At 44.0% G+C, this 254,973-nt stretch overlaps 2 protein-coding genes across 5 annotated transcripts; one reads left to right on the forward strand and one right to left on the reverse strand.

Annotated features, from left to right (window-relative positions):
* Window positions 1-5,155: 5,155 nt before the first annotated feature.
* On the forward strand, window positions 5,156-43,540 carry LOC134336908 (aurora kinase C-like). Its single transcript, XM_063031539.1, has 8 exons — window positions 5,156-5,308; window positions 5,481-5,619; window positions 9,050-9,110; window positions 9,813-10,001; window positions 32,711-32,849; window positions 38,432-38,580; window positions 39,866-40,040; window positions 42,950-43,540. The coding sequence occupies exons 1-8, from the start codon at window positions 5,264-5,266 to the stop codon at window positions 43,121-43,123; spliced, it is 1,071 nt and encodes a 356-aa protein (XP_062887609.1). The 5' UTR covers window positions 5,156-5,263; the 3' UTR covers window positions 43,124-43,540.
* An 18,837-nt stretch (window positions 43,541-62,377) lies between these two features.
* On the reverse strand, window positions 62,378-188,910 carry rabep1 (rabaptin, RAB GTPase binding effector protein 1). Of its 4 annotated transcripts, none has more exons than XM_063031545.1 (18): window positions 188,736-188,909; window positions 165,754-165,885; window positions 161,637-161,840; window positions 152,413-152,573; window positions 152,066-152,185; window positions 148,470-148,605; window positions 143,995-144,173; window positions 129,333-129,470; window positions 123,534-123,992; window positions 116,966-117,070; window positions 106,621-106,737; window positions 98,512-98,610; window positions 94,904-95,044; window positions 94,264-94,453; window positions 86,748-86,803; window positions 77,128-77,226; window positions 69,276-69,392; window positions 62,378-64,688 (listed from the first exon to the last, which is right to left on the reverse strand). In XM_063031545.1, exons 1-18 carry the CDS (start codon window positions 188,779-188,781, stop codon window positions 64,587-64,589), a joined length of 2,601 nt encoding a protein of 866 aa, XP_062887615.1. In that variant the 5' UTR covers window positions 188,782-188,909; the 3' UTR covers window positions 62,378-64,586. The 4 variants fall into 4 exon arrangements, with proteins under 4 accessions (XP_062887615.1, XP_062887614.1, XP_062887616.1 ...); XM_063031544.1 differs by having other exon boundaries at window positions 148,470-148,608; XM_063031546.1 differs by lacking the exon at window positions 106,621-106,737 and having other exon boundaries at window positions 148,470-148,608.
* Window positions 188,911-254,973: the final 66,063 nt, after the last annotated feature.

The raw sequence follows: 254,973 nt of genomic DNA on the forward strand, positions 1-254,973 counted from the left end.
TACAAAAATACAGTGAAAAGAGTGGAAAGCATTCCTGGAAAAGGTGGAATTTCCATAATCTGCCACTCTTAAGCAGATGGACCTTGTACCCATTTGAAATGAGAAGAATGAGGTGATCTGGTTGAAATGCACAAACATTTTACAACAGGAATGTTGTCTGCCTTGTTTGAAGTGACTAGAATCACAGGTTGTGTCTGAGGTCAGCTTAGGACAAAAATGAAAATTATTCCAAGAAGGCTCTGGAAGCCCTAAAACAGTGTATTCAAATATTTTTTGGAGCTTAAGATAATCAAGTGATTGGAGTCATAGAGCTACACAGCAGGGAAATGGACCCTTTCCCAAGTCTGTTGATAAAGCTTTTTAAATGTCATAATTGTACCTGTGCTGTTGATCTGGACTCTGACGACCTGCTGTCCTTCAATCACACTACTTACTTGTGCATAAGGAGTTGCCAAACTGTCTGAAGTTTGAACAGTGGTATGCCACTTTTGCACAGAAATTGACTAGTTGTGTACAAATACTGATCCAATAGAAACTTTGTGCTCTTCTCAATCCCATCTTTTGCGTATTTAAGTACCAATCATAATACCTACAGCACATAGCTAGGGAGCCAAAGACTTCTGCACAGGACAGTACTGTATTTGTCAACATGGAGCAGAGAGACAGTTTGTAATTCTGGCGGGAGTAAAGGATGTTTAGAATGGCAAAGGTGGAACGCTGTGGGACAGATGGTAGAGAATAGGGGTGGGGAGGGGGTGGTTTCACCTTGGTCCAAGGTCCACGGGCTTGTGGTGCTCAACAACAACTTGGATTCATACAGTTCCTTGGGTCAGGTAATTTGACACTGCTGTGAACAGGAAACTTTTACACGGCCTGAAAACTGCACAGACCTTTAATTTTTTTTTGTAATATACATGCTATGAATATTTAATGAAAATTGAAAATTCACATTTGATTTTATGTATTAGTTAAAGGGTACACTGAAATGCAGCACAACAAAGAAAATCTTCCATGTTTAATAAACTTTTTCTAGCTGCATCCAATTCCATCTGCACGGCAACTAAGGCTATGTGTGTGGGAACATATCAGTTACTGCACAGCCATTGCCTCTGTGCAGCTTGGAGGGAACAGTGATGTGATGTAGGAGGACACCAGGTTGAATTACACCCTGTCTGTTCCTGTTGAATGTAACTCCAGACCTCGGAGCAGGTACAATCATCAACATCGGGGCTGAGATACTTCCAGAAGACGGACTCACAGAGACATATGTGTTGCACAAAAGCTACAAATATGGGCTGATCAAACCATGGATTTGAAGAGAGAGTGAGATCTAGATCCAGTTGTCAGCCTCCGCTGACCTGGTACAGCAGCGAAGTCTCGCAATGTTATGGAGGGAGAAATAGATGTTAGGAATGAAGGTTCAAGCTTGGTCTGACTTCATCTGTTGATCAAAAATGAGCCCAAACTTCAATTTCAGACTTTTGCAAGAGAAAAAGATGGAGTTGGTGGTTAGGGAAAGCAGTCTCTGACAAAGTCAAAACATGGTGTTCTCAAAATTTCCATAAGGCATAGGAACAGAATTAGGCTATTCAGCCTGTCATGTCTGCTCTGCCAGTCCATCGTAGCAGATTTATAATCCCACACAACCCCATTCTCCTGCCTTCTAACTATAACCTTTGACACCCTTGCTAATCAAGATCCTATCAACCTCTGTATTAAATACACTTAGTGACTGGCCTCCACAGCTGCTTGTGGCAATGAATTCCACAAATTCACCACTTTCTCACTCTGGCTAAAGAAATTCCACCTCATCTCTGTACTAAAGGGACATCCTTGTATTCTGAAGATGAGCCCTATGGTCAAAGACTCCACCACTGTAGGAAAGCATCCTCTCCACATCCACTCTTATCTTGGCTGTTCAATATTTAATGGGTTTCAATAAAATCCGCCTTCATTCTTCTAAACTCCAGTGAATACAGTACAGGCTCAAAGCCAACAAACTTTTCATTCTGGGGATCATTCTTGTGAACCACCTCCACACCCCCTCCAATACCAAAATATCCTTTCTTAAGGGGCACAAAGGTGCTCAGCATATTCCAAGTGTAGGCTGAGCAATGTCTTACAAAGCCTTGTATTTTAGTCCTGTCGAAATGAATGCTAACTTTGCATTCGCCTTCCTCACCACTGACACAACCTTCAAGTTAACCATTGTGGAGTTCTGCACAAGGATTTCCAAATCCCTTTCGCACCTCTGATTTCTGAGTTTGCCCCCTATTTAGAAAATAGTCTATGCCTTTATTCCTTCTACCAAAGTGCATCATCACACACTTCCGGACACTGTTCCATCGCCCACTTCATTGCCCATTCTTCTAATCTGTTCGTCCTTCCACAGAATCCCTGCTTCCTTATCTGCCCCTCCACCTATCTTTGTATCATCCACAAAACCATCATTTCTGCCATGCAGATCATTGAGATATAATGTGGGGGGAAAAAAGTGGTTTCAACACCAACACTGGTCACCTGCAGCCCACCAGAAAAGACCCACTTTATTCCCACCCTTTGCCTCCTGCCAATCAGACAATCTTCTATCCATGCTACTATCTTTGCTGTAATAGCATAGACTCTTATCATCTTTAGCAGCCTTGTGGCAAAGACCTTCTGAAAATCCAAATAAACAACATCTACTGACTCTCCTTTGTCTATCATGCCTGTTATTTCCTCAAAGAATTACATCAGACTTTTCAGGTAAGATTTCTCCTTGAGGAAACCCTGCTTATTTTAGCCTATTTTGTCATGTGCCTCCAAGTACCCTGAAACCTCAAACATAAGAACTGAAATAGCATGCAGTTGGGGGTTGGAGATTGCTATTGTGCACAAAACAAAGATACACTGGAAAATTGTTGCCTACCTTCTGCTTGGTTTTGCTGTTTTTAAACTGGCACAAATTTGAGGCAGATACATAGAGCATTTTAACAAGTGCTAGGACAAGTACATGAATAGGAAAGTTTTGAACAGGGGTTACTAACCTGGGTTCCATGGAGAGGGGTGAGGAGTTGTGGATGATGTACTAAATGTGTCTATCTGCCTCTCTACCAGAGGTCTTTAGGATCAGACCCAGGGAATAATTGTCAAACACAGTTTACTTAAAAGTACATACTGTTTATTAGCAAGCTTGGGTATTCAGTTGAACTACAGAGCCTGGGAAAACCTGCAACCCTTGCCCAGAATATACTGTTTCTGTGGAGCTGTTGATATACATTGTTAGTACATACAGTGGCATGCAAAAGTTTGGGCACCCCGGTCAAAATTTCTGTTAAGTGAGTAGAAGATGAACTGATCTCCAAAGGTCATGAAGTTAAAGATGAAACATTCTTTTCAACATTTAAGCAAGATTAGTGTATTATTTTTGCTTTGTACAATTTTAGAGTGGGGAAAAAAAGGAAAGGAGCACCATGCAAAAGTTTGGGCACCCCAGGGGATTTGAGCTCTCAGATAAATTTTACCAAGGTCTCAGACCTTTATTAGCTTGTTGGGGCAATGGCTTGTTCACAATCATTGTTAGGAAAGGCCAGGTTATGCAAATATTAAAGCTTTATAAATACCCTGACTCCTCAAACTTTGTCCCAACAATCAGCAGCCATGGGCTCGTCTAAGCAGCTGCCTAGCACTCTGAAAATTAAAATAATTGATGCCCACAAACCAGGAGAAGGCTATAAGAAGATGGCAAAGCATTTTCAGATAGCCGTTTCCTCAGTTCATAATGTAATTAAGAAATGGCAGTTAACAGGTATGGCGGAGGTCAAGTTGAGGTCTGGAAGACCAAGAAAACTTTCTGAGAGAACTGCTCATAGGATTGCTAGGAAGGCAAATCAAAACCCCCGTTTGACTGCAAAAGACCTTCAGGAAGATTTAGCAGACTCTGGAGTGGTGGTGCACTGTTCTACACCTGCACAAATATGACCTTCATGGAAGAGTCATCAGAAGAAAACCTTTCCTACGTCCTCACCACAAAATTCAGCATTAGAAGTTTGCAAAAGAACATCTAAACAAGCCAGGTGCATTTTGGAAACAGGTCCCGTGGACTGATGGAAGTTAAAATAGAATGTTTTGGCTGCAATGAGCAAAGATATGTTTGGAGAAAAAAAAGAGTGCAGAATTTCATGAAAAGAACACCTCTCCAACTGTTAAGCACGGGGGGGTGGATCGATCACACTTTGGGCTTGTGTTGCAGCCAGTGGCACGGAGAACATTTCATTGGTAGAGGGAAGAATAAATTCAATTAAATACCAGCAAATTCTGGAAGCAAACATCACACCATCTGTAAAAAGGCTGAAGATGAAAAGAGGATGGCTTCTACAACAGCATAATGATGCTAAACACACCTCAAAATCCACAATGGACTACCTCAAGAGGCACAAGCTGAAGGTTTTGCCATGGCCTTAACAGTCCCCCGACCTATACATCATCAAAAATCTGTGGATATATCTCAAAAGAGCAGTGCATGCAAGATGACCCAAGAATCTCACAGAACTAGAAGCCTGTTGCAAGGAAGAATGGGTGAAAATCCCCCAAACAAGAATTGAAAGACTCTTAGCTGGCTACAGAAAGCGTCTACAAGCTGTGATACTTGCCAAAGGGGGTGTTACTAAGTACTGACCATGCAGGGTGACCAAACTTTTGCTTTGGGCCCTTTTCCTTATTTGTTATTTTAAAACTGTGAAAGATGGAAATAAAAAAAAGTAATCTTGCTTAAAATATTAAAGAAATGTGTCATCTTTAACTTTATGCCTTTTGGAAATCAGTTCATCTTTTACTCGCTTATTCACAGTAACAGAAATTTTGACCGGGGTGCCCAAACTTTTGCATGCCACTATATAAATCTGAGTGTCATCTGCATAATTAAGGTAAGTTAGTTTGTTGACATGAGCTAGACGGAGCATGTAAATGGTAAACAGAAGAGGCCTGAATGTGGACCCTTGAGACATTCAGCATGTCATTTTTGTTCGGTCAGCTATGCAGCTAACTTTAGGACTCTACCGGAAAGTCCCACCAAATCTTCCCGTCTGTCCAGTAATCGCAAATATGATTGGAGTGTGTGATGTCACGTGACAACACGAGTACCCAATCATTGGTGAGGTTGTGTTTTCCAAGCAACCAATCAAGGAAGGGTTAGTGGGGTTTGAACTGAGCGGCGGGGCGGTTGGAGAGCGAGTGTGAGGGGAGTCCGGCGGCTTCGAGGCCCGCCGTCGCGCCTTGTTCCGGAATGACCTCCAAGGAGAATTACGATCCTCAGCGTCCTGGACTCAAGGTGTGCGAGGAAGGGGCCGAGAGAGTGGTGGTGGTGGTGGTGGTGGTGGTGGTGGGCGAGGGGCGGTCAGGGGCGAGAGCCGGGGTGGGGGGTGTTGGAGCACCAGGCGATGAGCGAGATAGGGTGGGGAGTGGAGTTGTCTCTCCTTCACCAAGCTCTCTCCCTTCCACAGCCTCCGACTCCAAATAGGTTTGGTAGTCCAAAGTATCTGTTGACGAAACAGCTGAGTGGGCCGTCTATTTCTGCATCATCTTCACTGTTGTCTTTGAGAAACATGTCTAAAGTTTCTGCGGCAGCAACACCGGCATCAGGTACAGCATTTAAGTGTTTGCTGAGATGACTGGGAATTGCAGGCACAGGACCATTGAATTGACTTTATTTCTTACATTCTTCACATACATGAGGAGTAAAAAGATTTACCTTACTTCTGAATATGCAAATTAATAGTCATTTGTAATAAATAGTGTATTTATTACGGTAAGATGTACAACAGAACAGTCAATATAGCTTAGAAATACAATTGTGTCAGTGTGAATTAATCAGTCTGGTGGTTTGGAAAAAGCTGTCCCGGAGCTTGTTGGTCCTGGCTTTTATGCTATAGAAACGTAGAAAACCTACAGCACAATACAGGTCCTTCGGCCCACAAAGCTGTGCCGAACATGTCCTTACCTGAGAAATACCCATTGCCCTCTATTTTTCTGAGCTCCATGCATCTATCTACGAGTCTATTAAAAGACCCTATCGTATCTGCCTCCACCACCGTCGGCAGCCCATTCCACACACTCACCATTCTCTCTGTGTAAAAAAAACCCAAACTTACCCTGACATCTCCTCTGTACCTATTTCCAAGCACCTTAAACCTGTGCCCTCTCGTGCTAGCCAGTTCAGCCCTGGGAAAAAGCCTCTGACTATCTACACGATCAATGCCTTTCATCATCTTTTATACCTCTATTAGGTTACCTCTCATCCTCCTTCGCTCCAAGGAGAAAAGGCCAAGTTCACTCAACCTATTCTCATAAGGCATGCTCCCCAATCCAGGCAACATCCTTGTAAATCTCCTCTGCACCCTTTCTATGGTTTCCACATCCTTCCTGTCGTAAGGCGACCAGAATTGAGTACAGTACTCGGGTGGGGTCCGACCAGGTCCTATATAGCTGCAACATTACCTCTCGGCTCCTAAGCTCAATCCCACGATTGATGAAGGCCAATGCACCGTATGCCTTCTTAATCACAGAGTCAACCTGCACAGCAGCTTTGAGTGTCCTATGGACTCGGACCCCAAGATCCTCTGATCCACCACACTGCCAAGAGTCTTACCATTAATACTATATTCTGCCATCATATTTGGCCTAGCAAAATGAACCACCTCACACTTATCTGGGTTAAACTCCATCTGCCACTTCTCAGCCCAGTTTTGTGTCCTATCAATGTCCCGCTGTAACCTCTGACAGCCCTCCACACTATCCACAACACCTCCAACCTTTGTGTCAACAGCAAATTTACTAACCCATCCTTCCAGTTCCTCATCCAGGTCAGTCATAAAAATCACGAAGAGTAGAGGTTCCAGAGGACACCACTGGTCACCGACCTCCATGCAGAATATGACCCAACTACAACCTCTCTTTGCCTTCTGTGGGCAAGCCAGTTCTGGATCCACAGAGCAATGTCCTCTTGGATCCCGTGCCTCTTTACTTTCTCAATAAGCCTTGCATGGGGTACCTTATCAACTGCTTTGCTGAAATCCATATACACTACATCTACTGCTCTTCCTTCATTGATGTTTAGTCCCATCCTCAAAATAAAAAATCAGGCTCGTAAGGCATGACCTGCCTTTCACAAAGCCACGTTGACTATTCCTAATCATATTATGCCTCTCCAATTGTTCATAAATTCTGCCCCTCAGGATCTTCTCCAACAGCTTACCAACCACTGAAGTAAGACTCACTGGTCTATAATTTCCTGGCTATTTCTATTCCCTTTCTTGAATAAGGGAACAACATTAGCAAACCTCCAATCCTCTGGAATCTCTCCTGTCCTCATTGATATACAAAGATAATCGCTAGAGGCTCAGCAATCTCCTCCATTGCCTCCCACAGTAGCCTGGGGTACATCTTGTCCAGTCCCGGTGACTTATCCAACTTGAAGCTTTCCAAAAGCTCCAGCACATCCTCTTCCTTAATATCTACATTCTCAAGCTTTTCAGTCTGCTGTAAGTCATTCCTACAATCGCCAAGATCCTTTTCCATTGTGAATACTGAAGCAAAGTACCTCTGCTATCTCCTCTAGTTCCATACACACTTGTCCACTGTCACACTTGATTGGTCCTATTCTAAAACGTCTTATCCTCCTGCTCTTCACATACTTGTAGAATGCCTTGGGCTTTTCCTGAATCCTGTCTGCCAAGGCCTTTTCATGGCCCTCCTAATTTCATTCTTAAGCTCCTTCCTGCTAGCCTTATAATCTTCTAGATCTCTATCGTTACCTAGTTTTTTGAGCCTTCCATAAGCTCTTCTTCTTGACTAGATTTACAACGGTCTTTGTACACCACAGTTCCTGTACCCTACTATCCTTTCCCTGCCTCATTGGAACATACCTATGCAGAAAACCACGCAAATATCCCCTGAACATTTGCCACATTTCTTCTGTACGTTTTCCTGAGAACATCTGTTTCTAATTTATGCTTCCAAGTTCCTGCCTGATAGCCTCATATTTCCCTTTTACTCCAATTAAATGCTTTCCTGACTTGTCTGTTCCTATCTCTCTCTAATGCTGTGGTAAAGGAGATAGAATTGTGATCACTATCTCCAAAATGCTCTCCCACTGAGAGACCTGACACCTGACCAGGTTCATTTCCAATACCGGATCAAGTACAGCCTCTCCTCTTGTAGGCTTATCTACATATTGTGTCAGGAAACCTTCCTGAACACACCTAACAAACTCCACCCCATCTAAACCCCTCGCTCCAGGGACATGCCAATTGATATTTGGGAAATAAAAATCTCCCACCACAGTAACCCTGTTATACCTTTCTGGAATCTGTCTCCCTATCTGCTCCTCGATGATACAATTTAACTCTCTGCTCTGTCTGCATTTGACCCAGTCATTGGCTTGTCCTTCCTTACATTATGCTACACCTCACCTACTTGTAAACCTGCTGGCTCATCCTCAGCTCGGTCATACTGGTTCCCATCCACCTGCCATATTAGTTTATTCCACTCCCAACAGCTCTAGCAAACCTGCCCGCAAGGATATTTGTACAGGTCACATCTACCCCAGAAGAGGTTCCAATTATCTAGAAATCTGAAGCCCTGCCCCCTGCTCCAACTCTCCAGCCACACATTTATCTACCACCTCAGTCTATTCCTATCCTCACTGTCAACATGACATAGTCAGCAATCCCAAGGTTACTACCCTTGCTTTTCAGCTTACTTCCTAACTCCCTGTATTCTGTGTCCAGGATCATCTTCATTTTTCTAGTATCTTGTTGGTACCAATATGTACCACGACTTCTGGCTTCTCACCCTCCCTTTTCAGGATATTGTGGACGCGTTCAGAAACATCAAGGGCCCTAGCACCTGGGAGAGGCAAACTACCACCTGTGTTTCTTTATCACGTACACAGAATCACTCATCTGTCCCCCCTAACTATAGAGTTCCCTATTACTGCTACCATTCTCTTTAGTTTTATAGAACACAAAGTAGAAAATAGGCTGATGCCTGTGGTTTCATTTTTTTTCTATAGCTTTGGGGCCTGGAGTTCAAAGAGTTGCTACTGCACATGAAAGCCAGGAGCAGGTGGTTAAGTAAGTATTTCACTTTCCCTGATGTGTTGAGTTGAGATTTCTTTTCTGGATCTGCACTTCTGCACACAATTGAGATGGAATGCATTTCCTGTTTGCTTCAATATACCTGTCATACTTTGCACAGTGTCTGCCTTGGTAATGAAATCACGGGAGAGCCTGCTGCCCATTGCTGCAAACTCTCACTTCCCATCCCAAGTGCAGTCAAGCTGCACTACAATTCCAGGTTGGTGAGGGTGTTATTTAACGCCTCCATAACTGATTCACAGAAATATTTTAATAGAAACTGGGAGGTACTCTGTTTTCTTCACTTCCAGGTTTTCTGCCTGGTATTCCTTCAATTTAAAATTTTCATGTATATTTGGACTTCACTGCTGAACACTGCCTTTTGCATCAAAAGGCAGTTACTTTTAAAGTGTATCCATACTTGCATCGTGTAGTTGTACTTGATCAGAAGTGTCACTGGTTTCAGCTATAACATAAGAGTATGGTAGAATTTACTGCCATATCAGGACTGCTCCAATGTTGCACTTGTATCAAACTGCTTGTATACTTAAATGAGGGCAGCATTCCCAATATACACTGAGATTAGCAATTAGGTGACGAACATAAAGTAATTGCTTTCCATCTCTATTTTTTGACCTTTGTTATATCCTGAGTCAGAGTAACTGAGTTTTGGATTTACAAGGAATGTTTTAATATTAGAAATTGGTGTATTGACAACTTCGACATTGGACGCCCTCTTGGAAAAGGCAAATTTGGGAATGTCTACTTGGCTCGTGAACGGGAATCGAAATTTATTCTGGCACTGAAAGTGCTCTTCAAGTCCCAGCTTGAGAATGACAACGTTGAGCATCAACTCCGAAGAGAAATTGAAATTCAGTCTCACCTCAAGTAAGTTTTGTCTTTGTTTATCCTTTTACCCTCTTGGCTGTAAGCATTGTTCATGAATTTGAGATGTCTTGTTACAGCTGTCAGCAGAGCCCAAGTATTCACATTTTTCAATTGCAGCAGTACAAAATACTGGCAAGGAATTGTAGGTGGAGTGTTGTAGAATAGGTGAACAAGTACATGCTTCCCTGGAAGTGGAGCTGCAGTTAGATTAATAAAGAAAATTTTTGGCACGTTAGGGTATTGAGTATGGAAGTTGGAAGGTCATTGTGTGGTTGCACAAGACACAAGTGAGGCCGTACTTGAAGTATTATGTTCGGTTTTGGTCATCCTGCTATAGGAAAAGATTTACAAGGACACTGCCAGAGTTTGAGGTACTGACTTACAGGAGAGGGTGAACAAGCTAGGATTTTATTCCTTGGAGCACAGGAGACTAAGAGATGATGTATAAAGGTATATAAAATCATGAGGGACATAGAGATAATGAAAACACTGTCTTTGTCCTAGAACAGGGGCACAGTTTTAGGTGAGAAGGAAAGAATTTTAAGTGGAACTTGAGGGACAACTTATTTTTTTAACACCTGCTGTATGAAGAATTAACTGCCTAAGGCTGTGGTGGGTAGAATAACTTATTTAAATGACAGTTGATCAGGTACATGGATTGGCTATTGTGGGCCAAATGCTGGTAAATGTGACTAGCTTGCATTGGGCATCTTGGTTGGCATGGACGAGTTGGGCCAAAGGGACTAGTTGGCATGGGCAGCTTGCATTGGGCATCTTGGTTGGCATGGACGAGTTGGGCCAAAGGGACTGGTTGGCATGGGCAGCTTGCATTGGGCATCTTGGTTGGCATGGACGAGTTGGGCCAAAGGGACTAGTTGGCATGGGCAGCTTGCATTGGGCATCTTGGTTGGCATGGACGAGTTGGGCCAAAGGGACTGGTTGGCATGGGCAGCTTGCATTGGGCATTTTGGTTGGCATGGATGAGTTGGGCCAAAGGGACTGTTACCATGTTGTATGACTCTAAATTAGATTACTAGAAATAGTTTGATCATTTTTAAGGCTGGCCTTCTTTCTTTTATTACATTTGAAAGAATACTATAAGATTGGAAAAAATGCTTTGCGGTAGGAATTTAGAGTCTATTATGCCACCTGATTATGGCTGACTTATTTTCCCCCTCAACCCCATTCCCCTGCCATCTCCCATAACCTTTGACACCCTGACTAATCAATAACCCATCATCCTCCAGCCATCACCACCCTCTGGCTAAAGAAATTTTTCCATCTCTGTTCCAAAAGTGATGTCCTTCGTGCCCTCTGCTCCTAGACTCCCCAACCATTAAAAACATCTCTATGTCCACTCTATCCAAGCCTTTCAATATTCGGTAGGTTTCAATGAGACTAGCTCCTCCACATTCTTCCAAATTGCAGCATGTGCAGGCCAAGAGCCATCAAATGATCAACCCTTTCATTCCTGGAATCATTCTTGTACACCTCCTCTGGACCCCTTCAGTACGCTGGATGAACTCAGCAGGTTGGGCAGCGTCAGTCAGAAACGAAGAGTCGACGTTTCGGGCTGGAACCCTTCGTCGGGACTGAAGAATGAAAGATGGGGAAGGATTTGAAGAATGCTTGTAGCATCAGTTGAAAGACCAGTAATTTGAAAGACAAAGGGGTGGGGGAGGGGGAGCATTGACGTCATAGCCCTGAAAACAATGGGTGGTAGAAGCAGGAGGTGGAACCATGAGGGAGCTGGGGGAGGGGGTAGAGTGAAATAGGGATAGAGGAAGGGAGGGGGAGGGAATTACCGGAAGTTGGAGAATTCTATGGTCATACCAAGGGGCTGGAGACTACCTAGACGGTATATGAGGTGTTGCTCCTCCAACCTGAGTTTAGCCTCATCATGGCAGTAGAGGAGGCCATGTATGGACCCCTTCAATGCCTGCACATCCATCCTTTGATTATAGGGCCCAAAGCTGTTTATAATACTCCAAATGTGGTTTAATGCCTTGCTTTTATATTCTAATCCTGGCAAAATGAATGCTAATGTTGCATTTGCCTACCTTATTACTGACTCAACTTAGGGAATCCTGCAGTAGGACTCCCAAGTCCCTTTATACCTACAATTTCTGAATTTGCTCCCTTTTCTTAGAAGATAGTCTAGACCTTTATTCCGTACATGACTATACACCTTCCTATGCTCTATAACAGGGGTCCCCAACCTTTTTTGCACAGGGGACCGGTTTAATATTGACAATATTCTTGCGGACCGGCCGACCGGGCGGCGTGTTCAAGTAGGGTTAAACTCACCTCAACATGTCTTTTACAGTTAGAGTTGCCAACTTTCTCACTCCCAAATAAGGGACAAAAGTAGCAGTCAAATCCCGGGACACTTTACCCCAGGGAAGACTACCATGACCATGAAGCCTTGCGCGGGCACCTGTGTGCACATGCGCGTACGTGCCGATTTTTTTCCCCACAACTCGGTTTTGCCTTCATCTTCCCGACTACACTGTACATACATTATTTCTACTTTATATAGGCTGTGTATTTATCATATCATTCCTGCTTTTACTATATGTTAGTGTTATTTATTTTCGGCTTCGTGTTATTTGGTATGATTTGGTAGGTTATTTTTTGGGTCTGGCAACGCTCACAATTTTTCCCATATAAATTAATGGTAATTGCTTCTTCGCTTTACGCCATTTTGGCACGAAAGGTTTCATAGGAATGCTCTACCTTAGCGGGGGAAATATGGGACAGACCAATTTAGCCCAATATACGGGATGTCCTGGCAAATACGGGACAGTTGGCAACCCTATGTTCAAGTTTAACGGTGCGTGACAGGGAATGAGGAAAGGTGCAGCTGACTGGTGTCGTTTCCTCACGGCCCGGGAGCACATGCTTTGGTTGGGGACCGCTGCTCTATAACATCTGCCGTTTTGGCCATTCTCATAACCTGTCCAAGTCCTTCTGCAGACTCCATGCTTCCTCAACACTACCTATCTGTGACATCCACAAAACCATCACTCCATTAACCAGATCACCAAGGTATATAATGTGAAAGTAGCAGACCCAGCACTGACGCCTGTGGCACACCACTAGTCACTGACTGCCAACCAGAAAAGGCTCTTTGCTTTCTGCCGCTCGTCAGACAAACAATCCAAGCTTGTATTTTTCCTGTAATATCATTGGCTCTTATCTTGTTTTGGCAGTCTCATGTACGGCAACTTGCCAAAGGCCTTCCGAAAATCAAGTAAGCAACCTCCACTGACTCTCTTCTATCCTGCTTCTTATTTCCCCAAAGAATTCCAGCAGATTTTTCTGTCAAGATTTGCCCTTAAAGAAACCATACTGACTTCAGTCTATTTTATCGTTTCTCTGAGTACCCCAAAGCCTCGTCCTTAATTAACTTTTAACATCTTACCAGCCACTGAAGTCGGGTTAACTTGCCTGTTAGTTCCTGTCTTTTGCCTCTCCCTATTTAGGAAGTAATGACATTTGCAATTTTCCATTTCTTCAAAACCTTTCCAGAATCTAGTTATTCTTGAAAGATTCCTACTAATCTGTCTTTAGACACCTTTTTCAGAACACTGGGGTGTAGTCCATCTGCAGGTGGCTTAGACCTTGGGTCTACTTTCAGACCTTGGCTTCCCAAGTGCCTTTTTAGTAATGACCACACATAATTCAGCCCCCACCCCGCCCCACCCCCACTCCCAATTCTCTGAGTTCCTAGCATGTGGCTGATGTCTTCCACAGATGCAAAATACTCGTTCAGTTTGTTCGCCGTTTCTTTGTTAACTGTTCCTATCTCTCCAGGGTCATTTTCCAGTGATCCAATGTCCACTCTTGCCTCTATTTTACTCGTATATAAAAAACTTATGGTGTTCTCTTATTATTAGCTAGCTTACCTTCATATTTCATCTTTTCTCTCCTTATTGTTTTCTTAATAGTGGATTGATCCTCATGGGGTGTGAGAAGGCGGGGAGACCTCCACTGTCCCTGACGACTTCACCTACAAGAAGTGTATCCAGCTGCAGCTTCTAACAACCTGCATTAAGGAGTTGGAGCTCCAGATGAACTCCAGATCATTCAGGAGGGGATAAGACATATAGAGATGTAGTTACACCCAAGATGCAGGTCACTGGAAACTGGTAAACGGAAAGGGGTTAAGGAGCCAGTGCAGAGTACCCCTGTGGGCATCCTCCCTCAACAACAGATCCTATATATCACTTTGGATACTATTAGTTGGGGAGGGGGGAAGAGGAGGAGAATGACAACATGAAAGTCATAGGGTCTCTGGCACTGAGTCTGCCTCTGTGACTCAGAAGGAAAAGGTAAAGAAGAGGTGAGCTGTGATGATAGGGGATTTGTTTGTTAAGGGAACAGACAGGAGGTTCAGAGGGTGAAAACGAGATTCCCGGATGGTATATTGCCTACCAGGTGCCAAGGTCTAGGATATCTGGAATTGAGTAATCACATTCTTAAGTGGGAGGGTGAACAGCCAGAAGTCATGGTCCATGTAGATACCAATAATGCAGGTAGTGTAGCGATGTGCTACACACAGCGCTAGAATAACCACACGGAGTCGGTGAGTTAGAGTTGCGATGAAAGAGGTTTATTCAAACTTCGCGGCCCGCTTTAAAGCCTTCCCGTTCCCGCCCTCCCTGGGCGGGACTACTGTGGGGAATGCATATTCCCAGACCCTTTCTGCGCGCGGGATTTTCCCCCTGCTGGTGAAAATGGCCTGGCGCCCTTTTTGCTGCCGGCCCTCTGCCTGCGCGTGCTGTTTCGTGAGCCGGTTCTTGGGTGCCAGAAAGTGGGTCGCCACATAACCGCCCCCCCCCCCCCCCAGAACCGGCGATACCTCCCCCAATGTCCACAGTCTGGATCGGCCTCTGTTTGGGAAGTCTGCCCCTGCGCCGCGGTGCCTGAGCCTGGACCGGTTGCGCCAAGTCCACATGGGCCGGTTTGAGTCGGTCCACCGTGAAAACCTCCTCTCTCCCCCCAATGTCCAGCACGAACGTGGACCTGTTGTTCCTGGTCACCTTAAGCGGCCCCTCGTAGGGCCGCTGTAGCGGTGTCCGGTGTCCGCCCCGTCGTACAAAAAGAAACTTACAGTTCTGCAGGTCTTTGGGTACCCAAGTCGGGCTCTGTCCATGCTGTGCCAGGGGCGCGCCGTACACCAACTCGGCCGACGAGGTGTGTAGATCCTCTTTGGGCACCGTGCGGATTCCGAGCAGGACCCAGGGAAGTTCGTCCACCCAGTTAGGCCCCTCCAGGCGGGCCATGAGAGCCGATTTCAGGTGACAGTGGAAGCGCTCCACTAGTCCGTTCGACTGTGGGTGGTAGGCAGTTGTGTGGTGTAGCTGTGTTCCTAAAAGTCTGGCCATAGCCGACCACAGGCTGGAGGTGAACTGGGCGCCCCTGTCGGAGGTAATGTGGGCCAGTACCCCGAAGCGTGCTACCCAGGTTGTGATCAGTGCTCGGGCACAGGATTCGGAGGTGGTGTCGCTGAGCGGGACTACCTCTGGCCATCTGGTGAACCGGTCTATCATAGTTAGGAGGTACCGCGCTCCTCGCGACACTGGCAGGGGCCCCACGATATCCACATGGATGTGGTCGAACCTCCGGCGGGTCGGTTCGAACTGCTGCGGTGGAGCCTTGGTTTGCCGCTGCACCTTGGCCGTTTGGCACTGCATACATGTTTTGGCCCATTCACTGGCCTGTTTACGAAGTCCATGCCACACGAACCTGTTGGAGACCAGCCGGACAGTTGTCCTGATGGAGGGGTGCGCTAAGTTGTGAATGGATTCGAACACCCGCCGGCGCCAGGCTGCTGGGACGACGGGGCGGTGTTGGCCAGTAGCTACGTCACATAGTAGGGTCCTCTCACCTGGGCCCACGGGGAGGTCTTGGAGCTGCAAACCGGAGACTGCAGTCCTGTAACTGGGGATCTCAGCGTCTGCCTGCTGTGCCTCTGCCAGCGCTGCATAGTCCACCTCCTGGGACAGGGCCTGTATGGTAGGTCTGGATAGTGTGTCCACCACGACGTTGTCCTTTCCCGAGACATGCCGGATGTCCGTCGTGTACTCGGAGATGTAGGACAGATGTCGCTGCTGGCGGGACGACCAGGGGTCGGACACCTTAGTGAACTTAGTGAAGCGGTTTGTGGTCTGTGAACGCGGTGAAGGGCCTACCTTCTAAGAAGTACCTGAAATGCCAGATTGCCAGGTATAGTGCGATAGCTCCCGGTTGAAAGCACTGTATTTGAGTTCGGGTGGTCGTAGGTGTTTGCTGAAGAACGGCAGGGGTTGCCAGCGACCCTCGATGAGTTGTTCCAGCACCCCACCGACTGCTGTGTTGGATGCGTCCACCGTGAGGGCAGTAGGAACGTCCGTTCTGGGGTGCACTAGCATCGCGGCGTTTACCAAGGCTTCTTTGGTTTTAACAAAAGCGGTTACGGCCTCTTCGTTCCAGGTAATGTCCTTGCCCTTACCCGACATTAGAGTGAACAAGGGGCGCATGGTTCGGGCTGCTGAGGGGAGGAAATGGTGGTAGAAATTCACCATACCCACGAATTCCTGCAAGCCTTTGATTGTGTTGGGTCGGGGGAAGTGGCAGACCGCATCTACCTTGGCGGGCAGTGGGGTTGCCCCGTCTTTAGTAATCCTGTGGCCCAGGAAGTCGATGGTGTCGAGTCCGAACTGGCATTTGGCTGGATTGATTGTAAGGCCGAATTCACTCAGGCGGGAGTAGAGCTGGCGGAGGTGGGACAGATGCTACTGCTGGCTATGAGGATGTCGTCCAAATAGATGAATGCAAAGTCCAGGTTGCGTCCCACCGCGTCCATTAGCCGCTGGAAAGTCTGTGCGGCATTCTTTAGACCAAACGGCATTCGGAGGAATTCGAAAAGTCCGAACGGGGTGATAAGTGCTGTTTTGGGGATGTCGTCCGGATGTACAGGGATTTAATGGTATCCCCGGACGAGGTCTACCTTGGAAAAGATCCTTGCGCCGTGTAGGTTTGCTGCGAAGTCTTGAATGTGCGGCACAGGGTAGCGGTCTGGCGTTGTAGCCTCGTTCAGTCTGCGGTAGTCACCGCATGGTCTCCAGCCCCCCGTTGCCTTGGGCACCATGTGAAGGGAGGAGGCCCATGGGCTGTCGGACCGTCGTATGATCCCTAATTCCTCCATCTTCTTGAACTCCTCCTTCGCCAGTCAGGGCTTGTCCGGGGAAGCCTTCGAGCACGGGCGTGGAGGGGTGGTCCCTGGGTCGGGATGTGGTGCTGTACTCCGTGTCTGGCCATGGCTGCCGTGAACTACGGTGTCAGTACTGATGGGAAATCCGCCAGGACCCTGGTGAATTCATCGTCGGACAGCGTGATGGAGTCCAGGTGTGGGGCTGGCAACTGTGCTTCACCCAGGGAGAACGTTTGAAAAGTCTTGGCATGGACTAATCGCTTCCCTTGCAGGTCGACCAGCAGGCTGTGGGCTCGTAGAAAATCTGCCCCCAGCAGTGGTTGGGCCACGGCGGCCAGTGTGAAGTCCCACGTGAACCGGCTGGAGCTGAACTGTAGCCGCACCGTGCGGGTGCCGTAGGTTCGTATTGTGCTGCCATTAGCGGCCCTCAGGGTGGGTCCCGGTTCTCTGTTGCGGGTGTCGTAACTCGTTGGAGGTAAGACGCTGATCTCCGCTCCGGTGTCGACCAAAAAGCGGCGTCCTGACTGCTTGTCCCAGACATACAGGAGGCTGTCCTGATGGCCAGCCGCCGTAGCCATCAGCGGCGGCTGGCCCTGGCGTTTCCCGGGAATTTGCAGGGCGGTCTGCAGCGGCGGGCCTCCGTGCCCCACCGCTGGTGGTAGAAACACCATTGTTCGTTGGGCTCCTCACTCCCGTCGCCGGGTTTTGTAGGCTCTGCTGCCGGGCCTGGTCTGGTCTGTCTTTCGGCACGCGGCTTGGTGATCTGTGCGACGGATGCCCCTCTCTCTTTCCTGGCATTCCACAGTACATCTGCTCGGGCCGCCACCTCCCGGGGGTTGCTGAAATCTGCGTCGGACAGCAGCAGGCATATGCCCTCGGGCAGTTGCTCTAGGAACGCCTGCTCAAACATGAGGCAGGGTTTGTGTCCTTCAGCCAGGGTCAGCATCTCGTTCATTAATGCTGACGGCGGCCTGTCTCCCAAACCATCCAGGTGCATTAAGCGGCGTGCTCGTTCGCGCCGTGAGAGTCCGAAAGTCCTTATGAGCAGGGCTTTGAATGCTGTGTATTTGCCGTCCTCCGGGGGCGACTGTATAAACTCCTCAACTTGTGCAGCAGTCTCCTGGTCGAGGGAGCTCAGCACGTAGTAGTAGCGAGTGGACTCCGAGGTTATCTGCCGAATGTGGAATTGTGCTTCTGCTTGTTCGAACCATAAATGGGGTCGCAGCGTCCAGAAGCTTGGCAGTTTTAACGAAACTGTGTGAACAGATGCAGCGTCGGTCATCTCTGGTCCAAATATTGTTTGGGCCGTCGGGGTCACCAATTGTAGCGATGTGCTACACACAGCGCTAGAATAACCACACGGAGTCGGTGAGTTAGAGTTGCGATGAAAGAGGTTTATTCAAACTTCGCGGCCCGCTTTAAAGCCTCCCCATTCCCGCCCTCCCTGGGCGGGACTACTGTGGGGAATGCATATTCCCAGACCCTTTCTGCGCGTGGGATTTTCCCCCTGCTGGTGAAGATGGCCTGGCGCCCTTTTTGGGGCCGGCCCTCAGTCTGCGCGCGCTGTTTCGTGAGCCGGTTCGTGGGTGCCAGAAAGTGGGTCGCCACAGTAGGACAAGTGATGAGGTTCTGCAGAGGGAGTTCAGGTGCTAAGTTAGAGGACAGGACCTCCAGGGTTTTGATCTCAGGACTGCTACCCATGAAACATGCTAGCGAGGCCAGATTAATATGTAGCTCAGGAGTTGGTGTAGGAGGGACAGCATAAGATATTTGGATCATTGGGCGCTCTTTTAGGGAAAGTGGGACCTGTACTGAAGGTTTGCACCTGAACTGCAGGGGGACGGGAACCAGAGTGCTAGAGCTTGTGGGGGTGGGCGTTCGTAAGACTTCAGATAAAGTTAGGAATCAAAAGGTTGAGCATGATGCGACTGGTGTCCTGAGCTGTGTACATTTCAGTGCAAGAAGTGTTGTAGGAGAGGCGAATAATATTGCTGAAGAGGTAGCTGGTTCACAAACAGAGGCACTGTGTAGTGAGGAGAGGCTGTTGATGGGGCAAAATTACAGTCAACAGGATGAGTTGCACCGTAAAAGGCAGACAAAATCGAAAAGGGTGAATACAGGACCGAAGGTGTTGTATTCGAATGCACGCAGTATACGGAATAAGGTAGATGAACTTGCAGCAGAGTTGCAGATTGGGAGGTATGATGTTGTAGGCATCTCTGAATCGTGGCTGAAAGAATAAAGCTGGGAGCTTAAAGTCCAAGCATACACATTATATCGAAAGGACAGGCAGGAAGGCAGTGGGGTGCTTAAAAAATGAAATCAAAATCGTTAGAAAGAGATGACATAGAGTCAGAAGATGTTAACATAGAACATAGAATCATACAGCACATTACAGGCCCTTCGGCCCACAATGTTGTGCCAACCCTCAAACCCTGCCTCCTATATAACCCCCACCTTAGATTCCTCCATATACCTGTCTAGTAGTCTCTTAAACTTCTCTAGTGTATCTGCCCCCAGCACTGACTCAGGCAGTGCATTCCACGCACCAACCACTCTCTGAGTAAAAAAACCTTCCTCTAATATCCCCCTTGAACTTCCCACCCCTTACCTTAAAGCCATGTCCTCTTGTACTGAGCAGTGGTGCCCTGGGGAAGAGGCGCTGGCTATCCACTCTATTCCTCTTATTATCTTGTACACCTCTATCATGTCTCCTCTCATCCTCCTTCTCTCCAAAGAGTAAAGCCCTAGCTCCCTATGTTGAATCATTATGGATAGAGCTAAGGAACTGCAAGGCTAAAAAGACCCTGATGGGAGTTGTATACAGACGCGCAAACAGTAGTAAGGATGTGGCCTACAAATTACTACAGGAGATAGAAAATGCATGCTAAAAGGGCAATGCTGTAATAATGATGGGAGATTTCAATACGCAGGTAGATTGGGAAAATCAGGTTGGTGCTGGTTCCAGGAGGGGGTTTTCTAGAGTGACCAGTATGGGATCAGCTATTCTGGATTCGGTGTTGTGCAATGAACCAGAATTGAGGTGCGAGCTTAAGGTAGATCACCTCTTGTGAACAAGTGATGTTAATATGATCAAATTCACCCTGAAATTTGAAGAAGCTAAAGACAGATGTATCAGTATTGCAGTGAAGTCAAGGGAATTACAGGGGTGTGAGAGAGGAGTTCGCTAGAATTGATTGGAAAAGATCACTGGCAGGGATGACCGCAAAGCAGCAATGGCTGGAGTTTCTCTAAGCAATTTGGAAGGCAGTATCAATGACAGTATATACATCCCAAAGAGGAAGAAGTATTCCAAAGAAAAGATGACATAACCTTGGCTAACAAGAGAGATCAAAGCCAACCTAAAAGCCAAAGAGAGGGCATATAATAGAGCAAAAATTAGTGAGAGGTTAGATGATTGGAAAGCTTTTAAAAAATCAACATAAGACAACCAAAAAAAAGTCAGAATCAGGTTTATTATCACTAGCATTTGTCGTGAAATGTGTTAACTTATGCAATAAATAATGTAGAAGGATAAATAATAAGTAAATCAATGACAGTATACATATATTGAATAGATTAAATATCCTATAGAAATAATATGTTGAGGTAGTGTCCGAGAGTTCAATGTTCATTTAGGAATCAGATGGCAGAGGGGAAGAAGCTGTTCCTGAATCACTGAGTGTGTGCCTTCAGGCTTCTGTACCTTATACCTGATGGTAACAGTGAGAAAAGTACAAGCCCTGTGTGCTGGGGGTTCTTAATAATGGACACTGCCTTTCTGAGACACTGCTCCTTGAAGATGTCCTGGGTACTTTGTAGGCTAGTACCCAAGATGGAGCTGACTAAATTTACAATCATTGGCAGCTTCTTTCGGTCCTGTTCAGTAGCGCCTCCATACCAGACAGTAATGCAGCCTGTCAGAATGCTTTCCATGGTACAGCTATAGAATTTTTTCAGTGTATTTGTTGACATACCAAATCTCTTCAAACTCCTAATGAAGTATAGTTGCTGTCTTGCCTTCTTTATAACTGCATTGATATATTGGGACCAAGTTAGATCCTCTATCTTGAAACTGCTCACTTTCTCCACTTCTGGTCTCTCTGAGGATTGGTATGTGTTCCTTCGTCTTACACTTCCTGAAGTCCACAGTCAGCTCTTTTGTCTTACTGACACTGAGTGCCAGGTTGTTGCTGTGGCACCATTCCACTAGTTGGCATATCTCACTCCTGTATGCCCTCTCATCACCACCTGAGATTCTACCAACAATGGTTGTATCATCAGCAAATCTATAGATGGTATTTGAGCTATGCCTAGCCACACAGTCATGGGTATAGAGAGAGAGTAGAGCAGTGGGCTAAGCACACACCTCTGAGGTGCACCAGTGTTGATTGTTTGCGAGGAGGAGATGTTAGCAACTATCCGCACAGATTGTGGTCTTCCTGTTAGGAAGCCGAGGATCCAGTTACAGAGGGAGGTACAGGGGCCCAGGTTCTGCAACTTCTCAATCAGGAATGTGGGAATGATGGCATTAAATGCTGAGCTATAGTCTATGAACAGCATCCTGACGTAGGTGTTTGTGTTGTTCAGGTGGTCTAAAGCTGTGTAGAGAGCTATTGAGATTGCATCTGTCATTGACCTGTTGTGGCAATAGGCAAATTGCAATGAGTCCAGGTCCTTGCTGAGGCAGAAGTTCAGTCTAGTCAGAACCAACCTTTCAAAGCATTTCAACACTGCCGATGTGAGTGCTACCAGGCAATAGTCATTAAGGCAGCTCACATTATTCTTAGGCACTGGTATAATTGTTGCCTTTTTGAAGCAAGTGGGAACTTCCGCCCGTAGCGGTGAGAGGTTGAAAATATCCTTAAATGCTCCCGCTAGTTCGTTGACACAAGTTTTCAGAGCCTTACCAGGTACTCCATCGGGACCTTCCGCCTTGCGAGGGTTCACTCTCCTTAAAGACAGCCTAACATTGGCCTCTGAGACAGAGATCACAGGGTCATCAGGTGCAGCAGGGATCTTCACAGCTGTAATTGTGCTCTCTCTTTCAAAGCGTGCATAGAAGGCATTGATTTCATCTGGTAGTGAAACATCGCTGCCAATCATGCTATTGGGTTTCACTTTGTAGGAAGTAATGTCTTGCAAACCCTGCCAGAGTTGTTGAGCATCTGATGTCGCCTCCAACCTCGTTTGAAATTGTCTCTTTGCCCTTGAAATAGCCCTCCGCAAATCACACCTGGTTTTCTGGTACCGGCCTGGGTCGAATGCCACAGATCCAGCCTTCAGCAGACAACGTACCTCCTGATTCATCAATGGCTTTGTGTCTGGGAAAGTACAGTAAGTCTTTGTAGGCACACACTCATCCACACAGGGTTTAGTGATGTTGCTAACAACTGCAGCAGACTCGCCCAGGTTCGAAGATGAATCCCTGAGTACAATCCAGTCCACCGATTCAAAGCAGTCCTGTCGGCACTCCTGTGCTTCCCTTGTTCATATCTTCTTTGTCTTCAGTCTCTGCCTGTACTTGGGGAGTAAGTTACAGCCAGGTGATCAGACTTCCCGAAGTGAGGGTGTGGAATAGCACGTTAGGCATTCTTGATGATGGTGTAGCAATGGTCCGGTGTGTTGTTTCCTCTGGTATTTCAAGTCATCTGTTGATGTTAATTGCTTAGAGTTGTTTTTTTTTCAGACTGGCCTGGTTAAAATCTCCCAAAACGATGGTGAAGGTGTTAGGGTGTGCTGTTTCATGCATGTTAATCCCATTGCTCAGATCACGTAAAGCCTGATTGACATTGGCTTGGGGTGGAATGTATACCACTACCAAAATGACCCGGAGAACTTCCACAGTAGGTAAAAAGGGCAGCACTTTACTGCTGGATACTCCAGGTCTGTTGAGCAGAATTGGGACAGCACTGATATATTTGTGCAGCAAGAAGAGTTGATCGCGAGGCATACTGCTCCACCTCTGCTTTTGAGAGACTCTATAGATCTATCCTGACGGTGTATAGTAAACCCATCGATCTGAATTGCTGCATCCGGTACAGAAGGGGTTAACCAGGATTCCGTGAAACAAGGGACACACGCGGTCCCAATCACTCTGATTCAGCACCCTAGCTCCGAGATCATTGATTTTATTCACCAGAGACTGCATGTTTGCTAGCAAGATAGTCTGTATTGGGAGTTTAAAACTCCGTTTCCTTAAATGCACTTGTATCCCTGATCTGCAGCCAAGCTTCTTCTGTGGAATTCTACATGGATGCTTCCGTCCACAATCATTGTTGTTTCCGTCAGTTTTAAGCAGAGAAGGTTTGTTTAAATGCATTAAGTCATCTTTGTTGACTGATCTGAGCACTTGGAAGTAGTTGTGCTTTTCAGCTGTATCATGCTGAAACGAGAATATTTAATCATATCCATTGATGTACTTCTGGGGCGCCTAGGCACAACTCGAGTAGCAACAGTACTCTCAATGGATACGATTAAGTATTTCCATTTCAGCCTGTTACAGCTAAAAAGCGCAACTGCTTCCAAGGTCAGTACAGTCAACAAAGATGTCTTAATGCGTTTAAATGAGCTATTGCTGCTTAAAACTGACGGAAACAGCACCAATTGTGATCGAAAGTGCCCACGGAGGACAGCTCGGAGGAAGCGCAGGCGTAGATCAGGATTACAAGTGCGTTTAAGGAAGCAGGGTTTTAAACTCCCGATACCGACTATCTTGCTGGCAAACGTGCAGTCTCTGGTGAATAAAATCGATGATCTCAGATCTAGCGTGATGCATCAGAGGGTGATTGGGACCGCGTGTGTCCTTCGTTTCACAAAATCCTGTAACCCCTTCCATACCAGATGCAGCGATCCAGATCAACAGGTTTACTATACACTCTCAGGATAGATCTATAGAGTCTCTCAAAGCAGAGGTGGAGGAGTATGCCTCATGATCAACTCCTCTTGGTGCACAAATATATCAGTGCTGTCCCAATTCTGCTCACCGGACCTGGAATATCTAGCAGCAAAGTGCCATCCTTTTTACCTACTATGGGAGTTCTCTGGGGTCATTTGGGTTAACAGTTTACATTACACCTCAGGCCAACATCAAGCAGACTTCAGTTGATCTGAGCAATGGGATCAATGTAGATGAAACAGCACACGCTAACGCCTTCATCGTTTTGGGAGATTTTAACCAGGCCAGTCTGAAAAAAATCACAGCAACTACCATCTACAGATGACTTGAAATACCAGAAGAAACAGCACACTGGACCATTGCTGCACCACTGTCAAGAATGCCTACTGTGCTATTCCACGCCCTCACTTCGGGAAGTCTGATCACCCGGCTGTAATCCTACTCCCTGAGTACGGGCAGAGACTGAAGACTGCAGCATCAGCAGTGAAAACCAAGAAGGTATGGACAGGGGAAGCACAGGAGCACCTACAGGACTGCTTTGTATCGGTGGACTTGACTGTATTCATCTTCGAACCTGGATGAGTCTGCTGCAGTTGTTACTGACTTCATTAAAACCTGTGTGGATGAGTGTGTGCCCACAGAGACTTACTGTACATTCCCAAACCAGGAGGTATGTCGTCTGCTGAAGGCTGGATCTGTGGCATTCGACCCAGGCCGGTACCAGAAAACCAGGTATGATTTGCGGAGGGCTATTTCAAGGGCGAAGAGACAATTTCAAACGAGGTTGGAGGCGACATCAGATGCTCAACAACTCTGGCAGGGTTTGCAAGACATTACTTACTACAAAGCGAAACCCAAAAGCATGACTGGCAGCGATGCGTCACTACCAGATGAAATCAACACCTTCTATGCCCGCTTTGAAAGGGAGAATATAACTACAGCTGTGAAGATCCCTGCTGCACCTGATGACCCTGTGATCTCTGTCTCAGAGGCTGATGTTAGACTGTCTTTAAAGAGAGTGAACCCTCGCAAGGCGGAAAGTCCTGATGGAGTACCTGGTAAGGCTCTGAAAACCCGTGCCAACCAACTAGCGGGAGTATTCAAGGACATTTTCAACCTCTCACTGCTACGGTGGAAGTTCCTACTTGCTTCAAAAAGGCAAAAATTATGCCAGTGCCAAAGAATAATATGGGCTGCCTTAATGACTATCACCCTGTACCACTCACATCGACAGTGATGAAATGCTTTGAGAGGTTTGTCATAACTAGACTGAACTCCTGCCTTAGCAAGGACCTGGACCCATTGCAATTTGCCTATCGCCACAATAGGTCAACAGCAGATGCAATCACAATGGCTCTTCACACGGCTTTAGACCACCCGAACAGCACAAACACCGATGTCAGGATGCTGTTTATCAACTATAGCTCAGCATTTAATACCATCATTCCCACAATCCTGATTGAGAAGTTGCAGAACCTGGGCCTCTGTAGCTCCCTCTGTAACTGGATCCTCGACTTCCTAACCGGAAGACCACAATCTGTGTGGATTGGTGCTAACATCTCCTTGCAAATGATCAACACTGTGCTTGCCTGAAGGGTGTGTGCTTAGCACACTGCTCTACTCTCTATATACACATGACTGTGTGGCTAGGCATAGCTCAAATGCCATCTATAGATTTACTGACGATATAGCTATTGTTGGTAGAATCTCAGGTGGTGACGAGAGGACATACTGGAGTGAGATATGCCAACTTGTGGAATGGTGCCACAGCAACAACCTGGCACTCACCGTCAGTAGGACGAAAGAGCTGATTGTCTTACCCTTCCTGAAGTCCACAAAGGAACACCTACCAATCCTCATAGAGGGATCAGAAGTGGAGAGAGTGAGCAGCTTCAAGTTCCTGCGTGTCAAGATCTCTGAGGATCTAACCTGATCCTGACATATCGATGTAGTTATAAAGGAGTTATAAAGACAGCGGCTATACTTCATTCGGAGTTTGAAGAGATTTGGCATGTCAACAAGTACACTTAAAAACTTCTATAGTTATACTATGGAGAACATTCTGACAGGCTGCATCACTGTCTGGTATGGAGGGGCTACTGTACAGGACTGAAAGAATCTGTAGAAGGTTGTAAATCTAGTCAGCTCCATCTTGGGTACTAGCCTACAAAGTACCCAGGACATCTTTAGGGAACAGGCATAAACGTTGCGGGTGAACGCAGCAGGCCAGGCAGCATCTCTAGGAAGAGGTGCAGTCGATGTTTCAGGCCGAGACCCTTCGTCAGGACTAACTGAAGGAAGAGTTAGTAAGAGATTTGAGAGGTGGAGGGGGAGATCCAAAATGATAGGAGAAGACAGGAGGGGGAGGGATGGAGCCAAGAGCTGGACAGGTGATTGGCAAAGGGGGTATGAGAGGATCATGGGACAGGAGGCCCAGGGAGAAGGAAAAGGGGGAGGGGGGGAGAAAACCCAAGAGGATGGGCAAGGGGTATAGTCAGAGGGAGAGAGAGAGGAAAAAGGAGAGAGAGAAAGAATGTGTGTATAAAAATAAGTAACAGATGGGGTACGAGGGGGAGGTGGGGCATTAGCGGAAGTTAGAGAAGTCGATGTTCATGCCATGATGTTCATGTTCATGACTTCTCTAACTTCCGCTAATGCCCCACCTCCCCCTCGTACCCCATCTGTTACTTATTTTTATACACACATTCTTTCTCTCACTCTCCTTTTTCTCCCTCTGTCCCTCTGAATATACCCCTTGCCCATCCTCTGGGTCCCCCCCTCCCCCTTGTCTTTCTTCCCGGACCTCCTGTCCTGTGATCCTCTCGTATCCCTTTTGCCAATCACCTGTCCAGCCCTTGGCTCCATCCCTCCCCCTCCTGTCTTCTCCTATCATTTTGGATCTCCCCCTCCCCCTCCCACTTTCAAATCCCTTACTCACTCTTCCTTCAGTTAGTCCTGACGAAGGGTCTCGGCCTGAAACGTCGACTGCACCTCTTCCTAGAGATGCTGCCTGGCCTGCTGCGTTCACCAGCAACTTTTATGCGTGTTGCTTGAATTTCCAGCATCTGCAGAATTTCTGTTGTTTACATCTTTAGGGAGCGTTGTCTCAGAAAGGCAGTGTCCATTATTAAGGACCTCCAGCACCCGGGGCATGCCCTTTTCTCACTGTTACCATCAGGTAGGAGGTACAGAAGCCTGAAGGCACACTCAGCAATTCAGGAACAGCTTCTTCCCGTCTGCCATCGGATTCCTGAATGGACATTGAATCTTTGGATGCTACTTCACTTTTTATTTAATATACTTGCATGTTTTTTTTTAATCTATTCAATATACATAATTTGTTATTTTTTAAAAAAATTTTTCTACTTCTATATTATGTATTGCATTTAACTGCTGCTGCTAAGTTAACAAATTTCACATCACATGCCGGTAATCACAAACCCAATTCTGATTCCGAGAGTACTGCTGCTACTCGAGTCATAGAAACATAGAAACATAGAAAATAGGTGCAGGAGTAGGCCATTCGGCCCTTCGAGCCTGCACCGCCATTTATTATGATCATGGCTGATCATCCAACTCAGAACCCAGCCTTCCCTCCATACCCCCTGACCCCTGTAGCCACAAGGGCCATATCTAACTTCCTTTTAAACATAGCTAATGAACTGGCCTCAACAGTTTGCTGTGGCAGAGAATTCCACAGATTCACCACTCTCTGTGTGAAGAAGTTTTTCCTAACCTCGGTCCTAAAAGGCTTCCCCTCTATCCTCAAACTGTGACCCCTCGTTCTAGACCTCCCCAACATCGGGAACAATCTTCCTGCATCTAGCCTGTCCAATCCCTTTAGGATCTTATACGTTTCAATCAGATCCCCCCTCAATCTTCTAAATTCCAACGAGTACAAGCCCAGTTCATCCAGTCTTTCTTCATATGAAAGACCTGCCATCCCAGGAATCAATCTGGTGAACCTTCTTTGTACTCCCTCTATGGCAAAGATGTCTTTCCTCAGATTAGGGGACCAAAACTGCACACAATACTCCAGGTGTGGTCTCACCAAGGCCTTGTACAACTGCAGTAGTACCTCCCTGCTCCTGTACTCGAATCCTCTCGCTATAAATGCCAGCATACCGTTCGCCTTTTTCACCGCCTGCTGTACCTGCATGCCCACTTTCAATGACTGGTGTATAATGACACCCAGGTCTCGTTGCACCTCCCCTTTTCCTAATCGGCCACCATTCAGATAATAATCTGTTTTCCTATTTTTGCCACCAAAGTGGATAACTTCACATTTATCCACATTAAATTGCATCTGCCATGAGTTTGCCCACTCACCCAACCTATCCAAGTCACCCTGCATCCTCTTAGCATCCTCCTCACTGCTAACACTGCCACCCAGCTTCGTGTCATCCGCAAACTTGGAGATGCTGCATTTAATTCCCTCTTCCAGGTCATTAATATATATTGTAAACAACTGGGGTCCCAGCACTGAGCCTTGCGGTACCCCACTAGTCACCGCCTGCCATTCTGAAAAGGTCCCGTTTATTCCCACTCTTTGCTTCCTGTCTGCTAACCAATTCTCCACCCACACCAATACCTTACCCCCAATACCGTGTGCTTTAAGTTTGCACACTAATCTCCTATGTGGGACCTTGTCAAAAGCCTTTTGAAAATCCAAATATACCACATCCACTGGTTCTCCCCTATCCACTCTACTAGTTACATCCTCAAAAAATTCTATGAGATTCGTCAGACATGATTTTCCTTTCACAAATCCATGCTGACTTTGTCCGATCATTTCACCGCTTTCCAAATGTGCTGTTATCACATCCTTGATAACTGACTCCAGCAGTTTCCCCACCACCGACGTTAGGCTAACCGGCCTATAATTCCCCGGTTTCTCTCTCCCTCCTTTTTTAAAAAGTGGGGTTACATTAGCCACCCTCCAATCCTCAGGAACTAGTCCAGAATCTAACGAGTTTTGAAAAATTATCACTAATGCATCCACTATTTCTTGGGCCACTTCCTTAAGCACTCTGGGATGCAGACCATCTGGCCCTGGGGATTTATCTGCCTTCAATCCCTTCAATTTACCTAACACCACTTCCCTACTAACATGTATTTCGCTCAGTTCCTCCATCTCACTGGACCCTCTGTCCCTTACTATTTCTGGAAGATTATTTATGTCCTCCTTAGTGAAGACAGAACCAAAGTAATTATTCAATTGGTCTGCCATGTCCTTGCTCCCCATAATCAATTCACCTGTTTCTGTTTGCAGGGGACCTACATTTGTCTTTATCAGTCTTTTCCTTTTTACATATCTATAAAAGCTTTTACAGTCCGTTTTTATGTTCTCTGCCAGTTTTCTCTCATAATCTTTTTTCCCCTTCCTAATTAAGCCCTTTGTCCTCCTCTGCTGAACTCTGAATTTCTCCCAGTCCTCAGGTGAGCCACTTTCTCTGGCTAATTTGTATGCTACTTCTTTGGAATTGATACTATCCCTAATTTCTCTTGTCAGCCACGGGTGCACTACCTTCCTTGATTTATTCTTTTGCCAAACTGGGATGAACAATTGTTGTAGTTCATCCATGCAACCTTTAAATGCCTGCCATTGCATATCCACCGTCAATCCTTGAAGTGTCATTTGCCAGTCTATCTTAGCTAATTCATGTCTCATACCTTCAAAGTTACCCCTCTTTAAGTTCAGAACCTTTGTTTCTGAATTAACTACGTCACTCTCCATGTTAATGAAGAATTCCACCATATTATGGTCACTCTTACCCAAGGGGCCTCTCACGACAAGATCGCTAATTAACCCTTCCTCATTGCTCAAAACCCAGTCCAGAATAGCCTGCTCTCTAGTCGGTTCCTCGACATGTTGGTTCAAAAAACCATCCCGCATACATTCCAAGAAATCCTCTTCCTCAGCACCTTTACCAATTTGGTTCACCCAGTCTACATGTAGATTGAAGTCACCCATTATAACTGCTGTTCCTTTATTGCACACATTTCTAATTTCCTGTTTAATACCATCTCCGACCTCACTACTACTGTTAGGTGGCCTGTACACAACTCCCACCAGCGTCTTCTGCCCCTTAGTGTTACGCAGCTCTACCCATATCGATTCCACATCTTCCCGGCTTATGTCCTTCCTTTCTATTGCGTTAATCTCTTTTTTAACCAGCAACGCCACCCCACCTCCCCTTCCTTCGTGTCTATCCCTCCTGAATATTGAATATCCCTGAACGTTGAGCTCCCATCCCTGGTCACCCTGGAGCCATGTCTCTGTGATCCCAACTATATCATAATCATTAATAACAATCTGCACTTTCAATTCATCCACCTTATTACGAATGCTCCTTGCATTGACACATAAAGCCTTCAGGCACTCTTTTACAACTCTCTTAGCCCTTTTTAATGCTTGCCCTGGATTTGTCGGCCTGCCACTTTTACTTTTCCCCTTTGTACTTTTTGCTTCTACGCTCACTTTACACCCCTCTGTCTCTCTGCACTGGTTCCCATCCCTCTGTTGTGAACTAACCTCCTCACACCTAGCCGCTTTAATTTGATTCCCACCCCCCTAGGTGCCCTGGAAATCATTAAGAAGGTAAAGAAGGAATATGAAAGTAAGTTAGCCAATAATATTAAAGGATACCCAAAGTTTCTTCAGATACATGAAGTCTAAAAGAGATGAGAGTGAATATCAGATCACTAGAAAACTATGCTGGAGAGGTAGTAATGGGGGGTGAGCTGAATCAGAATGGGGTTTATGATCACCGGCATGTGTCGTGAAATTTAACATAACAGCAGCAGTTCAATGGAATTCATAATATATAAGTAGAAAAAAAATAATAAATCAATTACAGTATATGTATATCGAATAGATTAAATTGTGCAAAAAACAGAAATATATTTTAAAAATGAGGTAGTGTTCACAGGTTCAATGTCCATTTAGGAATTGGATGGCAGAGGGGAAGAAGCTGTTCCTGAATCGCTGAGTGTGTGCCTTCAGGCTTCTGTACCTCCTACCTGATGGTAACAGTGAGAAAAGGCGTGCCCTGAGTGCTGGAGATCCTAAATAATCGATGCTGCCTTTCTGAGACACCGCTCCTTGAAGATGTCCTGGGTACTTTATAGGCTAGTACCCAAGATGGAGCTGACTGGATTTACAACCCTCTGCAGCTTCTTTCGGTCCTGTGCAGTAGCCCCTCCATACCAGACAGTGATGCAGCCTGTCAGAATGCTCTCCACGGTACATCTATAGAAGGTTTTGATTAAGTATTTAGTGTCAGTCTTCACTGTGGAAGACACAAGCAATATAGTGGAAGTTCCAGGTGTCGGGAGTCATGAAGTGTATGAAGTTACCATATCTAGAGAAAAGGTATTTGGGACACTGGAAGGTCTGAAGGTAGAAAAGTCACCTGGACCAGATGGTATACAACTCGTGCTTCTGAAAGAGGTGGCTGAGAAGATTGTGGAGGCGTTAGTAACGATCTTTAAAGAATCACTAGATTTTGGAATGGTTCCAGAAGACTGGAAAATTGTAAATGTTACTCCACTCTTCAAGAAGGGAGAGAGACAGAATAAAGGAAACAATAGGCCAATTAGTCTGACCTCGTTGGTTGGGAAGATGTTGGAGTCAATTATAAAGGATCAGGTCTCAGGGTACTTGGAGACACATGATAAAATAATTTCCTCAAGGGGAAGTCTTGCCTGACAAATCTGTTGGAATTCTTTGAAGAAATAACAAGCAGAATAGACAAAGGAGAATCAGTTGATGTTGTGTACTTGAATGTTCAGAAGGCCTTCAACAAGGTGCCTCACTTGAGACTGTTTAACAAGCTACAAGCTTATGGTATTACAGGAAAGATTCCAGCTTGGCAGGAGGCAGAGTGGGAATAAAGGAAGCCTTTTCTGGTTGGCTGCCAGTGACTAATGGTGTTCTGGGGGGGGGGGGTGTTGGGACATGTTCTTTTTACATTGTATGTCAATGATTTGGATGATGCAATTGATGGCTTTGTTGCAAAGTTAGCAGACAATATGAAGATGGGTGGAGAGACAAGTATTTCTGAGGAAGTAGACCCCTGACGAAGGGTCTCAGCCCGAAACATCGACTGTACCTCTTCCTATAGATGCTGCCTGGCCTGTTGCGTTCACCAGCAATTTTTATGTGTATTGCTTGAAATTCCAGCATCTGCAGATTTCCTTGTGTTTGTGACTTATCCAACTTGATGCTTTCCAAAAGCTCCAGCACATCATCTTCCTTAATATCTACATACTCAAGCTTTTCAGTCTGCTGCAAGTCATCCCTACAATTGCCAAGATATAACTGATTTTAGCTACTCTGTATCTCAAATTGCAGGTGATTTCTATATTGTAGTCACTGTCTCCGAAGGGTTTCTCTATCTTAAGCTCCCTAATCAAATCTGGTTCATTATACAACACGCAATCCAGAATTGCCTTTCCTCAAGTGGGTTCAACTGCAAGCTGTTCTGAAAAGCTATCTCATAGACATTTTAAAATTCCTTCTCTTGGAATCCAGAACAACTTGATTTTCCCAATGTTCCCAATCTAAAATTTCCATTTTATCCAATGTAATGCACTTTTCTTTCATTTCAGGCATCCAAATATCTTGAGGCTCTACAATTATTTCTTTGACCGTACAAGAATTTACCTCATGTTAGAATATGCTCCTGGAGGAGAATTGTACAAACAGCTGCAGAAGTGTGGCTGCTTCACTGAAGAAAGGAGTGCCACTGTAAGTGAGAATCCACAAAAACTGCTCACTGCTAATTGGCTTTTTTGGGGGTCTAATTAAGCAATAGTAGTGGAATTAAACTGGTTTGAACTGCTGAAATAGCTAAAATTCATCCTTTAAAATATAATTTAAATCCCTTGTTAGTGATTTCATTCCAATGAACTTTAAGCTGTTTATTTTTTGGTGAAGTATTAATTCACATAACATAGGAATGTTGAAATTTAAGACTTTTAACATTAAGTTAATTAAATGTGTATTGTGCCAGGCAGTACAGGTCGACCTTCACTAATCCGACTACCTGTAATCCGGTTCCATCGATAATCCGGCACTGATTATGCTTAATGTGATCCTTCAATAATTCAGCATTTTCATTAATCCGGCACTCCTCAGGTCCCAGCAGTGCTGGATTAGTGAGGGTCGACCTGTACTTGGAAATTCTAGCTGGCAAATTTTCTTTACCTGAGACAAAAGAATTATGAAGTAGGAGGTAAATCAGCTAGATTATTAGCATATAAATTACGAAAACAACAAGCAGACAATACAATTCATAAAATAAAGAATCCAAAGACAAAGCTTGTGGAGAGTACAATAGGGAAAATTCAAGAGAGTTTTGAAACATATTATCGAGAGCTGTACTCCCAACCCCGTGCCCCCAATGAGCCCTATATAGACAGTGTATTGAATTTTTTAGATCTACCTAAACTTACAGATTTACAAAATGCAAGTTTATTAGAACCAGTAACTGTCAAAGAACTGAACGTGGCCATCTCTAGGTTAAAGGCTAGAAAGTCCCCGGGTTCTGATGGGTTTACCTCAGAGTGGTACAAGTCCCTGAAGACACAGTTAGCCCCATTACTACTTAACACCTTTAATTGGATCTTGCAGAGAGGAGAAACTCCACCTTCCTGGAGAGAAGCGATTATTTCAGTTATTCCTAAAGAGGGTAAAGATAAACTAGAATGTGGCAATTATCAGCCAATTAGTGTTCTTAATTTAGATTACAAACTATTTACATCTATATTAGCGCGCAGATTGGAAAAGCTTTTACCTGGCCTAATCCATTTAGACCAGACTGGATTTATTCAACAAAGACAAACACAGGACAACATAAGGAGAACTCTGCACATATTAGAACAGGTTAATAAGAACGAGACAGAGACAATGGTAGTAGGATTGGACGCTGAGAAAGCTTTTGATTCGGTTAGTTGGGCATTCCTATACAGAGTGTTAGGAAGATTCGGCTTTCAAGAAAGGTTTATTAAAGTAATTCAGACTCTATATGACAGCCCTACAGCCCGAATTAAGATAAATGGGGACCTCTCTGACTCCTTCATTTTAGAGAGAGGCACTAGACAGGGATGCCCAATTTCTCCTCTCCTTTTTGCGCTATATATTGAACCACTTGCCCAACTAATAAGACAGAGCGAAATCGTAAAAGGTATCAAGGTGGCAGGGATTGAACAGAAAGTGGCGTTATTCGCAGATGATGTTTTGGTCTATCTGAGTGAACCAGAAAAATCATTTATAGGATTGTTTACACTGTTGGATGACTTTGGGAAAATATCAGGTTATAAAATAAATGTAAAGAAAACGCAGGTTATGTCCCTAAATTATACACCATCCAAAAAATTGCAGGATACATACGATCTTAAGTGGGAAGCTAAATCATTAAAATATTTAGGAATAACCCTGCCGAAGGATCTTTCAACACTGTCACAGGTAAATTATGGGCCATTAGTCTCAGAGATAAAAGCAGATATGCATAGATGGAATCTTATCCCCTTTTTAAGTTTAAATTCAAGGATAAATACTATAAAAATGAATATTCTTCCTCGGTTATTATATCTTTTCCGTACTTTACCAGTGGAGGTGGATGATAATCAATTCAGGGAATGGGACAAATGGATTTCCCGCTTCATTTGGCAAGGAAGGAAACCTAGAATTCGATATAACACCTTACAGTTAGGGAAGGAAGGAGGAGGTATGGTTCTTCCTTGCCTAAGAAATTATTTTTATGCCTCACAGATAACCCCTCTGTTATATTGGTGTAATAGGGAATATAAGGCTTGATGGAAGGAAATAGAATTTGGATTAGTTGACAGTTTTCCTCTTCAGGCCTCAATAGCTGACAAAGGATTGATGGCCAAGTTGGAAAAATTTAATAATGCTTGGATAAATCTTACATTAAAAGTATGGCAGAAGGTGGTTAATTCATGTGGAATTAATAACATGTTAAAACTCTTTAGATGGTGTGCATATGATACCGAATTCCTTCCCAACAGAGGAGATAAAAGATTTGAGCTATGGATAAAGAAAGGTCTTACAACCTACCTCTCATTTATAGATAAAAGAGTATTACAAAGTTTCCAAATCCTGCAGGACAAACATGGTCTAGAACATAATGACTTTTTTAGGTACCTTCAAATACGAAACTATGTTAACAGAGTTGTAGATATACAGACCTATCAACAGTAGAATTAGAATTTTTCAAGATTCTGAATTCGGCTTGCAGTTCAATACCTAGTAAATCAGTTTCTCGCCTATATAATGCACTCTCCCATGCTAAAAATGTAAATACACTGTATATTAAAGAGAAGTGGGAGAAAGAAGCAGGGTTGGTACTTTCAGAGGAGGCTTGGGGGAAAATCTGCAGCTTTCAATGGTCCTCGACTAATTCTTTGACTTGGAGAGAACATTGTTGGAAAAACATTATAAGATACTTCAAGACCCCATATCAGGAAAAATATAAAGATACAAATGTGATGTGTTGGAGAAGGTGCGGCTCCAAGGAGGCAAATCATTTTCATATTTTCTGGGATTGCCCTAAATTAAGTCTATTTTGGGAAGGTATTCATAGAACATTAGTTAAGGTACTTAGGTCCCAGATACCTCTGAACTTTGAGATGCTCTATTTGGGGCATGTATTGTTCCTTGAACAGAAGGAAAATATAAAGTTGCTGCAGGCCCTCTTAGCGGCAAATAAGAAATCAATCACTAGAAAATGGCTAAATCCAATACCACCTACATTAGAAGATTGGTACGAAATTATCTTGGAAATATTTAAAATGGAAAAGTTGACTTACTCCCTGAGAACTCAAAAAGAAACATTTTATCAAATCTGGAATAAATGGATTGAATATATAACCCCAATGCGAGCAAACTCTCCTAATGATTTATATTGCTCTTCTCATCAACACAGTAATATTGCTAACGTAAGCACCCCTAGTCTAAATGTTTGTTTTTTTTTGGAAAATAGAGAATTAACACAAGTAAAGGGAAAGATTTGGGAAAGGGATGATAAAAAAAAATGAAAAAATTAAGTAAATAAGTACATAGGGATTGGATAATTATGTCTGCGGGCAGGAACAAGCACGAACAAATTGGGATATAAACACCTACAATGGTTGGTATATAGGCTTGTATGCAACATTTTGGACCAGTGGAAATGGTCCAGAAGGGTTGTATGGAAACTATTATTACCATTTTTCTTAACAACTAATTTCATTACTTAGCCTAATAGGTTAGATTTACCACAGTACATAACTATCTATTTAAATGTTTATTTTCCTTTTATATCATCTCAATGTGTACTTAAGAATGTATAAATAATTGTAGTTTTATACATATAAAAAAATGGAAAAGGTTATATGTGTGAAAAAAGTACATGATAATTGTGAACTCCTTATCCAAATAAAAATAAAATTAAGAAAAAAATAAAAAGGAAATTCTAGCTGGCAGATGGATCAGTAAAGCTTGTGACCACGTGGAACAAGCTTAGAGTGAGGAACTGTCGGTCTTGACACCATGTGCGTTGTCATCCTCCATGTCCACAATGTATACCTCAGACTCTCCAAACGCTGCTTTTATACTCTTATACCTTCATACTTCCTTTGTACAGAACACTGCCTTTGATCACCAATAAACTTGCGAAGATTATTTCCTATATGATGGTCACCTGACCTGTTCCTAACTCTCTATGTTCTATGAACTATGTTCTATGTTCTCTGGTATCTGTTCACCACTTTTCCTTCGCTACATCGACAGCTGCATTGGCGCTGCTTCCTGCACGCATGCAGAACTCATTGACTTTATTAACTTTGCTTCCAACTTTCACCCTGCCCTCAAGTTTACCTGGTCCATTTCCGACACCTCCCTCCCCTTTCTAGATCTTTCTGTCTCTGTCTCTGGAGACAGCTTATCCACTGATGTCTACTGACTCTCACAGCTATCTGGACTATTCCTCTTCTCACCCTGTCTCTTGCAAAAACGCCATCCCCTTCTCGCAATTCCTCCGCTCCGCCACATCTACTCTCAGGATGAGGCTTTTCATTCTAGGACGAGGGAGATGTCTTCCTTTTTTAAAGAAAGGGGCTTCCCTTCCTCCACTATCAACTCTGCTCTTAAACGCATCTCCCCCATTTCACGTACATCTGCTGTCACTCCAGCCTCCCGCCATCCCACTAGGAATAGGGTTCCCCTGGTCCTCACCTACCACCCCACCAGCCTCCAGGTCCAACATATTATTCTCCGTAACTTCCGCCACCTCCAACGGGATCCCACCACTAAGCACATCTTTCCCTCCCCGCCTCTCTCTGCATTCTGCAGGGATTGCTCCCTATGCAACTCCCTTGTCCATTCGTCCCCCCCATCCCTCCCCACTGATCTCCCTCCTGGCACTTATCCGTGTAAGCGGAACAAGTGCTACACATGCCCTTACACTTCCTCCCTTACCACCATTCAGGGCCCCAAACAGTCCTTCCAGGTGAGGCAACACTTCACCTGTGAGTCGGCTGGGATGATATACTGCGTCCGGTGCTCCTGATGTGGCCTTTTATATATTGGCGAGACCCGACGCAGACTGGGAGACCGCTTTGCTGAACACCTACGGTCTGTCCGCCAGAGAAAGCAGGATCTCCTAGTGGCCACACATTTTAATTCCACATCCCATTCCCATTCTGACATGTCTATCCACGGCCTCCTCTACTGTAAAGATGAAGCCACACTCAGGTTGGAGGAACAACACCTTATATTCCGTCTGGGTAGCCTCCAACCTGATGGCATGAACATTGACTTCTCTAACTTCCGCTAATGCCCCACCTCCCCCTCGTACCCCATCTGTTACTTATTTTTATACACACATTCTTTCTCTCACTCTCCTTTTTCTCCCTCTGTCCCTCTGAATATACCCCTTGCCCATCCTCTGGGTCCCCCCTCCCCCATCTTTCTTCCTGGACCTCCTGTCCCATGATCCTCTCGTATCCCCTTTTGCCTATCGCCTGTCCAGCTCTTGGCTCCATCCCTCCCCCTCCTGTCTTCTCCTATCATTTTGGATCTCCCCCTCCCCCTCCAACTTTCAAATCTCTTACTAACTCTTCCTTCAGTTAGTCCTGACGAAGGGTCTCGGCCTGAAACGTCGACTGCACCTCTTCCTATAGATGCTGCCTGGCCTGCTGCGTTCACCAGCAACTTTTCTGTGTGTTGCTTGAAATTCCAGCATCTGCAGAATTCCTACTGTTCCTAACTCTGTCACTTTCAGAGGGCGGTGAGTAGAGTAATACTGACTGTTTCTTTTAATATTGCAGTACATTTTGGAGCTGGCAGATGCATTGCAATATTGTCATTTAAAGAAGGTCATTCACAGAGACATCAAACCAGAGAATCTGCTCGTAGGCCTTCGAGGGGAACTGAAAATAGCTGATTTTGGTTGGTCTGTGCATGCTCCTTCATCAAGGTTTGTGGCATGTCTTGCTGAAGTTTTTTGTAAAGTATGATAAACCCGAAGTTATTTCCTTTTGTGGGTTTGCTGAGTTCCAGAATTCATACTGTATAAGCGCATTAATGAGGCTGGTGGGACCAGTAACTCTGCAGTCGGGTTAACATAGTAAGTTTAAGTCCTTTAAAATGGTTTCTGGCGAAGTGAAATTCCACTAGGTTTGGCGGCAGCACCACTCACTCCTTGTCTGAGGAGATTGTCTTCTCCTGGTGGACACATCGGTGAGGAATTTTTCATTGTTGGAGCAAACCTAGGCTTCCAAATGCTAATTACTATTGTTGCTAAATAGCTCTCAATTTCTGCTTGGCTCAGCTGTCCTGTATACAGAAGTAAGTTTTACCATCAGCTTCATGCTATGGAGATAGAAATGGTTTATTTTTCATAGAAGATGTAAACCTAACAAGCCCTCACTGATTGTCAGCTACAATATTCTTAGCAGCTTCATGTTATCTTCTTTTACATTGACGTGCTCCAAACTGGCTTCCAGTATTTAACGGCTGGCCTGCTCTCTGCAAAATATAGCTTGCCCACAACGTTGTCAGTATTGGGTTCCCTTGTGCAGTAGCCCATATCTCTGTTAGCCTGGTGCTTTTTGAGCTTCAGTAACCTTTATCCCAAAGATTAACCTGTTGTTCTCCTGATCAATTCCTTCCTGAATCTATCCTACCCACTCTGTTCTCTCTTACATTGCAAAATATCTAACACTTTGTTCAGTATGCCGTACCCATCTCAAATTTCCCTCAAACTCCTCACTAGCTTGCTTTAAAACCTTGTTCCTCCCACTACCTATTAAAAGTAAATAGTGACATGTGGACAGGAATTTTAAATATGCTTTTGTGATCTGCTATTGAGCCTGAAGTGAGAGGTGGTTTCTTAACAGGGTTGAACCTGGAGTGTGAAATGACTGTGGGCACATTGGCTTTGTAGAGAGAAGATTTAAAGATTAGCTTTATTTTTCAGATGTACATGCAGTGAATTGTCATTTTTTTTTGTCAAATCAGTGGGAATTGTGCAGGGGCCAACCTGGGATGCCACAATTTACTAACCCTAATCCAACCTGTACATCTTTGGAATGTGGGAGGAAGCCCACACGGTCACAGAGAGAACATACAAATTCCTTATAGACAGCTGTGGGAATCAAACCCCAACCTGAGACCATATAGCAATTGTACTAATGTACTTAAACTGCTGGGTTTGGTTTTAGCTTGGTGTAACATTATACTGCAAACTTAAATCCCTTCAGAAGGAAGACGTTTTGTGGGACTTTGGATTACCTACCTCCAGAGATGGTTGAAGGGCGGATGCACGATGAGAGAGTGGACTTGTGGTCCCTGGGCATTCTGTGCTATGAGTTCCTTGTAGGTCACCCTCCATTTGAATCTGGATCTCACCAGGAGACATACAGGAAAATTTGTAAGGTGAGCAGTTAAACGTACAATTGTTGTGAAGTTGATCCTCTGCCTTGCAGGCTGCTTCCACATCCATTACACACAACGTAGAAGCAGAAGTAGGCCACTGGGCCCATCGAGTCTCCTCCACCATTCAATCAAGGTGATTTTTATTCACAAACATGAGAATTTTTTTTCCCTTTTTTAAACCCCATTCTCCTGCCTTCTGCTTGTAATCTTTATTCCCCTTACCAATCAAGAAATATAGAAAATATACAGCACAATACAGGCCCTTCAGCCCACAAAGCTGTGCCGAACATGTCCCTGCCTTAGAACTACCTAGATTTTATCCATAGCCCTCTATTTTTCTATCTTATACACCTCTATCAGGTCTCGTCCTCCGTCGCTCCAAGGAGGAAAGGCCGAGTTCACTCAACCTATTCTCATAAGGCATGCTCCCCAATCCAGGCAACATCCTTGTAAATCTCCTCTGCACCCTTTCTATGGTTTCCACATCCTTCCTGTAGTGAGGCAACTAGAATTGAGCGCAGTACTCCAAGTGGGGTCTGACCAGGGTCCTATATAGCTGCAACATTACCTCTCGGCTCCTAAACTCAATCCCATGATTGATGAAGGCCAATGCATCGTATGCTTTCTTAACCACAGAGTCAACCTGCGCAGCAGCTTTGAGTGTCCTATGGACTCGGACCCCAAGATCCCTCTGATCCTCCACACTGCCAAGAGTCTTACTGTTAATACTATATTCTGCCATCATATTTGACCGAACAAAATGAACCACTTCACACTTATCTGAGTTGAACTCCATCTGCCACTTCTCAGCCCAGTTTTGCATCCTGTCAATGTCCCGTTGTAACCTCTGACAGCCCTCCACACTATCCACAACACACCCAACCTTTATGTCATCAGCAAACTTACTAACCCATCCCTGCACTTCCTCATCCAGGTCATTTAGTTAAAAAAAAATGCACAGAGTAGGGGTTCCAGAACACATCCCTGAGGCCCACCACTGGTCACTGGCCTCCATGCAGAATATGACCCATCTACAATCACTCTTTGCCTTCTGGGGTCAAGCCAGTTCTAGATCCACAAAGCAATGTCGCCTTGGATCTCATCCCTCCTTACTTTCTCAATAAGCCTTACATGGGGTACCTTATCAAATGCCTTGCTAAAATCCATATACACTACATCTACGGCTCAACCTTTATCAATGTGTTTAGTCACATCCTCAAAAAATTCAATCAGGCTCGTAAGGCATGACCTGCCTTTGACAAAGCTATGCTGACTATTCCAAATCATAATATGCCTCTCCAAATATTCATAAATCCTGCCTCTCAGGACCTTTTCCATCAACTTACCAACCACTCACTGGCCTGTATTTTCTGGGCTATCCCTACTCCCTTTCTTGAATAAGGGAACAACATCCACAACCCTCCAATCCTCCGGAACCTCTCCTGTCCTCATTGATGATGCAAAGATCCTTGCCAGAGGCTCAGCTATCTCCTCCCTCACTTCCCACAGTAGCATGGGGTACATCCCGTCCGGTCCCGGTGACTTATCCAACTTGATGCTTTCCAAAAGCTCCAGCACATCCTCTTTCTTAATATCTACATGCTCAAGCTTTTCAGTCCACTGCAAGTCATCCCTACAATCACCAAGATCCTTTTCTGCAGTGAATACTGAAGCAAAGTACTCATTAAGTACCTCTGCTATCTCCTCCGGTTCCATACACACTTTTCCACTGTCACACTTGATTGGTCCTATTCTCTCATGTCTTATCCTCTTGCTCTTCACATACTTGTAGAATGCCTTGGGGTTTTCCTTAATCCTTCTCATGGCCCCTTCTGGCTCTCCTAATTTCATTCATAAGCTCCTTCCTGCTGGCCTTATAATCTTTTAGATTCTTATGATAGCTAGTTTTTTTTCTTTTGAACCTTTCATAACCTCTTCTTGACTAGATTTACAGCAGCCTTTGTACACCACAGATCTTGTATCCTACCATCCTTTCCCTGTCTCATTGGCATGTACCTACTTAGAACCCCCACGCAAATATCCCCTGAACATTTGCCACATTTCTTCCGTACGTTTCCCTAAGAACATCTATTTCCAATTTATGCTTCCAAGTTCCTGCCTGATGGCCTCATATTTCCCCTTACCCCAATTAAACATTTACCTAACTTGTCTGTTCCTATCCCTCTCCAATGCTATGGTAAAGGAGATAGAATTGTGATCTCCAAAATGCTCTCCCACTGAGAGACCTGACACCTGACCGGGTTCATTTCCCAATACCAGATCAAGTACAGCCTCTCCTCTTGTATCAAGAAACCTTCCTGAACACACCTAACAAACTCTACCCCATCTAAACCCCTCGCTCCAGGGAGATGCCAGTCGATATTCGGGAAATTAAAATCTCCCACCACAACAACCTTGTTATCATTACTCCTTTCCAGAATATCTCTCTCGCTGTCTGCTCCTCGATGTCCCTGTTACTAATGGGTGGTCTATAAAAAACACCCAGTCGAGTGTTATCGACCCCTATCAATCTCTACTTTAATGCACCCTATGACTTGGACTCCACAGCCCTCTATGGCAGTGAATTGCATAGATCCACCATTCCAAGAGTTCGAAATACATTTGGAGCAGTGACAAACTAACCTGTTGACCCATTAGTGTCGAGATTGTAGCTAACACTTAAGTTTGTTATTAATTAGACAAGGCTGGTATTTCAGTTTGCTTATTGCAACATGTATAGGTGCTCTGTAGATCAGGCAGCATCTGTTAATTATTCTGATGAAGGGGCATTGACCTGAAAAGTTAAGCTTTTCTTCTCAGATGCTGCCTGTTTGCTGAGTGTTTCTGACGTTTCAGTTTTTAATTACCTATGCACAATAACTGAAGATGTCTAATGCTTACACTTACAGGTTGATGTTCAGTTTCCCTCCAGCATGTCAGAAGGTGCAAAAAGTCTAATCAGTCAATTACTTCGCCACAATCCAGTACTGAGACTTCCCCTCAAGGAAGTGATAGAACATTCATGGGTGAAATCTAATGCCCGAAGGCTCCTTCCACCCAAGTGTGCAAACAGTGAGAATTAATGACTACTTCGTGGGTCCTGAGGATTGCTGACTTGTACTTAAGACGTGGAATTTGTGGTGTGTAATATATAAAGTATATACTCAGTTGTTTAGTAGCTCTTCCTGCACCTGTCTTTCTGTATGCTTCTGTCATTGTTAAATTGTGTCCTCTGGTCTGTTCACATTTGTCAGCAAATATCTGGGCACGTGTTAGTAAATCAGGTTTTCTGCTTGTTCTAACAATTACACCAGTGTAAATTAGAAGCAGTGTTTATAGCCACAAAGTTGTATATGCCTCTTGTTTCATAGTAATTCACAACTAGTCAAAGCAATTGTTACTGTCATGTAAAAGCAGATCCTATTTTTTTTTTAAGTTTCACTTTGTTCATTTGCAAATAAACCAGATGAATCCTTAAACTTTCTGTTTTTGAAAACTTGTTTACAGAACCAAACGTGGCTGTCTACATTTTCTGTAATGGTTTAGAAAAATGGATTTGGTTCCATCTGTCGTCTCATTCTTCCCCAAGGTCCCCCATTCGTGGTTGGATTTCTACACATTAAACCATACAAGGAGCTGCAGGTTAATAAAACAGCATTTAATCACATCTCCCATGACATCCATTTTCACTCAGTTTGGGTTATATTGATATTGGTGTTCCATGCATCAGAGTATAACTGTCCATTAATCTTGTTTTGTTTGTAGCTAACTTATCAATTTAAATCTTCAATTACTGTGCATGGTAGCCTCGGCTGAAGCCCGATGCATTTAAGCATTTCAAAAATGTTCTTTCAAAAATTGATTAAAATTGTTGAGGTTTCTTCCTCATACTTGTGCAAATCTTCATTTAAGGAGCAGAATTTAACTGGTAAACTAGTAACACGAGGAGAGAATCACCGAGATCATGGACTAAATGAAATCTTAAATAGCACAAAATTAAAAAATTGTTTGTTGCCAACAACTTTTTGACAGTAATCCACCAGCTGCCAGAATGATTGATTCTGTCATGAGTTGTTCCTTACCTAAAACAATTGACTCCTGCACAAACTACATTCCTTGGATCAGTACAGCTCAGCAGGTGTGGTAATTGAGCTCTTCACCTCTGCGTTACCCCTCAGTTGTAATCCTGACTGGGCAGCATTGCAGCCAGAGCAACTAAAAGTGATACACCTGCAAAAATAACCCATTGATCATGATGGTGGGGGAAATCATAGACCAGCCCATGTTTTAAGTAGTAAAGCTAGCCCATCAGCTTACTGGGCTCACACCAACCAAAATGTCCCTATTTACTGTAATCCCATTTTATTCTTTTTCCCCTACATTGTCTTTGACAACCTTCTTGTGAGTCTCTCAGACTAGACTTATTTACAAGTCTCAGACTATTTTAAATTCTTCAGTGTTGGCATTTGAGGATCTGTCCTTCTGCAAGTGCAATTACGAAGATGGTACAGCAGCACCTCTGCTTCCTGAGAAGTTTGTGAAGACTTGGCATGCCATCTGAAACTTTGACAAACCTCTATAGATGTGTGGTGGAGAGCATCACAACCTCGAATGGAAAATCCTACAAATGGGTACGGCCCAGTCGATGAGAGGTTAGGTCCTCTGCACCATTGAGCACATCTAGACAGAGTACTGTCACAGGAAATCTGCATCCATCAAGGATCCCCACCAGTCAGGTCATGCTCTTCTCTCACTGATGCTGTCAGAAAGAAGGTACAGGAGTTCACGAACAGTTTTTACCCCTCAACCATCAGGCTCTTGCACCATTGGCGATAACTTCACTTGCCCCATCATTGACATTTCCATAATGTGGAAACCATAGAAAAGGTGCAGAGGAGATTTACAAGGATGTTGCCTGGATTGGTTGAGTGAACTCAGCCTTTTCTCCTTGGAGTGACGGAGGATGAGAGCTGACCTGATAGAGGCGTATAAGATGATGAGAAGTATTGATCGTGTGGATAGTCAGAGGCTTTTTCCCAGGGCTGAAATGGTTGCCACAAGAGGACACAGGTTTAAGGTGCTGGGGAATAGGTACAGAGGAGATGTCAGGGGTAAGTTTCTTTATGCAGAGTGGTGAGTGTGTGGAATGGGCTGCCAGCAGCAGTAGTGGAGGCAGATACGATAGGGTCTTTTAAGAGACTCCTGGATGGGTACATGGAGCTTAGAAAAATAGAGGGCTATGGGTAACCCTAGGTAATTTCTAAAGGCCTGTATTGTGCTGTAGGTTTTCTATGTTTTCTGTCTCTGCACTGAACTGTGAGCGTGGCTTGCAACTATCAAAGTACGGACTCACTTTTGTGAACTTCTGTTCTGAATGCCATTTGCTCACTTTTATTGTTGGCACGTTTTGTTTTCCTTTCTCTTTTCTCTGCATTTTGGCTGTTTGACAGTCTTTTATTTTAATGGGTTCTATTGTGTATTTGCCTGTAAAACGACGAATCTCAAGGTTGTAAATGTTTTCATGCTTTGATAATAGATGAACTTTGACTTGACATTGGTTTTGTGGGAGAAGCCACAGAGTGGTAGGAATGCCCGGATATAGATGACTGGAGGTCTGACTAATCAAGTGCCACAGAGTCAGTGCTAGGTCTATTGTTGTTTGTCATCGTTATCTGTGATCTGGATGATAACATGGTGAGCTGGATCAGCAAGTTTACTGATGACACCAAGATTAGGGTTGTAGTTGACAGCAAAGATGACTGTCAAAGTTTACAGCGAGATCTGGAACAGCTGAAAGGTGGAATTGAATCCAGACAAGTGCGAGGCATTGCACTTTGCGAGAACCAACCAGGGTAAGGGTGGGAACCAGAGTGACAGGGCTGAGAATGGGGTGGTTGGTTAATAGACAGAGAGGCAGTGTGGACTGAGACCACTATCAAAGGAGAGGCTGATGATAGGGCAAAATCAACAATTAGAGCACGGAAACAGGCCATCTCAGCCCTTCTAGTCCATTCCAAACTTTTACTCTCACCTAGTCCCACCGACCTGCACTCAGCTCATAACCCTCCATTCCTTTCCTGTCCATATATCTATCCAATTTAACTTTAAACGACAACATCGAACCTGCCTCAACCACTTCTGCTGGAAGCTCGTTCCACACAGCTACCTCTCTCTGAGTAAAGAAGTTCCCCCTCACATTACCCCTAAACTTTTGCCCTTTAACTCTCAACTCATGTCCTCTTGTTTGAATCTCCCCCATTCTCAATGGGAAAAAGCCTATCCATGTCAACTCTATCAATCCCCCTCATAATTTTTAAACACCTCTATCAAGTCCCCCCTCAACCTTCTATGCTCCAAAGAATAAAGACCTAACTTGTTCAACCTTTCTGTGTAACTTAGGAGATGAAACCCAGGCAACATTTTAGTAAATCTCCTCTGTACTCTCTCAATTTTATTGATATCTTTCCTATAATTCGGTGACAAGATCTGTACACAATACTCCAAATTTGGCCTTACCAATGCCTTATACAATTTCAACATTACATCCCAACTCCTATACTCAATGCTCTGATTTATAAAGGCCGGTATACCAAAAGCTTTCTTCACCACCCTATCCACATGAGATTCCACCTTCAGGGAACTATGCACCATTATTCCTAGATCCCTCTGTTCTACAGTATTCTTCAATGCCCTACCATGTATGTCCTATTTTGATTAGTCCTACCAAAATGTAGCACCTCACATTTTTCAGCATTAAACTCCATCTGCCATCTTTCAGCCCACTCTTCTAACTGGCCTAAATCTCTCTGCAAGCTTTGAAAACCTACTTCATTATCCACAACTCCACCTATCTTAGTATCAGCTGCATACTTACTAATCCAACTTACCACCCCATCATCCAGATCATTAATATATATGACAAACAATATTGGACCCAGTACGGATCCCTGAGGCACACCGCTACACACCGTCCTCCAATCTGACACACAGTTATCCACCACTACTCTCTGGCGTCTCCCATCCAGCCAGTGCTGAATCCATTTTACTACTTCGATATTAATGCCTAACAATCGAACCTTCCTAACTAACCTTCCATGTGGAACCTTGTCAAAGGCCTTACTGAAGTCCATATAGACAACATCCACCGCTTTACCCTCGTCAACTTTCCTAGTAACCTCATCGAAAAATTCAGTAAGATTTGTCAAACATGACCTTCCACGCACAAATCCATGTTGACTGTTCCTAATCAGACCCTGTCTATCCAGATAATTATATATACAACCTCTAAGAATACTTTCCATCAATTTACCCACCACTGACGTCAAACCCACAGGCCGATAATTGCTAGGTTTACTCTTAGAACCCTTTTTAAACAATGGAATCACATGAGTAATACGCCAATCCTCTGGCACCATCCCCGTTTCTAATGACATTTCTGTCAGAGCCCCTGCTATTTCCACACTAACTTCCCTCACAGTCCTAGGGAATATCTTGTCCGGACCTGGAGACTTATCCACTTTTATATTCCTTAAAAGCACCAGTACTTCCTCTTCTTTAATCGTCATACTTTCCATAACTACCCTTCTTGTTTCCTTTACCTTACACAATTCACTATCCCTCTCCTTAGTGAATACAGAAGAAAAGAAATTGTTCAAAATCTCCCCCATCTCTTCTGACTCCGCACATAGCCGTCCACTCTGATTCTCTAACGGACCAATTTTATCCCTCACTATCCTTTTGCTATTAATATAACTGTAGAAACCCTTTGGATTTATTTTCACCTTACCTGCCAAAGCAGCCTTGTATCTTTTTAGCTTTTCTAATTTCTTTCTTAAGATTCTTTTTACATTCTTTATATTCCGAGAACCTCATTAACTCCAAGCCGCCTATATTTATTGTAGATCCCTCTCTTTTTCTGAACCAAGTTTCCTATATCCCATGAAAACCATGGCTTTCTCAAACTTTTAACCTTTCCTTTCAACCTAACAGGAATATAAAGATCCTACACCCTCAAAATTTCACCTTTAAATGACCTCCATTTCTCTATTACGTCCTTCCCATAAAACAAATTGTCCCAATCCACTCCTTCTAAATCCTTTCGCATCTCCTCAAAGTTAGTCTTTCTCCAATCAAAAATCTCAACACTGGGTCCAGTCCTTCCTTCTCCATAATTATATTGAAACTAATGGTATTGTGATCACTGGACCCGAAGTGCTCCCCAACACATACCTCCGTCACCTGCCCTATCTCATTCCCTAACAGGAGATCTAACACTGCCCCTTCTCTCGTTGGTACCTCTATGTATTGCTCCAAAAAAACTACCTTGCACACATTTGACAAACTCCAAACCATCCAGCTCTTTTACAAAATGGGCTTCCCAGTCTATGTGTGGAAAATTAAAATCTCCCACAATCACAACTTTGTGCTTACTACAAATATCTGCTATCTCCTTACAAATTTGCTCCTCCAGTTCTCGGTCCCCATTAGGTGGTCTATAATACACCCCCATAAGCGTCACTACACCTTTCCCATTCCTCAATTCCACCCAAATAGCCTCCCTGGACAAGCCCTCTGATCTATCCTGCCAGAGCACTGCTGTTATATTTTCTCTGACAAGCAATGCAACACCTCCACCTCTTGCCCCTCCTATTCTATCACACCTGAAGCAACGAAATCCTGGAATATTTAGTTGTCAATCACACCCCTCCTGCAACCATGTTTCACTAATAGCTACAACATATATTCCAGGTATCAGTCCATGATCTAAGCTCATCCACCTTTCTTACAATGCTCCTAGCATTAAAATAGATGCATTTAAGAAACTCTCCACCTCTTACTCTCTGTTTATCCGTAATGGAGCAAACAACTTGGTTATCTTTTTCTTCCTCGTCCCCTACATCTTCGGTCTGAGTGCTCCTGATCTCTGTCCCCTGCCTCTCCTCCCTCACACACTGTCTACTAGCTTTCTCCATTTGTGAACTAACCTCCTCTCTCCTAGTCTCTTTAATTTGATTCCCACCCCCCAACCATTCTAGTTTAAAGTCACCTCAGTAGCCCTCACAAATCTCCCCGCCAGGATATTGGTCCCCCTAGGATTCAAGTGTAACCCGTCCTTTTTGAACAGGTCACGCCTGCGCCAAAAGAGGTCCCAATGATCCAATAACTTGAATCCCTGCCCCCTGCTCCACCCCTCAGCCACGCATTTATCCTCCACCTCATCGCATTCCTACTCTCACTGTCGTGTGGCACAGGCAGTAATCCCGAGATTACTACCTTTGCGGTCCTTTTTCTCAACTCCCTATATTCTCCTTTCAGGACCTCTTCCCTTTTCCTACCTATGTCATTGGTACCTATATGTACCACAACCTCTGGCTCCTCACCCTCCCACTTCAGGATATTTTGGACACGATCAGAAACATCCTGGACCCTGGCACCAGGGAGGCAAACTACCATCCGGGTCTCCAGACTGCGTTCACAGAATCGCCTATCTGACCCCCTAACTATCCAGTCCCCTATTACTACTGCCCTCCTCTTCCTTTCCCTACCCTTCTGAGCTACAGGGCCGGATTCTGCGCAGGAGGCACGGCCGCCTGTGGCCTCCCCCAGGTAAGCTGTCCGCCCCCCCCCCAACAGTACTCAAACAGGAGTACCTATTGTCAAGGGGCACAGCCACAGGGGTACTCTCCATTACCTGACTCTTCCCCTTCCCCCTCCTAACTGTGACTCACTTGTCTGCCTCCCATGGCCCCGGTGTGACCACCTGCCTGCAACTCCTCAATCTCCCTGACCAGATGAAGGTCATCAAGCCGCAGCTCCAGTTCCCTAACACGGTCCCTTAGGAGCTGCATCTCGACGCACCTGGCGCAGATATGGACGTCCGGGAGGCTGGGAGACTTCACAACCTCCCACATCCAGCACCGAGAACAACAAGCTGTCCTCACACTCATACTATCACTCTCCTCAAATAACAACAAAAAATGAATACCAAACCTTCCTCGCCTCGCCTGTTCCCGCCTAAGCCCGTTGAGCCAAAGCCCATGAATGAAATGAGTTGCAATGCAAATCAAAAAGGATGATGAATAGGGGACTGAGGGTGTTATATTCGAATGCATGCAGTATATGGAATAAAGTAGATGAACCTGTAGCACAGTTACGGATTGGCATGTATGACATTGTGAGCATCACTGAATCATGACTGAGAGAAGATTATAGTTGAGTGCTTAATGTCATACAGATTGTATGGAAAGGACAAGCACATAGGCAGAGGGAGTGACATGGCTTTGTTGGTAAAAAATGAAATGAAATCATTAGAAAGACCTCCAAACAGTAGCAAAGCCCTGGTTTACAAATTACAATGTGGGATAGAAAGTGCAATGAAATAGGCAATGTTACAATAGTCATGTGGGATTTCAATATGCAAGTAGATTTGGAAAATCAGGTTGGCAATGGATCCCAAGAGAGGGAGTTTGTAGAATGCCTCTGACGTGGCTTTTTAGATTTGCTCATATATGAGTCCACTAGAGGATCCACTATTCTGAATTGGATGTTGTGCAATGAACAGGAATTGATTACAGAGCTTAAGGTAAAGGAGCCCTTAGGAGTGAGTGATAGAGTGATAGAATTTATCTTGCAATTTGACAAAGAGAAGCTAAATTCAGATGTATCAGTCTTACAGTAGAATAAAGGGAATTAGAGAGGCATGAAAGCCAAAATTGATTGTGTAGGGTAATGTAATGAGTGGAATCATACATAATTCACAACAACTTACATTGATTTGGGGCTCACTTGAAGAGGCTGGTCTGACATGATAACATAAATACATAAAGTTAATTTTACCGCACTTCATGTTCTCAGTGTTTGGATGACGATAAATTAGTTGTCACAGTTTTCCTTAAACTTAAAACACCTCTGCCATTCAGAATCAGGTTTATTATCACCAGCATGTGACATGAAATTTGTTAACTTAGCAGCAGCAGTTCAATGCAATACATAATCTAGAAGAGAAAAAATAATAATAAATGAAAAATAATAACAAACAAGAAAATCAATTACAGTATATGTATATTGAATAAGTTAAAAATGTGCAAAAGACAAATAATGTTTATTAAAAAAAAAGTGAGATAATGTCCAAGGGTTCAATGTCCATTTAGGAATCCGATGGCAGACGGGAAGAAGCTGTTCCTGAATTGCTGAGTGTGTGCCTTCAGGCTTCTGTACCTCCTACCTGCTGGTAACAGTGAGAAAAGGACATGCCCTGGGTGCAGGAAGTCCTTAATAACGGACGCTGCCTTTCTAAGACACTGCTCCTTGAAGTTGTCCTGGGAACTTTGTAGGCTAGTACCAAAGATGGAGCTGACTAGATTTACAACCTTCTGCAGCTTCTTTCGGTCCTGTGCAGTAGCCCCTCCATACCAGACAGTGATGCAGCCTGTCAGAATGCTCTCCACGTTACAACTACAGAAGTTTTTGAGTGTATTTGTTGACATGCCAAACCTCTTCAAACTCCTAATTAATATTGATGTTGAGTGCCAGGTTGTTGCTGTGGCACCACTCCACTAGTTGGTATATACAGTGGCATGCAAACATTTGGGCACCCCTGGTCAAAATTTCTGTTACTGTGAAGAGTTAAGTGAGTAGAAGATTAACTTTGACTTTTGGAGATCAGTTCAAGATGAAACATTCTTTTCAACATTTTAAACAAGATTAGTGTATCATTTTTGTTTTGCACAATTTTAGAGTGAAGAAAAGGAAAGGAGCACCATGCAAAAGTTTGGGCACCCCATGAGATTTGAGCTCTTAGATTACTTTTACCAAGGTCTCAGACCTTAATTAGCTTGTTAGGGCTATGGCTTGTTCACAGTCATCGTTAGGAAAAGCCAGGTGATGCAAATTTCAAAGCGTTATAAATACCCTGACTCCTCAAACCTTGTTCCAACAATCACCAGCCACGGGCTCCCTTAAGCAGCAGCCGAGCACTCTGAAAATTAAAATAAATGATACCCACAAAGCAGGAGAAGGCTATAAGAAGATAGCAAAGCGTTTTCAGGTAGCCATTTCCTCAGTTCGTAATGTAATTAAGAAATGGCAGTTAACAGGAATGGTGGAGGTCAAGTTGAGGTCTGGAAGGCCAAGAAAACTTTCTGAGAGAACTGCTTGTAGGATTGCTAGAAATGCAAATCAAAACCCCCGTTTGATTGCAAAAGACCTTCAGGAAGATTTAGCAGACTCTGGAGTGGTGGTGCACTGTTCTACTGTGCAGTGGCACCTGCACAAATATGACCTTCATAGAAGAGTCATCAGAAGAAAACCTTTCCTGCGTCCTCACCACAAAATTCAGCATCAGAAGTTTGCAAAGGAACATCTAAGCAAACCTGATGCATTTTGGAAACAAGTCCTGTGGACTGATGAAGTTAAAATACAACTTTTTGGCCGCAATGAGCAAAGGTATGTTTGGAGAAAAAAGGGTGCAGAATTTCACGAAAAGAACTCCCTCTCCAACCGTTAAGCACGGGGGTGGATCGGTCATGCTTTGGGCTTGTGTTGCAGCCAGTGGCACGGGGAACATTTCACTGGTAGAGGGAAGAATGAATTCAATTAAATACCAGCAAATTCTGGAAGCAAACATCACACCATCTGTAAAAAGGCCAAAGATGAAAAGAGGATGGCTTCTACAACAAGATAATGATCCTAAACACACCTCAAAATCCACAATGGACTACCTCAAGGGGTGCAAGCTGAAGGTTTTGCCATGGCCCTCACAGTCCCCCGACCTAAACATCATCGAAAATCTGCAGCTAGACCTCAAGAGAGCAGTGCATGCAAGACGGCCCAAGAATCTCACAGAACTAGAAGCCTTTTGCAAGGAAGAATGGGCAAAAATCCCCCAAACAAGAATTGAAAGATTCTTAGCTGGCTATAAAAAGCGTTTACAAGCTGTGATACTTGCCAAAGGGGGTGTTGCTTAGTACTGACCATACAGGGTGCCCAAACTTTTGCTTCAGGCCCTTTTCCTTATTTGTTATTTTGAAGCTGTAAAAGATGGAAATAAAAAAGTAATCTTGCTTAAAATATTAAAGAAATGTGTCATCTTTAACTTTATGCCTTTTGGAAATCTGATCATCTTTTACTGTCCTAGCTATTCACAGTAACAGAAAATTTAACCGGGGCACCCAAACTTTTACATGCCACTGTATCAATCCTCTACACCCTCTCATCATCACCTGACATTCTACCAATAATGGTTGAATCGTCAGCAAATTTATAGATGGTATTTGAGCTATGCTTAGCCACACAATCACGTGTATATAGAGAGTAGAGCAGTGGGCTAAGCACACACCCGAGATACGCCAGTGTTGATCGTCAACGAGGAGGATATGCACAGATTGTGGTCTTCCAGTTAGGAAGTCAAAGATCCAATTGCAGAGGGAGGCACAGAGGCCCAGGTTCTGCAACTTCTCAATCAGGATTGTGGGAAATGATGGTATTAAATGCTGGGATATAGTTGATGAACAGCATCCTGACATAGATGTTTGCGTTGTGCAGGTGGTCTAAAGCCATAAGGAAAGCTATTGAGATTGCGTCTGCCGTTGATCTATTGTGGTGATAGGCAAATTGCAATGGGTCCAGGTCCTTGCTGAGGCAGGAGTTCAATCTAATCATGACCAACCCCTCAAAGCATTTCATGACTGTCGATGTGAGTGCTACCGGGCGATAGTCATTAAGGCAGCTCACATTATTCTGCTGGTATAATTATTGCCTTTTTGAAGCAAGTGGGAACTTCCGCCCGTAATAGTGAGAGGTTGAAAATGTCCTTGAATACTCCCGCTAGTTGGTTGGCACAGGTTTTCAGAGCCTTACCAGGTACTCCCATCGGGACCTTCTGCCTTGTGAAGGTTCACTCTCTTTTAAAGACAGCCTAACATTGGCCTCTGAGACAGAGATCCAGAGATCACAGAGTCATCAGATGCAGCAGCGATCTTCACAGCTGTAGTTGTGTTCTCCCTTTCAAAGCGGGCATAGAATGTGCTGAGTTCATCTGGTAGTGACGCATCGCTGCCATTCATGCTTTTGGGTTTCGCTTTGTAGGAAGTAATGTTTATTTCTGAAAACCTAAATTGGTGACTCCAATGCTCCAGGGTATTTGACATGGCGACCAACGCAGTTGCTTTGAAACTGCTGGAGTCTCGGGAGCGAAATGCCATTGCTTGGTTTGTACAAGCCGAGGCCCAATTTGTGCTGCAAGGCATCCCAGCAGACGATATCAGATATTACAACATGGAGGCATCACTCAGTAGTTCCACAGCCGCTGGAATGGTGAATTTACCTGAGCACGATAGATATCGATTGCTGAAAATGCTTTTGGAGTCTGAGTACACCAAACAGTTGCTGGCCTTGCCCAGCCTGGGGGAAAGCCAGGCCTTCGGAGCAAATGGACCACAAGCTGTCTCTCCTGGAAAATCATCATCCTTCTTTTATTAAAGAACTATTTATGCAGCGAATCAAGTTCACATAGCATTCGCTGGTGCAGTGGTGAGGGACTGTAGGGACCAGAAAATCTGCAGGTGCTGGAAATCAAGGCCACACACACAAAATGCTGGAGGATCTCAGCAGGCTAGGCAGCATCAAAAGAAAAGAATAAACAGTTGAATTTTCAGACCAAAACCCTTCATCTGGTATGAAGGACTTTCAGGAGCTTGCTAAAATGGCCCATAGTCCACACTCAGCCAAGCAGAGGTGAATAATTCCTCCTCCTTGCCTTGCTTCAATAAACCTGGTCAGCAGGGCCTCCAACACACTACACTTACATCCCAGGCTGTGAAACGCCGGGTCTGTGCTTCGACCATGCTTGCTTTGGTATGGACGCGTGCAAGTCCTGACCACCTTGCAGTATCAGGATTTCAGAGGTCTGTGAACACCGTGGCCTCCAGCTGCCAGGGTCGTCTACTACTCTTTATAGACACCCTTTCAGGGAACGGGTGCTCAGGTGAGTCGGCTGCCCACTTTGCCTATTGATCAGAAGGCAAAGAGGCCGCCAACGACAGCAGGATCTAGACGTATGGACTCGACGGGTGACGCTCTGCTTCAGTGAACGATATTACACAAGGGACTTCATCCTGGACAAATTGGCTAGACCTCTACTTGCTGCAGATTTCCTCTGTGACTGTTGGTCGATCTTAAGAACTGACGATTTGTGGGAGCCAAGGATTACGCTGCTGCCCCGGTAAGTTCTCCCCGATGAATGTCAAGTACACGCACCACCGCATGGGAGTCCACTTGACTGCTGGGCGGATTCCCAAACTCTACCACTGTCACAAAACCTGGGGTCCAGCACCACATTGCCACAACTGTCCCGCCAGTCCATGCCTGTGCGCATAGACTGGACTCAGAAAAGCTGGCAACCGCAAAGGCTGAGTTTTCAAACATGGAAAGGCTTGGTCGAATAGCCCCTGGGCTTCACTCCTCCATTTGGTTCCCAAGTCTGACTGTGGTTGCTGTCCATGTGGTAATCACCAATGCCCTAACGAGGTTATCACTCCCAGTTGTAACCCGGTCCCACACAACCAAGAATTTTCAGCATATTTAACCGGAAAGTTAATTTTTTCTGAAGTTGACTTAGTTCGGGGCTACCATCAGGTGTCTGTGTGGTCAGGGGTCATTCCTAAAACAGCTGTGATAACCACCACCAGGCACATCTTTCCCTCCACCCTCCTTTCCACTTTCTGCAGGGATCGCTCCCCAAGTCTATTTGTCCCTCCCTACTGATCTCCCTCCTGACACTTATCCGTGCAAGCTGAACAAGTGCTACACCTGCACCTACACCACCTCCCTCGCTATCATTCAGGGCCCCAAACAGTCCTGCCAGGTGAGGCGACACTTTGCCGGTGAGTCTGTTGAGGTCATCTACGACCTGGTGCTCCCGGTGTGGCCTCCTGTGTATCAGTGAGAGCCGGCACAGGTTAGGAAACTGCTTTGCCGAGCACTCGCATTCTGTCCGCCGGAAAAAGCATGATCTTCCAGTGGCCACCCATTTTAATGACACTTCCCATTCCACTGTCGCAATGAGGCCACACACAGGTTGGAGGAGCAACACCTTATATTCCCTCTGGGTAGCCTCCAATCTGATGGCATAAACATTGACTTCTCGAACTTCCGGTAATGCCCCCCCCCCCCCCATTCCCCTCTCTCACCTGATCACCTCCCTCCGATGTTCCTCCCTCTTTTCTCCCTTCCATGGTCTTCAGTCCTCTCCTATCAGATTCCCCTTCTCCAGCCCTGTATCTCTTTCTCCAATCAACCCCTGCCCCTCCTGGTTTCACCTCTCACTTTGCGTCTCTTCCTCCCCTGCCCCACTTCTAACACTGACTCATCTTGTTTTCTCCAGTCCTGATGAAGGATTGGCCCGAAAGGTTGACTACTCCTTTGCACAGATGCTGCCCGGCCTGCTGGGACCCTCCAGCATTGTGCGGGGTGCTTTAATTCCCAACACCCACAGATTTTCTTTTGTGAAGTCAGCATGGTTTCCTGAAGGGAAAATCTCACCTGACCTGTTGGAATTCTTGAAGTAGTAACAAGCAGAATAGAGGAAGGAGAATCACTGGATGTTGTGTACTTGGATTTTCAGGTCTTTGACAAGATGCTACACATGGCTGCTTAACAAGTTAAAACCCCATGGTATTGCAGGAAAGATTCTAGCATGGATACAGCATTGGCTGACTGGCAGGAGGCAAAGTGTGGGAATAAAGAGCCTTTTCTGGTTTGCTGCCGGTGTCTAGTGGTGTTCCACAGGAGTCAATGTTGGGGCTGTTTCCTTTTACATTTTGTGTCAACGATTTGGCTTTTCTGGTCAAGTCTGCAGATGATACGAAGGTAGGGGAGGGCCAGGTAGTGTTGGGGAAGCAGAGGCGACAGAAGGATTGAGACAGATTGAGAATGGGCAAAGTGGCAGATGGAATACAGTGTCGGGGAGTGTACGGTCATGCACTTTAGTAGGAACTAAGTGTAGGCTATCTTTTAAACTGGAAGCAAACTCAAAAAAATCAGAGGTGCAAAGGGGCTTGGGAGTCCTTGCGCAGAATTCCCTGGTCAAGTTGAAGTTTTAGAGTTGGTGATGAGGAAATCAAATGCAATGCCAGCATTCATTTCAAGGGGATTACAATATAAATGCAAGGATGTAATGTTAGGAATTCATAAGGTGCTGGTGACACCTCAGTTGGAGTATTGTGAGCAGTTTGGGTTCCTATTTAAGAAGCTTGTGTTGCCTTTGGGGGGGTTCGGAGAAGGTTCACAAGAGTATTTCCAGGAATGAAAGGCTTATCATGAGGACCTTTTGATGGCTCTGGAGTTCAGAAGAATGAGGGGAGATCTCATTGAAACGTATCAATGTTGAAAGGCCTGGAATGGATTTGGTAAGGATGCTTCCAATGATGGATGAGTCTAAGACCAGAGGGCACAGCCTCAGAATAGAGGAAAGTCCACTTAGAATGGAAATGGGGAGGAATTTCTTTTGCCAAAGGGCCGTGAATCTGTGGAGTTAATTGCCACAGGCATCTGTGGAGGCCAAGTCATTGAGTGTATTTAAAGCAGATGTTGATATTCTTGATAAGTCAAGGCAACTTCTTCATTCATGGTGCAAGAGTGGAACGAGCCTGATAGTGAAATTTATAGATCTGGTTCAATTGCGACATTTAAGAGAAGTTTGGATAAGTAGGTGGAGCAGAGGTATGGAGGGTTACTATCCAGATGCCAAACAACAGCACCGATCCCTGCCACTTGTCACAGTCAGCATCTACCAACACTCTGTGGCTTGTCTTGTGAAGCAAATTTTGAAACCCATTTACTACCTCATCATGAATGCCAAGCCACTTAACCTTCTTAAAAGTCCATGTAGACATCAAAGATTCAAAGTACATTCGTTATTAAAGAATGCATAAATTATACAACCTGGAGATTGTGGCTCCCTGTAAACAAACCAAACCAAGAAACCTGAAAGAACCCAATTAAAGAAAAACAATACCCAGCAAGAGAATGAAAATAAAACACAAATCACGCAAGCAATTGAAGCGAACAACAACAATCCAAATCAGAGTCCTTGGATGTGAACCCCACAGCAGCCGGGGGCAGTCTTCATTGCCTCAACACCATGGAGAGAGGAGTGACCATCGCAGAGAGGGAGCAAAATCTGCTCTTGTCTAGAATCCCGAAACCCTGTCTTTTCAGTCTATCTGGGCCGGCGTTTAAATTGACCCAACAATGGAACAGCAAAAGGCTCCAGCGCCCTGGAGAGAGGAGTTAATATCGCAGAGAGTGAGCTCTCGCCTCTGAACCGCGGATCATTCCTCAGCACTAGGACCTGGGCACTGCTGCAGTGACCACACTGCCTAGCAACTGGCTCCAGGCTCAGATTTCGCCACCCTGCCCACAGCCACTCTCAAGCTCAGAGCTCAGAGCAATCCAACCTTGCACCAGGTCAGTTGTACGGGTAGCAAATCTGTGGCCCAACTTCTCCACTCCGAACGGCTCACACATTCTTGGCTTGTCCCCTCACTGTGGCGACAACTTACCTCAGAAAAAGCGTTTTAGTCGGATTTCTTAACTTTTCAACTAACAGTGAGCCATTGCACACATTTGGTAGCGCATTCTTAACCAGAAGTCACACTCAAAAGGTTGGTGGTGTGGTGGACACTGAAGGCCATCATGGTTTGCAGTGGGATCTGCACATGGCAGATGGAATTTCATGCAGTGTGAGGTTTGCACTTTGGCAGGAGCAACTAGGCTAGATTTTAGACAGTGAACTGAGTGTTGTAGAACAAAGGGATCTGGAATACGAGTCCAGAATTAATTGTAAGCCTTTGGCACATTTGCCTTCATAAATCTAAAGTATTGAGTACAGGAATTGGGAGGCTATGCTGAAGTTATATAAGACACTGTCAAGGCCTAATTTGGAGTATTGTGTGCAGTTTTGGTCCCCTACTTACAGGAATGATGCAAAAAAGGTTGAAAGAGTGCAGAGAAAATTTACAAGGGTGTTGCTGGGTCTGGAGGACCTGCCTGAGTTAAATGAAAAGATTGAATAGGTTAGCACTTTATTCCTTGGAACGTAGAAGATTGAGAGGAGTCTTGATAGAGGTATACAAAATTATGAGGGGTATAAAAAGGGTAAATACAGGCAGGCTTTTTCCACTGAGGTGGGGTGAGACTACAACTACAGCTCATGGGTTAAGAGTGAAAGGTGAGAAGTTTAGGGGAACACGAGGGAAAACTTCTTCACTCAGTGGGTTGTGAGAGTGTGGAATGAGCTGCCAGTGCAAAATGGTGCATGTGAGCTCCATTTCAACATTTAAGTTTGGATAGGTACATGGACATTAGGGATAGGTACATGAAGTTTGGTAGGGAGATGGAGGGCTATTGTCCTGGTGCTGATTGTTGGAAGGAGGCACTTTAAACGGTTTTGGCACAGACTAGATGGGCCGAAGGACCTGTTTCTGTGCTGTACTTTTCTATGACCATTACTCTGTCTTTCCCTCAACGTTTCTGGTAACCTCCTCGAAAAGATTGATTAGACACAGCCTAATCCATGTTGACTATCACCATCAGGCCTTATCTATCCAAATGCTTATATATCCATCCCTTAAAATGTTTTCAATTATTTATCAACTATTGACATCAGTCTTACCAGCAAATAATTTTCTATCTTATTCTTAGAGCTTTTCTTAAACAACGTCAGCTATCCACCGGTCCTCCTACACCTCACCTATAGCCAAGGACGTTTTAAATATTTTTGCCGGGGCCCCTGCAATTTCTGCACTGGCTTCCCACAAGAAACCTCGTCATGGCGTGGGGAATTATTTACCCAAACTTGCCTGAAGACAGCAAGAAACTCCCCTGCTGTAATATGTATATGGCCCATAACCTCCCTGCTGTTTTGCTCAGTTCTGTAGACTCTGTATCCGTCTGCCAAGGAAGTACAGATGCCAAAAAATCCACCTAAGATCTCCACATCTCTTTTGGTTCCAAGCATGATCTTCAACCTATCCTTATAAGAGAAGATTTCTAATCCAGGCAGCACCCTGGGTAAATCATCCTCTGCAGCTTCTGTAAAGCTTTCATATCCTTTTTATAATGAAGTGACCAGAAATGAACACAATATTCCAAGCGTGGCCTAACCAGAGTTTGATAGAGTTCATAGCTCCCAAACCCAATCCCTGGACAAATATACCTTAGCATCCTATCAATTTATGCTGAACACGGACCTCAACATTCCTCTGTTACTCCACGCAGTTATGAATCCTGTCATTAACCCTCTATTCTGCCTTCAAATTTGCCCTTCCAAAGTGAATCACTTCACAATTCTGCAGATTGAACTCCATCTGTCATTTCTCAGCTTACCTCTATATCCTGTTGAGGTCTGCCAATCATCAACACTAGCCACACCACCTACTAACTTATCTTTCCACTTTCTCATCCAAGTCTCTTATAAAAATAAGAGTAGGGGCCCTAGAAGAGATCCCTGTTGAACAAGCAACACACAAAGTTGCTGGTGAACGCAGCAGGCCAGGCAGCATCTCTAGGAAGAGGTACAGTTGACGTTTTGGGCCAAGACCCTTTGTCAGCCCGAAACGTCGACCGTACCTCTTCCTAGAGATGCTGCCTGGCCTGCTGCGTTCACCAGCAACTTTGTGTGTTGCTTGAATTTCCAGCATCTGCAGAATTCCTCGTGTCCCTGTTGAACAACACTGGTTACTGACCTTCAGGCAGAATATCCACTGCTTTCTATGGCCAAACCAAGTTTGAAACCACAGCCAGTTTTCCCTAGATCCCATGCCTTCTGATTTTTTAGATGAGCCTACCATGGAGAAATTTGTCCAATCCCTAACTAAAATCCATATCACCTTATCCTCTGCTCTGCCTTCATCAATTTGTTTTGTCACTTCCTCAAAGATTTCAATCAGGCTCTAGAGGCCTCACAAAGCCATGCTGAATATTCCTAATCAGACTGCCTGAGGTTTGTCATCTGTGGCTATGATGACTTTGCCCAAAAGGGCGCCAGTAATCCCCTGCCTTGCCACCCTTAGCAGCCTTGAATGCACTTCATCTTGTCCTGGGGAATTCTCCACCTTTAAATCTGTTAAAACATACAATAACTCATTAATAAGATACTGAAATAATTTCTCATTTATCTTCCATTTACTGGGCTGTGCACAAAGTTATTCTTAATTTTCATTAATTAAGACTCATTCAGTTCTCATCCACAACCTCGAGTTCAACCCAGACTGTCATTTTGGTCAGTAATTTTCCCTGGTTACCTTGTCTCCAGGAATGTGTCAATAGAGAGAAATAGCAAGAAACAGGCTCTTCAAGTCTGTGCCAAGCACCATTTACTGTAATCCTGTGTTTTTTTTAATTCTCCACTCCACTCCAGATTTTACCCCTCACACTCACACTAGGGGCAGTTTACCAACCAGTATTGCTTTGGGATGTGGGATGAAACTAGAGCAGCCAAGGGAAACCTGTGCTGTTATAAAGAGTGTGTACAAACTCCACATGGACACCAGAGGTTAGATTGAACATGGGTCTCTCGAGACATGAGGCAATCTCCAGCCACTGGGTCACTGTGCTGCCCAACATGCTTTGGAATTTTCCTTAATCTTCTCTGCCATTGTAATTTCATAGTCTTCATTAACAAATTTTAAATAGCCCCTACATATTCTATGGCCCTCAAGGATCTGATGTTTTCAAATTGTGCCTATTTTATTCTTGATTTCCCTTGACCCCTAGCGTTTCTTGAGCTGCCATTCTTCCCCTTCACCTTTACAGGAACACACGGGCTTCAAATTCACTAATTTCAAGATGCGCACTGGTTGGATCTACACCCACCTCTAATTAACTGTTCTAAGTCTATTTCTGCCAGGGCCTGCAAATTATTTTGCTAACAGCCTTCTCTCATTTCAGGGTAATAGCTTTCAGACCACCTGTACATCCTTTTCCACAAACTACTTTGAAACTTGCGTCACTACCTCAAGTCCTCTGACTGACACTTATTTAGCAGAGCTATCTATGCATTAACCTTAAAAAATTTCGCTGGACAAATTTTAAAACTGTTAGTCTCTCAACACTTTTCACACTAAAGCAATCCCTGTTAACATCGGAGAAGCTGAAATCCCCTATCAGCTTCTCCCTGTCATGCTTGAAGATGTAAAACTGTGGAACGCTGAACTGTCAGATTTTCCCTTCTTTAAGCCATTCCATAACCAAAATACTAAAACATAATCTGGTGATAGGTTACTACTTTTGTGAAGGAAGGTATGTCAGGGGAGAATACGGTTAGAGTGACCCGTGCATCAGACGTATCAAAAGTGATTACTCCAGCAGCTTTTATTTTATTTAAACACTTTCTTCATAAAGACACCTTCAGTATAGTTAAATTGGTTACATTTTAAGTCTGTAAACAGCAGAATTGTACATCCACACTTAAACAGGACACAGATGACTTGTGTCAGTAAGACGTGGCTCGAGTATCAAAGTGTCTGAGAAGCTTCTTATTGGGAGGCGTAGGCAGTTAAAATGTGGTTACACCACTGGACTAAATAAATACAGACATGCTATCATATAGGGAAACTGCACATGATAGTCCCAACAATGGACAAAGGAATATGAAACTTGTCACCCCTTTCCCTCTCCACTCTTGCTCTGTACTATTCTTATAACTGCCAGGATTCAATATTTAATCAGCAACAGCTGATCGATGTTTTAAAGTCAATTTGGGCAAGAGGAACTATATATACATATAAATTTTTAAAAACTGTAGACAGTATCTTCTGGTTCCAACAGCCAGTCAGGTCACACACACCATAGTTAAATCAGGCTTGAAGTCCGAAAGACCAAGGCATCTAATTTTGTAATACTGTACTGGGTTTCTATTTAAATGCAGGTGCTGAGGGATACCTAAGGAACCTAAAGTTATGGTAAATGTTCAGTTTTAAGAGGCTCATGAAAAGTTCATAGATACAAGTGTTAAAACAATGCATAATTATTTTCTTAAATAATGGTCGGTCATCTTCTACAAATATTTTGGTAGAAAGAAAATGCGTTTTCTGAAATTGCAAACCACTTTTTGTAGGCTGACTTTTGTTCCCTTAACCCTGAACCTCTCAACATGATTCAATGGGATTATGTGCAAGCTCATCTTTCTGCATTCACTGGTAAGAGTGCAGTGCCACTGCTGAGCACAACTAATACTTAGAGGTTACAATCCTAGAATATCTCAGCCAAACACAGCAAATTCAGCACTATGCTTAAAACAGCTTTTCCCCTGGTCACAGCTTCACCAATGCTATGAATATCGAACTGTGCTAAAGAACGTGGTTCAGTAACTCCTCTCACCTTATTGCAGTTGAAACTGAATGTCTGGGGCACCAAAGCTACTCCAAGGCAACAGGTGACCAAGTAAACAGAATCCTTGGGTGGATAAAGTTCAAATGGTAATTGCTTGAAACTTTCAAATGCAGCCAGGAGTACGGTGGAAAGCTACATCAGGTTACATATAGAAACAATGGGGATAATAAGGTTATAAGATCTTCAGGGCACTCCGATTGTTCTCATCTGAGTAGTCCACATCTCCAGTTTCACTCTTTAAAAGGCAGAGCAAAGTGAGATTTTATCTGTTAACACATTCAGAAGTGGCTTCATACCTCAGATACCAACATGTTGAACATAATCATCTGATTCCAATACAATCCTGGTTTCAATTAGTAGCATTTAATTTTAAAAGTTTCAGTTCAGAATGCATTTTGTTTGGAAATAAGAAATCAGAGAATTTTAGTTAACTTTAAAATGGACCAACCTTTATCCTCAATGTAAAGCTGGGTCAACAGCCTCTCCCTTCTGTCAGCAGTTTTTAGATGACAACGATCAGTTATCTGGATTTTGTTCCAATATCCCTATCACTTAACTTGGACTGTGAGTTCACTACATAAAGGTGCACTGTAAAACCAGCAGGAACATGAGGGCAATAAATAATGATTGCAATCAAGGCATTGGATGGCAGGTAAGGTTGGTAGGATTGTATATTCCAGCAGATTCTGGCATCAGTACCATTAAAAAAAGACTTGTTAAACATACGTTTACCATTGAACATGAACGAGTGAGCTAACATTTTAGGATGATGCTGTTTTAGTGTACATACACAAAACACAAACAGATTCTATCAATTGTATTAAAAGCAGAAGAAAAGTTAGACATGTCAACCCCATCGAATGAGAATTCTTGTATCAATGATTTTTCAACGTTTAAGCACAGCATACACTTAAGGCGATCGCATTATATTTTAAATTTAAAATTTCAATAGTGTTCCCCTTTAGAATTTCACAGATTGGGAAGTTCTATTTGCAGTCAAAGTCAATCTAGAAACATTTACACCTCAGTTACTGCACACTATTAATCCATGGACTCTGTTCCCTCAGAGTTAAATAAGAATTAAAATGTTTCTACAAAGACAAGTGTCTGGTCTAGTAAAAACCGTTGTAGCCTTGAAATTGCCAGGGTTTAATGTCATGTCTCTGGAAGCTGGTTAATATCTGTCAGTTTTGTGTCGTTGAGGATTGCACGGATACTCTCCAGCGTTTCCGCCTGACGAATCCGCTCCAACTGCACCTTTTGGGGGAGGAAAAAGGGCTCATTGTAACTACTTCTGGTAATTTACTCATGATCACACAAACATATCACAACATGAGGGGACTCAGTCACTTACAACTGAGGACAACTGTTCAACTCCAAGGCCCTGCAGTTTCAAGTCTGTGATGTTACACAGACTGGCAGGGAAACTGATCAACACAGGATGCATACTTCGTCAACCAATTTTTAACACCCATTGCTCTACTCCTCCACTTAAAGCAAATACCTTTTGCGGAGAGTGTGTGATTGTGCTGGTTTAAATAGAATGGTATCTCATCAAGTGGTCATTCTTCCTGTGTGAAAAGCAACTCTGAAGGCAGCACATCCAGTGAGGGTCACTGATAACAAACTGTAGCTTCCCCTCTGCCCTCCTCGTGGGACAAGCTGACCAAGCAGCAAGTGCCTGAGAGTTCTCAGGAGGTAAAATTGCTCGACATTGAGTCAGTTGAGGAACAACAAGGTCAATTTAAGAGGCAATACACGCAGTGCAAGAGATGTTCTACCCAAGGTCAGGAGAAGCAATAAAAACAAAAGATCAACTACATGGATGAATAAAGATCTACATAAAAATGATTGAAAAGACAGCTGTACAATGATACAGAGAAAATAGTAATGATGTTGACTCAAACACGAGGAATTCTGCAGGTGCTGGAAATTCAAGCAACACACATCAAAGCTGCTGGTGAAAAGGCCAGGCAGCATCCATAGGAAGAGGTACAGTCGACGTTTTGGGCCAAGACCCTTCGTCAGGACCAACGGGAAAAAAGAGATCGTAAGAGATTTGAAAGTGGGAGGGGGAGGGGGAAGATCTGAAATGATAGAAGACAGGAGGGGGAGGGATGGAGCCAAGAGCTGGAAAGTTGATTGGCAAAAAGGATACGAGGCTGGAGAAGGGAGAGGATCATGGGACGGGAGGCCTAGGAAGAAAGAAAGGGGGAGAGGAGCACCAGAGGAAGATGGAGAGCAGGCAAGGAGTTATTGTGAGGACAGAGAGAAAAAATGTTGACGGTAGGGCATATGAAAATATGAGAGCTATAGGCAAGAGGGAAATTCAGATTGCCAAAAGAAAGGTTGAGAAGGATTTTGCTGATAATGCTAAGATTGACCAAGAGATTTTTTGCAATACTTTAGTATCAAAAGAAAAGTTAAGGAGGAAGTTAAGTGTACTATGAATAACAGTGGGGCGATAAATTATGTAGAGAAGGGCATAACTGACACTCTTACCCCATAGAAAGGGTGCAGAGGAGATTTACAAGGATGTTGCCTGGACTGGGGAGCATGCCTTTTGAGAATAGGTTGAGTGAACTCCGCCTTTTCTCCTTGGAGCGAAGGAGGATGAGAGGTGACCTGACAGAGGTGTATAAGATGATGAGAGGCATTGATCGTGTGGATGGTCAGAGGCTTTTTCCCCAGGGCTGAAATGACTAGCACGAGAGGGCATAGTTTTAAGGTGCTTGGAAGTAGGTACAGAGGAGATGTCAGGGGCAAGTTTTTTTTATATAACACAGAGAGCAGTGAGTGCGTGGAATGGGCTGCCGGCGACAGTGGTGGAGGCGGATACAATAGGGTCTTTTAAGAGACTCCTGGATAGGTACATGGAGCTCAGAAAAATAGAGGGCTATGGGTAAGCCTAGGTAGTTCTAAGGTAGGGACATGTTCGGCACAGCTTTGTGGGCCAAAGGGCCAGTATTGTGCTGTAGGTTTTCTATGTTTCTATATTTTGCTAAAGTATTCACGTGAGAAGATGTTAGCAATATGCCAGCAAGTGTAGAGAAAAATAAGGTTGTTTTAAGTGAATTAGATCTTAGAAATTGAGGTCCCGCTTCAGCTGAAAGTTAATAAATCTCCAGGGTCAGACAACATATATCCGAGAGTACTTAGAGGTCTGTGATTATATATACAAACCCCTAAAATGTATTTTTCAGAAGTGAGTGAAGACTGGTGTAATCCTCAAGGACTGAAAATGGGCTAATGTTGTCCCGGTATACAAGAAAGGTGACTGCACTGACCCTGGTAACTATAGACCAGTAAACCTAATGTGTAAGATAGTGGAAACAATAATAAAATGGAGTGCAAAAGCAGCTGATAAGAACAGGCATGTTAGCAGAAAGCCAGTGTGGGTTCAGAAAGGGGTTACTGATATGCTGGAGTTCTATGAAGAGGCAACTAAAATTTATAACAATACAGCAGTTGATACCATTTACTTGGACTTTCAGAAGGGTTTGACACGATACCCCACAAGAGGTTAATAATCAAATTACAGGAGGTAGGGAATCAGGGTAAGGTGTGCGAATGGGAGCAGAATTTGCTAAAAACCAGAAAGCAATGAGTTAAGGTGAGGGGATAATTTTCACACCTAGATGTTAAAAGTGGGGTTCTGCAGGGATCAGATTTGGGGCTGCTGCTGTTTAGAGGGCTGGGCAGTAGAATCAATACCGTTTGATCTAAACAAAATCCAGATGTGGGCAGATAAATGGCAGATGAAATTTAATGTATGTAAAATATATATAGGAAGTGAAAATATACAATGGGGGTCTTGAGTTAGAAAGTGCTCTGTATGAGAAGGATTTGGACAACTTGTAGAGTCATCACTACCAACATCTAGACAATGCACTGAAGCGATTAGGAAGCCGAGGAGAACATTGGACTATATAATGTGCTCAGTGGATTTCAAGTCTAGAGACGTTCTCCTTAAGCTGTATAATACGCTTCTGAGGCCACATCGAGTACTGTGTACAATTCTGGTCTCCATATTTTGTGAGGGATGTGAAGACACTGGGGAGCATTCAAAGAAGGGCAACTAGACTCATTTCAGGTCTGCAAGGTCTGAGCTATGAATAAAGATTGAAAGAATTAAATCTTTTTAGCTTTAGTAGACATAGAATGAGAAGGGACATGACAGAAGTGTTCAAAATCATTAAGGTGGATGCCAGCTGCTACTTCAAAATTAATGTATCAAAGACATGGGGTCATAGTTGGAGACTGGTTAAGGGGAGATTTCAGACTAACATCAGGAAGCAATTCTTTACACAGCGAGTCGTGAACACATGGAACAAACTACCTAGTTGTGTAATTGAGAGTAGTACTTACAGACTTTCAAATCTAAACTCAATAGTTATCTCAACACACGATGTGAATAGGAATTTAGCAAGCTTCGTTGGGCTGAATGGCTTGTTTTTGTCAAAAATGTTCTAATGTTCTCAGTTAACATTAACTGAGTGAACCTCCTACCTTTAAACTGCCAAGTGGGAGAGAAGAGAAATCAAGTCATGCTTGGAGCTAAGCAGCACGGTACTTCCAAAGTAAAGGCAGCAGGAAAGGAGTTCAGTATATTTCTGAGTCCTAGGAAACTGAGTGGCAAACTGGTTGAAATACTGCTTTAAGAAAGTGAAGATACAGGGGGATAAAAACACACCAAAAGGGGAACATGCTGTTTGAGAACTAAACTAAATTGAAACTTTGGAGTAAAGATTATGAAAGCTTATGGAGTGTTAGCTTTCATAAATTGAAGAATAGAGTTTAAGAGTCGCGAGGTAATGATGCAGCTCTATAAAACTCTGGTTAGGCCACACTTGGAGTACTGTGTCCAGTTCTGGTCACCTCATTATAAGAAGCATGTGGAATCATTGGAAAGGGTACAGAGGAGATTTACCAGAATGCTGCCTGGTTTAGAGAGTATGGATTATGATCAGAGATTAAGGGAGCTAGGGCTTTGCTCTTTGGAGAGAGAGAGGATGAGAGGAGACATGATAGAGGTGTACAAGATATTAAGAGGAATAGATAGAGTGGACAGTCAGCACCTCTTCCCCAGGGCACCACTGCTCAATACAAGAGGAAATGGCTTTAAGGTAAGGGTGGGAAGTTCAAGGGGGATATTAGAGGAAGGTTTTTCACTCAGAGAGTGGTTGGTGCGTGGAATGCACTGCCTGAGTCAGTGGTGGAGGCAGATACACTAGTGAAGTTTAAGAGACTACTAGACAGGTATATGGAGGAATTTAAGGAGGGGGGTTATATGGGAGACAGGGTTGGAGGGTCGGCACAACATTGTGGGCCGAAGGGCCTGTACTGTGCTGTACTATTCTCTGTTCTATTCCGAAGGAGGAAGGGAGAGTTGCAGGATAGAAAAGGAAGACAAACAGAAGAAAATCCACAGCTGCCAGAAATCCAAAGCAACACACACACACACACACACACAAAATGCTGGAGGAACTCAGCAGGCCAGGCAGAAAAGAGTAAACAGTTGATGTTTTGGACTGAGATCCCTCTTCAGGAAGATGGCTCATTATCTGTTGACACCTATCTTCTTCATAAATGTGCTGTCACTTTGAACACTGGGTGAGATTGGATCAGACTGTGGCACATTGGGCAACAACATTAAACCAAAAACGAAAAGGTACTCGAGCTTCATAGCAAATACTGTTAGGTTAACATTTCTAAATTAATCTGAGAACAAGAAATCTGACCTAAAATAATGGTATTGAAGGCCCAAGGACAGGCACAGAACCAGTTCACCTCACGTACTGGCCTGGCTCGATCTTACTGCACACTTGAAAATTAATTGCTTACTTGCAAAGTTTGGGAGAGTTTAACAAAATCTCTCTGCACTTGCTCACTGACATCCAGTTCAGTCTGCAGCCTCTGCCCCTTGTTCTTCTCCTCGTACAGCAGCTGCTCCAGACTGCTCTGAAATACAAGAGAAAACCCCAGGTTGGTTTTTACCATTATTGCCCAGTGCATTATGGAGCTCCTTCTGCTAGTAAACCTCGGCTGTCTGTAGCTCAGAGGCTCACTGATTTAACCGTCAGCAAATGCATTATGCAAGCACTGAAAAGCAGAATATCATTGTTTTATTTGCTAAAAAAACTTAATCATTAAGTAAACACACGAACAGATTCAAATTTATCACATGTACATCAAAACATATAGTCAACAACACATACAGGGATCAGCCCGCAAGTACCATCACACAATCCGATGCCAACATCACATGCCCAGTGTTCAGCAGAACAATAAAAACAAAGCAGACCCCTTTCCCACCCTCCCTCCTTACCGCCCCAGGACCTCAGTCCTTGGTCCCAGACATCAGGCCTCTGACCTCCGGTCCCTGGTCTCGATGACCACTAACCTCCGGAAGAGCAGACCCTCTACCTCAGGACTGCAGCCTTCAGTTCTGCCCACCTATGGGCATCAACCCCAGGACTCACCGATCACAGGCCTGACCTTTGGGCCTCGACTTAAGACTTCCACAGGTCTCCAACCCAGGTGACCTGGGGGATTGCTGGTCTCCTCAGCATCTGAAGATCTGATCACTAACCTTCAACCCCAGAAAACTGTAAGCTAGACTATGACCTCAGAGTCGAAGTCCATGTCACAGCAGAAGGTTGAACCTCAGCTTCTGCCCAACTCATAATTTACTGCCCCGATCTCTAACTCTCCCTTATGCTGTCCCTAAATGCTAACCTGGCCCCTAACTCACTGCGTGGTCCCAAAACCATTCTTACAAATCTAAGCAATAACTCAGTCTGAGCCACGATCTTGAAAGACATCACAGCTCAGCGCCATCAAGACTGTAAGTGGCAAATAGACTATGTTAATAAGAAACAGTCCTTGTAATCCAATTATTTTCCATGTAGTTGAACTGGAACGTGTAATATGTTCACTGCGCCATTCCCAATGGGATCGGAAAACACCATTCATCTGTGCTATAAATATGTGGATTGAGAAGGCTATAATCCAAAGACTGGATTACTTTAGGAAATATCCAACCTATTAATCTCCCTCTTGAATATACTGAGTGACCAAGTCTTCAGTCCTCAAGCAGATAACTCTAAAGATTCACTGGCAATCAGTCAAGAAATTTCTCCTCATCCCAGTCCTTTCATTTTGAGATTGTGACCTCTGACTCTAAATGTTTTAGTCAAGGGAAACATCATCCCTGCATCCCTGATATTACTAAACTGTAGGAAATCATTGGCTCAGCCTGTCTAATCTCAGCACAGGAGAATCACTGAAGTAAACGTGTGTTCAACTCCCTCCATCACAAGTAGGGACAAACCAGGCACAATATTCTAAACACATGTTGAACTCCCTCTATCACAAGTAGAGACAGACCAGGCACAATATTGCAGGTGTATTCACACTAGGGCGCTATATAATTGCAGTAGGATTTTTTTCATTTTGTTCACAAACCCCCACTATAAATGCCACCACATTGTGCCTTCCTAATTACTTACTGTACATGCCTGTTACCTTTCAGCAATTTGTATACAGATACTTCAGTCTTCCTGAATACCCATCACCTTTCCATCTTTCATTAATATTTTATATTGGGTCTTACCAAAGTTTAATATTGCACATTTTTGGCATCATGTTTTTAGATTATGAGGACACGCAGTCCTCTTTTATTGTCATTTAGTAATGCATGCATTAAGAAATGATACAATGTTCCTCCAGTGTGATATCACAAAAACACAGGACAGACCAAGACTGAAAAACTAACATCTCCCCAATTCACAGAGCTTGTTTATAACCCCCTGAAATGCTGCAGCATCCTCCCACAAACTACACTCATATAGTTTAATGAATGTACACTACATTCTAAATGGGGAACAGGAGGTGCAAAGGGACTTGGGAGTCCTTGTGCAGGATTCCCTAAAGGTTAACTTGCAGGTTGAGTCAGTGGTGAGAAAGGAAAATGCAATGTTAGTATTCATTTCAAGAGGACGAAAATATAGGAGCAAGGATATGTTGCTGAGGCTTTATAAGGCATGGTCAGACCAGACTAGGGAGTATAAAAACCACAGAAATTTACAGCACATTACAGGCCCTTTGGCACACAATGTTCTGCCAACCATGTAACCTAGCCTAGAAGTTCCCTACCGCATAGCCCTCTATTTTACTGAGCTCCGTGTACCTATCTAAGAGTTTCTTAAAAGACCCTATTGTATCCACCTCTACCACCGTCGCTGCCAGTGCATTCCACGCACCCACCACTCTCTGTGAAAAACTTACCTCTGACATCCCCCTTGTACCTACTCCCCAGCACCTTAAACCTGTGTCCTCTTGTGGCAACCATTTCAGCCCTGGGAAAAAGCCTCTGACTATCCACATGATCAGTGCCTCTCATCATCTTAAACACCTCTATTAGGTCACCTCTCATCCTCGGTTGCTCCAAGGAGAAAAGGCCAAGTTCACTCAACCTATTCTCATAAGGCATATTCCCCAATCCAGGCAACATCCTTGTAAATCTCTTCTGCACTCTCTATAGTATCCACATCCTTCCAGCAGTGAGGTGATCAGAATTGAACACAGTACTCCAAGTGGGGTCTGACCAAGGCTGTAACGTTACCTCATGGCTCTTGAACTCAATCCCACCGTTGATGAAGGCCAAAACACCATACAGCATTGTCAACCTCAAAGCCGCTTTGAGTGTCCTATGGACACGGACCCCAAGATCTCTCAGATCCTACACACTGCCAAGAGTCTTACCGTTAATATTATATTCTGTCTTCAAACTTGACCTACTGAAATGAAACACTTCACACTTATCTGGGTTGAACCCCATCTGCCACTTTTCAGCCAAGTTCTGCATCTTATCAATGTCCCGCTGTAACCTCTGACATCTTTCCAGACTGTCCACAACATCCCCAACTTTTGTGTCATCAGCAAACTTACTAATCCAACATTCAACTTCCTCATCCAGGTCATTAAAAGAAAAAAATCACAAAGGGGAGGAGTTCCAGAACAGATCCCTGCAGAACACCACTGGTCACTGAGCTCCATGCAGAATATGAACCATGTCCAACCACCCTTTGCCTTCTGTGGGCAAGCCAGTTCTGCATCCACAAAGCAATGTCCCCTTGGATCCCATGCCTCATTATTTTCTGAATGAGTCTTGAATGGGGAACTTTATCAAGTACCTTACTGAAATCCCTATAGACTACATCCACTGCTCTACCTCCAATGTGTTTTGTTACATCTTCAAAGAATTCAATCAGATTCATAAGGCATGACCTGCCTTTGATAAAGCCGTGCTGACTATCCCTAATCAGATTTTTTCTCTCCAAACGCTCATAAATCTACCTCTCAGGATCTTCTCTAACAAATTGCCCACCACTGAAGTAAGACTCACCGGTCTATAATTTCCTGGGTTATCTCTACTCCCTTTCTTGAACAAGGGGACAATGTTAGCAAGCTTCCAATCCTCCAGTACTTCTCCCATCTCCATTGATGATGCAAAGAGCAATGCCAGAGGCTCAGCAATCTCCTCCCTTGCCTCCCACAGTAGCTTGAGCTATATTTTGTCTGGTCCTGGTGACTTATCTAACTTAATACCTTTCACAAGCTCTAGCACATCCTCTATCTTAATGTCTATACACTCAGGATACAGGCCTTTCATTTTAATTTGTACTAATGGAAACGTTCTACCGTAACATGGATCTAGCACTATAGGCACTATAGTGGCTATCGGCATAGAAAAACAAATGTATCTTGTTTATCCATAACGTGAAGCCTGATTATCTTACGCATGTCAAGAAATGAGAGGTAAAGAAATAACTGATTTTTTTCCAAATTTTTCCCTCCACAAATTCCAAGAGAGTTAATTTTATTCTGTCAGCGTAGCGCTTTGTAAATTCTGTATAGGGAAATTTGTGACCTGAACCACCATAGCGGGAAGATGGCCTGTGTAGCAGGAATATGCCTGTAACGATTAGAAGATGCAGGACATTTCCCTCCAGTCACTCTACTACTCTGAACAGTGATGGCTCCAAGCTACCAGCCTGGGCACGGGTACAGTAATTGCTGTGGGTTATTCCCCAGTTATAACTGGAGAGATAATAGAGCCAATGTCTGCAGATTGAAGCACACAGTGTGATCATCTGTCAGCTCAGGGAGGATGACAATCACAGTTGTAGGATGGTCTTGTCACATGCGATTTTGGTAAGAACTACTTCAGTATTGAGACAGGCAAGGAAACTGAACTGCAGAATTTGCGGTGTAAAGCTCTGGAAAAGATTAGCATGGACAGTAACCAATGACATGTTCAGAGGTTGTGGGCATGGGTAAAAAAATAATGGTTTGGATTCAATTAATGAATTCAGATTCTCTGTAATCCAAGTGCTTTTAAGAGCAGTTAATACAAACACAAACACTCGGATTGGTTGCTGGAAAGAAAGGGTTAACCTTGATCCAGCAGACAATTTGTGAATGGTTGCTTAGAAATTTGAATCCTCTGGGCCTGGAGCTCCAGTGTACCAGCAATTGACAATCAGTCTAAATGCACTTAGAAAACCATAACATGATCTAGTGGAATTGAAGGGAGAATTGTATCTTCATTTGATTGTAAAGCACAAGTTGCAGGAAGATGATGGATAAGACCAACGGAACCTGGGTCCACCAGGTTGTTCCACAAGAATTATGTGTTCAGGATGATATACTGGCAGTGGAAGGGGATTGGGTATGGAGAAGGAACAAGAAAACATGTATTTATTTTGGGTTCAAAAACTAGGCTACTGTCTCAGAGTACGACACAGAAACTGGCTCTTTGGCCCATCTAGTCCGTACCAAAATCATTTAACCTGCCCACTTCCATAGCCCTCCATACCCTTACCATTCACGCACCTATCCAAACTTCTCTAAATGTTGAAAATGAGTTCGCATGCATCACTTGTGCTGGCAGCTCAATCCACAATCTCATGACCCTCTAAGTGAAGTTTACCCTCATGTTCCCCTTAAACTTTTCACCTTTCACTCTTAACCCATGACCTCTATTTGTAGAGTCACCCAACCATAGTGGAAAAAGCCAGCTTGCAATTACCCTATCTATACCCCTCAAATCTCCTCTCAATCTTTTATGCTGTAAGGAATAAAAGTCCTAACCTATTCAATCTTTCCTCATAACTCAGGTCCTCCAGTCCCAGCAAAATTCTTGTGAATTTTCTCTATACTCTTTCAAACCTTATTTGCATCTTTCGTGTAGGTAGGTCACCAAAACTGCACACTGTACTCCCAAGTTAAGCCCCACCAATGTCCTATACAACTTCAACATAACATCCCATCTTCTGTACTCAATACTTTGATTTATGAAGGCCAACATGCTTAAGGCTTTCTTTATGATCCTATCAACCTGTGACACCATTTCCAATGAATTATGGACCTGTATTCCCAGATCACTTTGATCTACCGTACTCCTCAGTGCCCTACTGTTCACTGTAAGACCTACTCTGGTTGGTCCTACCAAAGAGCAACACCTCTGCATTAAATACCATCTGCCATTTTTCCAGCTGGTCCAGATCCTGCTGCACTTCCTCGCTGTCCCTAATCTTGGTGTTATCCACAAATTTTCTGATCCAGTTAACCACATTATCATCCAGGTTGTTGATACAGATGACAAACAACAACGGACCCAGCTCTGATCCCTGCAGCACTCCACTAGTCACAGGTCTCCAGTCAGACAGGCAACTATCCACTCCCACTCTCTGGCTTCTCCCACAAAGCCAATGTCTAATCCAATTTACTACCTCACCTTGAATGCAGAGTGACTGAACCTTCTTGGCCAACCTTACATGCGGGACCTTGTCAAATGCTTTGCTAAAGCCCATGTAGACAACATCCACCGTCTTACCTTCACACTTGCCTGGTAACTTCCTCGAAAAGCTCTCTACGATTGGCTAGATATGACCTACCACTCACAAAGCCATGGCAACTATCCTTAATCAGTCCTTGTCTATCCAAATACTTGTATATTCGGTCCCTTAGAAATAACTTAACCACCACTGAGGTCACACTCATTGGCCTATAATTTCATGGTTTATGTTTAGAGGTTTGCTTAAACACCAAAACAACATTGCCTATTCTCCAATCCTTTGATACCTCTCCTGTTGCTAAAGATGATTTAAATATCTCTGCCAGGGCCCTGGCAATTTCTGCACTCGTCTCCCGTAGGGTCCAAGGGAACACCTCGTTAGGCCCTGGGAATTTATCCACTCTAATTTGCCTCAGGACAGCAAGCACCTCCTCCTCTGTAATCTGTATCAGGTCCATGAAGTCGATGCCACTTTGCCACACTTATACAGATTCTGTGTCTATCTCCTAAGTAAATACAAATGCAAAAAATATTTAAGATCTCCCCCATCACTTCTGGCTCCACACAGATTACCATTCTGATCTTCCAGGAGACCAGTTGTATCCCTTGCAATCCTTTTGCTTTTCACATATCTGTAGAATCCCTTAGGATTCTTCTTCACCTTGTCTGCTAGGGCAACTTCACGTCTTGTTTAGCCTTTCTGATTTCTTGCGTGCTTTAATCTCCATAAGTACCTCATTTGTTCCTACCTGCCTATACCTGCTAAGCACCACTTTTTTTTCCTTAACCAGGTCTCCACTATCTCTTGAAAACCAAGGTTCCCTGCACTTGTTATCTTTACCTTTTACTCTGACAGGCCATACAACAAGCTTTGTACTCTCAAAAGTTTACTTTTGAAGGCTTCCCACTTAGCAAGTACACTTTTGCCAGAAAACCTGTCCCAATCCACACTTGCCAGATCATTTCTGAGACCACCAAAATTGGTCTTTCTCCAATTTAGAATCTCAACCCATAGATCAGATCCATCTTTTTGCATATTTACTTTGTAAGTAAAGGCATTGTGAAAAGTGTTCCCCAACATAAACCTCTGTCACCTGCTCTTTCTCATTCCCCAACAGCAGATCAAGTATCACACACACCTTCATTGGAACTTCTACATACCATTAAGGAAATCTCCCTGAACACATTTGACAAACTCTATCCCACCTAGTCATTTTTACAGTACGGGATCCCCAGTCAATATGTAGAAAGTTAAAATCACCTACTAAGTCTGCAGCTGTTCATGGTTTACATGAATAATTTGGATATACAACCGTCTTTTCAAGTAAAACCAATAAAGCTGGAGGGGATATGCTCTGGGAAGAAAGCAAAGAAGCAGCATGATAACCAATAGATTACGTAAGACAGAAGGTGACAAAGGGAGGGAGACATGCAGTTTGGCATTTTGGAAGTAACATTAAAAAGAAAATTTTTTTTTAGATAATAAATATTAAATGTTGGTATAGAAGAACTGTGGTGTTTCACACTTGGTAACTGTGTAATTAATAGCAAACAATTACTAAATTAAATGACTTGGGCTGTTTTTGGAGGCAAAGGCTGCAGCAGACAGAAGTATAGCACAGAATGTTCAGCGAAGGACAGGCACTTGTGCCGGGTAGCGAAGAAGCAGAGAGAAATGAAGCAAATGGAAGGCGCTCAACTGAAAGCAGAAACAACTCATAACTAGATAATTGGCAAAATAAAATGGATACAATCTACTGACCATAATGGCAAGGTGGTTGCAAAATAGCAGAGCTCATTCCCAACTCCCAGGCTCCCTTTCACTGAACTCACCTTTGCAGTACCTTCCTTTTTCACTTGTTCCTCCAAGTTGTTCTTCACTTCTTCAAGATCCTCCAAGTGCTTGCTCTTCTCCTGCAATCTGGCTTCCAACTGGAAACAAATGCTAATTTTAAACCAAGCTCAGAATCGTGTGGAAAATTCTTCTTGCGCACTTCATCATTAGAGCTAGTGAGCATAGAAAAAAATAGGGATGCGAGAGAGTACCCCAACGGTCCTCGTGAAGTGAGTGTTGAGCTGCCTTTCTGAACCTTTACGGTGCATGCAATGAGGCTCAAACTTCTGTTAGGTATGGATTTTCAGCATTTTAATTCAACCACGATGAAAGAACAGCTTCCATTCAGTATGTGATACGAGGAAGGAGTGGGGCGCTATTGGTGAAAACTGGCAGGTTTTGGGTATTCCAAGCATCTGGGGAAACAAGTGCCAGGTTAAGAGTTCCACTGCAGGTGCCTTGGCAAGCTGGCTGGAGAATATGTTAAATAGTGTGATGGTGGTCAGGCAATAGTTAGCCTTTGAAAGAGTAATGCAAAAATTGCCAAAAAAAACTTGCCCCTAATGCACAAAAGCCCCAAACAGAATTTTTTTTAAAAAAGATACATTCACAGTTGACAAGGGAAAGGAAAAGAGTGTTATTTCAGTCAGTAACACCAGCTGTCTGAAGATTGGGCACGTGTTCCTGTCTACATCAATGGTGTCGAGGTTGAGTTTCACGTTCCTATGAGTGAACAGAGGTAGCTGAAGAGAATGTGGAGGCATTAGTAATGATCTTTCTAAAATCACTAGATTCTAGAGTGCTTCCAGAGGACAGGAAAATTGCAAATATCTCTCCACGCTAAAGGTCAAGAGGCAAAAGACAGGAAATTTTAAATTGACTACAGTGGTTGGCAAGATGTTGAATCCATTAATAAGGACGAGATTTTTGGGTATTTGTAGGCACATGATAAAATAGGCCAAAATTAGCGGAGTTTCCATAAAGGGAAATATTGCTTGACAAATCTGTTGGAATCCTTTATGGAATTAACAGGCATATAGACAAGGGAGAGTCAGTGGATATTGTTTACATGTACTTTTGGAAGGCCATTCCACAAGGGGTTCAAAACTGCTTGCAGTATTCCGGGTCAAAACTGCTCACAATATTCCAAGTACAGTCTGACTGATGCCTTATAAAACCTCAGCATTACATCTCTTCTTTTATATCCTTGTCTTCTCAAAATTAATGCAAACATTGCATTTGACTTCTCGAACACAGACTCAACCTGCAAATTAACCTTGAAGGAATCCAGCATGAAGACTCAAATTCCTTCGTACCTCTGATTTCTGAATTTGCTTGTTTAGAAAATAGCCTATGACTTTTTTCCTTCTACCAAAGTGCACAACCAAGCATTTCCTGACACGATATTCCATCTGCCATTTCTTCGCCTATTCTCCTAATCTGTCCCTAGTCTTCTGCAAACTTCCTTCTTCAATGCTACCCATCTTCATACCATCTGCAAATGTGGGTCACATAAGAGCTCATGGTATTACAGTATGGGCAGAAGATTGGTTGACTGGCAGGAAGCAAAGGAGTGAATAAAGGAAGCCTTTTTTTGGTTGACTGTCGATGACTAGTGGTGTTCTACAGGGATTGGTGTAGCAACCACTTCTTTTTACATTAAATGTCAATGTACTGGATGACAAAACTGATAACTTTGTGAAGGTTGATAACTTCTTGATTAAGGTATCAAAGGTTAAGGGGAGAAGGCAGGACAATGGGGTTTAGGAGGAAAATAAATCAGCCATAATTGAATGATGAAGCAGAGTCAATGACGCAAATGGTCTAATTCTGCTCCCATGTCTTATGGTCTAACTTCAACAATAGCTTGTGCTAATCCAAGTGCATAGACACTACAGCCAAAACACCCTGACCAACCACCACCATTTCCTCAGGAGGTGAAAGAAACTTAGCATGTCCATATTAACCATTACTAACTTTAATCAATGCACCATAGAAAGCATCCTATCCTATATCAGCTTGGTATGGTGATGACACAGCCCGTGACTGCAGGAAATACAGTGGTGGACAGAGCTCAGCATATCATTGAGACCAGCCTCCGTTTTCTGGACACTGTCTATTTTTCACTGCCTCAGTAAAACAGCCAACATTTAAAGAATCCCACCCACCCTGGTACATTCCCTCTTCTCTCCTCATTCACTAGCTGAGTGGAAATAAAAATCTGAAAACAAGCTCAAGGACAGATTCTATCCTGCTGTAATAAGACTAATAGATTGTTCACTAGTATATTAAAATGGACTTGACCTCAATCTATCTCATTGTGATCTTGCACTTTGTTTACTTGAACTTTATCTGTAGCTGTAACACTTTGCTCTGCATTGTTATTGATAAATCTTTCAACTCAATGCAGTGTAATCATTTGATCTGTATGAACTGCAAGGTAATCTTTTCACTGTATCTTGGTAAATGTGACAATAATAAGCCAATTTCAAAAGAGAACCAAAACTTGATAAAAGGGAGATTGAGTAGCACTAGATAGAAGTATTAAAACAGACTGCAAAAACTTTTATACATAGACCAAGTGCAGCAAGGATAAATATGGGCACTTCAGACAGAGGCAGGGGCTTTATTAAGGCAAAGGCAGTGGCACTGCACAATTACTTTGCATGGCTTCACAGAAAACACACAAGACATGTTAGAAATTATGTTGGAGAATGGAAGGTTTAATGGGAATGTGGAATTAATAGAACTCAGTACTAGTTAAAATGCAGTCTTGAAAGCTGACAAATCTAATGACTGAATGATTTGTATCCCTAAGTTTTGAAAAAGAGATTTAAAGATAGTTTGCTTCGGCGGTCATCTTGCAAGGCTCTGTAGATTCTGGAAATGTTCCTGCAGTCTAGTAACAAGTGCTTTTTTAAAAAAAAATTATTATATACATCTATATAAAAGAGAACAGGGAGCAACAGAGATGAGAAAATGTAGAAATTTATTACAAAGCATATAAGAGAATACAATGAAAAGAACTCTCTGACGCCCTGTCCGCCAGAGAAAGCAGGATCTCCCAGTGGCCACACATTTTAATTCCACATCCCATTCCCATTCTGACATGTCTATCCACGGCCTCCTCTACTGTAAAGATGAAGCCACACTCAGGTTGGAGGAACAACACCTTATATTCCGTCTGGGTACCCTCCAACCTGATGGCATGAGCATAGACTCTCTAACTTCCGCTAATGCCCCGCCTCCCCCTCGTACCCCATCTGTTATTTAATTTTATACACACATTCTTTCTCTCACTCTCCTTTTTCTCCCTCTGTCCCTCTGACTATACCCCTTGCCCATCCTCTGGGTACCCCCCCCTTGTCTTTCTTCCCAGACCTCCTGTCCCATGATCCTCTCATATCCCTTCTGCCAATCACCTGTCCAGCTCTTGGCTCCATCCCTCCCCCTCCTGTCTTCTCCTATCAGTTTAGATCTCCCCTCCCCCTTTCAAATCTCTTACTAACTCTTCCTTCACCGAGACGAAGGGTCTCGGCCCGAAACGTCGACTGTACCTCTTCCTAGAGATGCTGCCTGGCCTGCTGCGTTCACCAGCAACTTTGATGTGTGTTACAATGAAAAGAATAATAGAACTAAGTATATTCAGCATTTGATGAAAGAAAAACTGTGTTTAATCTGGAGACCAATGATAATCTCTCCAAGGATGAGACCAGTAAAATTTTGTAACTTATTTTCAGAAGGTATTTGCTAACATCGAGTAGACCAAGTTGATTAACAAGGTAAAGTACAGTGAAGAGTGTAATATACTGATGTAAAATGAGAATTCAATATTGGACAGACAGCAAAGATTGGGAACAAATAGATCAGACTTGATCTGGTTGAGACTAGTGCAATTCTGCAAGGATTGACGGTAGGGCACAGCTTTTCAAAATCTAATCGGTAACTGGCTTAGTATCACCGTTGCTGATGATACTAAAGCAACTGGGATGAATATACAGAAGGATATGCAGAAAATTTAAGGAAAGAAGGAAAATCTGAGTATGTGAGAACAGAATGTGGAAAAATGCCAAGTTATCTACTTTAATGCATGTTACAAAAACGCAGATTAATTGAAGAGATAAACTGGACGGTATTGATGAACTAACTGTACTTGTACACAAGTTGTCTAAGGCTAACACGCAGATGCAGCAAAGAACTGTTTCTAACAACGAACAATCAAGGGGACAAATACTATGGTGACTTTATTACAAGACGATTTGAAAGTAGGAGTTGGGAAGTTTTATTGCAATTATGAAGAGCCTTGGTGAGATCATGTCTGGTGTAATGTGAACAGTTTTGCCTCCTTAACTAAGAAAGGCTGTACTTGATGCTCAGGACAGCAGAAACTCACTACACTGCTTCCAAGGATAACAGGTTTGTCTTAAGAGGAGAAACTCAGTAGACTAAGCCTGTATTATCCAAGGTTCAGATGGATAAAAGAAATAACATCCAAGTTTACAGAATTCTTAAAGGCTTGACAGACAAGAAGCAGGGAAGACAATACCTCTGACTTAGATGACCAGCATCATTGTTTCATAATGAGTCAGCTTTGGACTGAAATGGGGAGACATTCCTTAACTACAGTGAATCTTTGGAAGTCTCTAACCCTAAATAAATGCAGATCATTGAGAATAGAGAGTAGCAGGAAACTCAAAAGATGGCATCAGGAATTTCACTTTCCCAAGTGATGAAATTATTATACAAATACATATACAGTAGATTCCGGTTAATTGGGCCATTGGTTAATTGGGACTAAGTATATTTGGAACAACTCAGAAAACAAAAACCAATCCAGAAAATAGTCGGGATTCCTTTAATTTTTTTGAGAGACTATGCTGCTTAATTAGTAAGTATCAGTCATGCGCACCTGTGTGGCTGTTAGATACTATCCCAGGCATAGAGCAAACAGTTGTTAAATAGTGTCAGTTATGTGTGTTTGTGTTCACAAAGCAGTAACTTTTGTCACTGATAGTTGGCGAGAAATAAGCAGCAAGACATTTCAGAATTGTTTTGCTTACTACAGTTTCCAGCATTCAGGCTTGGAGATAGAAACATAGAAAACCTACAGCACAATACAGGCCCTTCAGGCCACAAAGCTGTGTGAACATGTCCTTACCTTAGAAATTACCTAGGGTTACCCATAGCCCTCTATTTCTCCAAGCTCCATGTACCTGTCCAGTAGTCTCTTAAAAGACCCTATTGTATCCACCTCCACCACCGTCACCGGCAGCCCATTCCACGCACTCACCACTTTCTGCGTAAAGAACTTAACCCTGACATCTTCTCTGTACCTACTTCCAAGCACCTTAAAACTGTGCCCTCTCATGCTAGCCATTTGAGCCCTGGGAAAAAGCCTCTCATCATCTTATACACCTTAAACCTGTGTCCTCTTGTGGCAACCATTTCAGCCTTGGGAAAAAGCCTCTGACTATCCACATGATCAATGCCCCTCATCATCTTATACACCTCTATCAGGTCACCTCTCATCCTCTGTCGCTCCAGGGAGAAAAGGCCGAGTTCACTCAACCTGTTCTCATAAGGCATGCTCCCCAATCCAGGCAACATTCTTGTAAATCTCCTCTGCACCCTTTCTATGGCTTCCATGTCCTTCCTGTAGTGAGGCAACCAGAACTGAGCACAGTATTCCAAGTGTGGCCTGACCAGGGTCCTTTATAGCTGCAACATTACCTCTCGGCTCCTAAACTCAATCCCACGATTGATGAAGGCCAATGCACCATATGCCTTCTTAATCACAGAGTCAACCTGCGTAGCAGCTTTCAGTGTCCTATGGACTCGGACTCCAAGATCCCTCTGATCCACCACACTGCCAAGAGTCTTACCATTAATGCTGTATTCTGCCATCATATCTGACCTAACAAAATGAACCACCTCACACTTACCTGAGTTGAACTCCATCTACCACTTTTCAGCCTGGTTTTGCATCCTATCAATGTCCCGCTGTAACCTCTGACAGCCCTCCACACTATCCGCAACACCCCCAATCTTTGTGTCATCAGCAAATTTACTAACCCATCCCTCCACTTCCTCATCCAGGTCATTTATAAAAATCACGAAGAGAAGGGGTCCCAGAACAGATCCCTGAGGCACACCACTGGTCACTGGCCTCCATGCAGAATATGACCCATCTATAACCACTCTTTAAACAACAGGAATTCTGCAGATGCTGGAAATTCAAGCAACATACATCAAAGTTGCTGGTGAACGCAGCAGGCCAAGCAGCATCTATAGGAAGAGGCGCAGTCGACGTTTCAGGCCGAGACCCTTCGTCAGGACTAAACAAAGGGTCTCGGCCTGAAACGTCGACTGCGCCTCTTCCTATAGATGCTGCTTGGCCTGCTGCATTCACCAGCAACTTTGATGTATATAACCACTCTTTGCCTTCTTCGGGCAAGCCAGTTCTGGATCCACAAAGCAATGTCCCCTTGGATCCCATGTCTCCTTACCTTCTCAATAAGCCTTGAATGGGGTACCCTGTCAAATGCCCTGCTGAAATCCATATACACTACATCTACTGCTCTTCCTTCATCAATGTGTTTAGTCACATCTCAAAAAATTCAATTAGGCTCATAAGGCACGACCTGCCTTTCACAAAGCTATGCTGACTATTCCTAATCATATTATGCTTCTCCAAATGTTCATAAATCCTGCCTCTCAGCATCTTTTCCATCAGCTTACCAACCATTGAAGAAAGACACTGGTCTCTAATTTCCTGGGCTATCTCTACTCCCTTTCTTGAATAATGGAACACCATTCACAACCCTCCAATCCTCTAGAACCTCTCCTGCCCCCATTAATGATGCAAAGATAATTGCCAGAGGCTCAGCAATCTCCTCCCTCACCTCCCACAGTAGCGTGGGGTATATCTCATCTGGTTCCAGTGACTTATCCTACTTGATGCTTTCCAAAAGCTCCAGCACATCCTCTTCCTTAATATCTACATGCTCAAAGCTTTTCAGTCCACTGTAAGAGATACCAGAAATGGCCGGAAGTGAAAATGATTGCACTACTTCAGCAAGTTAGGACTACGAAGAATTTGTAGGTATCGACAATCATCTTGAATGTTTACAATGAAAATGAAGACTTGGAGGATGTAACTGTTTCTAACCAGCGTCAGTCATGTGCATGTAATGTGGCAGTTAGACACAACACAGTGTTTATTGCAAACAGTTTTCAAATAGCGTCAGTTACGTATGCTTGAGTTACATTATTCATTTGAACCGACCGATGCCGTATTAAAAAGCGACGATTTTTGACACTATTTTATGCAGGAAAACAATGAAGACAGTCCACTATCTGCACGAGGTGTCTGCGCTGATTTTGTTCCCTACAGTCAATCAAAAGAACACTGGATTAATTCCTCTGCTGATAACTATTAGGATCTAATGCACAATTTTATAGTACTGTAGTTATATTGGTAGTGTTCTAGTTAAACACAGTTTGTCTTTTTTAAACTATCTCCATGAAACTTTGGCTAATTGGACCAGTTGCTTAATCGGGCCAAAATGTACTGGTCCTGATGTGTCCCAGTTAACCGGAATCCACTACTTAAAATTGCTCTGGGAGTTATCTGCAACCAAAAGGCCATACATCATTTGCTACTTAGTTCTGTACATTGTGTAATTAATGAAAGATCATAAATCCACTCATAATACAACTTGAGAAGTCAAAATGTTGCAACAAATGAGAGAATTACAAAAGGCTCTTAAAATTAAGCAGCAAAACGGGGAAGGCTTCCACTCCATCCAGCCTCTCTATCCATAAACTTCCCAAAAGAACATAACTAAAAGAAATGTAACAGATTTTGTTTTGGGTTTGAGGAAATCAAGTATATGGAGTCAGTACTCAAAAGTAGGATAGAACTGAAAGATCCACCAGGATCTTACTGAATGTAGAGGGCAATAGCTTGTCTACCATTGCTTCTTCCTGTGATCCTTATAACCAAAGTTTCTCCAACAGGGTAAATTCTCTAGATTTTTAAAATAATTCATTTTTCAGGAATTATTGCCCATCACAAACTGCGTCAGGTAGATTCACCATGGATTTTAGAAAATGGTGTTGAGTAGGGAGTTTTAGGATTTAAGGACAAAACCAAATATGCAATTCAGAAAATTGTGGATTTGGAGAGGAACCTCCAGGTAGTGGTGTCCCCCGATCTCTGGTGTTCAAGTCCTTCTGATGGTATTGAACATGGAGGAGTCAAGGCAATTAACTGCAATGTAGTCCAATTGAATATCTGATCAACAGTTGAGCTTGGTGACTTGACAACAGTAACTCCACTGACCATGGGTAGGTGGTTGGGCTCTCACTGACGATGTTCAGTGATAGTTAAGTGCCTAAGCCTTCATGTTCTTCAAACTGGCTCCATTTGCTGAGTTACAAATATCACTGAACATAGTAAAATAAGCAGCAAGCATTCCAACTTCTGAACTTAATCAGAGAAAGGCTCTTTATGAACATAAATGAACAAAAGAATAGGTTTATACAAATTGTGCATAGAATTAATCTCACTTCTTAAAAAATATGAAAGGCAGCTGAAATACCCAAAGATCTTCATTTTGATCAGAAATCATTTGTCACTAAATGTAGCTTTTCTAACCTCCTGAAACCCATTTGTTAACAAGAGTCTTTCTAGCTGCATCTTGCAATCCATCAATGTTTCTTGCTCCACTAACCCTGCCAGAAATATGCTCACACACCAACCACCCTTTGAGTAAAAAGTCACATTTTATTTATTTGAATTCCGACCACTGATATTTAGGTTCTGTAAGGCAGTACACATTTTCTTAGATTCAGTTGATTTCATTTTTAACTTCGAGGGGTACTGGAGAGCAGGCATTGATTTTCATGTTCAATCTTACTCCTATTTCCACCCTCCAGCTGGCAAGTGCTGGTCCACAAACTGGCCAGCAACAAACTCATCGGAATATTGTGAACTAAAAGTCAATTCAATAGTCTCCAGAAATACAGAATAAAACTAAAGTTGCTGGAATTAATCAATGGTTCAGGTAGCATCTATGGAGACAAACAGTTAATTTGAGATCAAGGACCCAAGACTAGGTTACTCAGCTCCACCATGCTGCCTTGCTACACAACAGAAAGCACGGCTGATCACCACAGCCACATCCCTGATCTTCATCTCTCTTTATACCTTTAGTTACAAAGAACTATCAAGCACAAATTTAAAACTGACCGTGCTGGTTGTAGAAGAGTTCCAATCTTAACCATTCTCTATGCTTCCCAATTGCTGAGAGGTCTAACTCTTTAATTTTTGGTTTTAATCCCTACACCTAACTATCTACCTAGTGGATTTCCTCTATCTACCCCATTCCCCTTTCTAACTTCAATCAAATGATTGCATAATCTTCCAAGTCACAGGGAACACAATCCGAGTTTGTACAATGTAATCTTGGGCATCTGTACTTTTATTTGGGTAATAATCTCTGAACTGATCAGCTAACCAATGCTTCAGTCCCAAGTCCATTTCTGCAAGAGTTCACATGACAGTTACTCATCTGAATTCAGGAGCAATTCAGGTTCTAACAAAATAAAATCTCACCTGATCTTTATCTGCTTTCACTCTTTCCAATTCAGTTTTCAAACTGGAAAAAGATGCTGAAATAGAGAGAAAAAAACAACAGGAAGTTCACATTTACAATGATTTTACACACCAGAATGCTACATTTTTTGTGAATGTTATATAGCAGCCAAACATTTCATGCACAGCTTGTGAACACAGTGCAGGAAGATCCAAATAAGCTGATAGCCAAGATCTTTTTGGTTAGTTGCCAGATCTCAAGAAAAATGAGTGAACACTGCCATTCAAAGTCAGTGGCTCATTCTTCATATGGTGCCTCAGACACGATCACAGACCAGTACTAATACTGGTCTGCAATTAACTGTGTTGAGATGTTCTCTTAAAAAGCTAAATAACCAAATGGTTGTCAGTAAGGTGGTTAAAAAGGCATTTGTATGTTCTTTTATTAGCTGAAGCTCAGAACGAGTAGCAGGTTATGCTGAAGCTGTTTACAACACCGCCTGGGCCACAGTCTGATTACATTAGAAATGCGATTATACTGTAAAGGAGATTTGACAATGACAGCAGGACTGGAAACCTGAAGTTAAAAGATTTTATCAGCTGTAGAACTGAGGAAGCTTGGGGAAAACTCTTTTGGAAGTGCATAAACTTATGATGGACTTAGGCACTTCCTATTTGCTCAATCCATTTTCTTAGCAGAGGGGTCAAAATCAGGGGCAGACATTTCAAAAATAGATAGATAGTAATGGGAAATAAGGGTGACGGGAATCTGGATCTCAGCACGTAGAAGTTGTACCAGACATATACATATCACCTGTAGTTAGAGCTGGAAGGTGAGATTAGAATGGAGAGTTCTTTGTCAACTGACATGGATATGTGAGTGGATGTTTTCTATCAGAAACTTTCAATAACTTTATCAATGTTTATTTGTATTTAAAATTTTTTTTTGATAGCCAAAATGTGATCTCATTGCTCACTCAAACCATAGCAGGAAGCATCAGGATTTTAACAGCACAGTTACGAGACCTGGAATGCAGGTAGGCCTAATTGTGTTTAATTATAACGGTTGAGACTGAGTCAGCAAAAGGTAAAAAGCAAAACAGCAAGGTAGTGAACCTGGCACAGATCACCAAAGGGAGACCTTCGGATAATGATCTGATCAGCATTTCCCAAGTCACTAATCGGCTTCACCCCATCACTGCTCACACAGTGAAGGTAGAAGTGACCCCACTGTGAAATAAATGGAAACCTCACTAAACACAATTGTGATCAATCAAACTGAAGAGATGTTTCATCAATAATTATCCTACGGTTGTAATTTATCACCCTACTAATGAATGCACAATGTTCAGTACCATTCACGACTCCCAAAATAATGAAGCAGTTCACATCCAAGTGCAAACAGGACTTGGACAGTAACCAGGCCTTGGCTGATAAGTGACAAGTAACACATGTTCCTCCAGCATTCTGTGTGTTGCTTGGATTTCTAGCATCTGCAGATTTTCTTTTGCCAGTAATATTCACACCACAGAGATGCCAGCCAATGACTATATCCAACAAGAGAAAATCCAGCCACGACCCACTGACATTCAAATGGTATTCGTGTTACTGAATATCCCCCTACCGATATTCTGGGGGTTACACTGATCAAAAACTGAACCACAGTCATCAAATACACTATGAACAGAGATGCATGTCTTAACTCCCCAAAGCCTATCCATCACACACAAGGCTCTTAAGAAATGTGATGACACTCAAGAAACTTCTTGTAATACAGGACACAACAGTCCACTTACTTCATCACTGACACAGTAGCAGCAGTCTGTACCCTTCACAGAATGCACTGCAGCCACTCCACACAGTACCTTCCAAACCCATCACTTCCACAATCTATGAGCTACAAGTTGCCCTCCATACCTCACACTATCCTGATATGGAATTATCCGTTCCTTCAATGTAGCTGGGTCAAAACCTTGGAACACTATGGAGAAGGGGTTGGTGCAAAGAGACAAAAACAACTGACCGAGGTTCATTATCGACCAGACATCAAAGATATACAGGATCAACTGGAATTGAAATTTGGAAACAGAGAAACCACGAACCATTCTTTAAAAGATGTCCATTTTCTGAGAACTAGCAACCATTTTTGAATTTGGAAATGCAAATGTACAGATACTGAAAGTCTGTATATATGTAACTACACACACATATGACTGGTGAGCTGCAACAGCAGACCAGTAGGGAAAGAATGGGAACTCCATACTCCTGGCTACTGAAATATTTAAAAGAGAAGGAACAGCTTTGCTGATAAAAATACTCTAATACTGCAGACGAACAAGGGAACAAAGAATACATTCAATCTGGTCAGAATTAATGGTCAACCTGTTGCACTGCAGGATGTGTGGTCCGTGCCAGTAAATCTGCAAGCACATTATGGAAAGATGCAAGAACTAAAGAGCAGAGAAAACTGAAAACTTAAATTATTCTAATGCAGATGGCCAGTAGCATTAGAGGGGCAGGATTTTCTAAAATTCCTAGAAAAAAAACTTAAATGCATGCAATATGGATACAAGAGGTGTACACAGAATAGAAAGAGCCCTTTGGCCACAATGTTGTATCAACCTAATGTTTCATTGGGAAAGCATTTAACTAATAATGGTTATAAAATCAGAACTGAAGGAAGGCCAAGTTTTACAAGTTGAAAGAGATACATCCCAGGTAGCTTGGAACAACTATTTACTCTCACACCTGATCAGCTATTCAATAAGGCCATAACTGATAATTTAAACATTCAAACACTTTCCAAAATTATATTATTCCCTAAAAATCCATAAAAAACCAGTGATCTTTCTTGATGCAATTTTGGGGCACTCAAAATAGCTGAGAAAATCTGAGGTAAAATTCAAAAGACTCTAGATTCTGTAATTCAGAAAGAAAAACAGAGATAGAAGTTCTTGTTTTTAGTTTAGAGAGAATAATCTAAAGCAAATTAATTGTCTAGCAGTGAAGTGTGTGTTAATAAACTAAAGGCAGCACAGATTTTAAGGAATAACAACCCAGAAACCTGATTGTTTGGTATCCAAAGAACACCAGCACTAGGTCCATTTTTTTAAATTAATAGAAGAATAGTTCAAAATACATTTATTATCAAAGTACATTTACAGAATACAGCTCTGAGTTTTGTCCATCTGCAGGCAGCCACGAAACAAAGAAACATCACGGGACCTGTTCCTAGAAAAACATCAGACAACTAACACGCAAAAAAAAAAGAACAAATTGCACAAGCAGCAAAAAGTGAGAGCAGAACACAGAATCCCAAACCAGGAAATCAGGAAGACTCAGTTTAGTACTGCAAAGGCAGTCTTTCTTCACTGAAGCGCCCTAGTCCTCACCGATCACCCCAATCAAATCACTCAAAAACAGCAAAAAAGAGTAACCAGAATCTAGTAACACAAGCAACATAAACCTCAAAGTCCCCTCCAAAAATGAGTCCACAGCCATGCTGATCAATCCTTGCAACGTAGATCCCAAGACTCCTACACTTGTCCTCCTACAGCAGCCAGTGAGGAGAGGAAGACCGGTCAAATGCAGGAAGACAATACTGAAAACCCTCCAGCACTCCGCTCTCGTCTCTGTCAACTTCAACTTGCCCGTGCCTCAATTGGAGAGAAGCAATAGAGTTAATCATGGGCGCCAGCCCTCTCTCCATGTTTCTGGTCGCACCCTCCAAACTCTCTTGGAGACAGCTCATTCGGTCCAAAAACACATCAAACCCTAAGTCAAAGGTTCCAATAGTATACAGCTTAGAAGTAGATTATACTCGAAAGAAGTAAAACAGCAGTTTTTGAACTGTATGCAGGACATTGTCATTGGTTGCATTGTTTGCTGGCAGCATCTTGAAGATCAAATACTTCAATAATACATTAGTTGGCAAACTGAAGCCAAAATCAAGGTGATGACAGGAGGGAGAAGGCAGTGGTGCTTGTGTGTTTTGCTGCCTGAAAATCTGTAACTGGTGTAGAGCAGGAATTGGCTTTGGGATGTATTCCACATAGAGGGTAGCAGTAATCAGGAACAAGATGCATTTGGACAAGTACGCAGACAGAAAAGGTTTACAGGGATACTGATCGAACACAGGCGAGTGGGATAAGTACTGATAGACATCACAATCAGCATGGACTAGGTGCACCAATAAGGCCTGTTTTTGTGCTGTATGAAGTACACCTGGCTGGAGAGAGCTTATACTTTTCTTAAATTCTTTCTTAAAAATAATGGAGAAACACCAACAAGAGTCATCTACAGGATCAAATTTATTGGACAGGGAGGCAAATATTCAAATCAATAAAGCCACACTGGAGATTACTTGTCCATTCATGAGATTCCAGTTAACTCTCTGCATCATTTCATCAGAATGGGGCAGAGCTGGTGAAATCTTAGCAATACAAGTACTCTACAAGATGGAGCTCCTACGCGGGACAATATAGAGCACATTCTATATCTTACTGTGATTCCCCCTCATTTTTCTGTCTCCCATACAGATCCTCGAGGGCTCACAAAATGATTAAGATGCACCGTCAGAGAAGGACAAACAGGGTTATGTTTTGCACTGGGAATCATACACAATTAAATGCAAGAATATATTGGCAGCAATGACACGGGTCCATTGATTTCACAACCATGTGAGTTTTGCAGTGATGCTATTTTAAGGTAAAACACCACTCAACATCCAATGGTAGCCAACATTTTGCTCAAATACAGGACATTAGCAGCTCGCCAGGTAGGTTGTGGCAAGGTCAGCAGTAATGTCAGTCACTGCCACGTCAGTGACTTCTCTGCCAAAGGAAGTTATTGGATTTTTCGCCTAAATGGGGACATATGGAACTAATTGTGGAAGATTATTTATAACAACACCACATCAAGTAATTTTAACATTCAAGGTGTTGTTTCCCCATAAATGTTGAGGGGGAAGGAGAAGGAGGTGGCAGCAGAGGACGTAGTGGGAGGTGAAGGCAAGGAACTGGGAGGAGTGAGGGAGTGATTATAAGTAGGTCTACACCATAAACAAGAGAAAATCTGCATATGCTGGAAATCCAAGCAACACATACACACTTGTGTTGACTACACCTTAAGGCTCATGGGCACTCTATACTTTCCCATATCTAAAATCAAAAAGTGTTGTAAATCTGCACTCCACTATCCACTAAACCCAACCTATAAACATACATTATTAACTGCACAAGGCTTTGATAACAGCATAACCACAGAAGCTATCGCCACATTGCAAACCATTGACATACAGCATACACCTCTGCACAAATCAAACAGCTGCAGGGATTTGTTAGGTGGCCCGAGCTTACGACCGAGATTTGTCATTCCCTGCTTTATCATGGATAAAAATGTCTGGTTTCCAGTCACTGCAGTGATGGGGAAGAGAATATTGTTGGACAAAAGATTATCTTTCTAGCAGAGGCAGGAGATTAAAAAATTAGTCCACTCAATGGTATTACTTGACTTAAAATTTAGATCCATGACAGTCAATATGTTCCCTTTTAAAAACTAACAATAGTTTAATAACAGAATAGCCTTTATTGCAGGTATATTTTGTTTTGAGCACAAGAATAAATGATATATTAATGTAAAAGATGCCTTGAAGGACTTGCAGATTTGTGTGTTTGAAGCTTAGGAGAATTAAAGAACTTTCAATAAGGCAGTTGAAATAAATCAATAAAAGAGTGGAGACCAGATGAATTACTCATTTGGTCTAAACAGGTTCTTCTGATTGCAATAGGAGAGGATGGATTAACCAATGCCATTCCAGCATTGCTTCACAAGGATGATCTGAAAGTAGGGCTTTTCACGATGTTACAGACCACTGTGACCCATTAATATTAGTGAACCAGCTAAGCACATCTCCAGCAAATCTCCAGCAAGTGATGTCAGCTGAGAGACAGTGAAAGGCATTACTCGTAAGCTTCATACCTTCCAAGATGTCTGAGAGTCAACGAGTCAAAAACAACAGATGATGGAAAGATATTAGAGAAAAAACACAAATTAACAAATTAAGTAGCATTAAACTAAGATCACATATGCTTTTTAAGAATATCTTGTTTGTATTTAACTCATTCCTTGTCTAAAGATGAGCAGAATATAACTTTATTAATGATTTACAGCACTGAATGCATCTTTTGCTGCAGAGCCTTTGTATAGTGGTCAAAATGGCACTGGCATTCCCAGCCTGCACTTTCCTTACCACAGCCAGTTTGCTCTGCTTGCTTGCTTCCATGCGGTTCATGAGAAGGACAGAAGGAGCCCTGGATAAGAGCATCACTGCTGTCCCAACTAGGAATTGACAACTAATAAGGGGTGTGAATGAGCCCAATGCTGGGCACTGCTTTCAGGAAAGACTGGTGGGTGTGGTGGTTGGGGGGTGGGGGGGGTGGGAGTAAATGTGTTCAGGAGAACCACAGATGGCCCTTGCGGGAGAATGCTGTATTATAGCTTTCCCCCACACAACTTTCTATTGATAACAGCTTGCTTTTGTCACTACTAATAGTTTTAGGAATTCAGCTCAGAGTTATCTGTTGATCTGTTTCCATATTTTCCTAATGTCCATTTAGACCATTTTCCTCCAGTTCATTATCACAACTTTCTTCACTATCCATTCTAATGTGCTATTGTCCATTTGTTGGTCATCTGACATGAGTATTTTGCCTTTTAAAAACTATCTTTTGTCAAATATTCCAAATTGAATATAAGAAAACTGCAAGGAAGTTTACAGAAACTTATGAAATTGACTTTCCTTTCCCACTTAACTGAATGGCAATGTTGGATTTTTGTTGGAAGGGCCTTACCTTTAATAATACAATCATAGCCCTCAGTATCTCCAAATCATCTTTGTAAAGGCTTGGAAAGACAACACCATAGCTAAATAGTTCAGCTCTTCCTGTTCTTCTCAATTAGTGCTTGCAATGCCATCTTGGTTCTAATCCTACAGCATAAATCAGGTTAAAAGTCCTCAGCTGGTTCAGGAAAACAACCACTCTGACTCCTGCTTCCTCCAATGAAGGAAGCCTTCAGCTTTTTCCAACAATACGTAGAACATTACAGCACAGGAACAGCTCCTTCTGCCCAGGGTACTGTGCCAAACTCATTAAATAATGACATATAATTCCTTCTAACTGCACATGGTCCATATCCTTCCTTTCTCAGCAGTAACATACTTACTCAAGAGTATCTTAAAACACTCCATCTCATTTGCCACCACCACCATCCCTGGCAGCACATTCCAGACACGCAAGGCTGTTAAAAAATTAATTTGGTCCACACATCTCCTTTGAACTTACACCCTCACATTTTATCTAAAGGGATTCAAATTAAGCACCTGATCAGCCCCTAGCTCAAACACAGACACTGTCATTATATTGGAATGGGTATGGAAGAACCTTCTGCAAAGTAACAATTCATCTAGACAACTCAATTAGAAATATTTTCTGTTTTTGTTTATTGATACCCAGTACAGTTCTTTTATTTCACTCACCAATCTCTTCCTTGCAATTATCAATTTCCAACTGCAACGTTTCTTCGATGTTCTCCTTCAGACACTGCTCTGCTTGAATCTGCTCCTTCAAGAAAAGGATTTCTGCCTTTAGTTTCTCTTCCAGATGATCAGCTGCCGTCCGTACACTGATGATATCTTCACGGTATTTCTGAACTAGTTCACGTAGTTCCTGAATCAAAGTGACAAACACAAAGGTAGTAATTTGCTGCACATTCTATCTGCAAAATACAGATGGCTTAGGCAACAGCTGCAATTAGACCACGATATCAATTACACAGAACATCTGGCATTGGTTTAAGGGTTAGAATGATGAGTAATTATTAAGGCTACATGCTTGATATTGAATACTATGTAGTACCATCAGAAGTTTTGCTCCCAAAGTCACAGGTTTCCTTACTGAACCGGTAAGATCCTAACAAGCCAACTCTGATTCATGCACAGATCAAGGTCAGAGGCAACAGTACATAGAATATACCTGGTGGCTGAAATAAACTCCCCAGTTGAGGCATACAGGATAGCACTGATATTAAACTCATTTCACTAGAAACAAGCAGCTCACCATATCTTTCACAAGTATCCAAATAAAATCAAAAGGCTAGATTGTGAGATTTAAGTTTACCTCCACAGTGTCTGGTGGAATGAAGTTCTCTTCCTGAAGAACAGAAGAGTGCAAACTATGCTTTCCCTGAAGACTCTCATTTTCTTTCTGTAGCCTCATCAGCTCCTCAGATACCTGTTCCCGTGCCTGAATAAGCACAGCCTTTCAAAACACGTACAATCAGATATTAATTGCCTGCTTTTAGTGATTTTTAAAATATTATAAAAACAAATCAATTTTGAATCTATAGCTCAAAGATTGAAACAAACAAGCAAAATCATTGATGATTAGGATTACAAACAAACCTATTCCGAACTATTGACAATAACCAGCTTTTTCATTGATAATTTCCTTAAATTTCACCATAATAACCTTCACTGTTAATGGGGAGGGGAGGAAAGAACAGTTATGATACTATTTTCAGTAGCATAATGAAGTAAATTTTTGTGCTGAATAGTTGAATCAGTGCTTTCACTTATGGCACGTCTACAGAAGCCAAACCATTTTCAGAACCACAAACTGAATTGATAAAATCAATATGAAAATCATTTATTCTCTGTAAAACTGTACTTGATGTATTTTAAACTTTTTGTAAGTGCCACAATCGGCCATCTCCAGGTTAAAGGCTAGAAAGTCCCCGGGTTCTGATGGGTTTACCTCAGAGTGGTACAAGTCCCTGAAGACACAGTTAGCCCCATTACTACTTAACACCTTTAATTGGATCTTGCAGAGAGGAGAAACTCCACCTTCCTGGAGAGAAGCGATTATTTCAGTTATTCCTAAAGAGGGTAAAGATAAACTAGAATGTGGCAATTATCGGCCAATTAGTGTTCTTAATTTAGATTACAAACTATTTACATCTATATTAGCGCGCAGATTGGAAAAGCTTTTACCTGGCCTAATCCATTTAGACCAGACTGGAATTATTCAACAAAGACAAACACAGGACAACATAAGGAGAACTCTGCACATATTAGAACAGGTTAATAAGAACGAGACAAAGACAATGGTAGTAGGATTGGACGCTGAGAAAGCTTTTGATTCGGTTAGTTGGGCATTCCTATACAGAGTGTTAGGAAGATTCGGCTTTCAAGAAAGGTTTATTAAAGTAAGTCAGACTCTATATGACAGCCCTACAGCCCGAATTAAGATAAATGGGGTCCGCTCTGACTCCTTCATTTTAGAGAGAGGCACTAGACAGGGATGCCCAATTTCTCCTCTCCTTTTTGCGCTATATATTGAACCACTTGCCCAACTAATAAGACAGAGCGAAATCGTAAAAGGTATCAAGGTGGCAGGGATTGAACAGAAAGTGGCGTTATTCGCAGATGATGTTTTGGTCTATCTGAGTGAACCAGAAAAATCATTTATAGGATTGTTTACACTGTTGGATGACTTTGGGAAAATATCAGGTTATAAAATAAATGTAAAGAAAACGCAGGTTATGTCCCTAAATTATACACCATCCAAAAAATTGCAGGATACATACGATCTTAAGTGGGAAGCTAAATCATTAAAATATTTAGGAATAACCCTGCCGAAGGATCTTTCAACACTGTCACAGGTAAATTATGGGCCATTAGTCTCAGAGATAAAAGCAGATATGCATAGATGGAATCTTATCCCCTTTTTAAGTTTAAATTCAAGGATAAATACTATAAAAATGAATATTCTTCCTCGGTTATTATATCTTTTCCGTACTTTACCCGTGGAGGTGGATGATAATCAATTCAGGGAATGGGACAAATGGATTTCCCGCTTCATTTGGCAAGGAAGGAAACCTAGAATTCGATATAACACCTTACAGTTAGGGAAGGAAGGAGGAGGTATGGTTCTTCCTTGCCTGAGAAATTATTTTTATGCCTCACAGATAACCCCTCTGTTATATTGGTGTAATAGGGAATATAAGGCTTGATGGAAGGAAATAGAATTTGGATTAGTTGACAGTTTTCCTCTTCAGGCCTCAATAGCTGACAAAGGATTGATGGCCCAGTTGGAAAAATTTAATAATGCTTGGATAAATCTTACATTAAAAGTATGGCAGAAGGTGGTTAATTCATGTGGAATTAATAACATGTTAAAACTCTTTAGATGGTGTGCATATGATACCGAATTCCTTCCCAACAGAGGAGATAAAAGATATGAGCTACGGATAAAGAAAGGTCTTACAACCTACCTCTCATTCATAGATAAAAGAGTATTACAAAGTTTCCAAATCCTGCAGGACAAACATGGCCTAGAACATAATGACTTTTTTAGGTACCTTCAAATACGAAACTATGTTAACAGAGTTGTAGATATACAGACCTATCAACAGTAGAATTAGAATTTTTCAAGATTCTGAATTCGGCTTGCAGTTCAATACCTAGTAAATCAGTTTCTCGCCTATATAATGCACTCTCCCATGCTAAAAATGTAAATACACTGTATATTAAAGAGAAGTGGGAGAAAGAAGCGGGGTTGGTACTTTCAGAGGAGGCTTGGGGGAAAATCTGCAGCTTTCAATGGTCCTCGACTAATTCTTTGACTTGGAGAGAACATTGTTGGAAAAACATTATAAGATACTTCAAGACCCCATATCAGGAAAAATATAAAGATACAAATGTGATGTGTTGGAGAAGGTGCGGCTCCAAGGAGGCAAATCATTTTCATATTTTCTGGGATTGCCCTAAATTAAGTCTATTTTGGGAAGGTATTCATAGAACATTAGTTAAGGTATTTAGGTCCCAGATACCTCTGAACTTTGAGACGCTCTATTTGGGGCATGTATTGTTCCTTGAACAGAAGGAAGATATAAAGTTGCTGCAGGCCCTCTTAGCGGCAAATAAGAAATCAATCACTAGAAAATGGCTAAATCCAATACCACCTACATTAGAAGATTGGTACGAAATTATCTTGGAAATATTTAAAATGGAAAAGTTGACTTACTCCCTGAGAACTCAAAAAGAAACATTTTATCAAATCTGGAATAAATGGATTGAATATATAACCCCAATGCGAGCAGACTTTAGATGACTCTCCTAATGATTTATATTGCTCTTCTCATCAACACAGTAATATTGCTAACGTAAGCACCCCTAGTCTAAATGTTTGTTTTTTTTTTGGAAAATAAAGAATTAACACAAGTAAAGGGAAAGATTTGGGAAAGGGTTTAAAAAAAAAATGAAAAAATTAAGTAAATAAGTACATAGGGATTGGATAATTATGTCTGCGGGCAGGAACAAGCACGAACAAATTGGGATATAAACACCTACAATGGTTGGTATATAGGCTTGTATGCAACATTTTGGACCAGTGGAAATGGTCCAGAAGGGTTGTATGGAAACTATTATTACCATTTTTCTTAACAACTGATTTCATTACTTAGCCTAATAGGTTAGATTTTCCACAGTACATAATTATCTATTTAAATGTTTATTTTCCTTTTATATCATCTCAATGTGTACTTAAGAATGTATAAATAATTGTAGTTTTATACATATAAAAAAATGGAAAAGGTTATATGTGTGAAAAAAGTACATGATAATTGTGAATTCCTTATCCAAATAAAAATAAAATTTAAAAAAAAAAGTAAGTGCCACAGTCATAAATGCATCCAAAACAAAATTTGCCAATCTACTCTGACAAACCATTTGCTCCTGGGTGCTTCGTTGGGCTTGGGAAAACAACTGCTGCACGTTGGTAAGCAAGTTCTCAGCCTCCTGTGCTCGTTGCATCAATCTAGCCACCTGGGAGAATATAAGCACAATAAACACCAAGAGTTGAACAAGATATGCTGGCCTTATCACAATGCTTATTCAAAGTTTTCTTTCAATGTCTCAATTAAAACATAGCCCAGAAAATATTTCAGATTATTTTTAAATTACTGAATCACGTGCACTTACAAAATGCTCTGCAAGTGGAGTAATCTATTTCAAAGGACAGAAATACAGTAATAGTCACAGGGTTGCTGAGATTATTCCTTCACTCAAGCTTTTTTGCATTTCTTAGTTTACTATAAAATTATTTCCTTTGGTCGAAATTGATCAGAACATTCTCTGTTACAAAAGTAACATGTTCCTTTGGGTAGCCAGTACACCCTGGGTTTAACACAAGTCATAGCACGGAATTCATGGACTAGAGGGCCACTTCCTGTGCTGTATTGTTCTATGCTCTATAGTGTAGAATATGAAATATTTGAAAATAACTAGTCTTAAATTCAAATGAAGTGGTAAATGTTGATACCAAGCTAATTAATTTGTTTTGACCATAAGGCTACACTGATAGTTCACGGAGTCTTTTTTCCAATGAAAGAATGAACTTATTTATATGGTACATTTCATAGCTCTTGACACTCCATGCTGGTTCCCAACCAAAGAAGCATTTTTGAAGGAGATGCACTACTGTAATGCAGGGAAGGCAGTAAAGAGCAATGAAGTAAACAATTAAGCTATAGTTCTAATGCAAACTGTAGGGCAAATGTTCAGCAGAATATCTGCCGTTTTTATTTGAATAGTTCCATGCAATCTTTTACAACTACCTGAGAGGTCAAACTAAATTTTGGTTGAAGATTTGAGGAATATCACCTTCTGAAAGTGCAGTATTCTTATCAGTGTATGAATTACAATGTTCAATTATGCATTCAAGCCTCTGGAGCTGGACTTGAACCCACAACCATTTGACTCAAGGGGTGAGACATTTGATGTAATAATGTTGTAGGTGCAGTTGCACAATTGTGCCAAATTAGCTATAAATCACTAGATTTCTCCAGTGCCTGTGTTAAATGAAGGAATATTAGCTGGCTAAAATGGCTACCAAGCTACATGCAAAGATCCCTGCTGGGCACGTGTGATATCAGCATTGATTGGATACACAGGAGCTCAGAAAACTGAAGTACGTCATTCCACCCTTCTCTGCCATTCACTGCAAGCTCTGTCTCAATGACGTATTCATACTCCCACCCCATACTACTTGATGCCTTCTGTGTTTAAACATTTATACATGTCCTCAAAAATATTACGATGACTTACCACTGCAACCCTCTGCAGTAATGACTTGCACAGGTTCAACCCATTCTTCCCCATCTCAGTTCTAATCTACTGACTTACTGTATGACATGAAACTGATTTGTATTTTGCGAGTTTCAATTGGAATCTGAATCAGGTGTTGTAAAGTTTGTTAACTTAGTACAATGCAATACATGATAATTTAGAAAGAAATAAGTAAATCAAGTAAAGTATGTATATGTATATTGAATAGTTAATTTTAAAATAGTGCCAAAACAGAAATAAAAGTGAGGTAATGTTCAAGGGTTCAATGTCCATTTAGGAATCAGATGGCAGAGGGATAGAAGCTGTTCCTGAATGGCTGAGTGTGCCTCCAGGCTTCTGTATCTCCATCCTGCTGGTAACAGTGAGACAAGGACATGTCTTGGGTGGTGGGGGTCCTGAATGATGGATGGCACCTTGTTGAGACACCGCTCCTTGAAGATGTCTTGGATACAATGGAAAATAGTACCCAAGATGGAGTTCACTAATTTTATAACTTTCTGTAGCTTCTTTTGATCCTGTGCAGCAGCACATCCCTCCCATATGAGTAATGCAGCCAGTCAGAATGCTCTCTAATCTGTAGAGGTTTAATGTTTTAGCTGATGAAACAAATCTCCTCAAACTGCTAATGAAATATAACCACTGTCTTGCCTTCTGCATCCATATGTTGGGACCAGGTTAGATCCTTAGAGATCTTGACACACAGGAACTTGAAACTGCTCCTCTCTCCACTTCTGATCCCTCTATGTGGATTGGTTTGTGATCTCTCATCCTATTTTTTCTGAAATTCAGTCAGCTCTTTGGTCTTACTGACTTTGAGTGCAAGGTTGTTGGTGTGACACCACTCAACTAGCTGGTATATCTCGCTCCTGTATGCCCTCTTGTCTCCAGCTGATTCTGCTAATAATAGTTATATCATCAGTAAATTTCTAGGTGGCATTTGAGCTGTGCCTAGCCACAGAGTCATGGGTATAGAGAGAGTACAGCAGTGGGTTAAGCCCTAAGGTGTGCCTGTGTTGACTGTCAGCAAGGATGAATTATTAATACCAACCCACACAGACTGTGCTCTTTGATTAGGAAACTGAGGATCTATTTGCAGGGGTAAGTACAGAGACTCAGGTTCCATAGCTTATTGCTCAGGACTGTAGGAATGATGGTGTTAAACGCTGAGCTGTAGTCAATGAACAACATTCTGACATTGGTGTTTGTATTGTTCAGGTGATCCAAGGCTGTGTGAGGAGCCAGTGAGATTGCATCTGCTGTACACCTACAGTGGCGGTAAGCAAATTACAGTGGGTCCAGGTCCTTGCTGAGACAGGAGTTGATTCTGGCCATGACCAACCTCTCAAAGTGTTTCATTACTGAAGATGTGAGCGCTACTGGATGATAGTCATTGAGGCAGCTCACACTGCTCTTCTTGGACAATGGTATAACTGTCGCCCTTTTGAAGCAGGTGGAAACGTCCGACTGTATCAATGAGAGGTTGAAAATGAATACACCCGCCAGATGGTTGGCACAGTTTACAGAGCCTTACCACTGGGACCTGCCACCTTACGAGGGTTCACCCTCCTGAAAGACAGCCTGACATCGTCTGAGACAGATCACAGGGTTCTCTCAATCTACAAAATTCTAGTGAAAACAAACCTAATCAACTTTACCTCTCCACACATGATGATTGGGCCATCCAATGCTGCACCGTAGAAATACATCCTTGCCCCTGTATTCAAATCTTCCTACCATGAAGGCCCTGCCAACATTTACCTTCTTAAACTGTTTTGTTCAACTGCGTGCATGCGTTCAGTGGCTGGCATACAAGGACACTCAACACTTGAAGGACTGTGTCCTGCAGCACTACAAACTTTGTGCTAGAAGGTGGCATAAGACCACAAGACATAGGAGCAGAATTAGGCCATTCAGCCCAGTGAGTTCACTCAGCAATTTCATAATGGCTGATCCAATTCCCTCTCAACCCCATTCTCCTGCCTTCTCCCCGTAACCTTTCATACCCTGATTAATCAGGAATCTATCAACCTCCGCCTTAAATACACCCAATGACCTGGCCTCCACAGCTGCCTATAGCAACAAATTCCACAGATTCTCCATCCTCTGGCTAATGAAATTCCTCCTCATCTCTGTTCTAAATGGACACCTCTCTATTCCAGGGGTTCCCAACTTTTTTTAATGCCATGGAGCCTTACCATTAACCAAGGGTCCATGGACCCCAGGTTGGAAACCCCTGCTCTATCCTGAGGCTGTGTCCTCTCGTCTGAGACTCCCCCACCACGGGAAGCATCCTCCACATCCACTTTATCTCGGTCTTTCAACATTCGATAGGTTTCAATGAGATCCCCTCTCATTCTTCTAAATTCCTGAGAGTAAAGACCCAGAGCCATCAATTGCTTTTCATATGATAAGCCTTTCGTTCCTGGAATCATTCTCGTGAACTTCCTCTGAAACTTCTCCAATGTCAGCATATTCAAATCCTCTTGTAATGAATAACACTGCATTTGCCTTCTTCACCACTGACTCACCCTGCAAATTAGAAACAGAAAACCTAGAGCTCAATACAGTTCCAATGGCCCACAATGCTGAGCTGAATATGTACTTACTTTAGTAGTTACCTAGGGTTACCCATAGCCCTCTATTTTTCTGAGCTCCACGTACCTATTCAAGAGTCTCTTTAAAGACCATATTGTATCCGCCTCCACCACTGTGGCCGGCAGCTCATTCCACATACTCACCACTCTCTGCATAAAAAATTTACCCCTGACATCTCCTCTGTACCTACTCCCAAGCACCTTAAAACTGTGTCCTCGTGTTATCCATTTCAGCCCTGGGGAAAAGCCTCTGACTATCCACACGATCAATGCCTCCAACATTGCCCCTCGGCTCTTGAACTTTCTGGGGTAATTGATGGAACCGCAGAAGATATTTCTGTAGGGGCTGAGTTATAATCATAGAAGAATTTACAACATGAAAATAGACTTCCTGATTAACCAGCCATATGACGCAGTTGCTATCGAATCAGTGCAGGAGGCCTCATGCATTAGCACAGGCAAATAAAAATAAGGCAGCCATTGTGTGACACACATGAAAACTGCTGGTGAACGCAGCAGGCCAGGTAGCATCTATAGGAAGAGGTACAGTCGACGTTTCAGGCCGAGACCCTTCGTCAGGACTAACTGAAGGAAGAGCTAGTAAGAGATTTGAAAGTGGGAGGGGGAGGGGAAGATCCAAAATGATAGGAGAAGACAGGAGGGGGAGGGATGGAGCCAAGAGCTGGACAGGTGATTGGCAAAAGGGATACGAGAGGATCATGGGACAGGAGGCCCAGGGAGAAAGACAAGGGGGAGGGAGGGAAAAACTCAGAGGATGGGCAAGGGGTATAGTGAGAGGGACAGAGGGAGAAAAAGGAGAGAAAGAAAAAAAATATAATAATAAAAGATAAATAAATAACAGATGGGGTACGAAGGGGAGGTGGGGCATTAACAGAAGTTAGAGAAGTCAATGTTCATGCCATCAGGTTGGAGGCTACCCAGACGGAATATAAGGTGTTGTTCCTCCAACCCGAGTGTGGCTTCATCTTGACAGTAGAGGAGGCCGTGGATAGACATATCAGAATGGGAGTGGGACGTGGAATTAAAATTTGTGGCCACTGGAAGACCCTGCTTTCTCTGGCGGACAGAGCATAGGTGTTCAGCAAAACAGTCTCCCAGCCTGCGTCGGGTCTCGCCAAGATATAGAAGGCCGCATCGGGAGCACTGGATGCAGTATATTGTGTGAGTGGACCAGTGTTAGAGTGGGGAGCCAGTACAGAGTACCTGTGGCCATTCCTTTCAATAATAATTATACCGATTTACATACTGTTGAGGGGGACAACATACCAGGGGGAGCTGCAGCAACTGGGTATCTGGCACTGTGGCTCAGAAGGGAAAGTGGGGGAGGCAGGGGAGAGAGCTGGGGATGCAGTAGTGATGGGGGATTCCATAGTTAAGACCAGACACAACATTCTGTGGACGCGATAGTGACAACTGAGCGTTGTCTCCCAGGTGCTAGTGCCAGGAACATCTCAGATCACATCCACAACATTGTAAAGAGGGAGGGTGAGCAGCCAGAAATCTTGGTACATACTGGCACCAATGATGTAGGTAGGAAAAGGGAGGAGGTCCTGAAGAGAGAATTTAGGGAACTAGTTAGAAAGCTAAAAGCAGGACCTCCAGTGCAGCGATCTCTGGATTGCTGTCCGTGCCGCAAGCCAGTGAGGGATAAGAACAGGATGATTTGGCAGATGAATGCATGGTTGAGAAAGTGGTGCAGGGGGTGGGCTTTCAGATTTCTGGATAATTGGAATCTCTTCTGGAGAAAGAATGACTTCTGCAAAAAAAAAAAAAAAACGGGTTACACCTGAACCTGAAGGGACCACTATCCTTGCAGGCAGGTCTACTAAAGCTGTTGGGGTGGGTTTAAACTAATTTAGCAGGGGATGAGAACTAGAGTGAGAGGGCCATTAGTTTACAAACAGAGGCAGTGTGTACTGAGACTCAGATAATTGCAGTCAGCGGGATAAGTTGTAGTGTAAAAGGGGGACAAAATGAAAAAGGGTGACTGTTACAGGATTGAAGATGTTATGTTTGAACGCACAGAGTACATACCTTCTCATCCCTTCTCTACTACCCTGCCCTCATGATCTGCCCATCACCTCCCTCTGGTTCCCACCTCCTTCCCTATATTCCATGGTCTAAAGTCCTCACTGAACAGATTCCTGCTTCTTCAGCACTTAATCTCTTCCACCTATTACCCAGAGTTCTCTCATCTCTCTCTTCTCACATCACCTGCTAGCTTGGGCTCCATAGCCCCTCCACCGCCCTATTCTGGCTCCCGTCTCGTTCCTTTGCAGTCCTAATGAAGGGTCTCAGCCCAAATTTTTGACTGTTCATTTCCCTTCCTAGATAATGCCTGACCTGCTGAGTTCCTGCAGCAGTTTGCATGTAGCTATTACACATGGCAAAAAAAAATCACAAGTTCAATGTATGTTTGTACCTAATTATGATGTGAGCAGAGCTAAAGATGGCACCAGACGGTGGTGTCTCTTAGTTATTAGCGAAACAGTTAAATTCTTCCTATTCTAATGTCTCTGTTTTCCTTTTCAGAATTGTTGGGGGTCCTATCGTGATATTTGGTCTACAGCAGCATTCAAAGACTGAGGTTCTGCAGGACTGTGTTTTGCTGTTCTTGGAGCTCGCCATCAGCTGCATTTTGGCCTGAAATCAGGCGGCTTCAGGGCCTACAAGGCCCTGTGGACATGAATTCTTCCCGGTGTTGCATACTGAAATGTAACAGGAGCCGGAACATCGAAGACAGCAAGAGTGGCTCTGTACTCAGTAATCCATTTGCCAATTCTCGAGTTGGAGAACTCAAAATAGAAAGGAACGACTAACATCGAAATAGTGACTGTTGTCTCCCCTGACGCGGTGGAAAGAGACAGAGAGAGACAGAGATGTTGGAGTGAACAATTAAGTTTTTAATGGACTATAGACCATGGTCTCTCTTTGGGGGCTTTACTTGCATGGTGGGAATGCTGATGCTTTATGCTAGAATAATTTGAGGGAGGGGAGAAGGGGAGAGTTGATGCTGCTTATGCATGGGAGGGAGTGGACTTTAGGGTTTTTACACTTTTCCTGTCATTCATTTTTTGGGGGGGGTTCTTCTGTTTTCAGGATATCTGCAGAGAGGAAGAATTTCAGGTTGTAGATTGTCTACATTCTGAAATTAAATGGAGCTATTGAACTATCTGAATTACAAATACACTGTACATCTCTTAGTGCGATTGATTTAGTCCTCCCACCTGAAGACTAAAATTTAGACAAGCACTCCCCCCGTACAAAAAAAATTGATTCTGCTGTGATGTGCTATGGCTACCCTCCCTGACACTGTGTGCTGTTGTGCCAGCAACCTGCCATGAATTTCTGCCCTTTGATGTCATTCTCCCAGCAATGAATTAGCCAGTTCAGTATGGAGAGGCTGCCTTTGAGGGCTAATCTTGGACAGGCAAGGTTAAATAGTGGGACCACTCAGAGCTGAGATGAGGTACTTTGGCCTCAGTCTGGCCTGCAGAGTGCTGTGTTTACTAGGGACAGGCAGCCAATGCTCCACAGGTTGACAGTCCACTTGGTGGATGCGATCAAATTGTTGACTCCTGCTATTTGGCTGAGCATTTCTAAGCAGAGACTTTTCTATAATTACAAGCGTAAACCATGAAGGAATCTCAGAACCAGACTGTTAGGACAGATGCTTAAACAGGAAAGGCAATAATGATACAGACAAATAGGATTAATGCAGATGGGATAAAGGTCTGCATGTACATGATGAGTTGATGGGTTTGCTAATCTTCATCCAAACAAACAGGGGCTTCCATCAGGGTGAGTCAGTAAGATCCAGGCAGCGTAACACTGAGCAGCTGCAGCCATCCTCAGTAACAGCCTTAACACATTGTGCCAAAAGGACAGAGCCTGAGCCCACAGCCCAGTGCTGAGCTGCTGGAAAGGCTCATTCTGTCCCACCCACACTGGCAGCCTCTCTATACTGGGCAATTCATTCTAAGCACTACCAGTTTCCTGAATATAATGCTTTCATTAGCACTTATTCCTGGGAGTGCATTCTGTGTGCTATGCTAGGTACAAGTATTAGAAATTTTGTGGCTATCCCAGCTACCTGATTACTTGTATCATCAGAGTTCTGTTTGACATAAACTTCCAACTCCTGTTTCTCCTTCATTGTTTTCTCCAGCTGTTCATTAGCTTGTCGGAGCATCACTTGCAGCTTCTTCACCTGTAGAGTCATCAATCAGACAGATATCTCAGAGGGAATTCAGCGTGTGCAAACAGCAAGAACTTTCAATATTTCTATGCACAATTTATGAGGAAAAGACTGCTGATCTAAGAAAATATTGTGTTGTTTTTAAAAAAACAAGCATCTGTTTAAGTTTCTTGACTAATGATCCAGGAAATTTTAATTTGTTTAATTTGAAATAAAACTAATTCACCATTAAATGAACATGCAGTCATTAGAACTTGCCTGGCTCAATATCTACTGCCTTCGTCTGGTTCAGTCAAAGTGTAACTCCAGACCCTGAGAGATATGCCTGACTCATAAATGCCCTAATAAAATAATCCAGCAAGTCCAGGGTAGCAACTTGGGCAATGGTCATTGGACTTGCTAGCAATACCCACATGCTACAAATGAAAAAGGCACAGGAGAAATATGGAAAGAGTGATCACAAAGGCCCAGCAACATGTGGAAATACACAAAATTGAGTGAGTGAGCAATACAAAAGTACATATATTGAGTGAAGGATGAAAAAGAACACCATGGACACCAGGAAACCAATAGAAAGTAGTTTTAAAAAGGGCTGCAGAAGCACCAGCATGAAGGAAATTGGTTACATATAGAAGACAAAATGAACACTGATGCTATTGCCAAGCATAAACACTGGCTGGCTCTGGTTAGCCTGTTGGAATATTTCCCTGCTGCAACTTCCATGCATGTTTACTTTATATCACACAATATGTTTACAGATCATTAAACTTGCTATAATATCAGGCTTGCAAATTCAATCAAATCTTATTTGAATGGCCTGTTTTGATGCACAAAGTGATGTGTCAGCAAGAAAGCCCCCCCAAGGGCCTGACAATATACCTGGAGACTGTGCACCCCAGCAAGCAGATGCTCTTACTGACATCTTCAACATTTCCCTGGATCAAATCACCATCCTCACAGGATTCAAGACCAACACCATCATCCCAGTGCCCAAGAAGCCGACTGTATTCTGCTTCAATGACTACCATCCCTTGGCACTGACCTCAGTAATATCGAAATGTTTCGAGCATCTGGTCATGAATTGCAATAAATCCAGCCTTCTCACCACACTGAACTTCTCCCAGTTCACAGATGATGCCATAGCCTCCGCCCTTTACATAGTCCTGTCCCACTTGGATAATGGTGTCTCTGATGTCAGAATTCTATTCAGTGATTTCATTCCTGCTTTCAGTATAATCATTCCCAACAAGCTGGTGGAAAACTTTTCCATATTGGGTCTCAACACTGCCCTCTGTAACTCGATCTTGGACTTCCTGACGAAGAGACCACAGACAGCAAAATCCCTGGCTCCAACACACTGCGCACCAGTGCGCACCCCCCCCCCCCGCCAATGGTGGGGCCTGCACCCCCGGTCAAAATTTCTGTTACTGTGAATAGTTAAGTGAGTAGAAGATGAACTGATCTCCAAAAGCCATAAAGTTAAAGATGAAACATTCTTTTCAACATTTTAAGCAAGATTAGTGTATTATTTTTGTTTTGTACAATTTTAGAGTGAAAAAAGGAAAGTTTGGGAACCCCAAGAGATTTGAGCTCTCAGATAACTTTTACCAAGGACTCAGACCTTAAATAGCTTGTTAGGGCTATGGCTTGTTCACAATCATTGTTAGGAAAGGCCAGGTGATGCAAATATCAAAGCTTTATAAATACCCTGACTCCTCAAACCTTGTCCCAACAATCAGCGGCCATGGGCTCCTCCAAGCAGCTGCCTAGCACTCTGAAAATTAAAATAAATGATGCCCACAAAGCAGGAGAAGGCTATAAGAAGACAGCAAAGCGTTTTCAGGGAGCCGTTTCCTCAGTTCGTAATGTAATTAAGAAATGGCAGTTAACAGGAACGGTGGAGGTCAAGTTGAGGTCTAGAAGACCAAGAAAACTTTCCGAGAGAACCGCTCGTAGGATTGCTGGAAAGGCAAATCAAAACCCCCGTTTGACTGCAAAAGACCTTCAGGAAGACTTAGCAGACTCTAGAGTGGTGGTGCACTGTTCTACCATGGAAGAGTCATCAGAAGAAAACCTTTCCTTCGTCCTCACCACAAAATTCAGCGTCAGAAGTTTGCAAAGGAACATCTAAACAAGCCTGATGCATTTTGGAAACAAGTCCTGTGGACTGACGAAGTTAAAATAGAACTTTTTGGCTGCAATGAGCCAAAAGGGTTTGGAGAAAAAAGGGTGCAGAATTTCATGAAAAGAACACCTCTCCAACTGTTAGCCACGGGGGTGGATCGATCATGCTTTGAGCTTGTGTTGCAGCCAGTGGCACAGGGAACATTTCACTGGTAGAGGGAAGAATGAATTAAATTAAATACCAGCAAATTCTGGAAGCAAACATCACACCGTCTGTAAAAAAGCTGAAGATGAAAAGAGGATGCCTTCTACAACAGGATCATCATCATCAGGTGCCATGCCCAGTCTGAGCTTTGACTGCCATGGCCCACACACTCCTGTTTCGGGTCAAGTGGATCAATTCATTGATATTCATTTCCAGTTCTCTGGCTGCTGTCTCCATCATCATTTGTCTTTGTCTTCCTCTTGCTTTCTTCCCTTCAATCTTTCCCATAATTACCGTGCATTCTAACTCCTCTTTCCTAATCACATGTCCAATGAAGTTACGTTGCCTTTTCATGATCTCATACATTATCTCTTTTTGTGTTTGCTCTGTCATGACATCCTTGTTAGAGATTTGTTTCGTCCATGATATTCTTTGCATCCTCCTCAAAAACCACATCTCTGCTGCTACAATTCGTTTCCTCGTGTTACTAGATATTATCCAACATTCTGAGCCATATAACATAACTGGATAAATGTAACATTTCAGTACTCTGAGGCGGGTTGTCATGCCTAGTTTAGTATTGGTCAGTATACTCTTCATTCCCGTAAAAGGTGTCTTTTGCCATCCCTATTCTTCTTTTAATGTCCAAGTCGCACCTCCCATCTAATGTCACCCAGCTTTCTAAGTAGCAAAATTTCTGTACTTGTTTTATGTCTTCCCTATTTATTCTCAGTCTGCAGATAGGATTCTCCTTCTTTTTGGATATCACCAGAAATTGTCTTTTTGCAATTGACAGATAGACCCATTTTACCCATTTTTGCACGTTCTTCAACAATTATATCAATTAAGTTTTGTAGTTCTTCCTCCGTACTTGCAATTAACAGTGTCATCTGCATATCTGAAATTATTGATGTTTTCACTGCCAACTTTGATTCCCAAGATGTCTCTTATTTTTTGTAATATTGTCTCACTGTACACATTAAATAAATCAGGGGAGAAAAGACACCCTTGTTCAATGCCTCTCTTGATTTTCGTAAACTGACTCACTTCTCCATCTATTCTTACAGCGGTAGTTTGTTCCCAGTACAGATTTCTGATTAGGCGGAGGTCTTTCGAATCTAGATCTAGAGTTTTCTGTAATATTTCAAATAACTTATTGTGCTTCACTTTATCAAATGCTTTTGTGTAGTCGATAAAACAAACAAACAAATCTTTCTGCACTTGAATAGCTCGTTCTGATAGTATCCTTAACATCAATATTGCGTTTCTTGTACCTTTGTCTTTCACAAAACCCATTGTTCTTTGCCTATTTCAGCTTGCATCTTACTTTTAGCTCTTGTCATCAAAATTCTTAGAAGCATCTTGGTGATATAACTCATTAAACTTATGGTCCTATGTAATTCACATTCTGTTGCTCCAGGTTTCTTATGAAGAGTGATAAATACTGATTTTTTCATCTCTTCTGGTATTATTCCAGTCTCATAAATGTCATTGATTAAATCAGTAAGTTTTTCAATTCCATAATCTTCAAGGGCGATAATTTGTTCTATTACTAATTCATCAGGACCTGCTGCCTTTCCTTTCTTCATCTTATTTATTGCATTACGAACTTCAGATTTTAAAATATTTGGACCTTCAATGTTTTTCTTAACTTCAGGTTTTTCGCCTTGATGGTCTTCAAACAATTCCTGAATATACTCAGTCCATCTGTTCATAATCTCATCCTTCTCCATGATAATAGTACTGTCCTTTGCTTTCAAACATCCACCTGAAGAACAGAGGAGCTTTTTACCAGTGATATTCTTGATTTGTTGATGTAACCTTTTTGGATCAGTGATAGGGATTCTTTCTATTTGCTCACATTCCTGGTTTAACCATTCTTCAAAGTTGCTGGTGAACGCAGCAGGCCAGGCAGCATCTCTAGGAAGAAGTACAGTCGACGTTTCGGGCTGGGACCCTTCATTCTGATGCTGCCTGGCCTGCTGCATTCACCAGCAACTTTGATGTGTGTTGCTTGAATTTCCAGCATCTGCAGAATTCCTCGTGTTAACCATTCTTCTTTGGCTTTTTGCCATAAGCTTTTAACTTTTTTTTATCTAAGGACTTATATTCTATTGGATTTGTTTTCTTCCGTCTCCTTTCTTCCATTAGATTTTTGATTTCATCTGTCATCCATTTATTCTTTGTGCTTTTTTCTTTTTTAGGAATCACTGACTTTGCTGACTCTACTAAGGCATCCTTTAGAGAGTTAAATTTCATTTCTACATGATTGCTATCATCTTCAACAGATTCTATTTCTAGATTTTGAAATCTATTCCTTACTTCAATTGTAAATTTTTGTCTTAAGTTTTCTTCTTTAATTAATTGCAAGTAGTCAAGGGATTCTTCAGGTTTCTGCTTCTTTAGTTTTTTTAAGTTTTACTTTTACATGACATACTACTGGGTTATGGTTGCTATTACAGTCTGCACCTGGATATGTTTTGCATTGAGTCACTGAGTTTCTAAATCTTTGATTTATAGTAATAAAGTCAATTTGATTACTAGTGCTATCACCTGGACTTTTACAGGTCCACAAGCGTCTTGGATAGTTTTTAAAGTAGGTATTCATAATGACCTGATTATTCATCATGCACCATTCTACCCATTTCTCACCTTGTTCGTCTCTTTCCCCTAGTCCAAATTTTCCTATGGTATTTCCATCAGCACCTTGTCCTACTTTAGCATTTAGATCTCCCATAATAACAATATCTTGACGTTTGCATCCATTCTTTGCTTGTTCAAGCTCTTCATAGAATACAACAGGATAACGATCCTAAACACATTACAAAAATCCACAATGGATTACCTCAAGAGGTGCAAGCTAAAGGTTTTGCCATGGCCCTCACAGTCTCCTGACCTAAACATCATCGAAAATCTGTGGATAGACCTCAAAAGGGCAGTGCATGCAAGACGGCCCAAGAATCTCACAGAACTAGAAGCCTTTTGCAAGGAAGAATGGGCGAAAATCCCCCAAACAAAAATTGAAAGACTCTTAGCTGGCTACAGAAAGTGTCTACAAGTTGTGATACTTGCCAAAGGGGGTGTTACTAAGTACTGACCATGCAGGGTGCCCAAACTTTTGCTTCGGGCCTTTTTCCTTTTTTGTTATTTTGAAACTGTAAAAGATGGAAATAAAAAAGTAATCTTGCTTAAAATATTAAAGAAATGTGTCATCTTTAACTTTATGCCTTTTGGAAATCAGGTCATCTTTTACTCACTTAGCTATTCACAGTAACACCAGAGATTTTGACCAGGGGTGCCCAAACTTTTGCACACCACTGTATAATAATGCCAATAACATGATACTGCCTCCCATAAACATGCATCTCACACTTAATGTCAACCTGTCAAACCTCTGGCCAGGTCACTCAGGGTCCTTGTTTGGCTGTTATTATTTTGTGACTGTGTGCAGAATCATAATATATGTGTTGTGTGTGAGTGACCGTGTTTGCATTTTGGCTCCAAAAGAATGATGTTTCGTTCAGCTGAGTACATGTGTGTGGTTGAATGACAATAAACTTGATGTGCACATTCTTTCAACTTAATACTGGACAACCACTTTGGTACAATGAGAAAATTTAAAAACTGCTTAGGACATCTTTGTCACTCAATTACAATGTCTAAATTAAAATCACAAATGTAAGACATAAAAATAATATTGACGAATAGACTGCACATCTCAAATCTTGCATAGAATACAACACTAAACAAAACAAATCTCCATCCCCTTGCATCAGGAGTCATAATATTTTTAAAAGAGAATAGAATTTTTTCACAAAAGCATAGAAGTTCATAATACAAACCAAAATTTAAATCTTGGTTGAAGACAAAATTAAAAGTAACGTCTATCCACTGTGACCCATTGGCTTTCAAGTTAAATAGTAAAACCAAGGTGAGAATTGCAGGGGATGCTGGCTGAGATAGGCAGTTAAGTTTCAAGATTCAAGACTGTTTAATAACATGTCCAGTGCATAAGTGTAAAGGAGAACGAAATAACTGTTACTCTGGATCTGATACATAGAAAAGCAGCATACAAAGATCCTCACCACCCAGGCCATGCTCTTTTCATGCTGCTGCCATCAGGGAGAAGGTACAAGAACCTCAGGACTCACACCACCAGGTTCATGACAGTTACCATCCCTCAACCATGAGGCTCTTGAACAAAAGGGGATAACTACACTCATTCAAGGACTCTTATACTGTTATTTCATGCTCATCATTTATTACTATTTACTTGTATCTGCATTCTCCTTAATACCCAGTGACTAGACTGACATCTACATCATTTATTATATTGTAATTTGTCCTCTGTGCCTGTTGTCTTGTTTATTATTTATTGTACTGCCCTGCACTGTTTTGTGCACTTTATATAGTCCTGTGTAGGTCTGTAGTCCAGTACAGTTTTTATGTTGTTTTACGTTGCCTTGTGTTGTCTCACTTAGTCTGGTGTAGTTTTGTGTTGTTTCATGTAGCACCATGGTCCTGGAGGAACTTTGTTTCGTTTTTACTGTGTACTGTACCAGCAGTTTATGGTCAAAATGACAATAAAAAGCGACTTGACTTGACTTGCACAGTTTGTTTACAGCTTACAGTTACTGTTCTACACGTTTGCTAAGTAAAGAATCTCAGGGTTGTATGTAGTGACATGTACTCTGATAATAAATTTTACTTTGAACTTCAATAGAGCACAAAAAATAAGATAATGAATACAATAATATAAAAACAATGAATATAAATATGCGTAATTAGCTTATATACATAGATTGCATATACAAAGTGATGTTAGGCACGGGGTGTCTGTACATAGGTGACTGACAGGAAATGATAAAGGAGTGGTGGTTGGGGGTGTGGAGGGGTGGGTTTGTGGATGGAGGTGCTCATTAGCCTTACTGCTTGGGGAAAGTAACTGTTTTTGAGTCTGGTGGTCTTGGCGTGAATGCTACCTAATGGAAATGGGACAAACAGTCCACGAGCCGGGGAGGTGGGGGGGGAGGGGGTGATCTTTCATGATGCCTTTTCCCAGCATCTTTCTGTATACATATCCTTGATGGCAAGTAGGCTGGTGTCAGCGATGCGCTGGGCAGTTTTGACTACCCGTGTTAGAGCCTTCCTGTCCACAACATTGCAGTTTCTGTACCATGCAGTGATGTAGCATATCAGGATGCACATCTGTAGAACGATGTGAGTATGGATATGCAAAGTCCAGCTCTCTTCAGCCTCCCCAGAAAACAGAGGGATTGGTGAGCTGTCTTGGTTGTCACTTTGTGAGGTGGTGTCGTCCTTGTGGGATGCTGGGCTTCTATGTGCAAGAGTTTAAAATGAACATCCAGATGGCCATCAACAAGTTATACAGATGTAAACACGAACAGGACAGGGTAAGTAAAGTGTAAGGGCAGCATACAGGCTTTATCAGTGAAATATTGAGCATAAGAACACAATACTACAGGTCACCATATTACAAAAAAGACTGTGACAGCATTAAAGAATGAACTGTGGAGAACTGATCTGAGGACTTTGCAATTTTTCTTATCTGTAACAGTGAGGAAAAAATTGGCTGATTGTACTTGTTTTCTGTGAAAAAGAGAATATTGTTAGATTTAATCAAAAACTAACCGTACTAGGAAAGTTAGGAGGACTGAAATATTGCAGATAGAAGTCCTATTTTCTTACAATGAAATATAACTGGTCAAATGACTACAGGAGAATTCAAAGAGTGGCACTTTACTGGGCTCTGTATTAAGAAGATACAAATAGGACCAGGTTGGGTAGCAAAATTTGGCTTAAATGAACTTGATGGGCCAAATGTGCCAAAAAAGTTGTTGTTTCTATTTTTATATGTTTTCTAATACAGTTATAGATATCGAAGAGGCATTTGATATGGTTTCATGCAAAAATAGCAAAAAAATGTGGAATTAAAAAATAGGTGGGTTTGAAGCAAGAAATAGGCTATTTAACTCCATAACTGATTTAACTCCATCTACCTGCCTTCATTCCACGTCCCTTCCTATCTCAGCCAACAAAACTTCCAATTTGATCGGAATTTGATATCAGTTAACCACCTAAATAGATCTTAATATTTAGTGAAAATAATGTAATCTTGTTCTGTGAACTCTCTTTGGTAATCCATCCATGACAGAAAATGATCATTTGATGAAACAATGTAGCTTCTTTCCTAGTCCAATCTATCTAATGTCTCGGAGCGAAGTGGTCCAAATGAGCTCTAAGAAAGTTTTGTACAACCGTGATGAAGCCGCTGCACCTTGGTATTCCAGCCCTGATACTAGATTTTATAACTCTATTAAATTCTATAATTACTTCATGTTTCAGTCTATTACCTTCCAGTGATTTCAGTACCTGGGCCCCTAAGTTCTGCCTGCTATTCCTAATATCTCACTGTTTTCCCAAATTAAACTTCTTTTAACATCTACTTACCCCACTGAACCTATCAATGCTTATTTTGGTAACTGTGATCTATTATACAACCAAGACAGCAGGGATACTAGCTCTTCAGTCCAAACGGTTCATGCTGACCAAAGTATTCAGTTATGCTAGTTTTAATTGTCCGCATTTGGTCCATATCTCTACCCAAATTACTTTAAATTGCTATTGTACTTGCCTTAACTACTTTATTGGGAGCTTGTTCCAATATGCACCACCTCCTGCATAAAGCTGTTCCTCAGGTCCCTTTTAAACCTTTCTCCTCTCACCTTAGACCCACACTCTCTAGTTTCTGGTTCCTTTCCCTGAAGAAAAGACTGTGCATTCATGCACACATGATTTTATATACTTCTATAAGACCATCCTTCAGTCTTCTACATTCTAGAAATAATTCCTTACTCACTAAACCCTCCCTATAATTCAGGATCTCAAGTCCTAGCAACATTCTCATAAATCTTTGCACTCTTTCCAGGTTAATGACTTCTTTCTTACAACAAAGATCAAAACTGTATTCAATATTTCTTATAAGAAGGGTTACCAAAAACACACAATCAACACAATATTGAATTACTTGTGAACAAAAACATTTTATGCAGAGTAGGTGTGGCACATGACAAACCACTGCGGTCTATACTGGGTTAACTCATTTTATACACAGGAATACATATCCAAATTTGCTCAGATGCAATAATTAGTTGTGAGAATAGTACCAGGAACCTGCAAAAGGATACTAGTTTTATGGATGAATTAAACTGTAGTAAATTAAACTCAAATTGGGAAGCCATCCATTCTGGATGCAACAACATTTTAGGTACTTTATTTAAAACTGAGACGTCCAGGTGCTAATGTAATAGCTTTGAAGAAAAGTAATTGAGATAGGTAGTGGCTATCATTTCAAAATGAAGTGGAATACAAGTAGTACTCAGGTTGGAAACATTTTTCAGTTTGAATTAAGATATCAATTTGGAAAGAGGCCACTTTACCATCTCTGAGTAACATCATTAAGCATACTTTAAGGCAGGGGTAGATAAACATTTGAAAAGCAAATGATGAAAAGGCTATTCCACATAGATAGACTGAGAAGTTAAGGTTACTGTCACATCAATTTTGGTATTAAAAGTACTTTCAAAACAGAAGTAACTGGGGAGAAAAAAAACCAGGATGAAGATTTTAGGACAACTATAATTACATTTAAAATAACACACAGAAAGCATTCTTAAAATGAAAGCCTCACTGGCTGCATTGCATGAAAGGATCAAAATATACAATACCTCAAGAACATAAATTCACTTCTGTCTTTGGAATCTTTCTAAAATAGGATTCATTCTGAAATTAGTACTAAAGGGTGATGATGTAAACATTTCCGTTAAGAACAAAATCACATATGTTGACCATGTTGCAGAGAAATAATTATCTTGAAACAATCAGTCTCACCTGGTCCCGGGTCTCTGCTTCCTGCACTTGGATTCCTTGCAGTTGCTTCTCATAATTTGAGCACATATCACAGCGGCGGCCTAATTTGTTGCCAGCATTCTGCACCTGAAAAAAAAGCACACAATGAATGCCAGGGAGAATGGATAGCATATAAATACAGACATAACTCAATAAAAATATCATTCCTAATTTACGCAACACACACAAAATGCTGGAGGAACTCAGCAGGCCAGGCAGCATCTATGGAACCAAATTAATTTTGAATAATTATTTCTACCTTATGATCTAGTAGGCTATGTGGCCTTTTGAGTCCAACTAGATCATGGCTCATCCTTCATCACAAATGTTTTATTCCTGCTCTATGATCAAATCCCTTGTTTATTTTGAAAGGAACATGAAAACAATAAAATGATTAAAGACAGGATTATGACAGACAGTTTGTAGCTGGCAGGCCAAAGGGCCTGTAACTGCTGCACCTCTGACTATGAACACTGCTCCTGTCAGTATGTCATCAACAAGGCTAAATATTATTACAGCAAGAGAACTTTATTCTTCACTCAATTCCTGTTGCACATCCCAGTATACAAATTTTATTCCTCGTTATCCGTTTCAGTTTTTAGTAATTTGTTACAAAGAAAGAGGCTAAATTGAACATCAACATTTCCCAGCTCCTCAACTTCTCTGAATTTCCTAATGAAGTGAATCATCCCACTAACTACACTGCCCACCTCACCTGTTGTTATTGTTGAGTGGCATGGAGTCGTCATCGACTCACGGTGACCCTGTGGATAGTGTAGTTGTCCATAGGACAAAAAGAATGAGAAGAATCTGGCCTGCAGAGTGAGGCAAAATCCCAAGAAATCTATAGGTATACTAAGAGTAAAAGGCTAGGAAACTAATAAATGAAAACAGATACAGATGTGTGTGCAGACACACGCACACTTATGTACCAAATGAAGAGCTCTGGAAAAAGCTTTGAATATTTTTGATTTGGTATAGACCCATTTAAGATTACAGGGAATACAAATACAAATTCCTGTTGGAAAACTGATTGAAAATGTTCAAAAGTGAAGACTTGTTAGAAATAGACCATAAGACATAGGAACTGAATTAGGCCCATTGATCCTGCTCCACCATTCCTCCATGGCTGATTTATTATCCTTCTCAATCCCAATCTCCTGCCTTCTCCCCTGTAAGCTTTGACACCCTAATCAAGAACCCATCAACCTCCACTTCAAAGATACCCAATGGCTTAGCCTCTTCAGCCATCTGTCGCAATGTATTCCACAAGTCACCACCTGTGGCTAAAGAAATTCCTCCTCATCTGTTTTAAATGGGTGCTCCTTTATTTTGATGCTGTTCCCTCAGGTCCTAGATGCCTCCACTACAGAAAACGTCCTCTCCACATGCACTCCATCTGGACCTTTCAATATTGGATAGGTTTCAATGAGATCCCCCCCTCATTCTTCAAAATTCCAGCGAGACATCAAACACTCTCCTTGTGTTAACCCTTTCATTCCTGGAATCATTCTCGTGAGAAAGAAGATGTGTAAAAACGGCCTGAAGGATCATTGGGGACACAAGTAACCCCAACCGCAAACTGTTCCAGCTGATACCATCCGGGAAACAGTACCACAGCTGAAAAGCCAGGACCAACAAGCCCCGGGACAGCTTCTTCCACCAGGCCATCAGACTGCTTAACTCATGCTGACACAACTGTATTTCTATGTTATATTGACTATCCTGTTGTACATGCTATTTAGTATAAATTACTATAAATTGCACAATTAGATGGAGACATAAAGACTTTTACTCATGTATATGAAGGATACAAGTAATAAAGTCAATTCAATTCTTCAATGCCAGCACATCCTTTCTTAGATAAGGGGTCCAAAACAGCAAGTGCTGTCTGACCAATGCCTTATAAAGCCTCAGCATTACATTCTTGCTTTTATATTCTCTGAGAATAAAGGTGTCCTTTTCTGGTCAGTGGCCAGTGACTCACTGTGTTCCACAAGGGTCAGTTTTGAAGCCATTTCTTTTCTTGTCATATGTCAATGATTTCAATGACGGAATTCATGACTTTGTGCCAGGTTCGAGGATAATACAAAGATAGATGGAGGGGCTGATAGTACCGAGGAAACAGGGGGAGTCTGCAGAAGGAATTAGACATATTAGGAGAATTAGGTATAGTGACAGATGGAATATAGTGAATGGTCATGGACTTTGGTAGAAGGAATAAAAGCATGAGCCATTTTATAAACGGGGATAAAATTCAAAAGGCATAAGAGCAAAGGGACTTGGGAGTCCTCACGCTGGATTCCCTAAAGGTTAACTTGCAGGTTGAGTTGATTGTAAGGAAGGCAAGTATATTTTGAGAGGACTAGCACCCCAAAAACTCATCCCTAATAATATATTCCAATATATTCCCAACCTCCTAAATTAGGCTACCTGGTTTATAATTTCCTTTCTTCTGCCTCCCTCCCTTCTTAAAGAGTGGAGTGACATTTGCAATTTGCCAGTCCTCCAGATGTGGCTCAGTGAGGTTTGGGAATTTGTCCAGCAATTGAGTTAACTCACATGTGATGGTGCATGCGCTTGACAGAGTTGTGGTGGGGGAACTTACTGAAGGAACAAGATAACGATCCAAAGTCCTTCACATCCACAAACTAGCAGTTCTTACGATCGACCAATGGTCCTTGGGCACCAGGAAATTTGCCCCGAGCAGAGCTCTAGCCACTTTAGCCAAAACAAAGTCCCATGTGTAATGTTGCCCACTGAAGCAGAGTGTCACTGTCATGTCCCACAAGCCAGAATCCTGTTGTCACAGGCGGCCTCCAGCAGGGTTTTGTCACTCTTTGCCCTCTCATCAATAGGTGATGTTGGCAGCGCATACTCACACATGGAACTCATGGTGCTCGCAGACCTCTGCTATTATGTTGAACTGGCACTGTCAAAGCTGCGAGGCAGTCAGCACTTCCTAGCGATCATACCAAAACGAGGATGGTAAAAACACAGACCTGGCACTGTCTGTTTGGAGGCCTTGCTGACCGGGTTTACTAAAGTAGGGAAAGGAGGAGGAATTACGCACATTTGCCTGCCTGAGTGGAGACCATCAACTACTTTAGCAAGCTCCCTATAGTACTTCACGGGTGCATAGTGAGGGCTGTGCAAACTTGATCTGGCATTTGTTGCATCAAGACTTCTTTAAAAATAAAACAAGGATGGTGATTTCCCAGGAGAGACTTCAGCTCCGAAGGCCTCACACCCGAGGCCAGGCAAGGACAGCAACTATTTGGCGTACTCAAACACCAGAAGTTCAAAAGTCTGTAAAAGGTGAGTTTTCAGCAATCAGTATTTATCATGTTCAGAGAGTCAGACTCACTGCTCTCAGACAGTGAGTGGCTGAGTGACACTATCACACAGAAATACTTGGCTTTGTTGGCGGGGATTTCTCTCAGCGCGAATTAGGCCTCAGTTTCAACAAATCAAGCAACAGCATTTTGCTCCCAAAACTCCGGCAGTTTCAAAGCTACTGTATTGGCCGACATGTCTCAATAACCCTGGAATTGTCCTAGAGCATCAGGGTCACCAATGTAGGTTTTTACAAATAAAATGACATGTGGCATTTTATGTTTAAGAAAAGCTATAGCAACTCATTTATTGATGCCAAACGCTGAACACAAAGCCTGGTAACAGAACTTCACATTATTACGTCATCACGTCAGACCAGCCTCTTGAAGTGAGCCCCAACTCAATGTCGATGGTTGTGAATTACGTACATTTCCACCCATTGCACTACCCTACTCTACAAAATCCAGTCCAGAAGACCATTGTACAGCTACTGAAATCTCCAAAAACAATTCTTGATCATTGTATTCGATTCTGGTTTCATATACATTTATGATGTATTTAAATCTACTCGTGCACTTAATGGATTAAACTAATACTAACTACAGAATACTGAATTGCCTTTTTATATTTGACCAAAATCCTACTGACAAAAAAAGCACTATTACAATGCCAGCAACTCAAGCTCCATTCCAGCACTCTAAGGAGTCTGTACATTCTCCCCGTGACTGCCTGGGTTTCCCCGTTTCTTCCCACGCTCCAAAGCTGTGCAGGTTAGTAGGTCACATGGGTGTGATTGCAATGGCATAGGCTCATGGGCTGGAAGAGCCTATTACCTTGCTGTATCGCCAATATATAATAATCTGAAGGATTCATTAATCTCCCATTCTTACAAGAAATGAGATTTCATTAAGAATGAAGTTATATTATGGCTGTCAAATTACATTCAAGAGTACATATTTGTGGAACAACAACAAGGCATCCATTTCACACTAGTCACTTAGACCATTAGATGAGAAGAATGTGAAGAAAGAAGGATGAACAAACTCTGTAGTCCTTTGCCAAAATGTCATTTCAAAAGATTATGGCTAATCTCCTACCTCAGCAGCATTTATGTGCACTACCCCTACATTCCTGGATATGCTGATGTATCTAAAAACTAACTACAGCAAAACCTCTCCTAGTTAGACATCTAGTGCCCACAAGTCTCACCAGGGTTCTAATCCCCACGGTGCCCGGGATTCACTGGGGCCCTGTGCCCACCTCCCTAGGACCCAATTCGGAGGACCAGTTCTTTTTTTCATGTGACATGGGAAGCTGCTTACAGAAAATTCCAGCACACTCTAGACATTGATAACGATGGACCAGCAGATTTTCCAGACTAATTGGATGTCCGGCACACTTTAATTCACATTTTATAATTAAGATGGCACACAGTGGAATAACAATTTTTCAATATACCTACAGCTATATTTGCACCAAGGCAAACATTCCCTGATATGGAAAAAGTGGCTACTGCTTGTGTAAATGCTACTGAAGGCTTTCTACCTTCAAGGTCAAAGCCTGGAACATTGGTTCTGGTATCAGTCAGGAGGTAATGTTGGATGCATTCCATGATCCATTTTTTTACTTCTAGCTGAATAATGTAATTGTACCTTTCTATAATGACAAAGGTGCTTTTAAATGCTTGGTGAATAGGAAGGTTAGCAGTCTCCATGGCTTTTCTCCCTTGTCTGAAGATACTGAAAATCTTCACAAGAGTCATATAAGTAGCGTGGGCTAGCACTGGCAGCCATGCAAATGCAGTGGGGCTTAACAGTCCTCATCAGTGATGTCAACCTAGAATATGACACTTATGAGTTAGCTACAAAGCATGAAGTGGTGCAACCAGTTCATGGCCAGGAGTGTTCAAGATGGCTTCCCCAATGACATTCATCTACTTTCTAATTGCTAATTTGGTCAGTCAGATGAGTACTTGGATTCCTCAACTTCGACTCCAGACCCCATGAAGGAAGTCTCGTAATATCAAGTTACACATGGATAACTACCAATTACTATACTTCCTCAACTGATAAAAATGTGTTTCCCCCCCATGGTACACAACATTTGGAAGAAATAATGAACACAGTAAGAGTGAAAAATAAACTGTAGGAGGGGATTTCAATATCATTCACCCAGAATGGAGTAGTAGCACTGAGATGACCGCGTGAACGAGCATGAAGGCTAAACCTTGACCTTTTCCTCAGTAATCCATTTTGCAGATTTAGCTACTTAAGACAGAGTCTGGTCTTTACACTGAAGAAACCCTCCATGTTGTGTGGCACTATATTCTTACCAAAGAGATGTACTCAGATCTGGACATCCATGAACCATTGTAGATGACCAGAGACAGCAATGTACACCACCACAATCTGTGATCTAGCAGATTCTTAACTCTGGCGTTGTGAAAAAGCTTTGGATTAACCTTGATGCAGAACCTGGCTTGACCTAAAAATGAGATACTGCAAGGACGACATGCCAGCTAAACAGCAAAGACAGAATACACCAAACAGATCTAAGCAATCGCACAACCAATGAATCAGATCCATTATACTCAGTCATGAATGGTGGTGGACAATTAAATTACTTGTAGGAAGGGGCAGTTCCAAACTCCCTATCTACTATGGGGTCCAGCCAATGAATGCCAAAGACCAAGGTGAAGTATTTGCAATAAAAACCAGCCAAAAGTGCCAAATAACCACTTCATCTCAGCTTCCTTGTGAAATCACCACCATTGTAGCCCAAGAACAAGAGAAAAAGTGGCACTGCAGTTATTTACCAAGGCTAGTCCTACACTTCCTAAACCCAAAATCTCTATCAAGCAGTAGGCTCCAAACAAATGCACTACCTATAAGTCACCTACCAAGCACAACTGGGAATATACTTTTTCTTCAAGATCGCTGGTCTAAATCTCCAAGTTCTCTACTCAACAATACCTTCAAGCAGCACAACAGAATTTTAATAGCATCTTCATCAGGGCAAATTAGAGATTGACAATAACTGTTGGTATTACCAGTGATACCCATTTCCTGGCTTTATTTTCTTTAATGGTTAACAATATTTTTGAGACCTTAAGCCAGTTCATGAGATGGAGACATGATGAAAAATGAACTGAAGCCACAATGCTTACTACCATTTGGTAACAGCACAAGTAAAAAGACATGTTTAAGGAACTCACCTCCTGTTGCAGTAAATTCCATTCCTTTTCACTGACCATTCTGTATCCACTCGGCGCACTATCCACCACCTGTGTAAGACTAGACAGAAGAGAAGCAGTCTCTTCTTGTTCTGGCGTGAGTGCTGTAATTGCTTTTTCTTGATCTTTGGTCAATATGAAGGAACCAGACATCTGGAAAGAGCCAACTGAAACCGTATCAAAATTCTCAGAAACAGAGTCTGCTCCAACCAGAGGTCCAAAGTCCGACTCATCCAGATTTCCTGCAGATTTTGCTTTATGTCCGTTGCCCAAGCTCTTTGACTGCAAGGAGCCAGAGGTACCCAGACTGTCAGTGGACTGTACCCTTCTTAAGCCCTCACGAAATAACTCACTGTCTTGCTTAACAGCAGGACCTGCATGCGATGTTGACACATCAGAATCCAAGGAGTGTACTGACCCGTATATACTATTTCCACAAGGCTGGAAAAAAAAACAATTCATTTGAGAACACTAAAAATCATAGTTATTTCCAAACAAGGTTAAAGGCATCTTTTACTTTTCCACAATGCAAATTTGTGAACAGTGTATGCTGTTGGCCAGTAAATAATGCAGCTACGATACTCAACATACAGGGTACCATTGCGGCTCAGTGAGTTTCTTGCTTGAGTTAGAAGGTCGTGGGTTCAAAGACAATGGAAGAGGATACATCAATGCATTATTGATAGCATACTTCAAAAGCTTGTTTGTAGGGTTGCTTGCCAAGACTGAAGGTTAGGTCGTAAGTGTTTCATCACTAGTTCAGTGCACAACTCAGTGTTGTTTCTGCCAAATGCTCGCTTTTATATTGCTCTGATTCGGTGTTCTGATTGGCTGTCGCGCTGGGTGCTACCCTCCGCAGGGTCGTAGCCAAACAGGTAACTGACTGATCTCTGGCCTGTTTCTCTGGTTATAAGCTAACAGAGATCACTCAATCGTGCACTGATGATATCACTTTGACCATGACGAAACATAGGTGACCTAACCTCGAACAACCCTACAAAGAAGCAGCCAAACCAAGCTCTCAATCTTCTCTTTCATTTCATATATTAAGAGCATCAAAAAAAAGGAATTAGTCATTCTCTTAAAACCTGTACAGTTTATAAGTAAGGTCACTGATTCAGTTACTCGCCCACTTTCTTGCCCAATATCCATACCCCTCGATAAGCCTTATCAACCTCAGCCAGGAATATACCGAGCAGCTGAGAACCCACTGTCATCTGGAGTAAAATATCAAAGGCTTAAAATCTTCTGAATATAGAAGTTCTCACCACAATCTACATGGCAGACCCTTGATCTGGAGACTATACTCATGATTCCAGGTACACTATTGCTGGATCAGACTGACAGCAATTATCTTGTCAATCTATAATTTCAGCCTCAGTTAGTTCCCCTCACATTCTTCAAAACTCCATCTTTAATTCATTCTACAAGAAACCTAATAATCCTAGGAATCAAAATGATGAAATTCAAAGCACTTAAGGTATGCAACACGCCAGACTGTATTCTTTGGAGAGGGGCAAAATGCTTGCTTTTTAATTTCAGGTTTCCACCATCTTAGTTGCTTCATCGTCATTTGTACAGCTGAAGATGTTTTCTTTGGGATAAAATGTTAAGCCCAGATCCACAAGGTGATTGTCTATATTAGTTGCTACTGTTAGCACTTTGTTAATTCACGTTTATTCCTAAATTTCAAAACTTTGGTACATTGCTGTATTATCAGCAGCACAAATGATCCCCTTCTACCTTCAGCAACTAATACACCATTTTCAGCAGCAGCTGAAAAGCAGCAATTAGGAACTGTAAACAATCAAGACATCTAACATATTCTGCCCTACTTCAAGACTGGGCTTGGCTGCAACTGTAGACCAGTGTCAGTTACTTTTGTGTAGTCGTAGCAAACTTGATCTCACATGATATTCAATATGGTTCTGATTATAATGGGCCAGATTGCACGGGGTCCTGCCTTCTGGATATCAAACCATGACAAATGTGTACAGCCGGTTAAGATGGCCCTTGTACTTGAGTTTTTCCCAAACCTAGTGTGTTGGAAGTGGTAAATTAGCTTTTAACATATTCCCAGAGCCAGTACGTGGAACCCTCTGGTGACCTTTGGCCTAATTAATCATAGACACTTTTCTTCCTACCATCAGTAATTTCTACACGAGGCTCTGCATCCAAAGAACCCCATCACCTAAGCCATGCCATCTTCTAACAGGTCCTATTGGGCAACAAGTACAGAAGCCTGAAGTCCAACACCACTAGGTTCAACAACGGCTACAGGTTCAAGAAAAAGTTTGTAAACCCTTTGCAATTACCTGGTTTCGGCATTAATTACTCATAAAATGTGGTCTGATCTTCAAAGTCACAAGAATAGACAAACACAATCTGCCTAAACTAATAATACACAAACCATTGCACTTCTCGTCAATACCGAGTACACCAGTTAAGCAATCACAGTTAGGTTAAAAAAAGTACATCAACCTCTGGGGTGATGTCTTCTGCAAAAGCTATTTAGAGTCAGGTGTTCCAATCAATGAGATGAGATTGGAGGTGTGGGTTGTAGAGATGCCCTGCCCAATAAAAAAGACACACAAAGTCAGGTTACTGACAGAGCCTGCTCTTCTCAAGAACAATCTGTTTATGTATATCATACCTCAATCAAAACAACTTTCAAAGGATCTTAGAAGAAGAATTGTAGAGATGCATGAAGTTGGAAAAGGTAAAACAAAAGCATTTCTAAAGACCAGAGTGGTCATCAGTCCACAGTTAGAGAAATTGTCTACAAATAGAGGAAACTCAGTATTGTTGCTACTCTCCACAGGAGTGGGGGACCTACAAAGATCACACCAAGAGCACAATGAGCAATGCTGATGGAGGTGAAAAAGAACCCAAGGGTAACAGCAAAATATCTGCAGAAATTTCCAGAAATAGCTAAAATCTCTGTTCATGAGTCCACTATAAGAAAATCACTGAACAAGAATGGTGTTCATGGAAGGACACAGCAGAACTCACTCTGCTCTCCCAAAAAAAAAATCACCACGGCTTCAGTTTTCAAAAGACCAAATGGATATTCCACAACACTTCTGAGACAATGTTCTGTGGACAGCCGAGACAAAAGTTGAACGTAGAACATAATAAATAGGAGCAGGAGTAGGCCAGCTGGCCCATCGCCTGCTCCACAATTCAATAAGATCATGGCCGATCTGGCCATGGACTCATCTCCACCTACCTACCTTTTCCCCATAACCCATAATTCCCCTACTATTCAGAAATCTATACAACCTTGTCTTTAAATATATTTACCGAGGTAGCCTCCAATGCTTTATTGGGCAGAGAATTCCATAGATTCACCACTCTTTGGGAAAAGTAGCCCCTCCCCACCTCCATCCTAAATCTACTCCCCCAAATCTTGAGGCTATGTCCCCTAGTTCTAGTCTCACCTACCAGTAGAAACAACTTTCCTCCCTCTATCTAATCTATCCCTTTCGTAATTCTACATGTTTCTATAACATCTCTCATTCTTCTGAATTCCAGCAAGTACAGTCCCAGGCAACTCAATCTCTCCTCATAGTCTAACCCCCTCATCTCTGAAATCAACCTGGTGAACCTCCTCTGTGCTGTCTCCAAAGCCAGTATATCCTTCTTCAAGTACGGAGACCAGAGCTGCACGCAGTACTCCAGGTGTGGCCTCACCAGTACCCTGTATATTTGCAGCATGACCTCCCCGCTCTTAAATTCAATCCCTCCAGCAATGAAGGTCAACGCTCTATTTGCCTTCTTGATAGCCTGCTGCACTAGCAAATTAAACTTTTGTGCTTCATGCACAAGCACTCCCAAGTCCTTCTGCACAGGAACATGCTGCAATTTTTTTTTTACTATTTAAATAACCTGCTCTTTCATTTTCCCTTCCAAAGGGGATGACTTTGCATTTACCAACATTGTACTCCATCTGCCAGACCCTTGCCCACTCACTCAACCTATTGATATCTCTCTGCAGACTCTTCATATCTCCTGCACAATTTACTTTTCCACTCAATTTAGTATCATCAGCGAACTTAGATACACTACACTCGATCCCCTCTTCCAGATCGTTAATACATATTGTGAACAGTTGCAGACCCAGCACTGATCCCTGCAGTACACCGCTCACCACTGACTGCCAACCAGAGTAACACCCATGTATCCCAACTCTTTGCTTTCTATTAGTTAACCAACCCTCTATCCATGCTAATACATCACCCTCAACTCTATGTAATCTTATCTTATGGATAAGTTTTATTGCAGTACCTTATAGAATGCCTTCTAGAAATCCAAGTAAACAATATCCATCTGTTCCCCTCTATCCACTGTGCTCATTATATCTTCAAAGAACTCCAGTAAGTCTGCCAAACAGGACCTGCCTTTGCTGAATCCATGCTGCATCTGCCTGATGGATCCATTGCTTTCCAGATGCTTCGCTATTTCTTCTTTAATGATAGCTTCAAGCATTTTCCCAATTACAGACGTTAAACTAACCTGCCTTTTGCCTACATCCTTTTTTGAATGGTGGCGTGATATTCACTGTCTTCCAATTTGCCAGGACCGGCCCAGAGTCCAGAGAATTTTGATCAATCATCACCAAAGGCTCTAGTATAACTTCTGCTATTTCTTTCAGTATCCTGGGATGCATTCCATCAGGGGCAGGGGAGATCCATCTTCAGCCCCACAAGTCTGCTCAGCACTACCCCTTTAGTGATAGCTATTATATCAAGATCCTCACCTCCCATCACATCCAACTTTTTTGGCAGAAATGCACACCGCTATGTTTGGAGGGAAAAGGGCACTGTAAACCAACAACATCAAGACCTCATCCTGACTGTGAAGCATGGTGGGACAAACATCATGTTGGATGATGTAATATGACAATGCTCCAAAATAGTTGTTTAAGATAAGGCCAATCAATGTAGTGTCGTTGACAAATTTAATTAGCAAATTGGAGCTGTGGGTGGTGATACAGTCATGGGTGTACAGGGAGTAACCCAATTGAAATGTTGCAGCGTGACATGACAAGGGCTGTTTATGCAAGGTATCCCAGAAATATTGATGAAATGAAACAATTTTGTATAGAGAAATGGTTTAAAATTCCTCTTCACCATTATGCAAATCTGATCAGCAGCTACGGGAGAGGTTATTGCTGCCAAAGGAGTTTCTACCAGTTGTTAAATACAAGGGTTCACAAACTTTTTCCAGCCTGGACTGTGAATGATTAAACAATGCGTTCAATGAAGACATGAAAAGTACAATTGTTTGTGCATTATTAGTTTAGGCAGATTGCGTTGGTCTATTATTGTGACTTAGATGAAGATCAGACCACAGTAATTAATGCAGAAAACCAGGTAATTGCAGTGTTCACAAACTTTTCTTGCAACTGTACTTCCCTTCAAAATGGTTGTTGTGATGTACCTAGTGTGGTATTATAGCAGGTAGTGCTTATCACTCTCACTTTCAGCTTCCACCGCTGGCTCGCAGTCCTGCGAAAAAGAGAGCTGAATGTGCAAGTCCCTCCCTGACAGTACACAGCCTCTCCAACAGCAAACTTCATGTAGTGCCTCCTCGCTGGTGACACACAGAAACTGAACTCCTTCCGGACTCAGGCTGAACTACTGAAAGAGTGAGAAGACAAATGCAGTACAACATTCCCTTTGGAACTGTAGGCTAAAGGCAAGTATTATCAGACAAATTACTGGCATCATTGGAGTTTGAATAATAGTCTAGAAAATGCTCATAAGTTACAAAACTGACCTCTTCATCAGGTAAGGTGTGGAGAGCTTTAAGAGGAGATTCCACACGTGGCTGGGAGTTCACGACTGGTACTTCTTCCTCAGTCTCGGACTCTTTCTTCTCCTTGGCTTTGCTGAGGTTCCTCTGTTCATCTTCAGCCTGAAATAGATTTTTTATTCTAATTTCAGAACACATTTGCTCTCAGGGTGCTTTTAACAAGGTCCCAAAAAGTAGTAACCATTTTCCCTTACAATTTGTAATTTTGTTTAATGCAGTACCACTTTTACATTGAAGAACACAGTACAAGCCTCACAAAAGTAGCTGCACTGGCACATTTCTGCACCTCTAAGTGTGTTAAGCTTTTGAACAGTTATTGTCATAAAAGCTCTGATTTCCTGTTCACATCAATGAAATAAAAATTACAGAAGTTAGATTGTGTATTTAATATTTTAATATTTGAGTTATCGTGTGTGTGTGTGTGTGTGTGTGTGTGTGTGTGTGTGTGTGTGTGTGTGTGTGTGTGTGTTCCTGTTCATTTAAATCATTACGGGTTAATGTCAAAATATGTTAATTGCTATGTCATTACACTGTCACATGATACAAGCGGCCTCGTTTAAAAGTAAAGACGAAGCCAGACCCACATTCCCAGATTCTTGTTTTCTTTAGATTAATTTAAACAAAACATAACACTGTCACAGCCCAGCACACAGAGACAGACATGATCTTTTTTTTAAACTCAGAAAACAGAATTCAGGGTTCATAAAGAGTACCAACCGGGTGATACTAATATATTTTAAAAAAGCAGAAATGCCTGGCTACGTCAAAAAAATCAAGGAGTTTGATTACACAATGGGTAACTAGCTCATGTATACTGAGCTATTGGAACAGTATTTTGAAGCAAATGCAATAGCTAATGAGAAGCGACTGCCAATTTTGCTGAGTGCCTACGGTTTAAAGGCATACAGTTTGTTTTGAAGTTTAACTGCTCCAAACAAATACTTTCCTGATATTGTCAAACTAATGCAGGAACACTTATCAGAAAGCTTTAGGTTTCATAAGTGGAATCAAAAAGAAGGGGAGTCCTTTTCAGTGTACATGGCTGAATTGAAGGGATTGTCTGAGCGTTGTCAGTTTGGTAATGGTCTTAATGATGCAGTGAGAAATCGCTTACTTTGCAAAGCCTTACAAGAAAGCATTCAAAACACCTAACTGAAGCATAGTTTACATTCAAATAAGCAGTGGAAATCTCTGTTTCAATGGAAGCCACAGACAAAGACACAATTGAGTTAGTCAAGAATGAAAGTGAGTGTGAACAAAGCTGCATCATCTACAAAGAAACTAGCCTTGCCGAACAAATTGTGTTACCGTTGTGGCAGGAACTCACGCTCACCAAACAAATGCAGATTTAAAGGGCAAAATTGTATGTCTCCTACTTTGTTGCATTTTCTACAAAGAGCATGTCGGGCAGACAAAAATAAATGGACTACACAGAAAACAAAGTCAAGTTGCAGTTTAAGAGTACGAATCTGCATGCTATTGATGAAAAATATGATTTTGATGAGCGACACATGACTGAGTAGCCTTGAGATTTACAATGTGAAAGCTAACAAAAGTCAAGCAATATGACTTACATCAGAAGTGAACAGAAAATTAAATTAGAATTGGACACTGGCTCGGCTATTTCAGTGATTCCACAAAAGGAGTTTGGCAGCTCATAGATACTGAACTGAAGCATGCAGATATCCAACTAAAAAGCTACACCAGAGAAAAGATAACTCCTATGGGAATGACATATGTAACAGTGAATTAAACTGACCAACAAGCCACATTGAGCTGGTATGTGGTACAAACAGGAGGACCAGCATTGTGGAGGCATGATTGGCTGAGACAACTACAACTTGATTGGGGATCCATTCACAATTTGCATGCCACACGCCCTGCAATGAAGCCAACCAGAATTGAATTAAGAAATGTACTGGATGATGCATCAGCTGTCTCCATGCCAAATACCATGAACCGTTCCCCAACCAAGGACAAACAGGAAAGACATTTTGGGCTAAACCGATCAAAAAGATGTACTAGCAAACACAACAAACCACAGATCAGTGGTTTTAACCTTGGTGGTAGAACAAGTTTTAGAAACAAAGATTAAAAATACGATTAGTAGTCACTCAGATATATCTGGATTTTAAAAAATGAGCACACATCTGCTACAGGCAAACAGCACTTTAAGTTAATAGTGCTTTCTTCAATAAGCAAAGAGTGGATGGGGAAATATGGATGTTGCACATAGACTTCAAAAGCAAATTGATAAAGTGCCACACAACAGGACTGTTATCAAGATTGAAGCCCATTAATAAAAGGGGGTGAACCAACATGGATGGAAAATTGGGTGAGTTTTGGAAAGGTTGAGCATCAAGTCTCTGGGCGTCAGTACCTCAGAGGTTCAGTGCTGAGCCCAACATATTGATGCAATCACAAAGGAGACAGCTCTACTTTTTAAAAAGGAGTTTTGAGGAGATTTAGTATGTCAAAGATTGTTGCAAATTTCTACAGATGTATGGAGGAGAGTTTTCTGACTGGTTGCATCACAGCCTGGTATGAACCTTCCAAAGCACAGGAATGCAAGAGGCTGCAGAGGCTGTAGCCTCAGCCAGCTCCATCATAGGTACAACCAACGACAGGAGTGAGACCTCCTTAGGAAAACTGAGGTGGAGAGGGTCAGCAGCTTTCAATCCTTGGCATTAATAGAGTATCTGTCCTATATCCAGCACGTCACCACAAAGAACACACAACAGGACATCGACTTTCTTGGAAGCTTGTGTAGATTCAGCATATCACCAAAAACTACAGCAAAGGTTACAGAAAGTGGTGGATACAGCCCAGCCCATCACAGGCAAAGCCATTAAGTACATTTACATGGTGTGCTGCCACAAGAAAGCAGTACCCAAAGACCCCAACCATCCAGGCTATAACCTCTTTGTGAAACTACCATCGAACAAGAGGTACAGAAGCCTTAGGTCCCACATCACCAGATTCAGGAAGTTATTATCCTACAACCATCAGGCTCCTGAATTGGCATGGATAAGTTCAATCACCACTACTCTGAATTGATTCTCCAACCTACAGCCTCACTTTCAAGGGCTCTTTACACCTTATGTTCTTAGTATTTTTATTTACACAGTTGTCATCTTTTGCACTTTAATTGGCTGTCAGCCTTTGTCTTGTTTATGTATAGTTTTTAATAAAACTCTAATCCAGTTTCTTCCTGTAAGTGTTTGCAAGAAGATGAATCTTGAGGAAGTTAGTATATGGAAGCATATATATATACTTTGACAATAAATTTACTTTAAACCCTCCCAAACATCGAGGACATCTTCAAAGAGCAGCACACATCACTAAGAATTCTTTGGTACAGGAGGCTGAAGATGCACACTTAATGATTCAGAAACAGACTGATTCTTAAACAGTCCATGAACACTGTCACATTATTCGTTTGTTTGCATTATTTATATTGTATTGCAAATTATTGTCATTATTAATTTTATATCTTTGCACTGAACTGCTGCCACAAAAATCACAAATTTTATGTCACAAATCAGTGATAATAAATCTCATTTGGGCTCTGAATTGCCTGAGTGATGTTTTTAAATTAAATTTATTCATTTTTCAGGACCTGACGAACACTGGCAAGATCAATAGTTATTGTCCATTCCTATCTAGTCTTGGACCAAGTAGTGTACAAGGCTAGTAATTAAGAGTCAACCATTTTAGTAAGTCTGGGCCATACAAAAGTCAAACAGTGGTAACTTTCCTCAGGAATAACTGAACCGGACAGATTTTCACAAATAGTAGCTTTGTGGCTGGAAGTAATAATTACCAGATAATGAACCAGATTTAAATTCCACCTCTGTCACAAGACTTTCTGTTCCTGCGAAGGCATTCATAAACACAAAGGATATCATTGGTGGAATGATGAGTGAGGAGATCCAGTGGACAAAATGTGAGGATTGTAAGTAGATGCAACTGGGAGAGAATATGGGAAAAGAACAAAACTGGGAGGACTGGAGGTGGATTCAAAAGAGAGGAGAACATAGTGGGTAAGACCACCTGAAACTGGAAAAGTCTATGTTCATAGACTGGATTGTAGACAGAATAACTTGCTACTACAGCTACGTGCCCGTACTCAGAAAAAAGGACACCTCATATTCTAACTGGGCGTGTCAAAAACCAGGCAAAGAATGATAGGCAAAATAACTAAAAGTAAATGAAGAACTTGCAATGTTGGGTCAGGAATGCACTACCAAAGGCAGATTCAATGAGCTTGTACATTCTCCCCCATGACAGGTTTGCATGTTTCACATAGGTTGATTGGTCACATGGATGATAATTGGACAGTGAAGTCTTGTTGGGCTGAAAGGGCCTGTTACTGTACTGTATCTCTAAATTAAATTAAATTGAATTAAAACAAAAGGACCTTGGCAATTGTGGAGATGACTTACAGCAGGCTGAAATGCTTGAGTATACAGACATTAAGAAAGAGGATGTGCAGGAGCTTTTGAAAGGTATTAAGTTGGATAAGTTGCTGGGACCAGACGAAATATACCCCAGACTACCGTGGGAAGCAAGAGAGGAGATTGCTGAGCCTCTGGCGATGATCTTTGTATCAATAGGGACGGGAGAAGTACCAAAGGATTGGAAGGTTGCAAACGTTATTCCCTTATTCAAGAAAGGGCGTAGCAATAACCCAAGAAATTATAGACCAGTCAGTCTTACTTCAGTGGTGGGCAAGATGTTGGAGAAGATCCTGAGAGGCAGGATTTATGAGCATTTGGACAGACACAATCTGATTAGAGATAGTCAGCATGGCTTTGTCAAGGGCAGGTCGTGCCTTACGAAATCATGAAGTAATGTTACAGCTATACAAGACTTTAGTTACACCCCACTTGGAGTACTCTATTCAGTTCTGGTCACCTCATTACAGGATGGATGTGGATATTTTAGAAAGGGTGCAGAAGAGGTTTACAAGGATGTTGCCTGGAATTGAGAGCATTCCTTATGAGAATACGTTGAGTGAACTTGGCCTTTTCTCCTTGGAGTGACGGAGGATGAGAGGTGACCTGATAGAGGTGTTTAAGATGATGAGAGGCATTGATCATATGGATAGCCAGAGGCTATTTCCCGGGACTCAAACGGCTAACACGAGGGGGCATAGTTTTAAGGTGCTTGGAAGTAGGTACAAGGGGGATGTCAGAGGCAAGTTTCTCGCACAGAGAATGGTGGGTGCATGGAATGCACTGTCAGCGAAGGTGGTAGAGGCGGATACAATAAGGTCTTTTAAGAGACTCTATTAAGGTACTGTATATGGAACTTAGAAAAATAGAGGGCTATCCAGTAGGAAAATTGTAGGCAGCTTCTAGTTTAGGTTACACGGTCAGCACCATACTGTGAGCCGAAGGGCCTGTAATGTGCTGCAGATTTCTATGCAGATCAAAGTACCAAGTAATTTTACACCAAGCAAATTTGTGCAGCAGCATTAGGCACAGTAACTCCATATATTTTAAAACGGATATGAAGTTCTTTAGGAATGATCCATTAATTAAGGTTTTAAATTGGGGCAAAGCCAAATTTATTAACATTGGGAGAGAGTGGTACACACAACATGGTATACATCGGCACAATAAGAAACATTCAAAGGAGAAATAGCAAGAGTTCTAAGGTCAAGATGTTCCTTTAAGGGTAAAAGCTGGGGGTAATAAGTATAGGCAATCCTGAATATCAAGGGACATTGAGAGATAGATAAAGAGAAAAGAAAGCATATTAGAGGTGCAGACCTTTTCTACTCTAGAAATGCCTGCTGGAGTAGAAAAATTAGAGAGGGAAGTACTTAAAAAGAGGAAATTGGGAAGGCAGAGTCACCACAAGAAATCACTAGCAGATGCCAGCAATACAAAGGCATTCCAAAAGTAAACAAAAGAATTAAGGTCCATTAAGACAAGTAATTATGGGTGGAGCCAGATGATTTAGATGAGGTTCTAAATGAATATTTTTCATTGGCATTCACTAAGGAAATAGACTTGCAAACGGATAATTCAGTGAAAGGGTAGATAAAAGTCTACTGCAAGTCTCCATAAATAAGACTATAAGACCTTAAGACATTGGAGCAGAATTAAGCCATTTGGGCCATTGAGTCTGCTCCGCCATTTGATCACGGATGATCCATTTTCCTCTCAACCCCATTCTCCTGCCTTCTCTCCGTAACCTTTCTCGCCCTGACTTCACAAGAATCTATCAACCTCTGCCTTAAATACACCCAATGACCTGGCCTCTAAAGCCACCTGTGGCAACTATTTCCACAGATTCACCACAATCTGGCTACAGAAATTTCTCCTCATCCAAATAATTGACATATAAAGTAAAAGCAGTCCTAACATCGAATCCCACGGAACACCACTAGCCTCCGGCTGCCAATTAGAAAAGGCTCCTTTTATTCCCACTCTATCCCTCCTGCCCAGCAGCCAATGCTCTATCCATGCAAGTAACTTTCCTGTAATACCATGGGCTCTCATCTTGCTAAGCAACCTCATTTGTGACACCTTGTCAAAGGCCTTCTGAAAACCTAAATACATAACATACATCAATTCTCTTCTGTCTATTCTGCTGGTTACTTCTTCAAAGAATTCCAACAGAATTGTCAGGTAAGATTTTCCCTTAAGGGAGCCATGCTGACTTTGACCTATTTTGACCACTGCTACTCTCCCTTCCGCAACGCTTACGAAGTGCTTCTCCATCCACCGCTTGGAAAGTCTGATCATTCCTCCATCCTGCCTCTGCCCGTATACAGGCAGAAGCCGAAACAAGAGGCAGCCATTGTTAAAACTGTCCTTTGTTGGTCCAACCCGTCTCCATGCTACAGGACTGCTTTGACAACGTCAACTGGAATATCTTTTGTGATGAGGATGTCTCTGAGTTCACGGAAGGGGTCACAAGCTTCACCCAGAAGTGCATCGAGGGTGCTGCCCCCCAAAAATTGGTCATGGTCTATCGAAACCAGAAACCCTGGATCAACAATTCTGTGCGTAATGCACGAGACAGAACTGTCGCCGCCGGTAACCACCAGGAACTCAAGAAATGCAGCTAAGTCATCAAGGCAGCGAAATGGCAATACAAGAACAAGAGCCAGACTCAACTCTCCACCAACAACACACGCAGTTTATGGCAAGGTCTGCACACCATCACAGACTTCAAAGCTAAATGCAGCGTTGCTGCCTCTCTCCCAGATGAGTTAAATCTTTTTTACGCTCAGTTTGATTTCACCAACACCGAGCCCCTGAGGACAGCCGGCACTGCGACCTGCACCTTGGTGATCTCTGAGGCTGAAGTACGCAGGTATTTCCAATGAGTGGACAGCTGCAAGGCTGCTGGACCAGGCGGCATCCCAGGGTGGTTACTCAGGATATGTGCGACACAACTGGAAGTGTGTTTACAGACATTTTTAATCTCTCCCTCTCCCAGTGTAGAGTGCCTTTCTGCTTCAAAACATTCACCATTGTCCCTGTTCCCTGTACCTAAAAAGACCAAGGTAACATATCTGAATGATTTATGTCCTGTCACACTCACCTCAATAATAAGCAAATGCTTTGAGGTGCTGGTCAAGGACTATATCTGCAGCACACTACCACCCACACTGGACACCCTACAATTTGCCTACCGACACAACCTATCGACAGATGACGCAATAGCCACAGCTGTACACACCGTCCTTACACACCTGGAGAAGAGGGATGCTCTGTGAGAATGCTGTTCTTAAGACTACAGTTCAGCATTCAACACCATAATTCCCTCCAGGCTTGACAAGAAGCTCAGAGACCTCGGCCTTCACCCTGCCTTGTGTGGCTGGACCCTGGACTTCCTGTCAGATCGCTGGCAGGTGGTGAGAGTGGGCTCCCTCACCTCTGCCTCTCTGACCCTCAACACAGGAGCCCCTCAGGGCTGTGTCCTAAGCTCCCTCCCTTACTCTCTGTATACCCATGACTGTGTCACCACCCATAGCTCCAATCTGCTAATTAAATTTGCAGATGATACTACACTGATTGGCCTAATCTCAAATAATAATGAGGCAGCCTACAGCGAAGAAGTCATCACCCTTACACAGTGGTGTCAAGAAAACCACCACTCCATCATGTCACAAAAATAAAGGAGCTGGTTGTGGACTACAGGAGGAACGGTGACATCAATGGATCTGGGATTGAGAGGGTAAACAGCTTCAAGTTCCTTGGTATACACATCACCGAGGACCTCATTTGGTCTGTACATACCAGCTGTGTGGTGAAAAATGCACAACAGCTCCTCTTTCACCTCAGATGGTTGAGCCCCCAAATCCCAAGGACTTTCTACAGGGGCACAGTTGACAGCATCCTGACTGGCTGTATCACTGCCTGATATGGGAACTATACTTCCCTCGACTGCAGGACTCTGCAGAGAGTGGTGTGGACAGCCCAGTGCATCTGTGGATGTGAATTTCCTACTGTTCAGGACACTTCCACCGACAGGTGCGTAAAAAGGACCCAAGGATCATTGGGGACCCGAGTCACCCAACCACAAACTGTTCCAGCTGCTACCATCCGGGAAACAGTACCACAGCATTAAAGCCAGGAGCAACAAGCTCCAGGACAGCTTCTTCCACCAGGCCATCAGACTGATTAATTCAAGCTGACACAACTGTATTTATAAGCTATATCGACTGTACAGCTATACATCTTATTGTACATACTATTTATTACAAATTACTATAACTTGCACATTACATATTCAGATGGCGAAGTAACAAAGATTTTCATTCCTCATGTATGTGGAAGATACAAGAAATTAAGTCAATTCAATTTTATCATGTGTCTCCAACTACTCCAAAACTTCATCCTTAATTATCATTTCCAACATCTTTCCAACCATTGGGGTTAGGCTGACTAGCCTATAATTTTCTTTCTTCTGCCTCTCTCCCTTCTTGAAAAGTAGAGTGACATTTGAAATTTTCCAGTACTCCAGAACCATGCCAGAATCCAGTGATTCTTGAAAGATCACTATGAATGCCTCCACAATCTCTTCAGCTACCTCTTTCAGAACCCTGGGTTGTAGTCCATCTGGTCCAATTGACTTCAGACCTTTCAGCTTCTCAACAGACCTCCCTAGTAATAACAACTGCACTCACTTCTGCCCTTGACACTCTCAAGCTTCCAGCATACCTCTGGTGTCTTCCACAATGAAGACCAATGCAAGATACTTACTCAGTTCATCCGCCATTTCCTGTCCCCCAGTACCTCTTCAACATAATTGTCTAGTGATTCGATATCCACTCTTGCCTCTTTATAGATCTGAAAATACTTTTGTATCCTCTGACATCTGGCTAACCTACATTTATATTTCATCTTTTCCCTACTTATGGCCTTTTAAATTGCCTTCTGTTGGTTTTTAAAAGCTTCCCAATCCTCTAACCTCATGCTAATTTTTTTTTAAGATTATGAGGACACTCAGTCCTCGTTTATTGTCATTTAGAAATGCATACATTAAGAAATGATACAATGTTCCTCCAGAGTGATATCACAAAAAAAACAGGACAAACCAAAGACTAACACTGACAAGATCACATAATTATAACATAAGGTTACAGCAGTGCAAAGCAATATCATAATTTGATAAAGAGCAGACCATGGGCACGGTAAACAAAAAAGTTCCGATCAACTCCTGATAGTCCCGATAATCCTGATAGCAGGTGGCAAAAGGGAGAAACTCTCCCTGCCATAAACCTCCAGGCGCTGACAACTGCTGATGCATTGGAAGTACCTGACCACAGCCAACTCTGAGTCCGTCTGAAAACTTCGAACCTCCGACCAACCCTTCCGAAACAGCCTCCCAAGCACCATCCTCTGCCGAGCACTTCGACCCTGCCCTGGCCGCTGAGCAACAAGCAAAGCCGAGGACTCGGGGCCTTCCCCTCCAGAGATTCTGGATCACACAGTAGCAGCGCCAGTGAAGAAGGCATTTCAGAAGTTTCTCCAGATGATCCTCCGTACTCTCACGTCTGTGTCCATCAAATCAGGATTGTGCATGACACACTACTTGATAGATAACAGATATCATTCACCGGAGAGGCCGCTGCATCGCACTGCCATCTTCTCCTCCTCTATTATGTGCTTTTGCTCTATTATCTATCTTTTGCTTTTATGTTGGCTTTGACTTCCCTTGTCAGCCATGGTTGTGTCATCTTGCCTTTAGAATACTACTACTTCTTTGGGATGTATCTATCCTGCACTTGTGAATTATTCCCAGAAACTCCAGTCATTACTGCTCTGCTGTCATCCCTGCTAGTGTCCCCTTCCAATCACTCTGGCCAGCTCCACCCTCATGCTTCTGTAATTACTTTTACTCTACTCTAATACTGATAGCTTCTCCCTCTCAAATTGCAGGGTGAGTGTTATCATATTATGATCACTGCCTCTTAAAAGTTGTCTTACTTTAAGTTCCCTAATCAAATCAGTTCATTGCATAACAGCCAATCCAGAATAGCTGATACCCGAGTGGGCTCAACCACAAGCTGCTCTAAAAAGGCATCTCATAGACATTCTACAAATTTTCTCTTGGAATCCGAAAATCAGTACCAACCTGATTGTCCCCAATCTATCTGCATATGGAGATCCCCTATGACTATCATAACATTGCCCTTCTGTCATGCATTTTTTTTTATCTCCCACTAATTTATAGCCCAGATGTTGGGTACTGTTTGGAGGCCTGCAACTCCCATCAGGATCTTTTTATCCTTGCAGTTCCTTAGGTCTACCCATGATTCTACGTCTTCCAATCCTGTCAGCTCTTTCCAAGGATTTGATTCCATTTTTTAAAAAATTAACAGTGCCACTCCAACCCCTCTGCATACCTGCCCATCCTTTCAATACAATGTGCATCCTTACATGTTATGCCCCCAACTATAATCTTCTTTCAGCCAGAACACAGCGATGCTCACAACTTCATATCTGCCAATCTCTAACTGTGCTATAGGTTCATCTACCTTATTCCATACACTGTGTGCATTCAAATATAACACCTTCAGTCTCGTATTCATCACTCTTTTCAATTTTGTCCCCCATTACACTGCAAATCACCCCACTGACTGCAATGTTGCCCTATTGTCTGCCTATCCTTCCATATAGTCTCAATGCACACCTCCTCTGCTTGCATACCAACTGCCTCATCTTCAGCCTTCACTCACAATCAGGATTAATATGTCATGAAATTTGTTGTCTTTGCAGCAGTACAGTCCAAAACATAATAGATGAAAAATGTGAATTACAGAAAGTACATATACAGTGGCATGCAAAAGTTTGGGCACCCCTGGTCAAAATTTGTTACTGTGAACAGCTAAGCGAGTAAAAGATGAACTGATTTCCAAAAGGCATAAAGTTAAAGGTGACACATTTCTTTAATACCTTAAGCAAGATTACCTTTTTTATTTCCATCTTTTACAGTTTCAAAATAACAAAAAAGGAAAAGGGCCCAAACCAAAAGTTTGGACACCCTGCATGGCAGTTCTTAATAACACCCCCTTTGGCAAGTATCACAGGTTGTAAACGCTTTTTGTAGCCAGCTAAGAGTCTTTCAATTCTTGCTTGGGGGATTTTCACCCATTCTTCCTTGCAAAAGGCTTCTAGTTCTGTGAGATTCTTGGGCCATCTTGCATGCACTGCTCTTTTGAGGCCTATCCACAGATTCTCAGTGATGTTTAGGTCAGGGGACTGTGAGGGCCATGAAAAAACCTTCAGCTTGTGCCTCTTGAGGTAGTCCATTGTGGGGTTTGAGGTGTGTTCAGGTTCATTATCCTGTTGTAGAAGCCATCCTCTTTTCATCTTCGGCTTGCTTTTTTTTTAAACAGACAGTGTGATGTTTGCTTCCAGAATTTGCTGGTACTTAATTGAATTCATTCTTCCCTCTACCAGTGAAATGTTATCCATGCCAGTGGCTGCAACACAAGCCCAAAGCATGATCGATCCACCCCCATGCTTAACAGTTGGAGAGGGAGTTCTTTTCGTGAAATTCTGCACCCTTTTTTCTCCAAACATATCTTTGCTCATTACGGCCAAAAAGTTCTATTTTAACTTCATCAGTCCACAGGACTTGTTTCCAAAATGCATCATGCTTGTTTAGATGTTCCTTTGAACCTTTTGAATAGAACTTTTTGGCCGCAATGACCAAAGGTATGTTTGGAGAAAAAAGGGTGCAGAATTTCACGAAAAGAACCCCTCTCCAACTGTTAAGCATGGGGGTGGATCGATCATGCTTTGGGCTTGTGTTGCAGCCACTGGCATGGGGAACATTTACTGGTCGAGGGAAGAATGAATTCAATTAAGTACCAGCAAATTCTGAAAGCAAACATCACACCATCTGTAAAAAAAGGCGAAGATGGAAAGAGGATGGCTTCTACAACAGGGTAGTAAACCTGAACACACCTCAAAATTCCACAATGGACTACCTCAAGAAGCGCAAGCTGAAGGTTTTTTCATGGCCCTCACAGTCCCCTGACCTAAACATCATCGAGAATCTGTGGATAGACCTCAAAAGAGCAGTGCATGCAAGACGGCCCAAGAATCTCACAGAACTAGAAGCCTTTTGCAACGAAGAATGGGCGAAAATCCCCCAAACAAGAACTGAAAGATTCTTAGCTGGCTACAGAAAGCGTTTACAAGCTGTGATACTTGCCAAAGGGGGTGTTATTAAGTACTGACCATGCAGGGTCTCCAAACTTTTGGTTCGGGCCCTTTTCCTTCTTTGTTATTTTGAAACTGTAAAAGATGGAAATAAAAAAGTAATCTTGCTTAAAATATTAAAGAAATGTGTCACCTTTAACTTTATGCCTTTTGGAAATCAGGTCATCTTTTACTCGCTTAGCTATTCACAGTAACAGAAATTTTGACCGGGCTGCCCAAACTTTTGCACGCTACTGTATAGTTAAATCAAACTAGTTAAATTAAACTAACTTAACTGTTGGGGATTTGGGGGTTGAGATATCTGTCCCATTTTTGTGGGGAGGTAGGGTTTGGGGTTTGATGATCATGCTGCCTTTCTTGGTTTCATGGCTACCCAAAGAACTGAAGAATTTCAGAGTTGTATACTTTGATAATAAGTGAACCTTTGAAATAAGTAGTGCAATAGCGACAAAAAAAGTAGTGAGCTGGTGGTCATGGGGTCAACGTCCATTCAGAAATCTGATGGCAGAGGAGAAGAAGCTGTTGCTGATTCATTGAAGTTTGTGCTTTCAGACTGCCACACCTCATTCCTGATGGTAACAATGAGCACCGGTCATGTCCTGGGTGACAGGAGTCCTTAATAATGGATGCCGCCTTTTTGAGGCAAGTCTCTTTGAAGATGTCCTGGATACTATGAATTGAGAAGAATGAGAGGAGATCTTATAGAAACATAGAATTATGAAAGGGATAGATAAGATAGGGGCAGGAAAGTTGTTTCCACTGGTAGGTGACACTAGAACTAGGGGAAATAGCCTCGAGATTCAGGGGAGTAGATTTAAGACGGAGATAAGGAGGAACTACTTTTCCCAGAGTGGTGAATCTTTGGAATTCTCTGCCCAATGAAGCCGTAGAGGCTACTTCGGCAAATATATTAAAGACAAGGTTGTATAGATTTTTGCATAGTAGGAAAATTAAGGGTTATGGGGAAAAGGCCGGTAGATGGAGATGAGTCCATGGCCAGATCAGCCATGATCTTACTGAATGGCGGAGCAGGCTTGACGGGCCAGATGGCCGACTCCTGCTCCGATTTCTTATGTTCTTTATTGCGTGGATTGAAGAGTTTAGAGGACAGGCTGGAGAAGTTGGCTCTGTTCTTAGAGCAGAGAAGTTTAAGAGGAATATTTGATACAGGTGTATAAAATTATGTGATAGAGATGGGAAACATTTTTCCCCACACTAAAGGTAGCTAAAACTATAAGGCATTGGGGCAATGGGCAAAGAGATTCAGAGGGCATCTTAGGGAAACTTTCTTCAGCCAGAGAATGGGGAGTACCTGAAATGCACTGCCTGAGAATCTAGATTCTAAACACTTCCTGAAGCTGTGTTGCTGACAACATTAGCCACTTTTTCAGGGAGTGCATTTCAGGTACTTGGTAAATATCCCTCTATAACAAGCGATTCTAGATGAACATTTCGATCACTTGGGGATGGAGGGATATTGATCAAGTGCCGAGGGATAGGGTTAATACAAAATGGTGTCCACTGGTCAGAATGGACAAATTGAGCTGAATGCCCTGATTCCATGTAATAAAATTCTGATCCATTTTAAAGTGTGTTAGAACTCTACATTGCTTAGAGGTTGGAGACAATCCTGTAAGTACAAATATAACTTCACTCCAAAAAGCTAGTGTCCTACCTATATCAGATGTAAATAACTTAAAGGGGGCTCTCAGAGTCAACTATGGGACAAATCTGTATTTGCTTTTCGACTTATTAAGAGAATGTAATAGAATTAATGAATTTTCAAAGATTCTGCAACGTAGTTTACCAAATTGCAAAAGCAGATCTGCAAGTGAGCAATTTTGCTGCCCACCTGCAGAACTTTGCCTGCCTCATTCCTTCTGTCACTGAAGTGAAAATAAAATTATAGATTTTAAAGATTCTCATACTTGCTCCTTCCTTTTTAATTCTTCCACTTGTCGAAGCTGCTCAGAAGTGAGAATGTTCTCCATGCGCTGCATATCCTTCATCAGTAGCCTCTGGGACTCCAGGAATTGGTCATTGGCTCGTTGCCACGTATGCTTCAGCTGGTTGTGCTGCTGTCTCTCTTGTTCCAAAAGATGACATACTGGTGGAAACATTTCAACACATCAACCTCACCAAACAAATTGCAGGTTCCCCGCAGATTTCAGAATCAAGTAAACTGTCATAAATTCAACTCAATCTGCCAGTTATTTAGTACCTGCAACTCAGTTGTAGCACATTCACTGCTTCTCACAGAAGCCTCAACAAGTTTGACACTGAGCCACAGAGTTATTGAGTTAACCATCAAAGACCTGGTCAGAGATGCTTTTAAAGAAGCATCTTAAGGGCAAGGGGAAATGAAGTGTCTGTGTGTGCATGCATGCGTGGTGGCAGGGGTAAAAAATGACTTAAGGAGAAGTTTCCAGCATGTACACTGAAAGCATGATCTCTATGGTAGAGTGATGCAATTCTGCAATTATTTGAGGAGAATTATGAAAGAAGTTGCAAGAGTGAGGATACAGCCAGCAAGATTTGGAAAATTGGAGAATAAGAGAAGCAAGGACGGTTAGGACAGGATTGGAGTAATTAAATTTAGGATTAGGATTTCAGCAAAAGTTTAGCCAAGGATAGACAAAGAAGGGTGTAGTTATGGAAAATGAACTATGCAGCTTCAGTGATGCTTGAATGCAGAATGGAAACTCCCATGAGGTCAAATATAAATTTTAATTCTTTGGCACAAAGAGATGAAAATTGACAATAGTTGATAAATGAGATTGTAGCAGGGAGCTGAAATATTTTGGATCTTCCCAGTATCTGAGAAAAATTCTATGTCGAAAATGGGTGATCAGAAAAGCAGTAAAGCAATTTAGAATCAAGGGATGGTATGAAGTAAATATAGAATATCTTCAGTTTACATGTGGAACTCAAGAGGTTTACAGATGACCTGAGGAATTCCAGCATTTATCGTTGTTTCATGCACCCAGGCTGAGCTTGTCATCAAATTTGCCTCCAACTTCCACTCTGCCCTCAAATTCAGAGTCCATTTCTGACACTCCCTCCCCTTTCTTCATCTCTGGAGACAAACTGTCTATCAACATCTTTTATAAACCTATTGAGTCCCACAGTTGTCTTGACTAAAACTCTAATTTTTTTAAATTTACAGGAGATGGCAGTTATTCCTTTCACTCAGTTCTTTCGTCTTTGCTGCTTCTGTTTCCAGGACAAGGCTTTCCTTTACCAGACAGAGATGCCCCCCTCCCTCCCTCTAACCCTCACATGCATCTCCATTTCCCAGTTATCTGCATTCACCCTATCTTTCCACCACCTTAACAGGGATAGAATTCATTTTGTCTTCGGCTACCACCCCACAAGTCTCCATAACTTATGCTATCTTCAAAAATATCCTACCAAATACATCTTTACCCCTCCCCCACTTTCCAAAGGGATCGCTCCCTCTGTGATTCCCTTGTTCATTCATCCCTCCCCACACATACCCCAACAAGTGACAAATATGCTGCACTTGTCCATTTAACTCCTCCTTCACCTCCATTCAGGACCCCAAACAGTCCTTCCAGATGCGGCAACACTTCACTTGTGAATATGTTGGGGTCATTTATTGTATCAGATGCTCTTGATTCAGCCTCCTCTACGTTGGTGAGACCTGATGTAAATTATGGGACTGGTTTGTCAAGCACCTCTGCTCCATCCACCAAAAACAACACTTCCCAGTGGCCGACCATCTTAACTGCTATCCTCATTCTTGTTTCTGTTCCAACATCTTGATCCATGGCCTCTTCTGCCATGATGAGGCTACTCTCAGGGTGGAGGAGCAACACCTCATTCTGTCTAGGTAGCATCTAACCTGTTGGCATGAATATTGATTTCTCCTTCCGGTAAAAAAAAAATGTTCCAACCCCCTTCTCTCTTTAATTTCCCAGTCTGGCCTCTTACCTCCTCCCACCTGCCTATCACCGCCCCCAATGCCCCTCCTTCTTTGCATTCTCCTCTCCTCTTAGATTCCTTCTTCTCCAGCCCTTTAACCTTTCCACGCACCTAGCTTCACCTAACACCTTCCAGCTGGTTTTCCTTCCTCTGCCCCCACCTTTTTATTCTGGCGCTATGCCTCTTCCTTTCCAGTCCTGAAGGGTCTTGGACCAAAACAGCATTTGTTTATTCATTTCCATAGATGCTGCCTGACCTGCTGAGTTCCTCCAGCATTTTGTGTGTTGCTCTGGACTTCCAGTGTCTGCAGAATTCTCATGTTTATTATTTTGATTGCAATTTTAGAAGTTGCTGCCAATGGCCAGCAGTTAATAGGCAACAAGAGGAGAAAGAATACACATGCTACAGATCTGCTGGAGAACAGATTGAGAAGAATGAGGGTTGATAGGTATCTGTCGATACTAATTATCCTTCTAACATGCATTTAAACTTTACCCAGTCTGCAATTATTCTGAACATTTCAACTTTAACTACTCCACTGGGTCGTGACTTTAGATGCCAAGCATATCCACTTTGGAATTCTCTCCCGAAAACCCCACTTACACAACTGAAGATTTTTAAAACCTGCACCCTTGACCAAGCTTTTGGTCACCTGCACTAAAACAATGGTATGTATAATATATTAGAGGCCTGTTAACCCACACCCTTATCCATGCCAGCTGTAATGTCAATCTATGCTACTTTCATTTGCCCACATTAGAGCTTTATAATTCAATGCTTTTTCTGTCCAAGTACATGTCCAAATACCTTTTAGAAGTGTAACCAGATCTGCTTCTACCACCTTCACTCTCTTAGCTATCCCCCTCAATTTATAACCCTCCATAAGGTCACCCTTCAGCTGCATATATTCCAGTAAGAATAAGCAGAGTCTACCCATCTCTTCTTATAACTACGGTTCTCCATTCCAGGAAACATCCTATGAATTTCTTCACTCTACTGCTACCATAGCCTTCTAGTACTGAGTCAACCAGAATTGTACACAGCACTCCAAATGCATAACTATATAACTGCAACATGATGCCCCAACCATCAGACGAGCATAGTCTTCTTCACTACCCTTCCACTCATGCCACCACTTTCAGCAAATTATGGTCATGAAGTTCAAGGTTGCTTTTTACATTACGAGGGGTGATTGATAAGTTTGTGGCCTAAGGTAGAAAGAGTCAATTTTAGAAAATCTAGCACATTTATTTTTCCTACTTAGTCCAGCGGTCGTGTAGCATATGGATCCCTTCCTGGCGTCTTGGACCTCCAGAAAAGGTCCACAGCATTTGGTGATTGATAAGTTTGTGGCCTAAGGTAGATGAGTTTTCAACTACAAGCTTTCTGCATTTTCACTCAGAGTTGACCGGCACATGCATGTAACAAGAGCTGAATAACTCATCTCCTTCTGCCTTAGGCCACAAACTTATCGATCACCCCTGCTGTGGACCACCTGGAGGTTCAAGACGCTCTTGTTACATGCACATACAGTTCAACTCTGAGTAATAATGCAGAAAGTTTGAAGTTAATAACTCATCTCCTTCTACCTTAGGCCACGAACTTATCAATCAGCCCTGCTGTGGACCACTTCTACAAAGAAGGGATCCGTATGCTCCACGACCGCTGGACTAAGTGTGTACATGTAGGAGGGGACTATGTTGAAAAATAAATGTGCTAGGTTTTCTAAAATTGACTCTTTCTACCTTTAAGCCACGAACTTATCAATCACCCCTCGTAACACTGCTAAGGACTCTGCCATTTACTCTCTATTTTCCTAGATGATGCTCGTGTTCCTCACTATACTGAAGAATGTAAATAGCAGTTACTCGAGAATTCAACCTAGTTATCAATATCACCATTGAAAACTTTTATTCTTAACCCTAACATGCCACTTAGATGGCATTAAAAGGGAGGGCTTGCTAAAACATTTACATGAGGAATCTAAATTCAATGACATGAAACAAATGTCCAGAACAAAGAAAGAACAGCCCAGGAAGATAGAAGGCAGAGGCTTGGGTTGGCTGCATTTAGTTGATTTTGGCTTGCTTCAAGCCCCGTTCCCCTACATTTGCCCTGAAAGAGGAAAGCAACAAGCCATGAGGACACTTTATCTCACTGCCAGTTAAGAGAATGTGGACAAAGCCCTGAGAATAGGTTACTCAGTTATCAAGGGCTGGGAAAGGGCTTATAAGCAGTGGTGCAGAGGGGAATGGAAAATTAACTGTTGAGATATCCAAACACCATTAAACAAAATAAGAGCTGCAGCAATCATTCGAGCATTTAATAAATTAGAACTATTTGTCAAATTTCCATTAATTATTCTTTACTTTAAACAGTATTGATGCTTTGTAACCACTTTACATTTTATTTCACCATTTATAGCTTTCAAATATAATAGTTCTATTCTTCCTGTTACCTTCATGCAGTTCTTTACGCAATTTCTCTGCATCTTCCTGCAGCACACTTCTCTGAGTGTTGAGAACGGCGACATACATTTCCAAATCTGTCCTGCAGGACTTCTCTGTCTCGAGGTAATGATTCAGTTCTTTAACCTGCTGAACACATTAATCATCTCAACTCGCTTCATACAGGGAAAAAATAGCCATTTAGTTTGACATCTCTCAGAAAATTCAGATAGAAAAATAAATCTGATCAACCTGTCCTCTGATAAAAGCCCAACTTGCATGTCATTCTCTACATACAGATGAAATTATATTGTACAGTATTTTATAATTAAACCTTTTTTCAGGTAATTAGTGGAATGCCACAAAACTGTTTGATGCTGGGCTTTGCTAGAAGCTACATTTCATAGCATAATTGCAGTTTAAGGATCTCCACAGGCCTAACTTTATCACCTATTTCTTTGCTGTGCACTATCTATGGATTTGGCAGAAACCTGCCACGATTCAACAGTTCTTGAATTCTACACCATGCAGTACAGGCAGAGGAAGCCCATTCATTTGAATGGGTATTTTAGGGCTGTGAAACAGGATGGAAAATAATAAATTAGTTTGAAACTTATTATTTTAATGCTCTTAATCATGCTTTTGACATACTAACACCAATCATTTCACTTTATATAGATTCTAAAATTTAGAAATAAAATTTAGAAACCTTGCACCTCTGCCAAGTGGCTGCTCAAAGCCTTATTGTGGACCAGCAGAAGCAGCCTTCCCAACCCGACAAAGGTAAGGTCATGAGAATGCAGCATGTGGGCAACTCACTGATACAAACAAAAATCTCACTCAGATGTACAAAGTACGTGGAATTTGATTGTAAACAAGATGGACAGCGGAAACTTGATCGCACACACCACCGGACTAGACCCGATTGGAAACACAAGGACAGAGTATCCATCATTTATGCCGGGAAGGCATTGGATCCTTTTAAAGTACTAAGTTCTCATCCTAGTTGGACAGAGTAGATGCAGGGATGACTTTCTTCAGCTCTGACCCATCAATTAGAAATAGTATGTGGCCGTCAGAAGTCAACAATAGCTTATTTACATTGTTGACATCGAGCATGAAGTTGTTATTTTGGCACCACTCAACCAGGAGTGGTATCTTATTCCTGTCTGCTGCCTCATCATCACCTCGGACTTAGCCAATAATGGTTGACTAATTGAAGAACTTGTAGATGGTACTGGAATTGTGTTTAGGTCACACAATTGTGGATGTAAGGTAAGTAGAGCAAGGATCTAAAACTACAGTCTTGATCCTGGCTGAAGATCAATGAGGAGGAGATGCTGTAACCATCTACATTGATTGAGATCTGCCAACCAAGTAAAGGATCCAGAGGCAAAGGGAGCTACAGAGGACATTGCCGTGGAACTTGGTGATAAATTTGGAGGGGACAATATCATTGAATGCCAAGTTGTAGTCTATGAACATCAGCCTAAAATTTATGTTACTGAGGTCCAGATAATCTATAAGCACAGTTGATCTGTTGTGGCAATACACAAATTGAAGAGGACCCAGTTCACTTGTAAGGCTGGAGTTGATTTGCACCATAACCAAGGAGGACTTCATTACAGAAAGGATGTAAGTAATAGCACATGGCAGTCATTGAAGTACTGGTACTATAGATGCCCTTTGAAGCAGGTTGGAGCCTCAGGCTGCAAAGACAAGTGGTTGAAGATGTCACTGAATACACCAGCCAGCTGGTCTGCACAGATCTTCAGCAATTGGCCAGCTTTGCAATCTGGGTCAAACACTTCTCATGGGTTCATCCACTTGAAGGATGTTCTGATGCCAGCCCGAGCACTGAGTTCACAGGGTTGTCAGAAGCTATGGGGCTCATGTTAGAATGTCATTATTCTCCCTATCATAACGTACGTAAAGGCAATGAGCTCATTCAGGAGTGATGCCTTATCATCACTTTTGCTTCCCCTTATGTCTTGTAGGAAGTGATAGTGTGTAAGTCCTGACACAACTATCGAGCTCCTGTCTTTGATTCCAAATTGGTCCAGAACTGTCTCTTTGTGCCAGTGATGGTTTTCTGTGATGGTGATTATGAACTTACCACTTCCCACTATTCAGGACATTTACAAAGACAGGTAGGTCAAAAGGGTCTGAAGGATCACTGGGGACCCAAGTCACCCCAACCACAAATTGTTCCAGCTGCTACTATCCGGGAAACAGTAACGCAGCATTAAAGCCAGGACCAACAGGCTCCGGGATAGCTCCTTCCACCAGGCCATCAGACTGATTAATTCACGTTGACACAATTGTATTTCTAAGCTATACTAACTGTTCTGTTGTATATCTTACTGTACATACTATTTATTACAAATTACTATAACTTGCACATTCAGACGGAGGCGTAACGTAAAAGATTTTTTACTCCCCACGTGTGTCAAGGATGTAATAAATAAAGTCAATTCAATTCTGGAAACCACACCTGGATTTCTTGTACAACTCTGGATCGCTCTCCTAAACACCACAGATCTTCTGGTTGGGAAAGATGTAGAACATTTTGTGGGTACACACTTGTCTCCATAGTTTTTTTTTTATTAAGTGGGTGATAACTAAAGCACATCCATTCAGTTCTGCTGACAAATCCTTGAACGTGACCCAGTCCACTGATTCAAAGTAGTCCTATTTTTGCTCCACTTGCTCCTTTAACCAGCTTTTCACAGTTCTCACCGTTAGTATTGCACTCCTCAGTCTCTGGAAGGAGCAGCATAGCCAAGTGGTCAGATTTACCAAAGTGTGGTGAGGGATGTGGCATTAGTGTCTCTGATAGTGGGACGGCCATGATTGAGCATGTTACTTAAAAAGGCAGTGCCTCATCATTAAGGATCCCCCGCATGTTGGACATGCCCTCTTCTCTTTATACCATCGGGGGAGGTACAGGAGCCTGATGAACCACATTCAATGTTTTAGGAGCAGCTTCTTTCCCTCTGCCATCAGGTTTCTGATCGGTCCATGAATCCATGAGCATCATCTTGCAATTCCTCTTTTACACTACTTATCTTTTATTGCAACTTATAGTAATTTGTTATGTCTTCACTGTACTGCCACCACAGAACATTTCATGACTAGCATCAGTGACAATATTCCTGATTCTGATGTTGAAGGTGACGTCAACACTTAACCACCAAGTCTTCTGGAAAAGTAAGGACTGCCACCTCTGAGCACTAACCACGAGTTGATTGTGAAGCAGATGTGGCTACCACTTCCTTTTCCTAGTGCCACTCTCTGCCGAGTCTCCACTGGTCGATTGCAAGATTGCTAATGTATTTAAATGACTGAACACCCAATTGTTGCTACAGTATTTGAGATTTACAATTTTAAAAGTCTGAACATGAATATAAAAGTGTTCTACTGCTGGCTAAGTGTCACCTCTGGCACTTTTTTTTTTACAAACCAAATCCTTCTTCATCTACTGACCCCTGTTGCCATTTCCAAGGAGCTATGGACTTGCACCCCATGGTGTCTCAGTACATCAACACTCCTAAGGTCCATTCTTAAGTGGATCATAATATTCACTAATTCTGTTTTCAGAGCTCACCTTTGAGGCTTCTAATTCTTTAACCTTTTCTTCAGCTGTTGACAGCTTTTCTTTGAGGGCTCCTATTTCCTTCTCCATGGGCATCACCACTGATCGCAACTTCTCAGCATCTTCCTGAGCCTAGGGTGAAAATGCAAGAAAGCAGGAATGACTGCCTAATAAAGTGTACAAACAATTTGGAAGATATTTAACTGAAAGAACTTTTCATACATTGGTTATTGCCTTCATAATAGAGCTAATTGCAGTCAAAATATCCCATCATAGTTGATGCTCAGTATCACCAACCACCATAAAATCTTTCAAGATAGATTCAAGATCTATCACTGCATACAAATCAGCATACTCACTTTTTTCATTTCATTTTCTAGGTTGTTTTCTCCTTGTCCTTCGGACAAACGTCTCCTTAGATCAGTCAACTCACGTTCCACTGCTTCCTTATACTGTGCCCACTGTGAGCGTTCTTGCTCTAGACGGTGATGAAACTGAATCTCATATTCTCTCAGTGTCTCTGTAGAAGTTTAGAACATACAATAAAAGACTCCTGTTAGAATTTTCTTGTTTAAACAGGAAACAGAAAGTGTTTTCAATGAAAGCCTTCTTAAATATACTTTAAAAGCAGAAATAGATAAATTTAACATAATTAATGACACTCCTGAAAAACTTACCCCATTATACAGTGGCATGCAAAAGTTGGGCACCCCTGGTCAAAATCTCTGTTACTGTGAATAGTTAAGTGAGTAGAAGATGAACTGATCTCCAAAAGTCATAAAGTTAAAGATGAAACATTCTTTTCAACATTTTAAGCAAGATTAGTGTATTATTTTTGTTTTGTACAATTTTAGAGTGGAAAAAAAGGAAAGGAGCACCATGCAAAAGTTTGGGCACCCCAAGAGATTTGAGCTCTCAGATAACTTTTACCAAGGTCTCAGACCTTAATTAGCTTGTTAGGGCTATGGCTTGTTCACAGTCATCATTAGGAAAGGCCAGGTGATACAAATTTCAAAGTTTTATAAATACCCTGACTCCTCAAACCTTGTCCCAACAATCAGTAGCCATGGGCTCCTCTAAGCAGCTGCCTACCACTCTGAAAATTAAAATAAATGATGGCCACAAAGCAGGAGAAGGCTATAAGAAGATAGCAAAGCGTTTTTACGTAGCCGTTTCCTCAGCCTGTAATGTAACTAAGAAATGGCAGTTAACAGGAATGGTAGAGGTCAAGTTGAGGTCTGGAAGACCAAGAAAACTTTCCGAGAGAACTGCTCATAGGATTCCTAGAAAGGGAAATAAAAACCCCCTTTTGACTGCAAAAGACCTACAGGAAGACTTAGCAAACTCTGGAGTGGTGGTGCCCTGTTCTACTGTGCAGCGACACCTGCACAAATATGGAAGAGTCATCAGGAGAAAACCTTTCCTGCGTCCTCAACACAAAATTCAGCATCAGAAGTTTGCAAAGGAACATCTAAACAAGCCTGATGCATTTTAAAAACAAGCCCTGTGGACTGATGAGGTTAAAATAGAACTTTTTGGCCACAATGAGCAAAGGTATGTTCGGAGAAAAAGGGTGCAGAATTTCATGAAAAAGCTGAAGATGAAAAGAGGATGGCTTCTACAACAGGATAATGATCCTAAACACACCTCAAAAATCCACAATGGACTACCTCAAGAGGCACAAGCTGAAGGTTTTGCCATGGTCCTCACAGTCCCCTGACCTAAACAGCATCGAAAATCTGTGGATAGACCTCAAAAGAGCAGTGCATGCAAGGTAGCCCAAGAATCTCATAGAACTAGAAGCCTTTTGTAAGGAAGAATGGGCGAAAATCCCCCAAACAAGAACAAGTGTTTCGAGAGGTTCATCATGAGGCACGTCAAGACCCTGCTGCCCCCCTCATTGGACCCCCTGCAGTTCACATATCGTCCCAACCACTCAACAAACGACGCCATCATGACCACCTTCCACCAGGCCCTCACCCACCTGGACAAAAAAGACATACATGTTCGAATGCTATTCATAGACTTCAGTTCAGCATTCAACACAATCATTCCTCAGCACCTGACTGGAAAGCTGAAACTGCTGGGCCTGAACACCTCCCTCTGCAACAGGATCCTTGACTTCCTGACTGGGAGACCTCAGTCAGTCCGGATTGGGAGCAACATCTCCAACACCATCACACTGAGCACGGGGGCCCCCCAGGGCTGTGTGCTCAGTCCACTGCTGTTCACTCTGCTGACCCATGACTGTGCAGCAATACACAGCTCGAATCACATCAAGTTCACCGATGACACGACCGTGGTGGGTCTCATCAGCAAGAACGATGAGTCAGCACACAGAGAGGAGGTGCAGCGGCTAACGGACTGATGCAGAGCCAACAACTTGCCTCTGAATGTGAACAAAACAAAAGAGATGGTTGTTGACTTCAGGAAAGCACGGAGTGACCACTCTCCACTGAACGCTCCTCCTTTCAGATCGTTAAGAACACCAAGTTTCTTGGTGTTCACCTGGCGGAGAATCTCACCTGGTCCCTCAACACCAGCTCCACAGCCAAGAAAGCCCAGCAGCGTCTCTACTTTCTGCAAAGGCCGAGAAAAGTCCATCTCCCACCCCCCCATCCTCACCACATTCTACAGAGGTTGTATTGAGAGCATCCTGAGCAGCTGCATCACTGCCTGGTTCGGGAATTGCACCGTCTTGGATCGCAAAACCCTGCAGTGGATAGTGAGGTCAGCTGAGAAGATCATCGGGGTCTCTCTTCCCGCCATTACAGACATTTACACTATACGCTGCACCCGTAAAGCCAACAGTATTGTGAAGGACCCCACGCACCCCTCATACAAACTCTTCTCCCTCCTGCCATCTGGCAAAAGGTACTGAAGCATTCGGGCTCTCACAACCAGACTGGGCAACAGTTTCTTCCCCCAAGACATCAGACTCCTCAATACCCAGAGACTAGACTGACATCCACATCATTTGTTATATTGTAATTTGTCCTCTACTGTGCCTATTGTCTTGTCTATTACGTATTTGTACTGCCCTGCACTGTTTTGTGCGCTTTATGTAGTCCTGTGTAGGTCTGTAGTCTAGTGTAGTTTTGTGTTGTTTCATGTAGCATCATGGTCCTGGAGGAACGTTGTTTCATTTTTACTGTGCACTGTACCAGCAGTTTATGGTCGAAATGACAATAAAAAGCGACTTGACTTGAAAGACTCTTAGCTGGCTACAGAACGCATTTACAAGCTGTGATACTTGCCAAAGGTGGTGTTACTAAGTACTGACCATGCAGGGTGCCCAAGCTTTTGTTTTGGGCCCTTTTCCTTTCTTGCTACTTTGAAACTGTAAAAGATGGAAATAAAGTAACCTTGCTTAAAGTATTAAAGACATGTGTCATCTTTACTTTATGCCTTTTGGAAATCAGGTCATCTTTTACTCGCTTAGCTATTCATAGTAACAGAAATTTTGACCAGGGGTGCCCAAACTTTTGCATGCCACTGCAGATTGAAGAAAAACTGTGCAAAAAGCCCTGAGGCAGTGGATCAAATAGCCCATGAGAAATGGAGGAATAGACATGGACATCCTGTTTTCACATCCTCTTTTTACAATTTTTGTCCACTGTCTTTTCCAAATGCAGAATTGTAGAAGTATACAGCCCACCTCACCCATACCACCATTGATGGTCATATGATTGGGTCACAGCTGCCAGGTTCATATTGCTTAGCTTTTATAAACACCGGTCTATATTTGAAATCAATGCAGTTCTCCTGGGCTCTGGCACTGTCCTCATATTTAAACAGGATTCAAACTGCTGATATGACATCATTCTTTGCCACCTTTATTTACCACATACAATCTTTGTGATTGTTCTGCCATTTCAAATGCAAAGCTGCATTTCATATATTTGGTTTATTTTATTTTTTTAAATTATAGATACGGTATGGCAACAGGCCCTTCTGGCCCAATTACACCCATGAGACTAACTAACCTACTAACCTATACATCTTTGGGATGTGAGAGGAATCCTGAGCACCCATAGGAACCCACCCAGAAGAGAACATACAAACTGCTTACGGGCAATGATGAGAATTACACCTGGGCCACAGGCACTGTAATAGTGCAACGCTAACCCCGACACTACCATGCCACTCTTCTTTCCCATTTTCCCAAGTATCCTGTAGCTAGGAGAATTACACTCCCAACCTTCTTGCATTTTGAGCTTGATTTCTATTACTGCATTTCCACATAGCAAGTTTTTGAAAACATCAAATATTCATCTGCCATATACTAAATACACTCCAAACCAACCATACGTAAATTCTCCAATATCTCAAATGCTGAGGTCATGCAACTCTCAGGCCACCACTTCCAGGCCAAACTGTTTTGGCCATCTACACTATTGCCATCTGCCTTTATTAGGACAATATCTTTTTTATGCCTTGTCTGTTTAAGTGTCTGCCTCAATGCCTCTGATGTATCCAGTTCCACTACCTCCACTGGCAGCATGTTCTAAATGTCAACTACTCTGTAAATTTATAGAGTTAATGGGAGTATCATGGGAAGTATAGTAGAACAGTGAGACCAAGGGGTCCAAGTATATAATTTCCTGAAAGCAGCAACACAATGCAGTGAAACTGCATGGCATGCTTGTCTTTGTGGGTTACGACAAGAGTTGGGACATCATGTATTGGCAAGGTCACATTTGTTGGGTGACCTTATGGGAGGTATGTAAACATCCTGACAAAGTGAATGCTCACCATCTTTCTCCCAAGGTAGATTAGTCAAAATCAAGAAGGCAAAGGTGAGAGGGGAAAGAGTTAACAAGGATCTGAGGGGACTCTTATCAGAGAGGATGGTGAGTATATGTAACAAGCTGTGTGGATAGAAAGGTTTAGAGAGATGCAGGCCAAATGCACTTAAATGGGGCTTGCCTGAGCAGGCAACTTGGTCAGCATGGATGAGTGGAGCCAAAGTGCCTGGTTCTGTGCAGTCTAATTGTACGAATCAAATTGTGAACAGCTACCAATTCCTGCTGCGTCCACTAGTTTTAATGTCCAAATCTGAAAGTTATACATTTATTGCAATTCCTTTTGTCTGCAAAGTGACTGCCAATCAACATCAGCATATAATGCCCGACACACATATATCAATTAAACCTACTGCATGACATCCTATCAAAAGCCTTCTAAAACCCAATCTCTTCCATTGATACACCCTCAAAAAAAATGAATGTTCAACGTGATTTTCTTTTCATGAATCCAGAAAGATTTATTGGCCCAGTTCTATTACTATTTTCTCATGTTCTGCACTTCCTAATGACTCGAGGCCATTCCGTCTGTTGAGGTTGGGTCAACTCTTCCGGCAGACACATTCCCTCTCTTAATTTCTTGTAATGGATCCTCTTACACGCCCACTAACTACCTCTTGATTCTCCTACCAGCCATCTACATCAGTCACAATGTAATCAGTTAATCTAGCACCAGCACACCATTAGACCATAAGACAAAGGAGCAGAAGTCGGCCATTCGGCCCATCGAGTCTGCTCCACCATTTTATCATGAGCTGATCCATTCTCCCATTTAGTCCCTCTCCCATTTAGTCCCACTCCCCCGCCTTCTCACCATAACCTTGATGCCCTGGCTACTCAGATACCTATCAATCTCTGCCTTAAATACACCCAATGACTTGGCTTCCACTGTTGCTCGTGGCAACAAGTTCCATAGATTCACCACCCTCTGACTAAAAAAATTTCTTCACATTTCTGTTCTGAATGGGCGCCCTTCAATCCTTAAGTCATGCCCTCTCGTACTAGACTTCCGCCATCATGGGGAAACAACTTTGCCACATCCACTCTGTCCACGCCTTTAAACATTCGAAATGTTTCTGAGGTCTCCCCTCATTCTTCTAAACTCCAAGGAATACAGTCCAAGAGCGGACAAACGTTCCTCATATGTTAACCCTCTCATTCCCGGAATCATTCTAGTGAATCTTCTCTGTACCCTCTCCAATGTCAGCACATCCTTTCTTAAATAAGGAGACCAAAACTGCCCACAGTACTCCAAGTGAGGTCTTACCAGCGCCTTATAGAGCCTCAGCATCACATCCCTGCTCCTATACTCTATTCCTCTAGAAATGAATGCCAACATTGCATTCGCCTTCTTCACCACTGATTCAACCTGGAGGTTAACTTTAAGGGTATTCTGTACGAGGACTCCCAAGTTCCATTGCATCTCAGAACTTTGAATTATTTCCCCATTTAAATAATAGTCTGCCCGTTTATTTCTTCTGCCAAAGTGCATAACCATACACTTTCCAACATTGTATTTCATTTACCACTTCTTTGCCCATTCTTCCATTCTATCTAAGTCTCTCTGCAGACTCTCCGTTTCCTCAGCACTACCGGCCCTTCCACCTATCTTCGTATCGTCAGTAAACTTAGCCACAAAGCCATCTATTCCATAATCCAAATCGTTGATGTACAATGTAAAAAGAAGCGGCCCCAACATGGACCCCTGTGGAACACCACTGGTAACCAGCAGCCAACCAGAATAGGATCCCTTTATTCCCACTCTGTTTCCTGCCAATCAGCCAACGCTCTATCCACGTATGTAACTTTCCCGTAATTCCATGGGCTCTTATCTTGTTAACTAGCCTCATGTGTGGCACCTTGTCAAAGGCCTTCTGAAAATCCAAATATACAACATCCACTGCATCTCTCTTGTCCAGCCTACTTGTAATTTCCTCAAAAGATTGTAATAGGTTTGTCAGGCAGGATTTTCCTTTAAGGAATCCATGCTGAGTTCTGCCTATCTCGTCATATGCCTTCAGGTACTCTGTAACCTCATCCTTGACAATCGACTCCAATAACTTCCCAACCACCGATGTCTAGCTAACAGGTCTATAATTTCCTTTTTGCTTCCTTGCCCTCTTCTTAAATAGTGGAGTGACATTTGCAATCTTCCAGTCCTCCGGAACCATGCCAGAATCTATCGACTTTTGAAAGATCATCGCTAATGCCTCCGTAATCTCCACAGCTACTTCCTTCAGAACACGAGGGTACATTCCATCTAGTCTGGGAGATTTATCTACCTTTAGACTATTCAGCTTCCTGAGTACTTTCTCTGTCGTAATTGTGACTGCGCACACTTCTCTTCCCTGCCACCCTTCTGTGCCCGGTATACTGCTGATGTCTTCCTCAGTGAAGACTGATGCAAAATACTCGTGCAGTTCCTCCACCATCTCCCTATCTCTCACTACAATTTCTCCAGCATCATTTTCTATTGGTCCTATATCTACTCTCACCTGTCTTTTACTCTTTATATACTTGAAAAAGCTTTTAGTATCCTCTTTGATATTATTTGCTAGCTTCCTTTCATAGTTAATCTTTTCCCTCTTAATGACCTTCTTAGTTTCCTTTTGTAAGGTTTTAAAAACTTCCCAATCCTCTGTCTTCCCACTAATTTTTGCTTCCTTGTATGCCCTCTCCTTTCCTTTAAGTTTGGCTTTGACTTCTCTTGTCAAACACAGTTGCATCCTTTTTCCATTCAAAAATTTTTTCTTTTTTGGAATATACCTGTCTTGCACCTTCCTCACTTCTCGCATAAACTCCAGCCACTGCTGCTCTGCTGTCTTTCCCGCCAGTGTCCCTTTCCAGTCAACTTTGGCCAGTTCCTCTTTCATGCCACTGTAATTTCCTTTACTCCACTGAAATACCAACACATCAGATTTCGGCTTCTTTTTTTCAAATTTCACAGTGAACTCAATCACGTTATGATCACTGCCTTCTAAGGGTTCCTTCACCTCAATCTCTCTAATCATCTCCGGTTCACTACACAATACCCAACCCAGTACAGCCGATCCCCTTGTGGGCTCAACAACAAGCTGTTCTAAAAAGCCATCTCGCAGACATTCTACAAATCCTCTCTCGAGATCCAGTGGGACCTGATTTTCCCAATCCACTCGCGTGTTAAAATCCCCCACAATTATCAGAACACTGCCCTTCTGACAAGCCTTTTCTATTTCCTGTTGTAATTTGTAGTCCACATCACTGCAGCTGTTTGGAGGCCTATAAATAACTGCCATCAGGGTCCTTTTACCCCTCCGATTTCTTAGCTCAACCCATAAAGATTCTGCACCTTCTGATCCTATATCACCTCTTTCTAATGATTTAATATCATTTCTTACCAATAAAGCCACGCCTCCCCCTCTGCCTACCTTCTTATCCTTCCCTTGGACGTTCAGCTCCCAGAGACATGCATCCTTTAGCCACGTCTCAATGATGACCACAGTATCATACCTGCCAATCTGTAGCTGTACAACAAGATCATCCACCTTATTCCTTATGCTGCGTTCATTAGGATTTTCTGTTGTTCACAAGACCATAAAACATAGGAACAGATTAGGCCAATCAGCCCATCGAGTATGCTTTGCCATTTATACATAACTGATTTTTTTCTAACTGCCATTCTTCTGCTTCTTCTCCCCCATAACCTTTGATGCCTTTACCAATGAAGAACCTATGAACCTCTGCTTTAAATATACTCGTTGACTTGGCCTCCACAGTTATCTATGGCAATAAATTCCACAGATTCACTATCCTCTGCCTGAATAAAGTGTTCCTCATCTCTGTTCTGAAGGGACATCCTTCCACTCTACGGTTGCGTCCTCTGGTCCTACTCTCCCACAAGCTGAAACATACCCTACACATCCACTCTACCTAGGCCTTTCAATATCCCGTTGGTTTCAATGAGACTCCCCCCACCCCTCATTCTTCTAAACTCCAGCGAGTACAGACCCAGAGCTGTCAAACGCCTAATCAAATATTATGTTACCATTTGCACTGCCAGCAGCAGTGGTGGAAGCAGATACAATAGGGTCTTTTAAGAGCCTCTTAAATAGGTACATGGAGCTTAGAAAAATAGAGAGCTATGTGCTAGGGAAACTCTAGGTAGTTTCTAGAGTAGGTTACATGGTCAGCATAACATTATGGGCCGAAGGGCGTGTAATGTGCTGTAGATTTCTATGTTCTATGTTCCTTAATAATAAATTATTGCATTTTCTCCACCACTCATGCTTTGTTTCAACCCTGCCCGTAGTTCTTGGTTCTAACTTTCCACACTTTTAGTACACTATATTTGCTATCAATCTATAATTTATGCAAGTTTGGAGGATGATAAACCAGTGTTTTCATAGCTATCTCTGTTAAAATGCTGGGATGCAGGTCATCAAGCCAAGGAATACTAGATTTCAGTCCCTCTAATTTCTCCACTACTTTTTTTTCCCCACTAATTCTAATTTCCTTCAGCTCCTCATTTTCACTCCACAATTCCTGGGATGTATTAAGTACCTTTTTCCGTGTAGATGGACAAAGTATTGGTTTAATTTCTCCTATGTATAACGAGTCCTTATTAACCTTTTCCAATCTTTACCTTTCTAGATACCTACAGAAGGAACTTCTGAAAAGAATAAATCAAACAAAAGTTTTAGTTTTCTTTATGGTTCAAATAAGGAGGTGACCCTCATTAAATAAATTCAGGACAAAAACTAAACCTTCAAGAATAAACGTATTATAACTTTGCTCATTACCTTTCATTATCGCTTGCATTGAAGCAACTTCCTCCTGCCATTGCTTTTTCACATCATCAATTGCCTCCTGTTTGGTCGTCTCAGACACTGCAGCTACTGCTTTTATATTCTCCATGTCAGCATTTGCCTCCATGAGCTGGACCTGCAGTCGAGTTACATCACCTTCTGCTGACTGTAATGCAACATTCTGTCGCTTCAGCTCTTCTGGAAATAAAAACACCAAAACAACTAATTTAAACAAAACACAAAGCTCATGACTTCAATAGCTCCCACAGTGCTCAATTCTGAAAGGATCCAGGAGGTAATTTTACATTAATTCTGTTAGTAAACTGAATGCAACAGGATCTGTGTGATTTAAACAGATAGTGATGCTAATATAAAACTGACAATTAGAACTGCTTAGGTATCCAGATAACCGTATGATATCAAAGTTCACAATTCCAATGTGGTTAGCAGCTTAATTCTGAACAAAGTTTGATACTTGCAGAGTTTGTGGAAAATCAGTACTTACAGGGAATAAACTCATCCACTTACCTGGTTACATTGTGCTTCAGTGACAGTACTGTTCTAAGACAACACAGTCTTACACTCAACATAGTAGTGGATGCAAAGAGGAACACCTTTAGAATATGATGTTAAACAGAGAACTTCTTGGCATCCCTCAGTGATTAATTGTAAGAGAAGCAGGTGGATTTTCTACAAAGACACACACCCAATGATCATTCCTCAACCAACGTAGAAAACCTACAGCACAATACAGGCCCTTTGGCCCACAAAGCTGTGCCAAACATGTCCTTACCTTAGAAATTACCTAGGGTTACCCATAGCCCTCTATTGGAGAAAGGCTAACTTTGAGGAGATGCGAAAGGATTTAGAAAGAGTGGATTGGGACAATTTGTTTTATGGGAAGGATGTAATAGAGAAATGGAGGTCATTTAAAGGTGAAATTTTGAGGGTTCAGGATCTTTATGTTCCTGTTAGGTTGAAAGGAAAGGTTAAAAGCTTGAGAGAGCCATGGTTTTCAAGGGATATAGGAAACTTGGTTCGGAAAAAAAGAGGGATCTACAATAAATATAGGCAGCTTGGAGTTAATGAGGTGCTCGAGGAATATAAAGAATGTAAAAAGAATCTTAAGAAAGAAATTAGAAAAGCTAAAAGAAGATACGAGGCTGCTTTGGCAAGTAAGATGAAAATAAATCCAAAGGGTTTTTACAGTTATGTTAGTGGCAAAAGGATAGTGAGGGATAAAATTGGAGAATCAGAGTGGACGGCTATGCGTGGAGCCAAAAGAGATGGGGGAGGTTTTGAACAATTTCTTTTCTTCGATATTCACTAAGGAGAAGGATATTGAATGGTGTAAGGTAAAGGAAACAAGAAGGGTAGTTATGGAAAGTATGACGATTAAAGAAGTAGTACTGGCACTTTTAAGGAATATAAAAGTGGATAAGTCTCCGGGTCCGGACAAGATATTCCCTAGGACCTTGAGGGAAGTTAGTGTAGAAATAGCAGGGGCTCTGACAGAAATATTTCAAATGTCATTAGAAATGGAGATGGTGCCGAAGGATTGGCGTATTGCTCATGTGGTTCCATTGTTTAAAAAGGGTTCTAAGAGTAAACCTAGCAATTATCGGCCTGTGAGTTTGACGTCAGTGGTGGGTAAATTGATGAAAAGTATTCTTAGAGATTGTATATATAATTATCTGAATAGACAGGGTCTGATTAGGAACAGTCAACATGGATTTGTGCATGGAAGGTCATGTCTGACAAATCTTATTGAATTTTTTGATGAGGTTACTAAGAAAGCTGACGAGGGTAAAGCGGTGGATGTTGTCTATATGGACTTCAGTAAGGCTTTTGACAAGATTCCACACGGAAGGTTAGTTAGGAAAGTTCAATTGTTAGGCATTAATATGGAAGTAGTAAAATGGATTCAGCAGTGGCTAGATGGGAGACGCCAGAGAATAGCGGTGAATAACTGTGTGTCAGATTGGAGGACGGTGTGTAGCGGTGTGCCTCAGGGATCTGTACTGGGTCCAATGTTGTTTGTCATATATATTAATGATCTGGATGATGGGGTGGTAAATTGGATTAGTAAGTATGCAGATGATACTAAGATAGGTGGTGTTGTGGATGATGAGGTAGGTTTTCAAAGCTTGCAGAGAGATTTAGGACAGTTAGAAGAGTGGGTTGAAAGATGGCAGATGGAGTTTAATGCTGAAAAATGTGAGGTGCTACATTTTGGTAGGACTAATCAAAATAGGACATACATGGTAAATGGTAGGGCATTAAAGAATGCTGTAGAACAGAAGGATCTAGGAATAATAGTGCATAGTTCCCTGAAGGTGGAATCTCATGTGGATAGGGTGGTGAAGAAAGCTTTTGGTATGCTGGCCTTTATTAATCAGAGCATTGAGTATAGGAGTTGGGATGTAATATTGAAATTGTATAAGGCATTGGTAAGGCCAAATTTGGAGTATTGTGTACAGTTCTGGTCACCAAATTATAGGAAAGATGTCAATAAAATTGAGAGAGTACAGAGAAGGTTTACTAAAATGTTGCCTGGGTTTCATCTCCTAAGTTACAGAGAAAGGTTGAACAAGTTAGGTCTTTATTCTTTGGAGCGCAGAAGGTTGAGGAGGGACTTGATAGAGGTGCTTAAAATTATGAGGGGGATTGACAGAGTTGACTTGGTTAGGCCTTTTCCATTGAGAGTGGGGGAGATTCAAACAAGAGGACATGAGTTGAGAGTTAAAGGGCAAAAGTTTTGGGGTAACATGAGGGGGAACTTCTTTACTCAGAGCAACACTTGTTCTCCTCAGTCCTTCCAGGTGAGGCAACACTTCACTTGTGAGTCTACTAGGGTCATCTATTGCATCCGGTGCGGCCTCCTCTACATCGGTGAAACCTGACGCAGATTGGGAGACCGCTTCATCCAGCACCTCCACTCCGTCCGCCACAACAGACAGGATCGCCTGGTAGCCACCCACTTCAACTCTGCTTCCCACTCCCATTCAAATATGTCCATACATGGCCTCCTGTACTGCCATGATGAGGCATAACACCTCATATACTGTCTAGGTAGTTTCCAGCCCCTTAGTATGAACACAGAATTCTCCAACTTCTGGTAATTCCCTCCCCCTCCCTTCCTCTATCCCTATTTCACTCTACTCCCTCCCCCAGCTCCCTCATGGTTCCGCCTCCTTCTTCTACCACCCATTGTTTTCAGGGCTGTGACGTCAATGCTTCCCCTCCCCCACCCCTTTGTCTTTCAAATTACTGGTCTATCAACTGACCCTACAAGCATTCTTCAAATCCTTCCCCAACTTTCATTCTTCAGTCCTGACGAAGGGTTCCAGCGTGAAACGTCGACTCATCGTTTCTAACTGATGCTGCCCGACCTGCTGAGTTCATCCAGCGTACTGAAAGTGTTGCTTTGATCACAGCGTCTGCAGATTATTTTCTTTACTCAGAGAGTGGTAGCTGTGTGGAACGAGCTTCCACCAGAAGTGGTTGAGGCAGGTTCGATGTTGTCATTTAAAGTTAAATTGGATAGATATATGGACAGGAAAGGAGTGGAAGGTTATGGGCTGAGTGCAGGTTGGTGGGACTAGGAGAGAGTAAGAGTTCGGCACGGACCAGAAGGGCCGAGATGGCCTGTTTCTGTGCTGTAATTGTTATATGGTTATATGGTTTGTTATATGGTAAAATTAACCTCTGAAAGATGAAATAGCAAGTTCCCATTGTGGAATTATTACTTATAACATTATACATCAACCAGCCAGCAGTGCAATCAGTGCAAAAGGTGAGACCAATCAATCTAACTAAACGACCATTCTTGCACACCAGAATTTAGCAGGCTTTCATATCATACTCAGGTGAAAAAGAAATTTACCTGCAAGCTATTCCTCTGCCAAAGCTATACAACTGACAACAATATAGATACTTAACCTTTCTAATTGTATTTGCACCTCTGCTTTCTCCTAGATTCTCATCATCAGCTGTAAGGTTTGATTTTACACAGCTAACTATAGCACAGACTTAAAAGTAACTTGTTTCACTTCACTACCATTTAAAGTTCTTTTCTGACAGCCCTGAATTCACAGCCAAATAAGAATACCTTCTTTAGCGAGATATAGCTCCTTGAATTTGGCTCTCTTCTGATTGAATTCTAATTCCAGCTGTTCTTTCCTGCGCATGTAATCAGCCTTTTCCTGCTCCAACTCCTTTAGTCGCTGCTGAAGCATGGCCACTGGAAGAGAGGAAAAAAAAGTCAGATCAATGGGACATGAACTGCAGCTAAAACTAGAGGCACCAAACATTATGAACTTCCTCCTCTTTCAAAGCCTGTTTTGCTGAATATCTTAAAATAGGGTCTTGAATATATGGTCTCAAAAGCAGAAGGAAACAAACTTTCAATGCAATCTCAGCTCATGACATACAGACAGCGTATATTCTACAGATCATTTTAATAAGAATTAAAACAATAGTGAGAAACTGTACTTGGCCGGTATACCACACTTTGGAACAAAGCAAATTAAACCATCCAAGTTACCTTTCAAAGTACATTTATTATCAAAGTACATAAATGACACCATATTCAATCCTGAGATTCATTTTCTTGCAGTCATACTTAATAAATCCATAAAAAAATCATGAAAGACCACACTAACTCAGGCATTCAGCCAGTGTGCAAAAGACAACAAAAAAGAAATAATAATAATAATAATAAATAAGCAATAAACATCAAAAACATGAGGTGAAGAGTCCACAGGTTGAGGAAACACTTCAATGACAGGACATGTGAAATTGAGTGTAACGATCCTCTTTGGTTCAGGAGCCTGATGGTTGTGCAGAAGTAACTGTCCCTGGTGGTGAGAACAGAAGCTCCTGTAACTTCCTCCTGAAGGCAACAGCAAGAAGAGAGCCTAGTTTCGGTGGTGGGGATCTCGGATGATGGATGCTGCTTTCCTGAAACAACGCCTCATGTAGACAGTGGTGGGGAGGGTTTTAGTCGTAATGGACCAAGCTGCATCCACTATTTTGTTTGTAGGATTTTCCATTCAAGGGCATTGATGCTTCCATACCCAACACGCCAGAGGCAGGAAACATGTTCCCGATGTTTGGGGAGTCCAGAACCAGAGACCACAATTTGAGAATAAGGGGTAGGCCATTTAGAACAGAGTTGAGCAAAAACTTTTTCACTCAGAGAGTTGTGGATCTGTGGAATGCTCTGCCTCAGAAGGCAGTGGAGGCCAATTCTCTGGATGCTTTCAAGAAAGAGTTAGATAGAGCTCTTAATGATTGCTGAGTCAAGGGATATGGGGAGAAGGCAGGAAAAGGGTACTGATTGTGGATGATCAGCCATGATCACAGTGAATGGCGGTGCTGGCTTGAAGGGCTGAATGGCCTACTCCTGCAACTATTGTCTATTGACTTCTTAATGTAACTAAAATAAAAATGAAAGTAAACTTATCCTGAAGAGCCAAGTATACAAAATAAAAATAACAATAACCTTATATTAAAAAAGGGCACTGTGAAAACTTACATAATCCTCAAGCATTAAGAGGAGCAGCTACACCTTTCGAATATTTTTTGGAAAAGGACAAGAGATGGGCAATGAAAAAGAGATACTGGAAAAGCCTTAAGCATAATCAAAGACTTCATATGGGGACTGAATAAAAGAATGCTTTTAGTAAGGAGGATTTGGTTAGTGGTGATATGACCCTAGCAGTGGGCACAACAACTGGTAACAATGGAGCAGAAGGATTGGGAGATACACAGAACTAAAATAAATTACTGGGGTAAGAAGCACAAAGACCACAGTGCGTTATCAAGGGCAGGGATCATCAAGGTTCAAGGGTGGTTAGGAAGAGCAGAAAACAAGTTTACAGTCACATAACAGAATCCAAAATAGGAACAGCAGGGCGGCAGTTAGATACTTTACAACCTAAGGCTGAACAGGAAACAATAGCAAGGAGAGCTTTTGCAAAACTGAAGCTAGATATGCAAATCAGTATAGATAAAGGTTGCAATGATACGGTGGAGTATGCAGTAGCAGGCTACATTTTGTTGACTTCATGGTGACGATCGATTAGAAATGTGACAGATAGTGTGGCTGAGTGAAAACCATACTCATTGGTTCAGCAAGAGAGCAAGTTTAAAGTAAATTTATTATCAAAGTACATATATGTCACCACATACTACTCAGATCCATTTTTGTTTGCAGGTATTCACAATAGAACAAAGAAATGCAATGGAATCGATGCAAAGACTGACAAACAACCAATGTGCAAATACATAAACAATACAAACATAAACAAATAAATAATGCCGAGGACATGAGTTGACGACAGTTCCTTGTGCACTTTATGTGCCAGGTATAAAAAATGAACGAAGCTTATTGGGACTTGTCTGCCAAGCAGGAGATTGCTTGAGTTATTATAACTTAGCAAGGGCCAATAAAAAAAAACAAGATGTAAGCAGACTGCCCATTATTGGAATAGGCCAGTATTAAGAGTGGTCAGGCTTTGGCTCAACAGGCTTCGACGAAAACAGACGGAGGCTCAGGGGGCTGAGTCATTTGCAATCATTTAATTGATTTAGAACTTAAGCTCAAGAAGTTAGAGACAATAACAAGTGTTGGCAGGATAGTAGTTTAGGCAGTGGAATGCTCCTGCTGTAAAATGTGGGATTCCAGGGTACCTAACTACATCTACAAGTTGCACCCAACTTCTGCTCCTACTGACAAGGTCAAGGAACCAGAGCTGCAACTGCATGCACTTGGGACCTTCTGGGAGGCTGAAAACCTCTTGGATAAGACTTTTACTGAGGTAGTCACACCAGATGCAGGTTTCAGATGAATGGGTGACCACCACAAGGGGAGTAAGCAGTTAGTGCAGTGTTCTCCTGTGGCCACTCCACACAAGTATATCCATTTGGATACTGCTGAGGAAATTGCCCATTAGGACATAGCAACAGAAGCCAGGCCAGAGGTAATGTGGCTAGCTCTGAGGCGCAACAGGGAAGGGTCAAGTTGGGTAGAGCTATAGTGATAGGAAACTCTATAGGGAGATGGACAGAAAATTATGTGGCCTGGAAAGAGACGCCAGGTTGGTGTGTTGCATCCCAGCTGCTAGGGTGTCTCAGAGCAGTTATAGAATATTCTCAAAAGGAAGAGTGAGCAGACAGAGATCATTTCACACTTGGACTTGTGTTGACCGAATCAAAGGTGGTGACAAATCAGCATTTAGGAGGAAGATTGAAAATCTGGTGAATGGTGCCACAACAACCACCTCTCACCCAATGTCACCAAAGCCAAGGAGCAAGCAGTTTTGGCACCCCTTATCTAAAAAGATAAGCACCCCTTATCCAAGAAGATATGCTGGCATTGGAGAGGCACCAGAGGTTCATGAGTATGACCCCAGTAATGAAAGAGTTAACACATGAGGAGTGTTTGATGGCTCTGGGCCTGTTTTTGCTGGAGTTTAGAAGACTAAGGGGGGGATCTCATTGAAATCTATTGTAAGGCCCAGATGGAGTTGATATGAAACAAATGTTTCCTATAGTGGAGGAATCTAGGACCAGAGGGCGTAGCCCCAAAATTCAGGGACATCCATTTAGAACAGAGATGAGGAAAAATGTCTTTAGCTAGAGGGTGGTGAATCTGTGCAATTCATTGCCACAGATGGCTATGCAAGAAAAGTCATTTGATACATTTAAAGCGGAGATTGATAGGTTTTTAATTAATCAGGGCATTAAAGGTCACGGGGAAGAGACAAGACAATGGGTTTGACAGGAATAATAAATCAGTCATGATGGAATGGTGGAGCAGATTTGTTGGACTGAATGGCCTAATTCTGTTCCTAATATCTTATGGTCTGAAGGTCAGATACACAGAGTAAAAGAGAAGCAAGAGTGAATATTGGGACTGCTGGAAAATGTCACTGGAGAGGTGGTAATGGAGGATAAAGAATTGGCAGACAAACTTAAGTATTTTGCGTCAGTCTTCACTGTGGAAGATACTAAAGATGTCAGAAATTAGAGAGGTGCAGTGGGCAGAAGTCAGTGTAACTGGTAGCACTGAGGAGAATGTGCTTGGGAAGTTGAAAGGTCTGAAGGTAGATACGTCACTTGGACCGGATAGGCTATGCCCCAGTGTTCTGAAAAAGGTACAGTATTTGAAAAGAATGTGGAGACATTTGTAATGATCTATCAAGAATTACTAGATTGTGAAATGGTTTCAGAGGACTGGAAAAATGCAAATGTCACATCACTCTTCAAGGGAGGGAGGCAGAAGAATGTGGTGAGGAAGACAAATGGAATGCTAGCACTCTTTGAGAGGATTGGAATACAACAACAAGGATGCAATGCTGAAGTTTTATAAGGTCTTGGTCAGACTGCGGTTGAAGTATTGGAGTTTAGGGCCCCTTATCTAAGAGTTGCTGGCATTGGAGGTTCATGAGAATAAATTTAGCAAATGGAAAGGTTAACATATGAGGAGCGTTTGATTGTTCTGGGCCTGTACTTGATGGAGTTTAGAAAAAATGAGGGGAAATCTCATTGGAACCCATCGAATAATGAGAGGCCAGAGAGTGGATATGGAGAGGATGATTTCTATAGTGGGGCGAGTCTCAGGTCATAGGGCACAGCCACAGAATAGAGGGACGTCTATTTAGAAGACATGAGGAAAAATTTCTTTAGCCAGAGGATTGTGAATCCGTGGAATTCACTGCTGCAGATGGTTGTGGTGACCCAAGTCGCTCTTATACATTTAAAGCAGAGGTTGATAGGTTCTTGGTCGTCATGGTGTCAAAGGTTACAGGGAGCAGGCAGGAGAATGGAGTTGAGAGGGATAATAAATCAGCACTGATGGAATGGCAGAACAGACACAATGGGCTGAATGGCCTAATTCTGCTCCTATGTCTTGTGGTTTCACATTAATTGTAGAGTCCCTGAAAGTGAGGCTGCAGGTTGTGGAACCACTTCAGTGCTGAGATGAATGAAGTTGACCACGCTGGTTCAACAGGCTGACAGCTGAAGGGTAACAACTGTTCCTGAACCTTGAGGTGTGAGACCCAAGCCTCCTGAACCTCCTTGCCGTTGGAAGCAGCAAAAACAGAGCAGGACTTGGATGATGGAGGTCCTTGGATGCTGCTTTCCTGTGGCAACACTCCTAGATGTGCTCAATGGTGGGGAGGGATTTTCTTGTGACAGAATGGGCTGAAATGACTATTTTTTGGAGGCTTTTCCATTCTTGGGTAGTGGTGCTTCCATACCAGGCTTTGATGCAACCACTCAGTGTACTCTCCACCTTTAGAACTTCGACAACATCTTATAAGACATGCTAAATCTGCGCAGACTTCTGAGAAAATAGGGACGCTGTTGTGCCTTCTTTGTAATGGCACTATGTTGCTGGTTCCAGGATAGATCCTTTGAAATGATAACACCAAGGAATTTAAAGTTACGGACCCTCTCCATCTCCCAAACCCTGATAAGGACTGGGTCATGGAGTTCTGGTTTCTTCCTCTTGTAGCCAGTATCAATTCCTTGGCTTTGATGACATTAAGGAAGAGGTGGTTGTTGTGGCACCATTCAACCAGATTTTCAATCTCCCTCCTACATGCTGATTCACCACCACCTTTGATTCAGCCAACAACAGTGGTGTCATCAGCAAACTTAGACTCAGTCATAAGTTTAAAGCGAGTACAGCAGGAGGCTAAGCACAAAACCTCATACTGTGTACACACAAGGGCATCATACTCTCTACTTGTCACTGCTAGCTGAGCTGCAAGACAAAATAGAATGTCTGGAGCAGAAGAAGATTATGCCATGTTTGTTATGAATGTGCAGGAGGAGACATTCTCATTCAGTTTCCAGCCCTCAGGCAGTCCCTCAAGGTTAAAGATGACTTGCTTCCACTTTCACTTCTGTAACTGAGAACCAACAGAACACATGTAGGAGTCACAGACTCCATCACAGAGCAGCTAGTAACTAACAGATGTGCACAGGGGCAGCTTATGAGTTGGTGACCTGCTTCCACTATTTATGAAGGGCTTCCATGTAGCTCCAATGCATGGACTTGGTTCCTGGTCGATCCCGAACGCTACTTCTCTGCTTTAAGCAGGAATAAGTGGGGATTTGCAAGCCAGAAAGGCTTTGAGAATACCTTGAAATTTTTCCTCCATCTGCTTAGTAATGTCTTTCCATGACAGAGCTCAGCACACAGTGCAGGTGCTTGGGGGGCTTGGTGACTGACACACACCATAGGATCAGTGCTGGGATCTTTGCCGTTTGTGATATATTAATGACTTGGATGTGACTATTGGAGGTATGATTAGCAAATATGCAGATGGAACAAAAACTGATGATGCTAAGGAAGACTGCAGCAGGATATAGATCAGCTATAGAGTTTAGTGGAGCACTGGCAAATGGAATTTAACCCCTTCAAGTCTGAAGTGATGCATTTTGACAAGTCAAATGATGCTAGGACATATCCAGTAAATGGTAGGGTATTGAGGAATGTTGGTGAATAGAGCTTATCATCCACAGCTGAAGGAAGAAGTCAGAGGTCCATGAGCTAGCTCTCCTTAGGGAATCAGAGGTGAAGAAGTTAAGTAACTTTAAGCTCCATGATGTTAATATATCAGAGGATCTCTCCTGGGATCAGAATGCAAGTGGCATCATAAGGTCAAGTTTATTGTCACATAAAACATATATACGTAATCAAATAATGTATTTAGAAACGAGACGACGTTTCTTCGAACCAGGGTGTAAAGCACATAATACGCAACACACGATAACTTATCAAGGGAAGATAAAATCTACAGATGAATCACACATAAGTTACAAACTACAGTGCATTAATTTTAAACATCACACTAGAGCAAATTAACCAGTGACACTTCAAATACGATGCAGCAGGGAGTTCAGAGGCCTAATGGCCTGGGGGAAGAAATTGTTTCTCATCCTGACTGTTATTGTTTTTATGCATTGCAGTCTCCTGCCTGATGGTAGAAAGCCAGAAAGGATCCTGGATGGATGGGTGGGATCCTTAATAATACTAAGGGCCCTGCATATGCAGCACTCCTGATAAATGTCCCTGATGGATGGCAGGAGACCCCTATGACCCTCTCAGCTGGTCTGATGTTCGACTGCTCCCATATCAGATGGAGGTGCAACATCATAACATTCTCCATGGTGCTCCTGTAAAATGCAGTTCAGATGGGGGGGGGGCGAGGAGAAGAGAGACTTACTTGCCTTAATCTTCTTATGAAGTGGAAGTGGAGCAGTGCTCTGCCTTCTTGTTCAGGGAGGTGACCAGGTGAGGTAATCCATGATGTGAACTCCCAGGACTTGGAGCACTTAACTCTCTACGGAGAAGCCATGTATTCACAGAGGGGGATGGTCTGTCTACACTTTCCTTGGCCTTCTCCACGTTCAACTTTGGTTGTTCTTCTCACACAAAACTACCAGTCACTCCACTTCCTCTCTATACTCAGTCTCTTCGTCGTTGTTGATAAGGCCAACCACTGTTCTGTCATCCGCAAACTTGATGACCCGGTTTGAGCTGGATCCTGTGACAGCAGCAGGCTGAGCACCAATGCTCACCATAATGGGACAAGAGGCATTTCTGCCTACATGGACTGACCATCACCTTACTGTTAAGAAGTCCAGTATTCAATTGCAGAGGGAGGTGTTGAGACCCAACGAGGAGTTTCCCCACCAGCTTCTGAAAGAAGGCATGACAACACCTCTACTTTCTTAGAAGCTTGCCTAGATTTGGAATGTCACCAAATTCTATAGATGCACAGTGGAGAGTACCCTAACTAGTTGCATCACAACCCGGTATAGAGAAATCAATGCCCAGAAATGAAAGGGTCTGCCGAAGGTGGCAGTTTCAGACTAGTCCATCACAAGAACGAAAGAGGTGGTGATGGGGTCATTTACCTGGCAGAAGTACAGATTATGAGTGCCATGGATAAGGTAGTAATCAGAATCTTTTCCCCATAGCAGGGGTATCAAAAACAAGGTTATAGTATCAAGGCGAGGGGAAAGAGATCTGAAGGGAGTCTGAGGGGTGATATTGGCACACACTATCATACAGAGACAGAGTGGGAAACACACTTGCGCAGCTAGTACAGGCAGTGCCTCAGTGCCCAGAGACCCAAGTTCAGTAGATCTCAGCATCCTGTCTGCGTGGAGTTTGCATGGTCTCCCCATGACTATGTGGATTTTCTCTGGCTGCTCCAATTTTCTCCATATTACAAAGTCAGGTCTGCTGGTAAGTTGGCCTTACTGCATAGGTGATTGGTGGAATCTAGGAAAATTCATGATAATGGGGGGACAATGGGAAGAAAAATGAAGTAGGATCAGAGCACATGGGTGGTTGACAGTCAATACAGCCTCAATGGACTGAAAGGCCCCTAATGCCCAGCTGTATCTCTCTATGGCAATATATCTGGAGACAATGCCAGAAGTGGTGATGGAATTGGATACAATTACTATGTTTAAGAGCTGTTTAAATATATACATCTGAGAGTTTGCAGAGACATCACTGGTAGCATCAAGTGCCTCAAGGTGATTTGCTGCAAAGCAGTCTAAATCTCTGAAACACATGGGAGTGCAAGGTTCCTTGCTGCCATAAGTTTTATGTAGTTGTGCAAAACATTGACAATGGGGAATACAGAAGACAACAGGAAATTTCATCAGCAGCTGGAGAGGCAGCTTCCAAGATATGAGAAACAATCAGTGATTTCCAGGGTCCTTTGCTAAAGGCACGTATGAAACAAAAATAGGACCAATCACAATCTTCCCTCTAATTTGTAATGACCAGTGTGCAAAAAATCTTGTGCTGTGCTTTTTCCCCCAGTGACATGTGCACACTGAATCTTATATATAGAGGCATTCATTTTAACAGTGTCAATAAGAACTTTGGTCTCCTCTGGGTTTGACCATTTTCCCTCTCATTCATCTGCACGCTCACAAAACATACATAGCAGGCCTATAGTGGGTAATGAAGGATTTTCTCGCCAGAGCTTTTGTACATTGTCCATATGTTATTTGCTCCCTATATGACAGTTTAAAAAGTCAAGTTTCCAAATATCACGCACTTCTTTCCATTTGCAAATTTTGCATCACGACAATACACGCAAGTAACACCAGTTTCTGTATTGTACATAAATATTTCTCGTAGCTACACGTTCCTGACCTCATGAGCTTTCAGTGTAGCAGTTTCTACTGTTCCATTAAGCCATTCCCCATTAAATGAACTAGCAGTTTTTTTGCGCTTCACACCCTTTGCTTCTTTGGAATTTGACATAATAAATCAATAATTTCTTTGATAAAAACATTATAAATAAGCCAGTTGTAAGATCTGCAGACAAATCATCGCAAGCACCGTCTGCATGAGAAACCAGAAAAGGAAACATGATTGTGTACGATTGTAAAATATACTTAACGTGCCAATGAGGTAGAGGATGACAATTTTTGCGCACAGTTTCAATTCATCTGTGTGCTAGTAGCAAAAGATGTGTCCACACTGACACACGCATCTTAGCGGAAACACTGACACTACACAATTCTGAGGGGATCAACAGGTTAATAAAATACGTTAAATGAAGTACTGTGTGATGTTGCACTTTGGAATGAAGAACGTACACATTCAAAATATGTAGAATGGAAGACTTATGGGCCTACATTTAAAACTTCATCTATTGGAACAACATTAGAACATTAGAATTCTGTTTTACAAAGAGCAAGATGCAATTAAACCAAAATATGAAATAGAAACAGAATGCTGGAAAAGCAATTTAAATGACAGCATTTGTAAAATTAGACAGACTGTGACATTTCAGACACAAACTGATAAGAAGAGAAGGGTTATGCTACACCTCTATAAAACATTGATTAGCCAACAGAAAGAATGTGACAACCAGTTTTGCACAACTTAATTAAGGTGATATCAAGGACATGAAAGGACATACACAGAAGGGATTATTTGAAAAGGCATTTGAGATCAGAACCTTAGGTTATAAAGGACAGATTAGTAACAATAAGACTCTAAACACTATCAGTATTACTATAAGACTATCTCCAGTTCAAAAATAATGCATTGAAATAACAAGCAACACACACAAAATGCTGGTGGAATGCAGCAGGTCAGGCAGCATCTATAGGAAGAGGTACAGTCGACGTTTCGGGCCGAGACCCTTCGTCAGGATGCAGCCCGAAACGTCGACTGTACTTCTTCCTATAGAATTCCTATAGATGCTGGAATTTCAAGCAACACACATCAAAGTTGCTGGTGAACGCAGCAGGCCAGGCAGCATCTCTAGGAAGAGGTACAGTCGACGTTTCCCGCCGAGACCCTTCGTCCTAGAGATGCTGCCTGGCCTGCTGCATTCAGCAGCAACTTTTATGTGTGTTACTCTACTTGAAATGGTGGCTTTTAAACTCTTCCGATCTCTTATATTTTCTTCACTAAACCTGAGAAGGTTTAGTTTGGAATGGACAACAGTACTTGATGCCCCAATTCTACTTAATAAGTAATCAGTTCTGAAGCATACAATTCTATTCATAGGAAAGCTTCAATCTATGCACTTAAGGAACTGAATTTTGTTGTATCTATGGTAGCTGAGAAAAATTTTTAAAATAATTTTTAAGTTGAATGCTATATCAAGAGACCAGAGCCTAAAGTCTCTGCTAATATTCCAGCATAGTAGGAATGCCTTACTGTCAGAATCATTAATATAAATGGATTATTTTGAAGTTGATGTGACAAATTGTTCAGTGTCTTTTGTTCCCAGGCAATGTTTACCTTTCACTAACATTAAAGTTGAACATCTGATTATTTATCACATTAATTAGACCCTATAATGGAAAAAGTCTGCAATGACTTCTCAGAAAACCCCCTAAAGTGCTCACAATCTATGCAGCACTGAATTGGAGACAAGGTACAGTTATGCAACAGGCTTGATTGCAACTGTGAAAATAGATTAAATAGTTGTTATATGGCCAACTGAGACAAGAACTTTCCAAAAAGGTGCATGATTAAAAAACAGCAGATGCTAAAGGAGGTTCTACCAGTTTTAAATACAAGGGTTCACATACTCTTCCTAGCCTGGACTGTGAATGCGTTCAATAAAGACATGAAAAGAACATTTGCTTGTGTTACTTGTTTAGATAAATTGTGTTTGTCTACCTAAACTATTATGATGGCTTAGATGAAGATCAAACCATACTTTGAGTAATTAATGCAGAAAACCAAAATAATAGCAAACAGTTCACTGGTTTATTTTCTTGCAACTGTATTTTATCCCTTTATTAACCAAGCTTTTCAAACAGATACAGTAACTTACCAAGTTTTTAGTACAGCTAAATGTAATGAATGAATAGATTCACCATGATGTATCTTGGTTGAAATATGGGCAAAGATCAAAGAAATTTTAAATACAGCCTACCTCTGTAATATAATGGCACGCATACAGAACAGTTGTTAAATGTGAAACACACAATACTAGAGGAACTCAGCAGGCCAGGCTAAATATACGAAAAAGAGTACAGTCCATGCTTTGGACCAAGACCCTTCATCAGGACTTGAAAAAAATAGATGAGCAGTCAGAGTGAGAAGCTGCGGGGGGCGGAGGGAAGGTTGCAACTCAAGTTGATAAATGAAACCACGGGGGTGGGGGGAGGGAGAGGGGTGAAGTAAAGAGCTGGAAAGATTGGTGAAAGATGTAGGGGCTGGAGAAAGGGGAATCAGAAGGCCAAGGAAGAAAGAAAGGGAGGAGCAGCAGAGGGAGGTGATGGGCAAGTAAGGAGATAAGGTGAGAGAGGAAAAGGAAACGGGGAATGGTGAAGGGGGGGGCATTACCGGAAGTTCCTCCAACCTGAGTATGGCCTCATCATGACAGTAGAGGAGGCCATGGACTGACATGTCTGAATGGGAATGGGAAATGGAATTAAAATGGGTGGCTACTGGGAGATCCCACTTTTTCTGGTAGGTGCTCAGCAAAGCAGTTCCCCAATCTATGCCAGGTCTCACTGATACACAGGAGGCCACATCGACAGCACTGGACACAGTAGATGACCCCAACAGACTCGCAAGCGAAGTGTCGCCTCACCTGGCAGGACTGTTTGGGGCCCTGAATGATAGCGAGGGAGGTGGTGTAGGGGCAGGTGTAGCACTTGTTCCGCTTGCACAGATAAGTGCCACGAGGGAGATTAGTGGGGAGGGACAAATGGACAAGGAAGTCGCGTAGGGAGCAATCCCTGTGGAATGCGGAAAGAGGGGCATAGGGAAAGATGTGTTTGGTAGTGGTATCCCATTGGGGATGGCGGAAGTTCCAGAGAATTATGTGCTGGACGCAGAGGCTGGTGAGGTGGAAGAGAAACACTATCCCTGGGGGGGTAGTGAGAGGATGGAGTGAGGGCAGAGGTGCATGAAATGGAAGTAATGTAATTGAGGGCAGTATTGATGGTGAAGAAAAGGAAGCCCCTTTCTTTAAAGGAGGAGGACATCTTCTTCTCTGCAATGAAAAGCCACATCTTGAGAGCAGATGCAGTGGAGTCAAGGAATTGAGAGAAGGGGATGGCATCTTTACAAGTAACAGGATGAGAAGAGGTATAGTCCAAATTAACTATGAGAGTCAGTGGGTTTATAATAGACATCTGTAAATAAGGTGTCTTCAGAGACAGAGTCAGTCGATAAGAATGCAGCTTTTCCTCAATACAACACAGGGTTGCACAATGATAGACAAACAATTCACTGGACATTTATCTTGAATACAAAAAAATGAAATAACAAGTATGCTGGGAATAGTCAGACCCGGAAGTGTCTGGGGGGGCGGGGGGAGAGGGGGGAGAGGGGGGAGAGGGGGGAGAGGGAAAAAAGAGTTAACATTAGAAAGGGCCAAGACCCTTCAGTCCATAGATGCTGCCTGGCCTGCTGAGTGTCTCCAACATTGTGTGTGTGTGTTGCTCAGATTTCCAACATCTGCACATTTTCTCTTGACTGTGAATGGAAATTCCAGCAAATGCTTCCATAATGGCTGAAGCCCATTCTGGGTGAATACTTAAACATCTTTGGTGTTCTCAGACTGCATTAAATGAACGCATAGTTGAATGTTTGTGATGAAGTTAGATTGCATTAATCTGATCTGGAACAATGCACATTTTAACTTGATCTCTGCTTTTGAGAAAGCACTATCAACAGGAATGTGTTCTGGTAGATAAAACCACAAGACAAAGGAGCAGAATTACACCATCAAGTCTTCTCCGCCATCTCATCATGGCTAATCCAATTTTCCTCTCAGCCCCAGTCTCCTGCATTCTCCCCGTATCCCTTCATGCCCTGACCAATCCAGAATCTATCGACCTCTGCCTTAAATATACATAAAGGTTTGGCCTCCACAGCTGCCTATGGCAAAGAATTCTGCACATTAACCACTCTTTGGCTAAAGAAATTCCTCACCATTCACATCCACTCTAGCAAGGCCTTTCACCATTCAATAGATAGTCACATAACTGCCGTAAGAACACATACTTTCAAGCATTTTTCCATGCTTATTCGCAATAATTTTTATGTAATTCAGTAAAGAGTCATGGAATAAAATTCACCAAAAAAATCATAGCATGGAAAATACTGTTGCTGGAGTTCTACGGGGCACTCAGTAGCTCAATCAGTGCTTTGGCAAATGGAAAAGAACCTAAAGGGAAAAGGAATGGTTTACTCAATATCAGGGGAGGTTGTAGAGAAAGGTGAGAGTCACATCAAAATAATGATTTGTGTAGTGATAACGTACACATTTTAACATTGAGGGCAGCACAATGGTGTAGCTGCCTCACGGCTCTGGTAATCTGGATTCAATCCTGACCACCAGTGCAGTGGGGAGTTTGCACTCTCTCCTTGTGACCATGCAGGTTTGTTTTCCTCCCATGTTCCAAATACTTGAGGTTTGGTACATTAATTGGCCACTGTAAATTGCTCCTGTTTTGTTGAGTTGTAGAATCTGGGTGGGCTGGAGGGGAAGGGCAATATGGGGAGAATAACAGTATTGTTATAACTAAGCGTTTAATGGCTGGAAAACAAGTGTAGAGTGTAGTTGGAAAATCAAACCTAACAGTGGTCTTTATTGCAAGGAGTTTGGAAATAGACATTGTTGTTATTATAAAGCGGAGGAGCATTTACAGAAGTGCTTTGAATCAGTGGACTGAATCATATTCAGGGATTCATCCTCGGATCTAGACTAATATGTTACACTCACCACCAATTTCATCTAGACCTGCATGGATGAGTGTCAGTCTTTGAAAACATACCGAGTCCTCACAATGCAGTAGCCAACAATAAGAGATATTCAGTCTAAGGGTCAGATCTGTGGTATTGAAGGCTGGTGATCCACAACTCTACAAGTCTAGGTATGACCTCTGGAAAGCCATGATGAGAGTGACAATGTAGTTCCGTAAGAAATTACAGACAATCAGATGTACGACTGCTGTAACATGGCTTGCAGACCATTACTTCCAAAAGCATAAATGGCAGCAATGCTTCACTTCCCAATGGTCTCAATACCTATTCTACACACTTCGAAAGGCAGAACCTATGGAAAACCCAATAGTATCTGCTGACCCTGTGATCTCTGTCTCGGAAACTGACATCATAACATTCTTCAAGAGTGTAAAACCTCGCAAGGCGTCAGGCCCCAGTGGTGTATCTGGCAGGGTACCAAAAACCTATGTCGGCCAACAGGCTGGAATGTTCAAGGGCATCTTTAACCTCTCACTGCTTCCTATCTGCTTCAAAAGGGCATCAATTATACCAGTGCCCAAAAAAAGCAGGGTGAGCTGCCTCAATAATTATTACCCATTAGCACTCACATCTGTGATGAAGTGCTTTAAGACATTGGCCATGGCTAGATTTAACTCCTGCCTGAGCAAGGACCTAGACCTGCAGCAAATTGCATACAACAGGTCTACAGTTGGTACTATCTTACTGGCTCTCACCTCAGCTTTGAACATGGTAAACCACGAAATATACATCACACTACAGCTTATCAATTACAGCTCAGCATTCAACACCATCGTCACCTCACTACTAGTCTGCAAACTTCAAAACATGGGCCTCTCGACCTCTGCAACCTCAAGGATGCATGCTTAGCCCACTGTTCTACTCCTTCGACAGTTATGACTGCGTAGCTATGACATCTACAAATCCAATGGCACCAATGTCATTGGCATTATCTCAGATAGCAATGAGGTGGTGTACAGCAGTGGTCCCCAACCACCGGGCCACCAGGAAATGATATATTTGGCGATATGAACCGATAAGAGTCAGCTGCACCTTTCCTCATTCCGTCACACCCACTGCTGAACTTGAACGCACGTGAGGTCCACAAGAATATTGTCAATATTAAACCAGTCCACAGTGCACAAAAGGTTGGGGACCCCCGGTACAGGAGTGAGAAAGATCGGCTCGTTAAGTTATGTTGCAATAACCTCAAATTCAACATCAGTAAGACCACTGATTATTATTAGCAGTGAGCAGCTTCAAGTTGTTGGATGTCAATATCTCAGACAATCTATTCAGCTCTATTTCATTTAGCGTTTCAGAAGATTGGGTATGTCAAAGACTCTAGTCTTTGAGATTTCTACCAAAGTACAGTGAAGAGTATTCTGACTGATTGCATGATAGCCTGGGATGGACCTGCATCCATCATTAAAAACCCTACCAGCCGTGGTAGTACTGAAGCTTAAAAACCCACACAAAATATTTTAAGAACATCTTCTTCCCCTCCACCATGAGATTAGTGAATGGTCCATTTTGAATTATTTGTCTTTTGCTCTATTTATTGTAATTCATTGTCATTTATATCTTGCATTGTACTGCTGCCATAAAACAAATGTCTTAATGTATGTTAGTGAAAATCCTGATGCTGAAACCACAACTAGAGTACTGTGCCCCTTGTGTAAGATACAGTTGCACTGGAGATGGTCCAAAAGATTCACATGGCTAATGCCTGGGGTGGCAGGATAGCCCTACCACAGACAGCTAAAATTGAATTTGAAGACTTTGGAATTTAGAAATATGAGGGGTGATTTTATTGAAACAGAAAATCCCAAGTGGACATGACAGTGTAAACATTGAGCTATCTGGAAGACTTTCAATCAACACAGTCATCATTATAAAATAAAGGGATGGCAATTTAAAATTGAGGTGTCTAGGAATTGTTTCTTAGGAGGCTTAATTATTGGAGGTATTTAAAGTGGAGGTAGATAGTTTATAGGAACAGGGAACTGAGGGTTATGGCATCTGGCATGGAAGTGGAGTTGAACTCTGAGGTAGACGGGCTTTCATATCAAGTCCCATCAACACTTCAGCCTACTGAGACTGAGCCAAATATCAAACAGCTTTTTTCTGACTAATGCTACCCTGATCTATTTTCTTTTCTCCATATTCCCATCAACTCCTCCCCCTCAGACTCCAACACTTACCTACACTAAAGGCAATTCACAGTGGACAATTAACTTACCAGCTCACATGGCTTTCAGACTCAGGAAGACATTGGAGCAACCAGATAAAAGCCACGAGATTAGAGGAAGAATTTATAAATTCCACAGACAGTATCATAGGTCAGGACCGAACCTGGGTCGCTACAGCTGTGAGGCAGTTGCTTTCCAAGCTGAGGCACTGTGCTGCCCAAATGAACAGTAAGGAAGCTGAGGGGCCATGTGACCTACTCCTTTTTTCCTTGTGCTCTTGTATACTGTTCATAACAAAATTAATGAAGTAATATCAAGTGTCTGAAAATTGTTTCTGTGCCCTTGAAATTTTCAACAGAAGACTTAAACCTTCAGCTTTCTTCATTTTGACTTAATTAATGATGCAGTGAACATTGGCAACAACATTGGTACTGCATTAAATCTTAAGAGTAGGCCAACTGGCTTGACTAGTGTGCTCTACCATTCATTATGCTGATGGGTGATCATTCAACACACAAAGTTAGACAAAATAAGGAAGTAATGAACTCAAACCGCCAAACCAAACCAACCAAGTGAAAGTAACAGACTAGACTTGAGCACGAGTTATGACACTGAGCTGGCACTGTCATGGTCTTGACTGAGAACATTGCCAAACACTGGAAGGAACTGCAAGCTGATTGAATCTAACAGGATATGATGTTTTAGGCTATATTTACATCAGTATACAAGTTGAGTGCAATTAGACCAACAGGATTCACAGGCTTTAAAAAGTTATGATGGGCTAATGGGCAAAAACACTCGTAACAAACAAACTGATCATCACCCAGGACTATCTGAAGCAGGCTTTGAAGTCTGCACCATATAGCTCTGTGGTTTGTATGCCAAAGGTTCACTCTGTACAGAACATAATCAAATAAACTTAAATTAACAAAACAAACTAATTTATGTGCATATTTGGACAGCACACAGCAGTGAGCCACAATATTGTGATGGATGTATTTGTTTCACATGCAGAAAAATACCTCAGCTTGAACTGTTGAATTTCCACACCTTATGAAACTTTTCTACAGTTAATTCCAGTCACAGACTAGAAAATGTAAGATCTAAAGCAACACACAAAATCCTGGAGGAACTCAGCAGGCCAGGCAGCATCCATGGAAAAGAGTAAACAGTTGATGTTTCAGGACAAGACAGTTCACTAGGACCTCGTGAAGGGTCTCTGCCTGAAACATCAACAGTTTACTCTTTTCCATAAATGCTGCCTGGCCTGTTGAGTTCCTCCAGCATTGTGTGTATTGATTTGGATTTCCAGTATCTGCTGATTTTCTCGTGCTCATGAATGCAAGATCTAGTCTAGCAGAGGGTGTATAATAACAGATTAAATGAATTCATTATCAAACATTTTAAGTGACTTTTGGTTTATGGTTTATTATTTTTGGTCTAAGAGCAGGTACCCACCCTGTCTGCAGCACATATCATGAGACAGAAGGAACACTTACTTTCACCGTCCTTGCTCTGTGTTGTCCTGTGACATTACAACCATTGTTCATTAAGTTCCCTTCCATATGTTACTACTGAACATGTCCCTCTGTGCTCAGACTCCATAATCTTGATACAAGCTAATTTATTCCTTACTCCCAGTCTGTGATCTCGACATCTTAATTCTCCCAAAGGAAATAATTTCTTCTATCTTTTATTTATCCAAATCAATCACAATCATCAAAACCGATATCAGATCTCTCCTTGGGCCTCTGACTGGATGGTCTATCTGATAGAACAGTGAAAACCTGTGCCAATGAACTGGTGGGAGTGTTCAAGGACATATTCAATCTCTCAATGCTGTAGTCAGAGGTACCAACCTGCTTCAAAAGGGCAACAATCACAACAGTGCCCAAGATGAGGAACTGAGCGGCCTCAACAACTATCATCCACTGGTATTCACATCTACTATAATTAAGTGCTTTGAGAGGTTAGTTATGGCTGAAGTCAATTCCTGCCTAAGGATCTGGACCTGTTGCAATTTACATATTTGCAGTGGATGCAATTTCACTGGCTCTCCACTCGGCCTTGGATCACCTGGCTAATAGTAATACCCACATCGGGCTTCTGGTTATCCACTACAGCTCAGTGCTCAACACAATTATACCCACAGTTCTGATCAACAAGCTCCAAAACCTGGGACTCTGTACCTTCCTCTGCAGCTAGATCCTTGACTTTCTCACCAATGAACCAGTATTGACTGTCCGCAAGGAGATGTTATTTCTGAACTGCCAGGACTGCAGGCTCCTGATGAGGAATTCAAGGATAGAGTTGTAGATGGAGGTACAGAGGCCCATGTTTTGGAATTTGTTGGGTATGATGGTGTTGAACACTAAGCTATAATCAACAAACAACAGCCGTCAGTATGCATTGCCATTGTGCAGTTGATACAAGGCTGAGGGAAGAGCCAGTGAAATTATATCCGCTGTAGACCTACTGTGGCGATAGGCAAATTGCAGCAGGTCCAAGTCCTTGCTTAGGCCAACCTCTCACAGCACTTCATCACAGAAGATGTGAGTGCAACTGGGTGGTAGTCATATCAATAGAAAACTGAAAGCTATCTTATAAAAAGCCATTTGAATTGTGCCAGCCTTAAAAAAAACATCAACCGTATTCAAGCTTCTGAATTCCCACTTTAAAAAGTATTTAATTTTTGGTGTAACCTCAATGCAGAAGAGGAGCTGCACTAGAAGTGTATCCTTTCGGATAGGCCTAAGCCTCTAATTGGCCTCTTCCATTTCTGATCACAAGTCTTTTCTGTCACCAAGACTTCACACTTCCAGTATGTTTACTGCTTCCCAAGCTCTTCTGCTTTTAAAATCTTCATTCCACACCCCTCCTGCTTTCCACTCTACATCACCCTTAGTCAAAAATCTACCGGCTAAAAATTAATTTGCACCCTCCCCTAAACACGTTGTTTACATTAGTTGCTGTCCAACAATGCTTTGATTTTAATATAATCAAATCCTTCCCCCAGTAGAAATTGCAAACAGTTTCAAACTCCTGTGTCCACATCACACACAACCTCTCATGGTCCCAGAACAGACCCTACTCAGTCGAGAAAGCTCTCCAACATCTCAACTTTCTGAGGAAGCTAAAGAGAGCTGGACTTTGCACATACAAATGCACATCAATCGACAGACACACAGCAGAGAGCATCACTGCATGGTACAGAAACTGTACTGCAGCAGGCAGCAAGGCTCACAAAAGCAGTCAAAACCTCCCAACACATTACTGGCACCAGCTTACCCACCATCAAGATCATATACACAGAAAGGTGCCGGAAATGGGATTGTAATCATGAAGGATCCCTCCCCCCACACTCAGGGTCGTTTGTCCCACTCCCATCAGGGAGGAGGCTAAGTAGCATCCATTCCAGGACAACCAGACTCAAAAACAGTTACTTTCCCCAAGCAGCAAGGCTGATCCCCCTAACTCATTACTTTATTTCCTTAGTCATCTTGTGCACAGTCTAGCATCACTCTATGGACATACAATTAATGCATATAAGCCATCTTATATATTTACATTGTAGGTTTTTTGTGCTGCATCGGATCCACAGTAACAATTATTCTGTTCTCCTTTATACTTATGTACAATCTTGAACTTTGAAACTCCATGGCCTTAGCCAACGAGCTCAAGATTGACAGGTACGTACCTCTTGTCAGTTCAGCTTTGCCTTCAGGTCTAAAGTCTTAACTATCAAATTCCAATCTTGGACCTCTTCCCCTATATGAACACCGCTGAAAACATTTGGTCAACAGTCCAAATGTCTCCTCATATAGCTCAATGTCAATCTTTAATACATTTTTTGAAATTATTTTGGATGCTTTACATTACATAAATACAACTCAGCTATAGCATTTCCCTACACACAAATTGGTTGCCATGGCTTACATTTGAACAGTATCAAGATATATCAATGTAAACACAAGGAATTCTGCAGATGCTGGAAATTCAAGCAACTAACACATCAAAGTTGCTGGTGAACGCAGCAGGCCAGGCAGCATCTCTAGGAAGAGGTACAGTCGACGTTTCGGGCCGAGACCCTTCATCAGGACTAACTGAAGGAAGAGCTAGTAAGGGATTTGAAAGTGGGAGGGGGAGGGAGAGATCCAAAATGATAGGAGAAGACAGGAGGGGGAGGGATGGAGCCAAGAGCTGGACAGGTGATTGGCAAAAGGAATATGAGAGGATCATGGGACAGGAGGCCCAGGGAGAAGGAAAAGGGGGAGGGGAGAAAGCCCAGAGGATGGGCCCCAAGATTTTTCTGTTACTTACAACAATTTCTATTAGAATGTGGGCCCAGAGACCAGTTGCTTCCAAATTGTTATTAATAGTCCTGGCCAAGCTGCAGTCATTTTCAGTGGTGATGTGGCAATGGGAGAAGTATTATTCTGCCAGGATTTTAACACTTGCTTTCACATTAACTTCCTTATTTGTATGAAGTTAAAACTGTCATGATTTACCAAAACCAAAAAGAAGCCAGGTTTTACAAATATAATAATGGTAATATGCAAAAGAGGAAGGTAGGAAAGAAAAGAATATTTTTCAAAAATTCAGGGGCCATAATTCAAAGTTCAAAGCAAAATTTATTATCAGAGTACATAAATGTCACCACATACAACTCTGAGATTTTTGTTCCTGAGGCATACTTAGCAAATCTATTGAACGTTAACTGTAAACAGGATCAATAAACAACAAGCTGTGCAAATGCAATTATAAATAGAAATAAATAACGAGTATGAAACAACAAGATAAAAAGTCCTTAAAGTGAGACCATCGGTTGTGGGAACACCAGAAATAGAATGAGTTTAGCTATCCCCTTTTGCTCAGGAGCCTGATGGTCGAGGGTTAGTTCTTCTTGAACCTGGTGGTGTGGGTCCAAAGGCACTTGTACCTTTTACCTGATGGCATAAGATGGTAAGACATAGGAGCAGAATTAAGTTGTTCAGCCTAAGCGGTCTGATTAATCATCCTGTTTAACCCCATTATCTTGTCTTCTCCCAGTAACCTTTGATACCCTGACTATTAACCCCATTTTCAATGAGAAAATATGTAGACGCTGAAAATTCAAGCAACACACCCAAAGTGTTGGAGGAACTCAGCAGGTCGCGCAGCACGTATGGACAAGACTGACGCTTTGGGCTGGGACCCTTTATCAGTACTTTCGCTTGGTCACCACAATTGTCTGTCACAATGAATTTCACCTTCTGGCTAAAAAAAATAATAATTCCCATCTGTCCTAAAGGGCTGTCCTTGTATACCAAGTCTGTGCCCTCTGGTCCCAAACTCCCCCACTATTGGAAACATCTTCTCAACATCCAGTCTATCTGGGCCTTCCAATATTCAATAGATTTCCATGAGATTTCCCACCCCCATTCGTAAACTGACATTTATAGATTCCTTGACAGTAAATCATTATCAAGATGAGTAAAAACTGCAAAACATGATAGTGATTCTTGATTTAAAAACACTGAAGTTCACTCAGCTCAGCCAATGCAAAGTTTACTGCATGCATAAGGCAAAATCCCACTGGCTGCGCCTCACCGTCTCTTCATGCTTGTGTAATCATTTAAATTACTTGTCATTTAATGATCTCTGCTTTCGTCAATAATTCCATAATCACTTGTGTATCACAACAAAAGGAAAAAGATATAAAATCTAATCAATGTGTTCAAAAATCTCGTCAAATATAAACAAGATATCCTAGCATCAAATAATACAAAGGTCAGCAAGCAATTTAGAGTGACAATGCCTCATCTTTCAATGGTTTGCACTAAACGTTCAAAAAAAAACAGAAGAATGTGTTTGTTTAAAAAAACCTATTTATAAGTGGCACAAATATAGCCATCTTTTCAAAAATATCAGGGCATTAAACATTCATGGATCAACACGCAGGTGATATAGATAAGAGCATGCATAAAATAACCTTGGTCACAAAATCTTACAAAAGGTAGAAAGACTCTTGTCGATTTCCTTACTTTATATGTTAGAACAGTGGTGCTGGGTAACCCACATTACCTCTCATTAAGTTTTTCTACCAGATTAGAATCGTATAGTTCTATCCTATTATCTGATGCAAGAAATAGCAATGGTAATACTGAGTCACTTCTTCTTCCAACTATCACAGGATTTCAGTAGCAGGGCAACACTGATAGCAATAGGCTGTAAAAATGGTTGGGAGAAAAGGGCACTCACTCACTCTGCCCCGAGGTCCAGGGAATACGTGTGGCTAAACTCATTGCGCCCAGTGCTTAAAGATCAATGTGCAGAGAAGTAGGTGACGTTGGGCGGTGCAGATAGCTGCCACACTGTTGTGTTTGGCCGCTGCACACTGCGAACATGTCAGATGTGGCACTCCGACACTGGATCCAGCCTGTGCCGGTCTGCCTCCTCGGTCTCAGAGCACCGACCGAACTGAGAGCCTGAGAGCCCGGTGCTCTGGCCGTGACAGCCCCACCTTGGCAGGCCCGGGGGTGGCGGTAGGGTACCGGCTGTGCCAGGCCCAGGAGGTGGCGGGGTACCGGCTGCGCCAGGCCCCCCCCCCAGACACAGGCGGGCAGCAGGTGAAAGTTTACTTACCGTCTTGTTCTTGCGGCGGGGGTGAGTGGGTGGCCGGCTCGGCCATGCTGCAGGGCGGCGAGGCGTTGTCAGGGGGTGGCAGATAGACAAGCCTGACTCAGACTTTTCACCCACAGAAGCCCGGCGACCATATTGCTACGGGAGAGTGGGGCCTGTGCGCATGCGCGAAGCTGCCTGCGTCACTGCGTCGCGGCGACACGGCGGAAAGGACGAAGGGGGCGGGGCGGGGTTGGAGCGAGAGGTCCCGTGACTGAGGCAGTGGTCACCTGACGGGGAGAGAGGGGAGAGAGGGGAGAGAGGGGAGGGGAGAGAGGGGAAGGGGAGGGAGGGGAGAGAGGGGAAGGGGAGGGAGGGGAGAGAGGGGAGGGGAGGGAGGGGAGAGAGGGAGGGGAGGGGAGGGGAGAGAGGGAGGGGAGGGGAGGGGAGGGGAGGGGGGGAGGGAGGGGAGGGAGGGGGGGGGGGAGGGAGGGGAGGGAGGGGGGGGGGGGGGGGGGGGGGGGGGGGGAGGGGGGGGGAGGGGGGAGGGGGAGGGGGGGGGGGGGGGGGGGAGGGGAGGGGAGGGGAGGGAGGGAGGGGAGGGGAGGGGGGAGGGGAGAGGGGGGAGGGAGGGGAGGGGAGGGGAGGGGAGGGGAGGGGGAGGGAGGGGAGGGGGGGGGGAGGGAGGGGAGGGGAGGGGGGGAGGGGAGGGGAGGGGAGGGGAGGGGAGGGGAGGGGAGGGGAGGGGAGGGGAGGGGAGGGGGGAGGGGAGGGGAGGGGAGGGGAGAGAGGGGAGGGGAGGGGAGAGAGGGGAGGGGAGGGAGGGGAGAGAGGGGAGGGGAGGGAGGGGAGAGAGGGGAGGGGAGGGAGGGGAGGGGAGGGGAGGGAGGAGGGGAGGGGAGAGAGGGGAGGGGAGAGAGGGGAGGGGAGGGAGGGGAGAGAGGGGAGGGGAGGGGAGAGAGGGGAGGGGAGAGAGGGGAGAGAGGGGAGGGGAGAGAGGGGAGGGGAGGGAGGGGAGGGGAGGGGAGGGAGGGGAGGGGAGGGGAGAGAGGGGAGGGGAGAGAGGGGAGGGGAGGGGAGGGAGGGGAGAGAGGGGAGGGGAGAGAGGGGAGGGGGGAGGGGAGGGGAGGGAGGGGGGAGGGGAGGGGAGGGAGGGGGGAGGGAGGAGGGGAGGGGAGGGGAGGGAGGGGGGGAGGGGGGGAGGGAGGAGGGGAGGGGAGGGGGAGGGGAGGGAGGGGGGAGGGGAGGGGGAGGGGAGGGAGGGGGGAGGGGAGGGGGGGAGGGGGGGAGGGAGGAGGGGAGGGGAGGGAGGGGGGGAGGGGAGGGAGGGAGGGGAGGGGAGGGGAGGGGAGGGGGAGGGGGGAGGGGGGAGGGGAGGGGAGAGAGGGGAGGGGAGGGGAGAGAGGGGAGCGGAGAGAGGGGAGGGGAGGGGGGGAGGGGAGGGGAGGGAGGGAGGGGAGGGGAGAGAGGGGAGGGGAGGGAGGGGAGAGAGGGGAGGGGAGGGGAGGGGAGAGAGGGGAGGGGAGGGGAGAGAGGGGAGGGGAGGGGAGGGGAGGGGAGAGAGGGGAGGGGAGAGAGGGGAGGGGAGGGAGGGGAGAGAGGGGAGGGGAGAGAGGGGAGGGAGGAGGGGAGGGAGGGGAGGGGGGAGAGGGGAGGGGAGAGAGGGGAGAGGAGGGAGGGGAGAGAGGGGAGGGGAGAGAGGGGAGGGGAGAGAGGGGAGAGAGGGGAGGGGAGAGAGGGGAGGGGAGGGAGGGGAGGGAGGGGAGGGGAGGGGAGGGAGGGGAGGGAGGGGAGGGGAGGGAGGGGAGGGGAGGGAGGGGAGGGGAGGGAGGGGGGAGGGGAGGGGAGGGAGGGGGGGAGGGAGGAGAGGGGAGGGAGGGAGGGGGAGGGGGGAGGGGAGGGAGGGGAGGGGAGGGGGGGAGGGGAGGGGGAGGGGGGGAGGGGAGGGAGGGGAGGGGGGAGGGGAGGGAGGGGGAGAGGAGGGGAGGAGGGGAGGGGAGGAGGGGAGGGGAGGGAGGAGGGGAGGGGAGGGAGGAGGGGAGGGGAGGAGGGGAGGGGAGGGAGGGGGGGAAGGGGAGGGAGGGGGGGAGGGGAGGGAGGGGGGAGGGAGGGAGGGGGGGAGGGGAGGGAGGGGGGAGGGGAGGAGGGGGAGGAGGGGAGGGAGGGGAGGAGGGGAGGGAGGGGGGAGGGAGGGGAGGGGAGGGAGGGGGAGGGGAGGGAGGGGAGGGGAGGGAGGGGGAGGGGAGGGGAGGGAGGGGGGAGGGGAGGGGAGGGAGGGGGGAGGGGAGGGGAGGGAGGGGGGGGGGAGGGGGGGGGGAGGAGGGGAGGGGAGGGGAGGGGGGAGGGGAGGGGAGGGGAGGGGGGAGGGGAGGGGAGGGGGGAGGGGAGGGGAGGGGGAGGGGAGGGGGGAGGGGAGGGGGGAGGGGAGGGAGGGGGGAGGGAGGGGGGAGGGGAGGGGAGGGAGGGGAGGAGGGGAGGGGGGAGGGGAGGGAGGAGGGGAGGGGAGGGAGGAGGGGAGGGGAGGAGGGGAGGGGAGGGGGGAGGGGAGGGGAGGGAGGGGAGGGGAGGGAGGGGGGAGGGAGGGAGGGGGGAGGGGGGAGGGGAGGGGGGAGGGGGGAGGGGAGGGAGGGGGGGGGGGGAGGGGGGGGGAGGGAGGGGGGGGGGAGGGGAGGGAGGGGGGAGGGGGGGGAGGAGGAGGGGAGGGAGGGGGGAGGGGAGGGGAGGGGGGAGGGGAGGGAGGGGGGGGGAGGGGAGGGGAGGGAGGGGGGAGGGAGGAGAGGGGGGAGGGAGGGAGGGAGGGGAGGGGGGGGAGGGGAGGGGAGGGGAGGGGAGGGGGGGGGGGAGGGGGGGAGGGAGGGGGGGGGGGGGAGGGGAGGGGAGGGGAGGGGAGGGGGGGGGAGGGGAGGGGAGGGAGGGGGGAGGGGGGGGGAGGGGAGGGGAGGGGGGAGGGGAGGGAGGGAGGGGAGGGAGGGGGGAGGGGGGGGGGAGAGGAGGGGAGGGGGGGAGGGGAGGAGGGGAGGGGAGGGAGGAGGGGAGGGAGGGAAGGGGAGGGAGGGGGGAGGGGAGGGGGGAGGGAGGGAAGGGGGGGAGGGGGGGAGGAGGGGGGGGAGGGGGGGAGGGGAGGGGAGGGAGGGGGGAGGGGAGGGGAGGGGAGGGGAGGGGGGGGAGGGGAGGGGAGGGAGGGGGGAGGGGGGGAGGGGGGGGGAGGGGAGGGGAGGGAGGGGGGAGGGGAGGGGAGGGAGGGGGAGGGAGGGAGGGAGGGGGGAGGGAGGGGGGGGAGGGGAGGGGGGGAGGGGAGGGGAGGGGAGGGGGGGGGGGGGGGGGGAGGGGAGGGGAGGGGAGGGAGGGGAGGGGAGGGGAGGGAGGGGGGGGGAGGGGAGGGGAGGGAGGGGGGAGGGGGGGAGGGGAGGGGAGGGGGAGGGGAGGGGGGAGGGGAGGGAGGGGGGAGGGAGGGGGGAGAGGAGGGGAGGGGGGGAGGGGAGGAGGGGAGGGGAGGGAGGAGGGGAGGGAGGGAAGGGGAGGGAGGGGGGAGGGAGGGAAGGGGGGGAGGGGAGGAGGGGAGGGAGGGGAGGAGGGGAGGGGAGGGGGGGAGGGGAGGGGAGAGAGGGGAGGGGAGGAGAGGGGAGGGGAGGGGAGGGGAGGGGAGGGAGGGGAGGGGAGGGGAGGGAGGGGGGGAGGGGAGGGGGGAGGGGAGAGGGGGAGGGGAGGGGGGAGGGAGAGGGGGAGGGGGGAGGGGGAGGGGGGAGGGGAAGGGGGGAGAGGGGAGGGGGGAGAGAGGAGGGGGAGGGAGGAGGGGGAGAGCGGGGGAGACAGGAGGGGGAGGGAGGAGGGAGGAGGGGAGAGAGGGGAAGGGGGAGGAGGGGGAGGAGGGGAAGGGGAGGAGGGGGAGAGGGGGAGGAGGGGGAGGGGGGAAGGGGGAGGAGGGGGAGGGGGGGAGGAGGGAGAGGGGGGGAGGAGGGAGGGGGAGGAGAGAGGGGGAGGAAGGGGAGAGAGGGGGAGGGGAGAAGGGGAGGAGGGGAGGGGAGGAGGGGAGGGGAGGGGGGAGAGAGAGGGGAGGGGAGAGGGGAGGGGAGGAGGAGGAGGGGGAGGGGGAGGGGAGGAGGGGAGGGAGGAGGGGAGGGGGAGGGGAGGAGGAGAGGGGAGGGGAGGGGAGGGGGGAGGGGAGGAGGGGAGGGGAGGGGAGGGGAGGGAGGGAAGGGGAGAGGAAGGGGAGGGGAGGGAAGGGGGAGGGGAGGGAGGGAAGGGGAGAGGGAGGAGGGGAGGGAGGAGGGGGGAGGGAGGGAGGAGGGGAGGGGAGGGGGGAGGAGGGGAGGGGGGAGGGGAGGGGAGGGGAGAGGAGGGGAGGGGAGAGGGAGGGGGGGGGGAGGGGAGGGGAGGGAGGGGAGGGGAGGGGAGGGGAGGGGAGGGAGGGAGAGGGGGAGGAGGGGGAGGGGGGGAGAGGGGGGAGGGGAGGAGGGGGGAGAGAGGGGGAGGAGGGGGAGGGGGGAGGGGAGAGGGGGAGGGGAGGGGAGGGGGGGGGAGGGGAGAGGAGGGGAGGGGAGGAGGGGAGGGAGGAGGGGAGGGGGGGGAGGGAGGAGGGAGGGGAGGGAGGAGGGAGGGGAGGGGGGGGAGGGGAGGGAAGGGGAGGGAGGGAAGGGGAGGGGGGGGGGAAGGGGAGAGAGGGGGGGGGGAGGGGGGAAGGAGAGAGGGGGGAGGGAGGGGGAGAGGAGGGGGGGAGGAGGGGAGGGGAGGGGGGAGGGGAGGGGGAGAGGGGAGAAGGGGGAGGGGGGGAGAGGGGGAGGGGGGAGAGGAGGGGAGGGGAGGAGGGGAGGGGAGGAGGGGAGGGAGGGGGGAGGGGAGGGAGGAGGGGGAGAGGGGAGGGAGGGGGGAGGGGGGGAGGGGAGGAGGGGAGGAGGAGGGGAGGGAGGGGGAGGAGGGGAGGGAGGGGGAGGGAGGGGAGGGGGGGGAGGGGAGGGAGGGGGGGGAGGGGGGAGAGGGAGAGAGGGGGAGGGAGGGAGAAGGGGGGGGGAGGGGAGGAGGAGGGAGAGCGGGGGAGACAGGAGGGGGAGGGAGGAGGGAGGAGGGGAGAGAGGGGAAGGGGGAGGAGGGGGAGAGGGGAAGGGGGAGGAGGGGGAGGGGGGAAGGGGGAGGAGGGGGAGGGGGGAAGGGGGAGGAGGGGGAGGGGGGGAGGAGGGAGAGGGGGGGAGGAGGGAGGGGGAGGAGAGAGGGGAGGGGAGGGGAGGGGAGGGGAGGGGAGAGAGGGGAGGGGAGGGGAGAGAGGGGAGGGGAGGGGAGGGGAGGGGAGGGGAGAGAGCGGAGGGGAGAGAGGGGAGAGGAGGGAGGGGAGAGAGGGGAGGGGAGAGAGGGGAGGGGAGAGAGGGGAGGGAGGAGGGGAGGGAGGGGAGGGGGGAGAGGGGAGGGGAGAGAGGGGAGAGGAGGGAGGGGAGAGAGGGGAGGGGAGAGAGGGGAGGGGAGAGAGGGGAGAGAGGGGAGGGGAGGAGGGGAGGGGAGGGAGGGGAGGGGAGGGAGGAGGGGAGGGAGGGGAGGGGAGGGGAGGGAGGGAGGGAGGGGAGGGGAGGGGGGGAGGGGAGAGGGGAGGGGAGGAGGGGAGGGAGGGGAGGGGAGGGGAGGGGGAGGGGAGGGAGGGGGGAGGGGAGGGGAGGGGGGAGGGGAGGGAGGGGGGAGGGAGGGGGAGAGGAGGGGAGGAGGGGAGGAGGGGAGGGGAGGGGAGGAGGGGAGGGGAGGGGAGGGAGGGGGGAGGGAGGGAAGGGGGGGAGGGAGGGGGGGAGGGGAGGGAGGGGGGAGGGGAGGAGGGGGAGGAGGGGAGGGAGGGGAGGGAGGGGGAGGAGGGAGGGGAGGGGAGGGGGGGGGGGGGGAGGGGAGGGAGGGGAGGGGAGGGGGGAGGGGGAGGGAGGGGAGGGAGGGGGGAGGGGAGGGGAGGGGGGAGGGGAGGGGAGGGAGGGGGGAGGGGAGGGGAGGGGGGAGGGAGGGGGGAGGGGAGGGGAGGGGGGGGGAGGGGGGAGGGGAGGGGAGGGGGGAGGAGGAGGGGAGGGGAGGGGAGGGGGAGGGGAGGGGAGGGGAGGGAGGGGGGAGGGAGGGGGAGAGGAGGGGAGGGGAGGGAGGAGAGGAGGGGAGGGGAGGGAGGGGAGGGAGGGGAGGGGGGAGGGGAGGGAGGAGGGGAGGGGAGGGAGGAGGGGAGGGGAGGAGGGGAGGGGAGGGAGGAGGGGAGGGGAGGGAGGGAAGGGGAGGGAGGGGGGAGGGAGGGAGGGGGGGGGAGGGGAGGGAGGGGGGAGGGGAGGGGAGGGAGGGGGGAGGGGAGGGGGGGGAGGGGAGGGGGGAGGGGAGGGGAGGGAGGGGGGAGGGGAGGGGAGGGAGGGGGGAGGGGAGGGGGGAGGGAGGAGGGGAGGGGAGGGGAGGGGGGAGGGGAGGGGAGGGGAGGGAGGGGGGGAGGGGAGGGGGGAGGGGAGGGGGGAGGGGGGGGGGGGGAGGGAGGGGGGAGAGGAGGGGAGGGGAGGGAGGAGAGGGGAGGGGAGGGGAGGGAGGAGAGGGAGGGGAGGGAGGGGAGGGAGGGGAGGGGAGGGGAGGGGAGGGGAGGGGAGGGGAGGGGAGGGAGGGGAGGGGGGGGAGGGGAGGGAGGAGGGGAGGGGAGGGGGAGGGAGGGGAGGGGAGGGGAGGGGGAGGGGAGGGGGGGGGAGGGAGGGGAGGGGAGGGGAGGGGGAGGGGAGGGGAGGGGAGGGGGAGGGGAGGGGGGAGGGGAGGGGAGGGGGAGAGGGAGGGGGGAGAGGAGGGGAGGGGAGGGAGGGGAGGGGAGGGAGGGGAGGAGGGGAGGGAGGAGGGGAGGGGAGGAGGGGAGGGGAGGGAGGAGGGGAGGGGAGGGAGGGAAGGGGAGGGAGGGAGGGAGGGGGGAGGGAGGGAAGGGGGGGAGGGGGGAGGGGGGAGGGGAGGGGGGAGGGGAGGGGAGGGAGGGGGGAGGGGAGGGGAGGGAGGGGAGGGAGGGGAGGGGGGGAGGGGAGGGGGAGGGGAGGGAGGGGAGGGGGGAGGGGAGGGGGGAGGGGAGGGGGGAGGGGAGGGGAGGGGAGGGGAGGGAGGGGGGAGGGGGGGAGGGGAGGGAGGGGGGAGGGGGGGAGGGGAGGGGGGGAGGGGGGGAGGGGGGGGGGGGGGGGGAGGGGGGAGGGGAGGGGAGGGGGAGGGGGGAGGGGAGGGGAGGGGGGAGGGGAGGGAGGGGAGGGGGGAGGGGAGGGAGGGGGGAGGGAGGGGGGAGAGGAGGGGAGGGGAGGGGGGAGGGGAGGGGGGAGGGGAGGGGGGAGGGAGGGAGGGAGGGGAGGGGAGGGGGGGAGGGGAGGGGAGGGGGGAGGGGAGGGGAGGGGGGAGGGGAGGGAGGGGAGGGGGGAGGGGAGGGAGGGGGGAGGGAGGGGGGAGAGGAGGGGAGGGGAGGGGAGGAGGGGAGGGGGAGGGGAGGGAGGAGGGGAGGGGAGGGGGGGAGGGGAGGAGGGGAGGGGAGGGAGGAGGGGAGGGGAGGGAGGGAAGGGGAGGGAGGGGAGGAGGGGAGGGGGGGGGGAGGGGAGGGAGGGGAGGGGAGGGGAGGGAGGGGAGGGGAGGGAGGGGGGGGAGGGGAGAGGGGGAGGGGAGGGGGGAGGGAGAGGGGGAGGGGGGGATGGGGAGGGGGGAGGGGAAGGGGGGAGAGGGGAGGGGGGAGAGAGGAGGGGGAGGGAGGAGGGGGAGAGCGGGGGAGACAGGAGGGGGAGGGAGGAGGGAGGAGGGGAGAGAGGGGAAGGGGGAGGAGGGGGAGAGGGGAAGGGGAGGAGGGGGAGAGGGGAAGGGGGAGGAGGGGGAGGGGGGAAGGGGGAGGAGGGGGAGGGGGGAGGAGGGAGAGGGGGGGAGGAGGGAGGGGGAGGAGAGAGGGGGAGGAAGGGGGAGAGAGGGGGAGGGGAGAAGGGGGGAGGGGAGGGAGGGGGGAGGGAGGGGGGAGAGGAGGGGAGGGGAGGAGGGGAGGGAGAGGAGGGGAGGGGAGGAGGGGAGGGGAGGAGGGGAGGGGAGGGGGGAGGGGAGGGAGGAGGGGAGGGGAGGGAGGAGGGGAGGGGAGGAGGGGAGGGAAGGGGAGGGAGGGAAGGGGAGGGAGGGAAGGGGGGGAGGGGAGGGAGGGGGAGGGGAGGAGGGGAGGGGGAGGGGAGGAGGGGAGGGAGGGGGGGGAGGGGAGGGGAGGGAGGGGGGGAGGGGAGGGGAGGGGAGGGAGGGAGGGGAGGGGAGGGGAGGGGGGGGGGGGAGGGGGGAGGGGGGGGGAGGGGAGAGGGGGAGGGGAGGGGAGGGGGAGGGGGGAGAGGGGAGGGGGAGAGAGGAGGGGGAGGGGGGAGAGGGGAGGGGGGAGAGAGGAGGGGGAGAGCGGGGGAGACAGGAGGGGGAGGGAGGAGGGAGGAGGGGAGAGAGGGGAAGGGGGAGGAGGGGGAGAGGGGAAGGGGGAGGAGGGGGAGGGGGGAAGGGGGAGGAGGGGGAGGGGGGAAGGGGGAGGAGGGGGAGGAGGGGGAGGGGAGGAGGGGGAGGAGGGGGAGGGGGGAGGAGGGAGAGGGGGGGAGGAGGGAGGGGGAGGAGAGAGGGGGAGGAAGGGGGAGAGAGGGGGGAGGGGAGAAGGGGGGAGGAGGGAGGGGGAGGGAGTGGGAGGAGGGAGGGGGAGGGAGTGGGAGGAGGGAGGGGGAGGGAGTGGGAGGAGAGAGGGGGAGGAAGGGCGAGAGGGGGGAGGGGGAGGGGAGGAGGAGGGAGGAGGGGGAGATGGGAGGGGGAGGGAGAGAGGGAGGGGGAGGATGGGGGTGGGTGGGGAAGAGGAGGGGCGAGGGGAGAGGGGGAGAGGAGGGGGAGGTAGAGAGGGGAGGGGGAGGGGGAGTGGGGGAGGGGAGGAGGGAGGAAGGGAGAGGGGAAAGGAGGGGGAGAGGAGGGAGGGTGGAGGGGGAGAGGAGGGAGGGAGGAGGTGGAGAGGAGGAGGGGGAGGGGAGGAGGAGGAGAGGGTTGGGGGGGAAGGGGAGGGAGGGATGGGGAGAGAGGAGGAAACTTAAGGAAACTATGCTGACTTGTCCTGGTGTCTCCAAGTACTGCATAACCACATTCTTAGCAATTAACTCCAACATTTTCCCAACCACTGATATCAGGCTAACTGGTCTATAATTTCCTTTCTGCTGCCATCCTACTTTCTTAAAGAGTAGGGTGACATTTGCAATTTTCCAGTCCTCTGGCCCCCTACCAGAGTACAATGATTTTTGAAAGATCATTACTAATGCCTCCACAATCTCTAATACTACCTCTTTGAGAGCCCTAGGGTGCAGTTCATCTGGTCTCAGTGACCCAGGTACTCTTAGGTCTTGCAGCTTGTCCCGCACCTTCTCCCTTGTTATTATTTCTCTGGCCTCATTTTCTAGCAGTCCTAGATCTGCTCTCATCTCTCTTTTATGTTTAATATACTTGAAAAAGCCTTTACTATCCACTTTGATATTGTTTACTAGCTTGTTTTCATATTTCATCTTTTACTTCCTAAAGACTCTTTTAGTTGCTGTCTGTAGGGTTTTAAAAGCTTCCCAATTCTCTGTTTTATCACTAAATTTTGCTTTGTTGTATGCCCTCTCTTTTACTTTTACATTAGCTTTGACTTCCCTTGTCAGCCATGGTGGTACTGTTTTTCCATTTGAGTATTTCTTCTTTTTCACATTTCATTCATCCAATTTCACGCTCTCGTACTCTGTCCATTGAGTCATTGAGTTACATTGAATGGGAATAGTAAGCCCTCCACAGTACTCATCCATACTGACCAAGTTGCCTACCTGAGCTGGTTCCAATTGCCTGCATTTAGACCATACCCTTCGAAACCTTTTCTATTCAAGTACCTTTCCAAGTAATTGTATCAGCTCTAGCAGCTTGTTTTGTATACCAACCACACTGTGTGGAAAAGTGCCCCTCAGGTCCTCTTTAATTTTTGCCCCTCTTACCTTAAATCTATGCCCTCTAGTTAGACTCCTCTACCATTGCAACCTACCCATGCCCTTGATGATTTTATTAATCTCCGTAAGGTCTCCCCCCTCAACTTCCTTCACTGCAGGGGAAAAAATCCCAGCCTATCCAGTCTCTCTTTTCAATTCAAGTCCTTCAGTTCCTTTCTGACTGACTACGTAGTATTTAGAGAGATTTATTTGTACTTTCTATTTTATGATAATATATTGGGCTGAAGTTACCGCATCTCCTGAACACTTAATTGTCGGGTCTGATCAACGCAGCCCATTCCAGTGATGGAAGTTGTGCTCATTATTTCAGAGGCCTGATGATTGTTCCTGAACCTAGTGGTGTGGAACCTCAGGCTTCTGTGTACCTCCTGTCTGCTGGTTGTACCGAGAGGAGGCATAGCCTGGATGGGAGACTGATAATGAATGCTGCTTTCTCGTGGCAGCTCTCCATGTAAATGTACTCAATGGTGGGGTACTCAATTGGTTAGCCTTCTAACTGTATTATCTTTGCATTGTGGAAGGAAAGCAAAACAGCCGGAGAAAACCCACACATTCCACGAGGGTGGACATTGGAGTTAAACTCGGAACGATTATGCCCCGAGCTGTGATAGTGTCACCATAGTGCCCAGGCAGAACATATTTTTCTGAGATGACTTATAAGATTGATTCCTTCTGACTAGAGCCTGATTGTTGCTGGCATCTGATCTTCTCCTCTAGCCCACAGAACAGGCGTACAACCTGCTGCTTGATTGGTTCTCAATGCCCCATTCGTCCAGTATTTTGAATTGGAGATATACCATCTCATCACTTCAGCATGAATTGTTAGCTGATGTGAAAAGTTTTCTCTTCAATATAGCCACAAAATTCCATAAGATATATGAGCAGAATTAGGCCATTCGGTCCATCGAGTCTTCACTGCCATTTCATCATGACTGATCCATTTTCTCTCTCAGCCCCAGTCTCCTGCCTTCTCCCATATCCCTTCATGTCTCTGATTAAGCAAGAATCTATCAATCTCTGCCCTAAATATACCCAATGACATGGCCTCCACAGCCACCTGTGACGACAAATTCCACAGTTTCACTACTCTAGCTAAACAAATTCCTCCTCATCTCCTGTATCCTCAGGCCCTGGACTCCCCCACCATTGAGAACATCCTCTCCACATCCACTCTATTGAGACCTTTTAGCCTCATAGGTTTCAATGAGATCACCGCACATCTTTCTGAATTCCAATCAGTAGAGGCTCAGAGCCATTAAATGTGCCTCATTTGACAAGGCGTTCAATCCTGGAATCATTTTCGTGAAGCTCCTTTGAACCATTTCCAATGCCAGCACATCCTTTCTTAGATAGGGGGCCCAAAAGCCCAAAACTGCTCACAAACTCCAAGTGAGGCCTCTCCAGTGCTCCATAAACCCTCAACATTACATTCTTGTTTTTATATTCTAGACCTCTCGAAATGAATGCTAACATTGCATTTGCCTTCCTCATCACTGGCTCAACCTGTAAATTAACCTTTAGGGAGTCCTGCATGAGGATTCCCAAGTCTCTTTGCAGCTCAAATTTTCTCTCCATTTGGAAAATAATCCACACTTTAATTTCTTCTGCCAACAGGCATGACCATACACTTTCCAACACTGTATTCCATCTGCCATTTCTTCACCCATTCTCCTAGTCTGTCTAAGGCTTTCTGTATCCTCTCCACTCCCTCAAAATTACCTGCTCCTCCACCTATGTTCATGTCATCGGCAAGCTTGGGAAAACCATGATTTCCATCATCCAAATCATTAACATATAACATAATAAGAATCGTCCCAACATTGACCCCTGTTGAACACCACTAGTCACCAGCAGCCAACCAGAAAAATCTCCCTTTATTCCCACTCTTTGCCTCCTGCCAATCAGCCACTGTTTTATCTGTGCTAGAATCTTCCCTGTAATACCACACGCTCTTAGCTTGTTCTGCAGTCTCATGTGTGGCACCTTGTCAAAGGCCTTCTGAAAATTTAAGTACATGACATCCACAACTCTCCCTTGCCTATCTTGTTTTCCCTTAAGGAAACCATGCTGACTATGGCTTATTTTATCATGTGCCTCCAAGTACCCCAACAAAACATTTGACTCCAACTCCGAGGTTAGACTAACTGGCTTATAATTTCCTCTCTTCTGCTTCTCTCCCTGTTTGAAGAGTGGAGTGACACTTGCAATCTTCCAGTTTTCTGGAACCATTCTGCAATCGAGAGATTCTTGAAAGATCATTACTATTACCTCCACAATCTCTTCAGCCACCTCTTTCAGAAGCCTGGGGTGTACACCATCTGATTCAGGAGATTTATCTACTTTCGTATCTTTCATTTTCTCAAACACCACCTTTCTAGCAATGGCAACTTCACACACTTCTGCCCCTGACCCTTTTGAACCACTGGCATACTGCTAGAGTCTTCCACAGTGAAGACTGATGCAAAATACTTACTAAGTTCATCTGCCATTTCCTTGTTGCCCATTACTACCTCTCCAACATCATTTTCCAATGGTCCAATACCCACTGTCACTTTTCTTTTACACTTCAGGTATCTGAAGAAACTTTTGGTAACTTCTTTGATAATGTTGACTGGCTTAATTTCATATTCCATCTTTTCCTTCTATATGACTTCTGTAGTTGCGTTCTGTTGGTTTTTAAAAGCTGCCAATCCTCTAACTTCCCACTAATTTTTGCTCTATTATATGCCCTCTCTTTGGCCTTTGGCTTTGACTTCCCTTGTTAACCACAGTTGTGTCATCTTGCTTTTAGAATACTTCTTCCTCTTTATGATGTGTATATCCTGTGTTTTCCAAATTGCTTCCAGGAATTCCAGCCATTGCCGTTCTGCCATCATCCCTATTAATGTTCTTTTCCAATGAATTTTGGCAATCTCCTATCTCATGCCTCTGTAATTCCCTGTACCCCACTGTAATACTGAAACATCTGACTTTAGCTTCTCTTTCTCAATTGCAGGGTGAGTTCTATCATATTATGATCACTCATCCCTGAAGAGTTCCTTTACCTTAAGCTTTTTCATTTATTCCGGTTCATTGCACAACTCTCAATCCAGAATAGGTGATCTCCTAGTGGGCTCAACTACGAATTGCTCTAAAAAGCCATCTCTCGTCACTCTAAAAATTCAAGTTAATGGAAAGCAAATTTCAATTTATGGAAAGCAATGGAAGAAATAAAAAAATGCATCTTAATTAGCCACAGTTCATGTGCCAGAAGACTGGATGATTGAACAGATAGTGGAATGGTTGTAGAGAAAGATGATGTTACGGTGAGGAATCAAAAGGTTGAGCATGGTAGGACCAATGTTCTGAGCTGTATATTGCACTGTGAGGACAATTGTAGGAAAGGCAATTAAGCTCAGGGCATGGATTTGCAAGTTGATTTATGACATTTGTAGCCATTAGTGAGACTTGGCAGGACTCACAGCTCCATGTTCCAGGTTCCGTTGTTTTAGTTATGATTGAGTAGGAGGGATTAAAGGGGAAGGGATGTCATTACTAGTCAGGGAAAATGTCACAGCAATGCTCAGTCAGGACAGATTGGTGAGCTCACCTAGTGAGGCTTTAACTGAGGAATCAGAAAGGTATGACCATGTTAATGGGGTTATATTACAGACCACCCAATAGTGCGTAGGATTTAGAAGAGCAAATGTGTAGAGAGATTATAGACTGTTGTAAGAAACATAAGGTTGTGGTAGTAGATGATTTAACTTTCCCCATATTCCCCGTATTTCCCATACTGTAAAGTGACTAGATGAGATAGAGTTCGGCAAATGTGCACAGGAAAGTTTCCTTAATCAGCATATAGAGGTCCGGAAGAGAAAGTGTGTGATATTTCATCCCCTATAGATCAGGGGATACCCCCTAGGGATCAGGGGGTATGGAGAGAAGGCAGGTTCTGAGTTGGATGATCAGCCATGATCATACTGAATGGAGGTGCAGGCTCGAAGGGCCGAATGGCCTACTCCTGCACCTATTTTCTATGCTTCTATGTTTCTATTGGGAAATGAGATAGGACAGGTGATAGAAGTTTGTGGAGGGGAACACTTTGCATCTGGTCAACACACACAAAATGCTGGAGGAACTCAGCAGGCCAGGCAGCATCTATGGAAAAGAATACAGTCAACATTTTGAGCTGAGACCCTTCATCAGGACTAGAGGAAAAAAAGATGAGTCAGAGTAAGAAGGTGGTGGGAAGGGAGGAAGAAACACAAAGTGATGTGTGAAACCAGGATTGGGAAGGGAGAGGGTTGAAGTAAAGAGCCGGAAAGTTGGTGAAAGATACAGGGCTGGAGAAGGGGGAACCTGATAGGAGAGCACAGAAGGCCATGGAAGAAAGAAAAGGGGGAGGGGCGCCAGAGTGTTGTTCCTCCAACCTGGGAGTGGCCTCATCGCAACAGTAGAGGAGGCCATGGACTGACATGAACGGGAATGAGGAGTGGAATTAAGATTGATAGCCACTAGGAAATCCTGCTTTTTCTGGTGGACGGTGCTTTATCGGCGAAGCGGTCTTCCAATCTATGTCAGATCTCACTGATATACAGGAGGCCACACCAGGAGCACTTGGTAAGTGGGAGGCCTTCAAAAGTTAAATTTTGAGAGTTCAATTTGTATGGTCCTGCCAGAATAAAAGGCAAGGATGGGAAACCTGTTTTTTTGAGAGATATTGAGGCTCTGGTGTGGGCACGTAGCCAAGTGGTTGAGGCATTCGACTAGCAATCTGAAGGTCATGAGTTCAAGCCCCAGCTGAGGCAGCGTGAGCAAGGCACTTAACCACACAGTGCTTTGCGATGACACTGGTGCCAAGCTGTATCAGCCCTTGCCCTTCCCTTGGACGACATCGGTGTCGCGGAGAGGGGAGACATGCAGCATGGGCAACTGCTGGTCTTCCATACAACCTTGCCCAGGCCTGCGCCCTGGAGAGTGAAATGAAGTGTGTCGAGAAAGATAAGGAAACACACGATCCTTCTGAGTATGAAGGCTCTTCTCACCCCTGCAATAAAGGAACGAGTCCTGGTTGTTCACATCTTTAATACATAAGTGTCTCATCTTCCTCAGAAGATGTGTTGAGGGGACAAAGAAAGCCATAAATTTAAAATGTTCATGATAAATGGACAAGGAAAAGAAGCACTAAAGCCAAGCAGAGGTAGACAAGAAGGGCACATGCCATCACATTGCTCCATTGGCACAATTTGCTCAAGGTCGATCCAGAATAGGCTGAACCTGTGCATATTTGAGCATGAAATAATTTTCTGCACTGCAATTGTCTGCCAAAGTTTACCACCACACACTCAGGAAGCTGTTCATGTCTACAAAATCTTCCCAAGCTGCAAACACTACTGTGCCCAGGCAATGAGACAAAGAGGAATTTCAGTAGACAGCCACAGGCACGGCTGCTCCCAAAGAAACTGACTCCTATCCCACCTTCTTCTCATCAATAGGAGAATGATGAAGAGAACAAAGATGAATATAAGCAAACTAGTAAGGCAAATATAAGAGATTCTGTAGATGTGGAAAGAAAATGTGAAATCAATATGCCTTAATGAACAGAGCTGTGACAGGAAGTGAAGGGATGGGAGCTGCAAATATCACCTTCTGCAAGCTGGGGGTAAAGGCAAAGCTCTTTTGTCTGAGAAATCAGAATAAATGCAGTACTGTGAACATAGAGAGAATCCAGGAGTCCAGGAAAAAAGCAAAATACTCCACCTCTGAGAGTCAGGCAACAGCAATCTTGTTAAAGGGAAATTTTAGGAAATTTCAAATGTTACCAAACAGCAGCGCCCAGGGAATTCAGCAGCTGGAGCAAATCAGGATCCATCCTGGTTAAAGGCCACAGTTCACAGTTCACATATGGTGTGGTCACACTCAAATTTAAAGAATCATTGTAATATATCTTAGACCATTCATTTGATCACAGAAAATGGGTTTAAAAATTGCGTCACACTGCATGCATAGTCAAATCTCTCTCTCTCTCTCTCTCCCCTCTCCCCCCTGCCCTCTCCCCCTCCGCCCTCTCTCCCTCCCTCTGCCCTCTCCTCTCTCTCTCCCTCTCTCTCTCATTTTCAGCTTTCACTCTCATTACTTTCCCTGCTAATTCCTTTCATCTTCTTCCTTCCAATATATATGGAAAGTTTCATTTTCCATGAAGCTAAACACAGAACAACTGCTTAACATTTCAGCCACTTATGTATCCCCATATAAATTCTCTTGTCTCACCATTCATGGGACTAGACTTGAGTTTGCCAATCATAGAATGGTACACGTCACCCACATGAACTGTAATCCCTATCAATGCTAATCCGGTTTGCCTACATTAAGCCTGTATCCTTCTATGCAGTTCAAATGCCTTTTAAGCATTGTGCTTTTATCTGCTTCTATCACCTCATCTGGCAACTTGTTCCAGAGATTCACCACCCTTTCTGTGATAAAGTTACCCCTGCTGACCCCTACGTAGTCACTGGTTAAAAGGGTGTTGGGGAGATGTGGCCAAGAGGGTGTGGAGGGGCATGGTCAAAAGGGTACGGGGGAGATTCACAAGGATGCTGTTGCCATTGGAGAGATTGAGCTGAAAGGAGAGAATGGATAGGCTGGGACTATTTTCCCTGGGGTGAAGGAGGCTAAATAGAGGCTTATAAATAATGATGGGCGTATATAGACCCATCACAGAACATCTAGCGGTCAAATGTCATCCATTTTATTTGCCGAGGGAGTTAGCAGCCATCATCTTGGTGGTGGTGTACATTCCACCTCGGGCCAACGTTGGAGGAGCTGAACAACGTAATCAGCAGGTATGGAACTGCACACCCTGATGCCATAAGACTATAAGATATTGGAGCAGAATTAGACCATTTGGCCCAATGAGTCTGCTCTGCCATTCAATCGTGGCTGATCCCTTTTTCCACACACTCAGCCACACTCTCTGTATCCTTTGATGCCATGTCCAATCAAGAACCTATCAAGCTCTGCTTTAAATACACCCAACGACCTGGCCTCCATCGCTGCCTGTGGTAACAAATTCCACAAATATACCACCCTATGGCTAAAGAAATTTCTCCACATCTCTATTTTAAGTGGATGTCCCTCTATCCTGAGGCTGTGCCCTCTTGTCCTAGACTCCCCCACCATGGGAAACATCCTTTCCACATCTACTCTGTCTGAGCCTTTCAACATTCGAAACGTTTCGATGAGATGCCATCCCTATCTTCGTGGGAGATCTCAACCAGGCTCTGAACAATGACCACCAACATATCATCTGTGGGACCAGAGGAGCCAACACACTTGGCCACTGTATTACCACCATCGAGAATGCTTACCATCACGTCCCTCACCCACACTTTGGAAAATCCAATCATCTGGCTGTATTTCTACTCCCAGTGTACGGGCACAGACTAAAGACCACAGCACCAGTGGTGAGGACCAAGAAGGTATGGGCAAGGGAAATGGAGGAGTGCTTACTGGACTACTTTGAGTTGGAAAATATTCAGGGATCATCTTCGAGTCTAAATAGTGTGACGAAAGAGGGTTACAAAAGTACACATAGACTAAGATGTTAACTGCCCTGTGCTAGCACCAGTGGGATCAACAGTTGATCTGCCACCTGTCTTCAGGAGAGAGAGATAAGTAAGACAATGGAGCAGCATTTGGAAATGTTAATGAAGAGACGAGAGAGTTTAACGGAAGGAGACACCGGTCTGAATATTGTCAAGACCGGCTCCTTTTGAACCCTGAACTGTTTGAAGTGTGATGGACAGGCGATACCCCAGCAGGGGGATAAAAAGGGACAGGTTCGCTAAGGCAATGGACACACGACTCCACGAGGTAACGAGACCCTGAAAGCGGTGTGCCCCCCCCCCACTACCCCACTAGTTGGTGGGAGTTTTTGGAGGTCTGGTCGTGGGACCGACCATAGACGCACAGGGTGGAAAGGTATGGATCGGCGGGAACCTGGTGTGTGTGTCCACCCTTGCCTGGGTGCTGGGTTCACCGCAGAAGAACGATCGTATCTGAAACGGAGGGGTCACAGTTGGTGACCTCAGAAGACATTACAAAGGGCTCGCCCGAAAGCTGACTGCGAGGAATATCGAAGGTCTGTTTGGAATCCGATCTGAATATTCATTTGTTCTCTCTCCCCCCCCCCGCCGCCCCCAACGGCACAACAGTGATTACTGTGAACTGAACTGAACTCAATTGAACTGAACTTTGCGTCACTTGAAACTGGTCATTTACCCCTAGACGGCAATAGCGCTTGATTGATCCTATTATCCTAGTTCTGTGTACATGTGTGTTCATCATTGCTAAACTGTTGCATTTATTATCCTTTTGATTAGAGTACTATGTTGCTTATTTCTTTAATAAAACTTTCTTAGTTCCAGTAATCCAGACTCCAACTGAGTGGTCCATTTCTGCTGGTTTGGCAACACAGTTACAGGGTACGTAACAATAAACATGCCACCAACTGTAGGCTGTAAGAAGGGAAAATATCAAATATGGGGGCAAACTCGCCAATAATATAAAGCAGGATACTAAAAAAATTTCCCCAGTTATATAAGAGTAAAAGGGAGGTGAGAGTTGATATTGGACCACTGGAAAATAATGCTGGTGAGGTAGCAATGGGGGACAAAGAAATGGCAAATGAACTTAATGGATGCTTTGCATCAGTCTTCACTGTGGAAGACACTAGCAGTGTGCCAGAGGTCCTTGAGTGTCAGGGAGCAGGAATGAGTGCCATTGCTATTACAAAGGAAAAATTGCTTGGCAAACTGAAGGTCTTAAGGTGGATAAGTTGCCTGGACCAGATGGACTACATCCCAGAGTCCAGAGAGAGATTTCTGAAGAGATAATGGATGCATTGGTCATGATCTTTCAAGAATCACTTGATTCTGGTATGGTCCTGAAGGACGGGGAAATTCCAAATGTCACTCTACTCTTTAAGGGAGGAAGGCAAAAGAAAGGAAATTATAGGCCAGTTAGCCAAACCTCAGTGGTTGGGAAAGTGTTGGAGTCTATTATTAAGGATGAGGTTTTGGGGTATGTGAAGTTTAATGATAAAATAAGTCAAAATCAGTATGGTTTCTGTGAAGGGAAATCTTGCCTGACAGATCTGTTAGCATTCTTCGAGGAAGTAACAAGCAGGGTGGACAAAGGAGAGGCAGTGGATGTCATTTACTTGGGTTTTCAGAAAGCATTTGATAAGGTACCACACATGAGGTTGCTTAACAAGATAATATCCTATGGCATTACAGGAAAGATACTGGCATGGATAGAGGAATAGCTGACAGGTAGGAGGCATTGAGTGGGAATAAAGGGAGCCTTTTCTGGTTGGCTGCCAGTGACTAGTGGTGTTCCACAGGGGTCAGTATTGGGACCACTACTTTTCACACTGTTTTTCAGTGACTTGGATAATGAAATTGGTGGCTTTGTGGCAAAGTTTGCAGATGATACTGTTACGTACCCCGTAACTGGGTTGCCAAACCAGCAGAAATGGATCACTCAGTTGGAGTCTGGAGTACTAGAACTAAGAAAGTTTTATTAAAGAAACAAGCAACACAGTAATCGAAAGGATAATAAATGCAACAATTCAACAATGATAACCACACATGTACACAGAATTAAGATAACAGCATCAATCAAGCTCTATCGTTGTCTAGGGGTAAATGACCAATTTCAAAATTACTCAAAGTTCAGTCCAGTTTGTAGTTCAGTTCGCAGTAATCGTTGTCATGGCGATGGACAAGGTGGGGGAAGAGAGACAGAATAGGAACAACTGATCATTCAGAACACTGCTTCACTCACAGACCAGCGGGATGGCTCACAGACCAGCGAGATGGCTCACAAACAGCATTTGGGCGGGTCCTTGGTGATGTCACCTGAGGTCACCGACTGTGACCCCTCCTCCAGATGCGGTCGATCCTCTGCAGTGAACCCGGCACCCAGGCAAGGGCGGACACACACCGGGTTCCCGCTGATCGTACCTTTCCACCCTGGTCGTTGTCTGGCACTTCTCACTCACTCGTGAGAAGCGTACCGCTTCCAGGGTCTCGTTACCTCGGGTGGCGTGTGTGTCTGTCTTAGCGAACCTGTCCCTTTTTATCCCCCTGCTGGGGTATCGCCTGTCCATCACTTCAAACAGTTCAGGGTTCAAAGGGGGGAGCCGCTCCAGACGGCTCTCTCTCCCACATCCCTTCATTACACATCTCCAGACGCTGCTCCATTGTTCCTTATCTCTCCTTCCCCTGAGGGCAGGTGGCAGACCAACTGCTGATGCCACTGATGCTAGCCCAGGCCAGCAAACATCTTAATTTTATGTGTATTCTCGTAACAATACGAAGACAGGTGGAGGGGTAGGTAGTGCTGAGGAAGCAATGCGATTGCAGCAGAACTTAGACAAATTGGAAGAATGGGCAAAAGAAGTGGCAGATGGGATATAGTGTGGGGAAATGTATGATAATGCATTTTGGTAAAAGGAACAATAGTGCAGACTATTAACTAAAGGGGAGGATTGAACATCAGAGTTACAGAGAATTTAGGAGTCCTCGTGCAAGACTCCCAGAAGGTTAATTTGCTGGTTGAGTCTGTGGTAAAGAAGGCAAATGCAAAGTTGGCATTTTTTTCAATAGAATATAAAAGCAAGGAGTTAATGCTGAGGATGTATAAGACACTAGTCAGGCCGCATGTGGAGTATTGTCAAGAATTTTAAGCCCCATATCTCAGAAAGGATGTGTTGTCATTGGAGAGAGGGAGAAGAGGTATTCGAGGATGATTCTGGGAATGAAGGGGTTAACATAATGAGGAGCATTTGGTAGCTTTGGGCCTATACTCACTAAAATTTAGAAGAATGCGGGGGGATCTCAGTGAAACCTACTGAATGTTGGAAGGATTAGATAAGGTGGATGTGGAGAGGATGTTTCCTATGGTGGGGGTCTCCAGAACTAGAGGCCACAGCCTCAAAACTGAGGGGCGACCTTTTAGAACAGAAGTAAGGAGGAAATTTTTTAGCCACTGTGAACTTTAGTGAATCTGTGGAATGATCTGCCACAGGCTGCGGTGGAGGCCAAGTCTGTGTGTATATTTAAGGTGTCAGTTGATAGTTTCCTGATCTGTCGGAACATCAGAGGATATGGCGAGACTTCAGTGTATGGAGTTGAGTGGGATCTGGGATCAGCCATGATGGAATGGCAGAGCAGACTCAATGGGCTGAATGGCCTAATTCTGCTCCTATGTTTTATCGTTTTATGGACTTTATCAAAACCTGTGTGGATAAGTATGTGCCTTCAAGAACATACCGGGCACTTCCAAATCGAATGCCATGGGTGAACCAGATTTGTAATATGCTGAGGGTGAGATCTGTGGCATTCAAGATTGGTGATCCAGAACTATACGAGAAGTCCAGTTGTGACCTGTGGAAGGCTATAAGAATGAAAAGCAACACTGATTGAAGCTCGAGATGGAATCGGGTGCAAGTCAGCTCTGGCAGGGCTTGCAGGCCAATACTTCCTACAAGGCAAAACTTGATGTCTGTGATACTTTGTTCCCTGAGGAGCTCAACAACTCTTATGCTCACTTTGAAAGGGAGAATAAAACTACACCTGTGAGAATCTCTGCAACATCTGGTGACCCTGTGATCTCTGTCTCAGAGGCTGAAGTCAGAACATCTTTCAACTGGGTGAACCTTCGCAAGGTGGTAGACCCTGATGGTGTAACTCAACGGGTTTGTCTTTAAGTGCAGGGTGCTTGGACTCAAGGTGCCAAAGCAGTTTTGCGGGCTTCATTGCCTCATTAGACAGCTTGTCTCCACATATCACACACAGGGGGCTTGGATAATATCGATACTTACGTCAGGTTGCTGTTTCTTGAGCAGCCCAGTGTTTAACACTCAGTTCCAATCAAAAAGCTCCATTACATGGGCCCCTGTACCTCCCTCTGCAACTGGATCCTTGACTTCCTCACTGGGAGACCACAGTGTGTACGTTGGAAACAACATCTCCTTCTTACTGACAATCAGCACTGTCGCACTCCCAAGGATGTGTGCTTAGCCCACTGCTCTACTCTCTCTACACCCACCACTGTATGGCTAGGCACAGATCAAAAGGCATCTATAAATTTGCCAACAGCACAACTATTGTTTGTAGAAGTTCAGACGAGGAGGCGTACAGGAGCGTGATAGATCAAACCCTGCGAAACCCCGTGTGGTTGTGGCCTCACCATTTACACTCAGTGCCAGGAGCTGTATCAGGTGAACCGGAACACGGGAACCGCACTTTGGGACCACCCGTCTTCTGCAGCCAGATGGTGTTCACTGGGTCTAGCAGGAAGGGGTCCAGTTAATAACCCTACTCCCCACTCCTAATCACAGTCTGACTCTGAGCTCGAGGGGCCTCCCAGTTCCTCAGAGCCCCACCCAATCCTTACACCTCAAATAACTTCTCTGAACATAGAACATCGAAATCTACAGCACATTACAGGCTCCTCGGCCCATATTGTTGTGCCAACCATGTAACTGACTCTGGAACCTGCCTAGAATTTCCCTACCACATAACCCTCTATTTTTCTAAGCTCCATGTACCTAATAGAGTCTCTTAAAAGATCTAATTGTATCCGCCTCCACCACCGTCGCTGACAGTGCATTCCACGCATCCACCACCCTCTGGGTGAAAAACATACCCCTGACATCCCCTCTGTACCTACTTCCAAGCACCTTAAAACTATACCCCCTCGTGTTAGCCATTTCGGACCTGAGAAAAAGCCTCTGGCTATCCATACGATCAATGCCCCTCATCATCTTATACACCTCTACCAATTTACCTCATCCTCTATCACTCCAGGGAGAAAAGGCCAATTTCACTCAATCTATTCTCATAAGGCATGCTCTCCAATCCTCTGTACTCTCTCTATAGTATCCACATCCTTCTTGTAGTGAGGTGACCAGAACTGAACACAGTATTCCAAGTGGGGTCTAACATTACCTCACAGCTCCTGAACTCAATCCCACGGTTGATGAAGGCCATCACACCATACACCTTCTTAACAGCACTGTCAACCTGCACAGCAGCTTTGAGTGTCCTTTGACACGGACCCCAATATCTTGCTGATCTTCCACACTGCCAAGAGCCTTACCATTAATATTATATTCTTCAAATTTGAATCTACTGAAATTAACCACTTCACAGTTATCTGGGTTGAACTCCATCTGCCACTCCTCAGCCCAGTTCTGCATCCTATCGATGTCGCATTGTAACCTCTGACAACCCTCCAGACTATCCTCAACACCCCCAATTTTTCTGTCATCAGCAAACTTACTTACCCACCCTTCAACCTCTTCATCCAGGTCATTTATAAAAATCACAAAAAGGAGGGGTCCCAGAACAGATCCCTACTGACTTCCATGCAGAATATGAACCGTCCACAACCACCCTTTGCCTTCTGTGGGCAAGCCAATTCTGGACCCACAAAGCAAGGTCTCCTTGGATCCCATGCCTCCTTACTTTCTGAACGAGCTTCACATGGGGAACCTTATCAAATGCCTTACTGAAATCCATATACACTATATCCACCACTCTACCTTCATCAATGTGCTTTGTCACATCCTCAAAGCATTCAATCAGGCTCATAAGACATGACCTGCCCTTGTCAAAGCCATGCTGAGTATCCCGAATCAGATTACGTCTCTCCAAATGCTCATGAATCCTGCCTCTCAGGATCTTCTCCAACAACTTGCCCACTCAAAACATTTTCATTTGAGAATAATCATATCATTTGCCACAAACATGTATTTTAGTAACAACAATCCTTCAGTCAGCGACCCTATGGATGGGAGGGGTATGGAGGGCTATGGTCTGGGTGCAGGTTGATGGGACTAGGCAGAATACTAGTTCAGCATGGACTAAATGGGCCAAAGAGCCTGTTTCTTTGCTGTCATGTTCTATGACTCTAAGGGGTGTACTGCCCCTTCCCTCAGGGTCAAGATTTTGAACTCCTGCTGTTATGTTCACCCACCAGGACATACATTCTAGTCACAACTACCGGTTTCATCCATTCACCACTATGTGGGCTCCAACTCTGGTCCACAACCCGGTGGAAGATGTCAGCCCATTCTACAGCTTAAAGCTGAGTGGGAAATGCAAACAGACCCAGTTCGGACTGACTCCGTAAACCAGGCCACTCAGTGCCCGGTTGTGCCCTCTGCCTAACGGCACCAGTCATTGTTGTCCCAGCTGGAGCGGCGGAAGTTGCCGAAGTGACGGGCGGCAGGAACCCACTGTCTGTCAGTTATATTGTTGGAAGCCCTGGGGGCCCCTGCCTTGCTCCCTCAGCTCACCTTGGAAAGAGGCATGTGGGATGACCGGTCTCCATAGTGACAGGAGCTGGTAGACACTGGCACAGAGCCATGTTGAGGAGCAGAGGATAAGGGGGATGAAACAAAGACCGGGCCATAAGGATGAAAATAAGCACAGATTGGGGGAATAATTAGAGAGATGAGGTTGGAGCATAAACATATCAGCAGCTTCATCCTCTGGCACCAAATACATCTACCCTTCACCTTCCCCACCAACGACATCTACCCTTCAACTTCCCCCACCAACCACATCTACCCTTCAACTTCCCCCACCAACCACATCTACCCTTCATCTTCCCCCCACCAACCACATCTACCCTTCATCTTCCCCACCAACCACATCTACCCTTCATCTTCCCCACCAACGACATCTACCCTTCATCTTCCCCCACCAACCACATCTACCCTTCACCTTCCCCACCAACCACATCTACCTTTCAACTTCATCTTCACCCACTAACCACATCTACCCTTCATCTTCCCCCACCAACCACATCTACCCTTCATCCTCACCCTCGAACCACATCTACCCTTCATCCTCCACCTCCAACCACATCTACCCTTCATCTTCCCCCACCAACCACATCTACCCTTCATCTTCCCCCCACCAACCACATCTACCCTTCATCTTCCCCACCAACGACATCTACCCTTCATCTTCCCCCACCAACCACATCTACCCTTCACCTTCCCCACCAACCACATCTACCCTTCATCTTCCCCCCACCAACCACATCTACCCTTCATCTTCCCCACCAACCACATCTACCCTTCATCTTCCCCCCACCAACCACATCTACCCTTCATCCTCACCCTCCAATCACATCTACCCTTCATCCTCCACCCCAACCACATCTATCCTTCATCCCCCCCACCAACCACATCTACCCTTCATCTTCCCCACCAACCACATCTACCCTTCATCTTCCCCACCAACCACATCTACCCTTCATCTTCCCCCCACCAACCACATCTACCCTTCATCCTCCCCCACCAACCACATCTACCCTTCATCTTCCCCCCACCAACCACATCTACCCTTCATCATCCCCCAACAACCACATCTACCCTTCATCATCCCCCAACAACTACATCTACCCTTCATCCTCCCCCACCAACCACATCTACCCTTCATCTTCCCCCCACCAACCACATCTACCCTTCATCTTCCCCCCACCAACCACATCTACACTTCATCTTCCCCCACCAACCACATCTACCCTTCATCATCACCCAACAACCACATCTACCCTTCATCTTCCCCCACCAACTACATCTACCCTTCATCTTCCCCCACCAACCACATCTACCCTTCATCCTCCACCCCAACCACATCTACCCTTCATCCTCCCCCACCAACCACATCTACCCTTCATCTTCCCCCACCAACCACATCTATCCTTCATCCTCCCCCACCAACCACATCTACCCTTCATCCTCTCCCACCAACCACATCTACCCTTCATCATCCCCCAACAACCACATCTACCCTTCATCCTCCCTCACCAACCACATCTACCCTTCCTCTCCCCCCACCAACCACATCTACCCTTCATCCTCTCCCACTATCCACATCTACCCCTCATCCACCTCCACCAACCACATCTACCCTTCATCATCCCCCACCAACCACATCTACCCTTCATCCTCCACCTCCAACCACATCTACCCATCATCCTCCCCCACCAACCACATCTACCCTTCATCTTCCCCCACCAACCATATCTACCCTTCATCCACCTCCATCAACCACATCTACCCTTCATCTTCCCCCACTAACCACATCTATCCTTCATCCTCACCCTCGAACCACATCTACCCTTCATCCTCCACCTCCAACCACATCTACCCATCATCCTCCCCCACCAACCACATCTACCCTTCACTTCCCCCACCAACCATATCTACCCTTCATCCACCTCCACCAACCACATCTACCCTTCATCTTCCCCCACCAACCACATCTACCCTTCACCTTCCCCACCAACCACATATATCCTTCATCTTCCCCGACCAACCACATCTATCCTTCATCTTCCCCCACCAACCACATCTACCCTTCAACTTCCTCCACCAACCACATCTACCCTTCATCTTCCCCCACCAACCACATCTACCCTTCATCTTCCCCCCACCAACCACATCTACCCTTCATCTTCCCCACCAACCACGTCTACCCTTCACCTTCCCCACCAACCACATATATCCTTCATCTTCCCCGACCAACCACATCTATCCTTCATCTTCCCCCACCAACCACAGCTACCCTTCAACTTCCTCCACCAACCACATCTACCCTTCATCTTCCCCCACCAACCACATCTACCCTTCATCTTCCCCCACCAACCACATCTACCCTTCATCTTCCCCACCAACCACATCTACCCTTCATCTTCCCCACCAACGACATCTACCTTTCATCTTCCCCACCAACCACATCTACCCTTCATCTTCCCCCACCAACCACATCTACCCTTCATCATCACCCAACAACCACATCTACCCATCAGCTTCCCCCACTAACCACATCTATCCTTCATCCACACCCTCAAACCACATCTACCCTTCATCCACCTCCACCAACCACATCTACCCTTCATCTTCCCCCACCAACCACATCTACCCTTCATCTTCCCCCACCAACCACATCTACCCTTCACCTTCCCCACCAACCACATCTATCCTTCATCTTCCCCCACCAACATCTATCCTTCATCTTCCCCCACCAACCACATCTACCCTTCATCTTCCCCCACCAACCACATCTACCCTTCAACTTCCTCCACCAACCACATCTACCCTTCATCCTCACTCTCCAACCACATCTACCCTTCATCTTCCCCCACCAACCACATCTACCCTTCATCTTCCCCCCACCAACCACATCTATCCTTCATCTTCCCCCACCAACCACATCTATCCTTCATCTTCCTCCACCAACCACATCTACCCTTCATCTTCCCCCACCAACCATATCTACCCTTCAACTTCCTCCACCAACCACATCTGCCCTTCATCCTCACCCTCCAACCACATCTACCCTTCATCTTCCCCCACCAACCACATCTACCCTTCATCTTCCCCCCACCAACCACATCTACCCTTCATCTTCCCCACCAACCACATCTACCCTTCATCTTCCCCTCCAACCACATCTACCCTTCATCTTCCCCCCACCAACCACATCTACCCTTCATCCTCCCTCACCAACCACATCTACCCTTCATCTTCCCCCACCAACCACATCTACCCTTCATCTTCCCCACCAACCACATCTACCCTTCATCTTCCCCCAACAACCACATCTATCCTTCATCCTCACCCTCAAACCACATCTACCCTTCATCCACCTCCACCAACCACATCTACCCTTCATCTTCCCCCACCAACCACATCTACCCTTCATCTTCCCCCACCAACCACATCTACCCTTCACCTTCCCCAACAACCACATCTACCCTTCATCTTCCCCCACCAACCACATCTACCCTTCAACTTCCTCCACCAACCACATCTACCCTTCATCCTCACCCTCCAACCACATCTACCCTTCATCTTCCCCCACCAACCACATCTACCCTTCATCTTCCCCCCACCAACCACATCTACCCTTCATCTTCCCCACCAACCACATCTACCCTTCATCTTCCCCACCAACCACATCTACCCTTCATCTTCCCCCCACCAACCACATCTACCCTTCATCCTCCCTCACCAACCACATCTACCCTTCATCATCCCCCACCAACCACATCTACCCTTCATCATCCCCCAACAACATCTACCCTTCATCCTCCCCCACCAACCACATCTACCCTTCATCTTCCCCCCACCAACCACATCTACCCTTCATCATCACCCAACAACCACATCTACCCTTCATCTTCCCCCACCAACCACATCTACCCTTCATCTTCCCCCACCAACCACATCTACCCTTCATCTTCCCCCACCAACCACATCTACCCTTCATCATCCCCCAACAACATCTACCCTTCATCCTCTCCCTCCAACCACATCTACCCTTCATCTTCCCCCACCAACCACATCTACCCTCCATCATCCCCCAACAACCACATCTACCCTTCATCCTCCCTCACCAACCACATCTACCCTTCATCTTCCCCCCACCAACCACATCTACCCTTCATCCTCTCCCACCATCCACATCTACCCTTCATCTACCTCTACCAACCACATCTACCCTTCATCATCCCCCACCAACCACATCTACCCTTCATCATCCCCCACCAACCACATCTACCCTTCATCTTCCCCCCACCAACCACATCTACCTTTCATCTTCCCCCACCAACCACATCTACCCTTCATCTTACCCACCAACCACATCTACCCTTCATCTTCCCCCACCAACCACATCTACCCTTCATCTTACCCCACCTTGAGAAGGAGCGGTTGATTTAAAACCCGGTCAAGACCAGTCTGCAAGACAAACGTTCGAGGTCGGCCAAGGTGTGACAAGTGAAACGAATTAGTCAAATATCAGCCAATATAATCAAGGTTTGCACTAGGGGAGCGGCTTGTCGAGGGAAGTGCCTTGTGAGAAAGGTGCGAGTCTTTGGCTCGGGAGTCTTCGGCGAGGAGACTGAGGGAGGAGACTACGCCACAGTTGGAGAGGGTGAGAAGTGGTGAAGAAATGACAGGTTAACTGATTCAGTGTGCTGCTTGCATGATGTGGGAGGTCAGGGATGTTGATGGTGCCTGTGGCTGCTACAAATGTGGAAAATGTGTCCAGGTTCAGCTCCTGAAGGACCGTGTTGAGGCACTGGAGAGGCAACTGGATGACCTCAGTTTCAGCAGGGAAAACGAGATTTTTCTGGACAGGAGCTGCAGTGAAATCGTTACACCGAAGATACCGGAAGAGAGAAGGGGGCGATGATGAGTAAGGGATGGATGCTTGGAGTACAGGAGACCCCGGGGGATGTGCCTCTTGAAAACAGGTTCACCCTCTTGGAAGCTGTCGGGACAGAAGACATTGCCAGTCTGAGAGGCGGACGGGTCTGCGAGTCAACAATTGGCGCTGAAGCAAAGCCGAGGAGACAGACGTCAGGCAGAGCTGTGGTAGTAGGGGACTCCATAGTGAGAGGTACAGAAAGGGGTTTCTGCAGCAACAGGCAAGATTTAAGGATGGTGTGTTGCCTCCCTGGTGCCGGGATCCAGGACGTCATGGACAGATTGCAGGGAATCCTCAAGAGTGATGGTGAACATCCAGAAGTGGTGGTGCATGTCGGCACAAGTGACGTGGGGAAGAAGATGAGAGACATTTTGCAGCGTGACTTCAGAGACCTCGGAAGAAGGCTGAAAAGCAGGACTTCCAGGGTGGCTACCTCCCGTTTGCTTCCAGTTCTTTGTGCTGGAGAGGGCAGGAACAGGGAGATGGGGGATCTGAATGTGTGGTTGAGGAGCTGGTGCGGGAAGCAGGGATTTAGATTCTTGGACCACTGGGTTCTGTTTTGGGGTAAGGATGAATTGTACAGAAGGGACGGGTTGCACCTTAACAGACGGGGGACCAGCATTCTGGCAGGCAGGTTTGCCACTGCTACACGGGTGTGTTTAAACTAAGTAGATGCGGGGGGGATGAACTGGAAATATAAGGATGGAGTTAAAGGGAATGAGAGGATAAGAAAAGTTAAGAAAGACAACAGAATTAAAGGGGCAGAAAATCAGGAAGGGATCGGAGAGTATGGGCAAGTGCAATAGGAATCAACGTGAAAGGTGAGGGGAGTAAAAGTATAAAAGTATTATATATGAATGCACGGAGTATAAGAAATAAAGTGGATGAGCTTGAGGCTCAGTTGGAAATTGGCAAGTATGATGTTGTGGGAATAACAGAAACATAGCTGCAAGAGGACCAGGGCTGGGAAATGAATATTCAGGGTATACATCCAATTGAATGGACAGACAGGTTGGCAGAGGGGGTGGGGTGGCTCTGTTGGTGAGGAATGATATTCAGTCACTTGCGAGGGGGGACATAGAATCAGGAGATGTAGAGTCAGTATGGATAGAGCTGAGAAACTATAAGGGCAAAAAGACCCTGATGGGAGTTATCTACAGACCCCCAAACAGTAGCATGGATATAGGGTGCAAGTTAAATCAAGAGTTAAAATTGGCATGTCGCATAGGTAATACTACGGTTGTTATGGGGGATTTCAACATGTGGGTAGACTGGGAAAATCAGGTTGGTACTGGACCCCAAGAAAGGGAGGTTGTGGAATGCCTCAGAGATGAATTCTTAGAGCAGCTTGTATTAGAGCCTACCAGGGAGAAGGCAGTTCTGGATTTAGTGATGTGTAATGAGCCAGATTTGATAAGGGAACTTAAGGTAAAGGAGCCATTAGGAGGTAGTGACCATAGTATGATAAGTTTTAATCTACAATTTGAGAAGGAGAGGGGAAGACCGGAAGAGTCAGTATTACAGTTGAACAAAGGGGACTATGGACACATGAGGGAGGAGCTAGCCAAAGTTGACTGGAAAGATAGCCTAGCAGGGATGATAGTGGAACAACAATGGCAAGTATTTCTGGGAATAATACAGAAAGTACAGGATCAGTTCATTCCAAAGAGGAAGAAAGATTCTAAGGGGTGTCTGGGGCGACCATGGATGACAAGGGAAGTCAAGGACAGTAGAAAAATAAAAGAGAGGAAGTATAACATAGCAAGGATGAGTGGGAGACTTTTAAGGAGCAACAGAAGATAACTGAAAAGGCAATACGGGGGGAAAAGATGAGGTACGAAGGTAAGCTAACCAAAAATATGAAGGAGGATAGTAAAAGCTTTTGGGCCCTTGAAGACAGAAACGGGTGAAATTATTATGTGGAACAAGGAAATGGCAGATGAGCTGAACATGTACTTTGGATCTGTGTTCACTAGGGAAGACACAAACAATCTCCCAGATGTAATAGTGTCCAGAGGACCTAGGGTAACAGAGGAACTGAGGGAAATTCGCATCAGGCACAAAATGGTGTTGGGTAAATTGATGGGACTGAAGGCTGATAAATCCCCAGGGCCTGATGGTCTGCATCCCAGGGTACTTAGGGAGGTGGCTCTAGAAATTGTGGACGCATTGGTAATCTTTTTGCAATGTTCTATAGATTCAGGATCAGTTCCTGCAGATTGGAGGGTAGCTAATGTTATCCCACTTTTTAAGAAAGGAGGGAGAGAAAAAACAGGCAATTATAGACCAGTTAGTCTGACATCAGTGGTGGGGAAGATGCTGGAATCAATTATAAAAGATGAAATAGTGGCATATTTGGATAGCAGTGGCAGGATAGGTCCGAGTCAGCATGGATTTACGAAGGGGAAATCATGCTTGACTAATCTTCTGGAATTTTTTGAGGATGTAACTATGAAAATGGACATGGGTAAGCCAATGTATGTAGTGTACCTGGACTTTCAGAAAGCCTTTGATAAGGTCCCACATAGGAGATTAGTGGGCAAAATTAAGGAATATGGTATTGGGGGCAGAGTACTGCCATGGATAGAAAATTGGCTGGCTGACAGGAAACAAACAGTAGCAATTAACGGGTCCCTTTCAAACTGGCAGGCGATGACCAGTGGGATACCGCAAGGCTCGGTGCTGGGACCGCAGCTATTTACAATATACATTAATGATTTAGATGAAGGGATTAAAAGTAACATTAGCAAATTTGTAGATGACACAAAGCTGGGTGGCAGTGTGAAATGTGAGGAGGATGATAGGAGAATGCAGGGTGACTTGGACAGGTTGGGTGAGTGGGCAGATGCAGTTTAATGTGGATAAATGTGAGGTTATCCACTTTGGTGGCAAGAACAGGAAGGCAGATTACTATCTGAATGGTGTCAAGTTAGGAAAAGGGGAAGTACAACGAGATCTAGGTGACCTTGTTCATCAGTCACTGAAAGTAAGCATGCAGGTACAGCAGGCAGTGAAGAAAGCTAATGGCATGTCAGCCTTCATAACAAGGGGAATTGAATATAGGAGCAAAGAGGTCCTTCTGCAGTTGTACAGGGCCCTGGTGAGACCACACCTGGAATATTTCGTATAGTTTTGGTCTCCAAATTTGAGGCAGGACATTCTAGCTATTGAGGGAGAGCAGCGTAGGTTCATGAGGTCAATTCCCGGGATGGTGGGACTGTCATATGTTGAAAGATTGGTGCGACTGGGCTTGTATACACTGGAATTTAGAAGGATGAGAGGGGATCAGATTGAAACATATAAGATTATTAAGGGATTGGACATGCTAGAGGCAGGAAACATGTTCCCAATGTTGGGGGAGTCCAGAACCAGAGGCCACAGTTTAAGAATAAGGGGTAGACAATTTAGAACAGAGTTGAGGAAAAACTTTTTCACACAGAGGGTTATGGTTCTGTGGAATGCTCTGCCTCAGAAGGCAGTGGAGGCCAATTCTCTGGATTCTTTCAAAAAAGAGTCAGATAGAGCTCTTAAAGATAGTGGAGTGAAGGGATATGGGGAGAAGGCAGGAAAAGGGTACTGATTGTGGATGATCAGCCATGATCATAGTGAATGGTGGTCCTGGCTCGAAGGGCTGAATGGCCTACTCCTGCACCTATTGTCTATAATCACATCTACCCTTCATCCTCCCCCACCAACCATATCTATTCTTCATCCTCCCCCACCAACCACATATACCTTTCATCCTCGACCACCAACCATATCTACCCTTCATCCTCCCCCATCATCCACATCTACCCTTCATCCTCCACCACCAACCACATCAACCCCTCATCTTCCCCCACCTACCACATCTACCCTTTCCCTCCCTTCTTTCTGTTTTTCACAAAGACCACTCTCTCTCTGACTCCCCTCCCATCTCTCGCTGACCCCTCACACTTTCCGCTGCTGCCACCTTGAAGAGGCCTAAGCTTTCCTTTCAGGTCAGGCAGAGCTTCACCCACACCTCCTGGTTTACAGCATTGTAGTTGCAATGTAGCCTCTTCTCATTGGAGGCCAGCCAAATATTTGTAGAGCACCTGCATCCTGTCCACAATAGCCTTCTGGAGCTTCTGATTCCACTGCATTTTAATTGTCCTTCCCACTCCTGCAGCTACAAGCTCAGTAGCTGTCTGTCCTTGGTCCTCGCCATTGCTGTAGAGAGCCAACTGTAAACTGGAAGACCATCATCTCATATTCATGTTGAGTAGTTTATAACCCAATGCATTTTCCAATTTCAGGGAATCCAAATCCCCTTCCATAATCTCCTCCCACACATGCTCACTCGTCCACCTTGTTTTCTCTTCTGTTGTTCATCCCTTCATCCCACTGGATCCACCCGCCCATTCTCCCCCACCTCATCTGGTTCCACTTCTCAGCCTCTGTCTCCATCCCCCACCCTCTCTGGTACAGTTATACACTGGCCATCTTTCCTGTTCTTTCTCAATCCTGATGCAGGGTCTCAAACTGAAGTGTTGACCTACGCATTTTGACCACAGATGCTGAGTTCTTCCAGTGTACAGTTTTTTTTAATTTTCCAGGTGCCCTATTACCATTTCCTTATTAACAGATTGAAGTAATTGATTCAATCATGCTAATTGGTCTTTGGGTACTGTCATCTCTCTCCCTCTCGTAAATCATGCAGCTACATTCACTTCCATCTGATCTTTTGGGAGCTGGTTTAGAATGTGTGAAATATGAGAGTTGGCAACCACTATCTAACTTCATCACTACTTCTTTCCAAATCGTGGGATGCACGTTGTCAGATTCTGGGGATATATTGCAGTGTCATCAATTTCTCTTACATTTGATCAGTTCTTTTTTTCGTTCCTGATTTGAAACCCACCAATTCTGGAGTCCTAGTTGGTATATTCTTCTATGAAGTCTGACAGAAAATACTTGATTCATTTCTTCTTCCAATGTATAATTTCTCCTTTTCCATTCTGTGAGGGACACGTTAACTCTTCATAATTGTTCCTTTTTATGATGTTGTAAAATATACTTTTCTTACTAGTTCTCTGGAATTTGGGTTTCCAGTTCCCTATCCATGTCCTGATGCTCATTTGCAAATTTCTGAAATGCTCCTGCAATTCAGGATTACTAGTCATTTTGGCAGTATTTTCTGTGACAGTGAAGACAAAGTTAATATTTTATTGCCCTCTACACCTTGCTGCAGATTGTGCCAGGAACTCTGGCTGGCCATCCAGTACTGAGGGAGTGTGGCACTCCCATTGAGACTGTGTCAGGTTAGAATCAGTGACCAGCAATCTCAAGAACATCCCATGGCTCTGTCTGAAGTTGTCCAAAAGACAGAATGATTAGTTTACTCATTATCGGGTCTGTCCTTTCTGTTTGCCCTTTGGGTGCAGGGGAGGCACCTACTTGAGTATTCATGACTTGAAAGCAGTTTCCTTTGCTTCATGACTTGGTGATGAGATGAGTTAGGGGCATTCAAGCTCAATAGAACCCAAAGTACACCTCAAGGGCTTTGGCAGTTGGAAGCACTGTTAATAATGGTGGAACTATTAAAATCAGGGATGATCAGGAGACTAGAATAAATTTCTAATAAAACGATGGAAAGAGCCAAAGGGCGGATGTCTTTATTGCAAATGCATCTTGAGTAATGGATGCTGTTGAGAAGGCTGAAATTGTAATGATATTATGCATAATCTCCTGCCCAGTCCTTGAGCATTGCTGATTATGACTCATCTTGCCTTTCCACTGGGTAATGGGATGACGTTTAAACACCATTGTTACATTTCCACAGCAATGGGTATGTTCTCTGATGACACAATGGTGGCAGATGGTTAAAAAGTTCTGGCAGCCAGGGCACCTGTGACTAGAGCAAGGAGTGGAGGAAAGGCTACTAGTTCTGATAACCGAATACAACTCTGTGTGAGTGAGGAAGAGTGTGTTTTGGATATTACTGGAGGACTGAAGGCAGCAGAAGATTTGAACAACAGTTTCACTGAGAGCACTACAAAAAATATCCTGCAGAATGTGCCGAGAAAAGTTATTTCAGAAAATTCTACCTAAATACTTTGCACTGGTCTTGTTTGTCAGTTTGACAACCTTATTTTACTTATTCCCGTAAGTATCTTCATTGTTAAATTATAAACAAGCCAAGGAGTAAATGTTAATTACATTTACTTTCGAAATCAACTTCCTCACCTCCCATGCCTGTAATTTTATTATGATTGCAAAGAATCAGGGACCAGTTAAGGGAACAATTTTCTATATGCACCTTTAGTGGCTGAGGAATTGGTTAAAAATAAGGTTTTACTCATTAAAATGAGAAATCCCGCCAAAAGATTGTGATCTATGGAGCAGTGCAGGTAAAGCAAACATTGATGGATACTCGATAGTGGGTGTCCATTATCTGTTATAATGGGTGACTTCAATCTACATATAGATTGGGTGAACCAAATTGGTAAGGGTGCTGAGGAAGAGGATTTCTTGGAATATATGCGGGATGGTTTTCTGAACCAACATGTCGAGGAACCAACTAAAGAGCAGGCCATTCTAGTCTGGGTATTGAGCAATGAGGAAGGGTTAGTTAGCAATCTTGTTGTGCGAGGCCCCTTGGGTAAGAGTGACCATAATATGGTGGAATTCTTCATTAAGATGGAGAGTGACATAGTTAATTCAGAAACAAAGGTTCTGAACTTAAAGAAGGGTAACTTTGAAGGTATGAGACGTGAATTAGCTAAGATAGACTGGCAAATGATACTTAAAGGGTTGACGATCGATATGCAATGGCAAGCATTTAAAGATCACATGGATGAACTACAACAATTGCTCATCCCAGTTTGGCAAAAGAATAAACCAGGGAAGGTAGTGCACCCATGGCTGACAAGGGAAATTAGGGATAGTATCAATTCCAAAGAAGAAACATACAAATTAGTCAGAAAAAGCGGTACGCCTGAGGACTGGGAGAAATTCAGATTCCAGAAGAGGAGGACAAAGGGCTTACTTAGGAAAGGGAAAAAAGATTATGAGAGAAAGCTGGCAGAGAATGTAAAAATTGACTGTAAAAGCTTTTATAAATATGTTAAAAGAAAAAGAATGGTTAAGACAAATGTAGGTCCCTTACAGTCAGAAACAGGTGAATCGATCATGGGGAACAAGGACATGGCAGACCAATTGAATAACTACTTTGATTCTGTCTTCACTAAGGAGGACATAAATAATCTTCCGGAAATAGTAGGGGACTGAGGGTCAGATGAGATGGAGGAACTGAGGGAAATACATGTTAGTAGGGAAGTGGTGTTAGGTAAATTGAAGGGATTAAAGACAGATAAATCCCCAGGGCCAGATGGTCTGCATCCCAGAGTGCTTAAGGAAGTAGCTCAAGAAATAGTGGATGCGTTAGTGATAATTTTTTAAAAACTCTTTAAATTCTGGATTAGTTCCTGAGGATTGGAGGGTGGCTAATGTAACTACGCTTTTTAAAAAAGGAGAGAGAGAGAAACCGGGGAATTATAGACCGGTTAGCCTGACATCGGTGGTGGGGAAAATGCTAGAGTCAGTTATCAAAGATGTGATAACAGCACATTTGGAAAGCGGTGAAGTCATCGGACAAAGTCAGCATGGATTTGTGAAAGGAAAATCATGCCTGACGAGTCTTATAGAATTTTTTGAGGATGTAACTAGTAGAGCGGATAGGGGAGAACCAGTGGATGTGGTATATTTGGATTTTCAAAAGTCTTTTGACAAGGTCCCACACAGGAGATTAGTGTGCAAACTTAAAGCACATGGTATTGGGGGTATGGGTATTGATGTGGATACAGAATTGGTTGGCAGACAGGAAGCAAAGAGTGGGAATAAATGGGACAATTTCAGAATGGCAGGCAGTGACTAGTGGGGTACCGCAAGGCTCAGTGCTGGGACCCCAGTTGTTTACAATATATATTAATGATTTAGACGAGGGAATTAAATGCAGCATCTCCAAGTTTGCGGATGACACGAAGCTGGGTGGCAGTGTTAGCTGTGAGGAGGATGCTAAGAGGATGCAGGGTGATTTGGATAGGTTGGGTGAGTGGGCAAATTCATGGCAGATGCAATTTAATGTGGATAAATGTGAGGTTATCCACTTTGGTGGCAAGAACAGGAAAACAGATCATTATCTGAATGATGGCCGATTAGGAAAAGGGGAGGTGCAATGAGACCTGGGTGTCATTGTACCCCAGTCATTGAAAGTGGGCATGCAGGTACAGCAGGCGGTGAAAAAGGCTAATGGTATGTTGGCATACATAGCAAGAAGATTTGAGTACAGGAGCAGGGAGGTTCTACTGCAGTTGTACAAAGCCTTGGTGAGACCACACCTGGAGTACTGTGTGCAGTTTTGGTCCCCTAATCTGAGGAAAGACATTCTTGCCATAGAGGGAGTAGAAAGAAGGTTCACCAGATTGATTCCTGGGATGGCAGAACTTTCATATGAAGAAAGATTGACTAGGCTTATACTCGCTGGAATTTAGAAGATTGAGGGGGGATCTTATTGAAACATATAAAATTCTAAAGTGATTGGACATGCTAGATGTAGGAAGATTGTTCCCGATGTTGGGGAAGTCCAGAACGAGGGGTCACAGTTTAAGGATAAAGGGGAAGCCTTTTAGGACCGAGATGAGGAAAAACTTCTTCACACAGAGAGTGGTGAATCTGTGGAATTCTCTGCCACAGGAAACAGTTGAGGCCAGTTCATTGGCTATATTTAAGAGGGAGTTAGATATGGCTCTTGTGACTAAAGGGATCAGGGGGTATGGAGAGAAAGCAGGTACAGGGTTCTGAGTTGGATGATCAGCCATGATCGTACTGAATGGCGGGTCAGGCTCGAAGGGCCGAATGGCCTACTCTGCACCTATTTTCTATGGCTCTATGTTTCTATAAGCAAGGAATGGAAGTTTACCATGAGTAGGGTAGATCATAATGCAGATTACTCATGATCATAATTAATGGCAGGCAAGTTAAAGGAGGTTACCTGCTCCTAATTAATTTGTCTGTCAGGGATATGGAGCTGACCACAATCTCAGCCAGTGGGAGAAGTGGTCCTTAAGAACATAGAATATTACTGCACAGTACAGGCCCTTCGGCCCACAATATTGGACCGTCCTCATAATCTAATCTAAGATTAATCTAGCCCTTCCCTACTACATAGCCCTCCATTTTTGTATCATCCATGTGCTTATCTAAGAGTTTCTTAACTGCCCCTAATGTATTTGCCTCTACCACCACCAGGACATTCCACGCACACACCACACTCTGTGTACAGAATTTACCACTGACATCCTCCCTATGCTTTCCACCAATCACCTTAAAAAATTCCCCCTGGTATTGGCCATTTCCATCCTGGTAAAAAGTTTCTTGCTATCCACTCAGTCTATGCCTCTTATCATCTTGTACACCTCTATCAAGTCATCTCTCATCCTCCTTCATTCTGAAGAGAAAAGTCCTGGTTCACTCAAACTATCTTAAGACACTACCCTCCTGTCCAGGCAGCATGCTGGTAAATCTCCTCTGTACCCTCTCTAAGCTTCCACATCTTTCCTATAATGAGGCTAGTAGAACTGAACACAACCCGACACAGACTGGGAGATCGTTTTGCGAACACCTACACTCTGTCCGCCAGAGAAAGCAGGATCTCCCAGTACACATTTTAATTCCACATCCCATTCCCATTCTGATATGTCTATCCATGGCCTCCTCTACTGTAAAGATGAAGCCACACTCAGGTTGGAGGAACAACATCTTATATTCTGTCTGGGTAGCCTCCAACCTGATGGCATGAACATTGACTTCTCTAACTTCCGCTAATACCTCACCTCCCCCTCGTACCCCATCCGTTATTTATTTATATACACACATTCTTTCTCTCTCTCTCTCTCCTTTTTCTCCCTCTGTCCCTCTGACTATACCCCTTGCCCATCCTCTGGGTTTTTCGCCCCCCTCCCCCTTTTCTTTCTCCCTGGGCCTCCTGTCCCATGATCCTCTCATATCCCTTTTGCCAATCACCTGTCCAGCTCTTGGCTCCATCCCTCCCCCTCCTGTCTTCTCCTATCATTTTGGATCTCCCCCTCCCCCTCCAACTTTCAAATCCCTTACTCACTCTTCTTTCAGTTAGTTCTGACGAAGGGTCTCGGCCCGAAACGTCGACTGTACCTCTTCCTAGAGATGCTGCCTGGCCTGCTGCGTTCACCAGATGTGTGTTGCTACAATATTCCATGTGCGGTCTAAACATGAGCCATTCTGCGGATGCTGGAAATCCAAAACAATACACATAAAATTCTGGAGGAACTCAGTGGATCAGGCGGTGTCTATGGAAATGAATAACCAGTCGATGATTTAGGTCGAGACCCATCTTCAGGACTGGAAAGGAATGGGGAGGATGCCAGAATGATCTCACCAGGGTTTTATAGAGGTGCAACATTATCTAGTGGCTCTTCCAATGAGTCTCCAATCTATGCCACCCAGAACAGATCACTGTCTTATAGATTGGAGAAAGCCCACTGTAATGAGATTAAATACCTTAAACTTGTATACCAATGTAGACATCTAAGATACATTTTTGAACTTTTCCAGGTGCATTTGGTTGACAAGGAACCTGACAGTTGCAGTGCCCGTCCTACAGACATTGCTGTTAATCCCTTCTGTGATCAGCTATTTGCTGTGTGTGCAAGTGAATCCAGGAGTTATTTCCAAAGGTAAAGTTCTCTGAGTATTTAAAATGTCTCCGACAATGGAACCTGATAAGTAAGGAACATAACTGACATCATCTCCTTAGATGTTGAGCAACCACATCAAAACAGATGGATAACACGTCTAGCACAAATCTTACAGGTTGTAAGCAGTAGAATTTTACAGGAGTTCACAAACAGAACTCTTAGAATGTGAATAAAAACATTTCTAAGGCTTGAGGGACAGAATAATCTGTTCTTGTTAGTACTGATGGACGTTCGTGCTCATAAGGAAATTAGGAATTCACTATATAATGTAGAAAATTGACTAAAATGCTTCTTTCTTTGCGGGGGGTCAATAAGTAGATGGGCAGAGTGCTAAATTGTGGAGGTGGCACAAATTATTAAACATGGTTTTGGCTTCAGATGGAGCAATGTATTTAGTTGTAGAAAGCACACTTCTAAAAGTTTCTAATATTTCCTATGACATAGTAGGAAGCTACTTGATACATTTAGTGTCTACAACAGAATTCCAGTCCCCCACAAATTTTCTATGTAACTTGTTAATTTTCCAGTTCTACCACTAAAAGCCAATATACAGCGGACAATCAATCTATGAATTCAGGAATATCATGCCACATGTAGTATGGAGAGAGTTGGGATAGGCTGGGGTTGTTTTTTCTGAAGCGAATGAGACTGAGGGGTTATTTGATAGAAGGTTATAGAAGGTATGTGAAGCACCTTCAATAACTCCAAAAGACTGAGGTTGGGTAAAATACTGAAAGGCTTTTATTCGCTGTACAATACGACCTCCATGGTGAGTGTCTGCCCCCAGACTGAGGGGGAGGGCCAAGGCGAAACACCTTTATACAGGAATCTGTGGGAGGAGCCACAGGGGCAGTCAGCAGAGGGGCGTGTCCGGACAGTTAACCCAGTTACAACATAAATATGGTTTACCACAATACGTAAGGTTATGAGAGGCACAGATAGAGTAGATAGGGTCTTTTTCCCATGGTAGAGGTGTCGTAGGTTCAAATGACTGATTAGAGATAGTCAATTTGGCCCTGTGCAGGAGAATCCTGTCTCATTTGATTTGAGTTTTTTGAGGAGATAACTAAAAAAATTGATGAAGCAGGGCAGTTGATGTTGTCTATTTGGACTTCAGTCAGACATTTGTCAAAGTCCCATTTGGTAGGCTGAGCAGGAACTTTAGGTACACATGGGATCCAAGCTGAGCTGACCAACTGGATGCAGAATTGGCTAGGTAATAGAAGGCAGTGAGTTGGTGGAAGGATGTTTTTTCTCATTGGAAATCTGTGACTGGTGGTGTACAAAACGGGATCAGTGTTGAGACCTTTGCTGTTGCTGATACATATTAAAACTTTGATGTAAATGTACGATTAGTAAGTACAGTATGTAACTACACAAAATTTGGAGCTGTGGTGAATAATGCGGTAACTTGTCTAAGGCAAAAGGGGATATAGAACATTTGGAAAGTTGTGAGGATTTCTCCTGCTCAAGGCCATGTTGACTATCTCTAATCAGTCACTACCTTTCCAAATGTACATAAATCCTGTCCCTTAGAATTCTCTCCAATACCTGTCACTTACATAAGGCTCTCTGCTCTCGACTTATCTGACTTATCCCTCCTGCTCTTTGTAAAGAAAGGAACAATATTCTTCTGTCTTCTGGTACTTCATTTGGGGATAATGAAGATGGAAAATCTCCATCTGGGCCCTCACAATCTCTTCCTATAACATTCTGAGATAAATTTCAAAAGGCCCCAGGCACGGGGATGTATCCACCCTTTTGCATTCCAAGGCATCTAACACCACCGCCTGCTTAATATCTTCAGGGTCTGGGCAATCTCTGAGCCCACTGTGCCCTTTGCCCTTCTCCTAGGTGAATGCAAACAAAATTTTGGGAACTTAAATTGAAGACCAACCTTATTCTTTTCGATTGGTATTTAAGAACAGCTTCTTCCCCTTTGGTATCAGATTTCTGAATGGTCCATGAACACTACCTCATTCCTCTTTGGAAACAAGAGAAAATCTGCAGGTGCTGGAAATCCAAGCAACATACACAAAATCCTGGAGGAACTCAGCAGGCCAGACAGCATCTAGGGAAAAGAGTACAGTTGATGTTTCGGACCAAAACCCTTCATCGGGACTGGAGAAAAAAAGAGATCATCACTCCTCTTGTTCCTCTTTTGGACTATGTGTTTACTTGTAGTCATCTTTATGTCTTACACTCTCCTGCTGCCACAAAACAACAAGTTTCGCAGCATAGGTCAGCAATAATAACCCTGATTTTGAAACTTTCAGAATTATGGTCAATATTTCCAAAGTGTTCCTTGACCAACACTTCTAGAATCTACACAGTTCATTTCCCAAGAAGATGTCAAGTTCAGCACCCTCTCTGATAGCACAATCTACATGTTATCTAAAAAAAAACTTTGGTCACACTTAAAAATTTCTATCCCGTCTCATCCCCTCACACTGCATCAATTCCAGTCAATAGTGGGATAGTTAAAATTCCTCACTACTATAATCCTATTGTTTTTACATCTTTCTGCTCTGACTATCAGGAGACCAAAGGCATAACCCCAGCAAGTGATTATTCCTAATTTCAATGCAGATGATCTCATCAGACAGCCTCTCCAGCACATGCTGTCTACGTACTGTTGTGATGCTCTCCCCAATCAGCAGTGTGACTCCCACTTCTTTTGCTGACCCCTCTGTCATACTAACCCTTCAGTACTAACCCTTCCTGAACCACATTTCTACATCACAAGAATAGCATAATTCCAAGTGCTGTTCCATGCTCAAAGCTGACGGGACGGGACCTTGCATTAAAGAAAATGCGGTTGAGTCTACCCAACCTGCTTCTGTTGGCTCTGACCACTGGACTTCTGTGATTTACCCTCTCCACTCAGGTAAATCTTCCTGCTACACTGCTACTGAGTTTTTCACCCCTCCAAATTATTTTAAATCCTCCTGAATAACATGAGCAAACCTCCCTGCATTGATATTGGATCCTTTCCAGTTTAGATGTAACTTGTCTTCCTGTTTGCCCCAGAAGTGATCCCAATGATCCAGGAACCTGAATCCATCCCTCCTACACCAATTCTTTAGCCACAGCTTCTTTTTCTCCTATTTTTACCCTCACGAGCATATGGCACGCAGAGTCATTCCAAGGAAATGACCTACAGGTCCTGCTTTTCAGCCTTCTGTCTAACTCCCTATGTCAATTCTTCAGGACCTTATCCCTCTTTCTACTCATGTTATTCATGTCATCATGGACTATGATCTCCAGCTGCTCTTCCTCTCCCTTCAGAATGTTTTAAACCATATCCAGATATCCCTGATCTTGGCACCAGGGAGGCAACAGACCATTCTGGAACCTTACTCTGTCTCAAAGTTCGAAGTACTTTTATTATCAAACTTTAGATACAACCAGGAGATCCTTCTCCTTACAGCAGCCACAAAACAAAGAAACCCAAACTCCCAATGTGCAGAAAAAAATCAAATCATCCAAAAAATGAAAGTAAGCAAATAACTGAAGTTCACAAAAGTGAATCCACAGCCATGAAGCCAGTCGTCACTGCGTCCGACCTAGGAGTAGGCCACAGCCTCCGTTCAGTGCAGAGATGCAGAGCAGTGAGCTGAACCAGCACTGACACCCTGACCTTTTCATTCTATCCCATCCAATCTGTTTAAATCGTCCAGACCTTGGGTTGGTCCTCATTCCAGGCTCAGGCCCCACTACCTCAACTCTGCATCACTTCCATTTGCCTCAATTGGTTCTGCCGCATCGGATCAGCTCCAAGTCCGCTCCAGCAGTGGCCCAGCATTGGCTCATTCCCCACTCTTGGGCCTGGGCCCAGGCCCCACCACCTCGATTCATGCCACGCCACAGCAGTCCTGCACCTTCCAGACTTCAGCTCACACTGCGAAAATGCCAGGTCATACAGGTGGTTCAACAGCTCAACTGCGAAAGGCTATTGATTGCAGTGATCATAGCCGCAAAAAAGTATGATTAATAGGATTTTTTTTTTCTTCTTTGCTGCCCGCAAGTTGTCACTGTTCTTCACCAGTACCTTACAGGCCAGAGGAACATTGTTCCAATTCCTAATTCCCGAGCCCTCACTGTTTATGATCTATTTCAGGGGTAGGCGACCTGCAGCCTGCGGGTCAGATCTGGCCCGCAAAGATATTTTCACCAGCCCGCAAGCAAATATTGTGATATTATGCTTACCCGGCCCACGAGCGATTTTTTCCCTTATTCTGAGTGTTCCACGCGACCACACTGATGGCCATGCACGGCATCTTGTTACACTGGCCCCAGGTTTTGTTTTGTTCCAAACCAAACACTGGTATATACGAATGACGGGAAGGCAGACTACCCTATCAATATGTATTAGATACTCTCCAGGCACGCGTAGGTTTTCAGGTGGGATCATTCAGATTTGTAAACAGAAACAGCATCACTGTGTTTAAACAAGAAATCCACACTAAATATTCAGGTATTTACGTGCTACGATACTTGTTGAATAACTCGCATTTCAAAATAAAATCGAAGAAAACAATTCCAATGGCAATGAATGCAAAATGCAGGAAAGTAGACACTGAGTGCTGAAATTTCCAAGACATCTGGACACTAGATAACTTCTTCATCGAGCAAGCTTGGAAACCAGTTTGTCTCATTTGCCTAGAAAATGTTGCTGTGAAGAAGGTGGCAAATATAAGGCGACATTACGACACCTGCCATAGTGGAAATTTTAACAAGTTTACTGGGCAAGCAAGGAAAGATGAAGTTGAGCGAACGAAGGCTAGTTTCGGAAAACAAACATCATTTTTTGCCAAGAAAAGCAGTGAAAACGAAGGAAATACCCGTACCAGCTACAAAGTCTCAAAACAAATTCAAGGAAAATATCAGCTGCTACATGAGATGTATGGTCACATTGTGGCCTTCGAAAGAAAGCTGCAATTGTGGGAGTACCAGCTTCAAAAAGGAAATTGTGCACATTTTCCCACTTTTCAAAAAAGTAAAGCACAAGATCCAGGCATTTCTGTGAATATGGTCCAAGAATTGAGAAAAGAGTTTTCATCTCGTTTTGCTGATTTTCGCTGAAATGCAAATGAGTTCAAGCTGTTTGTTACTCCATTTGGTGTGGAAGTGGACACTGCATCAGAAATTTTTCGAATGGAATTGATTGAGATGCAGTGTGACGACATACTGAGATCGAAATTTCATTCTGAAGATGTGTCAGTGCTTGACTTCTATAGAAAGTATTTTCATCCAGGTGGGAAGTATCCTAACTTAGTGCATCATGCAAAAAAGATGGCATCATTGTCCTGACGAAGGGTCTCGGCCTGAAACGTTGACTGCGCCTCTTCCTATAGATGCTGCTTGGCCTGCTGCGTTCACCAGCAACTTTGATGTGTGTTGCTTGAATTTCCAGCATCTGCAGAATTCCTGTTGTTTGTTGTTGGCATCATTGTTTGGCAGCACTTCTGTGTGAGCAATTATTTTCAAAAATGAAGCACACCAAGAACCATTTGAGAACAAGTTTGATGCCCATCTGGATAATGTCTTGCTCTTAGCATCAACAAGTCTGACAGCCAATATTCAGAAGCTTTCAAGCAACAAACAGCATCAAGTTTCACATTGATTTATCGACTGTTTGCATTAAAATTTTCTTTTTTATTATACTTAATTTACCAACATTCAATGCATCATGTTCATATGTTTAAAGATTCTTTGTGTCCTTTTAATAGATTCAAAAGATGCCCTGATTGAAATAAATTGCAACTAAACTGGGTTATTTGATTACTAATTGGCATCCTTGGTTAAGCACAAATGATTTTCTAGCCTACGTTATTCATTAATTTGAGGCAAAACTTAACTAGATGTATTTAAATGGATAATTCCCATATTTCAAGTTTTTTATGGCACTTATCTGGCCCACCATTTGCTCATTAATACGCAATCCAGCCCACAGAGGCAAAAAGGTTGCTGACCCCGATCTACTTGCTCCTTCGCCATCCCAGGATCTCCCATATTCATAAATTCCCGTCCCATTCTGAAAATGATCAGATGCGTAAATGCGGAAGATTGGAAAAGGCCTGAAGAGCCACCGCAGATTTGACGGACTACCGTTTTCATAGATAACTTCCTTTTGTTTCAGATCCTGTGGAATTCGGTGGGATGCAGGTTACCATAAATGACGTCACCTTTATCAGCAGGCGGTGCCACATCTGCAAGCTGTACCGACCCCCACGATCTCGGCACTGCTATACCTGTGACGTGTGCGTGCAGGTAAAACCTGAGAGCAACCTTTCGATTCATTGTTCTTCGAGAAATTTCTCGTTACTTGCAGCTATGAGAAATCAATACAGCTACAAAGCACTCTTACTCGTTCCCCTGAGTGCCTGCTGTGGGAGAAGTGGGTAAACCATATATTCTCCCTATGGCCATTACCCTGGGCAGTTGGCTTTCTGGAGCAGCAGATTGCTATAGGTAGATGCCTTCAGATCAGTGCTTGGCTTGAAAAGCAAACCAGACCAACACGATGAAAGTTTTTCTGGTTTATAGGGGCTTAGTATATTACATGTGTTTTTCACCCCATCAGTCACACTTAAATACTAGCATAGTACCAGGTATAACAAGGCCAGCCTTACGGCACCAACTTTTCCAGCTCTCCTCCATTCCCAGAGGGGGTAGTTAAGGATGAGCAGTAAATACTGGCCGAGCTTACTGTGAGTGAGAAAGTCAGAGTCCAGAATCACACCATGTGTTGCATCACCAATCTGCAGAACAGCTCTTCCAAATCCAGTTCAGGTTCTTGCACATGAGCTGAGAGGATATTTGGGGTATAAAAATTGTTTATATAATGTTAAATATTTGCAATGTACTGAAATTTTCAAAATTTTGTTGTTAACAGGATCTTGACCATCACTGTGTCTTCTTAAGTACCTGCATTGGAAAACGCAACTATCGTTTCTTCTATATTTTACTCTTTTTCCTTTCTACCTATTTTCTTTTCATGTTTTCCTTCAGCCTAGTCTTTCTTATTCTGAATCCCAGTGCAGCTAATACGGCCGAGATCAGCATGTATCCTTTTCCTGGCATTTTAACAAATGTCATATGTATAAGTGGTTATTAAAGTATAATATCCCACATTGCAAATTGAGTTAAATTTCATCATTACAGACAGAAACATGCTATTTGGCCTAACAGATCTGAAAATTGCAAATGTTTTGTAGATGTACAGTATAAAGGGTAAGAGGGAGGCAAGAGTGGACATTGTTCCAGTGGAAATGTAATAAAGTGGAACAAGAAATGGCAGCACAGCTGAACAGGTACCATGCCTTGTGCCAGTCTTCACAATGGAGGACACTAGCAACATACCAGACGTTCAAGATGAGTGTAGTGGCTATTACTAAGGAGAAAATGCTGGGGAAGCTGAAAGGCCTTGATTGGACATGGCATCAAAGGTCAGGAACTGGGGTTGAGGAGGAGATAGAGAAAAGGATCAGCCATGATTGAATCGTGGAGCAGACTCGATGGGCCAGATGGCCTAATTCTGTTCGTATGTCTTATGGTCTGAAGGTGTATATATCACCTGGACTGGATGGACTACATCTCAGAGTTCTGTCAGCATGGTTTTGTTCAGGGGAGATCTTGCCAAACAAATCTGAGAAATCTTTACAGAAGTAACAAGCAGTCTAGACAAAGGAGAGTCAGGCGTTCATAAGTGGTTGCTAAAAAGCCTACTAAACTAGTGGCCATGGTGATAGAGGTAAGGTACTGGCAGAAGGCAGAGAGTGGGGATAAAAGGGTTCATTTCAGGATGACTGTTGATGACTAAAAGAGTTCTGCAGGGGTCAGTGTTGGGACCACAACTTTTGACTGTACACGTTAACGAACTGGATACTTTGCCAAGCACCTAAGCCATGTCCACCAGAAAAAGTGGGATTCCCCAGTGGCCATTTTAATTCCACTTCCCATTCCCATTCCAACATGTCAGTCCATGGTCTGCTCTACTGTTACGATGAGGCCGCACTCAGGTTGGAAGAGCAACACTTCGTATTCTGTCTGGGTAGACTCCAACCTGATGGCACGAACATCAATTTCTCAAACTTCTGGTCATGCTCCCCACCTCCCCTTCACCATTCCCCATTCCCATTTCCCTCTCTCACCTTATCTCCTTACCTGCCCATCACCTCCCTCTGGTGCTCCTGCTTTTTTACTTCCTTGGCCTTCTGTCCTCTCTTATCAGATTCCCCCTCCTCCAGCCCTGTACCTCTTTCACCAATCAACTTCCCAGCTCTTTACTTCACCACTTCCCCCCACTCCCGGTTTCACCTAGCACATACTACCATGTAATTCTTTCTCCCTTGCCCCCACTTTCTTACTCTAACTTCTCATCTTTTTCTCCAGTCCTGATGAAGCGTCTCAGTCCGAAACATCGACTGTACTCTCTCCCATGGATGCTGCCTGGTCTGCTGAGTTCCTCCAGCATTTTGTGTGCGTTGCTCGGATGCAAGAACCGACCGTTTTGTGGCCACATTTGCAGATGATGCAAAGGTGGATGGAGGGACAGATAATGTTGCGGAAGTAGTCCACAGATGGACTAGGACGGGTTGGGAGAGTGAGCAAAGAAGCGACAGATGGAAGAGCGGGCCCATGTACTTCAGTAGGAAGAATAAAAGCATAGACTATTTTCTATATGGGAAGAAATTCAGAAACCTGAAGTGCAAAGGGACTTGAGAGTTCTAGTTCGGAATTCCTTTAAGGTTAACTTGCAGGTTGAGTTTTTACAATGGAGGTCAAATGTGATAGAAAAATAAAGAACAGAAACAGGCCCTTCGGCCAATCTAGTCTATGTCGAAAACATTTAAACTGCCTAGTTCCATTGACCTGCAATGGGACCAAAGCCACCCATACCCTTACCATCCATGTATCTGTCCAAACTTCCTTAAAATGTTTAAATCGAGCTTGCATGCACCACCTGTGCTGGCAGCTCATTGCACACTGCCATGACCCTCTGAGTGAAGAAGTTTCCCCTCATGTTCCCCTTAAACTCTTCACCTTTAACCCTTAACCCATGACCTCTGGTTGTAGTCCCACCAGTGGAAAAAGCCTGCTTGCATTTACCCTATATATACCCCTCATAATTTTGTATACCTCCATCATATCTCCTCTCAATCTTCTACGTACAAAGGAATAAAGTCCACCAGACCTGGCAACATTCTTGTAAATTTTCTCTGTAGTCTTTCAACATTATTTAGATCTTTCCTGTAGGTAGGTGACCAAAACTGCACACAATACTCCAAACTAGGCCTCACCAATATCTTATACAACTTCAACATAACATCCCATCTCCTGTACTCAGTACTTAGATTTATGAAGTCCAATGTTCCAAAGGCTTTCTTTACAACCCTATCTACCTGCGAATGAATCATGGACCTGTATTCCCAGATTCCTTTCTTCTACCACACTCCTCAGTGCCCTACCGTTTACTGTAAGACCTACTTGTCTGCAATAAGTTCCATCTGCCATTTTTCAGCCCATTTTCCCTGCTGATGCAGATCCCTCTACAAGCCATGATAGTCTTCCTTGCTGTCCATTACACCACCATTCTTGGTGTCATGGCAAATTTGCTGATCCAGTTAACCACATTATCATCCAGATTATTGATATAGATGACAACCAACAACAGACCCAGCACTGATCCCTGCGACCCTCCACTAGTCACTGGTCTCCAGTCAGAGGCAAACCTCTACTACCACAAAGCCAAAACCTAATCCAATTTACTACCTCATCTTGAATTCTGAGTGACTGAACCTTCTGGACCAACCTCCCACCCGGGATCTTATCAAATGCCTTGCTGAAGTCCGTGTAGACAACATCCACTGCCTTGCCTTCATCCACTTTCCCGGTAACTTCCTCAAAAAAACTCTACAAGATTGGTTAGACATGACCTGCCATGCACCAAGTCACGTTGAATATCCTTAATCAGTTCATGTCTATCCAAATACTTATATATCCGGTCCCTTAGAATACCTTTCAATAACTTTCCCACAACTGATGTCAAACTCACCAGCCTATTATTTCCTGGTTTATTTTTTGGGCCTTGCTAAAAACATCAGACAATATTGGCTGTCCTCTAGTCCTCCGGTACCTGTCCTGTTGCTAAAGACGATTTAAATATCTCTGCTAGGCACCTGGCAATTTTTGCACTTGCCTTCCACAGGGTCTCAGGGAAAACCTTGTCAGGCCCTGGGGATTTATCCACCCTGATTTGCCTCAGGACAGCAAACACCTCCTCCTCCGTAATCTGTACAGGGTCCATGAAGTTGATGCCGCTTTGCCTCACTTTTATAGACTCTGTCTCCTGAGTAAATACAGATGGAAAGAATTGTTTAAGATCTCCTCCACCTGTTTTGGATCCACACATGGATGACCGTTCTGATCTTTCAGAGGACCAATTTTGTCCCTTGTCACCTTTTTGCACCTAACGCATCTGTAGCATCCCTTGAGATCCTCCTTCACCTTGTCTGCTGGAGCAACTTCATGCCCCCTTTTAGCCCTCCTGATTTCTTTTTTTTATGTGTTCTCTTGCATTTCTTATACTCCGTAAGCACCTCATTTGTTTCTACCTGCCTACAACTGTTATGCACCTCCTTTTTTCTCTTAACCAGGGCCTCAATATCTATGGAAAACCAAGGTTTTCTACACCTGTTATCTTTACCTTTTATTCTGACAGGCACATACAAGCTTTGTACTCTCAAAATTTATCTTTTGAAGGCATCCCACTTACCAAGTACACCTTTGCCTGTCCCAATCCACACTTGCCAGATCCTTTCTAATACCATCAAAATTGCCCTTTCTCCAATTTAAAGTCTTAACTTGAGGATCAGACCTATCCTTTTCTATAATTACCTTGAAACTAATGGCATTATGATCGCCAGATGCAAAGTATTCCCCTACGCAAACTTCTATCACCAGGCCTGCCTCATTCCCTAATAGCAAATCAGGTATTATACACTCTTTCACTGGGACTGCCTCATACTGAGTAAGGAAACTTTCCTGAACGCATTTGACAAGCTCTATCCCATCTGGTCCTTTAACAGTTTGGGAATCCCAGTCAATATATGGAAAGTTAAAATCACCTACCGTAACAACTTTATGTTTCTTGCAACAGTCTATGATCTTGACAAATTTGTTTCTCTAAATCCCTCGGACGGTTGGGTGGTCTGTAATGTAGCCCCATTAATATGGTCATACCTTATTTCTCAGTTCCACCCATAACACCTCACTAGATGAGTTTTCCAGTCTATTCTGACAGAGTACTGCTGTGACATTTTTATCGACTAGTAAAATCACCCATCGTCCTTTAATCTGTCTCACTCTGTCACGTCTAAAGCAACAGAGTCCCAGAATACTGAGCTGCTGGTCCTGCCCTCCTGCAACCAAGTCTCACTAATGGCTACAATATCATAATTCCAGGTGTTGATGGTTCATTTTGAAATGTTGCATTCATTTTGAAAAGACAAGAATATAAAAGTCGTACCACTGAGGTTTTATAAATCTTTAGTCAGATTGCATTTAGAATTTTAAGCCCTGTATCTAAGGAAGGATGTGCTGGCCCTGGAGAGGATCCAAAGAAAGTTTCACAAGAATGATACAAGGAATGAAAGACTTTACCTGTGAGGAATGTTTGATGGTTATGGGCCTGTACACAATGACGTTCAGAAGGATTGGGGGGACCTCATTAAAACCTACTGAATAATGGAAGATCTAGAGAGTGGACATGGAGTTTGTATGAGTCTGGGATCCAATGGCACAGCTGCAGAATAAAGGGGCTTCCCTTAAGAACAGAGATGAGGAATTTCAGCCTAAGGCTGGTGAATCTGTGGAATTTGTTGCTACAGAGGGCTCTGGAAGCCAAGTCATTGGGTGTATTCAAGGCAGAGATTGCTAGTTTCCTGAATGGTAAGGGGGTTATGGGCTATGGGGAGAAGATGGGAGGATGGAGGTTAGTAAAGGAAATCTGCCATGATTGACAAGGCTTAATTCTGTTCATATATCTTCTGCTCTTTTTATGTTCAAACTTACACCATTTCACCCCATCAAGACAAAGTTCACCCCACAGCCCTTGCATGTTAGGCAGATCTGATGGGATACTATAGAGAATTCCTCCAAAATGTGAATGAGGATAAGGAGATTGATTGTGGAGTATTAGGTGTGCCTTATGTTATAGACAGTAGAATTGATCGGTGGAATTGACCAGATTATGATCTCTTGTGCAAGGCAGAAAAGAAGTGTAACAATGTCCCTAAACATAATGTTGGACGTAAGGGATTCAGGAGCAGATATTCCTACGTAAGGAAGGGGCTGACACAGTTCTGGACTGAGAGATTTCCTGTTAACAATCCACTTCACTCTTTTAATGCTGATTGGGAAGGATGAAAATAAAAATATTAATTTTCCTTAGCATTGTTTTTGTAGTTTAATTCTTGGCATCTTTTCTGGTGTTATTTCTATACTTCTATTTGCATTTTTTGCTTTTCACAGTTTCCTTGTAGCATCTGGAGTAAACACCTATGAGAAGGTAAAAGTAAAGATAACTGCAGCTGTAACAGTATGTATGTATTTAATGTACAGTACAGAAACAGGGATTCAGACAAAGTAATGCATACGGTCCACAGGAGCTCTCTGACCCGTGCATCACCTGTTAGTTGGCTTCCTCTGAAGCCACTTGTGTTAGTTCTGATCCACGTACTCCAACTCGTAATGACCAATGTCTGCAAATACCTTGTGCTGCGCAGTTTTTCCTCAAATAACAAAAACACGTGCGCACTGAATAATTTCTTCAATAAAAACAGTATAATTACACCAGTTCTAAAATCTGCAGACAAACCATTGCAAACTCCACATTGTCAACACCCTGCAAATCGGAAACTGTAAAAGGAAATGTGCTTGTGTACGATCGTGAAATATACTTAACCTGCCAACTAGGTAGAAGGTGACAACCTTTTGTGTTTAGTTTAAATTCCTTTGTGCGCACACCCTAGAGAGAACAGTGATGCTCACCACTGGTCAGGTAAAGGAGTTCTCTCGAATCGCCTGTTGAATTTAGCACACACTGGCTGTTTTAAATCAATAGGGTTGTGATGCCTTTAAGGCTTTACTCAACCTTTTAATGTATGCTTATTGACTTTAAATAATCATATTTGGAAAATAGGAATAACTCTGAAATATTTTGTTTAATTTAGATCTAGAGTTTTTGTATGCTATTATGGTGAGGTAACATTGGATCCCCAGAGCTGGGGTGTAGGTTGGAAAGGTTAGTCCAGTGGGAGTGTAATAAAATCAATATTCTGCAGAGCAGGAACTCTGAGATAATAATATTCAATACCTGCTGAATGCTTTCCATTTATACTTCCTTCTGTGACCCGCACAATCAACAGGATTTTCTTGTTGACAGACTATGAAAGTGTATAAAGATCAGAAAAACCCTTATGATCAGGGATGCAGGAGGAACTTTGCCATCATGCTGCTTAAGCCATTGCCACTGAGGTGAGATCTACTTGTGAAACCATGTGATTTATTTGCTGAACTGATTTCTATTAGTTAAATGCAGTACATGTTCTAACGCTAGGATAAATTTAAACTGAAGTGTTGTGGACAGAGTTTAAAGTTTGATTGCTGTGTGTTTTACTCTTCATATGCCGCTGGAAACTTAACACAAAAGCAATCACTGTTCCCTGACGTAGTGAAAGTAACACACCGAAAATGCAGGAGGAACTCAGCAGGCCAGGCACCAACCGTCCAGGCATTTGCAGAATCTCTTGTGTGGTGAGCGTAATGTGGTTTGCATTCTGCGCATCCTGAAAACGTTATCTGACCATGACGGTAGTGTGGAGCCGGAGCTTGCTCTGTGCACCAATAACCTGCTGCTTCCACGTGACATTGACTGGACTTCGAAGGAAGCTGATGTAACGTGGGTGATCATGAGTCATGAGGGGCACACTGAAAATGCTGCTGCAGTCGTTCATTTCCAGGATAGAAAAGATACTAACCAGGGACTAGAGTTCAAATCCCACTGTATCCATGTGAAACATAAATTGTAAAATAAACCTGCCAATGCTGGGAATTTAAAATAAAAAGAAATTATCCAAGAGGATAAACTTAACTGAAGTTATCTAGCCGATGACCGAATCTCCAGCTTCACCTGTCAGATGCATCCTTCCTCCTCCACTCTCCCTACAACTAAACCAGCTCTTCTCCATTTTCCAGTCCTGATCAGCAAACTTCAACTGGAACCATTCTCTTCCCACAGATGCAGCCTGACATGCTGAATTTTTGAAGGCATTTTTTTTGTTCCTTCCATGGGGAGGGTATTTGCCGTCCTTACCCAGTCTAGCAGCTGCATAACTTCACAGTCACACCATGAAATGCCCTCAAAAGTCACTCTGTCATAAGCAGCCCACTCTGTTGTATCATATGGACGTTCACCAGAATAGCTGTAAGGGTTCGAGATGGTGACTTAGCATCACATTCTCAGGGACAATTGGGGAATCATTTGCTCTTGAGAAATAAATATAGACCCTGTCAGTAGCATTAACACCCAAAAGTTATCTTGACTTATTTGCTTTGTAAGTCTGAATCTCAGCATTCCTAATTTTATTCTCATTGTTTTATTACAGAAATAGAAGAGTACATGTTGTCAGTGTGCCTCCAGCTGTTCCAGAGGAAGTTCTAGTTGTCAGTCCAAACAGTGGAGACACCACAGATTTAGCATCTGTACTGTCTCAGAGCCATTCGGATTCTTCACTACCTGTCCACCCCATTCCTACATTCTCTGGCTCCCCTGCAGAAGGTCCCATGCCCACGTTACCTGTCCTTAAAAACTCGAACCCTGTGACCCTAGTTCAAGATTCAAGATTGTTTAATGTCATTTCCTATACACAAGTGTAAAGGAGAATGAAACAATTGTTCACAATCCTTGCCTTCCAGTTAAACCTATGGAACTGCCATCTTCCTTCTCTCTGTGACTGCACTGCCTTCCCGCTCCTCTGTTACCACATTACCTTCCTTAAGTCTGCCCAGACTAGCTCTCCACTTCTGGTGGAGTGCCTGAAGCCTTCACTTTCACTGCCAGGCCAGCACATGCAACGTGGCGGAGGAGAGTCAAGGTTTAATGGGAGCTGTCTGGGTTGGTGCTGATGTATTCCAGACCCTGTGGCCTGAGCAGCCGGGGGGACAGTTGTCAATGATGGAGTTGTGGAACTCGGAGGAACACCAGGAGTGTAAGTGCATTTAAAGAGCTGGGGGGAGGGGGGTGGATTTTGGCATTAGTTTTCAAGCCACTTAGGGTTTCTTTAGAACACAGAACAGTACAGCACAGGAACAGGCCCTTCGGCCCTCAATGTTGTGCTAATCTGCTAAAAAGTACATCAAACACACCCAGAAACTAATCCCTCCTACCTGAACAATGTCCATATCCCTCCATATTCCTCATTAATTTACCTATCTAAACATGTCGTTAAAGCCATCTAATGTATTTGTCTCTACTGCCATTCCAGGCATCACTACTCTCTGAGTACTAAACTTACTCCTCACATCTCTTTGAACCTACCTCCCTCTTGCCTTCAATGTATGCCCTCTCATATTAGACATTTCTACCCTGGGAAAAAGATACTCCTTGTCTCCTCTATCTATGCCTCTCATAATCTTATAAACCTCATCAGATCTCCCCACAGCTTCTGCCGCTCCAAAGAAAACAACTGAAGCTTGTCCAGCCTCTCACAATAGCACCTGCCTTCTAAACCAGCCAGCGTCCTGGTGAACCTCTTCAAAGCCTCAACATCCTTCCTACAAGTGGGGTGACCAGAACTTTCTGCAATACTGCAGATGTGGCCTAACCAGAGTTTGATAAAGTTGCATCATAACCTCTTCACCTTTGAACTCGATGCCTTGACTAATAAAAGTAAGCATTCCATAAGCCTTCTTAACCACCCTATCAACCTGCATAGCCACTTTCATGGAGCTGTGAACTTGGACCCCAAGATCACTCTGCTCAGGAACACTGTCTTATCCTTAACAGTGTACTGTCTCCTTGCATTTGCCCCACCAAGGTGCAACACCTCACATTTATCTGGGTTAAACGCCTTCTACCATTTCTCTGCCCATATTTGCAGCTGATCCGCATCGTGCTGTACTCTTTACCGGTCCTCTACACTATCCACTACTCCACTAATCTTGGTATCATCTGGAATTTTACTATCCCACCCATCTACATTTTCATCCAGGTCATTTATATACATCACAAACAGCAGAGGTCCCAGCACAGATCTCTGCAGAACTCCATGAATTACAGACCTCCAACTCGAATAAGTCCCTTCACCCACCACCCTCTGTCTACTATGGACAAACCAGTTCTGAATCCAAGCAGTCAATTCACCATGGACCTCATGCATCTTAATCTTCTGGATTAGCCCCCTATGAGGGACTTTGTCAAACTCCATGTAGACAACATCCACTGCCCTACCTTCATTAATCTCTCTTGTCGCCTTTTCAAAAAACTCAATCAAGCTGGTAAGGCACGACCTGCCCCTCACAAAGCTTCTCACTAATTAGGCCACGCGTTTCCAAATGCTCATATATCCTATCCCTAAGAATTTTCTCCAGCAAATTCCCTAAACTTGATGTGAGACTTGCCGGTCTATAGTTCCCAGAATTTTTCTTTGTTCCCTTCTTAAATACAGATACAATATTAGCCATTCACCAGTCCTTCGGGATCTCACAGAAGTTACAGGTCAAGGCCCCAGCAATCTCATTTCTTGCCTTCTTCAATAACCTAGGGTAAATTCCATCAGGCCCTGGGAACTTATCCACCTAAATACTCATTAGGAGGCCCAACACTTCTTCCTCCTCTGAAAGCCCTAACATATTCCTCCAGCACTGATCTCCTGGTCCTCCATGTCCTTTTCCTTGGTAAATGATGAAGCAAAGTACTCATTAACTACCTCGCTCACATTCTGCACATCCAAGCAAATGTTCCCCTTTTTATCCTTGAGTGGTCCTATCCTCTCCCTCATTATCCTTTTGTTCTTGACATATGTATAGAATGCCTTGTGATTCACCTTAATCCTACATGCCAAGGACTTTTCATGGCCCCTCTTGTCTTTCATGATTTCCTTCTTTAGTTCTTTTCTGGCTTCTTTAAATTCCTCATGTGCTCTGTTTGATCCTGACTTCCAAAGCTTTACATACTTTTCCTCTTTCTTTTTGACCGAATTTATCACCTCTCTGAACATTCAAGGTTCTCTTATCTTCCCAAACCCGTCTTTCCTTCTAACAGGAACATACCTTATCTGTGTTCTGTGTAATTGATCTGTAAACACCCTCCAAGTGTCTGATGTGCACTTGCCAGAAAAAAAAGGTGCTCACAAATAACTCTCAGTTCCTGCCTAATACCCTCGTAATTTGCCCTACTCCAATTTATAACTCTCCCGCAAGGACCATACCTATCCTTATCTATAGCTATCCTGAAAGTTAAGGATTGTGGTCCCTGTTCCCTCACTGTTCACCCACTGAAAGGTCAGTCACCCTGCCAGGCTCATTACCCAACACCAGGTCAGTACAGTCTCTCCTCTCATTGGACTGTCCACATAGTGATCTAATAAACCCTCTGGATACACTTAACAAATTCTGCCTCATCTAAACCCCTTACACTAAGAAGATCCCAGTTTATATTAGGGAAGTTGAAATCCCCCATGATGACAAACTTATTATTTTTACACATTTCCTTAATCTGATTACATATCTGTTCCTAATGTGTCGAAGGCATTTTGAGGGGGGAGGTTGTTTTGTTTAATGCACAGTGTCCCAGCCTTAACCTAGTCCACACAGTTTCCTATCTTCTGTATCCACAACCTACCCTAGTACCTGCAACACCCTTTTGTATTTGATATAAATTCCTCCCTTTCCCCTCCCCATCCAATCTTTCTTGCCACATTTGGTTGATTTTTTCCCAGATTACACACTTAACCTCTGCTTTATTGATACTAATGTGCATTTCTATATTTTCTTTCCTTAACGCCCTCTTTGCCAACTCATCCACCCTTTCATTCCCCTTCACCCCTACATGTGCTGGAACCCAAAGAAATTTTACCTGACCTCCCTGATTTGCAATTCTTGTGACTGACTGAAGGACTTCATAAAGTACATCTTGCCGACTGTTTGAGAGAAAAGACCGTAAGCTTGCTGGAACTGAGGATGAATCTGAGCATATCAACACTTTGACTTGTCTAGCTTTCTCCACCCATTGCAACACAACCAACACTGGCAGCATCTCCACTGTAAACACCCCTAACTTATTAGATGTTCTTCTGCTGATTCCAATTTCTTTTGCTAGTATAGCCACCCCAAACCCTGCCACTCCTGTTTCAGGTTCCTTAGCACCATCCTTATAAATCTGAGTATAATCACTATACTTTTCCATCACATGACAGTTAAATGCACTTACCAAATCAGTTTTATATTTTCCTTTCCTTTTTACCTCTAGCAAATGCCAGTCTATGTCAGGCCATACAAGCTTCCATGGAGCTACAACTGGATAAACTACTGAAGGACTCATCCTTAGATCAAACACTCCACATTCTTTAGCAATATCATTCCCTATCCGACTAAAGTTATCCCTCTGAAACCTCCCATTTTCCCAGCACTCCTGCAACACTCCTTTTGCAGGGTGAGAATCATTGAGCCCCTGCAAATTAGCCCAGTAGTTTGCCATCAATTGCTTCCTTCTTAGTTCCAAAGGCATTACTCCCACTTCTACCTGTAGGGCTGACACTGGTGATGTTTTAAAAGCCCCACGGCACACTCTCAAGGCCTGAACCTGAATCACATCCAGTTTCCTTATGAGACCTAGCTGCTGATCCATATGCTATATTTCCATAGTCCAACTCTGATCTTACTAAAGCCATGTACATTCTCTTCAATGCTGAACAACTTGCTCCCCATTCCCTACCAGTCAAACAGCTCATCACATTTATTACTTTTTTACATTTCTCCTCAACTTTCCTGATATGGTCTGCCCATGTTAATCGTGAATCAAATATAACTCCCAGAAATTTAAATGATCCAACCCTTTCTAATTCAATCTCATACATCCTTAACTTCTTCCCTACCACTACAATTCTTTTCCTGGTGAAAAATACAGTTTGAATTTTTTTTACTGAAAATCTACATCCCCAATCATAACTCCACTCCACCACTTCATCGTGTAGTTTCCTGATTATATGCTCCACGTTCCTGCCTCTTTTCCACAAGGCCCTATCATCCACAAACAGTGACCTACTTATATCCACTGGTACCTTTGTGAAGACATCGTGGATCATAATGATGAAAAGTAACGGGCTAATCACCCTACCTTGAGGTGTGCCATTTCCCACTATGTACTGATTTGATAATTCTGATCCAATCCGAACTTGAACTTTTCTACCAAACAAAAAATCTTGAATCCAATTAAAAATTCTCCCACCAACCCCCATCTTGTGCAGTTTAATTAACAATCCTTCTTTCCACACATATCATAGGCTTTTTCTATGTCAAAAAACACTGCAACTACTGATTCTTTATTTGCCTGGGCCTTTTTTAAGGTCTCTAACCTTATCACTGAGTCCATGGAATTCCTTCCCTTCCTAAAACCACTTTGATAACTTGCCAGCATTCCCCTCTTCTCAAGCTCATATGATAACCTTTCTGTTATCATCCTTTCCATTATCCTGCATATATTTGATGTTAACGCTATTGGTCTGTAGCTAGAGGGTTTTGACGGATCCTTGCCAGATTTCCTTATTAGAATTACTACTGCTTCTTTCCATGCATTTGGTAATCTGCCCTCCTCCCACACTCTGTTATAAAAATGCAGCAACTTCAAGAGCGCTCCTTCTTCTAGATTTTTTAGCATAACATAGCATATCAGACCTTTCCCTGGGGAGGTTGGTCTCGATCTCTTTATTGCTCTTACCATTTCTACTAACGTAAATGGATCATCAATTATATCATCAGTTTCTTCCCTCCTGTTTAACACATCTAGGTGCTGACTCATTGTTCTTTCCCTTCTCCTTCTACAGACAAATTTTCTGAACTGTGTATCTGTACAAATGACTTGGCCATGATCTCAGCCTTATCCCAACTGGAGACGCCGTTTCCTCCTCAGATATCATTACTGAATATTCCCATTCCCTTCTACCTCCCCCCATCCTCTTAATCATTCCCCATACCTCTCCCACAGGTGTTGTTTTTCCCATTTTGTTGCAAAAACTCCTCCAACTTGCCCTTTTAGTTTGATGTATAGTTCTTCTCACCACTGCCTGTGCCTTCTTATATTGAACCAAATGCTGCATATTATGGGTTCTTTTAACTAGCCTGAATGTTCTATTTCTATTTTTTTTACAGCCTGGCAATATTCCTCTGTCCACCATGGTACCAGTTTTCTATTCATCCTATTTTTACTCCTGGGTATAGATCCTTCTGCTGCCATGATAATTGCTGAAGTCACCTGACTGTTTAATTCATCTACATTTCCAGAAATGTCAATCCTTGTCAATGCTTCTTCATTCAACTTCTGGAACTTACCCCAATCTGCTTTTCCAAACACCCACTTTGGGATTTCACCACCTGGTCTTACTTCAACTCTTTCACCCACTGAACACAAAACTGGGTAGTGATCACGGCCTACTGCTGAAGCAGTCCAAACTCCCCAGTTACTAACTCTAGCCAAGGTATTAGACACTAACATAATATCTAGTACTGACTCAGTTCCGTTTATCCTTGTTCCTCTACCATCATTCATACACACCAAATCCCTTTCTTCCATCAAATCTTCAATGACCTTTCTATTTGAATCTGTTATCAGATCCCCCCACCCCCCCCATATTGTACTGTGAGCATTGAAATCTGCACACCACACTACTTTGTCTGTTTTGTCTTTGTATCCTTAATGGGCAGCCCAAATCCAACCTTTTACATGGATTGTAGTAGTTAACCTTCCCTCTCTCCCACACTTCCACCACTATGTATTCCTGAGCATCTCCTTTTTCCAGTACCCTATATGGTATACCTTGCTTGATTAACATAACACAGCCCCCTCCTCCCCCTGGATTTCTATCTTTCCTTATCATTGTATACCCATATACCACAAAGTCTAAAGTTGGTTTCAACAAGTTTCCTGAATACACACTACATCCGGTTTTACAACCATTTCTTTAATAAAGTGCTTGAATTCCTGGCTATTGGCCAGTAAGCTCCTTGCATTCCATTGTAAAAGAATCACCATAATTAGTATTAACCAACACATGACACTTCCTGGCTTGACTGATTACTGAGGTTCTCCCTCACTTCCTCCCATGTCAGTCCTACTAACCCTAAATGGTTTACTGCTGCTTTTACCACCAGCTGAATTTTGTCACTTTTTGACTTTACCTCAGTCGTACTATTAACCACTCCTGCAATGAATGTTACTAGAGCCTTTTTGTCTACATAAATCCTGTCATTTGTTCTTTGTTGCATCTCTCGTATCCCTATTGCTCCCTGTTCATTAGGAACATTATTCTGTTCTCTTGACATTCTTACAGCTTCTGCACAAGTGACTTTCTTTTCACACTTATTTCTTGAATTTTAGTCTCCCGTCTCACAACCTCACACCCACTATATGCAACATTATGAGCTCCTCCACAATTGCAGCATTTTGGTCAAACTCCTGTTCCACACTTTCCATATTCATCACCCCCACATCTAACACATCTCCTCTGCCTTTTACAGTTTTTAGCTATGTGCCCAATCCTTTGACAATTATAGCACCTCAATGGCTTTGGCACATACACCCTTACTGGGTAACTCATGAAACCCAGGAACACCTTCCTTGGCACTCTTTCTTCTTCAAATTCAATCAATACTGATTCACTTTCATTTTTCACTCTCTCCTTTGTTGTTTTCAGTCTTTGAACATTCATTACTTTACCTCCTTTGATATTCCTCTTTAACTCCTCCATATTTATACTCATTGGTACCCCCGTGGTCACTCCTTTACAACCACTATTTCGTGCTCCCACCCTCCCTGTGTATTCCACCTTGCATTTTCCTATCTCTTTTAGCTCGAGTGCTTTCTCAAGTTGTTCCTCATTCGCACATCTTACCAATAGGTTGCCATCATTAAGGACTTTTGCAACTATTATTTCCCCTATCTTATTTGCCAGAGTTGTTGTTAGCACAAATGGGTTAATTTTCTTCATATGTCCCTGAGCCTTCTCATTTTCAGAGCTCTCTCCACTGTCATTTCTTATTCTTTTATTCCTTTGTCTCGGTTTTCATTCATCCGTCACCTCACTCTCTTTATTTTTCCCCAGCTGCCTACCTCTGGTCCCAAATCCCCATCCCACTCCTGTCTGTCTGTCTGTATCTTGTTTTACGGCGGTTGGCATCCAGCTTAATGGTGCATTACCACCACCCTCTGCTCCAGAATGTGCACTAGACATACATTCTAAATCCCTTCACCCAATCGCGCGCACGCGCGCACACACACACACACACACACACACACACAAACCTACACTTCACCCTCCCATCTTTGACCGTCCTAGTATCCTATTCCTGTTTATTCGTCATATTCTATAAAAAAACCCCTGTACCCCTTAAAAACGCTAAAAATACCCGGACTTGTGCTCTCTCACCCATGCCCAGCAACCCTTTTAATGTGAATTCCTGCATCCCCAACTCCCTTAACTTATTTCTCATCATCTCTCTCTGTATCCCATACTTCCTGCAACACAAAACTACATGTTCTACTGACTCCTCTTCCTGACATTCCTCACACAATCCTGTCTGGTGTTTCCCTATCATTTTCAATGTTTTGTTTAATGCACAATGCCCCAGCCTTAACCTAGTCCACACAGTTTCCTCTCTTCTGTTTCCATTACCTACCCTAGTAACTGCAACACTCTTTTGTATTTGATATAAATGCCTCCCTTTCCCCTCCCTGTCCCATCTTTCTTGCCACATTCAGTTGACTTTTTCCCAGATTACACACTTAACCTCTGCTTTACTGATACTAATGTGCATTTCCACATTTTCTTTCTTTAACGCCCTCTTTGCCAACTCATCCACCCTCTCATTCCCCTTCATCCCTACATGTGCTGGAACCCATAGAAATTTTACCTGACCTCCCTGATTTGCAATTCTTGAACTAACTGAAGGACTTCATAAAGTACATCTTGCCGACTGTTTGAGTGAAAAGACCTTAAACTTGCTAGAACTGAGGATGAATCTGAACATATCAATGCTTTGGCTTGTCTGGCTTTCTGCACCCATTGCAACGCAACCAACACTGCCAGCATCTCCACTGTAAACACCCCTAACTTATTAGATGTTCTTCTGCTGATTCCAATTTCTTTTGCTGGTATTACCACCCCAAACCCTGTCACTGTTTCAGGTTCCTTCGCACCATCCGTATAAATGTGAGTATAATCACTATACTTTTCCATCACATGACAGTTAAATGCATTTACCAAATCTGTTTTATATCTTTCTTTCCTTTTTACCTCTAACAAATGCCAGTCTATGTCAGGCCATACAAGCTTCCATGGAGCTACAACCGGATAAACTACTGAAGGACTTATCCTCAGATCAAATACTCCACATTCTTTCGCGATATCATTCCCTACCCGACTAAAGGTATCCCTCTGAAACCTCCCATTTTCCCAGCACTCCTGCAACACTCCTTTAGTAGGGTGAGAATCATTGTGCCCCTGCAAGTTAGCCCAGTAGTTTGCCATCAGATGCATCCTTCTTAGTTCCAAACGCATTATTCCCATTTCTACCTGTAGGGCTGACACTGGTGACGTTTTAAAAGCCCCAGTGCACACTCTCAAGGCCTGAGCCTGAATCACATCCAGTTTCCTTATAAGAGACCTAGCTGCTGATCCATATACTATATTTCCATAATCCAATACAGATCTTACTAAAGCCACATACATTCTCTTCAAAGCTGAACAACTTGCTCCCCATTCCCTACCAGTCAAACATCTCATCACATTTATTACTTTTTTACATTTCTCCTCAACTTTCCTGATATGGTCTGCCCATGTTAATCGTGAATCAAATATAACTCCCAGAAATTTAAATGATGCAACCCTTTCTAATTCAACCCCATACATCCTTAACTTCTTCCCTACCTCAAACCCTTTTCCTGGTAAAAAATACAGTTTGAGTTTCGTCTACTGAAAATCTACATCCCCAATCATAACCCCACTCCACCACTTCATCAATTGCTTCTTGTAGTTTCCTAATTATATGGTCCATGTTCCTGCCTCTTTTCCACAAGGCCCCATCATCTGCAAACAGTGACCTACCTATATCCACTGGTACCTTTGTGAAGACATCATAGATCATAATCATGAAAAGTAATGGGCTAATCACACTACCTTGAGGTGTGCCATTTTCCACTATGTACTGTTTTGATAATTCTGATCCAATCCGAACTTGAATTTTTCTACCAAACAAAAAATCTTTAATCCAATTAAAAACTCTCCCACCAACCCCCATCTTGTGCAGTTTAATTAATAATCCTTCCTTCCACATCATATCATAGGCTTTTTCAATGTCAAAGAACACTGCCACTACTGACTCTCTATTTGCATGGGCCTTCCTTATTTCTGTCTCTGACTGAGTCCATGGAATTCCTTCCCTTTCTAAAACCACTCTGATAACTTGCCAGCATCCCCCTTTGCTCAAGCTCATATGATAACCTTTCTGTTATCATCCTTTCCATTATCTTACATATACTTGATGTTAATGCAATTGGTCTGTAGCTAGTGGGTTTTGACAGATCCTTGCCAGGCTTCCTTATTGGAATTACTACTGCTTCTTTCCATGCACTTGGTAATCTTCCCTCCTCCCACACTCTGTTATAAAAATGCAGCAACTTCAAGAGCGCTCCTTCTCCTAGATTTTTTAGCATCACAGAGCATATCAGATCTTTCCCTGGGGAGGTCGGTCTCGATCTCTTTATTGCTCTCACCATTTCTGCTAATGTAAATGGATCATCAATTATATCATCTGTTCCTTCCCTCCTGCTTAACACACCTGGGTGTTGGTTCATTATTCTTTCCCTTCTTCAGACAAATTTTCTGAACTGTGTATCAGTACAAATGACTTGGCCATGACCTCAGCCTTATCCCTACTGGAGACTGCAGTTTCCTCCTCAGATATCATTACTGGATATTCCTATACCCTTCTATCTCCTCCCATCCTCTTAATCATTCCCCATATCTCTCCCACAGGTGTTGTTCTTCCTACCTTGTCGCAAAAACTCCTCCAACTTGCCCTTTTAGCTTGACGTATAGTTCTTCTCACCACTGCCTGTGCTTTCTTATATTGAACCAAATGCTGCATATTATGGGTTCTTTTAACTAGCCTGAATGCTCCATTTCTGTTTTTTTACAGCCTGACAACATTCCTCTGTCCACCATGGTACCAGTTTTCTATTCATCCTATTTTTACTCCTGGGTATAGATCCTTCTGCTGCCATGATAATTGCTGAAGTCACCTGACTGTTTAATTCATCTACATTTCCAGAAATATCAATCTTTGTCGACCCTTTTTCACTCAACTTCTGGAACTTACCCCAATCAGCTTTTTCAAACACCCACTTTGGGGTTCCGCACCTGGTCTTACTTCAACTCTTTCACCCACTGAACACAAAACTGGGTAGTGATCACTGCCTACTGTTGAAGCAGTCCGAACTCCCCAGTTACTAATGCCAGCAAAGGTATTAGACACTAACGTAATATCTAACACTGACTCAGTTCCTGTTGTTATATCTATCCTTGTGCCGCTACCATCATTCATACACACCAAATCCCTTTCTTCCATCAAATCTTCAATTACCTTTCGATTTGGATCTGTAATCTGATCCCCCCATATTGTGCTATGAGCATTGAAATCTGCACACCACACTACTTTATGTCTGTTTTGTCCTTGTATCTTTAATAGGCTGTCCAAATCCAACCTTTTACATGGATTGTAGTAGTTAATTATAACCACTCCCTCCCCTCTCTCCCACACTTCCACCACTATGTATTCCTGATCATCTTTTTCCAGTACCCTATATGGTATACCTTGCTTGATTAACATAGCACAACCCCCTCCTCCCCCTAGATTTCTATCTTTCCTTATCATTGTATACCCATATACCACAAAGTCTAAAGTTGGTTTCAACAAGTTTCCTGAATAC

Source organism: Mobula hypostoma, chromosome 23 (genome assembly GCF_963921235.1).
Source record: "Mobula hypostoma chromosome 23, sMobHyp1.1, whole genome shotgun sequence".
NCBI lineage: Eukaryota > Metazoa > Chordata > Chondrichthyes > Myliobatiformes > Myliobatidae > Mobula > Mobula hypostoma.

Bases quoted from the DNA above. Each gene is read 5' to 3' on its own strand.
- LOC134336908 (XM_063031539.1), top strand. From the start codon at position 5,264: ATGACCTCCAAGGAGAATTACGATCCTCAGCGTCCTGGACTCAAG. The intron at 5,309-5,480 runs GTGTGCGAGGAA...TCCCTTCCACAG, and splicing joins CTCAGCGTCCTGGACTCAAG to CCTCCGACTCCAAATAGGTT. The intron at 5,620-9,049 runs GTACAGCATTTA...TTTTTTCTATAG, and splicing joins GGCAGCAACACCGGCATCAG to CTTTGGGGCCTGGAGTTCAA.
- rabep1 (XM_063031544.1), bottom strand. From the start codon at position 188,781: ATGGCCGAGCCGGCCACCCACTCACCCCCGCCGCAAGAACAAGACG. The intron at 123,993-129,332 runs GTCAGTTTTGTA...TTTTTTTTCCAG, and splicing joins ACACCTTACCTGATGAAGAG to CCTTGTGGAAATAGTATATA. The intron at 64,689-69,275 runs GTAAGCAATTAA...CTCCCCCAAAAG, and splicing joins AACTCTCCCAAACTTTGCAA to GTGCAGTTGGAGCGGATTCG.